Source organism: Talpa europaea (genome assembly GCF_964194135.1).
Source record: "Talpa europaea genome assembly, chromosome: 12".
Lineage (NCBI taxonomy): Eukaryota > Metazoa > Chordata > Mammalia > Eulipotyphla > Talpidae > Talpa > Talpa europaea.
Window position 1 is genome coordinate 100,325,460 of NC_140079.1, and position 288,358 is coordinate 100,613,817.

Below are 288,358 nucleotides of genomic sequence, written 5' to 3' on the forward strand. Positions count from 1 at the left end.
AGTCTCACGGCTGTTAGGGGTGTTAATTAGCAAAAAATTAATACATAGCACACGCCGGTGAGGAGGTAGAGAAAAGGGGACTTTTGTGCCCAGTTGGTGGGGATGTACATGGTGCAGTCACTATGGAAAACAGTATGCAAGTCCCTCAAAAAAGATTAAAATTAGAATTACTTGGGACTTCCCTGGTGGCCTGGGGGTTAAGTCTCAGAGCAATCAGCCCTATCACCGCCACGGCCTGAGTTGGATCCCCGGCCAGGGAGCTGACCTACATACGGCGCAGCAGACCTCTCCTGTCTCCCCGCTGCTCCCCTCAGCAGTGCGTTTCTGCAAATCCACCCAGTCTGCAGGATGAGTGAGCTCTGGGCCTCCTGCATAGCACAGAGCCTACAGCCACCGGCACCAGACTTTAGACCTAAACATCACCTATGGCAGTCGACCTTACAGCAGGTGTTCTTCTCATGAAATAATAATAATAAAGAGGGGGAGACTGGGAGGGGATGGGTTTGTTTATGGCACATCCCATGACGATGGCTTGAGGCATGCTTCTCTCCAAACCCATCATATGGAAGGCCCTCGGGATGCACAGCTTTGTGTATGTCTGCCATGCCTCAACAAAGTGGTTTAAGATTTTCTTAAAAAGATTTATGTTATTTATGCATACAAGAACTGGGGTGTAGGTCAGAGGTGTGGGGGGTGAGAGGACTCACCAGAGACAGATTGGGGGGCAGAATAGGTGGATCTACTGAGATACACTGTTGAGGGGAGCAGTGGGGAGACAGGGGAGGTCTGCAGCACCGTGTGGGTAGCTCCCTGGCCAGGGATCGAACTCAAACCGCAATGGCTGGTCATAGCTTGATAGTGCTGACACTAACTTCTGTACCACCAGGGAGGCCCCCTAAGATATTTTTAAGAGTTTTTTCTAAAAAAAATACCAGAGATAGGAAGACCTACAGAAATTGCTGGCAAGACTCTGAGTTCGTTATGACAGCAGGACAGGGTTTCATGGATTTAAGTGACCTGGCGGAATTGGATGACATTTCAACAAAAGGGTGAAGGGAGCCCAAGGATTGGTGAGGGATTGTTCAGGACTCGAGAGACATGAAGGAAGAGCTTCTGGCCACTGGGAGCATCTGAAAGGACCCCTCGATTAGGACCTCACTGATGCCTGCCACATGCACAGCTGAGCACAGGGCTACCAGCCCCTGCAGGCTCAGATAGGTTAGACTGAGTCCTTCCTCCTGCCTAGGAGCCAGGCTACCGCTTACTGATACCTTGCTGATACTTCTAGAAATAAGCACCTGAAGAAAAATGAAAAAAAAAAAAAAAAGGAACACATACCAACACTTCCAATCCTTAGAACACTTCAGGAAGGTCTATTCTGAGGACACGGACACGAGGGTCATCAAACCCAAGGAACGTGACATGGCACATGGGGGAGCTGACCCCACCCTGCGCTGACCACGCACGCCATGTCTTGCCATTGGGCCACGTCGCCTCTCTCAGATCCCACTGCCTCTTCCCTGTGGATGAGCTCAACAGCAAGTGGGGTCAAGGTCAACGTTCATCTTCCATGGAGGGGCAGCAGTGCTCCCCCGTGGGTGTAAATGAGGTTGACTCCTGCCCGGTAGCGCCCAAGTGACCTGGAGACGCAGTCATAAAGGCCCTTGGTTAGATTAGGACATCAAATTTATCATTCCCCGTCTCTTCTGACATCCAACACCTTGTACTGGCAACACATCATTTCTTTATTAGTGATCAGCAGAACTGTGTTCATAGAAGCTTTCCTATTCTGGGTCTTAATTTTGTACATTTCCAGTTTCCATGGAGACACTACATTCTTGCATTCTAAGAGTGTCACTGTAAAACAATGTGAAAACAAAGCAACTTCATAGAAACGGCTCACTCTGGACATCACCAAGCAACAGTCTCATCAAACACGTAGCACCACTGAGCTGTGTTTGGGGGTTAATTGCTGGGGCCAAGTGCCCTTCTTTTTCCCCCAACCTAAGAGATGCTTTTCATGCTCATCCGGGGGTCCAGGCTCACAGTTCCGAGAGCTTCCCCAGGTCTCCCTGCCGCAATTACTGCACCGCTGTTATAATAAAGTCGAGAGGTAACTATGGCAACATTATTCCAAGGATAAATACCACAATATCGCCTTCAACTTTTTCCCCCACAAACAAATGAAAAATTGAGAACATGTAGGATTAATAGCATCACTTGTTAAAAAGCCAGTGGACAGCAGAGTTCAGAAAAGCTTTAATTAGTGGAGTCTTTCCTGGCTCAGTTTAGCACTTGCTCTGCACCTCCCACAGAGAAGCAGCACATGTGGGCGGGTAGCCTGGGAATTCGGTATCACTGAACTTGGCATCCAATCCTAGGCTTCTGGAAGCTCCCAGCATATGCATTATGGTTCTGCTTTATCTAGGGGCCTCAGAACTGAGGGCTTGTAGGAGACAGCAGTGGAGAACTCCGTGGTGGGTCAGCTTTGGTGCTGACCAGAGCGTGGAGGAGAGGACTCATCGCCGGAGGTTCTGCTACTTAAGCCCTGACAGGTGTAGCCTAGCAGGAGAGCATGAACTTGGACATGAGGCGGATGACTTGAGTTGAAGACTCTGCCCTTCCCCCTAACCTCTCAAGCCTCTGCTTTCTCTTCGGTGTAGCGGGGAGGATGGCCAAGCTCCCTGTCAGGTTCGATGAACGCTCGTGGGCAGCATTCTGCCCAACACACCCCTCCCGTCCCCTGGGTCAGTCTCCTTGTGGCCAAGTTAAGATGATGCCACGTGAGCTGAAATCCTGCGCTCTCCTGGCCCAGCCGGCTGAGAGCTTCCCCTCTGCTCCTCTGTGCTCCTGTCTCCTCCGCTGGCCCAGGGGCAGCAACAGGGGGCCTCGGTGTCTCCTCAATGGGGACAGCAGAGCAGCAAGCGAGAGGGTCTGAATCAGTCTGGTGGCTGCACGGCACAAAGAAAGCTCCTCTCCCCTTTGCCACCCAAGAACCCCTGAATTAAATCACTGCTGATTAAGAAATAAAATTCTATTGTGTTCAACTAACAATAGGGTTTATCTACTTTATTATCTAGCATGGTCCTTAACTATTCAATGCAGCTCACTCAGGCCAAGTCCTGACACGCAGTGCCTGCCGGGTATATTACATCACGGGACAAAACTGGCCAGTTGGCCCAGAACTCTGGAGAGCGGCGGCGCTGCCGGCTCCGTGGAGCCTGTGTGATTCCGAGTGAGGCATAAGCTTTTCTGCTGCCACAAGTAATGAAGTACAAATTGAGGAAATTAGTTATCAATTAGTCATTCGATGGTTGGGAAGGCAGGCGGCAGGCATAAATGGTACCAGATTAGTTAAGCCACGATAAATTTTATTGCTCTACAAGGATTGGGTCTTCAGCCATTACTTCTCAAATTTATCTTTATTATTGGCCCCAGGACATGAGGCAGGACCTGGATATGGAAGGAGGTAAGAGATCAGCCAGGGATTGGGAGATGAGACAAAATTCACAGCAGAGATAGTCCCCAGAGAGGCTGCTCATGAGCAGCTGCCCGGGGACAGGCGGGAGGAAGCCACACTCCTTTCATCCCTCTGCCCTCTCCCTGGGCATCCCTGTTTCCAGGGAAGTCCCACAGCTCACGAGCCATTCCCGCTAAGTGTCATGCCGAATTACAACCCCACTGAGTCTCTCATGTCCATCTGCTGCAGGAGGAAGAGGGGAAATTTCTGCTCATCTGGAAGATCACAGAGGCTGACACACACCCAGGGAGAGGAGGGCTGGGCAGCCCCGCACCGCCTGTGTCTTCCTACGGCCCCCAGTGTCGGCGCCAGATAATCCCCCACCCGCCTCGTTCCTTCGCAGAGCTGGTCACCACACCTCACGTGAAATGCACCTGTCACCGCGACTTCTCAGATCTCCAGGCCCGCCTGCGCTCTAACCATCACCTACCATGGCCCTCATCATCGCGCACCCCAGCTCTGGAGTGACCTGGATGGAAGCAGACAGAGTCATCTCCTGAGGTAAGTCGTCTTCTGTGTGGGCATCCAGGACCGTTAGTCCTAGGTCCGGTTTCAGGAGAAGCCCTGGGCTTGGTCCACCCAACAACCCAACAACCACACGGCATCACTGGCCACTCAGCAGAGCCAGCTGGACCAAAGTGATGGGTCCAGCACCATCGCTTGGTCCGCACCAAGAGACCCCCCCACATTGGTCCCAGAAGATCTAACCTCACTCAGCTGCTGAGTCATCAATTCAAACACTCATCTAAATAAGAATAATAAGAATAGTAATAGCTAACACACAACTGCCATGAAGTAGTGCCTGCAAAGCAGGTTACATTTATCAATACATTTAGGAAGAAGCTTACAGGTAAGGTATGACTCATTATACTCATCCTATTAATGAAGAAATTGGGGCTTCAAAAGCTAGCCCGTTTGAGTGTGGAAGACCCTGATTCAAAACCTGGCACTTAATTACCATATTCTGCCAATGCCAGTAAAATACTTACATAGCCATAGTTACCCTCAAACCCCCAGGACTACCCTAAAGAGTCCTACACATGATTTTGCATCATCAACACTGGCACATTCACTCCGTCACTGAGGCTGGAGAGCTGCTGAGCCAGACTAGAAAATCAAACAGAAAGAACAGCCCCATCCGATGTTGGGGGATTGCCACAGGCCCAGAGGGCAGGGCTCAGGGGGCTGGCAGCCTGCATTGTTCCTGCCTCCTGTGGAGTTCAGGCCTTTGGTTTCCCTGCTAACAGCCTATGACCTCAACACTATTGTCCACTGATCCTGAATATGAAGATTAGATGAGACTGAGGGACTGGCCTCATAGACGGACGACATTGGTCCACGGGCGGCAAGCAGTTCTCTGGGGGGGAGGAAGCCGCTGGTTTATACATTTCCGAGTTTCCAGGGTGCAAAAGTGCTCCATGATGGCCAATGCAAATTTGCCAGTGTGACACCCATCAACTGGTAGATGCCCTGAGATTGCAGCAATCAGCTCCCTGCAGCCAGTAGGAGCTGGCCCCAGATCCCCCGGCAGAGGACAGTCCTGCCGGCAGCTCTTAGAGAGAGAAGCAGCTCGTGGCACCATTTGGAGGGGGTCTCACTCCCCACCATGTGAAAATGGACCCATAACTCTCTCTTAAGTGAAGAAAGCAGCCAAAATTCTACACCGTGATAGCCAAAAGTATTTTGGAGAATAACAGTAAAATAATTAGCTTGCAAATGTAGAGCCAAGGTTTGTTCCAACCAAGACTTTATTCTCTGAAGTGTTCTGTGTAATGGAGAGAAAACCTTCACTCCTAGAATGTTAGAAAGCACGGTATGGGGACTGAGTCCTACCAAAGCAGTCACAGCGCACACAGACTTGCTTCTCTTCTGAACAATGCTCTGTGCAAGTTTTCCTCTCACTGCATTTCTCTTGGCCTGCTCTGAAACGCACTCTGCATCTTGGAGTGAAATCCAAGCAGAGGTCTCTGAAATCCTATGGCCGGATTTGTCTAAATTACTTGGTAGTTTCACAAAACCCAAATTGCTTCTCCTCATTAGCCCCCATAGCTCAAAGAGCTGGGGTGCCAAAAGCTCCTGAAACCCTCAGGAGGCAGGACCTTGATATGGAAGGAGGCAAGAATAAAGACATGGCGGGGAGTGAGACCCCCTCCAAATGGTGCCATAAGCTGCTTCTTTCTCAAAGAGCTGCCGACAGGACTGTCCTCCGCCGGGGGGGTCTGGGGCCAGCTCGTACTGGCTGCAGGGAGCTGATCGCCACAGTGTCAGGAGATCTACCAGTTGGTGGGTGTCACACTGGCAACTTTGCATTGGAAACACCTGCCCATCTTGGCTGTGGGTGCCCTGGAGAGGGGTGGACAGCTCCGGGGGCCATGAAGTGAACATCTCCTGAGAGCACAGCGCCGCACCCCGGGGCCAAGGAGCTGGGCAGTGGGGAGGGGAGCCCATGTGATGCAGATGTTTGAGACCACAGAAACCTTCTCGATTTTGAATTAGCATGTCTTGTTTTCCTGGCGTGAAAGAGCTGATCTTGCCTAGCTCTGCTACGGCCACCACCAGCCCCACAGGGCCAAGCATTAGATAGATGAGGCTCTGCGGTCTGCAGCTCAGGGCCAGCCTCTCGTCCTCTCCGACCCTCTGAGTGTGCCCTACTGGACTGAGAACACCACAACCCCCACCCCTGACGAGTGGCCCATGCCCTCTCCGAGACCAAGGACAACTGGGTGCGAGTCTCGTTCATTTTAAGCAGAAGTCCACGCCGGATGTACTGGCTTCCCGTTCCGGGGAGAGGGTGTGTGCCCGCGCACTTCACAGAGGTGTCAAATGACATAATGGATATGAAAGCTCTTTGGGGAAAGGGAGAGATAAGGGCTGCACAAATGTAGGGCATTATTAATGTTAATTGCTTGTGAGTGATATGCATAATGCCCAGAATCAGTGAATTTTAGAGCTGGGAAGAAACTTTATAATCACCCGGTCTAATCCATCATCTCTGCACCAGAGCCCACAGGAGCTCCCGCCACTGTCTGAACGGAAGAGCAGGCTGTTTCCTCACATCCAGGTCACCTCTGCTCAAGAAAATGACCACTGTCTTGGGGCTCCCTGGTGGCGCAAGGGGTTAAGCACAGCACCGTGAAGCTATCCGTAGCCTCCGCAGCACGAGTTCGATCCTGAATGCCAGCAGCTGGCCAGGGAGCTACCCACACGGCGCAGCAGACCTCTCCTGTCTCCCCGCTGCTCCCCTCAGCAGTGGATTTCAGTAGATCCACCTGTTCTGTTCCCACCCTGTGTCTGGTGCATCCTCTCACCCCCGCCCCTCTGGCCTGTACCCCAGTTCTTGTATGCATAAATAAATAAATCTTTAAAAAAAAAAAAAAAGAAAGAAAGAAAACGGCCACTGTCTTCTGAGACTGATTTGGTGACAAAAGTCTCATTTCAGTTTGTCTCAGAGCAATGGAACCTGAGCATTCCACAGCTGTCTCCCCCTCCCCCACAACACACATTGGATGAGGAGCCCTGACTTACAATGTTGCCAGTTCCCATGGTATGAATACTCCATTGCGGCCAATTTTGAGTTATCAGGGTGAAGCCACTGAATGTGGAGAAGAGACACCCACAGTGGCTCTTGTGATTTGGGGTGACCCAGCTCCAACAGCCCACGCTGTCTCGGGTGAAGCAAAAATGACTGAGCCTGTACCTCAGGAGACTGTGTACGCTGCTACAGAAACAGATTTGTGAACAAATCCCTAGAACACAGAGACTGGGTTCAAGACTCGATGGGAACCTGGAGACCGAGTGGTTCATGAAAGGGAAGCACAAGAAGGAGGGGCTTTTGAGATGGGTTTTGAAGTATGTGTAGGAGCATGCCAGGTGAGCCAGGTGATGGTCACAGGAAAGCGTCCAGCAGGAGAGCCAGGGAAAGGGGTAGGAATGAGTGTTTCCATGGCAACCAATTAGCTGCGGCTGCAGCTTGAGCCCAGAAGTTGATGAAGTCTTTCTCAACCACAAGCCACGTCCTTTCTACTGAAAAGACACCAGGGCTCTAAGGAGGTGCCACGCCAGAGAAACATGCCCACGCCTGCTACTTAAAGTTTCCACTAGCCGCATTTAAAACAAAAATAATAGGTAAAATTATTTTTAAGTATGTTAGTTAACCTCTTATGTAAAAAACAAGACCATTCCACATGTGTGTCTTTGCTTGTGATCCCTCTTCTGGCCCATGCAAGGGACCCTCAGTCACACCCAGGTGGGTGCTCACTGCCTCCCACCCTTCCTATGTGGACACCAGCCTGACACTCCCGACGGGTGGACAAGGGCATTGATGAGTGTCCACTGCACGTTGGAAGCTCCTTTGGCTCCTGAAGATGGAAAAGTCACCAAGACGGGCTCCTTCCCCTTGAGAGCATCTCAGTATAGAAGGTTCGTTCACAACAAGAAATAGATCTGCACTTTCACTCCTCAAATCACCTATAAAAGGCACTGGACTCCCGAAAGCTGCTCTAATACCTCCTGATGGATGGAGGGGAGAGAGAGAGAGCGAGAGAGAGAGAGAGAGAGAGAGACTTCCAATTTCCCACCATCTCGAACCAAATGATAGAAAAACATAAGCCCCTCATCCTATCCTTCCCGAAAACCCTTACTCTACGGAATCAGGAAGCCTCTTATTAGATGGACATCGCATTGTTTAAAAGTCTGATTTAATATTTTCCCCGACTCCTGAACTTCTCCCAGGTCTCAGGCTGCCGAAGGATTGGGCAGAACAGAGTATTTCCAGTCAACGATAGCATTATCATATGATTCCTGCTAATCCCTACATACTAGAAATAGCACACTTAGTATTTAGCAGAAGTCTGGCTTCTTAATGCGCCAGGTATTAGGGCAGGCATTAGGTGTTTTAGATAGCAGGAAATCTTATATCCCTTTCCTATCCTACATGGTTTTTTTTTTTTTTTCCTCTAACAAAAGTTTCTTCTCAAAGTTTCACTTTAAATATAAAATATGTCCTTGTGGAAGCTGTTACAAATGTCACCACTGTAACCGGCCCAGATTTATGGTGGCATTGAATTTTAATGGAGCCATAAATGTCTGATGTAATGGTGATATATGCATCGCAATAAATTGTTATAGAGAAATATAAAAATAAGTGTAAGATAAAAGATTGTGTATAAAATATGTTTTTACATCTCCTTTAATGATTAAAAATCATACAAACTTGATATTCTAAATCACTCGAAACTGCCAGTGTGGCACAGAGAACATTTTCTGCCCTGAAAGTCTCTCCCGGGCTGAGCGGATGGTTCTGTGGTCAGAAATCACATCTGTTTTAATGAGGACATTGAAGATGATTTTTATGTTGACGTGGGAAAAAAAAAAAGTAATTAGCATTAAAGAAGATGGAGCTGACGGTACCGATGACCCCGGGTCTCGGGAATGGTCTTCGGAAGGGACGGGATTGATGGGCCCGTGGCCTCCTGACAGGCCCCGCTGTCTTCCCGGCGACCCCGAGCTACCCGCGCCTTGGCGGCCCAAGGACAGAGCCGGGGCTGAGGGGCGGGAGCGAGCAGCGGGCGGCCAGGCCTGCCAGGGAGGCGGCGTGGACAGTGGCCACAGGGGACTCGCACTGCGGCCCCAGCTCCGCCCTGCACATGCTGGGACAAATGCCCCATCTTCCCCAGCCTTGGTTTCCCCAGCTACAAGACAGAGGCCACAAGAGCACCAACGTGCAGGCATTTTTGCTTTTGACTCCCTGTCCCTCTTACTTCTTAGACCATGTCTAATGTCCACCAGAGCCTTCGTTCCCACTCCTCGTGACTGCCCACCCCCTCCCTCCAGGCGGCGAGCAGAGAGCTCCCTGCGGCCACACACACCTCAAAGGTGGGCATGTGACCCCCATGAGCCAGTGAGGAGGTTTGCTGGGACTCTGGGGTGGGAAGGACTCTCATCCTGCAGGGCTTCCCCATGGAAGCGCACGGTCCAGCAGCGGCAGCCATCGGCCAGCCACGGGCGCAGAGAAGAGCGTAGAAAGGCCCAGGCCCCTGGGACACCCTTCAAGTCCCTGGATCCAGCCATAGCTGACAGCCTTCTGGATGAGTCCATCCCATACGTTCAGATCCCCTTTCTGCTTCTCACCATGTTGGGTCTGGGGTTTGGTCTCCAGCCACTTGTAACCAAACATGCCTGGACAGGTAGGATGGCCGTGGCCTGGCCACAGGTGCACTCTGCTGATGAGGCCCCGCAGGAGGCCTGATGCCGCAGCTGCTATCACAGGGCAGGACGTGGTGCCCTGGGCACTGGCACAGGCTGGCAGAGCCCGTTCCAGACCTCTGGGAGCTCGCAAAGCTGGGTGAACAGCCACCCTGCCCTGCTCTCACTTCCCACGAAGGGGGACACACAAGCACCCAGTGAATATTAACACCACCCCCGGCTCTCCTGGGAGCCCTGTGGCGGGCCTGAAAGCCACCTCCCGCTGCACGTCTGCTCCCTCCTGGCGGCTCCCCACAGCCCTGCCCTCTCCAGCCTTGGGATGTGGTTCCGCTGCCAAGGAGCTTTGGGCTTCTGTTTGCTGTGGAAAAATACTGAGTTCAAAGCCTCCATGCCTCCGTCTCTGGCCGTGCCCGTTGGCTTCTCCCTCTCACATCCCCTGTGCATGTGCCCAGACCTGTCCTTGCATCAGCTAGAATGGACCTGCCGGCTGGGCCCTGCCTGGGGTGCCAGCTGCCCCTCCTGTGTCCATTACTCCCGCAGCAAGAGGGTTCTGGGTGCCAGCCCCACACACCTGCCCCGAGCTTGAAATCTTAGGCTACACAGAACACACCAGAGCGAGCCGCACATCTGCCTCCGCCCGTGGAAAGTCTCCAGCTCCTCCCCTCCGAGAGGAAGACGCTGTCCCCCACCTGACGCCAGGGCACCCGGAGAAACAGCTAGCAAGTGGCCGGGGCACCTCCAGTCTTGTCCCTTTGTACCTCATCCTCCCCGAGAGCCCCTCTGGCCTCTGACTCCTGTTTTCTGTGGGTGTCGTTCCCCACCAGCACGCAGCTCCAGCATCGGGGCTGCTCCCCACCCCCCTCTCCCCAAACTTGGGCCTCAGGACAACGTGAGCTGAGTGAGGGCCAGGGGAATACTTGGCTGGGGCCAGCCCAACGCCCAGGCTGGGAATCCAGTTCCCCTGGCGTCTCTGCCCCTTCATCGGCTCCCTCCTTCCTTCCCGTCAGCTCTCCTCACCCCAGCATTCCGTGCCCACTAAGGGATGTGGAAAGAGACACCCCTCCCGCATTCGAGGGGCGTCAGCCCAACAGGGATGATGCGATCTAGCCCAGGAAGGACAGCACAGCACCACTGTGAGGATTTCAGAGCACTTGGGGTACCGCCAAAAAAAAGGGGCTTTCTCTGAAGCTGGGGTTCAGGCAAGCCTTTGGGAGGAAGGTTCTGAGCTGAGCCCTGGGCACGAGGAAGCACCTGTCGGCCTCGGGGCAGGACTTGCTGTTCCCCACCCACCTGAGCTCTGGGCTCCCTCCCAGAGCCTCTAGCCCAGCGGAGACGCGCCTGCCGAGGTCAGACACTAGCGCCAGGCTTCTCCCGGGGGCAGGGACAGTCACAAGTAAGTCCTGGCTCGTGTGCTGTGCCCCCCCCGCCCCCCCCCATTCAAGTACCACAATGGAAACGGGAGATGAGCTGAAGACGAAGGACCTTGTGTCTCCTTGAGCTCCCCTCTGAGGCCTGAGGAGCCCCGTCCGCGCCACCGGCTCAGGCGCCGTCACCACTCTGGGTCCCACAGAAGAGACGTTTTGGGCAGGGAGGCAGCCCCAGGAAGCTTCCCTGGTGCCACAGAGCCACTGCCCGCAGCAGCATGGCGCGCCGGGCGGGGAGGGGGCGCGGGACGGTGGCGCGGGTGGGACCAGGCAGCGGCAGCCCAATGGCTGTTTTGCAGAATCATTTTTGAATGATAACAGAACTCGCGACGGCACAGCCCGCTGGCTGCGGACACCGTCCAAGGCAAGGGGCCACTCAGGACCCCAAGTAAATGACCCAAGATACCCACTGCCGGCAGCCTGGTTCGCCAGGGAGGTGTCTGAGGAGAGAGAGACACTGAGGCTCCGATTCCCAGGGAGAGTCTCGGGGAGACGGCGGGGGGGAGGGGGAGCCACAGACACACAGATGGAGGGAGAGGCAGAGACACAAAGAGACAGACACACAGATGGAGCGAGGGGCGGGCTAGAGAGAGGCAGAAAGAGACAGAGACAGCGGCACAGAAAAACACGGGGATACCAAAAAAACGTATTTTAAAAATAAATTTTAAAAAATAACAAAGCCTCGCTGCCCTCCTCTTGGACTCTGGCCCGCCGCCGGCCCCCCCAGTCCGTCCAGGGCACGGGCCGCAGCGTCCGTCTCGCCCCAGGAATGGGGGGCAGGCGGGAGCAGAACGGGCCGTGCAGCCCCCAGATGGCCGCGCGGGGGTGGCTGAGTCACACCCCCCCACCCCCCGCGCGGTGACTTTCAGGAAAGTGGAAAGGATCAGAGGAGCCGCTGCTATAGATAGTGGCAGGCCTGACTCCGGAACAAAGGAAGCCGCCCAGGATTTCAAAGCCCTGTACCCCGAACTCCCCAAAACACAGGGGCCGCGTCCCTCTGGGACGGTGAGCTCCCCCGCCCGCGCTTGAGCAGGAGAGGCAGGGGTGCCGAGGCCGAGGACACGCCTCACTGCGGCCCCAAGCCCTCCGGCCGCCCGTCCTCACAGCTGGTAACCACGGGGAACGCGGCCGAGCCCCTCTGTCCACTGCACGCGGGAGGTCCCCCTGACCCCCAGCTTCCAGCGCACGGACAAGCCTCCCGGCCCATCGGGCCAGCTGTGACCTGCGAGTGGACACGGCCCCACTCAAGGCCCGCGCCCGTTCGTGCCGGGCACAGCTCACGCTCCCCTGCTGGGGCGCCGCCGCCCCGGGGGCCCAGTGATGAGAGAAGGGGGTGTCTGGGAGGCAAGAGGAAGTCCCAGTGGGGCCAGGGGAGGGGGAGAGGAAGCTGGACCCCAAGCCCCTGCCAGCCCCGCCCGCCACGGGGCCCCTCCGCGGAGATGTGCCGAGGAAGTGGAGCGGGGACCCCCGCCGCAGGTGGCAGGGCCGGCCTCATCTGGGTGGGGCCGAGCGGCGGGAACTGTGAGGCCGGTGGCAGCTGGACGGCATCCCCGTGGCCCCCACGGACTGTCCAGACCCCCTCCTGCAGCTACGTGGAGAGCAGGTGTGTTGCCAGAGGGGCCCCTTCACATCCTCTGGCGAAGGCAGTGCCGCGGTGACACAGGCGCCGGGACATCAGGCGCGGAGAGCAAACAAGCAGGGAAACTGGCCCGACCCGGCCACGCAAGGAGCGGTGCCCCCGGCCCTCCCCTGGGGGCTGCCCACGTCTACCCTGGTCCCCCTCTGGGCCAGGGGCGCACCTACTGCAGCCACATCCTGGGCCGAGGCCGGGGCTGCAGCGAGCTGGACGCCCTCCTTCCCCGGGGAACTCACTGCCCGGGTGGGAGTCAGGGGAGGGTCACCCCAGGGCCGCTCCTGCACATTTGGCCCCGAAGAGGAAGCGTCAGCCCTGTCCCCCGGGACTCACTAACCCAGCTCGGGGCTCCATGGGCTTAAGCGAGATTATCAGTTCAGCTGAAGATCAAAGGCGATGCCACCTCCTCCCCACCACGGGCTTCTGCAGTGAAGGCCAGGCTCCATGGGGCGCCGTGGAAATCAGGTTGGGGGGGATTAAAGCACAGGCTCTGACTGGAGAGGTCACCTGCTGGCGCACCCAGCAGGCAAGGAGTGCACTAGACCAGCCGGGATTATACGCAGCCCCGGGAAGCGCCAGGGAAGGATTAATTCTGGAGCTGGAAGGAAATGTGAGAGCCGCCAGGAGGGGAGAGAGCAGGGACAGGGAGGGGGCAGCGGGGGAGGGAGTCTGTGCAGGTGGGGGTGGGGCGCGAGCAGGGGTGACCGCGGGCATGGGGTGACTTCACGCCTTCTGGCACCGAGCTCCTTGGCCCGGCCTCCCAGGGCCACCAGCTTGCTGCAGCCACGCCCTGCACATCTGGGCAGCCCCTCGTGGGGGGCGGGGGGAAGAGGGGGCCCCGCTGCATGCTGGGGCTGCTCTTTGCAGGAGCTGGAGCAGTGAGTGGCAGGGCCAGGGGGCGCCCTCTCACCCCACCCTGCTTTGACGCTGCACCCAGGGGCGGGCCCACCCAAAGCACAGCGTTGGCAGCCCCTGTGACAGTGGATGGCAATTGGAAGTGTCTGTTCTTCCACGTCACCGTGAGAGGTTAGAGACCCACATTCGCCCCAATCAGCATTTCTAATCTCCTAGTCGGTGAGAGCTTCAGGCCCAGCAGCTGCTGCGGCAAGTTCATCTCTTCCGAGGGGAGAGTCGGGGGGCATCTAGGGAGGCCCCCCAGTAGCCCCTCACGGGCCGTCAATGCACCCTTCTATCAGTGCAGCCCTACCATCACATACTCACCATCACAACCAAAGCATGGAAAAAAGAACCCCCCAAATTTCTATCCTCCAACACTTCCCCCCAATAAACTTCTTTTAAGGTGCTCATTGCCCACAGGCTTTTAAGGAAATTGGTGTGATTTTTTTTAAGATTTATTTATGCATACAAGAACTGGGGTGCAGGCCAGAGGTGTGGGGGGTGAGAGGATCCACCAGAGACAGAGTGGGGAGCAGAACAGACAGATTGACCGAAGTACACTGCTGAGGGGAGCAGCAGGCGAGCCAGGAGAGGTCTGCTGCGCCATGTGAGTAGCTCCCCGGCCGGCCAGCGATCGAACTCGTGCTGCCGAGGCTGCCGATAGCTTCACAGTGCTGAGACTAACCCCTGTGCCACCAGGGAGGCCCTGGTGCAATTTTTTATTTGCCTTTTCAGGTCTTTACCTTCATTCTGAATGATGAAGACATGGGTGAAGGCTTACAGCCCCCTCTTCGTGAGTGATCCCATGAGGGAGAGGAGTCTCCCCCACATGCCCCCAAAACCCCACCTGAGTGCCTGACACTTAGATGGTTTGCAGGAAATTGAAAATCATCATCTCGAAGATGAAGCTAAGTCTCAGACAGAGAGGAGTTACTCATCGCCAAGAAAGGACACTGTCCTGTCCAGGTTTCCCAGCGCAGAACCCGGGGCTCAGAGAGCTCTCACGGCCCACGGCTGGAATCCCCAGCGGGGCCTGCCTGATCCCAGGACCCGGGCCTCTCCTCCCTGCCCGCCTGCGAATTCTGAGAGACGCCGCACCACCAGCTCGCCGGTTCCGGGCCCGAGTCTCCTGGATAATCACGTTACCGACTTTGCTCGCTCCTGAGTGGCCGCGAGGCCTCCTGGGCTGGAAGCCTGCGGTCTGGCAGTCATTGTTAGTTTCTATAATCTTAATGAAGAAGGGTTGCTCCCTCTGGCTCCCCGTCTTTAAACTCCTGAATTTTAATAACCAGCTCCACTGATGATTTACAAATTTCAAGGCGGGAATTAGCAGAAAATTCCATATTTCATAAATGCTGAATTGGGCTATTATCTCCCGGCAGCAGGTGCCAATTTCCTATCAAATGGTGAGATGCCGTAATTATCAGTAGAATTCCATTCAAATTCTAAAAGTAGATAAATAACCAATGGGAATATCATTTATTCATTAGAATATGAAGAAAGGGGGAAATATTACCCTGTTCAGAGCTGCCACGAGGCCGCCTTGCCAGGGAATGCCCAGCTCGCGGATGCAGGGTGGAGGATTCCAGATTCATTAAGCTCTTGGGTCGACAGGCGAGAGGAGCTTCCATTAAACACCTGAACAGAGGAGATAATGGGCCACTGATGGAGGGGCCAGCGTGTGAGATGTGGTGGCGCCTTCTTATTTCTCTGGCCGTGAACGGAAAGGCAACTATTAGAAATCACTGGAAAATTACAAAGACTCCCTACTTCCCATCACACACGTTTTCCACGGAAGGTACTAGTATCTCCGCCAAACTACAGCTCAGGAAGCCAGGTCACTGCCCAAGGACACATTCAGGCGGCCAGACTCCAGCTGCTGCAGGGCTCAGCGAGCGTGAGTGCCCAGCATACCCCACTGCCTCCGCGGCTCTCTGCCCCACAGCTGGGGCCAGAAAGGCCCGGAGTGATTCCAGGTCCTGCCTGACAGTGGACGTGCTGGCTGGGAGCCAGGGCTGCCTGCCCCGCCACTGCCATCACCACCTGTCACAGGTGAAAGGTGGCACTGAGTCTGAGTGCCCACAGGAAGAGGTTGTCTAGGCACAGACTTCTGGCCGAACGGGCAGAGAGAAGGTGATCTTCTTTCTAGAATCTGGCTGCTGTGGAGGAGGGTGGGATGGGGCTCCATAGCCATGGGAGAGGAAGGGCAGAGAAGCTCAAGATGGGGTTCTCCCAAGTCCCCCCAGAAGCTGGAGGAGCGGCTGTTGCGTAGGAGAAAGGGCAGCAGTCAGTGCGGTTCCCACGCCTTCTCCCGTGACCGTGGGGACCACCACATGCTGAATGGGCCAGGCAGGTGTCAGAGCCCACACGCCCCACCACCCCAGGGCTTGGCGCCCAGTGTGGACGCCGCCTCTGGGCTGAGATGCCCACAAAGCCCTTCAAATACACAGATTTCCCCATCAAGGTGCTATCAGATCATTCCTTTGCTCGCAGGAGCTTCTACCCAGGACGTCTCCGTGTAGGAGCGCCTGGCCAGGAGAGGTTTTAAAAAGCAAAATCCATCTTCACCTCTGGGTTTGAAGCCAAGGTCAGGGGTGAGTCCCCAGCTATGTGTTCTGAAAGTTGCAAACCTTTCTGAGTCTCAGTTCCCTTAACCTTGAAATGACAAGAAAAAGAGCATGTGCCCCCTTACTGGGTGACTGGGAAAGTCAGAGAAGTCTGCAGGCCTGGAGCTGCCTGGAGCACAGAAAGAACTCAAGGACCTCTTGTCCTGGCACCACGTGTTCTTGCTGCTGCCACGGCAGCTGCACCTGAACCACAAAGTTGACCAAAGAAGAGAAAACTCACTGCGCAGGTCAGAGGGCATAGCACAGGCCAGGGGGCATGCACAGCCCCCTTGTTGACAGTATTAAAATCACAGTAGGGCCTCCCTGGTGGCGCAAGGGGTTAAGACGCAGCACTATGAAGCTGTCCTCAGCCACTGCAGCACGAGTTCGATCCCCAGCCAGGGAGCAACCCACAGAGCGCAGCAGACCTCTCCTGTCTCCCCGCTGCTCCCCTCAGTGTATCTCAGTAGATCCACCTGTTCTGCTCCCCACTCTGTCTCTGGTGAATCCTCTCACCCCCACACCTCTGGCCTGTACCCCAGTTCTTGTATGCAAAAATAAATGAATCTTTAGAAAAATGTGCAGTGGACCTTGTCACAATATTAGCCATAGTGATTATTACATCACATCAGTCTCTGGAGCTAGTAGTATGTCTGAAAACATACTAACATCTGAGTCTTGTAATAAAATAACATCACCGAGCAGGTGAAGGCAAGGCAGGCAGGGAGGGGGAGGCAACACAGCCTCCTTTCTCTGGGGTCTTTTGTCCAGACTCAGGCTGTGAATGAGGATTTGCCCCCAGCTGACCTCCAGGCTTGGGGCTGGCCCCACACTATGGAGGGTGGGGCAGGCAGGCCGAGGCCCCAGGGCGCTGTGTCTCCCATGGCAACGGCAACGGAGGGACATTGTGCCGGGCGGGGCAGGGGATGATGGCCACATCCAGTCGGGGAGAGGACACTTTGCAGTATTCAAACTAGGGGGACTACAGCATGGCATGTGGAAGGAAGGTGGGGCCAGACAACCCCGTTGGAACTCTCTGATCCACCCCAGACTGGAGACGGTGGCTGCATCATGGGCCACTTCCCTGCACCCAGGGAGGCGCCTGGTCTGCGCGACAGAACCGATCGATTCGCAGAGGCCAATAAGGCGCGTTAGGGAAGGGAGATTACACTGGGACCCATGGAGCTAAAATCAGAGAAGCCTATTCCACCTGAACAAAAGCTGCTTTTTCAAAATAAGGTGAGAGCAGAAAACTGAGGGTGCACAAGCAGGATTCAAGCTTGGCCTGGAGACAGTGGATAGGAGCGCCCACTTGTGGAGGAGACCCTTTGGGGACCGCCCTCAGGAAGGCAATTTAATCTGTGGTCAGATGTTGCAAGGCTGGTGCTGAGAAGCCGTTGCCACCTGCAGTTAATGGGGTGACCCCGCTGGAGCATCGGGTGCGGGACCACAGAGAGGCTGAGGACTGGAGACCTGGGTCCTGGGTGAGCCCCAAGGGTAAGGAGCAGCTGGAGGAGCTGCATTGGGGAGCACAGGTCTGCGCCAGGCCAGGTGCTGATGGCAGGGGTTGCGACAGGTAAGCAAGGCCCAGGACCCCTGCGCCCCCCCCCCCACCTGACTGCACACACCACACGTTGCCTTTCTGGGCCCCCATAGGTGGAGGATGGAGATTGTATCGTCACTCTTGTGGGCTCAAGGGAGACCTCACAGAAGGAGCCTGGTCTGATCCGGCTTGGGCAAGGGAATGAACACACCAGACCCGTCCTCACACTCGTCTGCCTTGACTCTCCCCTGCCCCGCGGTGTGCACCAGGCCTACGGAAGAAGCCCCAGACACCTCGTTTTTACTTGCAACAGGGTGGGTGCTCCCAGGCCCAGCTCCACTCTGGCACCTCCCATAGGAAAGTGATCAAACGAGGTGGTTTTCACCACCCTGTAAGGGTCATCCTCAGGGACAGAGTGTGAGCAAGGACATCCTCAGCATGTTTTGCTTCCAATGCCAAGTCAGTGGTGCTACTTTACCTGTGTACTTGGCACAGGTGGAGGGATTGAACCAGGGTACAGGGAAGAGGTGCAAAGGATGCTCCCTATTATATGGTGGGAGACTAGCAAGGGGGGGGCCTTCCTTCAGCCTCCGCAACTGCGAGTGTTCTGTGAGCACCACAAGCTCACGAGCAGGCCAGGGAGAAAACAGAAACTCTGCATTTGGGAGGAGGGAAACATCCCACAGCTAATCAGACAAAGGCACATGCAATGCACACGGTGAGAAGCTCCAGAGGGGAAAACACCAGCTGAAATGGGAGCTGATAAGAAGTGCTAGGGGCGGAGGCAGCGCTGGGTCCTGCGAGAGGCCTCGGCAGGAGAGGCAGTTAGCTGAGACCTGGAGGATGAGCAGAATGAGCCAGGTAAGGAATATTCCAACCATGAGCGGGGTCCGGGAAGGCTTCAAGTGGAAAAGGCCACAGTCTGCAAGCCACCCAAGGGCTCACTCTGAATGCTGAGTCACAGATCTGGTGCCACGATGGGGACTTTACCCAGAGATGCCGCCAGCCAAGGTGCCCACTGGAACCAGACCAGCATCCAAAGGAGGTAGCATATGCCACCTGCCGCGAATCCCCTCCCTGCCCTGGGGGCACGGGCTGGGGCCGGATGAGGACGCAGAATCTAATTGTATCAGGATTTCTCCATCGCAAGTGTACAGAACAGCCCAGCAGAGCCCTCGGCTAATGACTTTCAAATATAATTAAAAACATATTTCAATAGAAAGCGCATTGCCAAGTCTATACCAGCAAAGTGAAATTAACCTTCAAACGATACTGGAACAACACTGAATCGCAAGGGTTTGTAAGAGATTAGATACACTGTAGCCTAATTATGTTACAATAACTCACCTCATTAATCTCCAAGGAAACAATAACGACAACAGTTAAATACTGTAATTAACAAACCTTATTTCAAACTTGATTTTAATTTTATAGGACTCGGTTATATTATCCAATGTAACTGTGGAAAAGACAGAATGTCAGCACAGCGACCTGGTTCTTTAAAGACTCTGGATTTACAGAGCCCTGGAACTCATATCTGTGATTCCACCAAGCTGGGCTTTCTTGGAGCCCAATCCTGCCAGACAAAAGTTAAGATATCACATACTGTCAGGACCTAGCATTTTTATTGAGCATAAAATGAAGTCTGTATCAGTCTATCAGTAGTTGAAATCTGCAAACCTTGCACTCAGCCTTCACTTGGGGGCTTGTTTTGGGTCACGATGCTTCAGTGGCAGGTCCTTTGCAAAGGCCTCCTGGGCAGGGTTGTGACAACCAAGTACATAACAGTTAATAGTAACCAGATAATATAATAAAGAATAACAATGGCAGGAACATCTTAATGGATTCAAACAAAGCATTTGACAGAGTCCAACAACTTTTCATGATAAAATTACTCGTTGTAATGAATAATTACAATGAGTCCTCACTGACAAAGAAGTCTGCAAAATATCCAGAGCTAAATCATACTTCGGGTGAAAGACTGAGTGCTTCCCTTGTGAGATGAGGAACAAGAAGACAAAGATGTCTGTTTCTGTCACTTTCACATTATGCTGGATCAACTAGCCACAGCAATTAGGTAAGAAAAAGAAATAAAGGGACTATAGATCGGAAATGAAGTAGAGCTATACTTGTTTACAAATGCTATGATCTTATATATATATAAAAACCTGAGAAATTGACAAAAAAAAAAGCTATAGAAATAATAAGCAGGTTCAGCAGTTGCATGATACAAAATCAGAGTGCAAAAAAGCCAGCTGTATTTCTGTAAAATGAAACATTCAGGAATAAACTTAAGAGAAGTGCCAGAGCTGTACACCAAAAACTATCAAACATTGTCGAAAAACGTGAAAAGACCGAAGGAAATAAAGAGACATTCCATGCTCACAGATTGGAAAACTTAGTACTGTAAAGATGAAATTACCCTTCAAATTCATCTATACATTCAACGCAATCCCTATCAAATATCCAGTTGCCTTTTTCTTTTCAGAAATTGACACGCTGATCCTAATATTCACAGAGAAATACAGAAGAGTCAAAACAACTTCGAAAATGAAGAACCAAATTGAAGGACTAACTTGAATTTGAAATCTTTCTATAAAGCTGTGGTAAAATAGTGTAGTGCTGACATAGCATTGACCCAGAGCATGGAAAAGAATTGAGAATTCATTAATGAACCCTCAGGCTTATGGTCAATTGATTTTTGACAAGAGTGTCAAAACTATTCAATCAGGAAAGGACCCTTCTTTTTCAACAAATGATGTTAAAACAACTGGGTATTCAAATGCAAAAGAAAGAAATTGAACTTCCTTTCACCATACGCAAAATGTTAACTCAAAACAGATCATAGACCTAAATACAGACTCTGAAATCCCTAAAAGAAAACACAGGTCTAGCTCTTTATGACTTGGGGTTAGACCAAGTCTTGACGCAACAATAAAAGCACAAGCTATGAAAGAAAAAAACAGAAGAATTAGAATTCATAGAAATTCAAAACTCTGCATTAGGATTATCATGAACGTTAAAAGGCAATCCACAGAAAGGGAGAAAATATCTGAAAACCGAAGTATGATAAAGGACTGGTATCCTAACATATTAAGAACTCCTACAACTCAGAACTAAAGAGATACATCACCCAGTTTAAAAATGGACAAAGTTTAACCCACGTTAAGATGAATAAAGAAGCTACTTTAAATGGGTATTTTTACTGTAACCACATGGTCAGATGGTCATCACCATAATTAATTTTAGAACCTTTTTATCACCCCCAATCAAGACCCCCACACCCACTAAGCTCTCACTCCACATTCTTCTCCCCACCCCCAGTCCCTCACACTCACTGATCTACTAGAGAGTTAGGAAGATCAGATAAAAAACTGATTGTGGGAGGCTCCTGGAGTATGAAATCTCACTGCAAACATGAAGAATTATTGTTATTAGTAGCTACCCAAGGCCTCCAAGTTATTGCAAATACTGTCTTGTTGAGTTACTCATGCAAAAATAGAAGGGCATATAATCTTAAGGATAACCAGAGTCTGTGTCAACCAAGAAATCCCTCTTGAAAACAACCATGTTAAGTAATTAAGAGACGTTTAAAATTATTGCTATTATTTTGAATTTCTGCTTTTCTGCTGGATTCACAAAAATCCCAGAAAAATTGGGTTCTTTTATTGGGCTCTCTGAGCTCAGAGAGATCAGTACCTCCTGCAATTCTAATTGTTAACGGCCAAACAAGAAAAGAGAGGTGAAAGGCATTAAGTTTTCTTAATGCTGCTGACACAGCTCCTCACACCAGGATGTACCACGAGGGTGCTCTAATGTCAAAAAAAGAGTCATATTGATGAAAACAAGTCTGAGCTTGGCTACACAGGCAGGCTACCCAGTGGTTCAGAGCCCTTTGGGGCAGGGAATCCCAGTTCTGAAACCCTGATCTGTCAAGTAATAGTGTGTTACTTGGACAAGTCACTGAACTTCTCTGAGTCTGTTTCTTTGTACATAAAAAAAGTCCAACAATAGAACCCTGCAGAAGAGTCCTTAAGCTTCAACTTAAAGGAGATAACACATGTGACATGCTTATGTTAGCAGCTGGTCTGTAGTAACGGCTGAATTAATGTCAGACATTATCATTGGCGGCAAAAAAAAATACCATGATTATTGCTCCCCTGCCCACTTCACAAGGTTTCCATGAAGAGCAAATGAAAGAATCATTAGAAAGATGTTTTATAAGCTGTGCAGCACTGGGCAAGCTCAGCTAGGCTGCTACAGTTCGTAAGTGGCCTTGGCACACTGCACCACCTAATTAATATTTGTTAAATTAGCAGTGAGTCCGTGGAAGAACTCAAACCCTTCCCTTGCTGTGTGCCTTGGACCAAAGGAAGGCCCAGCCAGAGCAGGCTGTGGCGTCCTAACGCAGACACAGGACTCGGACGCCCAGCCTGAGCACGCTGCCCGCCTGCCCGAGAAACTCATCACAGGAAAGGCAAGGCCTCTCGCCATCATGTCTTGACCTAGAAGAGACAGCCCAGAGATTACTTTTGTGGGAAACAAGAAAGGTCACATTTCATAATTCTGTGTTCCAATACCTGGGCACCGGCAAGAGAAAAGAGAGATCCGTCAAGTGGACTTTTTCACTTACAGAAGCATAATAAGTCTTCTGGGTTTGCATGATGCATCGGTATCCCCTTGAAGAAGATATTCCGAGTCTGCGATGCACCATAAATATCCTCCAGTGCAGTGCCCGCCAGCGGGAACGTGCCCTCCTGGTGCCGGCATGGACAATATACAGTGGGGATGGAGGTAAGTTATGGGAGCATAGTTAGTAATCTAATCACCCAGTGGACACCCACAATTTACAGTTTAATCATCCACAGGTATAGTTTCTCTGTAATTGAATTAGATTTTGAAATAAGGGAAACCTGATTTATAGGGTTGTTAACAAATACACACACCACAGGGGTATGTTTTCTTCCTTGTGACAGTGACCCAGTGGTCAGTGCTAGTGAATCACCAAGAAATGACGCAAAATGGATAAATGTAAAGGACTTGGGGTCCCTGCACCAGGAGGTTGTGCCACTAAGGACTGGAGAAGCAGGAAAAGCATTGCATCCTTCTCCTTCACGCTCACTTGAGGCAGAAGTACTATTTCACTTTAGTCTGTTTCAGGCTTATTCAACTAAACATAATTTGAAGTACGCGTACTCATTCACCCAACAGATATGCAAGCACTGGCTCTCTGCTTACCGCATGGCTTTGTGCTTAAGGCACTGAGATGTGTACCAGTACGTGACCTTGGACCCAGAGTTCACCAGCCTAAGCCTCAGTTCCTTTATCTGTAGAGTGGAAACAGCAATACTTTGCATCTCATGGGCTGCTGTGATGGTTGTGATAAATCATTTAGTGCGGTGTCTATAATATATCAGCACCACCACCATCTTCACCCCCACCATCACCACCATCATCACCACCAGCACCATCAGTATCACCACCATCACCACTATCATCAACATCCTATCATCATCACCACCACCATCACCATCTCCTCCACCAACACCACCATCCCCGCCACCAACACCACCGCCATTATCATCACTGATTTTGTATTACTTCCTTGCCTGTGAAGACCTTATAGCTTTACAGAGTTGAGAAACCAAATGGTGACAAATGCCAACGTATCCTGTATCTGTTATATTTCTTGCCACAGTAAAGTTAAATAATAAACACTAAAACCACAGTGACATTCAGTTAGTTCTAAGGGCTTACTGTCCACACACGTGAGATCTGCCGGGAAGTGACCAGATATCTTTGCCGTATCACCCGGGCAGGTCCCATGTCTGGGGTTGGTCAACTTTTGGTTCATCTAAACCGGTTCAACTAGGAGCATCCCTATTCCACACGCTTCCTCTCCACTCGTTACAACAGTCAGTGGAGCAGGCAGGCTCTGCTTAGGATGACAACAGTCCGAGACAGCCAGTGAAAACACATGGAGCCTCTTGAGGCTGGGGCTCATAATCAGGACATTGGCATTTCTGCCGTGTGCTGCTGGCTGAAGCAGATCGCATGGCTGTGCCCAGATCCATGGCAGGGGGTGAGGGGGGTGCGGGGACAGCACAGATACATGGTAAAGGGCATGGAAGCAGATAAGGGGATAGAAGTAGGGCTACCAGTGTAATGTACCCCCACCGTGTCTGTACAGACATGCTTTGAAAATCAAAGTCCCTGATGTTGCCAGAAGGAGAAAGGAAGCCTCCTCAGTCCAGAAGCAAGGGTAAGAGCTCCCCAAAGCACCCCAGTGAATTTGTGGGGCCCTTCATTTTTTTTTTTTTTTTGCTGTCTTTCTTTACCTCCTAAATATTTAAGGGACCTAAAGAAGGTGCTTTGAAACTTAAAAAATATATTCAGATCTAAGTTCCGTGAGAACATCCCCCAAAAGAGGTCCCTGAGGCACACAGCCAGCCCATCACAGTGGGGATTCTTGCCCCTGACTTCCGACTGGGGGTAGCTCAGCCCAGGTCTTTGGTATCTGCCACAAACCACCCTACTTCATTGTATCATGGCTGAACCCTCCGAGCCCCACGTGGGCAAAACTGAGCCAGTCTCCGGGAGAGAGGACAAGCAGCTGTGACGGTGATGGTGAGCCTCTCTGGGGTGCTGTGGGCACCCAACCTACGAGAGGTGGCAGGTAACCACCTCACCTGGGCATCATGAGAAGGAAGTGAAAGAGCCCCTCGGGGGCCAGCAACTGGCCAATCACTCACCAAGCGGCCCCACACGCCCTCCCTCCTCTCCTAGGGCAGGTGTCCACCACCAGGGCAAAAGCCAACCTCGGGGATCAGACAGTCTCGGTCCAATAACTGGTCCTACCAGGTACCAGCCACCTAATGTCAACCGACTGCTCAAAGCACAACCAGAGAGCGCCCATGTGTATAATCCCGCTACTATCCCTGACCGCAAAGAAGGTGGGCGTGAGAGCTGAATGGGATGTTGCTGGTAAGGAATTAGCTGATGAACAATAATGCTTGAACAATAATGCTAGCTGTTACCATTACTTTTTGTTTTTATCCTTATTGTCATATTCATCATCATTATTTCCCTGGGCGCCAGGTCCTATACACCAGGTAACCAGCGCCACCAGACCTTCCTGAAGGAGTGAGTCTGAGTGCTGACCACCTACTGATGCACCCCCGTTTTCAGGGGTGTATAAAGGCCCTCCTACCCCCCAGTGCCCTTCAAGGTCTGCAGGGACTCATTGCCACCCTGTTTTATCTCACTCCAGGCTACAGCGGCGTCTCTCAGCTTCTGTAACGTGCCATCCGTCACTCAGCCGCAGGGCCTTCGCCTGTGCTGTTCTTTCCCCTGAAATGCTCTTTCTCTATTTGTTCAATGAACATCGCTTCCTCCTTAAATCACCCCACATATCACTTTACAAGGGAGCCTGTTCAGCTCCAGACAGAGTTCAATTCCTTCAGAATGTATTCTCAACAGAGTGGTGCATCCTGAACGGTAAAAAGCCAGCCACATGGAGGCCTCCCCTGGTGGCGCAGCGGTTGAGCGCTGGGCTGAGGCTGCCCACAGCCTCTGCAGTGCTGTTCGTTCCCCGGCCGCTGGCGAGGGTCCACAAAAGAAAAAAAAAAGAAAAAAAACACCAGGCACATGGGGTGTCGACTTCAGCTTTGCCTCTTACTAGCTGTATGATCTTGGCAACTTTCTTAACCTTTCTGGGCCTCAGTTCCCTCATCTGTACCAGGTAGACAGAAACAATAAGGAACCCAAAGAACGCTCTTTGAAACTTAAAAAATATATGCAGATCTTAGTTCCATCAGAACATCCTCCCAACAAAGGTCTCTGAGGCACACAGCCCGCCCGTCACAGTGGGGACTCTTGCCCCTGACTTCTGACCGGGGGCAGCTCAGCCCAGGTCTTTAGTATCTGCCACAAACCCCTCTAGTTCATTGTCTCGTGGCCGCACCCTCATATATAATATAATATAATATTATAATAATAATACTGATAGTAATATCAGTATTAATACTGACACCTACCTCCTAGGGTTATCATGAAGATTAAATGTGTTTTTAAGTATTTTAAAGCATTAAATACTTAAAGTATTTTAAGTATTTTTTTAGGTATTTTTTAAGTATTTTAAGTAATGTCAGTCACCAAGTAAGAGCTGTGTAAGTGCTTACTAAATCAAATTAATAAACTGCCCCGTGCCTCCAGAGAATCTCTCTTAGTTTGCAATTACACACTCATTACCATGATAATTTGATTACTCACTCTAGCCCCTTCAAGATCAAGTGCCCCAGGAAGACAGGGGCAGGTCCCCTTGTGTCCTCACTGCACCCCAACTCCAGGTACAAGGGCTGGTGCAGGGTGACTTCACAAAAATTTGTATTTAGTTAATGAAGGAAAAAACACGCAGAATACGTGATTATTTCCCTTGCTTCCACGCAGACGGGGAGGCCTCTCCAACCCTCTGACTCTCCCATGCCTTGGAAGCAGCACTGGCCCATCTGGGGCACTAATGCATCCACTGCCAATGAGCCCCACCAACGCCGAGGCTCCCTGGGGACTCGGGCCGGTAATGGGTTCCATATTGCTTCAGATGTTCTTGACCACGAAGTGATCATGTCTGAGATAATGTCAGCATGGTTAACCCCAAATTCCTGCACTCACTCCATCCCACAGAATGCTTCCAAACATCCTGCACACCAGCTCTCCAACCACAACAAACGCAGGACATGAGCCTTAATCAGAGAAGAAAAGATTAATTGGAGAGTTGCTTTGAGAGCACCCCCCTCCCGTGCCAGGCCTGCCACGCTCATAATGCAGGCAATTAGGGCAGCATTGTGACTTGTGTTATCACAGCAGCCGCAGCCCGGCACATTCTCGTCCCCCCCTTTTAGAGGCCTGCAACCTCAGAAGGCCGGGAAGCAGGCAGATGAAGGACACCCATCAAGGACACCAGCAAAAGAAGGTGGCCATCCCCACAGCCAACAGAGAGATCTGCGACTCTCAAAAGCATGAAAGCCAAACCCCCCTCAGGTCCTCACACATACCGGGCTGCCGGACCCAGGCTGGGGCCTCAGTTTCCTCTCCTGTAAAGGAGCTGAATAGAGGTTATCACATAACCATGACTGTGAACTCATATCTCAGACTAGCCATTTCCACGGATGTGCAGTCTCTTGTTTGCATCTTCAGAGGCCCTGATGTCCCACTGGTCCAGTGCCGTTAGCTGAAGCCAGGGTGCCAGAGGCTGCCCCAGGTCCTGAAGATTCACTGCTGGCTACTCGAGATCCCTGACATCCAGTGCATGGGCCATGTTGTCTAAGGCCCAAGCCTCTTGGACAAAAGCCTCCACCTCTTAGGTATTGCCCTGAAGTCAAAAGCAATAATCACCACCTGATATTGGGTGACTGGGAAGAATAAAGGCAATGAAGTCTATAAGGAAATGGATACAGGATCCAGCCCATGGCAGGCATTTCGCTATTTGTTTATGGGGCCTATTGTGTGGATAGCATATGTACAGTGGGATATCCCGCGTCAGATGGATTTCAAATCCTGAATGAAAGAGACAACATTTTCCTTGGGGAAAAGGCAGTGGGCCAGGAGCCTGACACAACCAGCTAATGAGGCCTGCTGCTAACAGGAAGTGGCAGGAGGAGGCCAGGGAAGAGGCGAGATGGATGGATGCTACAACTGACACACACAGGCCAGGAGCTGCCATTTGTCTTATGCCCTCGGAAACTTTGGGAGATGAAAGGAAATGAACGATAAAATATCCCACCACGAGAATATGTTTTAAATTCTCATTACTCCACCAGTTGACTAAGCCAGATTGGTTCATGCTCATTAGATCACACTCAGACACACCCCACTCACACGAGAGAGAAGACCCAGCCCTGATCCCCTGAAAGGACACGGCAGAGCACTCCTCGTGAAGTCCTGGGCCAGCGCCCACTGTCTGCACTGCCTCCACGGCCCCATGATCACTCTCTTCATGACCCCGAGTCCATTAAGTCATAGAATCTTGTTATCTCATCTATCACTCACTGGAGCCCAGAGACCAAGCCACAGATGTTACATTCACCAAGGCTACCCAGGTTGCAAGCAGCACAAAATCAACTTGAACAGTGTCAGGTAAAAGTAGAATGTGATGACTCATGGGATTCATTGTAGGGTGGAAGAGCCAATATCTGGGCGGGGCAGAATTCAACTGGGTCTCAGGAATATATTAAATGAGGGTCTCACATCACTCATTGTGCTCTCTTCTCTCTCTCTCTCTCCCTCTCCACCTCTATCTCTATCTCTTTCATATCTGCTTTTCTATGAAACTTGGATTCATTGTCAATGACAGATTTGTTTCTTCCAAGATCTCAAGCCTCTAGTCTCATATAGTCTCCTTTTTTTAGAAAGAGCTGGTCCTGTCTCAGGTGCAGTTTGACTATGACCCAGAAGATTTGTATCAGCCAATCCTGTATCACAGAAACCACCAGACCAATGAAGTGGGTGGGGTGTGCATGTTGTGTGTTAGGGGTATGTGTGAGTGTGATGTTCATAAAATAAACCAATTCCTAGACACTAGAAAATAAGAGTTTAAGTGGGGAGTGAGCTTCTTAGGCAGTGGGATGCTATTTCAATAAGAATAAAATACAAGACAAGAGACAAGGAAATCAAAGAAGCTGTGATGTGTAGATCCAGATGGATGCAGGTGCAACTATTAAGGGCCTAAATTATAAATTAAATGCTCGTATGAATTTGTTTCTCCTGCCTCGCTGCTTGAGAGAAAGGCATGTCCTTTTGTTAAACTTTTAAAATAATTTACATATATATATATATATATAATTTTAAGACTTATTGTTGTGGACTTGGGAGAAAGAACTGTACCTTCTAGGACAGTGTCTGGTGTTCCCTCTGCTCAATAGGTAGTTTTGAATGACGTTAGAATGAGCATATGAATGGTTTCAGATGAGTGAATAATACAAGTTCAAGTACATGATAGAACATGTTTCTCTCTTCATGCCTGACTGCTTTGGATTTAGGAAAGAAAGACTCTCAGGGGGAGGCAGAGAACAGGAAGCCAATTTTGTGCCGGGCTGGACAGCCACAGCCGGCTTCCTCCACCCCCCTCCAGTACCAGGCCCTGTGGTGAGCACTTTGATAATCTTGCCAATTTTCATTCCTATACATTCCTCCGAGGTGGGTATTAGGGGTCCCACATAAAGACCATAAAAATAAGGGTAGAAACAGCATCACCAAAGTCACCATTAGTACGAAGCAACAGAGCTGGAATCTGACCCCAGGTCTGTGGGTTCTAATGGTACTGGTAAATGTCACCTACTCTTCTTTCTAAGAAATCTTTGTTGAGTATCTTTTTAATACCAAGTCCTGTGGCATGTCCTTCGCCTAAGTTTCTCAACCATCACAGGAACCCAGTAAGGAACTTGTATCATTCCTATTTAACAGATGAGGCTTTTGATGCTCGTGCAAATTAAGGTTTTTCACCCAAGGATGCCACGGGAGTCTACCACAGAGTTAAGCTGGATGCAGCTGCATTTTCCCCCAGAGCATTTAAAATTGTGCTTTTAAACACAGTATTTGTAGCCAGTGTCGAGGAAAGGCATGATGTTTGCCTTTCTCGATTGCTCTCAAGGGTCCTGCAGTGTCAGCTGGCCAGGGACACCCAGCACCTCTGGTTACAGCACCACATCCCAGTGCAACCTAAGCAGGGCACCGACATTCAACATTGGAGGGGGAGACAGCCCAGCACTGTGTGAATGCAGGCCCCCCTCAAGCCCCTTGGGACTGACTTGGAAAGTCAAACACATGAGAAGCAGCAATTACAGCAGCTATTCTTCCCCTAAAACAGCTGCAGCAGCGCTGAAAAGTTCCAATTGCACACAGCACAGCCACCCTGCCCCACCTTCCTCTCTCTGCTGAAACAGGGCTCAGCTGAACTTGACAGAGTTACAGGTGTGAGTCCTGCCTGGAGAGAAAATACCTGCTGATGAGGTTTGTACTGTCTGGGAACAGATGAGGCACAGAAACCTGCATCCTGAATCAGTGAGCTGGATGCAGTCCTCATGTCTGGACACCCCCATGTGGGAGGGCTGGTGGAGGTGGGGAGAGGTTGTCTAAGCACTCAGACGAAGCATTGATTCTGAACAGGATGCTCAGCTGCTGCTCCCACTGAAAATGAACAGGGCGAAGTAGAGACAGGGGAAGGGAAGATGTGGAGACCAGCAGGCTGGGCTTGGCTGGGTGGTGCAGGACCACGCTCTAAACCCACCACCCTCCAAATCCAAGAACACCCACCCTCTGGCCCCTGTGCCATGATTCCTCCCCACTCTCACGGAACATTAAGCCCTTCCTGCAAATTCAAAAGGGAGCCCTCTGGAGACAAATCAACCATGGACCAAAAAAAAAAAAAAATAATAATAATAGCAAACTCATTTCATTTGGAAACCAATGCTTTAGGAGAGACATAAATATTGGATTTACAACTTTATTTTCCTCTGGAGAGACACTCTGGAGAAAATTAAAACAATGCAAGATTTAATTATTAAAAGCCAAACATTCCTGTACATATTTTCTCGCCCAAAGTTTTAAAAGCAAACTCCCTGAGAAAATACATTTTTAATGGCCAAACTCCCTTCACTCAGGCTGTGTTTTAAATCATCTCACTATCGTGACTCACCCAGCACAAAGGAAGGGGGACACGAGGAGGTCAGAGGGCAGGTTTTCTGCTAAAGGAGAAGCACAACCTTGTCAGGAGATTTGAGGGACCAGCATCTTGAAATGACCTTGGTTTGAGCTATGTCTCTGGCCCATCTCCCCAGAAACACTGCCTTAGGAAATGTATTGAAATTGACCATATTTCTCATATATCATATATCATCATCATATATCATATATATATCATATATCATCATCATATATCATCATCATATACCTGCACTTTCTTCTTTTGTGAAAGTTCTAAGCAGAAAAGGAACACATAAAAAACAGGCAGGTGCAAGAGGATCAACTCTTCATTCAACAAACTTGCATCGGGGGTCTACTAGGTACCCACTAAGCTGCTAGATGCACTTTGGACACATTGGTGTGTGAAGCCAGGGGGCCTCACTCTGTGAGCACTTTCCCTTTGGTGGAATGGTAGCGATTTTCCCATCCCTGAAAGCCCCCACAGGCTCCAGTCCTCCATCCCTTCTTGGGGTTGACAAGTTGACTCTTCTCCCCTTCCCTGCCTGTGGCTCATTCAGTATCCCCACACTGAGTGTCTCCTCTCCGTTTGCTTTTGAATGACTTTTGCTCTGTTGCTAGTCAAGAAAAACAAAAGTACAAATGGATGTCACATGTCTGCGGGGCACAGAGGTACTCTAAAGCCAAGATATCCGTCAATCATGGATTTACTGGTTTGGGTGATTATGGAAAGAATACAAGAAGATGTCCTTCAAGGGTAAAGATCAATGGTTGCAAGAACCAAGTGATTGATCCCATCTTATCTCCACCAGTGATATTTGGCCAACTCCTCCAAGTGGGTGGTTACAGTTAGGTTTGCAAAGCAGATAAAGTCAGACAAAAAAAAAAAAAAAAACGGCAGAAGTTCCTGGGGGATGAGGTGGTCCAGGCATGCCACCTGGGAATAGGACAGGTGTGCACTGGCTCACCCTCATGACTTTTTGGAGGCTGCTACATCTCTCAAGGAGTAGGAAATTAGCTTGGTCTCCATCCTGATTCAAATCAGAAGTTCCCAATCACCAAAAGGGGGTCCTGGCTCTGGCCCCACTCATTGTTTCATGACAAGTGCTTCCAGGACCACCCACGCCGATCAGGCCAAGATGATGAAGGTGGGGAAGACGGCAGATGCCGACAGGGTCCGTCAAAACTGTAGACGGAGCCAAATGCAACCCTCAGTCCCCAAGAAAGTCTTAAAAATGAAAGTCGTTGGCGACTTCCCATCAACCTGAGATGTGGTGCATTAAAGGCAACTTAAAATAACTTGAGGGAAGAAGGGTAAATAAACCGGGATGATTTATCTCCCAGGAATACCGGTGTGACTGCTGAATAATTACATGCACCAATCTTTATTAGTATGCAAAGTAGCTGGGCTGGTTGGCTCCCAGCGCTGCTCAGAGGACAGAAAGCCAAGAGAGCTGTGCACATTCTAATAAATCACAGCCCACCCCAGCGTGTCGTGGCGACCCCGGCCCCCAGGGGCCCGCGAGTGCGGCTCTTCTCCGGGAGATAAGCTGAGCCTGCTCGCTGCCACCTCCCGGTGACGGATTAGCCCCCGAGTCCCTCCAGAGGAGCACGGAAATGGTTTGCACTTTTTTCACAAGTTTGATCCAAATTATTACTGTTTTATCCAGAAGTTTCTGCAAAAGACTGTGGATCCTGCCCTTGGCTGTAGAACTAATCGCCTTAGTAGGATCAGGGATTTTGCCTCCTCACCTGAGTCATGGGTGACCTCAGGAATTGGGCCCCAGCTCCTCTTATTGGACCAAACAGCTGCCCAAGGAGGCTGAAGGGAAAGCAAGACTGGCCTCTTGCTTGTCCCCTGCTACCGGGGCCTGGCCACCCTGCGTCCCCACTGACCCGCCATACTCCATCCCAGTCAGAGGCTGAGCCCCTCTCCCTGTGCAGTCTTCCCTGCCCTTGCTGCTTGCCGGCACCCATGAATTTTTCAAAAGGACTTGGCTTTAACATCACCTCCCCCAGAAACCCTTTCCCCACACTCAGTTAGGCCCCCTGCATGTGCTCCCAGCATCCTGCACTGCTGTCTCACAGGTCTGGTGCTTCGTTCACCTCTCTCACACTCGTGCTTGCACAAGCCAAGAAAGCAAGACTGGGTGTGTCATCCTCATCATCGCCAGCCCAGGACCCAGTACTGGCCCCAGCACAGCTTCCCTATCAAATGGCATAAAAGAGCGTCAACTTACACGCATACACAGCACACACCAAGGCATCCTGAAGCCCTGAACTGGCGTAGCTATGATACACTCAAAGGCGCCCCTCAACCCACATTCACAACCACCGCCACCACCACTATGGGCACGAGGAAGTTCTCAGAAGACAAAAGCGCTGACTCACCTTGCACATCGTGCAAGTGACAAGTTCACTCGTGCCAGGCCCCCAGCATTTTCAGCATCTCATGCTTCCCGGTTTATAGATGGGTCACGTGGTGCCCATAGTTTCACCCATAGTCTTCCTGACTATAGTTATCGGGGTTGCAGAAGCTGATTATTAAAATAGACTTCATTAAAGAAAAAAGCAAGCAAGGGTTTAGGCCCTCACCAAGGCTGGTCCATCCAGGGATGCCGAGGGAGAATGGTTTCAGTGCCCAGACACCTGCACCCCAATCATCCTTCTGCTACCTGCCACTCAAGCTAGGACTCTTCTGTTGGTGATGCATCTCTCTCCCCCGTAGCCACCCCTGGCCTTGATAGGAACCTGGATCTCCATCCACTCAGCCTGCACCATTCTAGACACTGAAATAGCAGCCTCAAATAAGACGGAGCCCCTGCGCCCCTGGGGCTTATGTTGTTTGAAGGAGCTTACAGACCCCTCTGGGGCACACAGATTAGGGCGTTAAGACTATTCAACTTTGGCGTTCAAACCTGAGCTCCAGGAAGGCTGAAACTGCCTGTAAAACCTCCAATCTATCTCTCAAGGATGTCACGGCCAATGCATGGTTCTGAATAAGTGGTCATCCAGAGACTCTGCAGCCACCATATGTGAGGAGGGAGGATTTTGTGCTTTCTGCAAGTCTGGCTACAGAGAACTTTTCTGAAACAAGCTCAAAAATCATGATGTCTTCCCACTTCATAAATAATAAGCTTTCACATGATCTCCTCTTGCATTTGCTTGTATTACTTCAAACCTAAGTCCTTCCTGTGGCCTATTTTAACTCCAAGTATGGAGAAGACATACTATCTAATGCTGGCAGCACATGGTCTAGCAGGGGAGACAGACAATTAGCCAATAATTTAGTGCAAGAGACAGATCACACGGAGCCAAGATTGATTCATTAGGATCTTGAACAATAAATAGAGTTTGCTAGACTCATAAGGGCAGGGAGAAATTGGGATAAGGGGCGCTGAAAAGAGGGAATGTCAGGATCAAGGAGACAGCATATTTGCAATGAACATCTCCTGTTTTTGTCTCCCCACTGTCATTCTATTTTCTGTAGCTAATAGCATTCTTTCATTTTTCTTTGAAAATCCATACATCCCTTGCCTATTCTCAGGCTCTATGGGTTACAGGAAGCCCATTCCCAAGTCCTGGCGTGGACATGTGGTCTGCATCTAGCCAGTGATGACAGTTTGCATCAAACTGCATCCATCCATGAATCTACTGGCTTGTGGATGGCATGAGGCCAAAATTTTCAGGATCATAGGAAAGATACGTTGAAGACTTCTTCCAGAATGCACTAGAGAGAAACAAAGAAATCAAAAGTAGATGCAAGAATGGTTGGTCAAAAAGTTCCAACATTCAACTGATAAGAGTCCCATAGGAAAATAAAGACAACAATTGAGAAGAAACAATTAGAGAGATTGTTATGGAAAAATTTCTAAAGTTGAAGCAACACAGGTTCCATCAGAGTCACAATTATAATAAATAAAATGTGCACTAGTTATATCATACTGATACCACATAACATAAGAAATAAAGAAATATCTTAAAAGCTGACATAGAGGAGAGATTATTGACTAGAACAACATAATGCTTAGAATTGACACAAGACTCCCAGAAGGACTACAAGTCAACAGAATAACAGGAGAATTTGCTGTGAATCTAATATTTTAGAACTATCTGATGATGATTCAGGAGTAAAGGCAACACAAAGACATTTTAAGATACAGAAAAGCTAAGAGAGTCTTCCATCTACCAAGTCCTATCAAAAGAACTATCAAAGTAGGTTTCCAAATAAAGACAATACATACAGAGGAATATAAGAAACAAAGTTGAGTCCAGCGATTTATAAGATCCACAAACTATTTTAAATGTCAAATACAAATAACTACTTCAAAAAGGATTAAAGTAAATTTCCAATTAATGAAAACAGAATGGACAGATAATGTCTGGAGATTCCATGCTGCTAAGGGTTTCAAACACTTGGCACTATTGTTATTTTGTTCTGGTTAACTCTGGCGGTAGAGGGCTATCCTGTGCACTGGGGGGTGTTCGGCAAAACCCTGACCTCTACCCTCTAGATGCCAGAAGAATCACCAGCTGACCGTCAGAAATGCCACCAGGCATTGCCAAATGTCTCCTTGATGGTAAAACTGACCCAAGCTGAAAACCACAACACTAAGAAATGATGCAATCTATTGTCACCAAACCAACATAGGACCAATATAGAGGAAAATAAAAGAAATTTAACTGAGCTGAGGGAAAGAGGTAAAAGATGGAGAGAAATCAAGAGAAAATAAGATGGTTTATAAAAGTCTGTGTATCTTTATCATGATATATGTAAATGTAACAAAATCAAGCAAGGATAGCATAAGAAAAGATTATAAACCATTCTCACTTGTCAACATACATGCAAAAATTTCTAACACTGCACTATCAAATTGAATTCATCAGGGTCTAAAAATAATAATATATGATAATCAAATAGGTTTTATCCCAAGAAGCCAGTAATGGTTCAAAATCAGAACTGCCATTAAGGTAATGCACTACATTAAAAGATTAAGAAGAAAGTATATAATCATAACAATTGATGCAGAATAGACGTTTTATAAAATTTAATACCCACTCATTATTAAAACTCTTAGCAAACTAAGTATAGTGGGGAAATTTTTTAACCCAATAAGGTTACCTACCAAAACCTATTACAAAGAGCATGCTTACGGGTGAAACTATTGATGAATTCCCACTAATGTCAGGGCAATGAAAAGAAAACCTAACAATCTCTACATTTATTCATCATTGCTCTCTTGGTCTCCTAGTTAAGACAACAGACACATATGTAGAATCAACAAAGAAACACAATTATTTAGATAATATAGCAATATGTAATAATTATAAGATAGAGTCTATGTAGAGATTTATATATCTTATTTATTTATATTGTAAAGTGAAATCCAAGACAGTCTTAACAGATAGACCATGCAAGAAGGTCTACAGCAAGGTTATTAGAAGTAGTAGAGTTTTGCAATATTGATGGATAAAGATCAATATGCAAATATCAATCACATCATTACATCCAGAAATAAACATTTCAGAATTATGAGAAAAATTCCTATCCATATGGTGCAAAATAGCTAACATCTAGAAATAAGGTTTGATATTAGTCAAACATAAATACGTTAGAGAAGAGAGAGAATGTATGCACAAATTATTAAATATATATTACATATGTACATATATATTTAGCAGATATGAAAATTAAAGAAGTCCTCAACATTAGTTAGATATACTATATTCATAGATAGGAAAACTTAGTATCACAAAGATGCAAACTCCTCTCATATACATCTTTAAATTTAATTCTCAAAATTATAATAATTTTTCATCAGACTTTAACACTTAATCCTTAAATTCATAGAACAGTGTTGGAACCTTTGGAGGTAGTTTTTGAGACATCTGGTAAACCTGAAGGTCACATACCTTCTGACGACACAATTTCACTCCTACACAATTAACCTGAACACAGGTGGGTAATTTCACGAATCTTCACTGGAAGCTAATTGAGAAAGTACCAACTACGCCGGATGCCCAGGATGACATGGATGACATGGCTCACAAGTCATGGTATCATCACACAGGGTCATGTTCTACAAAACATACATTGAATAAACTAGAGCCTCATGTGCAAACACTGAAACACTGATAAATCAAAAACTATGTAAAGTAAAAAAAAGATCCATGGGATATCATATTTTGCCTGTAGATTTGTAAATATTTAGAAAATATCTATGAGAATAATAATTCAGGCAGCCAAGGAAGATGATGGGGATGGGGGCCAGCACCCAGAACCTTCAGACCTTACAGTTTCTAAAAAAAAAATCTTTACAAGTTTTGAAGCAAATATAAATAATATTAAGAGGTGGTAAAGCTAGGAAGTGAGTACTGGAGGTTCATTATATTAGCCTCTGTAATTTTCTGCTGGGATTTCCCATTTTGGGGCTTTTTCTGTTTTTATCAAAATCTGAAATCATGTTTAACATTTTCCTCCTACTCTATTTCCTATAATGGTCAATAAGATCTAAAATCTTTATTGAATTCAGGTGCAATTTATTTTTGTTAGCAAGGCCACATCATGGGTAGAAAAGGTATTACCTATTGCATGGCAAAAAGAGGTACGTGTAACATCTGATTTTCCCATTTTTAGTGAGTCTAAGATTGAACTTGAACTGATTCTCCATCATCAAATCCCTCATCATCCTTTCACCTAAAGCTTCAGCAGCGATTGATCATTATTGCCTAGCTCCAATTTTTCTCATTATGAGATACAAAATGGTGACTTTCCAGCAAATGTGAGGGATTTCCCAGTGATTTGCTAGCCTGCTTGCTCTGCAGGTCTTCTGTAAAAACCCTTTCCTTATTAACTATTTGCCCAAATAGATGAAAACTTGATGAGCAGCAGGTGAGGAGGACTTGGCCTACTTTCCTCTCTAATTTTAGTGTCCTTGATTATTTTTGTCATAAAAGACTGACAAATAAAATTAAAAGGATGAAAAAATAAATAGAACTTAAATACTTTGGTAAAAACAGCAGGAAACATCGTAACTATTACCACCATTCATGCCAAGGGGGTAGGATTAATATAGGACTTTTATACACTGCTGTATTTCCAGATTTAAAGTATATATTGTGTTTGTGGGCCTCCCCAGTCACGCAAGTGTAAGTCTCAGCACTATGAACCTACCGCCAGCCACTGCAGCACAAGTTCGATCCCCAGCCAGGGAGCTGACCCACACAGCGCAGCAGACCTCTCCTGTCCCCCCGCTGCTCCCTTCAGCAGTGGATTTCAGTAGATCTGCCTGTTCTGCTCCCCACTCAGTCTCTGGTGAATCCTCTCACCCCTACTCCGCACCTCTGGCCTGCACCCCAGCTCTTTTATGCATAAAATAATTCTTTAAAAGTAATAATAAAATAAAAGTATAGATTGTGTTTGTGATTAGAAAAACAGAAGAGCAGAATGGTGTGATTATAATTGGGCGTATGATTTAAAGCAGGGATCAGGTATCATTTGATGGAAATGGTTTTCCAAGCTCTTGGAAACAAAGCAGAGAGGGTGTGTCAGGCAGAGAAAGGCCAAATCCAGGTACAGATGATCTTACAGCATTTGTGGAACAGGACAAAGTAGAAAGCAGAAGGCAAGGGTTGCCACTTAGGAGAACAGGGATCAGCGCGCCATCCTCCAAACCACCCTGGAAATTCCCGCCGATTTCGCCTACCAAGCGGGGGTCACTCAGAAGTCTGTGTCCATGAGGTTCCAGAACCCAAATCACGCAAGGACTCTTACCTCCTGCCCCCACAGAGTAGGTGGCAGGCAGAAAACCTGAAAACCCTAAATAATAGATCACAGTGGCTCCATAATGACAAGGCAAAATAGTGATAATTAAATGATTTTAATAGTGTGTCAAGATGAAGGATAACAGTCTTGGAAAACGAGGTTGGTAAATCATTACCCCTCAGGCTTGCATGCACACCCCAGTTGGGGCGTGAAAAATGCAGACTGCAAACTCCCAGGCCACACATTTGGGCTTAGCACAACGATAGCTCCCAGCGTATCAGGGTTACCCTGAGCCAAGCCCAGCGGGGCTCACTGTTCAACTCCGAGGCAAAATGAAAGCTAAGCTCAAATTTGTCTCACTTACTGAACACTTTTGTCTGTACCCTCCAGCTCTGGCAATAGATACTAAAGCCGCCTCCTCTACGTGTGGTAAACAGGCAACGCTGGGACCATTCCAACATGGGGTACTGGCAGGGGTGGGGGTGTTGAGGCCGCCCATTTTAGGGTCTCCAACTGAGCCCCAGCCTCCTCTGGGTGAGAGGTGCTGAATTCCAAAGATGGGGCGTTACTGCTATGAGAAGAGGACATTCCAGGCAAAGGGAATCAAACCCGGGGTCTCGGTGGGGATCGAGCAAGGCAACAAGGAGTCTCTGGAGGTGACATTTGAGATTATTTAATTTCACTGGCACCAAAAGTTCTGAAATCAGGAAGCTCGTTGCATCCTTCGCTAACACCCACACTTAAATCCATCACCACCCACCATCCCCGGCAGCAAGATTGAAAGAAGGACCTGGCCGCTCAGAAAGCATTTTCTCCTTCCCCAATACATAATGAGTTTTTTAACCTTTTGTTGTTCTGCTTGTAGTCCGAGTAGGAGAGAAGGAGTAAGAAAAAGAAAAAGTAAATATAATTCACCCAATTTCCTCCATGTCGGTCTATCTACTCTAAGGATTCGGTACAATTTCAGGTTGATGTGTGTCTGTGTGTGTGTGTGTGTGTGTGTGTCTGTGTAGCAAAATATATGTATTTAAAATAAATTAGAATAAAACCATTTGTAAACTGGAGTCATTTTCCCACTAAGCCAAAGTCTAGAGCTTGGACGGTTTCCAAGCCTCATTACCCAGAGCTGCTTCTCCTACTTCTGCGGCTGGTGTCGGGAAGGTTAAAGGGCCCGCTGGCAGGAGGGGGAGGCTGGCCAGCTAAGGGGCCGCTGGCAGGGGAGGGGTGTGTGCTTAACAATCCACACCAGGGTGCCTCACACCCATGTCTGTCCACTCTGCTCTTCCATAGCAACCAGGATACCGTCTTCACCGGATCTAAAAACTTCCCACTCTCCAAGTGCCCTAAGCCGACACCCCCATCGCAGGGTGGGGAGTGGCTGGGAAAGGCGTGAGTTATGTGGCGTCCAGATATTTGCAAAATCATATAAATGTGTTGATCTCAGGACCTATCTACCTTGTCCTCCCGCCGACCACCGACTGCCAGCCTTTGGCCGCTCCTGTTTACCTGGTCTTCCAGATGTGGTCTCGGCTGCAGGGGCCACCTCCCTCTGGCCTGGCCTCAGTGTTCTCCTGCTGACCCCAGCACCCCTGCTGACCTGGATACCCCCTCCCCGGCCCAGCAGCGGTCAGAGGAGCCTCACTAGGGGAAGACAGGCGCCCTCAGCCAGGGGTTCTGGTCTCCGCTGAGAAACTCCCAGTTGCCCCTCCCCATGACTCTTCTGTGGCTGCGTAGAAACCACCACAAAGTCAGAACTTAAAACATTCCCCACCTGTGATCTTACAGCCGCTCTGATTCAGGCCCCAAGCCCAGCTTAACTGGACCCGATGCGCAGGGGCTTCATAAGGGGCCAACCAAGCGCTGCTTGGGGCTGTGTCTTGTCAGGGCTCGGCTGCTCGGGTCAAGGGAAGAATTCAGCCCTGCCCATGGCTGTACAACCAGGTTCCCTCTGTCCGGCTGGCTGCTGGCCGGAGACCATTTTAGCACCCAGAGGCTGCTGCGGGTCCTGCCTAAGGCCCTCCCACAACACGGCAGCCACTTCAAACCAGCAGGGAGTTCACCTGGGGTCAGCTGGACAACAGGGTGTAAATCCTAAATCTGGCGCCCGTCAATGGGATGGCCGCAGGCAAGTCACTTAACATTTGTGAACCCCATTTTAAAATCTCTCATGTGAAGCAGAGAAACCAGAATCTACTAGCCTGAGCTGTTTTGGGGATTTAAGATTTTATATATTACTATATATATATAATATATGTGTATATGTATCTCCACATGTAATATACGATATTCATTATTCACTCACTCAGTGTTCAGAGCATATATAGGGACAGTCGATTCTCATCACTTACAGTAATTACATATGTGTAGAGTCAATTCTCATTCGTCATACTTATAGCTAGTGTAAGTGATGGGACGGGACTATCTGCATATCTACACACATACATATGGCCATAAGCACATATATGTCATCCACATTACAGTTGACCCTTGAACAATGTGAGATTAAGGGTACAAGCAAGAATCTGCATGTAACTTTTGACTCCCCCACTAATGCAATTGCTGCAAAATGAAAGACCTTATCTGTGTTGTTCTCTGTTGTAGTCCCTGTTGTGAAGGAGTTCCTGGGACACAGTAGTTCAAGTATACATATTATATACATAATATATGTGCATTGTATGCATACATACACGTACATGTATATAATGTAAGACTGAGTGACAATGAATGTGACCATAACGTGGGCATTCCACAAGAGATCTTTGTCCTGATTAACTCTCTGGTCTTTACCGAGGACAAAGAGAAACGTTCTAAGACCCAAAGACTTTTCTGCTGGGCCAGTAAGACCTCCACTTGATCTCAGTGCAACAATGTCTGTATGCCAATCTTTCTTTAAGATTCCACAGAAATTTGTACAGGCAATTAACACTATCTCCCCCCTTTTCCCACCCCCATCACGGAATTCATCACTGTTGCAATTGCAATGCAATCACATTTGCCAACTGTCTCCTGAATCCCAGGCCCTGTACTAGACCCTGAATATGTATTATTTAATTAGCTGTAACAACTCTGTAAGGTGGATATTATGATACCCACGTTACCGATAGGCTTGCTCAAAATCTTGCCATCGCAAGTGATGGAACTGCGACAGTCACTAGGGAGCATCAGAGTTAACACCCTGCAACAGGTGGCTTTGCACACACACCACCCAGTGTTGGGAAACCCCTCACACACACACCATTCAGTGTTGGGAAATCCCACACGCAGAGACTGGACACATCTGTGTTACATCACCAAGCCTTCCAGACCTTAGATTATTGATTCAAAGTGGGGCAGCTGACCCAAATAAAATCCTACTTTGAGTTTTTTTTGAGTGGTTATCAAGGGAAGAGATGGAGCCCATCTTTGGTAAGTGGAACGACAAGGTTTGAGCCTCTCAAGTTGGTGGCCATGTTCCCATAGCTGGACTGTGGGAAGAGATACTGAAACTCATCTACCAAGAGACGCAGAGATGAGACAGAAAAAGATAGTTCTGGCAGTGATGGAATCTCAAGTTCTAGTTTTCTTTGGGACCCGGGTGCTCCACTCCACCTTCTCAGGTTAATTGAAATGTCCTGACATTTCTCCAAAAAAGTTTCCATTTTCCCTGAATGATCTTTAATTTAGTCTTTGCCATTTTGTAGTCCAATGAGTCACTTTAATTACATGTGAGGCCCTGAGAAGCTAATGAGTTTCTCTTTAGTATAACCCATGGAGATGAGTCCAGGCCACTGACCACCCAGTTCATGTTTGGGCAATTCAACTACAAAATCTCAGAGCTGGAAAGGAAAGAATATCTTGGGTATTTTGGATATGCCAGAACAACCTCTCTTCAATAACAACCTCTCTGCACCCTCACACACAGGAAATGCATGCTTCGAGAGGCCAACATATATTCAAGAATTCTGCCTGGCAAAGCAAGGGCAACCAGCTTGGCACCGAACATAAATTATCCCTTGCAATGGAAAATGAGTAGCCTTTATGTCAAAATGGCCCTCGTTGATATGAAATTCTTGTTGCAATTCAAAAGGCTTTTTTCCCCTTAAGAATTCATTCCTGACAAACAAAATAAATTGTCATGCCAAACACATATAAAGATTGCAGAGATGCACCTCTATTAAATTCTACTTAGCAGCAAAGCGACTCAGGTGTTATCTAAATTTAGCCCTCTGAGCTCCTTTTCTTTCATACCTAAACACCATTTCTTGAAGCTTTTGCTCAGACTTACAAGAGTTTAATAAATAGGAATACTTTCCACAATGCATTAAGATTAGGTCAGCTAGAGAGCTTGACCTGGTTGGATCAAATCTTGTATTGATTTCTCAAGGTATATTTTTTACTAAAAGTTGGACCCTTGCAGAAAAAGAAAAGGAAATGCTTCAATTGTGAGTTTAGGGGGAAAACAAAGCCAGGATAGTATATATCCTGTCCATTTCCTTAAAGATAGAGAAGAAAGAGGGCTTAGTCCATGAAGATGTAGAGGGAGAGGCCAACCTCAAGTGTACCTTTGAAAATACAAAATTGGCACTTAATCCTGAGACTATAAATATTACATATAAAGTCTTTGGATGGCAGATCCACAAAGGGGGATCAGATGACTAACTGTCCTGATTTTTCTGGGACTGAGGGGGTCCCCAAATATACAATGCTAAACTAACAGTGTTAAAACTGGGACAGTACCAGATAAATGGATGGTTGGTCACCTAAAGGGGAATGCTGATGAAGCGTGTCATTATAATGACTTTTTCAAACACATCTTTCAGAGAAGACAGTATCTTAGACTTGAACTTGTTAGTTCCACTCACCTGACCTATGTGATGGTACACCAAAGCACCCGATTCTCACTTTTCAAATAACTCTTTATCGTTGCCACCTCGATTCATATTTATAATAGTCTTAAGAGGTAAGTGTGGGTATCCCATTTTAAAGATAAGAGACCTATGAAGCTAAATGACTGGCCCAAAGTGATCCAGTTGGTGAAGAGGGGTTATAGGCAGCCTATTATACCTCGCTTAGTCCACACTCCACGACATGGAATCACTTTGAGTTTCATAAGGCACCAGAATCTTCCAGTCTTCTGCTCTCACATATCATGTTCAATGCCTATGAAGCCCACATCACACTCCATCTTAATTGTCTCTCTGCCCTAAAGTGCTAGGAGCATTTTGAGAGTAAGTTTCTTTCTTTGAACCATGTTTTTTCCTAAGCAACTGACTCAATGACTAGTAGTCAATAAATATCAGTTGAATTAATATGTGGATGAAAAACCAACCCCAAAGTCATGACATTCTAGAAAACAACTTTGATGTACTGTTCCAAGAGTCAAATATGGCATGGATATCACTGGTTCCAAGGCAAAGAGATGATGCATTATTCTTTTCCTTCAGTCCTGTCCCACCCATGACACCAGTGAAATTGCAAAGGCAGCAGCTGGCTCCACCCTGCCCCCCAGTCTGAAATATAGCACTGGCTTCACTACCTCCTCTCATTGTCCTGCTTGAGATTGTGATCACAATCTTAGCACACCTAGAATTAAATGAGTGTCAAAAATAATTGTTGGAATTTCTGTCACTAGGACTAAAATCTTTATGTCATCTCTGCTTTCCCTTTCATGGCCAAACTTAGGGAGTCAGATGTCAGACCCCGGATGACTACGAGCCAGTGGCAGGAAAAGCAGCACACAGAGGCATCCAGGAGGGTTCTCAAACTGGAACTTACCTTCAATGGGTAATTATGGTCACAGGTATTATTTTCACTAAAAACAATGAATTGTCTTTGCTGACATGCCAAAAGATGGAATGGGTGCTGGTAGAAAGTCTATTTATAGAGAAAAATCAACTCCTATGGCTCCTAGGAAAGGCAAAAGGTCAAATACAGAAGCCAAATTCCTCAGGGGAACTTCAGAAGTCAAGGAAGAAGACCTAATGTTGAACAGAAATCCCTAAATTGCCTCCTGCAAAGTCAAAGCCCTGGAACTGCAGACAACAGGTCATCACGAAGCCTTAGTTTTGCTGTATTAAAACCCCCCTTCCTGCTCCCAGGAATTTTTTCCTCCATTCAGAACTTTGAGAAGTAACAAAAGGAACAAAAAACATAATTCTTATATTTTGCCACAATTATTTCCAGTCTCCAAAATAAAAAGAAGATTACAGATAATGTGCGATCTTCTCCTTAACACCATAGTGCCCAGCCCCATTTTTCTGACCCCAAGCACCCTCTCCAGGCAGTCACTAACAAGAATGAGGTGTGTCTCTTATTGATGTTTCCATATCTAGTGCCCCTTTGTGCACAGAGCCAAAAATTCACACAATAGCTTCTGCCTCTTGGTTTCATCATTCAACATTGTGTTTGAGCCTGTCTATGGTGATAATGAATCGAAGTGCAGCAACACATTAAAAGAGCTACCTGTATCCCTAGCTGGTGCACTGTAATCTGTCACATGGAGACACAGATTTCCCCATCCGAGGGCCTATTGATGGGTGTTTGGTTGTTTGCAAATGGCAACCAACACCCTCACATACATCTCCTGAGCACACATAAGAATGTCCAAAACATGCGGTTAGAGATGGGATTTCTTTGCCCCAGGAAGGTGCATTTTCAAATGTGTAGATCCCGCCAATCTGCTCCTCCAAGACACCCCTGCTGTGTGTACAGCCCCCTCAACCCTTGAAGAAGGCCCCCATTTTCACCTAACACCCAGGGATACCCTTAAAGACTGGAACAGCCTCAGCTTGGGCCCAGAGCTCACTCTTTTCCAAAACAGAATAGATTAACTTACATGAAAAAAACGTGAAGTTCAATTTGATTCTCTTTAATCACCAGTTACATCATTTTAAAAGCTAATAATGTATCTGCATTCTCTCACCTTGTGATAACTTAATGAATTAGCCACTTGCCCATCAGAAAATAACCCCTTGGGATAATACGTCAAAATCGAGTAAAGCATTCAAGTTCGTATTGGGTTGATGGATTTAAGGCAAGACTTTAGGCAATAATAATGTTGTTTGGAAGATGAATCTACTCATAAGAGACCCTCCATGACAAATGACTTACTTGGAGGCTAACTATTTATGAGGTCCAGGTGGGAGAGATATAAACTTAATTAAAGTTTGAAAACATAATAGAACCAAAGGCAGCGCATCAATTTCTGGGTGTCCAATCAAAAAGCCAATGATGTCCTTAATGGGTCGGCAATATCCACCTCTGGAACAGCAATATATAGTCATCCGGCTGACACGGTTCCAATTGCTGCTGATTCTGCTGAAGCCACACACACACACACACACACACACACACACACACACACACACTTCTATTCTCCTCTCTCCATGTCTGCTTATGAGACCAATTCACCTCCCCTGCAGAGAGAATCACAACTGTGTCTATCGCACACACTTTACACTGGGTCCTAACAGCACCATGTGTGTACCTGGCTGCCTACCCCACGCACAAATGACTTGGTCTACCCGTATCTGGGAAATCACAGAAACTGTGACTGCCTGTTGGGCTGGGACTCCCTGATGCTGGAACTTCAAGGGCAGCATCACATAAAAACACTTTTTGAGATTCATTTCAATCACAACCCAGGGAGCCAAATACTCCTGAGCAATCATAAAAGATAAAGAAGTATAAACGACTCGGGGTGGCTCCCAGGCCCACCAGCCAAGCGTTCCTCAGGCCGCCCTTCATGACGGTTTCAGTGGCTCCTGCCGAGGCAGGAGCTGATTGAAAAGGCTGCATCATTCCCAGCTTTGTGTCCCATTTAAAATGCATCTGGGAGCCTCCCTGGTGGTGCAAGGGGTTAAGCAGCACACTATGAAGCAATCCGCAGCCTCTGCAGCACGAGTTCAATCCCCAGCCAGGGAGCAACCCACATGGCACAGCAGACCTCTCCTGCCTCACCCACTGCTCCCCTCAGCAATGAATTTCAGTAGATTCGCCTGTTCTGCTCCCCACTCTGTCTCTGGTGAATCCTCTCACCCCCCTCACCTCTGGCCTGTACTCCAGCTCTTGTATGCATGAATAAATAAATCTTTAAAAAAATAAATTAATAAAATTAAAATAAAACGCATCTGGCAGTGGTCAGGTCACTAAGCACTGGGGGGTTTTTATAAGGAGGGCTCCTTCCTTGCACGACTTGAAAGATAAGAGAAATTTACAGGTTTGTGTGAGGAGAGTCCTGGAGGACACACTCACATAGACACACACATAGACACACACACAGACACACACACAGACACACACACAGCACACTCACACACCTGTCAGAGGTTGTGGAAGACAGAACTGTTGCTCAAGGGGTGGTGTAGACCAGTGTGGCATCACCCCTCTGTCCCAATGAGGTCAAGTCTGGTGAGGCGGAGGGATGTACCCCATGACCTTTGCCACCCCTTGTTAATCGAAAGCCAAGGTTCTCAACCCAGGAGGCTTTAAGAAACATCAATGACAAGGCTCCACCCCAGAAAAACTGAGTTGGAATTTCTAGGGAGGGACCCCTTCATATTTTTCAAAAGCACTATATGTGATTCAACTCTGAAAAACTAAGGTTCGAGAATCTGGGACTTCAGATTTCTTTCTCCACAACCAGCAGGCCATCTTGCATCTTCCTCCAACAAAATGGTGGCTGTTAACATAGCTGATGCCACCTCAGGGTTTACCTTCTTATTACAGTGCTCAAAACTGGCTGGGAAGAGAAAGACGATCAGTGAATGCTGGTGAGAGCTCAGCATATGGCAGGCATGGTGCTAAGCGATTTCCACACTGGATCTCAGCGAACCCTTACACACTCCTAAGAGGCAGGCTCGCTTATTTTGCCCAATTTATGAATGAACAGGTGGAGTCCAAAGGGGCCAAATAACTTGTCTACAGTCACAGCGCCTGTGTGTCGTGAGGCTCCTCCCCGTTGTGCATACAGCAGCTGAACCCTGAAATGGGGCATTCCCACGGTTAAAGAAAGCCGCAATGAATCTCACATACGTAGTTGTCAGCTGTGGTGCGGAGAACTCGCAAACTCTCCCCTCAACTCAATGTGTGGCTGCCGGGGATGGAGACGCCTCTGTCTCTGCACTGTGCTTCAAGTCACACGTCCTGGGGTAAAAACTCACCCTTTCTGCCCCAGATGTGAGGTTTCAGGCCAATTATTCACCAATCATGAAACTCAGCTGCATAATCTGTAAGCTGGGGATGGTGTTTGCCTCCTAGGGCCATCAGAATCAGCAGTCATCACACGCTGGCACTGGCCAGGCATGAGCCAGAGGCAGTTCCTCTTCCAGTGTCAGACCGAGTCAGCACACCCAGCCAAGCCTGTGGGCGGCAGGCGCCTCATGCTGATCTCCAGCACCGCCGCCTGATGACAGTAAGACCCTCATCCTCAGAGTGCTGTCCCATTGATTACCTCGTTCTGACTAGTTTACATCGAATACTAGTTGCACCTGCTCAGGATGGGATTTTTCTATTCTTAGACCCCCAAAGGGGATCAACAGTCCCCCCACGATGGTAAAGATTTTAGCGGTTGTAAATTTGCAAGGCATGATGCATTTATTAATCCCTCATTGGAGTAAATGGTAACAACGCCAGCAGGAGCAATCATTAATTTACATTAATAGCTTTCGGTGTCGTATACCCCAGCGCCTGACATGAAACAGTAATCTGAAACCAAACTATGACTGTGTCCTACATGAGTTATGAGTCGCAGCCCTCTGGACCCAGGGGGTGCAGGCTCACGCATTTCAACAAGGGGAAGATGTGTTCACGCATCCCAATGTACGTAGGAAAATAGACTCCATGCCATGGCCTTCGTGCTCCTGTTCCCCACCAGACTCACCTCCAATCACTCACACTCAACTCCCCTGCAGCCAGGTCCACCTTGCTGTGTATTCCTCAGACACGTCAGGCTTATTGCCACCCCAGTGCCTTTGCACATCACGGCTTAGAACCTCCCTTTCTCTTTATATGGCTGGAGCTTTTCAATACTATAGGTCTCAGATCAAATCTCATCTTGTCAAAAAGGTAAAATTTAACCAATAACCCCCCCCCTAGAAACTTCTCATGACTTATTTCCTTCATGGCAGGCATTTATAACATTTCAGGTTTATCTTGTTGATAGTTGTTATTATGGTTTGACTCCCCAGGCAGGGCAAGCCCTAAAGTGCAGGACCTTGTCTATTCATTACTCTATTTCTAGCATTTACAACTTTACATGGGACGTCGGAGGTTCTAAATGGGAAGGAAAAGCAAACTACCTTAATATCAGTGTCTTCTCTTCAAATCTAGACATGTTTTTCACAAGAACCCAATGCCTTATGTGTAGCCCCTAAAGGCTGGCAGTCTCCAAAGGTAGGTTCTCAAATTTTCCTTCTTTTTCAACATTTTTCCCTCTCTTTCACTCCTATGAATTTAACAATTACCTCTACTCAGGACTGCCAAGTCCATGTCGCCAACATAATCTGTCTGCTAAAGTCTGGAGGCTCATGGGCAATGGAATGGAGGTGTATTTGCAGGGAACCAACCTCTGAGCTCGACTCAGTCAGAAGGTCTGTCTCATTCGGGGAAAGGCTGTTCCAAGTGCATCACATTCCTCTGCTCAGAAGCATGCCTGCCTCAGTGCCCTCAGGGTCCCCTGGCTGGGCCCTAAGAGAGGGTATGTCCAAGTTGAATAGTAGGAGACCCACTAGCACGCTGACTACAGTGGTCTTTGCTGCACAGTGAAGATGCTTTCACATGAAGCTGCTTTTATTATACCTCCATCAAACAAGACAAATAGATCCCCAGCAAGTGAGGCCCTATTCCCATTAAGATCCCCCTCTTCAAACAATGCAAGGTTTCTAGGTGATGTACTATAGCTATCCCTCCCATCCAAATTAAATGCCCCTTGCTTCTGCCTTGGACCCTAGCCAGTCTCATGAGGCCCCTGTTCTTCCTGAAGTCTCTGCTGGAAGAGATATTTCCTTATTTCTCCTTGTCTTAAAACCTAAAATATGACTTCTAGGTGAAAGATAACAGTAAGAGTGAGCATTGACTGAACACATACTGAAAACCAGAAAGTGCATAAAACACTTTTCTCTCATTGTGAGACACATTCCATAAGATCCTCCCTACAATACTGTTGAGGTAGAGAGAACTGAAGTATAAGTTCGGGGTCGGGGTAGGGGGCATCTGTCTAACATGGTGGAGTCCCATCTCCAATCTGGCAAGTTCTGCAGCCTGAACCCACTATCTTAATGACCACAGTTAGGAGTTCATTACCAGGTATTAATTGGAAGGGGACTTCATGAAACAGAATTAATGGTCAGCAGTTCTATTTGGGATGTACAAGCATGACTCAATTGTGCTGTTTAGTGCCTCCCTGAGAAAGAGCATGAGGTGCAGGTTATCAGGAAACTCCTGGAATGAATGGCGGAGAGACAAAATACCACACTGCTTTGATAGTCTTGCCCTTCCTGGGGTACTCTGTCTGGCTCCTGTTTACCAATTAGCTGAACAGCTCTGTATTGCAACAAGGCATAAATGGAGTAATGAATTGAGATGCAGGTTTCATAAAAGTGATTAACTGCTAAATTCCAGTTCAGCTAACAGTTCAATTATCCCATTTTGCATCTCAGCCTTCCATCCAATTCTGCATTCATAGAGCCCCAATCACCGAGGCACCTACATCCTTCGCATTACCATTAATTAAGCCATCGCTCTTTCCTAGGAATCTGTCCACCCTTACTCGTGAGCTGGGCTTGCAAATAAGGGTGGGAAGAGAGAGTTCTGTGAAGCAGACATAATAATGCTAGAACAAGGATCTGTCCCAAAGTGGATTCAATGACCACGTCCCTGCATGTGTTGCCAGCACCTTCATCTGAAAACACAAATGGACCCAAACTTTCATGTTGCATTTGTCAAAAAAAAAAAAAAAGGAAAGCAGGAAGCACTGGAGGAGAAGCAGAGGCCTACTTGAGGTTTGCACCTTATTTGAGGTGGCTGATGGGTTCCTGGGGAAGAAGAAGTCAAACAACCAGAACACACGATTAACCAGGTGACCATTCAGCACCATGGACAGAACCACCAGCTTGAGCATATTTAACTATTGAGCACTATTGGATTCAAAATGTTGACAAGACAATCATGACTCCTTTGTGCCTGACCCAACCCCACCTCCAGCACACACTTAGATCTGTTTAGTGCCTTTATTGATCAGGAGTCGTGGTTGAAAATGATGAAAACTGGCAGGGATCTGTTCAATCAGAAAAGGAGTTCTTAAGAAGGATGTTGGACTGTTCACCAAATTGTCTTGGATGCTGAAGATTAAGTCCAGCCACAGTAGCCAGGTTGACGTAAGAGAACAGACAGATTGGACCATATTTCCCTCTCCCAAGGACACTGATTGACTAGTGCTGTCATTGAACAGTTTCTCGGCTCTCTGTCCAGACGTAAGGTCCCAGGAGGAAGCACTGGTGTGGGTGCTAATGACATGCCTATACCAAGCTCCCAGGAGGATCTGGGGCATTTAGCTTCCTGCCTCCCATCAACACCACACATGAACAATTCCTTAGATGCAGGGAGCTAATATGCTAAGCAGCCAAAATATACACACAGCTGCACCTCCACTGAGCCTGTGCCTCCAGTCACTCATTTCAGAACACAGTTCTTAGGAGAATGACCTTGTTCCTTGAAGACCCTGGTCTGAAAGTCTCACCTCCCTTGCTGTACTTCTCACCTGACCCCCTCCTGTCTACAACGCACCTTCACAGGTCCTTTATAAATTCTTCCAGAACACAGAGTTTCCCGCAACACCAGTCTTTGCACATGCAACCTCCTCTGTCTAGAACTCTCTCCCCCTAGTTAACTGTGACCCAACCTCTGAACTCAGAGGAACCCTTGCTCCAGATTGACTGAGAGACCCTTTTGCAAGCTGTCTCTGCATTGCATGTTCATTCCCTGAATGCAGAGGCTTTGCCTGCGCTTAATCCACAGCAGCTGGTTCACCGTAGATGCTCAATATGTACATGCTTAATGAATTTCTCTCAATCCCAACTTCAAATAAAAATAATGCAGAGGTGGTAGGGGAGTCGCAGGTAAAGAAAGTAAGGTCTGAGCACCACCTTGGCTCACTACCCACATGCCATCTTCTCCCTGGTCTCAGTGTGCCGAAGTGCCCACGGTGAAAGTGGATACTTGGACCATCCGTTCTGCCAAGAATTCTTTGGCTGCCTCTTACAAGCCTTTACTGCTCAAAAAGAAAAACTCAGTTTTACTAAAACATGAACATGTAGGTGATTTTCACACTGGAACCTTGACGTCTTCCGTGAGAATGTTCTCTATGCAACTACCTTCTCTCTGGTGATGTCCTTTCAATAGCCTATAGGGAACCGGCACATCTGTCCTTTCAGGAGGACAGGGAAGCACTAGTCGCTGCTGTCATTTCTCCAAGAAAAGTGGGAAAAATCAGAAACCTGGTTTCAACTTCTGGCTCTTCTCCCTACTGGTATTTGACCTTGTGTTCAAGAAAGACTGAGCTGGTATTTCCCACCAGGCTGGCAGGATGGAAACTAGATGTAGGAAAAAGCTATGTCAGGGAGATTTTTTTTTTATACCTACTTGTGGATTGAGATACAATCCTGATCCCTCAGTTTTGGTCACCAATGTATAGATTTAAAAATAACAGCAACGAACGCTTGCTGAGTGTCATTGTGTGGGCAGGCGTTTTCCTGGGAACTGTCATGCACAACCTTGTCCTATCACCACCGCCCCCACCCTGTAAGTTGGTCATCTGACTGTCTGGTCTCACACATCAGGAAACTGAATCTTGGAGAGATTGAGAGGCTTGCTCAAGGTCAAGCAACTAGCAAGAGGGGGATTTATGGTTCAGACTCGGGCAGCCTGGTCCAAGAGTCATCATAACTTTTATCAACTCCCTAAATTACATGAGCCATATACACATACACAATGCATAGCGATAGATACACAAAAATTGTTTAATAAATGCCACTTAAACAAGAGTTGGTTGGATGAACAGAAGAACAAATGATGGTGGACGGATGGACAGATGAACACGTGTGGGGTAGATGGCTGGATGGATGGACAGATGGATATACGTCTGGATAGGTGAATGGATGCATGGCTGGGTGGCTGGATGGATGGACAGAGGGATGGATGGATCACTCTGCGTATCTAAGGATGAATGTTATGTATGGATGGATGGGTTGATGGGTGGACAGCTGGACGTGTGGACAGAGGAGGGGGTAGGTAGAAAGGAGTGATGATTTTATCCTTTTAATGCTCTCCATCATGACTTACTTGTGTCTACAACAGATGCCATTGGTCACCTGCCTCTCCCTGGCAGATGGGCTCCAGCATGGTCTTGAAAACCCATAGTCTGGGTCCAGCAGCCACATGGGCTGTGCTGGGACACACGGGTGCCACCCAAGAAGGCTCAGTGTTGAGACTCGATTGTTGTGTTTAAACATAAACAGCTCGTTTGCCTGTCTTGTTTTATGTTTCCATTATCTGGCAAAGTTGGGTCCCATTGAGAAGGAGGCAGCTGTGTTTGGGGAGCGATTGTCTTCTTCCCATTGGGCACGTGAGCTGAGTTCTCTATTGTCCACATCTGTGACCGTCTGGTTGAAAACCCAAAGAGATCTTCTTTTCTTTCCAGTACAAACATGTGTAACCCAAGATCCAGAAAGGTTCTGTGCTGATAGCCTCTTACAAACAGGAGAGCCTTCTCTTCCCTCTTCCGTTGGGACCCAAAGACAGGCTATTTCCAAATCCATGGCCCCAAACACATTCTATCTTTGAAACTGCAAGGCAGGTGGGGAAAGAGCTTCCTGGAGGTTTCAGAGCCATCACAGTGTCCAGAAAGGATCTGCAGGCAAACATTTCTCCAAAGCTGATGTTTTCCCACTACCTTAAGTCCTGGGTATACTACAAAACGCTTCCCATTCTAAGCAAACAGAACCTGAGACTGCCAGACTGTCCTCCTAGCCTCTGCTTTCCTAAGCCCCTTTGCCTAGGCATTTTGGTAATGTGATGGAAAAGCCCCAAGAAGCAGCAAGAACTGGTGGGAGGCAGGGAGGGCGTGGGGTCAAACCAACCCATGCAGGAACCCCGCAGTCGTCTCTGTGTACTTGGACCAGGATGTGGTCCCAGCCACCTATCTCCAAACTCCAGTCCCCCTTGCAAAGCAGACTTAAGAATGATCTCCAGGTTAAAGGAAAGTGGAGATTACAGGAGAGAAAAAATCCTATTCATCCTTTGAATCTTAGCGTAAATATCAGGTACTCAGAAACACCTTCTCTGGCCTCTAAATCAGGTTAAATCCAGTTTCTTTAAAAGATTTTCATGATGCCCTACACTGCTCCTCATGTTACATCTATTATACCTGTAATTCCTATTTAACTTCACGGCCTCCTTCTAGACTGTAGGAGCTCTGATAACAGGGAACAGATCGGCCCCGTCTTCCTCAGTATATCCCCCAGAAACCACAACTGACGTGACAATGAGTAATGGTATTAAAGCAACTTTCACACTCCCTGGCGCACAGTAGGTCTTTTTTATTTATTTTTTTAAAGATTTTATTTATTCATTTATACAAGCACTGGGTACAGTCAGAAGAGCAGGAGGGTGAGAGAATTCACCAGAGCCAGAGCGGGGAACAGAACAGGCAGACTGACAAAGTATACTGCTGAGGGGAGCAGCGGGCGGCAGGAGAGGTCTGTGCACCAGGTGGGACCCTCGCCAGCAGCCGGGGATCGAACCAGCTCTGCAAAGGCTGCGGGCAGCTTCACAGTCCAGCGCTCAACCGCTGCGCCACCAGGGGAGGCCCCGCACAGTAGGTCTTTAAAAGGCATTAGTTCTTTTTCCTCTTCCCCTGGGTTTTGAGAGCCAAGGGTTTCCTCCTCCCTGCCCCTTCCCTTTTGTAAGCAGAATTGATAGGGAAGAGTAAGTCCTAGGCCAAGCAGCTAACCAGATAAGGCAGGCAAACAGCCAGAGGGGCAATGCCAAGGAGCCCAGGGCAACAGCGAGGAGGCAACAAGCCCTGTTGCTGGCCAGGACCCTCGAGGCTCACTTGGCAACGTTTGAATATATGAATAAGGTGGATAGTGTGAGGGTGGAGACAGGTGGTCGGGAGGTCAGCACAGCACTGGCCAGAAAGGAAGCAAATAAACGCAAATCAAAAAGAAGGGGGAAGTGGCAGCTCTGGACTTCCACCCAAAGTTGAACATGAACTTCACCCAGGCAGCACCGTGGCCTCCCGCTTGGCCCGACAAGCTGTTCTGGCCTCCCTGATAGGGACGCCCATAGCTGGCTGCCAGGCGAGGCCTCCTTGGGCAGGAGCATGGACACCCACAGCAAACTGACCATTTCTGGGAGCCAGGGGGTTGGGGGGCTTCTAGGGAGCTGCTGTGGGGCATGTCTTCAGGAAGGGCTCGCTTGGGGAGACACAGCCTCACACGCCCTTCCTGGCTGCTTCTTGACCTTGGGAGGGGCCTGTCGCCCTTGGAGAAGCTTCCTGCCTGGCTGCTGGGCACCAGCACATGCATCCCTCTGACCCTGTGCCGCCAGCTGTTTCTCACTGACTGACTCCATCCTTGCCCCTTCTGTGTGACTCCTACTTGAATAATGAGCTCTAAATATATTTTCTTGTTCTGAACCATTTTTCTTTTCTAATGCTAAATTATAAGGCTCGTGTGTGTCAGCAGGAAAACGTGCTCTGCTTTTCCAAAGGATGCAGAGATGTTGCTAGACGTTCTTCCAAACCGCCGGGAGGGGGCGGGGGCGTTTCCACCAACGTCACAGCCCCGGCGTAGAGGCTCGCCCGCGGCCAGCACGGCTCCCAGCAATTACTGGCCCAGAACCAAGCTCCCCAGTGACTTCTGAAAAAGTTCAGGATGAAGAAGGAAGGGCCTGCTACTGATTATTGAAAACAGAGGCCCAGAGACACACACACGGGGTGAGGTGTCTTGTACGTGTGAGACACATCAGCCCTCCTTTATTTCTCATGTCCAGCCAGGTCCACCTGATAGCATGGACTTCAGCTGGGCTTCCTGTAAGTCCCATAAATTATAGGCAAACCAACATCAGCTAGAGTTTTCTCCTCCTGACACAATTATCTCTACAACAAATAGAAGTGGAGATAAGAAAAAAAAATCAGATGGATAATGCTGAGCCTCACACTGATGACTTCCTGGGAAATGATGATTTTCTCAAAAAGTCCTGTTTTTGTTTTTAGGTGGTATATCAGTCTGATAGGGAACTTGGCATAATTATCTCTTCCTACAAGTTGGGTCTAAAGGTCTGTCTTTTAAGAAGGTAGCATGCTCAAACCCAGACTTCAGGGCTTCAGCATAATAGAGCACGTGCAAAGGGCCTGTGGCAGAAGGGCACAACACCAGGTGTGACATGAGGAGCCTTTCTGACACTTATTTTCTGAATAACCTTGAGCGAGTTCCCAACTCACCGACTTTCCTGGCCAGGGGGGCTGGGGTCAGCCCAGGAGGCCTTCTGAGGCTCACAGGTATTGACAAGGGAATCCTTGCATTCCTTCTGGTGCATCCCCAGCCCCTAGGTTGATGTGGATTTTCCAAAACAAATCACAGAACATAAACCTCTAGCCAGAAAACAGAAAATCCAGGTCTGATTCACTTTCAAAAACACAAATCTCTTCGCAGCTAACTGGGGTCTCCGAAGAACACAAGATGGATATTTCCTATTCACCACTTCGGGAGAAAACAGATCCTAGGCGACCTTATCTAAAAGGAGGGTACAGCCCTGATTTAACTCTGACCACGCCACGAGGCTGGTGGGTGGATCACTAGCTTCCCCCACCTCCCCCCACACACAAACACACTCCGGCTTGTGGGGAGATTTGGGGAGAAATTAAACACTGGTTTTCAAGTCTAGAAAGACAAGGGACCATCGAGTGGCCGGACGGTCTTCTCCCTCTGGCCAGCTCTGAATTAGCAAAAGCACCAAGTCCTAAAAATAACAGGGCGAGGGAGGCGCCCCTTTGGCGGGGCTGGCATTAGTACTTTGATCACTTGCCTGTCAAACTGTGCATTTCTGTATGGGAAACGAAGAACAGCTTGTCTCCACAGTCTATTATAATTACCACTAAATGCTCCAGAAACTTGGCAGTTTTGAATTTCATAACACCCATGACTGACATTCCTAATTAATACTATTGTTTTTCTCCTCTGGCTGAATTTCCTGAATGCCAACATGCACCGCATACACTAAAAACAGACATTAAAGAAAATAACATCAGTGTTAATCTCCAGCACAAATATATCAAATGCCTCACTGAAGTGTGCAGAGAAGAGCCGTGTTCCTATAAATAATGGAGCATCCCTGCCTGATCATCTTTATCCTCCCACGCTAATAAGATGATAATCTTTCTCCTCCTGTGTCCTTGCTCACAGATTTCAGAGCTGCTTCTGGTGAAGTGCACTCCCAGCTCATGTCTTCTCTGGCTTTGCTTTTAAGTTGCAGATTGAAACTTTCAAAGAAAACCTTCTAGCTGAAGTTCCAAATAGCCTCCACCGGGCACGCTATAAATAGGGAGACCACAGAGGAGAGTAAGATGGTCTAATTTGTGCTTTCTAATGGGTATTTCTCTGACTTCAGTGGGGTGAAGAGCACCCCGGTCTGCTGGTCTGCTGAGGTCCCTGTTGACTATGCTGGGCGCTTTGGAGCAGGGATTTCTGCATCAGGGATCTACATTTGAATCAGTCCCCCAAGAGTGCCGCTTTTCCCCCCCCTATAAAGCGGAGATTATAATGTACATGTCCCCAAGAGCTGTGAGACTCAAACGAATCTACATAGTGTGTTGAGCAGTGACTCTGGCACATAGTAAGTGCTCATTAAACTCAGTGTTGGGTTTATCGTTAGCACACACCCCAGCTAGGTTGACAAGTCTAAGAAAAGTTGCAAGTGCCAGGTAGAAACTCGACAGACACGCAGGGCTGCACTAAGAAGAAAGGCCCCTGGGCCATGAGCTGCACTTGGGTAACAAAGAAGGGGCCTGTGTGAGCCTCGGATTCATATGGAAAATGGATGGTCGCCTCTTCTCCAGCCAGTGACCAGGACACCAGATGCTAGCACCAAGCAGAGACCTGAAGGAGGAGTTTGGACAGAGTCTTGGGGTGTTGGGGTGCATCCGGGTTTCCGTGTCATCCATGTCTCACCCATAAGCACTCACTTAACTGACTTTGATCTTGATGAGTTCCCTACAGGCAAGGGCTGCAGACAAACACACATCACATCACACGGACCATCATGACACTGAGCCGTTCCCAGTGTACTTCCAGAACTCTCCACAGCCCCCGGGAAGCCTGCTCCATGCAGCAGTCACTCCTCAGTCCCTGCAACCAAACACTAGCTTTGTGTCCTGTGGCTCTGCCTGGCCTGGAGAGCCAAGAGAAGATACGAGATCTTCATGCCTGGCTGCTCTCATCCGGGGATGTATTCAAGGGCCACGCACCTTGTGGGCCAGGCCTCGTTCCTTCTTCTGGCCTAATCATTCCATCCAATGGACAGACCGCATTGGCTCATCCAGGCTCCATCACGGCACTGGGTGGCTCCCGCCGCTGGCTTCGTGAGCAGGGCTGCCGAGAACGCGGGGAGCCCACGAGCGGACGCACAAACTCAGGGACCACACTGCTGCGTCACTTGGTGATTCCATGTTCGACTTCTAGTTTGGGTGCCCCTAGTTTCTCCCAAGAATCGCCCTTCTTCATGCTCTCTCCTGTGATCTGACCTCAGCAATCAGCCTGTTCCACCCGCTTTGGCAAGACGGCTTTAGGCCCCGCTGCCAGGCCCAGGTTATGCCAGGGACCCCAGCGTTGGGGCTTTGGCACAAACTCAGCTCCCACTTGCCGCTGGGTGGGCAGAGGTGGTAACACTTCAGCCTGGAACTCCTGGGGCCATCATCCCACTGAGAGGAGGGCGCAGCCCGAGTGGGGAAGTGCTGGTGTGAGACTGATTCTCAGGTGCATCAGAGAAGCCTGCCCGCGGGGACTTCCAGCTCTGTGGGTAACATCTTCATTTGTTAGACTTAACTTGGGGTTGAAACTTTGTTGATGTTGTCCAATGCCATAAATAGCTGCTCAGATAATACTGATGATGAGTGACTAGGAGGGATTGTTTTAATTTAAATTTGGTGATTTTGAGTGTGACCTACCATTGATGGCTGATTTTATGTGTCCAATTGATGAAGCCACAGACACCTGCAGGACGGAGCTAACTTGACGCTGGGTGTATCTGCGGATGCTTCTGGATGAGATCAGCATTTGACTCAGTGGACTGAGGAAAGTACCTGCCCCGCCCTCCCCCAGGGCGGGTGGATCTCAGCCTGGCCACTGGGACTGCAGGGAACAAAGGCTGAGGGAGGGAGGATGCTTCTCTCCACCCAGCTGTCTTCAAGCTGGGACGAGGGTAATAAAGGTCAAATGCGCAGGTCATAAAGGCTCTTCTGAGGATTCTTGGGTTAACCTGGGCCAGGCAGCGCCCCCTAAAGCAGTCTCGCCAAAGAGGGTAGAACAAGCTGATTGCCTGAGGTCAGATCACAGGAGGCAGCATGAGGGAGGGTGATTCTTGGGTTGAAACCAGGGGTACCCAAACTAGAAGTTAAACATGAAATCACCCAATGACGCAGCATTTCCATTCTGTAGGGCCTTCGCACTCACACCCAAAGTAGAACTACAGCATCCACTCTCCTGGTTCTCAGGTCGTCAGATTCAGGTGGGAACAAAACCACCGACTCTCCTGGGCTCCAGCTTGCCAGGGCTTCTCCACCCTGAGAATCACATGAGCCAATTCTCTTTAATAAGTGTGTGTGTGCAGAGCTATATGGCTACACAGGCGTTCAGGCAACTCTCCGTGGACGTCTACGATGATCCTACCAGTTCCGTTTCTCTGGAGAACCCCAACTAATAACCGCATTTGACTACGGTATGCTTCTCCCACCCACAACACGGCAGCCAACCCCAAGCGGTTGACTGGACAAGCCAGGGAGAAGCTGACACCGGAGGCGTCAATAGACATGTGTTCACCTGCCGCCGGCCCACTGACTTCAGACCAGACGCACACATTTCCAAGATAATGGCGAGTGGCCTCATGTGTTAAAACAGGCATGGAAAACAGAAGAGGGAGGGAGGAAAGGAGGCGCCTGCTGTCAAAAGCTTTGTCACACACAGTGACACAAAGGCGCAGTGACATCTCTATGACAGTGGAGAGGGAGGGAGAGGCCACGGGTTTGGGTAAATGAAGAGTTACACACAGTTCACCTCCCTGTCACTTCCCCAAAGACTTTGGAGGCTACAGTTTAATCTGAAGAGGAAAACGGCCCAGCCAGTGTAGGCTCCCAGACGGGGGACAGCGGAGGCGGCCAGAGCTCAGCAGGTAGGTCTGATCGCCCCACCGGGGCTTTCCTGCAGCCCGAGAGGCGAGCGGAGCCTCTGCCGGGGCTTCCCGATGCCCACCGAGCCTCCCTGTGCTGCCCTTGCTCACAGATCTCTACCGTCTGTGCTAAGCTTTGGAAAAAGATGAGTTTTGCTTGAGGCTTTATTCAGCTCAGCCGAAGACCTCAGAGATGACCTTAATTTTATACTTTTATGAGTCCTTTCTAAAAGTCCTTTATTAAGCGTGCATTGGTTGATGTGGTTGCTGGAATATTCCCCCCCCCCCCCGGTGGACAAAGTGCTGTATTTCTAGAAACGCCTCATTAAGAAGCCAACCGGAGCAACCACAGCCATCTCCTAACATGGTCCAGAGGCAGGTCCTTCAGTCTGTGTGGAGATGTCCTTGCTGCGGGCAGTTTTGCTGCCTCAATCAGCTCAGTCCCGCTTTACTGGAGTCTCATTAGCAGACATGTCCCCTTGACCAACCTGGAGAGGAGATGAGGGTTTACTTCTTTTTCTTCTTGGTACTTTGGGATTTCTGACTTTGTGTTAAAGTCAAGCAAGAATAAAAATTATCCTGATAGAGCTTCTCCACACACATGCCCATGAGTAGATAAATGTAAAAAAGCCACTGAGGAAGCAGGAAAATAAAAACACTTAGAGATGTTTGATCAATCTAAATAGTACAAAGAGGATAATATGATCTGCAGGTACACATTTTTTAAATGACTATGTACCTACTCACAAAGAAAATCTCAAGGCTTTGTTTAATGGCTATTTAATGAACCACATTCACTTCCAAAAATCCTTTAAAATTCTAAATAACCCCAAGTTGGCCACTAAAATTACTTGAAAATTTAAAATCACAATTTCAAAGAGAAAATTTAAATGGAAATTGCAAACTGCATAGAACTGGATGACAAAGTTTTGCAGAGCCAGGTGACACAGCCAAAGCAGTTTTCAGAGGAAAATGAATAGCCTTCAATGCATGTATCAAGAAATAAGAAAAAATAAGTACCTAAGCTTTCAACTCTAGAATCTAGTGGTGACAGGAGGAGAGAATGAAATAAAACCAAAGACAATAACTGCTGAAGGTAGAAGCAACTGTTAATTAAACCAAGCAAAAACAAAAAACAAGCAAGTAACAGCCCCCACAAAAGCAGTGGGGTATATCAATAAAGCCTAATGTGCTTACTTTGCATCTGTAACAAAATATTTCGTGACTCCCCTGAATGTAGGGGGAGACACAGGCATCATTAGTCACCCTGAGCAGCCCTTCAAAGAACCAGCCAAACCCCCAGGTCACAAGTCTATCGATCTGTCCCCATTTTGTCCATGTGTTTTCAATGAAGAGCTGGAACAGAAGACTCAGGGCAGAGCACAGAGCTGAGAGACATTAAGCCGAGCTGAGCCCTGGGGGGATCAAGAGCCATCCCGGGCTGCATGGAGACCCCTATAGGAGCTCACGGACACCCCACTCCTGCCGCCCTGAAGGTTGCACACAATGAGAAATCAATTCTCTATCCAGACAGCAAACAAAAGGGAAAAGGTGTGGGTCAAACTCCTCAGGATTCCAAACTGTCATTTTCTCATCTACGTAGAACCCCCGCCCCCTGCGCCCCAGGCCACGGCACCACATCTCCCTCCTCCTTCCTTCCTGGATCTCCACGGTCTGTAAGTGCCTTGTTCACTCGTGTCTTCAGTCGCCGTGGGGTCTGTCTGCATGAAGATGGGCTCCCCAAGACGCAGCTGATCTGTGCTGTCTCCCCTGGACTCTGGAGATGCAGGGAGAGCTTCGCGCCCCATCGCAGACACGACAACGTCCTAGCCCCGTCTGCGGTGTCCAGGGACAGCCACCGGCTTGGTCTCTTGAGCACGGGCACGGGCGAAAGGAGAAGGGAGGCACAGCTGGGGTCCAGGCTCCTTTCAGGCCTTCATGTCACCTGCTGTGAATGCCATGAGACGCCGCGAGCCAGGGCCACATGCCCCTCTCCCCCGGCCGGCCGCTGCCCCCCTGGGGGACTTTGCATCCACCCGGTCTCTTGGTTCCCTGGAAAGGCCCCAGTCAGGGCCCCGGGCCTGCGAGCTCCCCCGGGCACAGCCCTTCCCCTGCCGTTAGACACGTGGAGCAGCTGACGAGACTCTCTAGCAGAGCCTGACGGGCTTGAGCGGGTGGCAGTTTTGACGGCTGGGACCTGATTATCCATTCACCCTCTGACATTTCCTCAGCTCTGTTCTCTCCTGACACACTCATGCCAACAGCTGCTTTCAGCAGATGCCGCTGAGAAGCCGGCCCGTTGGCACCGGCCCCCACTGCTGGGGGCTCAGAGTGTGGCCCCAGCCTCAGTCTCGCCGGGCTGTGGACCTGGCCAGACCCAGGGAGGCCCGAGGGGCTGGGGTAAACCTCCCCTTCTGCCCAGCTTGGGCTTTCCAGAGTCTGTTCCGAGGGACGTGCCACTTGGAAGACACAGAATAGCCGAGAAGGGCTCGCCACGCGCACATGCATTCACTCGTTCACTGAGCACTGAGTGCCGGGGCGGCCGAGCTCCCATCCAGGCGCTGAGGCCCTGACAGCGGCACCAGCTGGCCGGGGCACAAACAAACAGCTCCGTCCACGCGACTGCGGCTCCTGGACCGAGGAGCGGCCACCATGTGCGCTGACAAGAGGAAACTGCATTTAGGGGCCAAGAGCTCAGAGGCAGCGGGTCCGCCGCTGCCCTGGAGGAGGACGAGCCGGCCGGGGCCTGAGGCAGAGCGACAGCTGTGGCGACAAAGGTTGAGTCAGAAAACTGCTTGCTCGGGAGCCGAGCAAGGTCGAGGCAGCTGGAGCAGAGAGGACAGGCGGAGGCAGCCGGGATGGGAGGGCCGGGCGGCACCGGCTGGGGCTGCAGGAAAGGGCCCCAGTGGGCGATGCCAAGGTCGGGGAGAAGCCCGTGGAAGGGGCCGACTGGGCGCGCATCATCCTCTGTGGAGAGGAACCACAGCCTGGACCACGAGGACCGGGTCCGCCGGCCACGGTCTCTCACCCTCTGACCCTCACCCGTGCGCCCCGGGACAGTCGCAGGCTCCTCACCTCCACCCGAGCAGGAGCGGCGCGGGGAGAGAGGGGGAACGGAAGGGGTGAAAGGGAAGAGGGAGGAGGGGGTGGGACATCAGCACAAAATGTTTGGTGGCTGGTAAGTGAGGCGTGTGCACATGTGGGGGTGTGAACTGGCACCCACAAAATGGTATAATTATGTAACGACTGACCAGTAACGTCTGAGGGGGGAAAGAGTCGACAGTGAGTCAAGCTTGCACTAAACTGGCTCTTTGCGTCGGGGCCTTGGGGAGACGTCAACGCCAGCCTGTCCGCCAGAAGGCGCCGCCCGGCCCTCGGTCCTCAGGACCCCAGTCAACCTGAGCCTCATTTCCTCTGAAGGCAGGAAAAGGCAGAGGCTCTTACCTTTTGGCTAAGACCCTGACCCCTTCCAGCCAATGAACACCACGAGCCCCTTAACCCATGAACAGGTGCGGGGGGTGAGGGTGGGTGAATGCAGGAATGAAGAGATGAACGGGAGGAGTAACAGAACCCCTGGACGATCATAAAAACGGAAAACAAAAGATGGCAAAGGGCACTGGTAACATCGCAAAACAACTACCCAAATACTTTGGAGACAAACGGGATTTCGCGAGCGACGGGTTTCTCTATGGAAGCGCTAAACTGCACCATCTCGCCGCAGACCTAGAAACAACCAGCATCCTGAGAGTGAGTGACGAGCAGAAAGAACATTTCGGGACGTCGGCGACAACTGGAATGTGATATAAAAAGGTCCACGCCCGCTGACGACAGTCCCGGATCCCGCTGTCGGCACTGGGCGTTAGGGCCAGGCCAGCTCTGCAGTCAGAGCAGAAGTGAATACAGGTGCCAGCTTCTGCACAGGCTCCCCGAAGTGTGTCCGTAGAACCCAAGTGGGAAACCCTCAGGCCGGGGCTAACCTGAAAGCCAGGGGCGGCTGGAGGAAGGCACGTTTCTGGCTCTGCGCTTGGCTCTGCTTTCTCGGCCTCCCGGCCTGTGGCTCTGCACTAGCCTGGGCCCTGCCTCCCTAGGGTTGGGCTTCCTGCTCTTCTGGCCTTGCATCCTCTCAAGGGTGTCTCTCTGGTTTGTTCATTCACTCACCCGACATACAATTCTTGGTGCCTGTTACGTAGCAAGGAGGGTTTCCTGTCTGAGATAAAGGATGCAATTCCTAGTGACCAGAAGCTACAGATCCTCCTTCCCTAAGACTGTAAATTTTCTGAGATCAGGGGGCCATGTCCTTGAAGTTCATTCTCTAGCTCCAACGCTTAGCGGAGAGCCAAGCAGCAGGAGGGCCCCCTACTCTCCAGGTCTCCCTGCCCCGCCCCCCGCAGCCCCACCCTGCAGGAGCTGGTTCAAGTCAGTCTGGCTCCAGGGAAGGCGGAAAAACTATAATGGAGATGATGGAGTCTAGACTGGAAAAGGCCCCCCAGTCAACAACCCTGGATGCTGCTCTCAACACAAGCAAGGATTTACACAAAGATGGAGCCAGCCACCCCCTGACACCCCAGGCCACCCCCTGACACCCCCCGCCACCCCAGGCCACCCCCGTCATCCCAGGAAACACAGTTTGCCGGTACCTGGGGTTTCCTCCCAATTCTGAGGGCGGAAGCTCCCCCCCACTTCTGTACCGTGCTGGGCGAGCCCCAAGTCTCAGGAGACTCAAGTCCTGCCGCTCGAGAAGCGTGAGCCTGAGCAGTAAGACACCGCTGACGGGGCGTGGCCCGCGGGCGTTAGGCACCTCGCCCAGGTCAGCATCGTGCTCCCTCCTTGTCGGCAGCATCGCAGCCTCAGCCCGCCGGGGCCCCTGGAGCACCGCCCGAAGCAAGGTCTGGCACGTGGCCAACACGTCCAGCTGCAGCAGGTGCCTGACCCGTGAGCGCCCGCCCCCACACCGCCAAACACAAGGTCATGTCCACAGAAGAGTCCCCTCTGCAGGCGCCACCTCTGGCTCGAAACGCTGAGAGAAATGGCACAGGAAAGAGGGGTCAGGCTAGCTCTGGGTGTCCAGGGCAGGGCCCGGCTCCTGCTGGCCAACCAGCCATTCTGGTGCTCAGCAGTTATTTGCTGTGCAGCTCCCAGGAGCCAGACGCCAAGGGAGCAGGGAGAACCAGGCAGACGGGGTCCTGGCTGCCCGGATTCCGTGACGAGGGACCCGAGGGTGCGTTCCTGGGAGAGGCCGGGTCACGCTGCGTAGACGACCTTCCTAACAGCCACAGCGACTCAAGGTGTGCACGGGGCATCACCAGCTTCCCCTGGCACCGGGTCCTCAGCCAAGACTGGACACTGGACAGGGGTGTGTCCGGGAGGCTGAGGCTGGAATCCTGATCCCTAATGGGCCATCCTTGGAGAACAAAAGGCCAGACTTCCCGTTCTGGCGTCCACTGAAATTAAGTGCTCTGTCCACACAGCCAGTGTTGATTAACGCGCTTTAATGCCCAGCACGTGATAGCAATTAAATGCATATTCGCTCATTATACCTGGGTCCATTGATTTAGTACCCATTTCACACATTATTTACCCTTTGGCTGTTTCTTTTAAACCCATCACATATTTTATCCCTTCCCCAAAGTGGGTGGCTTAACAACATTCTTTGATGACAAGAAAAGGTTCAAAAAATGATGCAAGTCAATCCATCGATTGCTGCCCCCGTGACTCCTGCTAGACGAGTGGCCTTGGATAAGTCACTTGAACTCACGCAGCCTTCGCCGTCCTCCCGGGACAGGTGTTCTCTTGTGAAAAGTCTGAGGCAGGAGGCCCGTGCTGTGAGTCCAGGTTCCGGACGGGAGCTCGAAGAGCCAGAGGAAACTGGCTGCGGAGAGCGGCAGGAGAGGCGCCAGCACCAGGAGGGGCCCAGGCTGGGCGGCCTCTGTGGGTCCCGGGACGCGCCAGCTCTTAGCCCTGCGACAGCGTCTGTCATTAATATTTTTGTTATCATGACACCCATTCACTGGTGTGCAAATGAAGCTAATGTGTGGGCAAGATTGATTAGAAGGAGGCATGTAACAAGCAGCCCCTCGTCTGTGCTGAGGAAAGCAGGGGGGCAGGGCGGGGTATCGACAGGGTCTCCCCAGGACAGGACGGTCTCTCCCCAGAGAAGTGCCAGCCCTGATGGTCCTGGGGGAAGGGCAGACGCCCATCCAGGTCCTCAAGGGAGCCTGGGCTTTGGAGGAGGCTCCTGCGCGGCCTGGGCACACCCCCAGGCGTCTGTCTGGCGAGCTGCAGGTCGGGCTGCTCTGTGCAGGTGGTGTCGGGACAGCCACGGAGATGCGGGTATTCTCCCAGGGAAAAGGGGAAGCAGGGAGGAAAGAGAAAGGGCCAGGAGGGTAAACAGCCAGCAGGGGCACGGGGGTGGGGGGGGGCTGCTCCACACGCCCAGGGTGCTCTCCAGGCCCCTGCCAGGCCCTTGCCGACTTTCTGCCCCTCCTGCCAGCCTGCCCATAGCCCCATCTGCCAGGAGGACAAAGACTCTGTCTGCTGCCAGGCACATAGTGAGTGCTCAGTAAATGTCAGGGAGCAAGGGGAGGGGGAGGAGAAGAAGGGAAAGCAGGGGCGGGGAGCAGAGGGGAGGGAAGCTTCTGGAACCCCTGCTAATGGAGAGAAAAGCCATCCCCTCCTCTCTGGTGTTTATCTAAGCAGCTGGCAGAACTAAGGCAGTTTTGCTTAAAAATCATTTCCCAGGGGATTAGCATCCCCTTTCACACTTAAAAGCCTTTCCCAAAGCCAAAGAATGAATTGATTTTCCTATAACTAATCACACTCCCGTTTAATAGCAGGAAGCTGCCGCTTTCTTTTCCATCTCTGTCTCGAAAACGCAGACTGGGCACTCCCCCGGGGAGTGCGGCAGTCGGGAGCGGCCACTGCAGGCGCCCCCTCGCCCCAGAACCACACACGGCCGGCGTGGCTGCCTCTGAAGAGGCGACGGTGGGGCAGGAGGTCAGAGAGGCCCACGCCGCCTCGGGCACATGGGCGCAGCCTCTGGCCCAGCATCAGAAGAGAGGGACGGTCACTCCTGGCGAGGGGCTGGGGACTGAGCCCTGGGCCTTGACAGACAAAAGCAGCCCATCCAGGGCGCCTGCACCTGCGGGCGGAGCCCATGTGGGCCTCGGCAGCCAAGGGCCAAGGCTGAAGGCAGCGACACACGCATTTGAGGGTGCTCTCTGTCCTCTCTGACAAGCTCACCTCCGGCTTGGGAGGCAGGAGCTGGCGAGAGCTCTGGGGGCTCCCTCCAACCTCTGCCCCCCCTGGAAGCAGCTGCTTCCTCTGTAACCTGCCCTACAAGAACTCACGGGCCCAGGGCCCTAAGCAGGCCTGACAAGGCCACAGCAGCTCCTCCCGACCCCCTACATGATGCCCACACAGAGTCGTGGGAGAAGAGGCCACGCGAGACGCTTCCGCCGTGTTCATGGGGGAATCTCGTGGATCTCGGCATTTTTAGGGACCAGAAATGAAGAAAAACAAATTCACGACAGAGGCTGCATCTGTGAGGCCGGAAGGGGGACGGGGAAGCTTAGCTCTGATTTGTTTTATCAGCCCTATCAGGAGGGGACCAACAGCTGCCAGTTTGGGGTGGTGGGAACAGATACTGATTTTCCCTTTTGCGACATTCTCGTACTTGCACGCGCCTCTCCGCCCGCCTGACTTGTGCCGAGTGCGGAGAGGGGCACAAGAGAAAGCCTGATGTGCGCCCGCGGCGGCTTCCTCCCGCCCGGAGCCCCAGGGTCTCTTTCCTTCCTTCCAGATCAGAGCTTCTCTGCCTCGGTACTGCCCACATATGGGGGACACCTCTTCGCTCCTGGGGTGTCTGTGCACCGCAGGTGTAGCAGTAGCCCTGGCCCCGCCCCTGGATGCCAGTAGCCTATCACCCCAATCTGTAGCCACCAAAATGCCTCCAGACTCTGCCAGGTGTCCTCTCAGGGCACAAGCCCCTGGGCTGAGAACCCCCGGTCTAGATGACCCCCCAATACGACCCGCCTGTTCCTCTCCAGTTATAACCCATGAGGTGGCCTCATGTTTTCTGAGGCCGCGGGCTTTCCTTCTCTTTGGTTTCAAACTGCACCCCCTGGAGATGGGGTTGTGATCCCCACTGCCTCGATGTGGAAACCGAGGCTCAGAGAAGTCAGGTGCCTGTGCCTCCTGAGGCTGAGTGAGGGGCAAGGGACCTCCTAAGTCAGGGGAGTCTCCCCTCAGGATACTTCAGAGCACCTGGGGAGAAAGGGTAGAGGGGGGTGAGGGGAGCCCCACGTGTGCCCCAGGCTGTCAACGATCTCCCTCCTCTGACTTCACAATAATCCCGCAAAGGAGGCCCCCGAAGAAACAATACAAAACCAGAGTCCACATGAGATTGTGGCAATTGCAGGCATGTGTGAGAGCCAAGGAAGGGTCTTCTGGGGTTTCTAAAATCCGATTTCATCTGAGCAGCAGCTATGACGGGAAGGCCCCGAGCGGCGCTCAGCAGCCCTACAGCCCCGGGCGAAGGGCCCTCAGCTCTCAGTTACGAGCATCCTCATCAGTGAAACGGGGCAGGCGTAACCCAGATAGAAGTGGGCGGCCTGGGGATCCAAATCCGCCCAACAGTGCATAGAGCGCACACGCACACACACACCACACACACATCACACACATCACACACATCACAGACATACACACGGTGCACAACACAAACACACACTCTCCGATGTCATGAGCAACGAAGGCCCGCAGAGCCACACGGGAGCACGGCATCTGCCCTCCCCTGGCCTCCCCCCAGACCCCACAACCCCAGCTCCCTGTGCTGCCTTTCTGCTGGCACCCTCGCAGCCCAGCCCCTACAGCCTGGCACGTACTTTTGGCCTCTGCGCATAGCAGGCCGTCCTCTCTCCCCTCACGGAACAAAGCCCCAGGGACCAAGGAGCACACACTCAGTCCTCTCACCTCCACGGGTCTGGACCGGGTCCAGCGCGTCCTGCGAACTCCGCGCCCGCTAACGACTGGTGTGGTTGGTCTCACTCCCTGAGAGCCCACACGCAGCCACGCACCGTGCCAGGAGCCAGCGATTTCAAAACACACACCTGGACTCTGTCCCAAGAAGTTCACCAATGGGAAAAACCACTTCGGACAGCCTTCCATCTGCACGGTGCTTTTTGTTTTAACTGAGGGAAGATCACAAGTCACAAACTGACTTACCATAAAATTAGGCATTTAAGATAGACTGACTCAGTGGTATTTAACATTTATTCAATGTTGTGTAAGCATCACCTCTAACTCAGAGCAATCTCATCAACCCAGAAAAGAACCACGTTCTATCCAGTGCTCACTACTAGTCCCCCAACTCCCAGCCCCTGACCACCACTCTGCTGTCTCTGTGGGTCATCTGTTCTGGGCGTTTCATAGAAACAGGATCACACAGTAGGGCCTTTGTGTCTGGCTTCTCTCAGTCAGCATCATGGCTCCAAGCTTCACCCAGGTAGTGATGTGTATCCATACCTCATTCTTCCCGGGAACACACTCCAAACAATTGAAAACAGGCATTCAAATGAAAACTTGCCCACAAATGTCCGTGGGGCACTGGTCACAGCAGCCACAGTCTGTCAGCTGATGAGGGGTAACACACACACACGTGGGAACCACAAACTGTGGGGTATCGTTCCGTCACCCGTGGGCTTTTCATGTATGCGATTTCAGTCCATCATCAGAATGAGGCTGTGGAATGCATCATTCCTACTTCACCCCTGACGATGGGTGAAGTGGGCTGAGGCCCTGAAAACACGTCTTGGCTGTCGGGACTAGCGCTGCAATGAGCATGAGCGTGCACACACCCCTGGGAGTCAGCATCTGTGTCCAACAAGTGATGAGCTGATAGAGAAGCTGTGGCACATATACATGTGGAATACTATGCAGCTATGAAAAAGGCGACCTCTTGCCATCTGTGACAAGATGGAGGGAACTGGAGGGGATGGCGCTATGGGAAAGAACTCAGGAGAAAGACAAACCCCGATATTTCACGCATGTGGGATATAAAGAAACAAAAGAAAAGGCAAAACTAAGTGAAAACAAACCCTAGAAATTTGACATCAAAACTGAGGCTACCAGAGGAGTGAGGGTAGAGGACAAAGTAGGGAGGGAGCCCAGTGGACCACACTGGGGGATAATATGGGCTCTGATGGGGGAGCAGCATGCCACACACATCTTAAAAGGGGTGAACCTTCCCTCTAAATCATATGCACTGTTTGCAAACTAATGTTACCTCCATTAATCAATAAACATTTTTTTTAACTGCGTCTTGGGCTGACTTTCTGACTCATCTCCCCAGGGCGTGTGTTGTGGGGGTTATGGGGTACAGGGTGGAACTCTGCCTCTACTGAACTGGAGCCAGCCTCAGCTGCATCTAGAATGGGTGCCCCTAACACAGCTTATGGGCTCCCTTCTTCCCAACACCCCCACCTGTGTCTCCTTCCACAATGTCTGAAATCACCAATTCCGGGTCAGGGTGCCATCGCCATGCCCTCATCAAGGATCCCAGCTCCCCATGAATCACTAATTCCCTTTCCTGCACATAAACCACTTTCTCGTCCATGTATAGCTCTAACCTATTTAATTAGGGTCCTAATTTCCTTTTTTTTAAGGGGGGGAGCCATGCTTTAACTCTACAACGGGCTAAAATTATACCTTATGAAAAGATGCAATTGTTTCCTGACCATGAACTTTTGCTTTTATGAATTGCTAATTTGGTTAATGGGCTCATTCTGCTCTGAAATTTGCATCATGAAAATTACTAGCTTCGAAGAGTCCTCTGTGTACAACGCAGTTTGCACGTTTTGTTGTAAAGGTCACATTTGACATCGTAAAACAGCGGGCCCTTTTGAAAAGGTACAAATGTAAGAAATTAAGTGGGCCCATTGGTATAATGTCATTGTTAAGGAGGGAGAAAAGATTTTTAAGTTAATTTTTATTCATGTTGTTTACGCGCGTGCAGGCTGCCCTGGGTCCCCTGAGAATTCCTTTCCCGCCTGGCACATTATCGGCTTAACCTGGGGTGCAGGGAGGGACGGGGGCACCAGGGAGCTTCTGCCACAGCATCCATGGACCAGGGGGTCTCGAATCTATCAGTAAAACAGAGGGTGCCTCCCCCATACCTGGGTTTACCTGGGCTCTGAGGAAAGCAGATGGGATATCGAATCACCATGTAAGGGCCCTTAGAGAGTCCAACACTGCAACTGAAGGGTCACGGGGTAGCCTACACCTAAAACACCCTGCTGTGACTCAACAGGGTCTCTCGGCAATGAATCGAGACATACTCACACCAGCCTCTGGGGAGCACTTCTGGCTCCTCCTGGGCTGGGTCTGAGGAGTCAGATGGAGCCTCTCTGCACTGCTGGCCCCAGCCGCCCTGCTCTGCACTCTGGGGTTCCAGGGAGACAACAGGGGCCAGGCAGGAAGGTGAGTGAGCGTGGCCAAGGAGACACAGCCGGCTTTAGGCAGCGGCGCCTTCCGATGGGGACAGGGCTCCCCCGTGCACACACACCAGCCTGCCCCAACGTCATTTGCTTTGTGACCCTCTGCGGTGGGGTGAGGCTCATGCGCCACCCCCCGCCCCCGGGCTGCGCTGAGGTTTCTTGCAGTAACTGGAAGCACCTCCCCATGTCAAGAGACCTGGAGAAGGAACTATTTCATGTTCCGGAAATAATTTCTATCAACTACAGTGTGTGTTGAATTTTCATTCATGTTAAATAAGTGCATAATTAAGGGTACTGAAATGTGGTTAATAAATAATTTCATAGAGGCACATACACAAAACGGATCCAATGCGGATGTGAGGACGTCACCTTCCCCTCCTGCCCAGGCGAGGAGGTGCTCCCGGAGGAGCCTGGAGTCAGCTGAGGTGGCTCTGGAGCCCCCAGGATGGGGAGCGGCCCTGCCTGGAGTCCACCCACCCACGTGGCCCTTGCATCAGAGCAAGCCGGCGAGACACCCCGGAAGGAAGAGCAGGTGAGTGTGCAGGCGGCCACGGGCCAGATGGACAAGAGTCCACACCCCCACCGGGGGGGTCACACGTGGCCCCCAGGAAGAACTTTCCTTGGAGTGCATTGTCTAACCAAGTCCCGGGTACATCCCAGGCTGCCAGAACCCAAGGGAGGAGGAAGAGGGTCCTTTGTGACGAGGGGGAAAAGAGCCCTCCCTCCCTCTCCCTCCCCCCCCCCCCAATTACCTCTAGTAAATTCCCCATTCATCAGCATGCTGCTTCCTATTCAGCGAGGACTCGAGGCTGCGCTGGCAGCGGGGGGAGCGACTGGGCACATTCAGACGAGCACAATCTCCAATCACCGCGCCTGATGAGGAGGAGCGCTGGCTTCTGTGCGAGCCTCATTTCCATCCCAGCCTCAGATTGCGCCATTTCACCGCCGCGCTCCTCGGCACTCAGGCGCGGAAGGCTTTTCATCCACCAAGGCCCGCACAAGTGTTCCCTAATTCATGTTCAACAATGTTACCAAACCTCCCTCTTCTAAGACGCACCAACCTGGAAAGGTCTGGAATTAAGGATTTTGATCTCAAATGGATTGCTTTCATGTATTTCGGATAATTCGCACAGCTGCTTAAAGACAGATATTCATCGACTATAAACAGCCCCAAGTTCGAGTAGCTACACAAATAAACCTCTCCTTATCTCTCCCGGCAGCCTCCCTCTGCCTGCTTGGGCAGTGAAGGGATCAAAAATGGTCCCTTCTGGACAGAGCCGGCGAGCACGTGGCATCCACAAAGAACGAATCTCCAGCCAGGCGGAATGAACGACCAGCTGGAGGCTGCCGGGGGCTTGTCGGGAGCCCAGGCCTCAGCCCCCAGCCCTGCTTCTCAAAGTGTGGCCCAAGCCCCTGCAGCCCGATCACCCCCAGGGCTCCTGGGGAAGACAGACTCGTGGGCCCCCTCAGATGTGGTGGCCAGCATCTGCCTTCCAGTCCTACCCTGGGGGATTCTTGTAACGTAAGTCTGGATGGGCTGGTCTTGAAGACCACCTCGGGCACTGGGCACCGGCCTCCTCGCTGTGCTGCAAACACACAAGCCTGTTCTGGCACAATCCTGCTCTCCCATTCCTGCTCTGTGTCCCCTTGACATAATTCTGGGTCACTGTCGGGGAGCAGTATGGGTACTGCTCACTGTAGGAGCGCGTCCAACCGGGACATCCCGCAGCACCTGGAGCACATCAGCTCATGCGGCCCACGGCCATGCTGAGAGGAGACATTGCCACGCTGGCACCGGAGGCGCCAGTGCTAAGGGCCACCTGTCTGTAGTGGCAGGGCAGGACCGAGAGCCCTGGACGCAAAAGCTCAGGTCACCTCTCTAGCCACTGAGGAATGGCTAACTACATGGGGGCCAGGGGCAGGGGCTACTCCAGAAACTCGCCACGCTCTGCCGCCCTGAAGGACGCCTGCAGCTTACTTGTCGGAGGCTGCTCGAAAACCTGCTTAGGTTGATTTGCTGCTTTCTCAGCGGCACGTCAGCTGCTGCCCGGCATGATAGCTTATTTAAAATATCGGGTAGAAATAAGATTCACTGTGAAATTAGTTGTAGACAAGCTCAGAAACTGCTAATGATGCAGAGATAATAAGGGGATTTGCAGAAAACACTGATATTGCATTATGATTAGTGAGCGGAGCTTCACCCCTTGAAGCCTGCGGGTCCCGAGCTCCCACAAGAAGAGCCAATGCATATGCATTAGCAGGCACGCTGGCAAATCCAGGCTCCGGAGGCCAGCAGGCTCAGGCGTCCTGGTCAGAGGCTCAGAGCTCAGCTCTGATTTGCAAAAATGATTAATTTGTGGGTTTTGAGAATGAGAAATGTTTACTTCCTGGGTCTGGGAGAAACCAAAGGCCGGTCCTAAATCAAATTCTGATCTGCAAATGAAAACAAGCAAGAGCATCTCTGAAAGGCAGCCGGTGGTCCCACTTGGCCCTCTGCCCGAGGCTTGGGGCTCCGAGCAGCTCCCCCAGGGTCTGGGCTCAAGTCTATCAAGGGCTTTGCCTCTTCATACATCCACAGGAGCAGGTTCCTGACCCGCCTGGGCTGCAGGGACACAGCCATTTGGAAAACGGCTGCCTTCTTGCCACGCTGGTTAGAATTTAACGCGATCCTGGCCCAGCCATGTGGACTCACCCTCCTGACCTCCCCGAATCTTGCAGCTTAAGGGTTGACGGCTACCGCCATGAAGGTCCTCAGATGTGGTTCCAGGGCTTTGGGGGACATCCATTCTGACCCCCCCCCCGTGCCCTCACCCGATTAGTTGTTAAAGATTTTAACATCACCCCTGCGTACCCACGCAGGCCCAGTGGAAGCATGGATACGTAACATGAGAAAGGGAATACGTGCTGAAATCAAATAGGATAAAATACCCCTCAAAAGCCTGACACTGCAAATCAACAAGCCCCGTCCTCGCTCCGGCTGGAGCTCTCTCCCTCCGTATTTACGAATGCGCCCAAGATGGCGGTTTGTCTGTGCACCCAGGGGGTGTAATCTGGCCAAGTTACAGTCTCTGCACTTTTGGCAAAGAAGGGGGGACATGCAAATTGTGTGCATGTCAATGACTAAGTCGCCTGCGTAATGAGATGCCAGAAAGTTTGAGGCTAAAACACTTATTTACATGAAAAACAAATCTGTGTGGGATACGTATTTCTCCCCTTCACATCTCAACACACTTGTCACTCAAAGCCAGAAGGCTCTACTCCACAAAGCCCCTCCTGTCCCCGGCCCAATTTTCATTCTCTTTAGCTTTCAGCTTAACTCCTTGAGGGCTGGAGGCCACCAGGTGTTCACAACAGATGCCTCTACTTTGCTGCCTAGGGAACCACGTTCAGAGAGAGGGTGGGGCTGGGAGGATGCAAATTCCCACCATGCCACAGCTATTTGTATGATCCTTGTACAGAACGTAAATTATTTATTCAATTTATGCGGTGAGGTTGATACAGCCCAGGAACTTGAGAATCTGTCAGATGACTGACCACCAATGCAAACAGTCCTTTTCTTTTCAATGTGATGAAAGCAGGCACAAAAGCCTAAAGTGGGGGCCTCCCTGGTGGTGCAAGGGGTTAAGACACAACCTATGAAGCTGTCTGCAGCCTCTGCAGCACAAGTTCGATCCCCTGGCCTGCCAGGTAGCAACCCACAGGGCGCAGCAGACCTCTCCTGACTCGCCCGCTGCTCCCCACAGCCGTGAATTTCAGCCCATCCTCCAGTTCTGCTCCCCACTCTGTCTCTGGTGAATCCTCTCACCCCCGCACCTCTGGCCTGTACCCCAGCTCTTGTATGCATAAATAAATAAGTCTTTAAAAAGAAAAAAAGCCTAAAGTGAAAGTGGTAAAGATAGGGAGCCGGTGGTGGATGGGGTCGGTTACTGCTTGGAGCTGCCTGCAATATTTCTCCTCCATTTCCCTTCTTGTAGGCACAGACTCTGGGCCTTCCTGATCACGAGTGATCATGTGACCCAATCCCGACCACTCATGGTGACACTCTTCCCGTGGACACAGTGATTGGCGGCGGGATGGGCGCATCATTCAAGAAGAATCAATCAGAATCTGTCCTGGGATTGATAGGGAAGTGCTGTGAGTGAGACTCTTCCGGCTGGCATTGCCAAAGATGAGCTCGGAAAGCCCAGTTGCTGGTGGTTGTCTGCTGTCTTCCCACCATCTCCGGCATCTGAACAGTCTGTCACCAGAATGAAGCCAATTAGCAATGAAAAACAGAGGGAGGAAGGTTGTGGCTCAGGCTTCTGGCGTTCCCTCCCCCCAACTCCCTGTCCCCCCAATTCTTCCTGACTCTCCAAGCGACTCGGGACTCCCAGACACGTAACCTAATCATTTCCCCTTGGCTTAAACAAGCTGTTTAAGCTTGCGGGACTTTCTGTCACTGAAGACATCCTGACTTGCCACAATAGATGGACATAGATCTGTAATCACACTTTGGTGTCTGATAAAATATACTTAGCATTTTGTGCAAGTTCTTTAATTTTGTTTCCCCTCTTTGCAATTTAAGTGATTAATTAGTTTAAGTCTAGTAAGTCTCCAATTAAAACCAAAGAGTCTCTATTTTTGTCTCAATTGTCGTTGAGATCCCTGCTTTTTATCACTCGTGTGAGCATTTTAATTTGCCGTATTCCACCCTTTGTGAAATATTAAGGACAAAAGTGGAATAAAATAGGCAAATAATTAGACTAACACTACCAGAAGGGCAAAGTTGCCCACTTTGTGAAAACTGAACCAGCAGCAGCAGGTGACACGCAACGCTACTGTTGAAAGGTGAGGAACAAGGTCACCTGGAAGGTGGACCCCAGCCTCAAACAGCTGCCCTGTTTACTTAAGTCCACCCCTAGGCGGCAGTGGAGGGAGCACCCACCATTCCAATCATGGGGGGCTTGCTAACCAGAGGAATGGGCTGTCACAACTGCCTCTGTCTCAAGTATGTGGTCCCAGGAAGCTAAGGAGTCGTTTCGGACATTTGAACACCCACCCAGAGCAAAGCTGTTGTTACGCTTACAGGCCTTGGAAGCGGCCGACCAGGGTGGGCTTCTACCTCTGGCTCTCCTAGCCAGAGAAACTTGAAGAAGTGATGTAAGTGCTACACGTGTTGGTGTTCCCCACCATGAAAGGATGATGACAGCACCTACCGCACAGGGAGGAGGTCAGGAATGGCTCAAGTTCAGCTTTGTCAAGTGCTAGTACAGCACAGGCTGCCGCACAGGACGGGCTCGTGGAGCCACAGTGGCAGGCTTGTCCCTCCTCACCCGCCCCCAGGGTCTCCCTGCAGGTTTGCCAAGGGGACTTGCAGGCAGAGCCCCAGGCAGGTAGTGATTCATCCAGAATCACTGCTGCTACTACAGGAGCTGCCAAAATGTACTACTCCTGAAAGATCCTGACACCCTGATATCACTCCCCCATCTTTTGCAAAACAGCTGCAGAATGGCAGTGGTTGACATTTAATTTTGTTATTGTTGGGTTGTGGTTTAAGCGACGTTCCCCATCACTGAGCCTGTGACATCTCTGATATAAACAGCCATCACGGTGATGATGATGGTGATGCTGGGCCGACTCTGTGCATGTGAACTGGCCGCACTGTATCCTGAGTTCTTTATGAAGAGACATCCAGATACACACAGCTGAGCCTTCCCCAGCCTTCTCCATCCCCTCACTACTTAAGCAGGAATGGAAAAGACGTCTCAACTACCCAATAAACTCCAGAGAGTAAACCTGTGCAGGCTGAACGCTCCTTGGCAAGGTGGAGGTGATTTCACCGTCTGCCATCTGGTCAGTGACCTGGCCCTCTTGGACATCCCAGTGTCTGTGCCAGGAAGAGGACCCTATACCCAGGCTGCTTGAAAAGCTCTGGCCCCTCAACAGAAGAACTCCTCTAGGCAACAGTCCTTCCTTCCGCCAGGCTCGGAACATTCCTCTCATTCAGGAAATACTCAGTAAGTGCCCGCGTGCCAAAGCCCATCATGAAGCCTGGAAGGAAAGAGGAAGCCAGTCACACAGCCTCGGTCTAGGGCACGGGGAACAAAAGGGAAACCAACCCAGACGTGCAGGGGAACTTACGCCCAACAGGGGGAACAGCTGCAGTGGAGCAGGCCAGAGGCTAGCAGGGCCGGCCGAGCAGAGAGCCGGGCCGGCAGAGCTCATGGCTGCCATGGGCCTCATCCCCTTCCTCGGGGCAAAGTCTGGCATGTACTGATCGACCAGTTGAGTTCCGTTGTCTTTTATTTACTCGCTTTCTAAACACAGACGCAGAGTCTCCCAGTCCAGAGTCGCAGTGTTGGAAACAGGTCTGGCCACTTGTCGTGGGCACCGTCCAAACACACGCGTGACCTTTCCGAGGGAAATACCGTCACCACCCTCCGGCCCCCTCTTAAATGTCAACCGTTGCCATTCTGCAGCTGTTTTGCAAAAAATGGGGAAATAATATCAGAAACCATCTAAAAACACATTTGGTTGTTAAACAGCAGCAACTGAACGTGGCTCCTCTCTGAAATGACCTCCATATCCACGCGTCCTCTCTCCCTTTCCAACACTAGAGCTACCAGGTGAGAGGCGGGGCAGCCCCTAGGTCCCACCCCACCTGGAACGACGAAGCTGACCGAACTTAGGACCAACTGGTCAGATGCTCACTACTGGGCAGAGCTCACTACTGCCCACGGAGAACAGGCGTTTCAACAAAGGACGAACATGGGCCCTGGGGACTCTCACCGCGGCCATGAAGCGGCTCGTATTTGGCACATCTGGGGACGTGGAATGTTCTAGTTGGAACTTGGCAGGTGAGAAACTGGAGCTCTGATGGTGCTGGCTGGCTGTCAAGGACCACACCAGCCGGGCTTCCTCTATCATTTATCCAGCTGTCTCAGCTGAAAATTCTTGGAGTGGCTCCACTTTCACTGGGGATGAAAACAGAGACTAATACCAGGAGGCTTTAGGTCTGGAGTCTCGGATCTTTCCTGGACTTCAAATATGACTTGGCGGATCTAAATGTGCCTTCCCCAGTGCTGATCCTTCGAACCTAAATGATCTCAACAGTGCCCCAGACTTGGGATCGACAATTTCTGATTTGGTTCCCCATGGGGAATGTGCCCAGGATCCAGAGGGGTCAATAAAAAGTGGAGATAAAGAGGAAAAGAGAAAGGAGAATTTAGGAAGACATCACAGATAGAGCCACCATCTGCATGACAGAGAGAGACTGAATCTCAGGTTCCTCATCTCCCAAGTCCTAAATTCTGACATAGGACCTCACCATATTTCACAATAAGCAAACTGATATGCATGCAGCTATCCAGAGCCAAATACTGAACTGTTACAAGTACTGAAACTTTAACTCTACAAAGTTCTCACTGATTGGGGTGGGGTGGGGTGGGGTGGGGTGGGGTGGGGTGGCAGAGACAGAAAGACCATCACCCTTACCCTCACTTAGTATCCAAAATATAAGGACCTCCTCTGCAGATGACAGAAGACATGGCAAAAGCTTAGACTATGAGAAGGTCTCCAAAAACTGCTTTAGCTAATTCTCCCAAATTTTAGCTATCTGCTTCTCTTTGAGTTATTAATTCCCTTTTTATTGTCCCTATTATTTATGAGATTGGGCTTCACTTCTGGAGATTTAGAATGTTTTGTATAAAAATACTAAGTTTACCATTTTTATATCTATTGCTGAGTTCTCAAAGCCGTAGCATTTCTTTACGATTGACTTTTTCTTGGGGACACACACACCGTAGCCACTATGGTCAAGGCATACTTCTCATCTGCTAGGAATACCATTTTGTTTCTGTTTTGCAATCATACCTGATTGGTTGTGCTATTCATCACGTCTCTGTTTTTATTTATGTGTTTATGAAGTCTGACACACCAATAATAAGAGAATTTTGAGGGGAAAATAGTAATTTGTTGCCACTACAAGGGATGTGATGGGATCATTTCAGCTCAAGTTATTTGAAATTACAGAACCATGAAACCAAACTTAAAAAAAAAAACTGAATTATTTCTAATAGTGGAATTTTTCAGCATCTTAATTTAACTAAAAGAAAAGGTTTAAATAGATTTGAGGGTTTAAATACTTCTGAGGAAATCAGGGACTGGAAAGCCAGGATGTCTGATTCACCTAAAAGTAATTAACAAAAAGTAAGTTAGATCATTATTTCCTCCAAGATCGTAATTTAAAAGGAAGCTGATTTATCTGAACTGATTGGGCCTTTCAATCCCAACAGAAATGCAGACACTTGGTTGTTAAGGAGAGAACAGAAATGAGACCCAATTAAGCAACACTCTCTCTTACGGAGGAAAAAAAAAAAACACGATGAAGATAGAACTGTTGCTCAAATGTGCTCAGAAGAAAGCAAGAGAGTTGAGGGTTTTTTAACCTCTCGTTGAAACCTCCATCGATTCAAAAGTAAGACCCATCCTGCGGGGAACACGAGATTTCATGGATTTCATGGCAACGTTTGACGCGTGACTCCATGGAGGGGGGGACTGAGGGAGAAGTGCTGACGAGGGAATGAGAAAAGGAGATCCTAATCCTTCGCGCTTAGGGTTTGTTAGGGGCCAAACTGTGTCCCTGTACATAAACGTGTGCGTGGTTACATGCACCTTTGCAGAAAATCCCAACCCAGTTTCCAGATGGAGCCTCGCCATAGTTTGGGAGCTGACGATCAGCCCCTGTTCGGTGGGTCTGGGGTGGTCCTTAGCCTGGAGAGTGCTCTCCACCCTGGTGTTGTCCAGACCACCCCCTCCTAAGTCATCCGATGACTCGCTGAGTTTATGGGCCGGGAGAATTAATCTTCATGGACATCAGTGGGGGGAGGGGAGCTGAGCACAGCACCCAGCTGAACCTGAACTTCTGTGTAAACCCTCTGTGCCTCAGTTGCCCCGTCCAGTCAGTGTGGTTGACGATCTCTAATCCATAGGGTGCTGTCAAGACTAAATAAATTGCAGGCAGGCAATGCGCCAGTAATGGCTATGTCACTTGACATCTCTCCCCCAGCCCCTCAGAATGTGGCTTCAAAGGAAGGAGGTAAAATGAGGGCTCAGTGTGGCCTAGGGACTGGGGTTCTCCAAGAAGTTGTGATGAGGACACAGACCCACATGGGGAAGACCAGGCGAGGACACAGGCCAGAGCTGGCCCCTGCCGGCTGAGAAGAGAGGCCCCAGGGGACAGCAGCCCCACGAGCGCCTCCTCTCAGACCCCGTGCCCCTGAGCTGAGACACGACACGCTTCTGTTCTCGAAGGCACCAGTCTCGGAGCTCGGCTCTGGGGGCCTGAGGCGACAGCACAGCCCTGGGAAGACAAGCCAGGAGAGAGCAGCTGTGGCCAGGTAGAGACGCAACAAGGGGGCAGGGCAGGGCGAGGAGTCAGACAGGCCTGAGTTCAGACAGGTCAGATCCCGGGAGCTCAACTCCTCATCCGCCAGAGGGGGAGAGTACCCGCCAGGCTGCAGGACCGCTCGGGAAAGGCAGGGATGCAGGAGTCGTGGCGGCCGGGCCTTGCCATCCACAGGCCACCCGCTGACATAAAACCGCCCTTGACCTTCCCAACTCCCTGATGTGCCAACAGGACTGAGTCTCAGCGTCCCTTTCCAGCTTGGCCCGCTGCCACCTCTTGCTGGTCCTGGGGCACACCCCAGGCTATGAGCGAGGGGGCCCATCCAGAGGGTCAGGAGCTCGGCCTGGGAGGAGTCCCGGGGAAGCCCCGCACGCCGGGAACCTGCCACACTGCAGAGGTGGGACAAACAGCCGGCGGCACGAAAAAGTCACGGGGCAGCAGAGCAGGCCTCTCCTTCCCTGAGGAGAAGGGCCCTGGAGAAGCATCCTGTGCTCCAGATGTGCGTCTGCATGAAGACTCTGCAGGCCAAGCACCGTTGCTGGGGGAGCTCGGCACAGGCCGGGGGGCTCTCTCGGGTCTGGCCGGGTCAGGCAGCAGCCTCCTGGCGGGAACAACTCACCAGGAGTTTCTGACAGCGGCCAGGCCCGGCGGGAGGGCCGCCCCCCCCCCCCCCCCCCCCCCCGTTGCCTGCTAATGGTGTGGAAAGAAAAGCAAAGTCTCCCTCCTGCCCGCCTGCCGGAGGGTCACCGGCAGCTGATGGAGAGGCTCTGGCCAGGGGCAGTCTGGCAAGATTTTCAATCCAATTTCTCCGGAGTGAAAGGCTAACAGGATAAGATCTCTCCGTGTTAACAACCTGGATTGTGAGTGAAGTCTCGGGTTGGGGCGAGAGATGAGGTCAGGAAATCAAGAGCTTACCTCGCCAAGCAATCTAGTCCCAGCCCCAGGGGCCCGGCCTCCCGCCGGAGCCTGCTAATCTCGTGTCGAACATGGCCCTGCGTGGGCACTGCCCGCCCCGCACGCGGCCACCTGTTCCAGGGCGGCTGGTCCCGCCGGCCCCGCCGGCCCTGGGACTCCTCAGTGGGGCGGGGCCGGGCCAACATTATTTCCCAAAGGGGTAGTCTCAGGGCCAGGGACCCGCTGGGATGGTGGGTGAACTCCCCTTTCCGCAGCGCCCACACGCGCAGGTACATGGTGAACCCAGAACTGCAGGCCAAGGAACACCTCAGGGATCTTGTCCTGCCCGGGGTGAGGGCCACACACCCTCTCAGGACGCCGTGCCCCAACATCACAGAGCAAATGTCAGGGAGGAGCCGGTCTCCACCATGGACCCAACATCCCCGGCCCCATCGTGGGTGCTCTGGCTCCCTGGAGCCCGCCAGCAGCCACAGGAGGCCGGGGCCCATGACCCGACCCAGCAGGACCCCGGCTCGCCTTCCCTTTGCCCCACTGCGAAGTCTGGTGTGGGCGGCCAGCTCCACGAGCAAGTTTGCAGCACAGATGATGCTCAGGGAGATGGCTGCGCGAAACACATCGGGGTTCCATTACTCTGAAGGGCAAAGCCGATAAAACCAAAGATGGAGCATGCGTGGGGGCCTCTGGAAGGGAGGTGTTGTGACCAGAAGGGGACCGGGAACCACCCAGGGTAGGGTGTTCATACCCTGATCTGGGTGGGGGGTCTCCGTGTACAAATCCATGGAGCGCTGCACTTAAGATACGTCCTTGAAGGGGCATGAGTCACGCCCTGCGTTTTCTAACTGCCAGCCACAGACTGAGCGCCTGCTGTACACCCACTTCCACCCTGGCGCTTTGAGAGAGTGACGCTGCTGAGGACAGCTGTAGGCGCTGGTGTCCCCTGGTGGGCCTGGGCTCTGTGATGGCAAACACCCCCGCAGCCTGCTTGCCCCTGCGTGGCAGGAGCTTGGGAATACAGAGCAAAGGACACAACACCGGACCCAGACAGAGCAAGACATCCAGGAGTAAGTGCTCAGAACAACTCATTTTCTCTAAATCCCTAGGAATAAAGAAAACTCTATTAGGAGGGGATTGGTAAGGCCAATCCCTGCCCGCCCAGCTGCTGTGGGCGCTGGGCGCCCTGGGGGAGGAGCAGGCCTCCGGGGAGTCACGCAGCACAGGCTGACTGGCTGGCCTGCCTGGGGACTGAGATCAAAGGAAACAAGCAGAAATCTCACAGAGAGCCTGGGCGGATGGGGGATGAGCACTCACAGCTCCTTCTTAGGCCCACATTTGACCTGGGCGGGAAAAGTGAACGGGGCATCCAAGGCAGGGAAGGGGCCGGGATGCCTGTGCAAAGTCCCCAGCGCCAACCCGGGAGCCCAGCCTGTGTCCTGCACAGTGCGTGGCGCAGAGCTGACCTCACATGCATCTATTGAGTCTGCACGTGCTCCATGAATGGTCGCAGGCACTCATGCCGCATGCGTGGGGGTAGCTCAGCCACTGGCATCACAGCAGGGCTCATGGTCTGGCCTCTAACTGAGCAGCCGGCCCCTACTCCACCTGGACCAAATAATGGAGTCACCAAAAGTGCTTGTTTAGTGAAAGGAAGGCTGGCTGAGCCAAGATGGGGGGGGGGGGGAAGAGGCAGAGGGAACAGGGGTTGGAGATGAGGGGGAGGAAGGAGGAGATGGGGCACTGGCAGCAAGAGGGAGGAGGGGGACCCCAGGAAGAGGAGGGGAGTCAGGGCAGGCAGGAAAGTGAGGACCAGGGAGCAGGGAGGCGGCCAGTCCTCTGGGAGCGCATCTCTCAGTGTTCCCGAGGCGGTGTCTCCGCGGGAGAGGGGTGGAGATCTGGATGAGTCACTCCTGGTCGGAGGCTGGTCAGTCCTGCCAAGGCCCTGGGGGAGCAGGTGGGGCTGCGACCACCAGCTCCCCTGCCCAGGCAGAAGCTTCGCCAGGCGCCGGGAGCCCGGGGCGGCAGTTCCTGGAAACGGCCACCAGGTGGCGGGTGCGCCTCGCCGTCCCGCGCCGGGTTCGCACCGCGGAACCGAGGCTGAGGCCGGGACTCTGGAGAGTCGGGCCTGGCCCGGACCGAGCCAGCCCCCCGGGCGCGGGGCGCTCGGGTGGGCAGAGCCGGCACCCAGTCTGCCCATGGGCAGGTCTACGCTCTCTCTCTGTCTGCGGGCCGGGCTTGCCTTGAGATGCTCCCCAAGAAACATCCTGAGTGAGGAGCGGGGAGCAGGGGTGAGTTCAGACCCAATCCCTCCTGGGCAGCGATTACAGAACGGGGTTCCGGGGAGGCACCCCAGAGCCCAGTCTGAGGGCGGGAGCAGGAGGGCAGGAAGGGTCCCCAGTCACTGAAGAACCACTGTTACCATTTCACACCCTGGGCAGCCACGCCACAAAAAATGTGGAGGAACAACAGTCCAACATTTAAAAAGCCTTCAAGACCCCAATCCTAACCCTAGTGCCCCCCATGGCACTCACTGGGGGTTCTCTTTCTTGAAGGTGCACCTCAAATGGATTAGGCTTTAGGTCCACGAAACATGGGGCGGCCCCTGCGTGGCAATACTAAGCGCGCCACTTTACACACTAGACAACCAGGCTCAAGGATGCTCAGCAGCGACCCCAAGACTCTGAGACCAGCCTGGCCAGGCTCCCCCTCACCGCCGGGTCAGCCCGCCGCGGTGTCCGTGTCCGCTCCTCCGGACCAGCACCACAGGTCATTCGCCCCCGCCCCAGGCGCCAAAGTCTCTCCCCGCGTGTCCCTGGGGTGCCGGCCTGAATGGCGAGGAAGCCCCCAGCAGGAGTGTGCTCTATGTAATGCGTGCGTCTCCACTACCCTCAGCCTCTGCACGGGCTACATTCAGTAGGCGCTCAATCTATGTGCCTCTCACTGCCGGTGCAGTATCCGCACGGGGGTAGGTAGGGGTGGAGTGTTGACAAGTGGAAAATGAGACTGTTTCAGAATTATGGAGCAAATGAACAGGGAAATGTATCGTCTATAATAAATATACCTCTGAAGAGCCTTAGAAGAAATCAATGAAGCACAGCTTCAAAGTCCCGGGGAGTTATAAATCAGCAGCCTGATAGACAAAAGTGCATCCGAAATCATTTAAAGTGCACCAGAAATCATTTATGTCTGAGTAATTAGAACACATTGGAACGACTCCGTGGCATTGAACTGAAATTGAGCAACATAATGTTTATGAAATCCCCGCGGACGCAGGACGAACACCAGAAAGATGAAAGTGCCATTGAAAATCCCCCACCTGTCCAGAATCCTCCTGCAGCGGCCCCGGGGGGCTCCTGGGGGGGCAGATGGAATTTATTTTTAACCCACGCTCAAATTTGCTTTTTTCTTCTGATTTAAAAACATCTGTGGTCCCAGTTGCAGGGGGACTGCATGTCAGAGAACACTGTTTCCCCATACGACCCCCACTTCCCAGGGGAAAGCGGTCTTTGATGAGATAGAAAGGAGATCCGGGGAGCGTGAGAATACAGTTTTCCAAAAGAGGGGGTCATTTTAACAATCCCATCTCAGAATCCCTATGGGATGGGGCTCCCTCCCACAGCCCCACAGAGGGGGAGCAGGCGGGAACTGATGGGGAGCTGGGAGCCTGAAAGGTGGCTGCACAATAATCAATCCGAGGGGTCCCTGGAGGGGGAGAGTCAGAGCTGCCAGCCTGGGGAAGAGGGACTTCTTTTCTTTAAATAAATCCTACGTTAACTGCAGGGTTACACTGTTACTCCTCCAAAAGTCAGCTGTGCCATTTCTGACGCCCAGGCGTGAATCCACTCATAGGACACTGGCTGGAACAAATATCCCCACTGGCTTTAATTTGGAGTAAAATAAGAATAAGGCACAAATCCAACGCGAGACGAGCAGGCAGCGCCCGCACCAAGTACCCTTTCCACAGCCCTCGGCGTGGCAAGGGGCGCCGCCCCATAAACACTGCCCCAGTACAGCACCCATTCCGGAAAATTCCTCCCACTAACATTAGCCTGCACCCACGCCAGGAGAGGCCCCGACATTCCATGTCTCCAACAACTCAGAGACATGGAGGACTGAAACCCCCCCAGTGCCCCCAAAACACACACAAGAAGCCGGAAGGCTACGGTGGGTCCATCTTCACCTGTGCAAACGTGGGGGGCCGGAGACAGCTGAAGGACATCCACCTGGATGGCAGGTGCTGGTGCTTGAAGGTGGCCAACTGCCGCCGGGCCAGCTGTTTTCCATCTTGTGGCCTCTGTGATCTGCCTCCTCTCCAGATGAAGCCCCTCGAGGACGCCAGACGGGCTTTACAAAATAAAATCAGGCACCTTCTGGGAAAGCTGTCAAGAACTTCCACTGCTCTGGGTTAGAGACAGCGCCCACCCGCGATGTGGGGTTCTTTGTGGGTTGGATCCTGTGCTGCTGACCCCTTTGGCCTCATCTAGCAAACAGCCATTCTGGTTGACCTGACAGTGCCTGGAAATCACCCTCCCCTCTGACCACAGGGCTTTGGCACATGCTGTACCCTCTAGAATGTTCTAACCCTGCCCTTGCCCTGATGCTACACTCCTGCTTCAGAGTTCAGCCCATGAGTCACCCCCTTGGGGGACCCTAGAGGTACCCACAATCTGGGTCAGGTTTCATTGTAACTTGTCTTCCCAGAGCAACATTCTTCCTCATGGCACGCTCTGTCTTCACAATGTCTCTGTGAAGACATTCTCCAGTAGGGACATCTGCTGAATCCCGTCTCTTCCACTGGACCGTTGGCTCTAAGAGGGCAGAGCCACGTGTATCCTGGCTGACCATTACAGCCCAGCAGTTGCACAGCACCTGGGACATGTGGATGTCGTGGAGGTGAGTAGGTGCATGGCTGGCTGGCTGTCTGGATGGATGGATGGATGGATGAATCATTGGGTTTTGTTGCCACTGGCTTCTGAGATTGGCCATTTTTATCAGTTAGAAGTTGAGGACATGAAAATACAAAGCAAAAGGTTACTGAAGGGTGAGAAAAGTCTACTGGAGCTAAAACGACAGCGGCTATAGCGCTGGTGGGAGGGGCGCCCCACTGGTGCCCTGCTCCCTCCTTGCGCGGCTGCTGGCCAGGTGCTGGAGGCCACTGTGCGCACGCAGGCTTGACTTCAGGTCATGAGGTCTCACTTGGTTTGGCCACACTCTGGGCTAAAGCAGCCCTGGGCCAACCTTGCCTGAACACCTCTACATGCATGAACCTGCAACAGTCCAGGGAGACACTGCCCCTTGTCCCTACAGGGAACTGCACCCCTGGCAGACATCAGCCTGGAGGCAGACCTCCCCCTGCAGCGACTGGCATCCCTCCAGAGAGAGGGCCCAGCAGGCCCTCACGTACCACTCCCATCTCAGACAAGCCCCAACAGAAAACAGAAGTCGGTTCAATATGTTTTGCTAGTAATAGTATAAGCTCATGGCCTACTGGAAATTCACATTTAAAATTCACATTTAAAATACAAAATCTCACCTAAAATGAGACAGCATCTCCCAACACTGGTAACGAACATAGAATTCAAATCCCTGCCATGGGCTGGGAGCAGGAGCCCAGGTGTGGCCCAGCGTGTTACAGGTAATCAAGTCCATTTCGATCCACATTACGGATCCCTCCCCCACCCAGTCATTTTATTTCTCAGCAAAATCATGACTGAGAGTATTGAACTACCTTACAGAGATGTATTTACTTCCTCTATGTTCCTTCGTCTCTCTTGATTAAAAGCTATGTGTGATATTTGTAGTTATCAAACATCAATATTTGGCATGGATTTACGGAATGGAGATGGGGGAAGAAAAGAATCTGACCATTTCTATAAAGGGTAAAACCTTGAGCAAACAGACTGCATTTCTTATTGGGGGCACCGAAGAGCAGAGACTCATTTCAGAAGGGACCTGCTGGACAAAACCCCAGCGGCTTTGTGAAGCCAGTGATCAGGGCTCAAAATGATATTTTGGATTTCATCAGGAAAGCCAGCTACCTTCAGAGGGTGGAGGACGGGGTGAGGACCACGCAGCCTGCCTGCCAACTATTACAGCTGCTAAGGTTGCAGCTGGCGGGCCTCCCCAGTGGCGCAGTGGGTTGAGCGCTGTGCTGCGAAGCTGCCCACAGCCTCTGCAGCGTGGGTTTGATTCCCAGCCGGCCAGGGAGACACCCACATGGCGCGGCAAACTGTTCCTGTCACCTGCTGCTCCCCTCAGCAGTGAATTTCAGTCAGTCTGACTGTTCTGCTCCCCATTCTGTCTCTGGTGAATCCTCTCACCCTCCTGCGCCTCTAGCCTGTACCCCAGTTCTTGTATAAATAAATAAATGTCTTCAAAAAAAAAAAAAAAAAAGACTGCAGCTGGCTGGCCCAAGGAGCAGAGAGGACTCCAGGGCTAGAGCTGGGCAGAGCTGACATCATCACCATCACGACCTCCATCATCATCACCACCACCACCACTACCACCATCATCATCATCATCATCATCACAACCAACCCTTCCTAGTGCCCACCTCTAAGGCTTCACCCAGATTAACTCATTTCACCTTAAAACAGCATGAGGATCAGCTCCATTGCACAGATGTGACTGGTGTGGCAAGGGCCCAGCCGCCTGCCCCAGCTGACACAGAGTGGGTGGCAGAGCTGCAAGTCTGCTGCAGGCTGCTTGTAGAGCCCACGCACGGCATTCCCAGGTCAAGGCCTCCCTCCCAGGTCAAGGCCTCCCTGGAAGAGGCCAGATGCCCGGGACCCATGCACTGTGGCTGCCTGGCAGCTGCTGCCATTCTGTGTGCTGGGTCCTTGCTGGGGTCCACCCTCTGATTCATGCGTGGCCATCACCAGGGGAGCTTAGACTCTGCCCTGCAGTGAACTGGAAGGTACAGCCACAACTGCCCCCGGGGAGTTCCTAACATGCACCCAGAGGGCTGAGGGCACAGGTGGGGTTCACAGCCGTCGGGGTGGGAGTGACTGGATGCTTCTGGGAGGTGGCTGCTCGAGGTAATGCAGGTCTGTTCTGTGACCAGACGAGATACCTCAGTCTCTGCCCAGGAGGAGTGGGGACCTGTGGCCACCCAACAGCAGGCCCAGGGCTGTGCATGGCCCACGTGCTTGTCAGTGGGGGAACAGGTAAATCAACTGCGCAGGACCTCACAGTGAAATACTACGCAACAGTCTAAAAGAACAGCTGCCGGCAAAGACTCAGGCCTGTGACTGACTCACCCAGGGATGCCTGAGAGAAAGAAGGCAGTGCAGCCGCAGGGCTCCATTCACAGGAAGTTGTGAACGAGCAAAATTAGCCTTTGTGAAGGAATCAAAGGACAGGTGAGGAAAGGGAGCATTGGCCGAGGATGGGGAGACTTGAGACACCCCAAATCAATCAGACAGATTCATTCATCCATTCACTTCAGCAATGAGAAATTGTCCAGCGTCCAAGGCATTCTAGGGGCTCACTCAGGAGGTGAGGGCAGAGAGGACTCTGCTCCTGGCCTGAAGTTTGAGCTGACAGTGGAAACCAGTCAGTATCCCTGAGGCACCATCCTTCCGGAGGGTGGGGGGCGGGGGGCGGGGTTGGGAGGAAGTCACTACATAGATTTCCTCTTTTATCTGGCAGAAAGTGGTGGAGGGAAGTGGCAGGGAGGCTCCCGGACCGGCAGACTCTGCCCGGGGTCTGCCACTTAGCATCTCATGCTGGCAAGCCTGGCTGGCTGCCGTCAGCATCACGTGGCCAAACTCGTGCTGCATTTTGAAGGAAATGAATTTAAGTCTCCATGTCTCCCTTCCCTGAGTATCAGCTTTGTCCTTCTGCTCTTAATGCTGTTTTCTCATTCGCACACTTGGTTTTCCGCCAAGAAGATGCTCCAGAAAGGCCTGTTAGCCACGAGAGGCCTGGGTGTCTGGCAGGGCCCCTCTGCTCCTCCAGAGGCTGCTGTGCAGGGGCTGACCAGTGAAAAAGGCCCCAGGGGTCCCCAGGCGTCCTCTGGCAGGTTGGCCTCCTGAGCCAGGACCCAGAGATCTTGCTCAGGTGCAGAGGGGGTCACAATGCTCACCAGCTGGAGACCCTACAGGGCCACACACCAAAGTCAAGTTCAACTCCAGGTCCACCATGGCGCTCCGGGATGCTGTCCTGCTGGTCTCCACCATCCCTTCCTCAGAATCTAGCTACACAGAAGCCCGTGGCCTGCGGCACCTTCGAACACCCTGAGCTCACCCTCTGAGCACACCCTCGGGCCCCTAAGTGTCTCCCCTTCCTTGGAGCCGTCTCTTGCCACTCTCTGGGCGACTGGTGCCTATGGCGATCCACTTCCACTAAGAAGCAAGCAGACTGTGCCTCCAGCATGGGTTTCTCTTTATTCCTTGTTTGTCTTTCCTCGTATTCCTCTCTGATCCTCCAGCTCGCGGCAGTGAGGGCGGTGTTGCGTGTTTAAAGGGCGGGAAGGGGGAGCTGGCTGAGAAGGGGGTGAGCCACGGAGGGGGCGGGCTCCAGTGGAAAGAGCCACTCGCGCCGCCCGTGGGGGTTAGATGGGCGTTTGTGGCAAGGGTTTTCCAGTGGATCCTGACGGATGGTTAGGAACCTGGAAGTTTCCTTCGACTTGCAGGGGACCTGAAGCAGCGGGCATCACCTGAGCACGGGCGCACGGGGGCTGTGGCCCGCAGAGACAGGAGGATGCGGGGGCACCGCAGGATGGGGCGAGGCACCGTGGAAGCAGAGGAGTCTGCGCTGTAGTCTCGCGGCGCCTGGAGCTACTGACCACGGAGCGAGCCCTGCAGGGAGGCTGACCAGGGGCGAGGGAAACACCGGGAGTGCAGGGGTCAGGGCTGCTTGTATAATCCAGCACTGCATGGGCACCGGGGCCGGCAGGGCCCGCTGGGGAGCGTGGATGAGCGCTGCGGGCCTGGGTCCTGGCACCTGCGGGAGGGAAGCAGTGGGGAGGTGGGGCTGCCCTGCGCCCCACGGTGCTTGGTGGCTGCTGTGCTTGTCCATGAGCAAACCCCCCCCCCCAATGGCGGGGTTAGGCCCTGGGGCACTGCTGCCAGGACGCCCAGGCAGACGCCCCTCCCTGGCGGACCCGCAGTGCGTGGCACCACATCCACGGCTGCCCACGGGTGGCAGGGCCTGGGGTCAGGGGTGTGCACCCTGAGATACCCAGCCAGCCTCCTCTCACAGCCCAGCACCCCAAAGCTCGCCTCCATCCTCTGCCGCTCAGGGGTGCAGGACAGGGAGCAGGCCTGTCCGCCTTGTCATTACGGACCGAGTGGGGCGCAGACCTGCTCAGAGCAACTCCTTTTCTTGTTTTCCTTGTTTTCTTCTCTGCCAATCCCCAGCCAAGAGAAGGCCCCGGGGGTGGTGAGCAGTGCCCAGGACAGGTGCGTGGAAGGGGCAGGGGCGCGGCCTGTGCATGGACAGAACAGGACCCAGTTTCCTTTTGGGCTCCATCCACCTCTCAATAACACGGGTCACTTTTGCCAAATTCCAAAAGGTGGCAGCATTCCATTAAATATTCATTGGCTGCCGAGGCTGCAGCGGCGCATCCCAGTGCACAGCGTGGGGAGGAGGGCGGGAGGCAGGTGGGGGGGGCGGGAAGGCCGTGAGTCCAGCTGTGTGCCCTGTAGTGGGGTGCAGGCAGGTGCTGGACAGGAAGATGCTGGAGCCCTGCATGAGGCCGAGACAAGGAGGACCTTCCGCTGGTGAGGGCTTCCTTCCTCAGGGACTGTACTGAGGGAGGACGGACCCACAGCCCTGCCAAGTGGTGTCCCCTCCGCTGGCAAGGGCAGGCCCTGTGCCCTGCTTCTAACCAAGAGAAGGCGAGAGGATGCCACTCCTCCTGACGTGGATGGTGGGCCTGAGACCACCTTGCGACCAAGCCTGACACTCGCCTGCTGACCTCGAGAAAGTGAGCTGCCTGGTGGGCCTGCCCACAGAGGGCCCCCAAAGCAGGGAACCCCAGAGGCCTCCATCCTACAAGCCTAGGGGCCTGGGAAGTCCAGATAGGACCTCGGCCTCAGCGACACTGTGATCACAGCCACGCCACAGGCAGCTGAGCAGGAGTAAACAAACAGGTGTCGTGTAAGCTGCTAGGCGCGCAGTGTGCTCAGTGTTTACAAAGAAATTGAATACAGTCTATTTGGGCTTCAGAAAAGTTTTGAAATCAGGTTCTGGAAGGCGCAGAACAAGGTGGAAGTTTGAGGCCTGCTGCTCACCTGTCTCCAGCGTCATCGCAACAGAAGAAATGAGAGACGCAGACACACACCTCTGCTTCAGGAAGCACTGGCGCCACAGTGAACCCCAGAAAGGAGCCCCCTGGCTCCGTCTAGTCCCAGGGTGCCCCTCATCATGCGCCCCAGTGTGTAAAAGCACGTGGTGGGGTGCAGTGGCCCGTCACCGTGGTGCCACCACCGCCGCTGCCCCCTGGGCAGACTCCATCCAGTCCATCCTGGCCTTGGAGGAAAGCACGGCTGGCTGCGGGCAGAAAGGTAGACTTGAGCAGGTGACTCTGATCAGGTGTGAGGTCCACCTTGCTGACGCCACACTGCACCCCCCAACTCAGGGCTTTCCAGACATGCTCCCTCCACCGCTGAACAGAAGCTCCGCCCTCTCAGCTGGGAAAGAGCCCTGGCTCGGTCAAGTCCTGGATCCAGCCCATCAGCTGCGGGGGCTCTAGCAGGTCACCCTCCTCCGAGCCTCGCTTCTCCCCTGGGATGCGAGGGGGATAGCTCCTCCCTCGTGGGGGTTCTGGGTGGGGGTTATGCGATATAACGCATTGGGGTGCCAAGCGCAGGGTCAGGCTCTTCCTAGACACCGTTGTTAGTCCCTCACTCTGGGTGCGGGTGGATGCAGCTGCGGGCTCCTGGAGCCGCCCTTTCTAGGCATGGGCAGGTGGGGGCACAGAGCTGGCTGGCACCACAGGGCAGAGTGCAAGGGGGAGAGGTCAGGGCCTGAGACTTTCTGCCCCCAGGGCCGTGAGGACTGGACAGTCTGTCTCCATCCCTGCCCGGTCCTGTCATCATCGCTTCACTCCGCCAAGGGGCTGCTGCTGGTCCATGACAGCCGAGAAGGAAACGTTGACAAAAATGCCATCAGCTATCTGGGAAGCCCTGCTAGGCCCAGAACTCCCTGCTTAATTTTACAAATTATTATATTATTATTACTGCCGCTATCAAGGAAAATAACTGCTCACTGTATATTGAAAAAAAAAACAAAATAGACGATTCCCAAGAAAAATGCAGAACCCACCCGTTTAGCTGAATCTCCCATCTGCCTCTCTGACATCTCTCTGCATCCAGAGAAAGGGAGATCTATGAATATAATTGCACATAATTGGAATCATATGATGTATGCCGTATTTCTCACTCAACAATATGTCACGAGCATCCTTCCAAGTCAATAAACATAAATCCTTGCTACGAAATCCTAGCGGCAGCTTGGAATTGGGCTTTCCGGGTGCACATAATTCACTTCAACAGCCCCTTCCCGATGAGCACAGAGGCTGGGTCTTTGTGATCACCCCCTCTGCCAGCACAGTCATCCCTCAGCCAAGCCCGGACGCGGCAGCCCGCACCACCCGCTGCCACAAGGTACAAATTCCGACAGGTGTGATTACTGGATCGGAGCCAGCCGCCTTTCGCCTTGGGACGTGAGAAGAGCACCAGGCACGCCGGTGACCATCTGCTGACCGGCTCGGGAACGACTGCTTCTACCTGTGACACATCAGGCTGGGGGCCACCCGGGGCGCCGGCCAGAGGGACCCTGCCCATCACTGTGGGGAGGTCCGGGCTGGGGAAGGGGGGCAGGGCCTCCCCAGTGTGTCCACCAAACCCCACAGCCTCTAGCAGGTGGGGGAGCATCTGGACTCCTGGTCGCGTCCATCAGTCTTAACAAAGGGGGCCTGGGGCCAGGGGTCTCGGGCCCAACTCAACATGGCAGAAAATCCAGTGGCCTCTTCTAAGCGCTGTCTCAGCCACCTCTGGTCCTACTGTGGACGGGACAGCTGGCAGCTACGGTGGGGTGCTCTCTCCCCGCTTTCCCAACAACTTTCCCATCCAAAGTTTCTGCACCATGTCCCCAACCCCAAGACTCTAAAGAGCCCCCCACTCGCCCCACTTGCCCCTGCTCCACTCCCACCTGCAACACAGGGTTCGCAGTGTCTTGGTTTTCTCTTCATGGACTCGGGGTGAAGTTGCAAGAATCCTGAGAGCGGCTACAAGAGGTGGCTGTTTTGTGAATATGTGACAGCTCCCTGCGGCCCCCGCCCTGCTCTGGCTGCTGGCTCCACGGCGCCCCGAGGCCTCACGGCTGGTCGGCGGGACAGAGCACAGCAGAGGTGGTGACACAGCCGTGCTTCCCCTCACCATGGGCCAGGAGGACACGTGGCAGCCCTAAGAGGCAGGAGGCCCCCCCAGGAGGGGCTGAGGCCACCCAGACACACCCCAGGGGCATCTCAGAAGCGCTTCCCTGGCCCCGGAAGACCTTCAGGTGCAGCACCAGCCAGACACCGGCCAGAAGCACCCTCCCAAGCGCCCCCAGAGAGCAAGCGTCGTCCTTGTATCCCTGAGGTCCAGCCTAAGGCTTATGTGGCCAGAGATACCGAAGACCCCTCCAGCTTCCGCGAACCCACACAGGCCCTTCCGGAACCCACACAGCTGCGCCCGGTGACAGGGAGGGTGTCTGGCTACGGCCTTGGCCTTGTGGCCTCCTGTGCTCTCCTTTCCTCACCCACAAAATGAGACGGAAACAGCACTTACCTTACAGGGTCACGGGAGGCGCCGAGTGAGAACAGACCCGAGGACTCGTGCAGGGGTGAGAGTGGGGGGGTTCCCTGCTCAGCCCTCCCGCCCCTGCTCTCGCGACCGGGCCAGTGCTCCCCTCAGAGCGCCCAGCAGTGCGCTTGGTTATGAAAACCCGGCCTCAAAGGCCACTGGGAGAACAGACACAACCAAGAGCTGGGTCCTTCGAGATTCCAGTTTGCATCCAGTGTGGGCAAAGGCTGGGCAGCGCGGAGGAGCCCGCCAGGCGCGGAGCACACCGGGGCAGGTCTGGGCAGGAATTCACCTGGGTCTCCCGCCCTCGTCTGGCCGCACCGACGTGGTTACTATCCCCACACTACTTTTCCTTGACATAGGTTCATTTTTTTAACGTGAATATTTTCCAGGGAAATATCCCATCACGGCCATCAATGGGGAGTCGGCGTCGCGCCCCCGAGACAAGCAGGAAAGCAAATGTGTGGTGACCGGTGAACAGCAGCAGCCAGAGCCCATTTGCCCCGGGACCATCGCAGGTCACGGCGTGCACACGCGTACCCCACCCGGAGGCCACCCCTGGAGAGGGACACCCGAGGGGCACCCTCAGCCAGCTCCATCCATGGCCATGTGGCCTGGTGACCCCAAGTCCAGTGCCACAGACGGACCCCTCGGCGCTCAGGCCTTTACGACCAGCAAACATCAACTCCCGCCACCCCGCCCAGCACGGCAGGCCCCATCCTCACGGAAGGAAGCAGGAAGCCAGGCCACCAGCCCCCTCCAGCCACAGCCACTCCCGGGAGGCTCAGTCTGGGTTGAGAGCCCGGCCCAGCAGGATCAGTTTCAGGTAAAAACCACTCCCGTGATGGACGACAGAGCCCGGGGAGGCTGAAAAGCCAGCCAGCGCGGCTTCAGAGTCTAATCTGTTCAGCACATGCTGCTACTTACCGAGCCCTGTGGACTGCTCCTGGCGCTGGAGAGGAGGCCCGAGCCGTCAGGGGTGTGGTCCTGCCAGAAACAGAAACAGAAATAGGTGGGGGAGCCCAGGTTGGGGGAAGCTCTAATTTGGAGTAACCCCGATTAGCAGGGTCCCTGAGTCTGAGTCTGTGAGACAGCCACAGTGCTCTCCCCCGTCTGTCTCTGTCTCTCCTCGCTCTGTCTCTGTCTATCTCTCCCCCCGACGCCCCCTCCCGGAGGGGTGGACACCTGCACTGCCCAGCACAGCAGCCACTAGCCACGGGCGTGTGGCTAGTCTGAATTGAAATGTGCTGTGACTATAAATTACACACTGGCTTTTGGAGCCACTAATAAAAAAAAAGAATGTAAAATATCTCATGAATATTAATATCTCATTAATATTTTTATATCAATTACAGGTTAGAATGACAATACTTAATAATATATCAAATAAAGTGTACTCTATTTAAATATATAAATATAGTATGAATATTTAAAATAAAATATATTATTACAATTAATTTCATCTGTTTCTCTTTACTTTTTAATGTGCCTCGCCCCCCCCAGATGGCAAATCGCGAATCGCGCGAGTGACTGGCGGGGCTGCTCTCAGGCGCGCCGGCCTCACTCGCTTTTCCTCCCGGTGTGGACAGTCCAGCCCAGCTGAGGACGCGGATCAGAGCCACACTGGACCCCGTCAACCCGGGGTGGGGGGCTTGACGCCCCATGTTTCACCCCAACAGCAGTGGGCGTGTGCCCGGGGCTCTTGTGCCTTTTCTTCTTTATCTCGGAGGGTGTTAGATGCAATGATGATCTCGCCCCGGTTCACAGGCGGAGAAACAGAGAGGCTGAGAAGTCATCCAAAGCAGCCCAGCAGGGGCGCGGCGGGCCACGGCTGAGCCAGGATGTCCTAGGTGGCTAATCACCCAGGCCTGCTCCCCCTGACACTCTCCCCCACGAGGCCCCGCACTGACCACGGCAGGGCCGGCCACCCTCCTGCCCCAGGGAGCTGCCCCCTGCCCCACCCTCCTGCCCCAATATGGAAGGGAAAACAGTGTGATACAGAGTAATGTGCAGAATGTATCACGATCTGAGCATTGTTTCAGCAGACATACACACTATGTAACATAGGCACTGAAACTCCCAAGAGATCGATAAGAAACTCGTTGGGTTTTTTTTTTTTTAAGACTGACTTTTTTCTAGCAGAGCTAATTTGCTCTTCTGACTCTTGAATTGTATACTATTGATTAGTAATTAATTTATTGATTAAATTTTTTTATCTTACTTTAAAATTCTTACTTTTAAAAGAAAATAATTTACCGGAAAAACACATGAAATACTAGAAGAGCTTTTTAGGTAGGATTCATTCCTTGGCATTTTTTTTTGGGGGGGGGGAATTAGCTCACATAATGTGGTGAATGATTTGGGGTCACTTGGAAGGACAGGATCCCTGACAATGTGATCTGAATGCAGAAATGTGGGCATTTAGGGAGATATGTTAATAGATTTTGCCAGGAAATGTAGGTGGCAGCACGCAAGTTCTAGCTGCCCCTCTTGTCCCCAGGGCAGACAGTACTAATGGAGTGCTGCTGCCCAGATGGAGCCTCAGAATCCATCTCACAACCCATCCAATGGGGAGGGTAGACACAAGGCAAAGCCCGGAAATCCTAAGGCAGCCTCTCCAATTCCACGGTTCCTCACAGCCCTACCTGCCCCAAGGGATGAGTTTATGTCATCAACTTTTATTGCCCCATTCCCCAGCAGTAGGTCAGCCAAGTTGCCAAGGGCTCATCCCCTGAAAATGTCATCCCTGGATCAAACCACCCAGAGTCCTTCTGCAGAAGCACCAGTTAACCTTCAGCAAGGAATCTGGGTTGCCTGGTTTCCCCCAACTTACAAAATTCCGTGTAAATGTCACATTAAGCTCTTCAGTCCTCTGCTTTTAAAATGAGAGATAAAATTTAGCTCCCTATCCCAGATGTTAAAATCTCTGCTTCTCCCCAGGGCAAAGAAATCAATGCAAGTAAGCTCTGTATTTTTTTCCCTTGGAACACTACCACTTCCAGCAATTTATTTGACTGACTATGCCTTCTATTACCATGTAAATTGTTTCAGACTGCAGGAAAAAAAAAGTATTAATCTCCTCTCAGTAAGTCATAAAATAAAGAAATCAATTTCAAGGTCAATTTAGCCCAAATAACACCTGCTGCCCTTTTTGTAACATGCAGACTCCTCTGAAACTCTAGGCTGTTGTTGACGCCATCAATAAGCAGCTACAGAAAACTGGGTTTCACAATGGTCATGGCAACCCCAGGGGTGCCCTGGCCAATGACTCTGAGTGTAAATTTGGGAAGGACAGGGTTAACAGGACTCAGAAAAATGACCTTCTGCCAGCCAGGGCAGGATGAGGCCAGGAGAACTGCAGTAGGGGTAGGTGGAGTTGGGTTCCAGGCTACAGTCTGGTTGACTTGCTGTGTGACTTTGGAAAAGTTACTTAACCTCTCTGAGGTTCAGAGTTTATAAATGTAAAATTACTTAAAATAAAATTAGGACCAGGTGATCTTACAGACCCTTCAACCCAGACCACTGTGAATTCTACCCAGTGTGAGACACTAGACAGCCAGCCTCCTAGACGGAGGACACGACACCCAGGTGCCCCAGGACAAGTATCCAAGCAACCCCAAACCCTCCTTTCTTCATTTCTGCAAAGCCAGCCCCATATTCCTGCCTGCCTGTACCTGCAGACTGTCTGCTCTGGCACCCAGGTGCTCATGCCTGAGCTCAGAGCGCTTCATCACAGGGACTTCCACGAAGGCCTCCCTGGCTCCATTCTGTCTCCCCACATTCCACTCTCTACGCTTCAGCCACTGAAATCATTTCAAGCATAAGCTATTCGTGTCACCCCCACTCCACTGAGCCCCGTCACTGCAGCAATGAGTGTGACCCGTGGTGCACATGGGGGTGCAGCTAAAGTCTTCCAACATAGCACTCGGCCGTGGACACGCCAACATCTGACCACCCTGACCCGATGCGGCTCCGGGGACACATGGTGCTAGAAACGCAGCACCAGGGCATCTGGTGTGAAGTGACCGAGCGTGATCCTCGCTGCATGTGGGGCCACTCATGGCAGAAGCCAGAGGGGGGCCTGGCCCGGCTGCCAGCCCCACTCTTAGTACAAAGTGGCTCTACTGAGGTGTAATTTATACAACATGCAATTCACTCTTTTCAGGGTGCAATTCAGTGGCTTTTAGTAGATTCACAGACACAGGCACCCATCAGCACAGACATTTTTAGAGCACTTTCATCACCTACAAAACCACCCCATGCCCTTTACTGACCCTCACATCCCCTCAGCTGCCAGCCCTCGGCGGCCACCAATCTCCAGACCGTCTCTATCGATCTGCCTACTCGGGACCCTCACACAGATGGACTCCTCCAATACGTGGGCTCGTGTGACGGGATCAATGTCGCCAAGCACATTGATCCATTGGATCCCGTTGGTCCTGGATGTCACATGCATCAGAAGGCCGTCCCTTTGTGAGGCTGGAAATGATCCCCCTGTGGGTGCTTATCCACAAGCCGGCGGGAATTTCCACCTCTGGGTTATGATGAACAATGCTGCCATAAAGTCTGTGAACAGGTTTTTATGTGAACATATGTGTTCAGTTCTCTCTGATGTACAGCAAGGAGTGGAATTGCTGTGGCAACTGTTTAATGGCTTGAGGACTTGCCAGGCTATTTGCCAAAGCAGCTGCATCACTGGGCACTCCCACCCGCGGTGTGGAAGGACTCCACGTAGGCTCCACCCTCTGGCCGACACTTGCTATTACCTGCATTTTGATCCTAGCCATTCTGGTGGGTGTCGGTTTGCTGTGGTTGTGATTTGCACTTTCCTGATCATTCATGGCGTTGGGCATCTGTTCATGTGCTTGTTGACTAGCCAAGCATCTTCCTGGGAGACATGTCTATTTACAGCCTCTGCCCATTTTTCAGTTAATTCTTTTGTCATTGAGCGGGATGAGTTCTTTATATATGCTGCACTCAAGTCCCCTATCATTTCCCATTCTTTGGGCTGCCTGGTACATTCGGAACAGTGTCTTGTAATAAAGAAGCCTGGCCATGTCAATTAGAGAAAAGCAACCACTGGGAAAAACCACATACTTTTCAGAGCTGGGACCCAGGCAGCTCTCCCTGACACCTCTCCAAGATTTACCCTGGGAAGGGTGGCTGGGCAGTGCAGCATGGAGAATGCCAATGCAACTTAACTGACAGTGGAGGAGGCCTAGTAGGTGCCAGGAAACATGGTAGTGAGGTTCCAAGGTTGGGTTTTAACAAGAATGCCACCCTGGTCCAAGTTTTCTCGGTGCTGCTTACCCTCCCTGCTCCCTCAACTGTCCACTAGAGTGAAGGGCGGCAGCCATGACAACAGTCACGTGACGTAACATACAGGGAGCCCTTAGCGCTGGCCATGGCACCGTCGAAGCCAGGGACCCCCAAACTTGACATTACTATTACCAAGGAGGTTCAAACACACATGTACACATTCACAGGACAGGAAGGCGACCAGAGGTTACCGGGCACTGAGAGAAAGGAGTGGGGACTCTGGCTTGGCGTCTGTTTGGGGTAATGCAAAGGTTTTGAAAATAGTGGTAAAGATTGTAACTGTAAAAGTAATTAAGGCCACTGGATCATATGTTTAAAATGGTTTAAATGGTAGGTTTCATGTTATGTCTATCTTGCCATCACAAAAAACATAATGCAAAAGAGCAGAGATCTGTATTAGCTCCTGGAGCTATTGTAAGAGATGGTCACAAAGCGGGCTCCTGAGATTACAGACATTTCTTCTCTCACTGCCTGGAGACCAGAAGTCTGCAGTCAAGATAGCAGCACGACGGCCCCTTTCGGACCTTGGAGGAAGGGCACATTCTTGCTTCTCGCCCGCTCTGCTGCCCCGGGGCTCCCCGGCCCATGCCTGCATCACTCCCTTCTCGGCCTCTGTTTCCATGCAGCCTCTTCTTTATGTATCTGTGCGTCCATGCTTCTCTGTCTCATCACTGCAGGCAGGGTCCACCCTAAATCCAGGACAAGGTCATCTCGGGATCATTAAATTAATTCTGTCTACAAAGACCCCATTTTCAAACAAGGTGACATTCACAGGTCCCAGGGGTGAGAACCTGGACATACCTTTGGGGGCCCCACTACAACACACACACAAAAAAAGGGCCAGGACTTAACCCCACACAAATCAAGTCAGAGTTTCTGAAGGCGATGAAGGAATGTGAGTGCTTCTCCCCAGGTGATGGAAAAACACACAGGCAGGTGATGAACCTCAGCGCATGGTGTGGTGGTCCTGGGGGAGTGGTCTTTGAGTCAAGGTCACCCCTGGGTAGCAGACATCTGTAAGTGGCAATGCCAGACTCCCATCCTGAGACCCTGTAGTTCTCAGTTGCCAGAACAGTTCATACCCTTGAAACTGTTCTCACCAAACAAACTCAAGTAAGTGACCAAGGGGGAAAAAAAGAAACAGCTAAATGCAGAGGACAGCCACAGATCCAGATAAGTATCTGCCAAGTTTAACACCCCAACAAAGAAAAGGCAGAAACAACCCAAGTGTTCATCAATAGGTGAACGGATAAACAAAATATGATGTATCCCTATGGTGGAATATTAGCCAGCCCTGAAAAGGAATGATGCATTGATAACCACTACAACTTGGATGAGCCTTGAGGACATTAGTCTGAGTGAAATAAGTCAGACACAAAAGGCCACAGATTGCATCATTCCACTGATAGGAAATATCCAGACCAGACCAATCTGTCAAGACAGAAAGTAGACTAGTGGTCGTGAGGGACTTTGGGGGAGGAATAGGCAACAACTGCCTAATGGGGATGAGATTTTATTTTAGGGAGATGAATGTTTTGGAACTAGACAGAGGCAATGGCTGGACAATATTGTGATGAACTAAATACCAATGAATCATTTCCTTCAAAATGAGTCATGCGATGTCTTGTGAATTTTATCTCAATGTAAAAGAGACACACACACACACACACACACACACACAAAATCCCAACAGACTTCTATTCCTCTTTTGGTGCTTCAACCATGTTTTTTTTTTTTTTTTAAATAAACACAAATATCTAAAACGATAGACTTCCACATACATCTGTACAACAAGAGAAGCTTTCTTCTCTGTTCATCTCAAAAGCCATTAAAATTAATAAGGTCTGCATCAGGAATGTTTAATAGAGTTACCAACTCAGTGAATCAAGTAACAAGCAGGAGCAAAGGCAGAACAGTGCGGCCCTCCCCGACACGAGACTGTCAATCTCAGACCGGTGAGGGGGACAGAGAAACAAGGGCCTGGCCTCCCCACCAGCCTGGGCGGGGACAGGCCCTGACCTCCAGCAGGCCAGAGCAGTCCTCTGGCCAACTCGCTGCCCTGCAAGGAGAGGTTTTTGCAAACAGAAGCTGGGCAGGGATGGTAACAACTGGCCCGGGGGAGAATCTGCACTTCACCGCATGCCCTTGCCAGGGAACCTGGGCCGTGAAAATGTCCTTTTGCACGTGGGCAGCAACAGCTGAAAAAGACATAATGAGACTGGGGAAGGCAGGGCATGGAGACGCCTCGGCGAATGCGCTGGAGGAGCCGCAGGAGATAAAGGAGGGCATTAGTGATGCCAGATGAAATGTGGACACATTTCTGGCTTGAGATGCTGAACAGAGTTTTCCCAAGGACGAGAATAGCAGGGAAGCCGGTGAAGGAGACACGGGTTATTACAGAAGCTTTTGCAAAATGAAGTCGGGGAGGATGGCAAAACAAGTGAAGTGTTAAATAAATACTTCCTGAATGTAATCACGAGGGAGAACACTAAAATTAGGATGTCTGACAAGGGCTTTTTATCCAATCTGCCCAGGATTTCTTCAGGGATCCTGGGAGAGAGGTTGTCAGTCATCCGCATGACACCACGGGCCATTTCAGCAGCCGGGGGGTGGCCGCTGTTTGGGATGTGGGCAGGCGCATCAGAGGGATGTGGGTGGACCCACCGAGCCAGCAACGCCAGGGGCGGCCGGATGTCTCGGCACCAACTCGGGAGAGAAGGCCCTGCGGAGGAAGAGGACCCGGGCCAAAGAATCAGGCATCACAGAGGCCAAGCGCGTGGGCTACAGATTCGGCAGCCCAGCCCTGGACAGCGTGTGCTGTCGTCTGCCGGAGGCCTGGCCTGGAACGACAGCCCCACACCCCACGCCCCAGCCCGGCACTGTCTGAGGTGGGCAACAGCCTTCACTATGGGAAGCTGATAAATGAGACCATGCTGATGCATCGTGGGTCGTCACCCCAACTTTACAGAGAGGAAACGAGGCCCATGGACCCCAGGGAATGGCCTCCTGCAGCCCCTGCCCAGTGCTGGCCTTTGCTGTGTGTGGCCTTCACCAGCAAGGATTCTGAGTCACATCCCTCCATCTCTGTGACAGCCGGGGAGGCTCAGGGGCCAGACCGACTTCTCCCTGGCTCTGAGGCCCAGAGTGGGTTATGTCACCTCTCTGTGCCTCAGTTTCTTCCTCTGTGAACGGGGGATAAAAGCACCACCTCACACAGCCAGTCACTGTGTAGCTCAATAGCCACTACATGTAAAGGCTGAGAAAAGAGCCTCAGTAAACGTGACCATCAATAGCTCATCTGACAAATGAGGCCCAGAGAGGGCAAGCAAATTGCCCGAGGACACAGAGCCAAGCAGGGTAGAGTCTGTCTGGCCCTAGCTCCTGCAGGCTCCTGGGGCTGAACTGGCAGCCACGTCTTCAGGGACACTCCCAGCCCTGCCTGACACGCGGCATCAGACACAGTGCTCAGGAGTCAGACAGGCCTGCGGAGGAGCCGGGGCTGCGTAGACATGGGACCCCGGAGAGGGCTGACCCTCTCTGGTCTTGGCCCTGGGGCCAAGAATCCTGGTGGAAGTTGCGCCGACTCTACTCAGCTGTGCCACGGGCTCCCCTCTCGGGGCCTCCAGATGACCCCGCATCCTTGCTAAGATGGCCCTTCGTCCTCAGCTGCCTGGCTGCACCCCGCGTCCCGTCTGTGTCCCCGCAGGAGCAGCTCTGTGGAGAGTGGGCTGGTCCTCAGGGGCCCTTGCGGAAGCCAGTGGGCTCGGCTCCCTCAAGGCTACCTCCCTGCAGAAGAGGGGGCCGTCAGCTCTTTTAACAGTGAAATAATTGCAAGTTTGAATGTGGATTCGAAGCCAAACAACTGCAATTAGAAGCCACCTTCTGTTCGGAACAACTGCTGCTTAAATGGAATCCCTGCCTCGTGCATAAACCCCAAACGAGTTTCCCAGTTTTACTTTCGACTACACTTACCCGTCTACATTAGAGCACCCTCGGTTCCTTTCCTGGCACTTACTGGCTTCCTCCCTCTCAGCAGCTTTGTGCTGTCCCGAGGTGCACAGAGCCCAAATGCCTTCCCTGGGCCAAGGAGGTATATGGTCTACCTCTCCCCTCCCCCACCTCCTCAATTCCTTCCTCCACTCTTGCCCCCTCCACTCTCTGAGCTCCAACTGTTCCCACTGTCACCAGAAAGCTCTCTATGTCTACTCTGCCAGTGAACTCCTAATGTCCTTTAGGTCCCAATCCAAACAGCACCTCCTCCAGGAAGCCTGCCTGGATGCTCCACACTAGGTAAGAAAACCTGTGATGTGCTCCCGCAGCATTGTGTACATTAGCCCTCTCACACTTCCTAGAGCTTGCAAAGGTTAATTTGCCTTAGTATTTGCATTACTTGCATAATGATAAAGTGGATGACTTTGTCCTCCTTGGACCTGTGAATCCCAACCTTGTCCCACAATGCTGCTTTGTTCTACCCCCAACACAGACCCTGCTAGGGCAGAGCAGGCTGTCAACACACACATATTGAATTAAGTGTCACCTGCCCAAGGTGGGGCTGTGTCTGGCCACCTCCCCCTTCCTCGCTGGACCTAGCACGGCACCTGGCACAGAAAGTACTCACACGCCTGCTTTTGCACCTCCTTTAGTTGTCAGCAAATTGCAACAAGCCCAAGGCAACCCTTCCCCCTTCTCCCTGGGGTCCCGCCCAGTGCAGGCACTGAGGGTGATTAGTGTGGGGTGTGCACTTACCCAGGGGGACAGACAGTGCTTTCCATCTCATTAAAAGCCCATCCCAGCCTGCCCAGGCTGCAAGCCTGGAAGCACTGCCATCTGCAGACCTGGGCAATGAGGAAAAGGCCCTTCATCTCATCCCAGGAGAGCTCAGGCCCCACAGGAGCCACCTCTGTGACTATGTTCCTAACGCTCCGCCTTTTGAGGACCGGGACCACCTAGAGGGTTATGGCCTCCACGTCAGGCCGCCTGCCGAAGGGCCCCTGCGTCTGGGTTGCCCTTGGCTCCCGTCCTACCATTTGCTTTTATTAAACCTGAGTGTAGGGTCCCCCCACACCTATGGGATGAGGAGGTGCCACCCCACGAGCAAAGCCAGGGCAGCACCAGCCACCACGAAGGATAACGTTCCCCAAAAACGGCATGTAAGAGCGCAGGCCCACGGGAAGCAGGTGCTGCGGCTGGAGGCTCCCGTGGAGAAGAGCGAGGCGGAGCAAAGCAGCCGGAGGAGGCGCCCAGCCCAGGCCCTGGCTCTGGCCTAGGCCCAGGGAGTTGCCAAGTGGCCGCAGGACAGGCGGGGAGCCTCCGTGCTGAGGGCGCCACTCCCCGTCCAGAGGAGCCACAAGCTCACCGGGCACTTAGCCCAGGGGGCCGGTGCCAGGCGGAGCCCGGCTCAGGGCTGGGATGGATGCTCCCCACAGGCCGCGTTCCCCATCAGTCTCTGCAGCTGCTCCAGACCAGGGCGGCCGATCCCGGGGCTCTGGGAACCCAGAAAGGCAGGACTCCACCCACCGCCTCTCCGGGAGCCACCCCAGCCCTCCATTCTGGGGCCCTCTCGCATGCCATCACTCCACTTAGGGGAGACCCCCAGGAAGGAGAGGGGGCTCCCTGCCCTGGCAGGCTGGAGTGGGAGATAACAGGCAGGTGATTCCAGAACGAACGGAGAAGATACAGGAGTAACCTGGAAGGAGAAGTTGGGGTTCCACGGGATCTCCCCTTGCACATGGAGATGGGAACAATGCAGGAGCCGGGAGAAGGGGGTGGAAGCCATCCTTGCTGAGGGGCGGCTACAGAGAAGGCCCTGGGCTGGAACCTCAGACACAACTCGCGCGTGGCGCCCGGGGGAAGGGGATGGACAGACAACTGGGGGTCTGAGAGGCCACCCCAGGACTGCTGACCTTTCTGGGAGAACAGTGGGGGTCAGGCAAGGTCAGAGGGATGCTGAAAAGACCACTCTGGGGATTTCAGGGTGCAGGGGAAGACAGGGGGACCCCAGCATCCAAGGTCCCAGTGGTGGAAGGAGAGCTGGGGGGGGGGGCAGTGTTCAAGAAGAGAGTTTCTCTGACCAGAAAACACCAGGGGTGTGGGGACTGCGGAAGGGAGGGTGACCCCAGGTTTCCACAGGCGCCCCTGGGCAGCAGGTTATGGTGCTCACGGAGCTGGGGGAAGGCAGAGGCGGATTCGGGGCTGACCTTCTTGGGGTGAGAATTGGGGTGTGCATGCTGTGTGCACCTGGACCTTCTTGGGGGTGGGAGCAACCCGCCCCCCGGAGTTCTCTCCCTTTAACCTCCATTCCCTACACGGCTCCCCACTGGCACTTCACACGGGGCTTCCAGGGACCCGTTTAATATCTGCAGAGAACCGTGAAGGCCTCAGAACGAACAGCTGTCGGAACTAAATTAATAAAACAACAAGGCCGTCTTTTTCTTCTCCCACGTCAGAAGTCACAGTGCAGGGATAAGTTTGCTGAAAAACGCCTGATCTCCCAGCGGCTTTTCACGTTTTTAAATTGACAATTCTTTCATTCCAGTCAATAAACTCCTAAATGTCAGAGCAGGGAGGGGGTTTTCCTGGTGGGGTTTGGAGTCCAAGGTCCTTCTTGAGATGCAGGATGGATTGAGGGGGTTGAAACTATCACCACCCCCTACACACACGCGCACACACACACTCACACACACTCACTATCCAAGTAAAATTGGTCACCAGAAGCCAGCTTGTCCCTGACAAATGAGGGAAGCAGCTAGCAGCCCAGCTCATCCATCAGAAATCCCAACACCCAAGACTCACTGCTCCCCCTTCACTTTCAACTTTCTGCCTCAGTCTCACAGCAAACCCCTGCCCCCTACCTGACACATGACCAACCAGGTTGAACCCAAGGGATCCCCAACTTCAGCCGGGTGCTTTCAGACCCAAGGACCAGCCACCCGTCACCCCAGTGTCCCATAGGGGTTTGATTAATAGTTAACCCAAGCACCTGGTAGCCTTCCTGAAATTCGAAAAATAAAGGGTTCCAACCCTGTGCTCAAGGGATTGCAAACTCGATTTGCCAGGAATGGAATTGAGTAAAGTGCCCATCACGTCCCTGAGTGCTGATTACAGGAGATAACATGGCACCATTTTGTCTCTAAAATTCTAGCAGGCGACGCCCCTTCCTGTTTCAATATCATGTCGCTGGGGTGAGTCTACCCCCAAAACAGGTCCATGTCTCCCTCACAGCCCCCACCTGAAGGAAAATCCTGACCTGGTCACAAAGAGCAGAAGCTGTTAGAGCCAAGCAGCCTAGCAGGGTCCCAACCACATCCCAAGTCTGCTTGTTCTCAGGCCCTCAGGAAATAATTACATCCTCGCTCCTCCTGGAAACCAGCTGGCATAAACTTGGGGAAACATGTTTTTTGATAAAGACACCCCACACTCCAAGGGGTGTTCAATTGAGAGAAAGAAACCAAGTAGGGAAGTGTCCTGCCGGCCTCCTAGCAAACACCTGGAGGTCGGGGGAGGGTGTCAGGGAGGGAACAGGCTTCCCTGGGGCTCTGAACTATGGGAATGGCTCTCAACAGCTATCGGGGCTTAACTTCTCTTTAATCTTTGTCCAAGTCGTGTAACAGGCCATCCTTAGAACTTAATAACTCCTCAGCGCCCAATCAATAACAGCTCCGAACAGCCCCATCCCTGAATTTATTCAGTTCTATAGCACTCAGACACTCTGGCTTCTGACGCCCTGCAATCCCCCGTGGGCACCAAATTTCCTTTCCCAATAGGCCAGCTTCCGGCACATCAACAGAGGAGGTCGGCCTCGAGGACATGGGCCCTGGGGGACGGGATGTCACGTACAGCTCAGTGGCTGCAGTTAATAATTTTGCGTTGCATATTAGAAAGCTGCTAAGGGAACATATCTGAAAAGTTCTTATCACACAAAAAAAACTGTACCTACATAGCTCCTACCCTACTTAGCACAGACACTGGTCCACTCCCATCTGGTGGAGTACTTGCCAGGGAATATGGTGCCAGAAATTGCCATTTTCCAGAGACTTTGATGACTTTGAACAAAGAACTTCACTTTCCAGGGTTCTAGTGTATTACTCATAAAACGAGAAAAGCTGCCTGTCATAGCACCGAGACAGCTCACACAGAAGCCAGTTAACACGATAACATGTTAACTGTGAGGAAAATGATGACAACAAAAACGATGGTGATGATGATGATGATGATGGTGATGATGATGGTGGTGGTGGTGATGATGGTGATGATGATGGTGATGGTGGTGATAAGGATGAAGATGATGATATAACAGTGATGATCACGGTGATGATTTACGTTTCCTTAATTTCACCCCTTCCTCAGGAACATACCTTAACATGATGAAAGCCATATACGACAAACCCACCACCAACATTATTCTCAATGGTGAAAAGCTGAAGGACTTTCTGCACAGCAAAAAGAGACAATAACCAAGACAGAGAGACACCCCACTGATTGGGAAAAAAATCTTTGCACCCCAGTCAACTGATAAGGGACTGATCACAAAGATACACAAAGAACTCAGAGGACTCAACAAAAACAAAGTAAACAACCCAGTCAAGAAATGGACAAAAGAACTTAAAAGACATTTCTCCAAAGAGGAAATGCAAATGGCCAACAGGCATATGAAAAAATGTTCAACTTCGCTGATAATCAGGGAAATGCAAATCAAAACCACACTAAGATACCACCTTACACCAGTGAGAATAGCACATATCAAAAAAACAAGCAACAACAAATGTTGGTGAGGGTGTGGTGAAAAAGGAACTCTCCTACATTCTTGGTGGGAGTGCAAACTGGTCCAACCACTGTGGAAAGCTGTTTGGAGATTCCTCAGTCTACTAAAAATGGAGCTACCATATGACCCAGCAATTCCACTCCTAGGGATCTACCCAAAGGACATGAAAACATTGATTCAAAAGACCACCTGTACCCCTATGTTTATTGCAGCACTATTTACAATAGGCAAAACCTGGAAACAACCCAAATGCCCAAAAATAGATGACTGGATCAGGAAGATGTGGTCCATATACACGATGGAATACTATTCAGCAATCAAAAAAGATAAACTCATGCCATTCGCAGCAGCGTAGATGAAGCTAGAAGGGATTATGTTCAGTGAAATAAGCCAGAAGGAAAAAGAAAAATATCGGATGGTTTCACTTATAGCAGGAATAAAGGGAACCAAATAAGACATCAGTGTAAAAAAATAGTAACAGTACAAAACACAACAAAAATGGACAATTAAAAACCAGAGCCATCCTGCAGGGGAGGAGGAGGGAGAGGGATCAGAGGGAGGGAGGGAGGAGCACAGGGGACTGAGGTGATGGTGCACGGGTGCATGGGTGGAGGAAACTCTATGGGACTGCACCTGAGGGGGTGGGGCGAAGCAAATATTGTTTTAAAATAAAAAATGATGTAAAAAAAAAAAACGAAAAAAATTTCACCCCTTCCTCAAAATTAATATCTGATTTCTCAAAATTAAAATCAAAAAGCTGACTATTCCTAGGGAGCAATTTAGGATGTGGTAGGGTGTTAAGGTAACAGTTTCATCACACTGTGATGAAATGTGTCCCCTCTGGAAAGCAAATATGCTTCTGTGACAATGAAATAACCCCAGTGTGAAATCGCTCAGCAGAGGCTGTTGCAAGGCAAGGGGAATGACCCTTATTATCACCAAGTTATTAAAGTATCCATTTGCTATCTGGTTAATCAGGGGACAGGGCTAAAATCCACTTAGCACAGTATTTAGCAAGCAGCAGGGCTTGGTAGGGCAGACTGACCGCCCGGGGGCACAGCTGCCCCATCTCTACGGCTCACTTCTCCTTTGTAAGCTGTCCTTTCTGGAGCCAACACCATCTTGCAAAATAAGAAAACAAAATACTGGCCTTCAAGAGCTTACTGAAAGCCCCCAATATCCTAGAACTGTTCAGACCTGTAGGGACTGAAATACAGAGGCATTCAAGTATCCACATGGAGCACAAAGCACAAAAGAATCTTCTGGAGTTAAGCAAAAGCAGCGTGGAGATGCGGCTTCAGGCCGGCGTGAGCATGGAGCCCTCATCCTGGGGAAGGCCCTAGAGCCTGAGGATCTTGTGCCCGGAGGTCCCTGTAGATGGGAAATGCTCCCCTTCTAAGATTATAAACCTGCCAGTGGTCACACAGGGTGCCCCTCCTCCACCCCAAAGGACTGGTCAAAAGCCAAGGGTGCCACAAGCAGACCAGCATCAGGCAAAAAAAGACGCTGGAACACAACCCTGGTGCGTGTGGTGAGGACAGGCCTGCATCACCGAGAGAAGCCTGGGAGGCCGCAGGGGACAGGCAAGGGCACACTGGGCCGGGGTTTGGGCCCAGGGAAACAGCCAGACAAAGGAAGCCTCCCCTGGAGGCAGCTGTGATGTGCCCCTGGTGTGTCCCGGGAACTCTCAGAATGAGCCTTGTCCCAGTCACTGGAGAGCATCCTAAAACACCACCAGGGATTCTGACTCTGTAGATTCGAGTATGGCTCCAGGAATCTAGATTTTATCCAGCCCCCGCAAGTGGTTCTGGGGCAGGTGGAGGCTGTGTGGATCAGCTCAGGTCGAAGTGGTGATAAGAAGTCAGAGAGGAACCACGTTTGCACCTCCACTATGCCCAGCGGTGCACTCCCTACCCCTGGAAACCAGCCCTATGCTTGTCACCCTCTCCCATGCCCTCCGTAAATCCTCCCAACTAGACCCTTAGGACATGACCCCCCTCTTCCCTCCACCTCCACCACCATGGTCTGGACACTGACATTACAGCAGCCTCCTAAATATCCTCCCTGCGCCAGACCTTGCCCCATATGGCCTGGGTATTCTTCATAAAAAGGAGGAGCGTCTGCAGGAACCCACCCTGTGCATGCCCCCCGGTGTGACTGTCGGTGGGGGGGCCATCCCCTACACCCTTTCCTAGTGCCCATTCATTTCTTGCCCCTTCTGCCCCGTCTCCTTGCCCTCGAGGGACACAGGACTTGCTCCCTCACCTCTTTGCATCTTGGCTCAAATGTCAGCTAGGTGAGACTCCACCCCCTTGTGAAACAACCCACCGTGCCACGGAGGGACCCCCACAGCTCCTCTGGTAAGTTTCTGCCCATAACACTGCTGTACAGATGACTCTCTCCCTCCCCAAAGAACGATTCTCAGCCCGGAGTGATTTGCGCCCCGGGGGCCTGTGGACAATGGGAGGAGAGGTTCAGGTTGTCAGGACTGAGGGACAGGATGCTGCCGGCAACAAGAGACCAAGAGACACGCCAACCTCCTGCAGAACACAGGGGCACCCCCACGCAAGCGCACTTGCCCCGATGCTAATAATAGGGCCAAAGTGGTGACAGAAGTGCCGCTTTAGGCTGGAAGGTCTGCGCGGCAGGGACTGCCTGCTGTGTTGGTTGCTGTCTCCCCACTGCTCGGGAAGGCCCCGGGGTGTAGTGTCCGCTCAGTACATACTGTTGACAGATGCAAATGAATAAATGACCTGTGCCCTTCCCGGAAAGCCGGGGTGGGGCGGCCCCTGGCCGTGTCCTCGGTCCCTTGTCGGCCCCAAGAGGGGCTCCGTGAGAGGCCCCTAGGGCTCCGCAGGGCCGCCAGACTCAGCTACACCACTGGGGCCCGCGAGGGGAGGCGGTGCGGAGAGGCTCGCCCTGGCCCCCAGCGCCCCGGGCTCTGCTTCGCGATGTTTCCATTACAAATAAGAATGGGCCACCTTCTTCACCGGGAAGGGCGGCTCACAGGGCAAACCTGCCCTTCTGCTGGTCCCTAACTTCGAGTCCTGGACTCCAGCTTACTCTTGGCCTCCACGAGAGCAAAAGCAAAGCACATGGAAGGTTTTTAACATCTAGCTCAGCCTTGGGGGCTCCTGGCCTGCCCGGTTATGACGCACGGAACCTGGTGGAATGGTTAGGGGTGCTGGGACGGGAACGATGCTGAGGCCCTGACATGAACCGACTCATGGTTCGGTGCTACCACAGTCCTCCCCACTTTACAGGTGAGGACATGGGGTTCGGGACACACGGCTGTCAGGGACAAAGGCAGGACTCCAGCCGCAGCTCTGGCGCCAAGGCACGAAGTCTGCCAGAAGCAAAATCAGCTGGATGTGCATAAGCAGGTGGGGGAGCAGGTGGGGGGTCAGGTAGGGGAGCAGGTGGGGGGGCAGGTAGGGGAGCAGGTGGGGGGCAGCAGGGGGGAACAGGGGGGCAGGGGAGGGGGGAGAAGGAGGGGGGCAGGTAGGGGAGCAGGTGGGAGGAGCAGGGGGGAGGGGGGGAGCAGGGGGGCAGGGAAGGGGCAGGTGGGGGAGCAGGTGGGGGAGCAGAGGGGGAGCAGGGAGGAGCAGAGGGAAGCGGAGGGAGTAGGGGGAGCAGGGGGAGGGGGAGCAAGTGGGGGAGCAGGTGGGGGAGCAGGGTGGCAGGGGGGCAGGTAGGGGGGCAGCCGGTACAGCAGGGACAGGTCCCCAATGATCCCTCAGGCTGTTTGGCAGGAGAGGCTGCAAGGGGGGCCGGCCCTGCGTCCTGCTTCCTATGAAAGCCCCTCTGTGCTGTCACTGGGGGTAGTTCTTGTTTTTTGTCTTGCTTTTCTGCCATCTGGGAAGCGGGCAGGTGAGCAAGAACTCGCCCCCTATCAGGAAATCAGCCAGAAACAAAACACAGTGTCCAGGAGCAGACGCGGCACACACGGAGGCCAGCTCCCAAATCTCTCCTTTCCGCGCCCAGCGACCGCGTCGCTGCCACACTCAGAGTCCACATGCCCTTTGCACACAGATTCCTGTTTGTCTCGTCTCTCCTCCCGGCCACTGGAGGGCTGACGAAAGGCCCCGAAGCCGCCACACACGAACCCCAGTCTAAGCACCGAGAGGAAGTGGGAGAGGAAGACACAGTGTGGCCGCCCTCGAGCCCTGCACCCCCTGCCGGGCCTGGGTCCAGTTCCCCGGCCCCTAATGCTGGCTGCGGTCCACGGCAGGGGAAGGACCTCGGGGTGGCTTGCAGAGTGGACAGCAGCTGCCACACCCGTCTTCATGGCTGTCATGTGGAAGGAGGGCGTGGCCCAGATTCTAACACAGACCACACACACGCAATCACAACACTACAAACACACATACACACACCACACACGTGATCACATACCCACCACACACTGCTACATACACACATGTACAGCGCACATGTACACATGATCATGCATGTGCATGCACCCCACGTGTGTGATCGCACATGTGTGTGCAGTCTGCACACATACACATACTGCACTCACACATTTACACACAGCCACACACCACTACTGAATTAGATCTCAATAGAAATGTGACTTAAGAAAACAAAAAGCTGCAGATGGAGAGGCAGCCACGCCGGGAGCCGCTCCCCACACCGACACTTGCACCCAGAACATCAGGGAGAATTCCCCAGCGCTTGCGAGTGTGACGTCGCTGTCCACCCTGGGAAAACGAGGCCAGTGGGACCAGAGGGTTGAGTTCCGATCCTGAGATCAGTTTCCCATCAAGCTTTCCTGTCCTCCCCACATCTACTGCTCCTAAGCCCGAAAAATTGCTCTCCACACCCCAGTTGTTCTACAGTTGCTCCTGGCACCAAATCCACCATCAGAGTCTTGATCTAGTGCGTAACCAAAGGCGACAAGACCACGAGGCTCTTTTCATTGAGCTCTGACCCTGGTGTCTCGATAAGTAGGGAAGAGCAGACTTGGCGGGCCAATTGCTGGAGGCTCAGTCCAACCTGACATGTCACTGCAGGTCCTCAATTACCACACTGTGCTACGGACGGCGTCCCCGGAAATAGACCTGTTCCATCAAATCTTTCTTCTCCTGAAGGATGAGAGGTCATTCTAACCTTGCCACGAGCTCAGGAAGCACTCTGCCTCTGAGCTAGAGCCGAAATTAAGGCCGGGCAGTCAGGGCTCCTCACCCAGGCGAGGAAAAACAGCAGGGAGAGGTCCTCTCCAGTGCCCCGCGCCAGCCGCGATGCTGGGTTGGACGCGGGGCAAAATAAACAGGTGAAGGACCAGAGGGGCACGCGGTCCCGGGTGCAATCCCATGGGGTGGGCTCTATTTCCTCAATTGCTGGGGCACAGTGGGGGAAAGATGCTCAGTTGCAGGGTCAGACCATGGTTCTCAGTGATTTCTATGAAAATACGTATGAGGGTGAAGCCAGTGAGCCTCCCCGCTAAAAGGAGGGAGCAGATTGTCCAGGAGAGAGGCCTGAGAAGCCCACAGACATCAGAGAATGGAGGGTGCCCCAGGGGCAAAGGGCGGCAGGCACATCACTGGTGATAACAACCACCCGGGGTCTTCTGGACAGTGGACGTGAACAGCACTCACAACCGCGCGTGGTGACCCTGTCCCCGGTGTCTCGCATGGCCTGACATCTGCATAATGGCTTTCTTTTGTGCTTTTTCTTCTCAACTAATTGAGTTGGAAACCTCCACTACAGGGGCCTGCTTGCAGACACCTCTAGGAGGCAGGGAAGGAGAGCCTGTCTATGTCTGCTACCTGGTGTTCACAAGAATGAGCAGAGCATCTCTGGAAAGGTTCTGTGGCAGTCTGCTCCCCGACAAAGGGCCAGGCGCAGCTCTCCCCCGCCGTCCTCATGCCCCACGCCCCCTGCCACCCCCACCCCCCCGCCCCTTCCTGAGGATGATGCTTCCAGCTTCATGTCGGGAAAGACAGCGCTGGTGGAAGGGATGCAGGATGTGGGAATTTAAGAACCGTCTGGTGGGTGAGATAACCCTCTCTCTGGATGAGATCAAGTCCCGGCGTTACCCACTTCTCATATGCAGGGCTCGCCAGCTGGCCAGAGACCTCTCCCGCTACCTGAGACCTCTGCCCACACCGCACTGGCGTCAGGGCCTGGGCACTGGGTCGCCGTTATAGATAAAGGGCAAAGGAGGACTGGCTGGCAGAACTAAATGCCACCAGGGGAATAAACCAGATCGGGGGAGGAGAGTACCTGCTGCCTGTGGCTTGTGGGTCTCTTGCCCCGGAAGCCCAGTGTGGGTGCAAGAGCCAGCCTGCAGAAGGTGGACCCAGACGTCGACATCGCTATAAAACCTCTCTTCAGGTGTTGGGTAGAAATGAGGGGTGAGAGAGGGGGGGTGTAAATTCACTTATTCAGTAAATATTTGTTGCACACACACCGAGTGCAGGCACCGCGTTAGAGCTCATGGGAGGGAGCTTAAGACTCGAAGAAAAACAGAAATGCAGCATCCCTGCCTCCTAGACCTGGCATCCTACAGACGAGAAGACAGGTAAATGGGCAGTTGTAATAAAGTGTGACCCATGCTCTGCGAGCAAAGAGGAGAAGCATCCTAAGCTTGAGAAGTCAGGTAATCCTTCCTGGAGGAGGTCGCCCGTGAGCTGGCATGTTAAGGATACGCAAGAGTTAGCAGGCCACGTGTGCAGATGGAGGGGACAAGAGAAGGGAGCGTGTCAGGAAATGAAACCGCATATGCAAATAGTCAGGGGAAGGAACACATTTATTCATTCAAATAATAAATATTTATTGCCCATTTACATAAGTACTGTTTGAGACGCTCGGAATCCAGCAGGAACAAGACAGACACGATTCCTAAGTTTGCTAATCTTTCCATCTCGTCAGGGAGAAACAGATAATCAGCAAACAAGATTGTGCAGACACGAACAGATCCTGGGAAGCAAGTCACGGATGGGGTGGGCAGGATGCCGGGGGAGGGGCAGTGGCCGGATGCAGCCAGCGAGGGGGCACAGGCACACTTGTGCTTGGAGAGGTGGGCAGGGCTGGGCGGCACCCCGGAAGCTGCCTGCGAGCGCTCGGCCTGCTGCTGACTCAGTGGGGCCAGAGGCCGGCACCAAAGTGTGAGTCAGGCCAGGCTGCCTCGGGGTGGGGGGAGGCTTGTCCTTCTTAGGATGAGAATGACAGGAGTGTTGTTACATGTCCAGGGGGACGAAGAGGGGAGTGATGGAGCCACTTCAGGAGGGCAGAGGTCACAGGACAGGACTCAGCCCCCATCCGGGGAAGGTGCATGGGCCCCCCTCCCACCCCAAGTGCCCGGCCCCGATGGCTCCTCAGCGGCGAGGGCTTCGCATCCCTACGGGGATCCTGCGGCCTCACCCTTCTCATGGGGAGGCCACGCCCAAGCCTGACTCCGGCTAGCTTTCCAGCAGCTGTCAGACATCAGACTTGGGGTCATGCCAAGGGAAGGGAAGGCTTCTAAGTCAGAGCTCACTGTGGCCTGAAGAGGCACCTAACAGAGTTTGTAAATCAAAAAAGCCTATGGACCGTGCCCAAACCAGCCCAGGGCCAAACAGGGCGTGTGCTATGGGGTTAGCTGTTACCGCGGACCTGGCGTGTGGCCCCAGTGGCTCTGGGTGGGCCCTGGACAGCAGCTCAGCCGTCCCGGGTGTCCCTCCACACACTGGCGGCCGAGAGCCACTGCCCCAGGAGGCTGAGCACCTGCAGGATCCTCACTACACCTCGACAAGTCCACGCTGTACCGCGTGACAGGAGCTGGGCCCGGCTGCCTCCGCGTCCCCTCCCACACCACTGAGCGGGTCTGGGGCGAGGGCAGGAGCAGAGCCTGGCGCTTACTCAGGACCAAAGCATTTCTCAATGGCCGTGTTCAAGATCCCCTGGACAGGGAGGGAGGGGCTGTGTGCTTTGCCTCAGGATCTTTGTAAAGAGGCCAAGAGCTTCTCTGGCCACCGGGTGGTTTACACGGGCTACAGGTACTCAAACGGCGTTTCAGAGAACCAGACTGCGTGGTGCCTCAGGGCCTTTGCATGTGCTCCAGCTCTCCCCCCACTGCTGATGCTCTGGTGCTCACCTCAAGCTGCCGCCTTGGAGTGGCCCTCCCTGTCCTCCACCAGACCCACCCCTTCCACTGCTCACTGCAGCGGCATTCACTGCACTGCTGGCTTCCCTGTTTAGTCTCTCTAGAAACGCCACAAGTCCGTCTGCCTCCTGTGCGGCGCGGCGCTCACAGCTGCGCCTTGTGAAGGTCTCCGGTCAGGCTCACAACAGAAACTCAAAAACCTTTTGAACAATTTCAAAATTTCCAATAACTCTGGGAAAATCAGCTTCAACAAAGGCTCCTGAGTCTCTGGCCTGCAGGAATCCTCAGTTTTTAAAAAGCCAACAAGCACTGTGTGGACAGGAGGGGGTCATACAGCAGGCGGGGTTTCTCAAACTCATCCCGCCAAAGAACACTTCATGGCATCTTTCCTTCCTTGGAGCATCTTGCGCATCTGATGTCCCAAGGAACAGTCTTTGGGAAACAGCTGTAAAGATGGTCTGTCTGCCAGCTGCTTGAAGGCTGATGCTGGCACCTACATGGCGCCTGGCACCCCCAAAAGGAACAGGACTGGTGTTGGTTCTGAACGCCGCCAGCTGCCCTGGGCAACGCCTCCTCGAGGAGGCGGGCGGCCGTCCTGGAGAGCTGTCATTCCCTACTTACCAACCGGCAGAAAACATTTTTTTTAAGTTTTAGAAAAAAGGGGGAAAAAAGATAAATACTTTCCCATTCTCTGAGCTAATGTTAAATGACCTGGAAACGTTGCCTCTGGGAGTTCAAACCATAGAACAAAGTAGCATTTCATCTTCCTAGCCTGACAGCTCAATTTCAGCAGCCGCCAGGCAGGGTGGGCCAGCCCCCACCCCGGCCGGCGCAAATGTCACCGTTGACTCTACATCCCTTTGATAGGACTCTCTGAGATGGCAGGCTGAGAATTCCTCTTCAGGCAAAGCCAAGCCTGCCTGAGTACAACGAGGACCCTCTGTGGACTCCGCCGACATAACCACAAGAGGGAAATGTGTTTTTCAACGAACAAGCGCTCACCTTTCCCCGGCGTACGTTCTAACACCGGGGCTCAGGCGTGACTCGCAACGCATTGAGGGGTCTTTCAAAGGAGAAGTCAGTCTCTTGTCAAAAACTTCCCAACCCACAACACTCGCTTCAGCGGAGCTACCACTAGGAGCTTACCCCTGTCACCCTGAAAAGACAAAGTTTTAAGATAATCATTTGATCGTAAAAATGTAAGATGGCTCGTTTATAATTTATACAAGGCCCCCTTTTTCCAAGTAACTTTCAAACCATGGGGACCTGCTTTCCCTGGTCTTCACCAGCCCACTTGGCAATGGATGGGGGGATGAAATCAGCACAAGGTTAGAGCCCATCTCCTGGGGTCCCCCTGTGCATTGAGGGGAGTCTTTCCTCAGCCCCAGTCTGTATGTGCTGCCACTGCTGGGGCAGATTGCACGCTGCAAGAGCAGGAGGGGAGCAAACCACGCCAGTGAGTGACACTCATCACCAACCGGATGGGAGAAGGTGGGGCTTTTTGGACTCCACCTCTTGGCTCCGGAAGGGGGCTGCTGGGAACTCGGGCGCAGTGGAGCTACCCGTGGATTTTAAAAAGAGCGGGCTCTGCCCAGAGGGCACTCTCCACGGGTAAGATGGTGGCGCCTGGCCACGTGCAGCCGACACATTTTCTTCTTTCTCTCAGCTTTCCCTTTCTCCACTCCATACGTAAATGAATCCTTTCAATCCTTTTGTTTTGTTTTGTTTCTGCTTTGGGGCATTGCTCTGTATTCTTAAGCATGAGGGTGAGAACTCACACACCGGGTCACCCCTATACCCCCGGGTTTGCTGCCTCTCCCACTGCGTACGCACTACAAGTGTGCCCAAAACACAGACACGACCCAAAAGCCGTGCGCCTGACCTCAGGAGGGCATTTCTATGTCCCATTGGTCCACCCCGCATCACTCAAGCCAGTGTTGGCTTAACTACAAACCACTGTCCCTTCCAACCGATTCTGAAGGATAAAGATCAGGGTGTTAAGGATCCAGGGGTACCTCTTTTGTGAGGCAGCAACAAAATACCAGATCCAGATTGCTCTAGACATTGACTTCCAGCACTCAGCCACCCGCCCGTCCACACCCAGCCAGCATCGATCGAGCACCCAGGAGGCCAGCAGCGTAGGAGAGCGCAATGGTCGAGCAAACGTTGCTGGGGACACAGCGCAGGCGCACCCTGAAGGTCAAGTGCCAAAGGAGGACAAGTGTGAGTACAGGCCCAAGGAGAGATGGAGAATAAACCCCTCCCGTCCCAGAGGGGGGCGTCACCAGAAATGGCCCTGGGAGCTCTCAGAGGAGCTGCATGGAATTGGTGGCAAAAGCGTCCGCGCCACAGCAGGCTGCAGACCAAGTCTCACCCAGCCCTGCCCCGCGCTCTGGGCTCTGGGCAGGTCCCATCCTTCTGGGCTGAGAAAAGCGCTGTGGCCACCTTCGGCTGACAGGAAGAAGGGTTGAGCTTTGAACCCAGACCCACAGCCCTGCAACGCTGGGACACAATCGTCATGCTGAGCAAGCTGCTGGAGAATGAGGTTCTAGACGACGCCCCCAAAGCAGCTGTCTGGGAGCCATTTTTGATCTAGTCCTAAATCTCTTAGGGAAGCCAGAACTTTCTCAGGCTACAACCCCACAATGTGGAGCTGACAAGAGGGACTTGTCTGGCGCCCTACAGTAGGTGGGCGCCCAACCACTCTCCAGCCAGCACCCCAGCGGGGCCTGCCTCAGAAACCCCCACCTACACCCCATGGCCCTCAGTGGGTGCCAAAGCAGCCAAGAAACTCCTGCACAGAGGCCCCCTTGGACTTTCAGCCGGAGGACAGGGAAGGAACATGCCTGGCAAGCGAGACACCACCTTGGATGGCCTTAAAGCCCCAGAGACATCACCTGCTTACCCAAAACCAGAGGCCAGCCTCCTCACGCATAGGGGGTGGAGGGAAACAGAAGCAAGAGACAGGGCCTGTGAGTAAGGAATGACCACGGCGGGTATTTGGGGAATGTGATTAGCCCTGGAGACATCCACGGCATGGGCCATGGCAGCGCCCTGGGCTTAGCCTGCAAGAAGCCCCAGGGCAGTTCCTGGGGAACCTGCAGCAATCAAGGCCCAAGGCCCTTCTGGAAGCTCTACCGCCTCCCCCACCCCGCTGTGATCCCAAGACCTAATGTGTGTAGGGAACACTTTCTCGAAAGACAGCTCTTCATTCTGAAATTACATCAGCCCTGTGCACTTGGTGTGACGACACCCTTTGAAAATAAAGGTGACTTCATTTTTCAGTGAGAGCATGAATTTTTATCACTATTGCTGAATTACAATTTTTATATCCTTATTGGGAAAAATAAAAGATGGTTTGCCCGGCCCTCCTACCAGATCGTGAACCCCAGAGGGGCCGGTATTTTGTCAACTTTCTTTGCTCACATGTCTGAAGTGCCCAGAATGTACACAGTGGGCGCTCAATACATCCATAAGTATTTGTTGATTCAATTGGCAACGTGAGGTCCGTGCTGTCAGCTTGTTTTATGGCACAGGTCTTAACGAATTTCTACCGGATTTTCTCAGTTCTGGATCAATGAGCATTGACTCTCGCCTGTCTTCTGGGCGGTCTCAACCCTCTCGTGTGGCAGATGGGCTAAGAAGTCAATAACCAGAGCCCCGGTCAACTCACAGTGGTCACAGAGGAGCCAGCTGCCCGTCGGCCCCTCCAATGTAGCTCCAGGGGCAGGAAAAACCAGAAACGGGGACTCAGGAATCATGGCTCCCAACAGAGCAGCACAAAGACCAGGGGCCACAATGCCATGTCCTGATCATAAGGCGCAGCCCCACCCTGGAGCCTTCCCTGTACAGCCTCAGTCACTGCCCTCCACCTACACCCCTCCTGTGCCCCGCAGATGGCGCCCTCGCAAGGTGACACAGTCACTTCTGCAATAACACTTGTTTTGAAAATGTATGTTCCAAGGCGACGGATCCGTTAGGGACCAGTTTGAGCATGACACGTGGTGTGCATTTGCTTATGCTTGAGTTTGCTAGAAAGAAGAGGTGAACGCAGAAACTGTAAGCAGCTGAACCCAGGCACTTAAGAGATACACAAAACATGCGTGTACACACACGTGAATGAGCAAACGCTCGCACACTCTCTCCCACACGCATCCACCAGCTGGCTCACTTCACTGCATGCATCATGAGCCACACCCTTGCACACTGGGTCACGACGCTCCCTCCGCTTTCAGACAACCCTGCTCCCAGCATGCACCACTCCTCAGCCTCCGGCACCCACTGCCCACCCAACCTCAGGTCTTTTTCAAGGCAGAGTGGGATGGGTATGGTAGCTGTTCTCCTGAGCCATCTGACGTGTCTCAACCCATGCCCCCATCTCCAATCGCTTTCTAGCTGGTTTTCAGGTCTCCCTGATGAGGTTCTGAATGATGCGCTCCAGCCCTGTTCCCCCACGTGGCTCACTGTGCCATCCTGCACAAAGCAGCGACTTTCAGAAACCACATGTCACGCGAGAGCAGGACTGTCCTTTTCCCATTCATCACAGCTGCATCCCGAAGCATCCTGCTGGCTCAGGCATTTCCTGCCACCAAAGCATTCCAAGAATTTATAACATAAGCAAGTCTCATAATTCATATTATTCATGAGAAGTGAAACTTTATTTTAATAAATAGACCTAACTACAAGATACATTTCTACACCTACTACGTAGATTGTAGTGATTTCCTTCACCCAGTATTAGCCACCAGGCCATGGTCCTTGGGGGTAACCATAAGCAGACTCAGCTGCCAGTGACGACCCAGCAGGCAACAGAGGCCACCCAGAGTGGCCAAGCTCAGGGTGGGACAGGAGATAAGGTCTGGGGCTGGGATCATGGTGCTCCAGGCTCTCTCAGCAAAGGCAACTGCACCTCAGCCTCCTCAACAATTTCACCACTTCTGTCCACCTCAGACTGGCAGGGAGGGGAGGGAATAAAGGCAATAGGCTGACCCCCAGTTCCTCCTGTAACAGCGAGTGCCCCCAGGATGTCTCTTCCCCGGAGAAGACTATCTTCCTGCCATAGCTTTGCATCAGCACCGACTGATATGAACTATTTCAGAATCTGTGTTCAATGAAATCACTTCTACTTGCTCTCAATAAAAGGCAATTTTCAGCAACAGCAAAGGAGATCCTAGGGAGGTACTAGGAGGAGGTACTATGGGTGTTCCACAGTTCCTCCACCCCCTTCCTGGCCAACTCTCACCTGCTCCACAAGATGCTTAGGTGTTTTCACTGAGAAGGTTTAATCTAGTGTTCAGGGGTAAAACCTAAAGCCGCCCCCAACTCGAGACAGTGAAATCTCCATTGTCCCCCAAAGTTCCCTGTCGCTGGATGTACTCCCACCCCATTCTTAACAGCCGCATCTCCAGACAGCCAGTGACCTGCTTCCTGCCACTCTAGATCAGTTTGCGTATTGCAGAAACCACTTGACCCGGGCTGTAGAGCAGGCAGACTTTCCCGTCTGGCATCTTCCACTCAGCATGAAGTCGCCGGCGGTCATCCTGGTGGCTGTGTGGTCACGCCATGCACTTCTGGAGGGCTCTTTGGTCAGTGACGAACTGCACACATGGCCAGGGCCTCCACCAGCTGTGCCACACAGCCGGGGGCATCACAGGCTTACCCTCTGGGTTTGAGCGATTGCACCCTAAGATGTGCTCACAACAGCGAAACCATTTAATGACGCCTTTCTCGGGCGTGGCCCCATCATTAGTGGGCTCATGACTGAGGCTCTTTCTATGCCCCAACAGCACCCACAAAAGCCTGTGCCGCGATTTGTCTTTCCATCTCTCTGTTGGCTTGTTTTCAATTTGGGGCGATTACCCATAAAATCACCACCAACACTCAGGCGTATGGCTTGTGTGTGCAATACCTGGGCGTGAAATGAATGGAGCATAAGGCATGTGTGTGTTAAACAAGTTAAGAAACTGTCCAACTGTTTTCTCCAAAGTGACTATACCATTTCACACGCCCACCATTCTCACTCCCACTGTGAGAATTCCAGGTTCTCCCCCATCCCATCCACACCTACTGTGGTCAGTCTTTTCCATTTTAGTCCTGATAGTTAGCACAGGGTGGCTTTAATCTGTATTTCCCAAATGATTGATAATGTTGACTATCTATTCATGTGATTATTTGCCATGTATGTCAAATTTGGAGAAATGTCTGTTTAAATACTTTGTTATTAATCGATTATGTTTTCTCACTATTGACTTTTGAGTTCTTTGATTCTAAATTCCTTTATCAGACATACAATTTGCAAATATTTTCTCCCTGTCTATGGGTTTTCAAAGAGAAGAATTCTTAATTTTGATGAAGTTCAATTTACTGATTTTTTTATGGATTATGCTTTTGGTATCATGTCTAAGAAATCTCACCCGAAGTCATAACAATATTTCTCCTGGGGAATCTTCTAGAAAGTTTATAGATTTAGGTTTTAGTTCAGGCTTACATCTATCAATAGTTATTTATTTTTGGCATATGTTGCAAGGTCTAGTTTAATGACCCTTCCTGTGCATGTGGCTAGCCGAATGTCCCATCTCCATTTGTCGAAAATGCTTTTGTTTTCTCTCTGCGAACTCTCTTCACAATTCCATTGATCTAATTATCCGTCTTGATGTGCCACTACACCATCGTGATTACTATAGTTTCATAATAAATCTTAAAAGCAGATAATGTTAGTGCACCACTTAGCTCTGGCTCTCCTACATCAAAGTTGTTCTGGCTATTCTACTTCTTTCATTGAACATATAAATTTCAGAATCAATTGTCAAATTCCACCCCAAAAGTGCCTGTTAAGGTTGTGATTTGGACTACATTACATTTGTAGACCAATTTTGGAGAACTGAGACCTTCAACACATTCAGTCTTTTCTGATTTATAAGCATCTCTCTGTTAATTAGGTCTGCATTCATTTCCTTTGTGTTTTGTGATTTTCATTGCACACTTACAATTTTTGTAAAATTTATCACAAAATATTCCATATCCTTTGATGCTATTGCAGGCGGCAATTTTAGCTTCTATTTCCAATTGTTCATTCTAGGATAGAGAAATACAAATGCTTTCTGTATAATGATTCTGTCCTGTGGGCTAGCTAAACGCACATATTGTTCTGGTAGGGTTTTGTTTTGGGTTTTTTTTTTGTGTGTGGTTTTTTTGGGTTTTTTTTTTTTTTGTAGATCTCAGTGGATTTTCTACAGAGATCACCATGTCATCTGCAAGTAAAGACAGCTCCATCATTTCTAATCTGAATGTCTTTTATTTATTTCTCTTGTCTAATTAGTGTGATTTATTCCATGGCAGTGTTGAATAGAAATAGTGGAAGATAGCCTTGACTTGTTGCTATCTTTTTAAAATTTTTTATTGCTCTGACACTGGTTTGAAACATGAGTATCCGGTGACCAAGCACTCCACTTCAGCATCGGCATGCACCATCGTATGCTCCTCGAGGCTCTGTTCCATCCTCCCCCACACAGTTGATCCCCTTCGCCCAAGCCCCAGTGCACTTCCCTCTGGTAGCCACGGATCTGAGTTTTCGTATTGTTTGTTAGTTTGCTTGTGTCTTTATCATCCACATATGAGTAAAATATATAGTAGGTATTTATCTTTTCCCGTCCGACATATTTCACCGCACAGTACCTACTCCTCGTATTAAAGGGTGAGACTTCAGTCTCACTAGTAAGTGCTAACTAGAGGCTTCTCACAGATGCTTTTTATCAGGTTGAAAAAAATCCCTTCTTTCTAATTTTTTGAGGATTTTTTAAAACAAGGAATAGATGTTAGATTGTTTCAAATATTTTTTCTGTGTCCACTGAGATGATCATATGCTTTTAACTTTTATATTCATTTTTTAAGATTTATTTTTATTTATTTATGCATACAAGAGCTGGGATCTAGGCCAGAGGTGCAGGGGGTGAGAGGACTCACCAGAGACAGCGTGAGGAGCAGAACAGGGAGATCTACTGAAATCCACTGCTAAGGGAGCAGCAGGGAGACAGGAGAGGTCTGCTGAGACAGGTGGGTCACCTCCCTGGCCAGGGATTGAACTCACACTGCAGTGGATGTTGATAGCTTGACAGTGCTGAGACTTTAACCCCTGTGCCACTAGGGAGGCCCTAACTTTAATATTCCTAGTATGGGGAATTATACTGATTGATTTTTAGTTGCTAAACCAACCTATCATAAGCCACTCCTGGCAGTGACGCCTCACCATTTTATGTGGTGTTGGATTTGGCTGAGGATATTTGCATCTCTATTCGTGAGGGACACTGGGCTCCAGTTTCCAGTTTCTTAAAATTTCTGTCAGGTTTTGGTATCAAAGCAATGCTACCTCATAAAAGAAATCAGGAAGTGTTCCGTCCTCCTCAATTTTCTGAGTTTGTGCAGACATGGCATAATTTCTTCCTTCAATATTTGCTAGAACTTTATAATGTAGTCACTATTTTGTTTTCTTTGTTAGAAGATTTCTAATGACAAATTCAATTTCTAAAATATAGGATTACAATTTAAAAAAAAAAAAATGGACAAAGACCTAAAGAGACTTCTCTAAAGAAGACACACATAAGGCCGACAGGCCCATAAAAAATGCTCACCACCCCTTGTCATAAGAGAAATGCAAATCAAAACCACGTTGGGATTATCACCTCACCTCTGGGAAAATGGTCAAAAGGGAAGGAAACAATGTGGGTGGGATGTGGAGGAAAAGGGGAAAGGAGCCCTCACACAGTGCTGGTGGGAGTGTCATTTGGTGCAGCCTCTGGGTAGTATGAAGAGTCCTTAAAAAAACTAAAAACGGAGGGCCTCCCTGGTAGCTCAGGGGTAAAGTCTCAGCATTATCATGCTATTGCCTCTGCAGCCTGAGTTCAATCCCCGGCCAGGGAGCAACCCACAGGGCACAGCAGACCTCTCCTGTCTCCCTGATGCTCCCCTCAGCAGTGGATTTCAGTAGATCCACCTGCTGTGTTCCCCCCTCTCTCCCTGGAGAATCCTCTCACCTCCCCGCACCTATGGTCTACACCCCAGTTCTTGTATATAATTAAAAATAAATACATAAAACTGAAAATGGAAATACTCTATGATCAGCGATACCACTTCAGGTATTTATCTGAAGAATAGGAAAACCCCACTTCACAGAGATCTGGGCACCCCCATGTTCATGGCACCATTATCCACAAGAGCCAAGATGTGGAATCAACCTAAATGCACTGACAGACACTGGATGAGGAATCACAGAATATAGACTCAAGTGAATATTCCTCCGCTATTTCAGATGGTGTCATATGGGACAAGATGGATAGATCTTGACGTGATTATGCTAAGTGAAATAAGTCAGAAGTGAAAGACAATTACCAGATGGTTACATTCATTTATGGGATATAAATAACCAAAGAAATAAAAGTGACGAGACTCAATAAAAATAGCACTTGGGCTCTGAGAAAAATATACTGGTTACCAGAGGGGAAGGGGTAAGGAGGAGGGGCTGGGGTAACTGAGAGGGTGAGTGAAGTGTGTGCTCACACTGAGGTCTGAACTTGCACCTCCGGAGTATATAAGTATGTAAACAAACGGCAGATAATAAAATCTGGTTCAAAAATACACGAATCAGGTGACCAAGTTCTTGGTTGATTTTTGTGTCTCTCAAGGAATTTGCCCATTTCATCTAAGTTGTCAGCTGAAGAGACATAAACTGGTTCTTAATAATTCCTTACTATCCTTCTAGTATCTACTGTATAGTCACATCGCTCATCCCTAATATTGCTTACTGGGGGATTTGTCCTGTCACTCTGCTAGAAGTGTCTTAATTTACTGATCTTTTCAAAGAGGCAGTTTTTTATTGCATTGATTTTTCTCTATTGCTTATGTGGTTTTCAGTTCATTGATCTCTGAACTCATTTTATTTTCTTCCTCCTGCTTTCTTTGGGTTTACCTTCATCTGTCTAATTTCCTAAGGTGGAATTTGTGACATTTTTTCTGGTCTAACTTAGGCATTAAGTCCTATAAAATTTCCCCCTCCAAATCTCTTTACAGAATCCCACAAAATTTTGGAGGCTCTATTTTCATTTTCACTCAATTCAAAATACTCTCTCTTTGTATTTCTTTTTCCACCCATGAGTTATTTAGAATGTGTTATTTAGTAATCAAAATCTTAGGGATCTTCCAGAGCTCCTTTTGTTGTTAATTTCTACTTTAAGTCTATTGTGACCAAAAATCATACTTTGTATCACTTGATTCCTTTTAAATTTACTGAGGCTGGTTTTATGGCCCAGAACATAATCTATCGTAGTAAATGTTCTGTATGCTTTTGATTTAAAAAAAAAAAAAAGGTTTATTCTGGTTTCTGGAGTTTAAAAAAACCTTATTGGTTTTCTGTTCTCTCTTTACATCAACTGTTATGAGAGGTATACTAGCATAGCAAGTTATAATTCTGGATCTGATTATTTCTCTTGCAGTTGTATCAGTTTTGGTCTATTTCTCCTTGAACTTACATCAGTTCTGCCTCATGTATTTTAATCTGTTATTTAATGCACATACATTTAAGATTTTTCTGATCTCCTGACAGACTGACTCCACTGTCATGAAATAACCTTTTTGTATCTGATAATAATCTTTGAAACCTGCTTTCTCTGATGTTAATATATATAACTAATTTGGCCTTTTACTGGCATTGTTGGCATGTTGTGTCGTTTCTGCTTTAATCGATCTGTATCTTAATATTCAAAGTATGTTTCTGATAGGGAACTTACCTTCTCATCTCTTTTTTTAATCTAATCTGACAATCTCTGCCTTTTAATTGGGGTAATTTGGTCATTTACATTTATTGTGATTCTTGATATGGTGAACATTGAGTATATCAGCTGGCCATTTGTTTACTGCTTGTCACATCTGTTCTTTATTCCCTTTTCCTTCATTTTCTGCCTTCTTTGAATGAGTATATTTAATGATTCCATTTCTCTTCCTTGCTGGTCCATCTACTATAACTCTTTGATTTTTTTTTTATTTTAGTGACTGATCAGTGCTTATAATATACTTCTTTAATGTATCACAGTCTACCTTCAAGTGACACAATATTGCTTCATTTATGCTATGAAAATGTTCACGTATATACTTCATTTCTCTCCTCCTTAGCTTTATGTTGTTGTTGCCATACATCATACTGTTAAATATAACACAATCACCACAGCACATTGCTGTTATGCTTGTTTAAACAATGACCTTTAAATTAACTAGTGTATTATCCATGTTGTTAGCATTTCTGGTGCTTTCCAGGACTTTGTGTGGATGTCCCTTTTCTATCTAGCTCATTTTCCTTCTGCCTGATGGACTCTCTTTAACATCCCTTACACTATGCACCTGTGATGACTTCTTTCAGCTTCCATATGAACAAAAATCTATTTATTTCACTTCATTTGAGGAAGATGTTTCTGCTAAGCACAGAAGTCTATGTTGGTAGGTTTTTGATTTTGTCACACTCTCTTTTCACTTTCAGTATCTCTGATGAGAAATCTGCATCATCCTTCTCTTTGTTTCTCTAAGTAATCTTTTTCCTCTGGATGCTTTTTAACATTTCTCTTTATCACAGGGTTTGTGCACTTGATCATGCTGGGCCTTGGTGGGGTTTTCTCCATGTCTCCTATGCTTACCATTGACTAAGCTTCTTTGGGTCTCTGGATGTATGGCTTTCATCAGAGAAAATTCTGGCCTTGGCTTCTTCTCATTTCCTTAGAAACTCCAATTATGTATAAGTTAGATAGTTCAAAGTTGTCCTAGGGCTCACTGTTGCTATGCTTGTTTTTCCCCAATATTATTTTTTCTCTCTGTTGCATTTTATATACTTTCTATTACTATATCATCACATCTGCACATGTGTGTGTGTGTGTGTGTGTGTTTGCAATGTCTAATCTGCTGCTGATCCCATCCAGTGTATTTATATCTCAGATACTGCAAGCTTCTATCTCTAGAGTTTTTATTCTAGTCTCTTTATGTCTTCCATGTTTCTCAATTTTTTAATATGTCTTTCCCTACTAATTCTGACTTCTGTGTCAGTTGTGCATTAGTTTCAATTGATTGATTGATTGGTTGATTGGTGGTTGGGAACAGGCATTATTCTCAGCCGAGGATGAATACTGGGTAGAGTTCCCTTTAACCTTACGAGTGACTCTTAAAATAATTTTTAACTGCTGAATTATGTTTTCTGCAATGGGTTACTGAGCACACACTGAACCTTCTGGGACCCTGCTTTATCATCCATTAATGTGGGTGGTAAAGTTTCAAGTCACAGAACCTACAGAGAAATCAGGTATAATTGTTGGGCCTCCCCTGGTGGCACAGCAGTTGAGCGCTGGGCTGTGAAGCTGCCCGCAGCCTCTGCAGCACCAGTTCGATCCCTGGCCACCGGTGAGGATCCCACATGGCACGACAGATCTTTCCTGCTGCGTCCACTGCTCCCCTCAGCAGTGTATTTTGTCACTCTGCCTGTTCTGTTCCCCACTCTGGCTCTGGTGAATTCTCTCACCCTCCTGTGCTTCTGACTGTACCCAGTGCTTGTATAAATAAATAAATAAATCTTTAAAAATAATAATAATAATAATAATTGTGCCCGCCTTCCTCAAAAACTCATAAAGCTAGTGTTTTAACACTGACAGTTTTGATCCTCCTTGCTAAAAATCAATGCATTTATAAATACCAGTGGAAGTATTGGGTGGACTTTTTGTCCACTTAAAATCTGTTCTTTCATTGTTTTTCTAGACTGAGATGCAAGGTAGCTCTCTATTCAGTAAAATCAATATCTGAGTTATTAAACTGAGATGACTACAAGCATTTCATGGATGGCATGGAAAGGGAGGTGGCATTAAGCTATATAGATTCAATTACTCCTGACAGGCATTTCATACTCTGTATCTGATAGTTATCATCATATCCATACATTTATAATAAGACAAACCCTCAAGAGGCTATTTTCTTTGGGTAGCTTGAATCAAGTCAGCATACACGGATGGCAACTAAACAATGGTGTCTTTGACTAGGTCCCTACCTGAACAGCGATGTTTTCCATGGGGCAGTATGCTGAGAGAGGGGTTACTGCGTATATCATTCAATTATGATTTCATTTTACCTAAACTAGAATGTTTTATTCTAAGAGCTTTTTAAATAAAAAATATAATGAGAACAAGATATAAAGAAAAATACCTATGTAAAGTGAGATGCTTTAATCTCTAATCCAATGTTTTTCTTTTTTTGGAGATCATATCAATTGCTTTAAATATGAACATATCAATTGCTTTGAAGATGCAGATTCAGAATCAGGAAGACAGGGATGGATTGGAGCTTCTGCATCTTAACAAGCTCCAGGCAGTGCCGGGGCCACTGATCCACAGACCACATGACCAGCAGCAAAGGTCTTTTTTCTGGTCTTTTCCTCTTTTTATGGAAGAAGCATTGTATTATAACCTTATATAAGGTGTCCACTGCAGAGAATCAACATGGGTCTATCAATATTGAGTGTTTTTAAATATTTTTTAACTTTTTGTTTTCAAAATTTAAAAGAAAATGTTTCTAATAAATGTCTCATAGTTCAAGTCATTAGCCCCAGAGTTCCATAAGCAATAAGATCAAACCCAGGTCTCTGGAATTTTAACAGATCCATCAGATGATTCTGACACAGATGGTTCATAGGCCACAATTTGAGGAAGGCCGCTCAGGCAATTCCTATATATTTCTCAGGTTTTGTTAAAGAGCTGGTCTCAACTTAAACCAAATTTTTCCATAAAGAAATCTATACTATTCCTCATACTTAGGTTGGAAACACTAAGAGTGAATCAGTGTGCCAGACATCATACCAACAACAAAAAAAAAAAAATGAAATCTGTGCTCAAAAAGTTGGGACATTTGGACAACTTTGTCCCACAAATTGACATCAGCTCTGCAAAGTTTGGTAGTATGAATAGAAGTTTAATTTATTTATGCCAGTTTTCTCCTAAACCTCTTTGAATGTGGGGGATCTCCCATCTCTGCTTTCCTGTGCACAATGCCTGGAGTCAAGAGTTTGGAGAATTCTATATTCAAGACTATAGACAAACTGATATTTTAGTAGCACTATGTGATATATTCGGCTCTGGATGCTTTTGATCCTAAAAGACTTTGCTTCCTTTGTTTTCCTGTTCCTCTCCCTTGCTTTTTAACATCTTCATCTTTATCTGTCTCTCAGGTTTAGAAAAAGACTTTCCTTCCATTTAAGAACATCAGGAATGAGAACAGAGAAAAGTCCATGAAGACAGAAAAATCCATGAAGTAATGTAACACTCTTGGTTAAATGCTAAATCATACTTTTTTCAATCAAAAATAATTTTACCCTGTTAAAGCCCAAATCCTACTGAAATCTGCATAAAAATGCTTGGCTACCTCTTAAACATTAACTTCCTAAGTTCCCTCATGATCAAAATAAAATCCTTTTAAAGATTCACTTTTCCCATTAAAACCACAAGTTGCAAGAACATAATGCTTAAACAGTATATCTCAGCAGAATTCAAAGTTTAGTTTAGTTTCTTTTTTATTGTTTTTATTAACATAAAAAGATAATTTAGAGGGGAAAATGGAAACATGGAAAAATACTCATAATCACACATTTGCAAATCACTGTTTCCACCACTACCTTAGAACAAGATTTAAAAGCACTGAAGTAAGGATATAAAGTGATTCCCCCACCTTTCCCCTTGCGGCAGAGGCCCAGACCCCTCCTAGAGGACAAATGTCTCCAGAAATTCCCCTTCTCTGTGAACCGCAGCCTTCTGCTGCGGTCAGGATGTGTCCACTCCAGAACCCCAGCTGGCGTGTCACCAAAGATCCAGAGAGACGTTGGCATCCCATTGGCTCCCATTGCCTTGACCTGACCCTCCGAGGATCACACCCTCAGGGAATGTGGGAAAGCTTGTGTTCCTTTTCATGAGGGGCAGAACAGTGGCCCCCAAAAGATGCCACATCCTAGTCCCCAGGACTTGTGATTATGACACCCTTCACAGCACAGGAGTTTGCAGATGTGACTGGGGGTGTGGACCTTGGGACGAGTAGACTGTCCGGGAGCGCTCAGTCTAATGCATGAGTCCTTAGAAGCAGAGAGCTTCTTCTGCCAGCAGGGGCGGAGAAGACTCAGAGAGCAGTGACAGGAGAGAGACTCAATCCTCCTTTGCTGGCTCTGCAGGTGATGGGAGGGTCCACAAGTCAAGGAAAGCAGTGGCTTCTAGAGGCCAGGAACATCCTTCAGCTTACAGCCAGCAAGAAAACAGAGGGCTGTTTTCCCACAGGCACAGAAGCTGAATTCTGCCAACAACCCACCAATCAAGATCGCTCTCAAGAGCCTCCACCGAGGGAGGAAGTCCTGGCAACACCTTGATCTCCACGCAACAAAACTATGCCTACTGCTGCTCTAAACTGCAAGCCAATAAATGTGATTTTCAGCCACTAAGTTTGTGGCATACTTTTACAGTAGCAATAGGAAACTTTTGCAGATGTTGGTCCCAGAAGGGAAATGTATAACTGTATATATAAAAACATGGAAGTGGTGTTGGAATCAAGCAAGGGTAGAGACCAGAAGATTTTTGAGACTCAAGATAAAAGGAGCCTGGGTCGCCTTGCACAGACTGGTAATGCAACCATGTTAAGAGCTCTGCTGCTGCTAAGTGTTCAAAAGAAGTGAGAAGAATGAAAGAAAAGTCTAGGTTACCAAGAAAATACTTCCATCAGCGTAAACAGACTCTTAGTCAAGATATGAGAAACATGGGCACAAGTGAGAGAGGACTCAGAAGGAAGTGAGGAACGTGTTACTAAAACCTGGGGGTGGGGAGCAATGAGCCCTGCTAGGCACTGGCAGAAAGTTCAGCAGAACTTGCAAGCAATTATCTGGGATATCTGACTTAGGATAATTCCCAGCAAAGTGTTGTAAGTACCTACACTTTGTGGGTTGTACAAACTGCCCCCTGAGGGCAGTTACTTCCCTCTGCTCGCTTCACTGTGTTTTCCCAAGACACAGGAATGGCTCATAATGATCCCTCATAGATGTTTTTGGGGTGAATGAATGCCCAGCTAGCCCGCCATACTGAACGCTTATCTGTGTTGCCTCCTTCTTGAGTTTAAAACACTCCCTGCTGCATGTGCCTAGTTCGAGGGTGTGACTTTGGGGCAGGCGTCAGGCCTGCTTGTGAGGTGCCTCTCCACCCTCCCTGCCTCTCCTGGGAGATGATAACTCAGCTCCCTTACAAAGGTGCTTTGGAACCAAGGCAAACATAAAGACAGCACACACCCCAAAGCTAATCACGCTGGCGGGTTCAGAATCTCCCCAGTAACCTTGAAACACATTCCACGCGGTCGTTTTACAAGGCCGATTAATCTAATTGATTTCCAGAATTAGGATCTGGGAGAACCCAGTTATTTTTAAATCAATCTTCATCAGCAGTTGATAATACCTCGTCCATGCTGAGATGGCTACTGGGGCCCAGGAGGGATTTCAGCCAAGCCTCTGCTTGAAGTTGTCATGGCGTCTGCTCAGACTTCCAATGTTCCTGACTCTGTGGAACGCACGCAGCCACCGACAGAAAAATGTGTTTTTAAGAGGGAGCTGCTCTGGGTCGACCTGCTGTTTGTCATCCCTCCCGGCGGCATCAGGCCACTCGAGGAGGATGGCATCGCCCCCCCCCCAGGGCCACCTCGCCAGGCACGCTTCCTTCCCTGCTGGACTCAGCGGACATCGCCGGCCTGTGAGGGTGCTTGTGTCTCACAGCGTTAGTACTCGGGCTCTGCGACACGATGTAAAAGGGGTTTGGGGAATTGCCTGACCTCACCAATGCCAAGCCCCCCTCTAGCCCATGACCAAGGTGTTTACCACCTTCTATAGGCTCCAAGTAACTCTTGATTCCCGGTCCCGAGAAACACTGTCCCCTCCCACCTGTTCACCTTGGCTGCATTTTTAGAGACAAAGCAAGAAAAATCCTGAATCTTCTCTATCTGAAGCATCTTCCAATCCAATGTGTTATTTCACAACTCATTGCATATAATTTCTGTATATGCGTCCCCACATCACCATAACGACTTGAAAACACTGGCCCCGGGCCCCACGCGGCTCAGCCACAGAGGGGTCTCCAGATGGGAAAGGCAGGGGCGGACTCTGCTCAGAGGCTGGGCGTCCACCACACACATTTCTTGACGCTGTCCCCAGCCCCCCGCCAGCTCAACCCCTGCCACCCCAAGTCAACCTGCTCCGGGGGGCCCGGATGAGCTAGGATTCCTGGGAAAAGCCACTTGGATCAAGCACTGGTCTCAAGCCTGCGTCTGAGCCGGGGAGTTCAAAGCATGGCCGTGGGAAACATTCCAGGCTCCTCAGCTGCCTCTGCCACAGTCACTCCTCACTCCTCCCGCTAACCTGGCACCCACTCGGCAGCGTACCTGGTGGGTCTGCTCGTGCAAACCCCGCTCCTTAAGTCTTTTTTTTTTTTTTTAAGATGTATTCATTTATACAAGAACTGGGCTACAGGCCAGAGGCGCGGGAGGGTGAGAGGATTCACCAGAGACAGAGCGGGGAGCAGAACAGGCGGATGGACCAAAAACACTGCCGAGGGGAGTAGCAGGCAAGCCAGGGGAGGTCTCCCGCACCATGTGGGAATCTCCCTGGCCGGCTGGGGATCGAACCCGCGCTTCAAAGTCTGTGGCGAGCTTCACAGCGTTGCGCTCAACCTGCTGAGCCACCGGGAAGGCTCCACCGCTCCTTAAGTCTTCATATGCACCTGACTCATCAGGTTCATGGTGAAATGCAGGTTTTGATCAGTGAGTCTGGGACAAGGCTGACCATTCTGCCATGCCAGTGAGCCCCAGGTGACGTGGGTACCCGCAGGAGCACATAAAGGGGGCTCAGAGTCTAGAACAGCTGCTCTCAACTAAGGGTGACACCTCTCCAGAGCAGCAATGTGCAGAGGCTTCCTGGTTCGTCACAGGTAAAGAGAGGGCAGAGGGGTGCGGCTCAACACCCCACAGTGCTCGGGAGAGCTCCCCTCCACGAAGAGTGAGCTCAACTCACTGCTCTCTGTCAGTAGCACCCGGGGCCGAACAACCCTGATCAAGAACATCTGCATCCTTACAGCTTGCTCACCACGGGCAAGGGCACCGAGAAAGCCAGGGCCCAGATGACCTCTCCCCCGAGCCAGGCGAGACTCAAGTACCCAAAAACGGTCCCTTGTTCTCTCCCAGCCCCTCTAAGCCTCTGGTGTCACGTCATGCCCATGGCACAGGTGAGACCCAGGGTGTTACGACACCGACCCCGCTCACCAGCTGGGACGCGGCAGAGCCAAGACACACCCTTCTCAAGCAGGGACCCCATTATCATCCCCCCAAAGGCACCCAAGACCTGCATCAAGTGCTGAGCTACCCGTGTCCCCGGGTCCAGGGTTCCCCTTTGATAAGGACACCAGTCAGACTGGATTACAGCCCCCACTCCCGTGCCACCGCAGCTTATCTGTTTACATCTGCAGTGACCCTACCAGCAAGGGCAGTCTGCGCCCCTGGGAGCTGACTTCAACCCAGGAGTCTGGAGAGACGCGGTGCCTCCCACACAGCTGCCATCCCGGGGCCCCTCACACTGGCAGGTGAGTGGGAGCACCTCCATTTTACAGGTGGGACACGTGAGACCTGGGGTGGGCGCACTTTACACAGGTGCACAGCCAGAGCCGGGCTTCTGGCCCGGTGACCTGCTTGGAGGAGGAAAATCCTACAGGGGCTGATGGGAGGAAGAGGGTCTTCCGGCCACCGAGAGGCCAGAGCAGGGAGGAGGGCACAGTGGTTACTCAGTGGCCCTGAGCCAAGCTTTGGGATCAGAAATCAGAGGATCGGAGCTCTGGCAGGGAGCAGCCCGGAAAGAAACAGCTGGAGGGGGAGGTGTGAAGCCAAGGTGTCTTAACCAACAAGGCCACCTGCCGGGCAGGACGGGCCGGCTGCAGTGGTGGGGTCCTGTGCCCTCAGAGTCCCTGTGCTGAGCGCAGTGACCCCACACTGGGTGCGGTAGAGTCCGGGGATGGGTGGATGGCGAGACTGTGCGTCTCCCAAAGGCAGAGCCCGCACTCAGACACCCTGCGTCCACCCCTGGAGTGTAGTGCCAGACCCTGCAGCCCCACACGCCCCTGGGGAGAGCTGCTGGCCCTGGTGAGGAGGAAGGTGTGTGGGGCCCATCAGGGGGCTCCTGAGAATGTCTGAGCCTGGAGAACCTTAGGACCCCGAAAGAAGTAGCCCCCGGGCCAGGATACTGAGCTTCGGAGCTTGGAAGTCATGCATTATTGAATCAGAAGGAGGCCCCAGGATGCCAACGTCCACCCCGTAGAAAGGTGTTTGGGAAGCACAGCGCCATTAGTGATATCAGTGACAACGGGGTCGTCTCAGCCTCTCCGGGGGGCTGTTCAAACACCCTGACAGACACTCCAGGGTCATAAAATTTCTCGTAAAGTCAGAAGTCGCCGCGCACGCTCTCAGGGGGCCTCTCTCTGCTGTGCGATTAAACTGATGGCTGCTCTCCCCTCGGATAATCTTACTTTGTTACCTGGGGATCAAAGACAAAGCCTAAAGGCTCACTGGCATCGGGGGAGCCCCTCCTGGTTCCCCCGGAAACACACAGTGGGAGGATTCCGGGGGACATCAGAGAAGTAAGGGATCCCCAGTCTCCCGCCACCCCCTCACAGGTCTGCTGCTCAGACACAGGCCCAGGAACCCTCTCAGCCAAGCCCCACCCTGACCTGGCCTGGCCTGGCCTGGCCTGGCCTGGCCGTTAGTGGGGAGCGGGGGCGGGGGACCAGGCACCCTGCAGCAGGACAAAGGAGCCCCAAAGCTGTCATGGCCCCCCCACAGCAGTGAAGTCATACGGCTTTGGCTCACAAAGCCCAAAACTGGACAGGAGGGACACCTCCTCAGCGGGGGGGCGGCCTGTGGGAAGGCGCAGGACCAGCGTCCCTTTGGGCCAGGACAGGATGAGACGCTTCCTCACTCGCCTGTTCACCTGACCAGGGGTTCCCGGGATGCTGAGTGGCACAGGCCACGTGATCACACGGCCATGGTGAGTCATGCGGGTGTCCCAGGGACACTTCCCACCTCCTTCCCCTGCGTCCAGTCCCCACCCTACGTTGGCTCTCACAGGAGAATTTTAAGAGAAAGCATGAGGGCAATGCTTGACCCAAAGGGGGCCCAGCTCATGGTGGGGGCAGGGCTGCTCCCCGGGGCAGTCCCCTCCAGGGATGCTCCTTGGACCGAGGTCTCTGTCCGTGCAGGTGACCCCCACCTGCACAGGCAGCCTGGTCTGGACAGATGCTCAGGAAGCTTTGTTTCAGCTCCTGACGATGATGCCTGCCTCGAGTTTAGTTTTCTTTAAATAGGCTCCCCCGCCCCACCCCCAGTGTGCCTGCTGCATCCTTCGGGCTGATGGAAGGAATCTGGCAGTTTCTCAACCACAACCCTTTACATTGCGAACGGAACGGCACCATTCATGAGGTGTCGGCGGGTCAGCAAGCTTTAAATAGGCAGCACATTTAAAGGCCATCTGTCTTGTCCCGGGCAGGAGGAGGGAGGGAGGCCCAGGGCTCTTAACCCTCCCATGGATCAGCTGTCCAGCTGGACCTGCGAGGACACAAGAGCCCCCGGGGCTGACCCTGGGACGCTCGGCTTGCTCCCTCTCCACGTCCAAATCCTCCATCCATCCTAGAGGCAGTCAGAAAGAAAAATGAGTCTCACTGAACCAGAACCCCACAAATTCCTGAGTGCTGACCTACTCCGTACAGAGAGTCTAGACGGGTCCTGACATGAGACGGGACCCACGGCAAGCCCTATTTTATAGATGAGCAAACAGGGCCTCAAAGAGAAGCAGACCAGCCCAAGGTCACACCACAAAAAAGTGGGAGAGTCGAGATCTGAGCCCACATCTTAACTCCTTCAAAGATGGAGAGCCACCCGACATGAAAGAGACAGGATCCCCAGAGGCTTGACTACCTCTACAGGTGGTCACACAGTCATTCAACAAACCTTTCCTGAATACCCCACTAAATCCTGGCTGCTGGGACTACAGAGGCAAGCAAGCCCTCAGTTTCCGCCCTGCCCACTCCCTCCACAGCCCGACACTGCCAGTGGGTCACCATCTCATCTGGCCAGCTCAACTTTTACTGGGCCTGGGTTATGGGCCAGACTCTGGACAAAAGCTTTCTGGGGATACAGAGAGGGTAAGAGGTGAGTTTCCCGGGCGAGAGACTCATTAGAGTATGAAGAATGCTGGGTGCCTGGTGTCATGTGAGATGGGGTGGAAGCCCCGGCCTAGTCTGGGGGTCAGAGGTGGCCTCAGGAGCACTCCTGCAGCCTCTGCTGCCTGCTCACAGGGGTCCCCTCTGTGCTGGCAGAGGCCCCACCTCCTCCAGCGTGCACCATCCCCACGTGATAAGGACATGCCAATCATCGGCTAGACCCAGCATGGGGTGCACTTAGCAACCTCTCGGTGAAGCTTAGGGGTGGGCACGTTGCCAGTGCAGAGCAATGAGATATTGTGGTGCTCACCAACCTGCCAATACTTCACACTTGCCGAATTTCTCTCCGTCTTCCTGCTTCAGGGCTGCCTGAACCAAGTACCACAGACTGGGCAGCTTCCACAATAGAAACGTACCGGAAGCTGGGGTCCGAGACGAAGGTGTCAACTGCACTGATTTTCTCTGAAGGAAATGGGCCGAAGAGGGTGATTTCCTTGGCTCGGACGTGGCCATCTTCTCCCTTCTTGTTCACGTGATCTTCCCGCACATGTCCACGCCCCATCTCCTCTGCTTATGAGGACACCAGCCATGCTGGATCAGGGCCCATTCAGATGACACTTTCCCTTCGTTACTCCTTGGGAGGCCCTGTCTTCAAATGCAGTCACTTTCTGTAATACTGGGGGGTCAGGACTTCAATACATGAATGAGGGGCCGGGGAGGACACAGTTCAGCCCCTAACAGCCACCACCTTGAATTTGGAACTTTCACTGCAGTGTCTTAGTGTTCCTTGCGACAGACTTGTGTCCTCTCTTCACAGGTGAGGACATCAAGAGTCAAAAGGGGGGCCTCCCCGGTGGCGCAGCGGTTGAGCGCTGGGTTGCGAAGCTGCCCGCAGCCTCCCCAGCGCCGGTTCGATCCCCGGCTGCTCCCCGGCCACCGGAGGAGGGTCCCACATGGCGCGCAGACCTCTCCTGCCGCCCGCTGCTCCCCTCAGCAGTGTCTTCAGTCCTTCTGCCTGCTCTGCTCCCCGCTCTGGCTCTGGTGAATTCTCTCACCCTCCCGTGCTTCTGACTGTACCCAGTGCTTGTATAAATAAATAAATAAATCTTTAAAAAAAGCAAACATTAAAAAAAAAAAAAGAGTCAAAAGGGCCCTGCTGTGCTTGTACCTCCAGAGGATAATGGACGTAGAACAAGAACCCACAAATTTGGAAAACTGGTCCAAATTTTATCCTGGAATTCAAGCATGGACACTACCTGGTGGGTTTAGTTTCCTCTGTAATGTTTTGTCTTACTTTTTTTAAAGATTTATTTTATTTATGCATACAAGAACTGGGGTGCAGGCCAGAGGTATGAGGGGTGAGAGGATTCACAGAGACAGAGTGGGGAGCAGAACAGGCAGATCTACTGAAATGCACTGCTGAGGGGAGCAGCAGGGAGACAGGAGAGATCTGCTGCACCATGTGGGTCGCTCCCTGGCCGGGGATTGAACTCATGCTACAGTGGCTGCCAAAGTCATAGTGCTAAGAATCAAACCCTTGCACCACCAGGGAGGCCCCCGTCTTACTTATTTTACATTTTAATTTCAAAAATAGTCTATTTGAACTTAATACCAGCATTCTCTATATGACTGGTCGTCTCCCTTAATCAACTTGTCCTACTGTGTGCTGAGTGTGTCTACAATCTCCTCGAGTCTGCAGTAGACCTTAAACTGTCTGAATGAACAGCTAGGGGAGAGCACAGGTGCAGGTGATCTTAACTCCTCTGTGCTGAAGGTCAAGGTGAAGGTCGAGTTGCCATTTTGGAAGGAGAAGGCGAGAGAGTGAAGGCAAGAGTGGTTCAGGCGCATCTAACTCAAAAGACACCGCAGGTCCTCCAGCAGCAGGACCTGACACGCTTTATGAGAGGGATTTAGTTTCAACCAGGGAACGTCATCCATCACTTTAAATTTATGTTGCTAATTTGGGTTTTATTGGTTTTATAGATTTGTTTGTATTTAATTTATAAATTTGTTTTCGCTTTATAGCTGTACAAGAATAAGCATATGGCATTTATAGGTGGTTTTATGTTGGTGCTGCTTACGTGATATTCATTTAAGTTTACATTAATATAAAATAAGTCAACACCGGGGCTCCACGGGGAGTTCTTCCCATTGACGGCCGCCATGTATGTGAAGCTCCTGTCTGGGGAATGCTGTCCTATGCTGCATTGTTCTCGTCCGTGAAGGTTATTTCACGAAGTAAAAGAAAATAAGCAAAGAAAGGCCAGCCCTTGATCTCTGGTCTGGCTTGTTTCTCAAACCCTGAAGAGTCCACCTAGAAGCCAGCACTGGAGATGCCGGGTACCATCTCAGAGAACTCGCCTGCGAGCCCTGGTAGAGGCAGAACCTTCCTTCACCGTCGACTGGACCAAAATTGAACAACTGTTCAAATATGGACCCGTCAGATTCTCTCTTCTGGGACTGTGGGATGAACACAGTCAATAAACAACCGGAAGCTGAGCGGAAGCTCCCGCAGGCTCAGCACAGGGTGCCCCCTTTGGGTGCAGCCACCGAGAACTGCGTTTAGACGGAAGGGCGAGCAGAGAGGTCGGTCTGCAGGACGTGCGAAGGAAGTAGCGGGGCAGGGAGCAGCCACATGGCCCCTAGCAACTTCCCCGGCGCCAGCGCTAGGCCCAGAGCCAGCCTGCTGTGAGGCTCACCCATCCCCCGCAATAAAGTCCTGCGGCCTAAGCAAACTGAACGACCTGCGCCTGGTGACCAAGTTTCCTTTCCCTGCACTTCGGCTCGCTTATAGGGCGTCAGCCCATCGGCAGATCTTCTCAAATCTAGTTATTTTCTCGCCTCCGTACGCACTGATTTGCCCGGCAGATACTGGAGGGTAAGAAGCAGAAAAGAGGAAAGTCAAGAGAGGAATCGAGATTTATTGAGTGTTTATGATGAGAAATGAAAATAGAAAATCATTGTCCGAGCAGGCAGTTCACATACGTGATCCTACTTCATTCTCGCTGTCACTGTGAGACGGGGTGTGAGCACGCTTGCTACACACCCCAAGGGCGGGACTCAGAGGGGCAAGTTACTGAGGCAAGGCCCACAGCAGGGAAGGGGCGGAAGGTAAGAAATAAAGGAAAGTAAAAGGGATGGGAACAGGACGTGGGGGAGACAGGACCTGGGGGTGACAGCTGATCTGATTTCCCAACTATTCTTCTCCCATGGAGTCCGGCTTCCTTCAGCGGGAGACACCTTCAGCTGAGACCAGCCGCGACCTCGGCCGCCACCCACACTTCATGCAAGTTCTTTGCTCACTGCCCAGTCACAGCTGGGGGCACACCTAGCACCGGCTACCTTGGAAATAATTTCGAGGGAGGAAAGTTAGCCGTTGGGCTCTGTCACTCGCCGTTCCAGTGACTCTCACCTGACCCTGTTACTTTGTGTCCAAATTGGAAATGGCGATAGAACCCCCCTGGCTGTGGCAAGGGTTGAGAGACAGTGACACACGGATGCTGGCCCGTGCCTGGGGGCCACCTGGGGGTCTGGGAGTCTGCGTGAACCCCAGGGCTGCGAGCTCAGCTCTTCACCAGACAGCAAGTGCCCCCGACCTCACAACTTCCCGAAGCTTCTCCACGGCAGACCTGGCCACATTTCCCCAAACTATTGGGTATTGATTTTTGACATGAATAAACTGAGACGAACTTCGTTTATTGCAGCAACTGCTTCAAATTGACCTGGATTGATCAGGTGTAAGGACTGTCCATTGGCGGAAATGAAGGAAATACATCTTCCGATATCTCAGTTAAAACCAGCCTGGTCTGCAAAGGTAGGGACATTTGATTTGACTTTGGCGAACGAGGAGTCGATGGGAGAGAAATGCCCCCCACACACCCCTGCCCCTCTCTCAGAGGCTGGATCCTGCCACAGCTGGCGGCGAGGTGGAGCCCCTCAAAGGGCTGATTACCTCAGAGAAAGGTGCCCCAAGTCACAGCACGTGCGCACACGGAGCTGACAGTCTCCACGGCCGCCCCAGGGGAACGAGAGCTGCCCCCCTCTGGGTCATCATGACAGGCGATGGGTGAGGCTGGGTTCTCTGCCCCGCCCTGCATCACACCAGGCCCTGGCCGCGTGACCTGAATTCCCTCGCTGCAGCGGCGGCGGCCCTTGCCCTTGAGCCTGGCCCTCTGGCCGTGTGCGCGGTTGGGGTCCTCTGACACGGGCGGGAGATGCATCCTGCTTCCCTGACGTTTCTCAGGGACGGTTCATCATAGTGCCAACGACGCTCTTCCAAAGCCGTGGCTCACAGTCTGTAAACTGTGCTGCCTGTGCTGCACACACCAGGCAGGACGCACCCCCCACCGTGGGGGCTTCCTGGCCTCCCCTCCTGCCATGCTGAGTCAGAGTCATAAGCATCACAGGTCACAGGAAGGTGAACACCGGAACCAGGCCAATGCGGGTCCCAGCCCAGCTGCACCCGGACCCACTGCACCCCCGGAGCCCAAGCTCGCTCATCTCTGAAACGGGGATAAGATGGGTTATCTCACAGCTTATTAATTGTGTGTGTGTGTGAGAGAGAGAGAGAGAGACAGAGAGAGAGAGAGGATAAAGTGAAAACGCACACCGGGTATATGTCCACTGCCAAGTCCTGCTGGTTTTACCTCCCACCACCTCCTGGGCCAGCCTCCCCTCCGGCACAGGCCATGGACATCCACCATGCAGGACTCATGCATGAGGCCACTGCAGCCTCCCAGGCCAGGCAGGTTTCTGAACACGGTGTGAGCCCTTCGTCTCACCACAACCCCAGAAAGGAGCTACCTAATCCCACGTTGAAGATGGAGAAACTGAGGCACACAGTTAAGTAAGGGCAAAGCCAGGATTCAAACTCAGGCTGCTGAGCCCCAGAAACCCCAGACGACAAGGAGGCAGGAGGGGAGTCTGTGTCTGCAAAAGGCTTCTGGAGTCAAGGTGGATGGGGGCACTGGGAGGACAGGGGATGGGGGGACGGGGTTGGGGGCGCAGCAGGGGGATGGGGTGTGATTGGAGACTGTGAGCTGGGAAAGATCGGTGTAACCAGAGAAGAGCCTGGGTGGGGTTGACAACTCAGAGGAGCTCGAGACACAGCCCCACCCTGGGGTGCTGCATCCAGCTCCCTTCCCGCTGCAGCATCTCATCTGGAACCTGTGGCCCTGAGCACGCTCAGGCCGCCCTGCTGCCGGGGGTGATTAATAGGTTTAATTTATCACTAATGTCCCTGGAGCGGAGCTGGGTGGTGCCGCTGGGGGGAGGGGGCACACTCAGGGTGAGCGAAGCCTCTGCACACTTATTTATATTCATTTTGCAGGGGACAGTCCTAATTCGTTTGTCTTTCTCCTGTCTGCTCCGCCTGCCGGGACTTGGGTGACTGCGGTGAGACGAGGGAAGGACGAGCCAGGGATCAGAGAAGGAGAGAGAGGGAGAGTCACACCGAGGACCCACGAGGGACCTCTGTCCCCCGGCATCTCTGTGCCCACCACCCCAGCACCTTGGTCATCCAAACACACCCCAGGTGTGGCTGGGCGGGCGGCGCTGTGCCTGGGCGGTGGGGACAGAGGCTGTGGGGCCCCTGACCGTGCACCCTGGGCACATCCGGGCTTCAACGCGGGGCAGACCACGGGCGGCAGGGGGTGTACGAGGCCAGGCAGGGGCTCCTCCTGTTCAGCCCTGGGGGGCTTGGGGATAGGATTCCAGAGCCAGCCTGGAATTCCCCCCAACCCTGACCCTCCTTCCCCAGCCCTAACACACGCAGCTCCTGGGACTGCCGCGGGGCTCAGGGCAGCGGGGAGAGGAGGAAAGATGGCGAACGCAGTGGCCCCGTGAGCCAGCAGAGAGAGGCTCGAGCTCCTCCAATACAAACCGACCCCCTAGACAGTGCTTGGGGAAGGGGTCACCAGACAACCCCACAGAGACCTCAACCAGCCTCCCCAAGGCCGTGGGCTTCAAACACGAGCTAGGATGGTTTTTCTCCACCCCCCCCCCTTCCTGCAGAGGTCTCCTGTCGTGCAGCCAGGAGTATAAGGGAGACAGAGCCCTCCCCCCAAAATTAGACACAAAAGCCCGGGCAAGGTGCGGAGGGACCAAGCACAGCGTCTGGTCCGTGTCTCCCAAAGCCAGATCGCCATGAGGGTGAGCAGGGCCGCGGGAGAGGCCTGGCATGGGGTGTCTCTGCCCACCCACATCCATCCCCCCTAGAATCTGAAATAAAAGAAGGGCCCCTGGGCTTCTGTGAGCAGCAGTGGGGCGGCGGGGACAGCCAGCACCGTGCAGGGCAGGAAGGCTTCCGTCCCACTACTCCTGCCACCGGGCACAGGGCAAGGGGCAAGCTGAGGCCCTGGTCTCCAGAAGGGGGTGCAGTTCCAGGCTGCATTTAGGGCAAGGCGGGGGGGGGGGGGGGGGGCGAAGGCCATGTGACCCCCTCCCACCTGTCGCATCAGTGCCTCCTTTCTGCTGGGCCTGGAACAGTTTCCTGAGAAATAACTCACAAGCCACCGGGGGCGGGGGTTTGTGTAGACACACGGCTCTGCGGCCGGCAGCACAATCTCAGAACACTGTTGTCACCCCCAAAAGAAACCTGAACCCTTTGGCTCTCGCTCCAAACACCCCATCAGCCCAGTCCCCAGCAGCCACTCGCCTCCTAGCTGTCAGTGCAGTGGCCAGGCCGGCCCTTCCACACACCTGGCTGCCTTCCTTCTTGGCTGGGGGCCTGTGCCCCACCCCACCCAGGGCCACTGGTCGACCCAAGCTTCCTCCTCCGCCTCTGGATGTGGTGCTAACCACAGGCCCTCCCCCCAAGCCGCAGGCAGGGTCCTGAAAGTCAGCACCGGTCCCGGCGAGTCAGTGCCGGCCCCCGCACCAGCCTTCCCTCCCCAAGAGGACTGAGAAGTTGCTAGGTGACCCCCAGACGAAAGGCGAGGAGGCACGTGGAAGGTTGAGGCCACAGCCTGTCAGGCAAAGGCAGCTGCTTTGGGGAGGGTCCTGAGGACCCCGGCGAGTCCGACCAAGCTGGGCCACACCATTGGGCCGCTGGAAACCGTCTCTCGGTGACCTGAAGACCAAAGCCAGGGCTTCCTTGTTAGCCTGGCCTGCTGGGCTGGCAGGCCGAGGCCCAGGGGCCCTGGCAGGCCCTGCTGGCTGGGCAGCTGCCGTTCTGGGAGGCTGCCCGCAGTGGCGAGCTCTGGGCCCCAGGCCAGGCGGGGGTGGAGGGATGGGGCCCGTGCTCAGGGGAGACAGCAGCTCTTGGCAGAGCCACAAATTGAGTTTGAAATGAGTCACCGGGAGCCAAGCTGCTTGTTCTGTGAGTGACGGGCTGGTTGGCAGGGCTGCTCCCCACCGCCCTCCCCGGACCCCAGGAGGGAGTCAGTGCCGGCTGGGGAGACCGCCCAAACCAGCCCCCCGGCAGCGAGCAGCCAGCCCACCTGGCTGCCAGCCAGGAAGGAAAGAGGTCCTTTCTACGAACCATCCAGAAGAGGCAACCCCGGTAACAGGGTGTAGATGGGCAGGAATCTGCAAAATCACCCCAACCAATTCACGCTCCCGAGGTGGGGGGCTGGGGTGGCACATCAGGGGTGTGCGTTTCTCTGGCCGGTGAAAATGTTCTAGAACTGGCTGAGATGATGGCTGCCTGCTGTGAATATACTTTAAACCGGGGACCTGTGCCCTTTCCGTGGGTGAAGCGTATGGCAGGGGAATTACATCTCCTCAAAGCTGTTATGGAAAAAAAAGACAGAAAATTGGAGGGGTGGAGAAACAACTCTCATTCACATATCTCTGTGCCCACGAGAACAAACTGCTTCTTGGATCCTCCCGTAAGGCCAAAAATAGGAGCAGAGACGCAGGAGGTGACACAGAGGAGGAAACCCAGCAGAGAGGTTATCCTCTTGCCAAAAGTCACACAGCAGCAACTGGCCCATAAGGCTCCACCACAGCCTGCCCAGCTCTAGGGCGGGTGCTTTTAAGCCCTGGGCTGTGCTTCTGACCACAAGTAGCTTAAACACACGCTTGGGGCACCAGGGACGAAGGAGAACGTGTTTCAGCAGCTGTGTGTGTACTGGACACTTCAAAATGAAAAGCAGGCGCGACCGTCGTGGGCAAGAACCTTTTCATGTTTCAGTGTGAGCCCCATGGGGAGTCCGCCGACCCCGGCCAGGTCTCCCAAGGTCTTCACCAGGCTCCGCCTCGGGGCTCCCTGCTCTGGCTGTTTCTCCGGGTGCCCCCGGCAGGCAGAGTCTGGAGCCCACGGAAGAGGATCTGATAAAGATCTGGCTGGCGGGACCAGGCTGGGGGCCCTGGCGTCTCTTGTGAAGTCTGCAGAGCAGCCGTAACTCAATAGAGACTCCTGTAATGCGGCGGCTGCCTGCTCCAGCCCTCGGCTAGGCGACCGACCGACCGTGCGAGGTTGCATCCTCTCCCCTCTCCCTGGGCCGGCTTTGTAGGGTTTCTGCTGCCACCTACAGCAGCTGCCACAAAAGGCAGGTCTCCCGCCCGGGCTGGACAAGCAGCAGGGCACCCCGGGGAAAAACAAGGCCTCACAGACAGACACCGCCCGCTCCCCAGGCCCTCGGGGCGGGCTGAGCAAGAGTGTGCAACCGCCTTCTCACCACCCCGCCCCTGGGGTGGCCCTCCCCAGCCACCGGGACCCCCCAGCAAGGGGGACCGCGCCCCAGGGGCCAAGGGCACCCACTCCTGTCTTCTCGCCCTGAGGAGATTCTGATCCTCCTTGCCCGCAGCGCCAGCTGGTTCACCCCTGCTCCAAAGAGCCCCGGCCTGGATGGACCCCAATGCCCCTCAGCTGAGCCCACAACCAGCCCCGTGAAAACAATAACCAGGCCACACTCGTGAGCGCTCACGTCGCACCGCACGCTGTGCTCAGAGACGCGCCAGCTCACGACACATCGCAGCCCGTCTCGCAGGGAGAGCAGCAAGGCCCTTTCTGCCTGCAGTCGCCCCCTTAACCCAGCCTTCGCCCCGCCCCCTTCAGTGGTTCTTCCCTTGACGGGCAGGGCGACCCCAGAGCCCCTCTAGTCCCCGGCTCGGGAAGTCGGGCCTCTTCTGACGTACGTGCACGCCCTGTTGAAGCAGGCATGGCCAGGACACACGTGTGTGCAAGGACAAGGTCTGGCCACCTGCAGGCCTTTCTCAGCACACGCTCCCTGCTCGACTGTCTCCCTGGAGCCTGGGGAGCGTGAGGGGTCAACGTTGAAAGGGGAAATGTGGACACAGCCCTGACGGCGCGGATGCCGCTCTGGGGAGACCAGAGTGTAACACGACCTCGTGAGGAAGACACTTCTGCCTGCAGCAGGTGGGATTGGGGGTGCACCTCAGCGACTGGCAGGACCCTCTGCCCTGTTGGGGCTGGGGCAGCCAAGGGGGCTTGGCTGCGGGGGTGAGAGAAAATGTGAAGAACTGATGAATCAGACAAGAGCAGACACGCTCGGGGAGGGCTCAGGAGCTCCTACGGATGTTGGAAGGGCTGGTCCTCGAGCAGGGGAGGCCTGGTCTGTCGCCCCAGAGGCAGCAAAAGCCGGGGTCTGGTGTGCGCTTTAATTTGCCGAGCGGGGAGATGGCGAGCCACCCTGGGGCCTGAGCCCCGAGCGCTCATCCTCGTCTCGCCCCTTGTAACTTCCCTGGGGCTTTCCTTGGCCAGTGACCGTCTCCCGAGCCTCTGTTTGTCCATCTGTAAAATGGGGGTGAAAGGGTCAAGGCAGAGGTAACTTTCCAATCAGGGACCCGAAGGGTGGTGGGATCCGTGAGTAGACAAGGTGGGCGGCCCGGGCAGGGAGGGTCCAGCAGTGTCCGGCAACGCCACCCGCGCCAGGACAGCTGGCCGGTCACCCCACCAGGCTGCTCGTCCTCCCCAGGTGCATCAGCTCTCCGGGGCCATCGCCCTGGGTCCCAGGCACCAAGGGATGGTCCATGATCTAGAACAGAAGGTGGCATGAGGGCCGGCGGAAACGGGGGAGGGACGGCAGCCTGGACCACCCCCCCCCCGCCACATCAGCTGCCCCAACCCAGCGAAGACCCCACGAGATGGGACCCCAGAACCTGCACTTTATAGAGCTGCCTTCCCACCTCTGTGCACCCCGGGGGGACCACGGACTTGGCCCCAGCAGCAGGAGGGGTCAGCAGGCGGGCAATGGCCAGAGGCTCGTGGGGAGGAGCTCCCAGCACCGAATCCAAGGACACGCAGGCAGCGTCCAGTGGGGAGGAAGCAGCGGGCGAGCAGAGGGGGCAGGGGCTGGGGTGATGTCCAGAGGGAAAGCGCGAAGGGGAATGCGCCTGTGCGCAGCTTTCTGCTGGGAAATACGCGGCACCTGTCGGGACAGGTGACTCCAGCCTCGACGGCATCCGGCCAGCCCCACGCCAATGCCAGGCCCCGGGACCAGCCTCTCTCGTTGAACCTCAGCTGGGGTGCTTCGTCTTCCCCCACTCTTCATGGCCCTCCAGGAGCCAGGGCCACCTTCTAAAAGCACAATTCAGAGACCAATACTCCCCGGGCCCGGGGTTCGGCTCCCCAACCTGCTCTCAGGACACAACTCAACCCCCTTCACAAGAGCAGCGCCTGCCCAGGGGTTGGGCCTCAGCTGTGCTCCCTGCACGCATCCCCCAGCTCCTCCACCTCCTCTGTGCTGCCTGCCCCCCAGCACCCCCCCACCTGTGCACTTATCCGTCCCCTGCTGCAGGCGCCTCTTCCCACTCATGCCAAAGGCCCCTTTCTCAACACCCTTCCCTCACCCACTTCATCACTCAGTTTCCAGGGGGCAATTATGAGAACCCTGACTCTCTCCGGCCTGAATGTGCTTCTCACTGTCAGTCTCCCGCCCTTAATGCACATTCCAGGCGGGGAGGGGGAGCCTCTCACCACCATGGATTCCAGCCCCAGGACACACTGCAGGTCCGACTCAATCAGAATCTCCTGAATCCATGGAAAAATGTGTCCGTGGCAGCGGGAGGCCTCGAGTGCTGAGTTACAGAGTGGGGAGATTCACAAGCCCTTCAGCAGAAGCAGTGCCCGTGTGCAGGAAGGAGGGCTGTGTTATCTGAGAACCCCGCCCCCCAAGGATTTCAAAGATAATAATAGCAAAGTAAATTTCAAGAGAGGATCTAAATTCACCAACGGTGAAAGCTGAAAATTACCATCCCAGCTGGTGGAAATGTCAATTCAAACGTCACTTATAAAACCATTTCGGGCTCTGATTGCTAAATTATTATTTCATATGAGAACGAGCATTGTCTGGATAAAAAGCGATGGCGAAAGTAAAAAATCCAATTTACTCAACATCCCCCCCTTTCTGAAAAAAAATATTTTAACATTAAAAGTTACTCCAGATAATTGCAGATATAAATATCACTTAGTGCAGATGTTGTGTATAAAATGTAATTATTACTCATGGAAAATCAATGGTGGCAAATGATAAAATCCATGATCTGGGTCTTTCTACGGAGCAGGAATGTATGGGCGTCTGGGCTGCGGTTTATGCGCTTTTTAATTGAAAATGATCTCTAACTAGAAATGAATTTTAACACAGGGAAGGAGCGGCCCGTGGCAAATGAAGATGTAGTAACAACAGGATGCTCGGGCAATGCGGGGGCTCAGAGGAGGAGCTCCTTGACGCACAGCACCCCTGGCTTCCTCGCCCCTTCCCAGAGGGCCCCCAGTGCCAGGCTGCGATCTGGGCCACGGGCAAGAGGGCCTGGCTCCCCCCAAGCACACTCACGAACAAGTGAGCAAGACCAGGCCAGGCCGAGAGAAGCGAGGCGAAGGGCAGAAGTGGGGTGAAGACCCGGGTCACCAAGAGAACGCTGTCGCTGGGGGCCCCTCTGAGACAGCGAGAAGGAATCAGACATGGGAAGGCGGAGAAAAGAATAAGAAAGGGGCAAGTGCAAGAAAAGGTGCGGGAGAGGAGCCAAGAGACAATGTTCGCAGCAGCAGGAACCACAGCAGGCGGGGGGTTGGAGGGGCCTTGATCGGCACCCCCAGATGCCTGGAGAGCAAAAGCTACTGTGAACCAAGTGTCCACACACTCCCAAATCCACATGTGGGGATCCTACTCCCAAGGGGATGGCATGAGGCGCAGGGCCCTTGGGGGTGGTTAGTCAGGAGGGTGGAGCTCCCACCAATGGGGGCACCCTTATAAAAGGCCCTCACGCCTCCTGCCTCATTGTGAGGGCACAGCACAAAGATGGGTGACTGTGAGCCAGGACTCGGGTCTCCCCTAACCCCAAGTCAGCTGGCACCTTGACCCCCGACTTCCCAGGCCTGGATCTGTGAGAAGGAAACGTCGGTCGAGGGTGTTTCTGTTACAGCACTGGGAGGACCAAGACGGCAGCCACCACCAAGTCGGCCTCCCTCTCCCACCTTCTCCACCCTGTTCCCACTATTCGGCAGCCCCAAATACCAGTCCTGATACACCCCGATTGCCAAGCGGAGCAGCCCTCCTGCCACTGGCCTCAGGGGCGGAGACTCACTGCCTCAGAGGCGCTACAGGGGAGGGCCGTGGCACAGGCCTTTCCAGCCCCCTCACCCGTGGGCCTCAGCCCTCCTCCGTCCCCAGCCCTCCTCCGTCCCCAGCCCTCCAAGCACGACCCTCACCCTCCACTCTGGACCTCCCCAGGGACAGGGACGCCCCACGCCATTCCGGCCACTCCATCCTGCACACAAGCAGGAAGGTGACTCCTTGGTCTCTGGCACATCCCCTGCCCCCAGGTCAGGGTCTGACTGCCACCTTCGACACCACGTCAAGGTCACGGACCGCAGAACCCACCAGGGAGACTGGAGCCAAGTGTCCAAACATGCGGAGGAAGGTGTCTGATGCAACAGCGTCGGCCACCGAGACAGCTAGGCTTGTTTGGGGAAAAGCATGCTAAGGGTTCAGACAAGGGTTCTTCCCCTGCCTACGGACCCCGAGGACCGCAGCAGGGTGAGGGGAGAAGAGACTACCCTGTCCCTACAGGCTTCCCACAGCCCCACCCGGAGGCTGTTTGTCTCTGCCCTTCTGAATCCCTCTGTTTTCTTCCCTGGCAGTTTTCCTCTCCCTTCCGCTTCCACTGTCTCCTGTGCAACAGCCACAGTGAGACTGTGTGATTCATTTCATAGTTCAGCTACTGTTGCAGAAACACCTTCGCTCAAACTCTGGTTAAAAATGGAAAGATTTAATCAGTCTCTGGTGGTGTCGCCTCCTGCATGAGGGCAGCCCTCTGATGGGAGGTGAAGAAGGAGTTTTCAAACATTAACCTTTAATGAGCAGAACAGGCAGACACATTGCTGCGTCAACATGCGCTCAGCCTCGTCAGGGAGACCCGGGGCCTGCCCATCCACCCCCGAGACCGTGGCTGTCATCGGGCTCAGCTCTTGCTACATCTGCCCAGTGGGGTGTGCAGGGGAAAGATCCCGCTAAATCCGTCAGCTTCGGGGAAGAAGCAGATAGGGACTTGGCAAAGTTTTGCTAGGTTGACAAAGGCCAGGGCTTTTGTGCTTTAAGGCAGAAGTTAATTCTTTCTGGGTCTTATTCATCATGCACACCTGAGATTGCGGATAGTTCTGCCTGCAGGAGGAAAAAAACAAGAGAGAGGAGAGTGTGTCTTCAGGAAGAAGACCAGGCTCACGGGGAAAGCAACGTGCTGGGACCTATGGCTCGAGTATCACCCCAGCGAGGAGACTAACCTGTCCCGCCTTCTCCACTCGGCCGTGACAGCATGAAAGCAGCCAGGCGATACAGAGTAAACGGGCCGTATTTCAATAAAATTTGTTTGCAAAAGCAGGCAAACATCCATATTTGACACACAGGCCATAGTTTGCTGATCCATGATCTAGTCTCCAGGGTGGAAAGAAGCAAGTGGGGCCCCACAGTGAATATGGAGAAAATCAAGGTCAGCTTTCCCCTCCCATAAAGGTCCCCACTTGAAGGTCAGAAAGAAAAGGGTCAGGTCCCTGCCCCTTGTTATGGCTGATGGTTTAGTGGGAAGCAAATGTCATTTCATCCAAATGGTTCACCCATCAAGCCACAAAAGCATAGGTGAGTCCCTGTGGCCACAGGACCTTTGTACATGCTATACTCCCTTTGCTTAGAATGTTCTGTGTTCTGCTTTTTCTCAATTAAATCATCTGCATCTTTAGGTCTCAGCTCAGATGGCTTCTTTCAGAGAAGCCCCTCCTAGTCCCTCCCAGGCACTCCTAGCCCCCTGTACTCAGCTTTTACTGAAATCATATCTTAATGTGGTGGTCTCACTTCCCGCGAACTCACTGAGGCAGGTAGCCCAGGGCCTGGCAGGAAGGAGGTACCAAGTGAACAGTTAGGAAAATTAATGGACTTTCCATGAAATGGAAATGGAAGACATGTGATCCCTGACCGCTGCGCTTCTGCTCCTTCTGCAAGTCCTTACTGAAGCCCATGGCACCCTGCAGAGAGAAGGGGGGCGATGTGCGTTGGAACCCCATGGTGCTCAGACCCCCCAACGGTCTGCAATGGGGCTCCCAGATGATGTGACCCCCAGACAACACTGCAGTTTTCAAGTCGCCACACATTAAGATCACAGGGGAGATTTTCAAAAACGCCAGTGTCACAGGGTCTGCCCAGGCCAGTTAGCTCCGGCTGCAAGGATGGTACTAGATCATTATTTCTTTTTTTGCTTGCTTTGTGCTGTTGGTTTATTTTTCAAAGCTCTCCTGGTGATTCTGATGTGCAGGTCGGCTTGAAAATGGCTGAGCTAAAGAGCAGGCATGGTGCTAGCACTATCCTCGGGGCCACACTGGCGCATAGCAGCAGGCTGGGAGCTATGGGGGCCACACTCTGCCCCCGGTCTAGCCCAGGGTGCCTGAACCACATACAAACGCCCAGCAAAACCATGCATGAGCTCCGTCCTGCACAGCAGCTGTTAATCGAGCGCCCTGGCTGTACGAGTCCCACCTTGTAAACACACCACAATCCCTCCGCCTGCCCTGCAGATGAGTTGGAGCTATTAGCACTAGAGCTGCTGTAAACATTCTGTCTGCATCCCTTGGTGATGGGATATACATGTTTTTGGTGGGCGAGAGAAGTCAGATGCAAAATAATGCTTACTATGTGAGTATATTGATTTGAAGTTGAAAACGGGCAAAATGAACCTGTTTTCAAAATGACATTTGAAGTGGACAATGCTGGAGGGGGATGCTGGGAGGCAGCGACTTCAGGGTGCTGGCGGTTCAGATACGCTCATTCTGGGAAAACTCATCACGATCATTGTTACATCACATATAATGCTTCAATTTTTTGAAGTTGGTTAAAAACAGAACTGGCCGTGGAGAGGTGGAGGCAGTGCCCGTCTCTGGCCTGCAGGGGGCGCAGCAGACTCACGGACTCTGCTCTTGCAGCTAAGGCTCTGGTCCCAACACCAGGTCCCGCCTCCTTGAAGTTTCCTGGCTGTGTGAAAGCCGCACAGGCGCTGAGCTCACCCACAGGGGTGCCTGGAGGAGCCAGGGCAGACCCGCCAGCCGTGCCTGCCTCCCCCAGCCTTGGCTCAGCACCTCAGTTCAGCGCAGCAGCTGGAGAGTCCCTTCTCAGCAGCACTCAGCACCCCAAAGCAATTCTGCGGAAAGAGCTGGGGTAGCAAGGCTGTGCTCCCTGGGCCCTTCTCCCCGCCTCCCCACACGCACAGAAAGGCATTGTGGTTAAGTGTCCCATCCAGAAACTGCCGTTGCTAGCTGCATGACCTTGAGCAAAGCCCTTGGCCTCCATTCCCACTGTAACAGAGGGGGTGACACCCCCACTCACAGGGTTGCAATTCTGCTGGAGGATGGAGCCCACAGCTGCTCTTCCTGACAATTTGAACCAGACCCACCAGCCCAGGCCCATCCCGCCCTCCTCCCACACTGTGATCACAGACAGTGGGAAACCATCTCACGCCCGACTCGGCCACACGGAGAAGGCAGGGATGCACCCATGCCAGGCCAGCAGGGAAGCTCATGGCCCGTCTAGAGGCCGAGGTCAGCCTACTGGCAGCACCCAAGTCAACAACAACAGCCCAGACCTGGGTCTGCCCTCCTGCAGATGCTCCGGGCAGGCAGCACGACACCCTAGGAGTCAGCACTCAGTGCCAACAAGCTGACAGGGCCCTGAGTGCCCAGGTCTGCTGGAGGGAGGATGACGGCTTGGAGCTCAGCCCGAGCCCTCATCCCCACGCTGACACCTAATTAGCTGCACGGCACTGAGAAAGCTACGCGCCTGTCACCACTCCGATAGGCTCAGTTCAAGAGCAGTCCCTGCCGGGCCCTGGCGCCTTACCGCGAGCTCAGGGGATTCGGTTCCCTTCTCTGGTGGCCCTGAGCTCCTTAATTAATAATGACAGCAACAGTGATAACACCAGCTAAGAGGGGCACCCTGACCCAATTTACAGACAAGGAAAGTGAGTCCTAAGACAAGGACGTCTTGCACAAGGTCACATGCAGGTTGGGACTAAAGGCTAGATTTGAACCCAAGTCTGTCTTACATCAGAGCTGCACTGTTAATCCCCGAGCTGTGTCAGAACTTAAGCAGCTCTCAGATCCTCGCCCTCAGGACAAGCCCTGGACATAGACTGTCTGTGTCCTGTTCCTGGCCCTCAGTCTTCCTCCCGAGAAAATTAACCCCTTTCAAATCACCCCATGGTCCCAACTCTTTATTTAAGCACAGAGTTAAGCACAGGCAGGGGAGGGGCTGGAGATGGTCAAAGAAGAAGCTGGAGAAGGTGGTCAGTGACCTGGACTCCCAAAGCAGAAATGTCCCAACCTTCTCCCTGTTCCACCCAGAGAACGTGACATCAGGCCTGGCTTTGCCACGACCAGCAGCAGTGGGACTTCTGGCAAGTTAGATGACCCCTCTACCATGGCGCCTTCACTTGTGAAAATGCAAATAATGCCAGAAATGGAAACTTCCAGAAAATATCCTTGCAAGGATTAAACAAGATGATAGCTTTGAAGTGTAGGGTACTGACAATAAATCAGTTTTAACTATTACATCACCAGCATCACCATTATCCACCATCCTGCCCACTAACTTCTCTCACCACCACTACAATCAGCTGTGTCATCACCACCACCTTCCTCCATCACCACCATCATCATCACCACCATCTCCCTCCATCATCATCATCATCACCACCATCATCATCACCACCATCTCCCTCCATCACTGTCAGTCCCACTAATTTGTCAACATCACCATCGTCCATCATCATCGGCTTCGCCATCATCATCAACTTCACCATCCTCACCCTCTCCATCCTCCTCCATCATCATCTTCCATCATCATCACCACCATGTAACCTGTCGTCGCACCCCCATTATCGCCATCAACACAGTCCTCATTTCAAGGAGACAGGGCACATCAGAGGTGTGGCACACTGAGGACAAGGAGAGGTGCGATCTAGCCCACCACCCCCCGCCCCCCGCCAAGCCACACGGCAGACCTGAGCTCCAGCACCACAACTGTGACCCCTGTGTCACTCCTGAGATGCTGCGTGTCTCAGGCACAGAGAATTCCAGGGGGAGTAATGCAGCTCTGAAGACTCCCTTTCCCCAGAACACAGCCTCTGGATGGGGACCAAGCCAGGCCCTCTAGGCCTGAGCATCTGGAAGACGGAAGAAGGTTCAAGTCCACCTTGCCCTTGATTCCACCCAATGCGCCAGAGTGGCCCGGAGCCAGCCCATGCCGCCAGGTCCTGCCAGACCTATGACCCTAATACCCTTATCTTCTTCTCCCTTGTTCTTCCACTTCATGTCTTCATTCACTTAAAATGGCATAATGAGTCTCTCTTCTTTCCAGGTCATGTGCCAGGAGCTCCAGAAACAGCAGAAAACAGACAGTCCTTATCGGCACCCAGGAAGCCTTGGTCCCAGAGGCAGCTGGACACTAGACAGATAATTGAGTCTATAGGAGCAGTGGACTCCAGGAGAGAGGCAGCACGGAGAGCTGTGGTAGCATGTAACGTGGGGCCTGGCCTAGTCGGGCAGGAAGGCTTCCGGGAGGCAGTGACGCCTAAACTGAGCGCTGAATAATGAGTAAGATTTCTCAAAGTGAAGGGACAAGTAGAAAATAGGGGTGGGAGCATTCTGAGAAGAAGAACAAAGGCCTGGAGGCATTTGGGGGACCTAAATCTTCAGGCAGGAGTGTCTAGGGTGAAGGGAATGAGGTATGAGATGAGGCTGACAAGATGAAGGGTTTTCTGACTTTGCTGGGTCTATTAAGCCAAGTAAAGGAGTCTGGGATTTTATTCTTAAAGCCCTGGACCATGAAAGAAGATTTTAGTTAAAAGGAAAAAAAACATACCCAAGTCTTTTTACCAGTGCTTCCTCCATGCTCCGAAATGAGGAGGGCACTGAGGCTTGGCCAGTGGCTGCTCTTATCGTAAGAATGATCCAAGGAAAGCCAAAGTGGACTCTTTGTCACAGAGAGAAAGGACGAGAAGGCACAGGCAGGCTGGCCAAGCTGAGCCGGGATGAGGGACCCATCCCTGAGCAGAGCATGACTTTCTCCAAATCAAGAAGACCTGGCAGGGAGCTGGCACCCGCCACTCCCAGCACCCGCTGCCATGTGCCCGAGCCTTCCCTCCCCCGCAGCCCCTCTGCCCTCGCCGGGAGGCCAACGAGGCGCTCGCGCTGACCAGCAACGGAGCTGCATCTGGGGTCCGTCGGGAGTGAAGGCTCTGGGGCACCTGGCTCAGAACAGGGCTGGAGGGCAGGGGAGGAGGAGGTCCTCAGGGAGCCTCCTGTCCCTCTTGCAAGTGTGGGTGGTCTCGGAGAGTCAGGTGACCGGAGGGGACTCGAAAGTTGGCCTCCACCACCCCGACAACCTGCGGTCCGGCCCCACCCCCAGCATGTGGAGTGGAGACTCAGCGGGCAGGTGCGTGGCAGATCCCTCCATGCTCACACCCTGGGGCGTGAGGCTCAGGTTGCCCGGGACACCCCCACCACCCGACCCAGGCTGACCCCTCCTGGGCCTGAGAAGGTGCAAGGCAGGGCCACAGAGCACAGATGCCCAAGCCTCAGCACATGCGGGGCACCTGAGAGCTGCCACGTGGGGCCCTAATGGGAGAGGGCGCCCTGACACCACCTGGGGAGCTGCTCTGGGATGGGCCCCTCCGACACCTGTAGAGTGACACCCCAACCCCAGGGCCGAACGTGACTATCTGGAGAGGTGACTAAGGCCAGCGCAGGTCCCAAGGGCGGCCCCACTGACATGCCCGCACCCTCACAAGGAGGCGCTGACATACAGGCCCAGGGAGGTGACTTGGGGAGGGGTTGTGGGGAGCAAAGGAAGGGAAGGACCCCGGACACTGACCACCAGGCCCTGCCTCTGCAGACAGATGGGAAGAGCAACTTTGGACTCGGGGCATCCCAGGACTGCCCGGCTTTCTCTGCCCCCCCACCCACTCCGTGAATCAGCCAACAGGGCAGGGTGATTCTGAGGAACAAGACCCCACCTGGAGCTTGCCTCATGGTGTAGGAGGCTTTTGGAACCCAAGGCCTGGCTTCAAGCTGCATCCCCCCTCTTGAGCAAGTCACCTGACCTCTCTGCTTTTGCAGCCCTTGAGCTGGGGGCCACCAGGAGCAACACACACCAACAGGCCCATCAAATGACAGACCAAGAGTGGCCAGAGCGTCAAGGGAGCAGGCAGAGGGCGTGGGGAGAGTGACGGGGCTGGGGAGGTCCTTCTGCAAAGGCGGCGTTTCAACTCGAGTCCATTTGTGAGGTAGAATCCCTGGCTTCCCCGTCGTACGCGCCGGCGGGCGGGAAACAGATGGCACACTCAAATTAGGATGATTTGAAAGGAGTTTAATAAAGGGCTATTTATAAAGGTGTGGGCCGGGGGTGAGGGAACCACAGACATAATACAGTGCTCTGGGGCTGGTCACAGTGGGAGCCCGGCTCTGCCACCCTCTCCCAGCCTGAATACAGACACACGGAAGCTCCCCCAGAGGGGCTTAGAAACGCAGCAGCTCGAAGGAGCAGGATCTATAAATGACCTGCACTCCCTCCCTCTTCCTGTAACCTGCGGTGGCTCCCTACTGCCCAGACCCAACCCATGGGCAAGGAAATGTGGAGCTGCAGTCTACCTACAGAGGGGAGAGAAGGCCAGGAAGTGATCCTGAGAGACAGGCAGGTGCTTGATCCGTCCAACCTCCCGCGCATCTGACATCTCGAGCTAACTGGCACTTCCAAGCCTGCATCCATAAGGTCGATGAAAATTACATTGTGCGTGTTTCACACACATCTGCTTAACTTTAAATGCTCAACCATTTGCTGCAGACACACTTCTCCATGCAAGCGACCTTCACTGTCTAGAGCTTTAGATGTTGCAGGTAAGCGAAAACACCAGAGCTCTGACTCCAAACTAACTAACTGGGAGGCTCCCGGGAACTCCGCCACGGGGCCGCAGTCCTGTAAGTGCTCTCAGCTGTCCTACTGCCTGGCCCACCCAACCCTCTGCTCCAGTCGGACCGCATGAACACCGTCTGCTTTGAGAAATCAAACTCCTTTGCTAGTTTCACCTAAATCTGGGATGGAAAATGCCAAGGCTCTGAAATTTACCCCGCCAAGCTGAGCCTGGGGGAGAAGGTAACATTGGCTGTGGAATCGGAAATATTTGGCTGCCTCTTCTGTCACCTGCTCTTCTACGGCAGGAGGGAGACACAGAATTCCAGTCCGTGGGGTGTGGATTCCTCACCTCCTCTCCCACTGAGCTGCAACAGCCCGAGGAAGGAAGGTGGCCAAGCTCGGGGAACACTGGACTTACAGCAAGCGCGGGGAGGACGAGGCTTTGGGTGAGCTGAGCTCTGCCTGAGTGGCTAAAACAGCCTCCCTGAAGGACACCCATGCCTGGCCCCCAACTCCCTTCAGTGGTCCCATGCCTCACCCCCAGGAGAAGTAATGCCCAGGAACCCAGCCTGGCACATAAGCCCATTCGAAGATGGGAGAGGTTGGTATCGCCTGCACCGGTACCCCGAAGCCGAGCTCGCAATTAGGGTGAGCTTTAAGGCAGTGACTGTAGATCACAAACAACCCTGAGAAAATCAGAACTAAGCCCATTCGCTGCCCCGGCCCCACTCAGTGTCTCGCAGATGAAGCGAAACAGCCAGTGCAATTATTTCAATCACTTATGCAAAGTAAGAGCAGTTCCCACCGCGGAAGTGACAGTCCAGGCCACCTGGGAGGGAAGACATCTGTCCCCAGGAGGGAGCTGAGACTTTCTGGGTCTTTGCTTGGTCGTCAGACGATCAAAACCACCGTCTCCTGCACCGGCACCACTGCACCGGCATCACTGCATCTGCCGAGGCGAGGGCCTGGCTGGAGGGGCTGGCCCGTTCCCCTGAAATTGGCTCTAGGCCGGCAGACAGAATAGGCACAGCACCCACGTGACCTAGAGAGGCCCCTCGAGGGGGTGATGTGGTCAATGCATATCATCGGAAGTTCCAGTTCTGACCAGCCCTGCAGGGAAGAAACCAAACTCCCAGGGCCACAGACAGCTAACCACCATCTATTACAGACTTCTCAGGGAACTTAACATGTGAATGCCCCACACAACGAATGTGGGGCTCACGGCTCAAAGTCACGGTTCCCAACCTTGGCTTTTCATCAGAATCCCCGGGGAAGCTTTAGAAACTAACACAAAGCCCCACCTCCCCGCCAATGCGTCCAGGATGCACACCCACAGCTGCCAGCCATGCCCAGCACCAGGCACCAGCCCCAGAACAGAGCAACCACTGACACCAGCCAGCCCCACACATGCCACTGAAAGGCTCCTGGGTCGCTGGGAGGAGAAAACTTGTGCATGACAGAGCATGGCTTCCCGACGAGTCTCTTGAAACAGCTCCACTCTCTGCAACGTCTTCTGGCAAATGGCAGCTGCTTGTGTGTCTCCTTCCCAGCTCATCTCCCCACCTGATGGGCTCTAACCCTCTGTCATCCTAACTGGGTCTCTGGGATCGAGGCTCATGAACCCACTCGGAGGAACAGCCCTGCAGGGAGCTGGCAGGCAGCACACAGACCCACCCAAACTGCCCCCAGGGGCTTACCCTCATCCAAAATAGCTTGTCAACCTGTTTTCCAAATCCATACATATAATAACATAAGTTACAAAAGGTCAGTGTGGACCTGGTGCCTTGGTGGAGGAGGAGACATTGTTTGAAGACAAACTGAGAGGACTAGATAGAGAAAGGTTAACCAGGAGGGCTGCCTGGAAGTGATGAGGCTCCAGCCATCTTGAAGAAAGGATTCGTGTAAAGGAAATAGAGGGAGCACCTGCAGATTAAGAGCAGCAGCATTTCCACAAATTTCAAAGGCTGGGGCAGGACTGCGGGAGTGGGAGGGGGTAACACAGGCTTGTGTAGTGATAAACTGAATGGTTTTGATGTTTCAAGTAATGATAACACTCAGCACATACCCCTCAGCCTGTGCCAGTGCCAAACACCTCCTTTACCTGCCTCTGTTTACCAGCGAGCTGGGTGCCGCTGTGCCAGGAGTGAGAGACAGGGTTGGGATTTGCACAGAAGCAGCTGTCCTCGCTCGACTTGCTAAACCACAGCACTAAAAACTAGTGAGCCACAGGGCCAATAAAAACCCAGGCCAAGGAAGCAGCAGCATGGCTGGGTTCTGGAACAATCCAGAATCTGGCTGCCACAGACAGGCCTTGGGACCAGCAGCAGCAACAGCATCTGCTCAGAGTTCACAAGGAATTCCTCAGGCCTCCCCTAAACCCTGCCTGTTAACAAGAGCACACGGCTTCTTCCACATGTCACAAGGTGGGTGGTGCTGGCCTGGAAATCCAGGGCCAGCACCCTAAGTCGAATTTGAGAAGGAGGAACAGTGGGTAAGAGTCCCGCGGAGAGACCAGTGCGAGTCCATTTCCCAGGCCACACACAGCAGCGCTGTCCTGGTGGAGACCAGAACTAGCACGGTGCAGCCAGAGCCGGGTCTGGGTGCCGCTGGCTCTGCCCGAGCCTCAGGATGCAAAGGACAGTTGCTGGTTGAGTTGTCACAAAGATTAGGGGCAGGTCCCTGCTTCGGTGCCTCACGGCGCCTGTTACATATCAACCCGGTGCACAGGGCGTAACATTACCTGCGCCAATGTCAAAATATAACTAAGGCAGCTCGGAAGGTCCTGGTTACGGTGACCAGCCTGGGAAGAAGGTGCAGAGAAATACAAAGCACAGGTGAGCTGAGTGTCGCCACCTTGCACAGACAGTGCTCAAAGATGCCATTTTGCTCTTGACTTTGAGTGGTAGAGAAACCAGAATCCCCACGTCCTTTCAAAGAAGTGAAAGGCAAACACACACTGTTAACAACACGATGCCGCCCTCCCACGTCAGCAGAAAGATGAAAGCAAATCAAACAGCATCTTCATGGTTTAGAAGAGAGAAAACAGAGGAGGCCACCAAAAAATTCTTTTCTTCGGGAATAATTTTTTAAATGACAGATGATCAAACATCTCTATGACGGCAGGTCCACTGAACTCCTCTATTCCAAGGCTAAGATTCTCAGCCCGGGTGAATAAACAAGACTATTTGTGTTACTTTCAGGGGCACCTGCAACAAAAATTCGGCGGGGGGGGGGGGGAGGCCTGAGTCCAGACCCAGGAAACAGCACTGATTTCAGAAAGGCACGGGGCAGGCACCAGAGAAACCAAGCTCGAGATGTTAGCAGACGTTAATAAACAAGGGAAGAAGCAGTGATACAGGGCTCCAGTCCCTCACCAAAGCTAGCCAATAAACAGCTTTTGCGAGCCAAGTAACACGAGTTCAGATGCAGCGGCTCCAAGAAACCCCAGCCCACCCATCTCAGGTGAAAACTTAAGGGCTCCAAGCTGCTGATTCGTAAAATTCAGAAAGTCCGAAATACAAGAGTCCAAAGGGGTATTAAAAAAAAATCAGACACCCACACACAAGCTAATGTTAATACGCCCTCAGTAGGCTCTGGCAGCGCACATTCTCAACCAGCAGTATTATACAAATGGAAAACTTTAACAATAAGTTCCTACTGCTTAGAAATTCATGAGCTCTTGACTAGTGCTCTGTTGGAAAACCAATGGAGTTTGGATAATCTCAGATGGAAGAAAGCCAAAGGAGCTCTTATTTGTTTGGAGAATGGCTATAAACTCAGGAGAATTCAGCCAGACTTGCCTATTTATCCATCCATCCACCCGCCCCTCCCACCCACGTACCCACCCATCCGTCTATCCACCTACCCACTCATTCACCATCCACCCACCCATGATCCACCCATCCACCTACCTCCTCACCTACCATCCATCCATCTACCCAGCTACCCACCTACCATCCACCCACCCCACCCACCGTCCATCCACCTGTCTACTCACCCACCCATCCATCCATCTACCACCTACACACCCACTATCCACCCATGTACGGTGTACTGAGAATTCCCTCCATACCAAACACCACACAGGGTTTGGAAACCCACTGTGATAAAAAGACAAACTCCTTCTTGTTAGGCGTTCACAGCCTCCTCCATGCAGAAAAACGAAAGAGCAGACAAAGTAATTAACGCGCAGGCATGATAATAAACAAGGCATGTAACTGGAGTCAACGAGTCGGCTAAGCTCTCGGGTTTTCAGCCAACAAGACAAGTGAAGACGAGTGAACAAGACATGTTTCTTGCAGAGCTTATATTCAAGTGAGCAAGACGCAAGGAAATAAACTCCGGAACGAGAAAAGAACATTATTTCCGATAGTGCTAAGTGCCACGGAGAAGGCGAAATCGGTCCGTGGGAAAGAGGATGTTTGGGGCAGGGGAGCTGCTGGGACGTCCCGCGCAGGGCAGCACGCGCTGAGGGAGCATCACTCACAGCCCGTGTGGGGCCCTGAGGAGCCTGCGGGGCTACGCTGGAAGCAAGGAGCCCCCCACCCCTGCAAAGGCAGCCTCGTATTCATCACCACTGAGTACGAAGGTGGGACAAGCACACGGCGTGTGCGTGAGTGATGGGATCAGGGGTGTCAGCTGGGGTACAGTGACCGGGGCTGTGCCTGGGGGCTCCAGAATTCCTGCCAGGCTAAGCACGTTACCTCCACTCTACCAGGACATGTGCCCTGGCTGAGCGGCCTCTGTGGGACCCTCCACCAGGCAACAAGCAGGAGCTCTAGGCCCCAAAACAGTATCTCCAAGAGTCGGGAGGTCCGGGGAGCCATGCTGGGCTCTGCACAGTGCGAGAGGCTCCCAGAAGAAGGCACCGCTGGGCCTGAGGGCATCAAGGATGGGGGCTGGCAGGGCCCAGTCAGGGCAGTGCTGGAGCCCCTCATGTCGGGGTGTCTGAGTGTTACTCTGGGTCTGGGCAGGACATTCCACATGCTTCTGCTGGCCCTGAGGACACCATGGCTTCCTGGGGGGTTAGAGCCATCTCAGACAGGGCTACCTGCGCAGGCAGCAGGCGGCTTCCAGGGGCCCAGATGGCAAGCCCTGCTCTCAACAGGCTGGGAATTAGGAAGTGGCACTGCGGGGTGGGAGGAGCTCTCCTGCTGCTGGGAGGTCGCTGGGAGGTCTCTGGGGGTCCACTGCAGCCTCTCAGCCAGGGAGGGGCTGGGGTCTGCCAAGGGCTGCTGAGAGGGGGAGAAACAGTGCAGAGGGAGCCGTGGTGCCCCCTGAGAAGCAAGCCAGGAGCCTGGGCACGGTGAAGGACACGCGGCCTCCTTGCCCAGTGTCCACTGCCTCTCAGCAAGAGCAGGTCCTCCGGTCAGCCCGACGCGCTCTCATCTCTGTCCTTCCTCCAAGGGCTGGGGACCCGGCGTTGCTCGCCTCTCGGAGCTGAGGCTCTCCGCCCGCAAGTGGGTTCCACCTTTCCTGTGGGGGCCCACCTGGCACACAGTGGGCATGTGGGAAATGCAGACCCTTCTCTCCCAGCGCTCTCATGGAAGCTCTGGTGGGAGAGGGGAGAGGATGAAGGGGAGGCACTGCGCTCCCAGGGACTGCAGAAGGGAGTTGAGGAGCCCTGATAATGAGATTCTCCCCCCCCACCCCCCCACCCCCACCAACCTCCCATGTTCCCTGTGAAGGCAACTAACAGAGACACGAGAGCACAGCATCTGTCAGAACCAAGGAGGCAGACGGAGGCAGGTGATCCAAGGAGAAGCCCAGCCTGTCTGCTTTCACCCCGGGAGCTGACGCAGGCCAGCACCAGCAGGAAACGCACTTCCCTCCCCCCCCACCCCCGAAACTGCCCCGAGGGGGGCCAGGGGTGTGGCAGGGCTCCGGGACAGCTGCCTTGGTCTGGGCACAATTCTGCTGCCTCGGCCCCCTCTTTGAGACAGGCTTGAGCAATAAGCACTGCCAAGGGAATTTATCCCTTTTGAAAGGTCAGAGAAATACTGCACTGACAGGAAGGCTGGGAACAGGGGTCAATACACTCCAGCCTGCCTGACGTGGCTCAGGAGAGGGGACATGGGGGGACTTCGGTCAGGGCACTTAATTGCTCAATGCCTGGATGCCTGGAAGGCCCTGGGGGGGGCAGAACCCATGACCTGATCGCCCCTCCTCCCGCCCCTGAGAAGCACCCACCTGCGGCTTCCTGGGCCTCCCCATGCAGTCCTCTGGGCCTCACCCAGGGGCTGGGGCTGGAAGGCAGGGATGCAAAGTCAGTGAGTAAACAAGTCACCTTGCCTGAAGACGCCAGATCACCTGTCTTGCAATGTGCTCCTTACTCAGCCACGGGGGCGGTGAGTGGGAGCCACACCCCAACAGGAATTCCCGTCTCACAGGCAAGACCTCCCTGGCCGCGCGGGATGCTTGGGCTGTGCGGGCCCAGGAAAGCCAGGACCACCACAAGGTTTTTGGCAAAAGTCCATCACTGCACCTGTGTGGGAAATGTTGGGGGGTGGGGGGAGGGTGGGGGCATCCAGAGAAGCCTGCAGACATGGCGGGAGGGACCAGCTGCAGAGAGGCACACACTGGGTTCAAACCCCAGCTCCGCCACCTCACACTGTGTGACCGAGGACCCGCTACCTCTCCTCCCTGGGCGTCTGCCGTCTGCCCCCAAGGCAGCAAAGGGGGGATGACGGGGCCATCTGCTCCGGTACCATGCACACGGAGGCCAGAGCAGTGTCATCGCAGGGCGCACAGCTGGGGCCTGATGAACCGTTGCTATCATTTGTCTTGTGGACTTCGTCAGCTGAGAGAGAGACTGGGAATCAAGCTGAGCCCACTAACCTATCGACGAGCCGCTCAGAGAGCAACCTGGCGCCCACGAAGACACCCCAAAACCAGAGGTCAGGATGCTACAGCAGAGGATGGCGCCGAGGTCAGGGGCCCGCTGGAGGGAGTGGTCCCTGTACAGAGAGGCTCCTGCCTGCCCCCCTGTCGCAAGCGGGGAAGCCCACGGACAACTCTGCCCCGATGACTAAAGTGACATTGCGGTAAACAAGTGCTTGAGAGACACAGCGACAGGGTAACGCTAGACATGGTGTTTGATTATATACGACTTGTGTGAATAAAGCATATTGAAAGACACCGTTTACGGTCAGAGCTTTATTGGCAACATCTACCCTGAGGAAGCCCACCAAGGAGGTCTGCTTCCCCGCTCGCAACACCCCCACCCCGCTCTCCGCCATGCCTGTGGTCCAGGGACAGAGCACAGAACAAAATGTGGGGCCAGAGACAACACCCCCAGCACAGCGCAGAGTGGTGGATGGAGCCACCCTCCAGGATTCAAATCCCCGCGGACCCTGGGGAGGCCATGATGAGATTCGGTTGCTTCTTGTTGAAAGAAGAAACAGGCTGGTAGTTCTTCAAATAGTGAAACACAGAATCACCCTATGACCCAGCCTCTCCGCTTCTAGGTGTAAGCCCCAAAAGAACAGGAAACAGGTGTTGAGACAAATCCCTGGACACACATGTTTACAACAGCCAAGGGAAGTCACAGCCCGGGTCACCGATGGAAGGATGGATGCTCAAACGTGTTCGGCCAGACTGTGGAGTACTACTCAGCCATCAACAAGTACTAGCCACACCACAGCCCAGGGGCACCATGCGCAAAGTGAAAGAAACATTCCCCAAGGAAATGTCCAGGGAAGGCCAGGGGCTCGGGGGGGGGGGGGGCGGGCGGGGCGGGGGGGAATGGGGCGAGACAGCTCACAGAGTTTCCTTTAGGGTGCTGAACCTGTTTCAGCACTAGACAGTATGAATCTACTAAATGCCACCAAATCATTCACCTGAAAATGGCTAAGTGTATGTTACGCAAACTTCACCTCAGTTATCTAAAAAGCAACGCAACTTCTCAAATCCTTGCACCCATAACTGGCAGGCAGCTGGGGGAGGTGCACTCCAAGGACCGTGCCACAGGCAGAGGACAGGAACAGAGGAGCTCGGGGCACAGACGGGTCACCACCTACGTGACAGAAGCCACAGACAGCCTCCCGCCAAGCCTCCATGGGGCTACCCATCCTCGGTCCACTCAAGGCCAGCCTTGCGCCTCTCCAACCCCATCATATAGGAAATTTACAAGTGTAATAAAAAGCTGCTGTCTTGACACTAATCTTAAAAAAAAAAAATTCTTACATATGTATTAATTCTCCTTCCCGAGTTTTAATTGAAGAGAGGATACAGCATCACGGGGGAAATAAAACTTCACTTGATCCATCCGAGGGCCATGTGGCTTCATTAGAAATTACATCAGTTCCTCATTAAGCAACAATAATAATGTAGAGTTAGAATCAATAAAAAAAAAAAAATGCATTGCCCAAGGTATAGATCCGTTTGGTTCAATTATATTCTTAGATGGCCAACCTCTGGTGGGGCCAACTAATAAAAATGGGGCGTGGTGACAGAAGGCAGGGGCTGCCTCCGTGAGGCCCCCAAATGGAATGATGAAATCAGGCAGAATTCCCAGCCTCAATACCGCTCTCATCATTCCTAATAAGAAGTCACATAAGCCCCCATCCAAATCCCCTGGCAAAACCAAATTCATTTCTAGAGCTTATCCATGGAAGGGGCCAGGTGGGTCTCATCTCTCCAGGCTGCCCAGATCAATTATTAGTGACTGTCGTGGGTGAGGGTTGACTGCTCTGTGGTTGATTACAGATGTCTGCCTTGGGAGCAGGAGTGGAGTTCTGTTCCTGGTGGCAAGTATAAGGCAGTTGTGCCCAAGGAGTCCTCCAACTCCAACGGGAAGGGGAAGTTAAGAAAACCAAAGGCTATTGGCACTGCCTCACCCCCCATGTGGCCAGACTGGGTTTGCACAGAAACAGAGTACAGGAGATTTTTCCACTTCCTTCATTTCCACTAGATTTAACAAAATCCCTAAGTCAGGACAAAATGAGCACTTACCGGACCTTCGACCAGGCTGTAGGTCAGGGACAGTAGATCCTGCACAAGAAAATACAGAACAAGAAATGGTGAGTTTTGCTTTGAAAATGATTACTCTTGCTTTGTTTTTTTCTCTTAGGTAAAATAACTACATTCCTAAGAAAATACATTTGATTTGTTCATTCTGAAAATGTTCACTGAGCACCCAACACATGCCAGGCACAAGAGGGCAAGTCCTTGCCAGGGAGTGGGAGGAAGCAAGTAAGAAGGTACTAAATCACTCATAAAGGAAGAAGATCTCAGCTAGCGATAAGTCAGGTGAGAACAACATTGTGGGGTGGAGAGTGAGGATACCACTTTAGATTGGGGGTCAGGGAAGGTTGAAAGCTGAAGGACAAGTAGAAGCCAGACAAATGTGGAGTGGGTATTTTCAGGATCCAAGTGGCAGGTGCAAAGGTCCTGGGGCAGGTACAAGTGAGTAGATTAGCAGGAAGGCCAGAGGGGCTGGTGGGACACCAGGGAAGCAGGCAGGGACCAAGGTCATGGATGCCCTTGAAGGCCTTGGGTAACTTTTTCTATGCCGATTCCGGGAACACCAGATGCTCTAGGAATCTGTCTCCTCATGCACCTCCCTGCTTCCCTAGAGGCCATCACTACCCCCCATCCAGACCCACTTCCCACCTCAGCTAGGACTCCTGCTCATGTCTGGTCCCAACACATCTCTGAGTTCCAGACCCATCAGACCATCCTCTCTCGCTCATTCCAAGACACATCAATTCCACACCCAATCTGCCTCAGGCCCCCTCTCATTAACCCCAGTGTTCAATCCCTGCTGGCCCACTGCAGCGTGAACTGCCATGCAATCTCTTCCCAGGTCGGGAGGGTGTTAATATTGATATGATAAGAGCTCCCCAAAGGCTTCTGGGCACAGCTCTTGAAAGTGATTTGGCTGAAAGCAAGGGGACGACAGGACAATTTGGAAACAACTACTCCTCGGAGGCTGTTCTGAGAGCCGCTCCCCTTGCTGTGCCTGGAAGTGGTTTTAAAGCCTTTTATGCATCCTCAGCCACTTGGATCCACTGATTCCCCCAACACAGAGCTGCCTTTTCTTTTTGTTCATTGAACAGATCAAAATCCAGTACGACCAAGCTCAATTGTAACTAACGGCAGACACAGGGCAATAAAAAGTAGCTGCTATAAAAATCTCCCTTCCAGTGCCCACCCAGATGTCCTGGCTCTGTCACTCCTGGAGAGGCAGCGTGTGGGGTTTACCTCTGGATGCCGGGGGTAAAACCACCGTGCCATATGGGTGATATTGGAAAGGCAGAGCGCCAACTGAATTCACAGCAATCCAAATCAATCTTCTTCCCCCATTGCTCTTTTCCAAATTATTAATGAAGAAGAAAGTTCCTGCAACCTTTCCAACTCACTCCAGGAAACAAACTGACATGTGAATGGGACGCATTTGCTCTAAACACGTATAAACATACCTTTCTACGTCATCATACGTCACACAAACACACTTGTTTCCTTTTTAAAAGTGGATCGGAGCTATAGATATTGATTGGCACACTTGCTTTTCCTAAACTTATAAATAGCAAGCAAGTATCTTTATAATCCAGGTAGAACTGGGTACCTCAGCTTCAGCACTATTGAAAGTTTGTACCCAATCACTGTTGTGAGGACCATCCTATGCATCTTAGGGGGGTTCAGCAGCATCCTTGGCCTCTACCTACTAGAATCCAGAAGCACAAACCCCCCAAGCTGTGACAACCAAGGGCATCCCCTCCTGAGGGGACCCCACTGGGGAGCCTAATGTGGAGCCAGCAATTCCTTTTTAACAGCGGCGTAGGATTCCATACTCAAGAGACACCATGACTTACTGAACTATCCCCCTAGTTATCAACATTCAAAATCCGTTTTCAATGCATCAGATGGACTGGCTGGTTAAAAGATATCACAGTGAGTCATATTACTTTATACTTCTCATAAAATTTAAATTATTCTGTATCTGGGTTGTTTAAAACAGACAGGGCCTCTGTGTGCATCAGGCAGCTCCACGAATTCCTTTTATGCTTATTTACATGACGTGGGTGTCGACAACATCCCCGTCGTGTCAGGAGGAGATGGCTGATCTTTAATGCCTGTGATGGGGGGTGGCGAGGTGGCTGGTGCCCGTGGCGGGGGCTACATCTCGTGGGCGATCCCACAAAAGAGATCGAGAGCCATGCACCCTGTCCAGCTTTTTCTTGTGCAGTAAAATGAGGTGTCTCGCCCCGGTCTGTACCTTCCCACTCCTTCCTGTGCCTTTAGGCTGCAGCAACTCGGGGAGGTTGGCTGGCTCTCAAAGATAAATGCCGGCCTCTTCTCGGAAAGACAATTAATGAGCTCAGAGACTGCTTAAACCGAGATGAAATGTGCGATTACCCGACGCGGGGCCATCCATCCACCCCGCCGACAGCCCCGCTCCCCCTCTCTGCGCCATTTCATTACACACCGAGGAAGCCCACCGCGTGCACCGTGGCGATCGGGTCTATTTTTGAGATAATTGCAAAGCTGGGGCTTGGATCCACTTACAGGCAGAAATATGGGACAGAGCAGGATTAAGGTGAACTCTACCCCTTCCTCTTGCTGAAAAAGTCCCAACGGGCTTTAAAGGGATGAGAAGCCCGCGTGAAGCTTTCATCAGCGCCCGGGTGGTTACTGCAAGAGCCAAGGGACTCGAAGCGCTAATTCTGAACCGTGCCCAGTGCAATAATTCGGCACCTGCGCTCCCTGCTGGCCTGCTGTCTCCTCTCCCGCCCCCTCTGCCCTCGGTGTCTGGGTACATCGGTGCCTTACAGGATGGAGGGGCGGGGAGGAGGAGGAGGAGAAGCAGAGGCAGGAGACGAGCTCCCCCTGTCTGACTGAACTCGTGAATCTCAGGCCAGCTCCCTCTCTGAAGTGCCCATGTCACTCCTCCAGGCTCCACTCTCACCCCGGGACCCACCCCCAGTTGTGTAACCCAGAGCCTCGCTGGACCTCGAAACTAAGTCCCCTGGGGCGTCTCTCTTTTCCTCTCCAACCTCTGCAAGGCACGACCAGCTGCAAACCCAGGAGTGCCTGCAAATGGCCTGGCTGGCCTAAGCGTCCCAGCCCGCACCCTGGCAGGGTAAAGATGGGAAACGCACACCCCTGTCTTTGTTATCTGTTCTGTGAGCAGAACATCAACCTTGACGTCTGCGTGTGTTCCCCCCGCACGCCCCCCCCACCCCCCCACCCCCCGCCCAAGCAGGGACAGGAGCCCCTGGAGATGGCCCAGGCGTGCCGGGCAGGTGATGCTCCTGGCGCCTGGATTAGACCTGGGATTAATCCTTGTGCTGCTTCTCCTTTGTGCCCTTCCTGCACTAAGACTTTTCATCAGTCAAAGGCTCCTCCTTGCCTCGGGGAGGATTAGGATTACTTTAGTAGGAGAGAGAAAGAAACCGCTTGGTCTTTCTGATATCCAAAGAAGGCTGCCAAGCCAATGCCTCCAGAACATTCTCTCCCTGGGAGGGGATCACAGCAGAGCCTGTTGACTGTCCTCGGCGCCGTCTGCGGAGCCCTCCCCCTACAGCAGCTGCACACAGGCCAGGGCGCATGGTGCAAGAGGGTCCCCACATGGGGCCCCGATGAGGCCTCTCTACAAACCCCCCTTTTCCAGCAGTACCCCTCCTTTCTCAAAGGAGACGCACAAGTACGGGGGTTGTCCTGATGTGGATGGGGCACCCCCTATTCTATGTAGTGAAAACATTTAAACGACTGCAAGAGGGTTTTCTCGCTGTTACTCCTGCTGCCTGGATCGGGATGGGTGCGGTCACCTCTCAGATCACCTCTCAGATCCCCGCGTCGACACAGGTCCTGCCGGGCCTGCTTCCCTCCCCAGCCGCTCTCACTGCCTGGTTCTCCTGCACAAATGAAGACCGCGCTCGGCCTTGCACAGACAGATGGGCACATGCCTCAGGCAGCTCCATGACTGGGGAAGACTCATCAACGGCCCCACAGCGCGCTGTGAGGAGGGGCCGCAGGGACTGTGCAGGTGTGGGAGGAAGCGCGTCAGCGGGGCTCCGGGAGAGCAGGTAGGGTTGGGCAGGCGAAAGGTTTCCTGGAGAGTGGCACCTGCGAAGACATGCAGTAGTGCCCCCTCAAAGATAAAGTCCTGGGGCCCACAACCTGTGAGTGTGACTTTGTTTGGGAAAAAGGCCTTTGCAGATGTTATCCCAATGAGATGCGGTGCCCTGCTGGATCAGGGTTGGCCGGAATCCAGAGGTCAGTGTCCTCAGAGGAGGAAGCAAGGGAGAGGGAGATGCAGAGGAGGCCCTGCACAGGGGGAGGGGTCCTCCCTGAAAAGCCGGGTCACATCTGGCCTAGACCCAGTTCATGACCACATGAGGCCTCTGAGCTCTGGGGCACAGCAGATCATGTGACATTCCTCTCTAGCATGTGGGGACCCAGTCATCAGGAAAAGCTGCTGTTGACCAGAGTCTCACTGAGCAAGTCCCTAAGAGTACAGGAAGTCCCCTCCAATACCACCCCTGTCCCAGCTCCTCAGAGACAGATATGAGACACACCACCTGGAAAGAGGGATTCATAGGATGGAAGCATCTCAGTGGAGAGGAAAAAGCATGAGAAGTATCTCATTGGAGAGGAAAAAGCATGAGATATAAAAAGCCAGGTTTCCCTGGCCCTGCCTCTAGACTATGAAACCCGCTAGCATATGGCAGATATCTGCCTTGTTCTCCACTATATCCCAGACCTGGCCTTTCAGGTAATGTTCAGAAACTCAGTAAGAGCCAATAAGATGGATGGATCGATGGGTGAATAGATGGATGGATGGATGGATGGATGGATGGATGGATGGATGGATGGACGGACGGATGGATGGATAGACGGATGGACGGGTGGGTGGATGGGTGGATGGGTGGGTTGATGGATGGATGGGGGAGGTGGATGGCTGGATGGATAGATGGATGGCTAGACAGATGGACAGGTGGATGGGTGGATCGATAAGTATAGGTTCTATCATGTTCACCTCTTGCTAGGAATAAAAACAACTAAAATATAAAATTTCTTATATTTAAAAAAATAAAAAATAAATAAAAACTTTACAACTAAAATAAAAAAAAATTCCTTATAACCCATGTGTCCATTTCCATCAAGAATGAACTCAAAGCACCTCTTTTAAGATGCAATAGGGGATCCTAGTTAAGAACTTCAGTCACGCTGTCCTCAAGAGCCCAATCAAGACGTGAGACCTTGAGCTCGCCTCCCAAACTCTTTGAGACTCAGTTTTCACCTGTGTAAGTTCAATTATTGTCCCTGTTTCATTGGTCTCTAATGAGAACTAAATGAGACAATCCATGCAAATAGCTCAGGACGATGAAGAGCAGGTCACAAGTGCACAATGAATCCTATGTTCCCCCGCCTCGCCTCCCACCATCACACATCACCTCTCACGGCACAGAGCTGCCCTCCCGGCCACACCGCCCTCCCACAGGCCCCCCAGGGCTTCTCACTTTTTCCCTCACTCCTGTGGGTCCCCGTAAATCACCACTGATGCAGAAAACAACTACACACACGACGAGCCCACGCTGGGCTGATGGCGCTAAAGCCTTCATAGCCCAACACCAAGGAAGAGCATCTAGTACTTCATTTTTAAAATGTAATATATATTTAATGCAATATTAATATTTAACTCACTTAATGCAATATTTAATTTGATATCTAATGCAAATAAAAATAGTAAACAGATATATTAATGATTTACACAAGTACTTTCCTATTCTGTTTGTAAAGCGTTTGTCTGCCTAGAAGACAATTTTCTACCCCCAAGAAAGCAAATGTGGGAGGATTTTCAGGCTGTTCAGTAAGTGGGTCAAAGTTGTCCTCTGAGCGGGCCTGGCCAAGAGGCAACAGCCATGGCTTCTACTTACCCATGTAGTTAACGAGAACACCTTTGGCGCCAGGCCATGGGGAAGATCTAGTGGGAGAAGAAGGTGCCTTATTCCCACCAAGCTCATGGTCCAAGGGGAGGTAAGTAAAATTCTGTGACAACTGAAATAAATAGCAAGAAGGGGAACCACACAAGCCCCCCCCCCCCTGCCCCGAGCACTAGCAGGACACGCAGCCCAGAGGCTGGGTGCACGGGGACAGTCAGAACAGGCAGCTCAGAGGAAGCACTGTCCAGGCTGAGATAACTTGAGGATGAGGAAGAAGAGTGTTCCAGGCAGATGGAGAAGTCACTCAAAGGACTCTGGGATGGGATGATCGTGCGCCCCGATGTCATGTGTGGAAGACCTGAGCCCCCACGTGATGGTGTGAGGAAGAGGGGTCTTGGGAGGCAACAGGGGGTGACGGAAGCCTCTGTGGACGGAAGCTGTGCTGTATAGGAAGGGAGGCGAGAGGACGGAAGTGTCTCTTTACCATGCGCACAAGCAAGAAGGCGGCCGTCCGCCCGCCAAGAAGAGAGCCCTCATCAGGAGCCCAGTCTCCCAGCACCTTGATCTCGGACTTCCAGCCTCCAGACCTGTGAGAAACACATGCCTGCGGCTGAAGACCCCAGTCTGGTATTTTGTTATGGCAACTGAGCCCAAGTGAGACACAGTGCTGGAGACAGCGCTGTGCCAGAAAGAGAGACGCGCAGAGCAGACGAAGCACAGACATGGGAGGTGGCTCCAGATGAAACCAGGCCTCAAGAGCTATGAGAATGGCCCAGAAGCATTTTATGTTAAAAAAAAAAAAAAACCTCTGTAATCAGAAAATTTAATTCAATATTAACTCAAGCTCTCAAAACCCTGCCAGAAAAATGCCAAGAGAGCAAAACAGGTAGCAGCTGACGATTCTCCGGTTTGAAGGGTGAGGAGATGCCCTCGTAATTATCAAGTCCAAGCTTTGTTTTTCAAAACCAGCTTTCAAACTATACCAAAACAAAGAAAAAACATACCGTCATCCTCAAGCAAAAGAAAAATTTAACAATGAAGTTTAAGAATACAAGAAAAGTCAAATATGATAATATACACAAATAATTTATACAGCTTTCAGTCCCAGCAATCGGAAACGATGACACGCATACGTCGAGCGTTCACAGCAAAGAGAAAGCCCTAAACACTCTCCCAGAGACTCACACATGACAGTTACGACACTGTTAACATGTAGTTTCTCGAGGCTGATAAGCTGTGGGCACGGGGGTGACATTAGAAGGAACACAGACAGGAGACAGCTCCTTAGCGAATATCTATGAAAGTCAGCAAGGAAAGAGGGAGGTGCAAGGGCAGAGGAAGAAAAAGGGGCAGATTCAAGAATCAGCACTGAGTTGACAAGTCGTGGTGACGGTGAATTGACAGGTCTTGGGGACTTGGTGTGGCTGAGAAAGAGGAACAAAGCAAAGATAATAATAGGTTTTTAACCCAACAATTGGGTGGGTGTGTTAAATAAGTGATGTTGGCCATCAGTGCCATTACTGATACCACCTGGATGCCACTTTCAGGCTAGCATAGGATGAGTCTACTCCTACTTCCATGGCACAACCTTTCAAACCTGTTCCCCAAAATAAATGCAACCATGGAGGGTATAATGTGTGATGACAAAGTGGGTTTCATCCCACACGAGCCAAACCACCCAACACAATGTTGGAACAACCTAAATGTTTGGAGATTTTGGTTAAGTGAAATAGCACATGATCACACAAGTGAATGCCACCCAACCTTTAGATATAATGATCCAGGATCATATTTCGAAGTATAGAGAAATGGGCTTAATGCATTGTAAATACTTTTTAAGTTTCACTGTGCTAGCATAACCTCCTTATCGTAAACACATGGTTTTGAAAAGACATGACATACACCATAGTATTAGCGTTAGATTTCTGAGAGTTTCTTATTCCTTCTTTGACATTTTTCTATATTTTCCAATTTTTTTCACAGTGCACATGTATTTCTTTGGTCTTCATAACACTATGAAAGTAAACAAAATGCATGAGATTCAATTTATTCAAAAAAATCCCTAAAAAAAAACAACACTGGAAGGCCTGGGCAAATGCCATGCATTGTCCTAACTGGAAGGATACAGCCAAAGGCTAATTATGCTCCAAGACTAACAGCATTTATTCCCAAGACTCATTTCTCAAAATTAAGGCTCTCTGACTCAGCACCTTTCATCCCATGTTTCTCTTCATGGCCATTATCAAGGCCATTATCAAGGTCATTATCAAGGCCATTCCACCATCTGTCCATCATCCCATTAGGAGAATGAGCAAAGAGAATGTGACTGAATGCCCAAGGACTCCCTCGCTCTGTGGTTAGAAGTTAGATGTGTACAGAACAAAGAGGGAAAGAATGGGTCTCTCTGTGGGAGAAGAGGGTCCAACTGAATAAACATTCTAGAAACCTAAGGGAGAGAAGAGAAATATTGAAAATTTATCCACTTGCCTTGGGAATTGATGAAAGAGAATTTGATTCTCCAAGACATGATTCTTCTGGTGGCTTTAAAAACCAGGTCCTAAATTATTTGCTACTCCCCCCATTAAAAGGTGAGTTCTACATGCCTTCCCTGGGGTCCAGGTGAGCTCATGGCTGCTTCCACCCACACAGGATGCCACAAGAGAGGCTCTGTGACTCCCGTGGCCAGATCATAAAAGGTCATACAGCCTCTTCCTGGACATCCTCTGTCTGGGCACTCCCTCTGGAGATGGTTCTTTTCAAAACCCAGACACCCGGCGGTGAGAAGCCAGTGCCACAGCAGGGAGTCCCAGGAGGCACCATGTTCAAGAATCTTAGCCAAGTCCAGCCTTTGAGTCATCCCAACCCAGTCACCTAACAGGGGACACAAGTCACCCCAGTCACCTGAGGCCCCCTCACTGAGGCCCCAAACATTATAGAGCAGAGACTAATATGCCGGGTCCAAATGGCAGACCCAGAAGATCTATAAACACAATAAACTGTCATTTAGTGTCCTGCTAAGTTTGGGGTGGGGGGAGTTGGGGACATAGCAATGAAAAACTGGACCCAAACTTGGTTTCCTAAAAGTGAGGTACAGTGGAGTGAGACAAGGGGCATTCGCAGGAGACCATGTCACAGGCCTCAAGGACATGCTGGTACTAGAAGCTGAAGAAGATTTCTCGGTCACTTATGGAGGAAGTTGAGGGCCTGGCCCTGCAGTAATGTGAAAACAAGAAAGCACATAGAGTGAGCTCAGATGAACTAAGACGTGTTGAAGGGGACCCAGGCTACTGCTGAGCCAGGACAGAGCTCAACTAGACAACATAAGATACCATCGGGGGGCAACATGTGGAATAAATCTAATAAGGTTCAGGACAATCCTTGCCGCCAGCAAAGTTACTCGGAGTAAGAAAGGGCAGAGATCAACTCCAGATTATTATCAGAACATGAAGCTCGTGATGCCTGTTTCGATGTAGAGATGAATCCAACAGTATGACTGAAAATCCATTTGTTAAAAATCTCAGAAAGATTTAAGGTGCTGCCGCCCAAACTATTTCAGTCAAACAAAATCCCTTCAGAGAATCTAAAGGAGATACTTTGAAAACAATAGGTTTTCCATGGCTATTTCAGAGCCATCCCCAGCTGTTTCACAGGCACCCAAGTACAGAAGGACTTAGAGAGATTTGTGTGTGTGACTTTGTTCTAATGAAACAGATGATGAATTGACACATAAGAAATCCACAAAGTTCTCAAAGTAATTATACTAGCTTGGACTGAAAGAAATTGAGACAGTGCTAATAAAAAGAGTCCTATAAATCCCCAAATTTCTATGGACAGAAAGCAAGTTGAGAAATCTACTCAGTGATACAGATGGGCTATATCTTATGGAGATTAAAAAAGGGAACAGAAAAAGAATGAAGCTTGACTACTGTCTCACACCATGCACAAAAACCAACTCAAAATGGATTAAAGAACTAGACATAAGACCTGAAACCACAAAATATATAGAAGGAAATATAGGCAAAACACTACATGACATACACCTCAGCAACATCTTTATTTTTTTATAATAAATTTTATTGTTATATTCCCCATACAATTGCAGCCCCCCCATTCTGACCCCAATCCCTCCCCTCCCGCCCCCGCCCCCCTAAAAGTGTCTCTGGTTCATAGTTTTTTGTTGATTTTGATTTTCACTTTCTTATAGTTATTCATTTTCCTGGTCCCTTATTTAAGTTTTCTAGATTCCTGCTATGAGTGAGACCATCCGGTATTTTTCTTTTTCTTTTTGGCTTATTTCGCTGAGCATGATCCCTTCCAGCGCCATCCATGTTGCTGCAAATTGCATGTGTTTATCTTTTTTGAATGCTGAGTAATATTCCATGGTGTATATGGACCACATCTTCTTGATCCAGTCATCTATTTTTGGGCATTTGGGTTGTTTCCAAAGCTTAGCTATTGTAAACAGTGCTGCTATAAACATAGGGGTGCAGGTGTTCTTTGGAATGGATGTTTCTGTGTCCTTTGGGTAAATACCTAGGAGTGGAATTGCTGGATCATATGGAAGCTCTATGTTTAGTAGGTCCAGAAATCTCCACACAGCTTTCCACAGTGGTTGGACCAGTTTCAGCAACATCTTTAAAGACACATCACCCAAAGCAGTGATAGTGAAGGCAACGATAAACAGCTGGGTCTACATCAAATTAAAGAGCTTCTGTACAGCAAGAGACAGTAACCAAAACAAAGAGACACTCCACCGACTGGGAGAAAATTTTTGCACACAACACTAATGATAAAGGACTGATCACAAAAATCTACAAAGAGCTGATGAAACTCAACAAAAACAAAGAAAATAATCCAGTCAAAAAATGGGCAGACGTGCTAAAGGAACTTCTCCAAAGAGGAAATGCAAATGGCCAAGAGGCATATGAAAAAGTGTTCAGCATCACTTGTAATCAGGGAAATGCAAATCAAAACTACCATGAGATACGATCTCACACCCGTGAGAATGGCACATATTAAAAAAACTAGCAACAACAAATGTTGGCGAGGTTGTGGAGAAAAAGGAACTCTCCTGCACTGCTGGTGGGAGTGCAAAGTGGTCTAGCCACTATGGAGAGCTGTGTGGCATTTCCTCAACCTGCTAAAGATGGAGCTTCCATAGGATCCAGCAATTCTACTCCTAGGTATTTACCCAAAGGACACAGAAACATTCATTCCAAAGGGCACCTATAGCAGCACTACTTACAATAGCTAAGCTATGGAAACAACCCAAATGCCCAAAATAGATGACTGGATCAAGAAGATGTGGTCCATATACACCATGGAATATTACTCATCAATCAAAAAAGATAAACACATGCAATTTGCAGCAACATGGATGGCGCTGGAAGGGATCATGCTCAGCGAAATAAGCCAGAAAGAAAAAGAAAAATACCCGAGGGTCTCACTCATAGCAGGAATTTAGAAAACCTAAATAAGGGACCAGGAAAAAGACTAATTATAATAAAGTAAAAATTAAAATCAACTATATATTAACTCTAAATGTAAATGGACTAAACTCTTCAATAAAAAGACACAGAGTTGCAGCCTGGATTAAGAAACAAAACCCAACCTTTTGCTGTCTCCAGGAAACACATTTAGCTACAAAAGATAAAAATAGGCTCAAAGTTAAAGGATGGAAAACAATCCTACAAGCAAATGGACCAAAAAAGAAAGCAGGAACAGCTATACTTATATCAGATAAAACAGATTTCAAACTCAAAAAGATAAAAAGAGACCCCAATGGTCACTACATTATGATCAAGGGGACAATACTTCAAGAAGAAATAACACTCATTAACATATACTCACCAAACGAAGGAGCACCAAAATATATCAGACAACTGTTGTCCTCTCTGAAAACAGACATCAGAGAAAACACATACGTAGTGGGAGACTTCAACACACCACTATCAACAATGGATAGATCAACAAGACAAAAAATAAGTAAAGAAACCAAAGCTCTAAATAAAGACCTAGAGCAATTGGGCTTAACAGACATCTATAGAACACTAAACCCCAAAAAAATGGAGTACACATTTTTCTCAAGCGCACACGGATCATTCTCCAGGATCGATCACATACTGGGGCACAAGACAAACATCAACAGATACACCAAGATTGAAATCATATCAACCATCTTTTCTGACCATGAAGGCATCAAACTAGAAATAAACCATAAAAAGAAGGCAAGGAACTTTCCTACCTCATGGAGATTAAAAACCACACTACTGGAAGACCATTGGACTAATGAGGAGATCAAAGAAGAAATTAAAAAATTTTTTGAATTGAACGACAAGGAGGACACCAATATCCTAAATGTATGGGATGCAGCAAAAGCAGTAATAAGAGGAAAATATATAGCAATAGAAGCTCACATCAAGAAACAAGAAAGAACGCAAAGAAACAACCTAATCTCGAAGCTCAAAGATCTAGAAAAAGAACAACAAAAAAACCCCAAAACCAGTAGAAGAAAAGAAATAATAAAAACCAAAGCAGAAATAAATGAAATTGAAACTAAAAAAACAATCCAAAAGATCAATGAAACCAAGAGCTGGTTCTTTGAAAAAATCAATAAAATAGACAAACCCCTAGCCAGGCTCACAAAGGAAAAAAGGGAGAAAGCACAAATAAACAGGATCATCAATGAAAGAGGAGAAATCACAACGGACACAGCAGAAATCAAAAGAATAATCAGTAACTACTATGAACAGTTATATGGAAACAAGTTTAACAATCTAGAGGAGATGGACAAATTCCTACAACTCTACAATCACCCAAAGCTAGATAAAGAAGAAATAGAACACCTAAACAGACCAATTACAATTAGCGAAATTGAAATGGTAATCAAAAACCTCCCCAAAAACAAAAGCCCAGGACCTGATGGATTTACAAATGAATTCTACCAAACATTCAGAGACGAATTAGTGCCTATCCTTCACAAACTCTTCCAAAAAATTGAGAAGGAAGGGACAATACCAAACACGTTCTATGAAGCCAACATTACACTAATACCAAAACCGAACAAGGACAACACAAAAAAGGAAAACTACAGGCCAATCTCCCTAATGAACACTGATGCAAAAATCCTCAATAAAATTTTAGCTATCAGAATCCAACAATGTATCCATAAGATAATTCACCACGACCAAGTTGGATTCATTCCAGGGGCACAAGGATGGTTTAACATCCGAAAATCAATCAACGTTATCCAACACATCAACAAAAAGAAATATAAAAACCATATGATAATATCAATAGATGCTGAGAAAGCTTTCGACAAAGTGCAACACCCATTCATGATAAAAGCCCTTGAAATTCTTGGGATACAAGGAACATACCTCAACATCATAAAGGCCATCTATGACAAGCCAACAGCCAGTATCATTCTCAATGGTGAAAAGCTGAAAGCAATTCCATTAAGATCTGGAACAAGACAAGGATGTCCACTCTCACCATTGCTTTTCAATATAATACTGGAAGTCCTAGCCAGGGCAATAAGACAAGAGAAAGACATCCAAGGAATCCAAATAGGAAAAGAAGAAGTCAAACTATCACTATTTGCAGACGATATGATATTATACATAGAGAACCCCAAAAACTCCACAGAAAAGCTAATTCAACTCATCAATCAGTTCAGTAAAGTGGCAGGATACAAAATCAACACGCAAAAGTCAGTAGCCTTCCTATACACAAACAATAAATCTGAAGAAGAAGAAATCAAAAAGACCATCCCTTTTGTTATTGAAACAAAAAAAATCAAATATTTGGGAATAAATCTAACAAAAGAGGTAAAGGACCTATACAAAGAAAACTATAAAACACTGTTAAAAGAAATAGAAGAAGACACAAAGAAATGGAGAGACATCCCCTGCTCATGGATTGGAAGAATAAACATTATTAAAATGGCCATCCTTCCAAAAGCAATATACAGATTCAATGCTATTCCAATCAAAATTTCAATGTCATTCTTCAAAGAAATAGAACAATTATTGATGAAATTCATATGGAATCACAAAAAACCCCGAATAGCCAAAGCTCTCCTGAAAAAAAAAGAAGGGAATGGAGGCATCAGACTCCCAGACTTCAAACTATACTACAAAGCCATAATCATCAAAACCGCATGGTATTGGAACAAGAACAGACATACAGACCAATGGAATCGAATAGAAAATCCAGAAATAAACCCACAGGTTTATGGTCAACTAATCTTTGACAAAGGAGCAAAGACTATGCATTGGAGCAAAGAAAGTTTGTTCAATAAATGGTGCTGGGAAAACTGGGTCGCTACATGCAAAAGAATGAAGCTTGACCACCACCTCACACCATACACAAAAATCAAATCAAAATGGATTAAAGAACTAGACATAAGACCTGAAACCATAAAATATATAGAAGGAAATATAGGCGAAACACTACGTGATTTGCACATCAAAGACATCTTTACAGACACATCACCCAAAGCTGTGATAGTGAAGGCAAAGATAAACAGCTGGGACTATATCAAATTAAAGAGCTTTTGCACAGCAAAAGAGACAATAACAAAAACAAAGAGAAACCCCACCAACTGGGAGAACATTTTTGCACCCAACACTAATGATAAAGGACTGATCACAAAAATCTGCAAAGAGCTGATGAGACTCAACAACAACAAAGAAAATAATCCAGTCAAAAAATGGGCAGAAGAGCTTAAAAGAAACTTCTCTGAAGAGGAAATGCAAATGGCCAACAGGCATATGAAAAAATGTTCAACATCACTTGTCATCAGGGAAATGCAAATCAAAACTACCATGAGATACCATCTTACACCAGTGAGAATGGCACATATTAAAAAAACTAGCAACAACAAATGTTGGCGAGGGTGTGGAGAAAAAGGAACTCTTCTGCACTGTTGGTGGGAGTGCAAACTGGTCCAACCACTGTGGAAAGCTGTGTGGAGATTTCTGGACCTACTAAACATAGAGCTTCCATATGACCCAGCAATTCCACTCCTAGGTATTTACCCAAAGGACACAGAAACATCAATTCCAAAGAACACCTGCACCCCTATGTTTATAGCAGCACTGTTTACAATAGCTAAGCTTTGGAAACAACCCAAATGCCCAAAAATAGATGACTGGATCAAGAAGATGTGGTACATATATACCATGGAATATTACTCAGCATTCAAAAAAGATAAACACATGCAATTTGCTGCAACATGGATGGCGCTGGAAGGGATCATGCTCAGCGAAATAAGCCAAAAAGAAAAAGAAAAATACCGGATGGTCTCACTCATAGCAGGAATCTAGAAAACTTAAATAAGGGACCAGGAAAATGAATAACTATAAGAAAGTGAAAATCAAAATCAACAAAAAACTATGAACCAGAGACACTTTTAGGGGGGCGGGGGCGGGAGGGGAGGGATTGGGGTCAGAATGGGGGGCTGCAATTGTATGGGGAATATAACAATAAAATTTATAAAAAAAAAAATAAATAAATAAAATAAAATCAACTATAAACCAGAGACACACTACAGGGGGTAGGGGTGGGGGGAGGAGGAATTAGGGTCAAAATAAGGGGGGTGGGAATTGTATGGGGAATATAACCAAGATGAAAATGCATACATTGTGCAAAAATGAAAAATGATGTACAAAATACATAAAATTAAATTTAAAAATTAAGTTAAAAAGGAGGGGGGGCAGAGGGAAGTGACCCAAAGATCAGAACCAAGAACTCAGGGGATAGAGAAAACCAAAACCCACAAAAACCACATCCAGGCACCTGTCACGAACGTTAACCAAGAAAAAGGAATCAGACGAGAAGCCGAATTTCAGAATTACTATGAGCCACTGCCCGCGTGTCCTCCTCGTTTTTGACCCCTTTCTTTCCTTTTTTTCTTGTACAGAAATAGCTATTACAGTTATCCTGGCCCTCGCTCACACTGCATTTGGGGTGTCATGGGAAGGCAGAGAGCTCGTCCCTTCAGTTCACAGGTCTTCAGACCCACAGGAGCTATATCCAAGAAACCTACTGCAAGGATCCTCCTTCACCTCCGGACCATAAAAACAGTTTGGGAGGTCCGTACCCTCCAGCTCTGCCTATGATATAATGGAAAATGGAAAATATTTTGCAAGTGAAAAAATGCAAATAATTTATAATCAAATGGAATAGTATGTTGACTTTAGAAACATGGGCTCAATATTTTGTAAATATGGGGATATGGGAGCCATCACCCCTAGATCTCTAGTCTACAGAACTACTTGCAGATTTTAGACTTAAACTTATATGAGCCAATTCCTTAAAATAAACATCTTTCTATATACATGAACATCCTATTGCTGCTGTGCAGTTCATGTCTGGTGCGTTCTGCCACAGAATTCCCCCTTGCTCTAGGGGGTCAGACTTTGGTTCCAGCCAGGCCTTCACCTGATTGCACAAGGCCCACCCGTACAAGAGAGGACAGTCTGCTTTACTCAAAGCCCACCTACTCAAATGTGAATCTCATCCTAAAATATCTTCACAGAAATATCCAGAATAACATTTGACCACATATCTGGGCACTGTGTCCAGCCAAGAGGACATGAAATTAGCATCACACCCATCCACACTTCTGACCCACAGGTTCTAAGAGGCTAGCAATATGGTTATTGTTTTGGGCCTCTAAGTGCAGGCTGATTTGTTACACAGCAATGTAACATTAGAATACCCCCCCGACAGAGAGGCCTCCAAAAGAAGGTCTGAAGACTTTGGCCAGGTACCGCCACACCTGAAATGCTGGACCTGCTAGTTCACCCAGTGAGAAAAGAGTCTTCCACCTTCAGTTAGCAAAGGCAAGCAAGAAAATTCAAACTTCAAGTAAAACGCACACTCCTCACGCAGACTTGCACAATTTACCCTCAGTCCCCCTCTCCAGCTGCCTCCTGTGACTCTCCCTCCCGCTCCCTCTCCTCCACTCACCCCTCCTGGAACACACCAAACCCTATTCTCTTTGCTGAGAAGCTCCTCCTCCACCCTTTTCCTATGTGGAAACCAAGCTTAACCGTGATCTCGTCTAACCACTCAATCTAAGGAAATCCCCCCAATGGGCAAAGGGGAGAGCAAAACCCTCCCCCTTCTGCATGAGAACTTAACCTTCAGTTAAATTCCTAGTGCTCTCTCCCTGGTAACATACTTAGTTGGGATGTCAAGCCCATTACTAAGCAGCATTGCCTGGGGGATAGATGACCTCTCACTGGCTCTTGCATCTGGCTGGGGAAGGACTATAAATGACCCGTAAGCACCCGATGGGAAGCCATACTTCAGACACCGTGACTGTAATGAGGGGCTCTGCCTCTGTTCAGAGACAAAAGATACTGGCTCTTGCAGCACCTGCAGCATCTAAGCCAGGGCAGACCTGCACCCACTCAAGGGGGAGGCATCTCTTGCAGGGGGGGCTGTCCACAGGGGTCGCTGGGAAGGAATGCGTGGTGGTGCCTTAGCAGGCAGGGGGTTTCCCACCCTCTGTCTTTCTAGAGCAAGTGATGTTAATACCAAGCCCTAATACCTCCTGTGAATCTGAATGGTCAGTTGAATCTAAGAAGGCTCATAGTGCACCTCCCTATTCTCACGATCCTCCCACATCACCCCGCTTTCCCTTCATGCCATCTTTTATACTTAGTTATTGATGACCTCTTTGTTTTGCCAGTCTGTCCCCTTGATGGTGAACTGGAGATCAAAGACCATGTCTATTTTATTCACTGCTGAAAATACAGTTCTTATCCCAGGCCCGTCACACAGTAGCAGCTTGATAAATATTGGATGGATAAATGGCTGGGTGCATGGGAGGGAGGGTGGGTGGATGGATGGATGGATGGATGCACGGGCAGGAGGACAAGTGGGTGGGTGGATGTGTGCGTGAGAGTAGAGATGGATGGATGGCCAGGTGGGATAGATGAGCATATGAGCATAGGAATGAGCAGACAGATTTGTGGTGAATGAATAGATGGATAGCTAGAAAGTTGCATAGATCGCTAGACAGATGCAAAAAGGTTAAAGGAAGGAGTGACTAGAAAGTTTCAGGAGACAAAGTAAGAAGTAATTGCAGAATCTGATTGCAGATGGCCTTATTTGAAATGCACATGAGCCGTGAATTACCCTAGAGACCTTGAAGAGATACTGAGGAGCTCTACATAAAACAGCGAAAGTTTGGAAAGTTTGTGGATCCGGGTTGAGAAAGGTCATCCTAAGAGGAGTGTGGGGGTGGGGGGCAGAAGAGATGAGGGGAGGGGACAATTAGGACCGTGGCAAACATCCTGGTGCAAAGGCAATGGGATGGGGAAGGTAAGGCCACCTCAAGGGACAGTTAACATGCAAGATCTGCAGCACAGGGAGACGTAGGAGGCACAACAAATGGAGGAGTCTGGAGTGACTGTGACACAGGGGGCCTGGGCGAAGGGGGTGACACAACATGGAGAGGGACCTGGGGACAATGGATCTGGGGGTGGGAGTAATGGACCTTGGACCTCCCGGGAGAGATGTCAACCAGTCAGTTGAAGCCTGGAGACAGGGGAACTGGGTGTTACTTGCATGGGGGTGAGAGAGGGCCGAAGAGGGTGTAAGGGAGGTCCTGGGCATGACGGAACCATCCAGGAAGCAAAGTGAAATCGTAAAAGGCCAAGAAAAAACTCAGGCTGTTTGGCGCAGAAAGAAAAGGCAAATGGAGACGCCAAGGCGGGGCCTACAAGGAACCACAACAGAATGAGGGGGGCAAGTCAGGACCCTTGCGGCACACACTGTACGTCTATATGCAAGTGTGGTCTTTATGAATAGTTCTTTCTGTTCATATCCAATCTCTGTAGAGGGAACACTGAATTGCAAAGTAGAGGTCTTTCCCCTCCAAGTCCTCCGACATCCCGCACATAGTAGGTCCTCACTCACCTCCCCATATCAGAACCATCCAAGGATGGGGGGATCACTAGTTGCTTTCAGTCCAGACTAATTGCTTTCCTAAACTCCTATATAAATCTGACTTTTAATAGGTTCTGAGAATCGATGTTTCATTATATTTGGCCGCAGCAGAGTTTATCCCTGTTGATGGGTCGTTACAAATCATCGCTCTCTGAGATCCCCTTCCTGGCTCTCATTTCCTGATCTTTCAGCAGGATGTCTTTGTTCTTGAGAGTGACGGAAAAAATTTAATGGGTCTTGAAAGTTAACAGCCGGGCCTGGCCAGGCCGGAGGAAGAGGCACAGTGCTCTCTCAAGGAGCCCACTCCAGGCAGAATCCATATCACTCACATCACCAACAGGAGTAATGGAAGGCTTTATTCGGGGCCTCTGTCAAATTGATATTTTCACTGGACCGCCGATGCTGAGCACCTACTACATACCAGGCGCTGGCCAAGTGGTTTGATGTGACCCCTTTTAATTGCCACAAACAAGAGGGAGCCATCAGCCCGTTTTCCAGGCAGGGACACTGAGGCTGCTATTTGCAGGGGTCTGCAGGTCCCTCCCCTGCAGGCATTACTGGTGTGGACATCCCATTCTGAGGATCTGGGACTCTGGAGGAGTCACAGGGGCCCCTGAGCACCCCCCGCCCACCGCCCCGACCACCACCACAGAGCAGTCCCAGAGGCAGGTCTTCTGCCTCTGACCTCCAAGAACAATCGCTTCTCTTTTCCTCAGCACTGAGTTTCCTCTGAGAGCCGTTTGAGCACAGCCAAGCAAAACAGCAAACCCTGAGAGCAAGGAGAGAGAGATGTGGCTGGGGCTCTCCTTCTGATGGCAAAGAGGGTCCCCGCGGTACCCTGGTTTCACACAGCAGGGTCTGAGCATGAAAGAGCCATCAGCGGAGGCTCCAAACCGGCTCAAAATCTCTGCCATTGCTATGTGCTGACACGGGAGAAATAAACAAGCAATAAACCCCCTCGACCAATCACCCATCTCACTGGAAGGCCTCATAAATCTCAGAGGCTGATGATGTAGCCAGGACCCAGAGTATGGGGTTCCCCTGAGTACCCCACTTCCATTTTCCTTCAAGAGTGATGTGTCAGGGGGAGGATACCATGGTGGGGGGGTGGTTAATGGGAAGGCGGGACTGGTCCAGGATGCCGGCTTGTGGCACGTGGGCACATCATCCCTCCTACTCAAGCCTCACCTTTGCCACCTGCACAGTGGAGTGAGTGACGGCTCATGCGCCTCACACACCAGCAGCTAACGCACTGTGCCAGCAAACAGGCACTCTGGAGAAAGACATCAGCTCGTGTTGCTGCTATCCCGGTGCTCTCTACACAGCTAGAGCAAGTCAGGAGCTCGGCACAGCCACAGGGACATTGGGAAGGGGGTGCACAAAGCCTTGGGGAACCACATGTGCTTCCACATTCCCTGTTTAATATCAGGCTCTGGGAAGAGCATGGAGCAGGCCTGGACTCGGACGGGGAATAGGTCCCCTTAGATCTTGGGCAAGTACTTGAACTTCTCTGAGCCTCGTGGAGCTTAGGATCTAGCATGAAAGGGAGTCGAGTATCACGTAGACGAAAGCGTGATGTAGTTGAGATTTGTGGTGAAAGATGCTTCTATTGAAGAAAAGGACCGTGATGCTGACAGCAAATGAACAAAGCAGGCTGCGGTTGACCTTGGGGGTGAGGGGTGGCCCCTGAGGGAGACTTCCCTAAGGAGGCCGAGACAGAAGTCACAGAGGGGGAGAGGAAGCATTTCAGGCAGAAGATGGGCATGTGCAAAGGCCCTGTGGTGGGATGGAAGGCCGCCTGCTTAGGGCAGCCAGGGCATCTGCAGCAGAAAGCCAGGGGGAAGAGCTTCCAAATTGCAACCCGAAAGCTGGCAGCAGGCGGACGCCATGCAGGAGGAAGTGTCTTCAGGGCAGAGATCTGTGTCTGCTCTGCACCTTGATTTACCCCAGAACGCAGGGCCTGGTGCTCAACAAAATATCTGGTCACTTACGGGTGCAGCCTGCACGGGTGGGGCTTGGGTCCACGCGAGCAACGACAGGGGAAGGGCCCGGGCTTCCAGATCCCCGCGGAGACCCGCCGTCCTGGTCCCACTCTGCAGCTCCAGGGACTCCGCGGGCCCCGCCCGGGCAGGGAGGCGCCGCGGCCCCGGTGTGCCGCGGAGGGGCTGGGAGGGCGACAGCATCTCTTTACAATTTTCAGGGAACCCTGTGCGCAGCCCGCACCGGCGAGAGGTTGACCTCCCAGCTGCTCATCGTGTGTCCACGAACAGCCCGTTTCGCGGCCGCCCCGGCTCGCGGGCCCGGCGGGAGCGCAGGCCGCGGCAGGCGTCTGGAGGGGGTGGCCCCGCGGCCCTGGCGGGGGCGCACGGGGCCGTCCCCTCTCGCCTCCCCCACAGCGGAGTAGATGGGGGCTTAATTTTCGGAACCCCACAGCCGGCGGCTCCCCGCCAGCGACCCGAGGTCAAAGGGCAACTCCAGCCCGAGTCCAGCACATTCCCACAGCCGCGCCGCCATGTTGTCCAGGTGACCTCGCCACCCGCCGCCACTGATTGGACGCAGACGGAGGCCCCGCCCAGAAGGGGGCCAGCCATTGGCTGACGGGCGACCAATCAGAGTCCCTCTGCGGGACTGCGCGGGAACGGCCGCCCACGCGGCGGAGGACGGGGGCGAGGACGGGCCTGACGGGGCTGCTGAGGGGCGCGCGGCCGGGAGCGGGACGGCGCGGCGCGGGCGAGCACAGGCCCCGCAGGCCCGGCGCCGCCCGAGGGCCCCGGAGAAAGCCGCGGGCGCGCGAGGGCCCGTCCACGCGGCGGGGGACCTGCGGGGGCTCTTTCCTGACCAGCCTCGCCGAAGGGCCAGCCCCGGGGTCCCCCGCCGGGGTCACGGCGGTCTGGGGGAGCCCCGCGGGCCCCACCCGGCGTCTCAGGCCCGCCTCGCCCCGCGCGAGAGCGCACCCCGGGCCCGTCCCCCCGCAGGCTGGCAGGCGGGAGCCCCGCACAGCTGGAGGCAGACGAGAGCGGAGAGATGAGCGACCGGGCCTCCGCGGCGGCGCAGCGGTTGGGCGCTGGGCTGCGAAGCTGCCGCAGCCTCTGCAGCGCGGGTTCGAGCCCCGCCACCGGCGAGGGTGTCACATGGCGCGCAGACCTCTCCTGCCGCCCGCTGCTCCCCTCAGCAGTGTACCTCGTCAGTCTGCCTGCTCTGCTCCCCGCTCTGGTGAATTCTCTCACCCTCCCGCGCTTCTGACTGTGCCCAGCTCTTGAATAAATAAATAAATCTTTTTAAAAAAAATAAAAGATAAGCCACCTGGCTGGGGCGCTGCTGCCTCCAGGTGACCCCGTTCCTGTAACTGCCACCCCTTCAGGGAGGGGGTGCGCGCCCCTTGCCAAGCCTTCCAGGTCTGGCGCGGCCACAGCACCGCCCCAGGGCCGCGCCTTCTGCCTGACGGATGTCCCCGCGCGGCCTCAGCGCCTCAGCTGTGCTGCCTCCTCCATGCGCCTGACTGTCTCCCTGCTGCCCCCATTAGCGCCTGGGAAGGGCCGGGCACCGTCCCGCCTCTCAAGCGGGCCTTGCCCCGGGTGAGGACTCACTTTCAAACCCTTTACATCCGTCGGCAAAAATCAGTGTGATTGTTTAAGGGTCTTTTACTTGTTAGGGCGATAACGATCCTTCAAGCTACAGGTTCCTTTTTCTCCTCACGGTCCCACTCAAAGCGTACCTGGTTTGAAAAAAAAACCAGAAACTGAGCTGCCCGAGAGCGAAGATGTTTTATTTTGCAGATGACAAAGCTTCCCTTGTTTGTCAGCAGTTCGGCATATGCTAGTGGTCAGAGTAGCCCTCATTAAATAGTCCAGAAAAATTGAGTGGAAATCGTCCAAATCACCAAAGTTTAATGGATAGAGACGGGTCATCCCGTGTATGTGAACACTGAATGACCCGCAGCCGAGTCCGCGGCAGCTGCCCCAGGGGACAGATGGACAGACGAGCCCAGGGCTGGCCAGGGCTGGGACTTCTCCAGCTCTGACCAGCTCCGTGGCAGGAAGGGCAGAGTTCAAGGACGGGGCAGTCACCATCCCGCGAGGGTCGTGACTGATGACATGTTTTGAATTCTGTCCTTTGCCCAGCACATCCCGATACCCTGTTCTGTGTTCGTCCGGGCGGCCCTAGAGACTGCCTTCCAGGCGAGCCCGGCTCCCACCCTCAGGGAGCTTACTGTCAAGTGGAAATTCGTGTGGCAACGAGAAAGTGGAGACGCTACAGGAAGAGGCAGGACTGGACGGGGAAGAAGTCTCCTGCTTCTTGGGATAGGGCGCTCCCATCAAAGCCTGTGTCCCGCTAATTTTCACTCCAAGTATTGTCAGGTCCCCGTCTCAGCGCCTCCCCTGCTGGCTCTCCAGTCTAAGCCCCAAATCCCTCTATTTGGCCCATTATAGCCGCTTCCTGAAGGGCCTCTTGGGGCCCACCCTGATCCCCTCCCAAATGCCCCCCACACAGCTGCCAGGGAAACCCAGAGGGTCTCCCAAGTGCCAGTCCGGTCATCCCACCCCACCAAGCCCCCCAGGAGGAAAAGCAGGAGGGGGAAGGGGCGTTCTCTCCCCAGAGTGAGCTCGCGTTGGTCCCACCTTCCTAGCACATGATCTCGGGCAGGTGTCTCCCATATCACATGCCTCCACCACCCAGTGGGGCTGTCGAAGGGCCAGCTGAACAAGACTGCCAGTCAGCACCACGCCCAGCACACAGGACGGGCAAAGGGAGGATGTCGCCAACCGGGTTCCTCCCTCTGCTCAGCGCCCCCGCCTGCTGGGCACAGACTGCCACTGGCCGTGGCATGCAGGCGCTGCTCCATGGGCCTCGAGCCTGAAACAGCTGGGTAGGGCGGCCCCTCCTGCTCCCCGTGCTCCAGCCCATCAGTGGCACTATCTTTATCTCTGGCCAGTTCCACAGAGCTGCCGTCTGCCGCCACATCCTCCAATCAGAACCATTTCCTTTGAGCGTCTTTCCGATCATTAGTGGTCAGCGCGCTTGAAACTCAGCCAGAGGCACGGGGTGAGATTTATGATGCCCTGACTAGGAAGTCTGAGCGATCAGACGGGAGCAGCCGTGCTGGGGTGAGGTCATTGAGCCACAGGTAGCGGGACGGCCCATCTGCGAATCTGCTGGGCCCACAATCCATATTTGAATCTGCTACCAATTAAAAGCATTGATCGGATGGCCTGTGTTGATTAATAGAACACAAAAATTTTTCCAGCCTTTTATTTTGTGATTATAATTTTTGATGGCGTTTCAAATGCCTCCGTGTCACTATTCCCATCCGCATTTTGCCAATAACGCTGTGCTCAAACAGAACAATTCATTAGCGCTAAAACCAATTTGACGGGTCTGGGCTGAAAATCACCTCGTTTTCCTCCATTAATGTATTACAAGATGAAGTATTTCATGAGCTGCTGCTTGACACGCTTGACACTTCTCACACTGCTTAGCTCACTCAAGGTGGAAAATCTCCATTCGGCAAACGAGATGCCAGGGACAAGCTGAACGAAAACATCCAAGGCTTCCTGCCCTTCAGAAGGCACTGCCCCCTCTGTGTTGTTTCTTGCAAGATAATCCTCGAGATAAATGAAATAATCAAAGCAAGATGCTCGAGACGGTGCCCGACAGGGAGTAGATGCTGAAGAGAGACCATCTGGGGGAGGCACGGGGACTGGGGCTGTGAAGAAGACAGCCCCAGCACTCGGAGTGAAGACTCAGCACCCCTCTGCCATTCCTCTGTGTGCATGACCTTGTTCCGCTAAGAGCAGACCTCTAAGCATCCACCAGCTTTTCCCCCAACTCTAAAATGGGCATCGTTATAGTTGTTTACCACCCGGCTCTTGCAGGTCGTCACAGGCTGGGTGCCTCCTGACCACGAAAATGCACACCTGGAGGTTCTGGAAGCGAGGGGTCCAAAGGCCAGGTAGCCGCAGACTGCACTGGCTCCGGAGGCTCTGGGGGAGGACTCTTCCTGCCTCCTCCAGCTTCCGGAGCCCCGGCTGTTCCTCCAGCCTCTGCCTCTGTGCATGTGTCCATTCCTATTCTTACTAGGACACCAGTCTTTCCCCGTAGGACCCCCCAAAATCCAGGATGATCACCTCTTGAAATCCTTAACTATTTTCTGTTTCCAAATCCCAAGGCTCCAGGTGGCTCTGAATTTGGGGGTGGGGGGATGTGGAGAGACTGTTCTGTCCACCCCGGGGGCTAAGGTTAGCACCTGCCTCCTGGGAAGTTAGGGCATTGGATGAGGTGCCTTACACGAGGTGCTTGGCCAGGAGCTAGCACAGAGCAGGGCTTAGTAAGAGGAGCGAGAAAGAGACACTGCCACTCTTACACTCCCAAGCCCGCGGGTTTTTAAGAGCTCCACACACTCCCACGGCACAGCTGTCCTGGCTTCCCCTGGGTCCCCGGGTTTACCTCTGCTTGGCCATAATCATCAATGAATGCCTGAGTCATCTGCCCCATGCCACTCTGAGTGCCCTGCAGTTCTCCCTATAGCCACCAGAGGGGGCTTTTCTAGAACGGAAAAGATACCCACCCTTCCACCCTTCCCGGCCCAGCATCCATCCCTCCTGGCTTCACAGAGCCCTCGGGACTGTGTCAAGCTCCCTTGGCCTCACAGTCTGGCCCTGCCCCCCTCTCTAGCTCCATTTCCAAAGATCCTGAATGGCCTGCAGATTCCTTAACGTGCACTGTCCCTCTGCAGTGGCACACCACATGGATAGGACACCCCTCACACCTTCCCTCTTGAATGTGTCCCCACTGGGTCACTCTACTCTCCTGCCTCCTCCAGGAAGCCTTCCTGCTCGAAGCCTCCATGTCTGTATTCAGTGCCTTACTATGTATCCCCTGCTTACTCCCGCCTAGCTCCCCAACCATAAGGAATTTTCTCAAGGTCAAGGAGGAGGTCTTGCCACTGTATCCCCATCACAAAACCTAGTGCCAGGCCCAGGTAGCAAGTCCAAGCAATGAAGAAATTAGGAACCACCACAGCTCTGCCTACAAGAATCTGATAAACATGGAACTGAAATCAGGGGTGTTACTATTTCAGGACTCACGACATGGTTTTCTCGTGACTCTGGACACAGCCAGAATATTCCAGAAGGGTGGCCAAGTAAGGTCAGGTAGAGCAAGTCTCCATCAGCTTCACTGCTAAGTCAGAGTCCCCAGAACTTCACAGGGGTAAAATACTGGCTGTTTGCTCAGCACCACGGAGAATTCTGGGCTGACCCCAGCTGAAAATCTCCAGGAGAAATTGAACATTGTACATCCTCTAAACCCCCATGCAAGACAGGAAAGCCCAAGGGACCCCAGTTCTTTCAGGCCGAGGCCAAAATAACTCTGTTGAAAATGTTGCAGTGAAACAAAATCTCAACTTCACCTCTGTAGCTTTATCTCTGCTCTCCAATATTTCAATATTTGGCAAGACATCTTTCTAAAGCACTGGTCTTGGTTGAAGGGCAGGCGTCCTCTAAGGAACCTGGATGGGAATCGACGGGGGTGGGGGGGGGGGAATGTGAAATGTTCATTGTGCCTGAAACAAGGAAAACCAAAGACCCCAGAATCACGAGCCGTGCCGGTGACCCCCATATGGTGGTGGTGTGAACATAATGGCATTTGCACGGGGCTGAAGGCTTCCATGTGGTCTTCCTAACATTACTCTGTAACTGATACCTAACAGGACATTCATTCCAGGGAGATGACTCACTCTGAATATGGTGTCATGTCCACCATATTAGTCCCCAGTTGTACTGCTGTCACATGGTGGCCACTCTCAAACTAGTATCTTTTGCTCTGGCATCTGTCCTGGGCTATCGAATAGCCTTTCCAGCTGCCAACCTGACCACACCTCTTGAATCTTACTCGGATCACGCAAACCTAAGCCAAACTCTTGATTTCCATCACGTTCCCTCCCCAAACTCAGCCCTTTCTCATCTTACGGGTGGGACCACTGTCCACCAGGCCCTCCAACCAGATTGCTCGTCCCTCACATCCAGTCCATCTGCCGGTCTCCCTGGCTCTCCCTCCAAGACACGACTCTCAGCCTGGCCGTCGTCTGTGTCAACGCGATCCCAGCCCCTCAGCCCCTCTACCGCCAGGGCCATGTCCCTGCTTGGTCCCATCCATTTTCTACCCTGAAACCAAAATAATCTTTAAGAAACAGAAACCATTTCATACCATGTCCCTGCTCAGAGGTCTTCAGTGAGTCCTCTGACGTAAAACCAAGTTCAGCCTCTTCAACGTGGCATCCAGGGAGGTCTCTATCTGGTGACCTCTCCAGGATCATGTGAGATCATCCTGACCATCGAGGGCCCAGCCAACCCACTGCTCCCCCGTCCCCGAGCCCCACCCCTTCTTAGCCTTCAACTAGAAATCAGTGTCACCTCCCGAGTGCCTCCCCCATCACCAAACCAGTCCCCCTTGCTCTGATGGGTCCCCAGTACCCTCTACACATCTCCCTGCTTCTCCCCAATATTTGGTATAATTATTCTTCACTCTCTACTTCCTTACCCTCTTCCCTCTTATACCCCCCAGGGGAGCTCCGGAATAAGAAAGTGTCCTCTTGCCCTGCTGGTGCAGGAGAGACTGGCTCGCACCAGTTGGGAGGAATACACAGCACCAGACAAGGGGTAGTGAGAAGGACAGAGGTCACTGTCGCCACCTGCGGCTGTGGAGTGACAAGGCAGTGCGGGGCCTGGTTCCCGTGGACAGGCCTATGTCACTAGTTTCCAGGCTGGCAGAGATCTGAAGCCCCAGGGGCAGAGGACGGATGAGGACGGCTGGTCTGCCTGGTGAGGGGACCAGAGGCTGGGCCTGGGGGCCTATCCTGCTTGTCCAGAGACAAGCGCAGGGGGACCCATGGTCAGACTTTGGTCCCCAAGGCAGCCCTTGACACCCCGCCTTACAACACATTCGCCCGCTGGTTTGTATGTGCAGTGCCTGGAGCCAGCAGCGGCCTGGCCAACACTTGCTAAACAAAGGAGAGAACCCAAGCCCCAGTGAGTGTGACTCAGTTTCCCCGAGTACCACACCCCTGTGCTCGAGCCTTCCTTCAGGTCACCACCTGGTCAGCGCTGCTGCTCCAGTATGCCCTGGGCTTGCACGGGGCAGAGCAGCAACGCGGTGCCTCATGGGAACTGCCAGCGCCACAAATGCTGGGGACGAGCAGCCTGTCTTCACACAGCCCCCGCTCGACTTTCTCGTGTATTTTTCTTTTTTTTTTTTTTTTAAAGATTTATTTATTTATTTATTCATGCAAGCACTGGGTACAGTCAGAAGCGCAGGAGGGTGAGAGAATTCACCAGAGCCAGAGCGGGGAGCAGAACATGCAGAAGGACCGAAGGACACTGCTGAGGGGAGCAGCGGGCGGCAGGAGAGGTCTGCGCGCCATGTGGGACCCTCACCCAGTGGCCAGGGATCGAACCAGCTCTGCAAAGGCTGCGGACAGCTTCACAGAGCAGCGCTCAACCACCTGCACCACCAGGGGAGGCCCGTCCTCTCTGTCTTTGACGTGGCAGAGGGCAGGACGACGTGGACAGCACAGACCAAGACGCAGGGGGGAAGGCCCTGAGCCCCCATCCAGCAGCGCCGCGGGCCCAGGGCCTCGGTGGTGGCTCTCCCCCAGGCGTCCTTCTCTTCCAGGCCGCTAAGCACACGTGGGTTTACTCTCAGTCAACACCATAGGACTATTCTTCGGGTGTTACGGTCGTTGAAGACAGAAATTTTAATGACCCCATAAAACGGCATCGGCTGGACGCACACAGGCGCCTGGCCACGGCCTCCACGGGTGCCCGGGTCGCTGTGACATGCGCCGTCTGTAATGTTACCGCGGCCACGGACACGCTGTTATTCTCAAAGCCTTCGTGATTCCGGCGGTGATTTCCTTAGGAGACATTTTCAGAACCTCTGAACTGACGTTAAAGAGATTTTCAAGGTTTGCTTCCCGAAAGAGACACCAAGTTCCCTTTAAGAAGAAAACCAGGTTTGCTTTCCAGCCGAGTGGCACCGACGCGGCTGTGTTCTGCGCCCGGATCTCGGGACAGCACCCAGGAGAGCCTGCAGGCCTCCCGGCCGCTGCCTGCCCAGGTCGTCCCAGCCTGCCCGCGGGGTCGGAGCGCATGGGGTCCCACCCGCTCCTGGTAGAGCCACGACAGATGCATGGTGGAGCCCCGGTCAGGTCATGACCCTGGGTGTCAGGAGGGCCATCGCCTGTCCCCTGGGGCCTCTGCCCCGCCCCAGCCTCGGGGCAGGTGGGTGTCAAGGGCAGGACGCCCGCATGGAAGGGAAGACGCTTGAGACTGACTTGGCCTGGGATGAAATTACAAACTCAGTTCAAAGGGCTTAAGTGATCCGAAAGAACTATTTTCTTCTGGCATTTCAAACACAGCCTGTCTTGGATGCAAAGAGATGAGCTCTGAGGCTTCCTTCATCTCTTCAAAAGAAGCGCTTCTTAGTAATGTGCCCTGAAAGCAGAGAGCTTAAGGCACAGCAGCCCAGATGTGGCGGAGCGGCTGTCACTCAGAGGTGCCCGGTGGTGGGATTTCCGGCGCGGGGTCCTCTGTGGCCCCGACCCAGCCTACCCGAGCCAGCGCCCACTTGGGAGTGAGGGCTGCGGTGCCTGCGTGGCGAGTCCTTCGGGTCTCTGGGGCCTGTGTCTGGGTGCTCCCCACTGGGACCCAGCCTGGAGCCGCTCCCAGGAAGGCCTGGGCCCTGCTGCGCTCCCGCCCCCTCGCCCTCCTGCACTCAGTCCACGCTGTGTCCACGCTGCGTCCACGCGGCCTCCATCAGCCCGAGTCTGCACATGCGCTCTCCAGCTTGAGAAGCCTGAGAAGCTTCCCAGTGAAGGCCAATCTAGAACTATGTGCCAGAGCCTGTGGCCAGCTCAGATTTCTAAGTAACAAGCTCAGGTATGTACCCAGATTGAAACAGCAGGTTGTCCATGGAGCTTACACTGAAAATATAAGAAACTACCAGGAACGGGGTGCGCACCGAATAAATCACGCATGTCCACACAGCAGGATGTCTGCAGGGGGAGCAGCAGCGGGCCTACACCGTCTCTCGAGGCCAGTGGCATCATCTGCTCTACGATAAATACCACCAACTGTTTTTTCATTTTTAAAAGTCAATCCACAGTCAAAGCTTGGACAACAAGAACAGAGGCGAGCGTGGATGTGTGAGAAACCTCGACAATGTAAAGTTAGAGGTGGGAGGGGAGGCGGAGGGAGGGGCAGGATCCTTCCTTCCTGTGTTTTCATCTCCCTTAGTGGGCGATCCAGAGATGCTCCGTAAAGGAGATGAAAAGCAGGGGCTCACGCTCAATATTTAAAATCTGAAGGTAATCACTGCAAACTGACATCCAAGACGGGACCCCCAAAAATCAGGCAAGGAGAGAGAGGAACATGCAAATGAGCTAAATTCCTGCTCTGTCGATAGATATTAGAGTGAATACTGATGAGTCCATAGATTCAGCATTTAAATTTGAGGACCAGTAAGTGAGGGCACCGACTCCCACCTACCAGCATGGGGGTGGCCGTCTCCACACTCCACAGAGAAGCTCCGGGTATCTCATGAGGGGGCGCAGGGAAGTTTCTCTCCTTGGGCCTTGCACACACCTGTATGCACCTTGGTTTGCACAGCTCACACACCTCGCTTTTACAACAATAACACGATATTCAAACCACAGGGAGCTAGGGCTGGCAGGACAGACATCCAAGTTCTTTCCCATCTGTGGGTCAGCACCAGGAGTTTTGAAAACTCTGAAGCCTGAGCTTCACTGCCAGCTCTGGCTTCAGGCTGGGCCGGGCTGGGCTGAGTCTGGGACTGAGCTGAGCTCCTCCAGGGACTCCAGGGCCGTCTGGGCTGAGAACGCGCTCTGCTTGCTGGGGGTACAGTCTTAGTATCTTCCCTCCATGTCTTGACCCCTAAAATTCCCACCCATCCCTGTGCACCAAAGACCGACTGAGCCAGCCAAGCCGCAGGCCACCTGCTGGGTGTCAGGTGCGAACAGAGAGGCAGATACCTCCCTCGGGGGCGCTCACTGCTGGGGGGAACGTGCAGTTACTCGCTCACGACAATCGCGGCAAACGTTGCACAGCAAAGCAGTAAAACGGTACAGTCGTTTTGTCATCTGACCTGAGACCCGGGCAACCGATCCGATCTGTGGTGGACGGCGGGCGGGCGGCTGAACGCTCACTCCCCTCCCCAAGCACACCCGCCGCCAGCGCCTCACACGCCACAGGCGGGCGGGCCGGGGGTCTCCGCGCGCGGGTGCTCCCAGCACAGCCAGCCCAGGGGACAGAGGCGGCGGAGAGAACCGGGCCCCCTTCATCCAGGTGGGTGGGGGGCGTCCACTGGGAGCCGAATTGAGGGTCGCCCGCAAACGCGGGGCTCTGGGCAGCCTCAGCCCCCGCCCTTGGCCCCGCTGCGCCCTCTCGGGTAACAGAAAAATACAAAGTGAATTTTTTTTTGTCAGTTTATTTCTGCTAGAAAGGGAGGAGGGCGAGAGCTTTAAAAAGCCTCCCCAGCTGTAAGCTAAGACTATAACTTGGGAAATTATAGAAAATCGAAGCCTTTAAGTCGGTCCAATAAAGAGCCACAGACACGGCCAATGACCGACCCGAAACGGGCTTGAGCCATAGTGACAGGACGGGGGCAGCCGGCGCCCTCGTTATGGGCACTAACTTGGTTAGTGGCCACGACAGGCTGCTCGGAGAGCGCGCCTGCCTTTTCCCATTTCCTCTCGTTTTTCTATAACCATGTTTTTATTTTTATAGGCCAACTTGATTCTGCCCCATGCCTGCAAAATTGAGTTTTTCAGATTGATGACATAAACGCTTTCAGACAGTTGTGTGTCTGGGTCTCCCCTGCAGAGCCCTAGGGTCCTCCTCTGTACCTGAGAACCCAGAAGGGGCACTCTTGGCCGTGACCCCAAAGTCAGGGGCCGAGCAGTGTCTGAGAGACATCTTCCTGATCTCCAAGACAGAACCGGCTGTGGCCTCCTCCAGCCCTGCCCACACGTCTCTCCCACCTCACTTTGCCTCCGTGGCTCACCACGCTCCATTCCCTGCTCCTTCTCACCATTTCTCAGTGGTGCCTTCCTGCCACAGGACCTTTGCACATGCAATTTCCCCTCCTGGACTGGTCCTGGCAGACTCCCACTGATCCCTCAGGTAGGTGGAGGGTGTAGCGTGAAAACCAATCCTCAAATAAACCTCTCTTCCTTTCACACTGGTGGGAGTGGTTTTCCCCTCACCACGTTACAGTGAAGCAATGTGATGTGGGAACTGCTCTACTCCAGGGCGAGCGAGTGAATGCACACCTGCAGCCTCTGAAAGCCCAAGCTCTTCATGCAGGGTTCTTGAGACAGTGGCTTTCTCTCTGCCTCCCAGGCATCAGCAGAGCAGGAAGTCGCCCCAGATCCCCTCCCAAGGAAGTCTCTCAAGGAAAATCTCGGCAGAGACGTCAGCTCCCTGGGGCAGGAGTTGGGGTCTGTTTCACTGGGATGCAGTCCAGCACCTGGCGCAGGGCACAGCTCAAGAAGGGCCCAGTAAATGCTCGTTGAACCAATCAAGCAGCCACAATGAGCCTGGCCTGGCACTAGCTTCTCACAGATACCGTCTGGACTGTGATGCACTGGTGCAGGCAGTTCTGAAGGACCAAGGCTCTCCCCACAGCGGGTTCTGAAGGACCCCAGTGCCCCTCCCCAGCATCCTGGGGACCCCCCAGGTGGTTGAGCTTCAGAAGCCCAGCTCTTCAGAGTTCTCCCTTTAATAAATGTGAAGTCGATCAGGAGCCCGGTCCTGGCTGCATCCCACCTGGTGCAAGCACCGAATCGCTCGGGGACTTGTGGGGACAGAGTGCACCCCGTGGCTGAGTCCCACCAAGTGCAAGCAGGCACACACCTGTGGACACAGCCTCCAGGCTTGGGACTCAGCAGTGGCAGCTGAAAATTCTTTAAGAGATTTGCCAAGTTCCCCTTTCGGGGTTTGGGGAGGATTCCAGATGAGCTGGGAGAGGCGGAGACCACCAGACCCCAGGAGCCACCTTCCAGGCCCTCTCCCCGCACCTCACAAGCCCCGGGCTGCACACACCTGGCTCTGCTTTGCCAGACCCAGTTCCCATTTCAAAGAGAAAGGACATCCTCTCTCTGCCCTGGGGACCCACCAGAAATGTTTGTATCTGGAAATGCTTCAGGCCAAGGACACTGACTTACAAGTCCAGGCGTAACTTTGTAAAGAAATTTGAGCTCTACCCAGAGCATCTTTTCAAAGATTCTGATGATGTTTTACTCACAAACAAGATTTCACACACAGACACGCACGCACGCACACACATACGCTCACCCCGGGACTGCAGGAGGCAGTGCTCAGCTAGGGAGCCAATTGCACCGGGCTAGCAGGAGGTTTAATTTCATCTCCAAGGTCTGCCAAGTGCCCACCACGAGCAAATCAGGAGGATCAGGTTCTGATCCTTATGGAAATGATGTCCCAGCAGCGCAGCAAAGACACGAGCAGATCATCTCAAAACATCGTTGAGTAGGAGGGGATGGAGATAAAGATGTTTCACGCCATCTTCTCTGGGGAGAAAAAGGCAAACCAGGCCCGGGGGACAACTGCCAGCCTCCCAGCCTGCCGGGCGCCGGCACCAGCAAACCGAAGACATCCTGAACCTCCATGAAATGGGATTATGCACAGTCTGTATTTTTAGAAATTTCTCATTCCTTTTCTGCAGTCCTGATTTGGCACAGAGGATGGGCACCTCTTACTCACCAGATTAAAGAAACACAATCAGAACTTCAAATATAAGGCAGAAGGCCCGGATGGGGGAGGTGGGAGCCATGGGCTTCCTGGTACCCCGCACCTCACATGCAGAACAGACGCCCAGTGGGGGAAGCGACACCCAATGGGGCCAGCACCCAGACCGGGCCAGCGGCATGGTGCATAGCCAGGGGAACAGCTGGTCCTTGTGGTGCGAGGCGAGAAGGCACGTTTCCACTGCAGGTCACTTTCTGGCAAGCTTTCTCAGTGGGTACTGGGAGCTGCTACAATCAGGTTCTTTTCCACACTCTGTGGACAGGGAGCGTCCATCAACGTTCCTCCACCTCCTCCAAGGCAGAAAGCCTGGCACGTGGGTTGGGAGCCTGGGTTCTGCCCTACACACTCCCAGCTCCACCCACCCCTTAAGGGCTGTGGGGTCTTGTGTGCCAGTTGCTTAACCTCTCTGTGCCCCTGTCCCCATCCCCATGCTGACCCATGGAATTGCCAAAATAAAGGTAAAGCAGTGGGATCAGCATCTGGCAATGGCAGGAGCTCAACACAGATGTGGCCTGTGATTACCTACCAGAGAGCGACATCTGCTTTCCAGACCCGGGACAACGCTGTCACACCCGTTTTTCAGACACGATCAGAAAGGTGACGTCGTCTCCCACGGCTGCAGGCCAGCCCCGTCTCGTCCCAGCACCCCGTGGTCCCAGCAACCACACAGCCTGGGTCCCAGGCAGGGACGCGCAGACACAGGCCTCACACGCGCAGTCGTGTAATTGGCCGGAGTCAGGTGGTGGTATTTCTCCACGCAGTTCAGCAGACACTCGTCGTGTCCTTACCAAGGTGCTAAGAAATGCAACAAGTGGGAGGGAGAGAAAGAGAGACTCCGGCCCTTCAGCCTCTGTGGTGAATGTTAACTGAGCAGGAGCAAGAGGCGCGTGGCGGAGGAAGGAAGAAGAACGGGGAGCAGCAATGCCCGAAGCCAAAGGAGGCCAGGGACAGCCTCTCCCGAGAAGGACAAAGAGGCCCAGAGTCCCTCGGCCCCAGGACAGGCGCGTTGGAGGGTTTCTCCTCCTTGTTCCCTGAATTGCCTGAGAAATGAGAACCGCAAAGCCCTGCACTGCAAGTAATGACACTCAAGGAACTTCTCGGGGCTGGCAGGGAGATGCATTTTATTTCCTGAGCCGCCGCGAGATGCTTGAACAAAAGGCAAGGCCCGGCCTGGGAGAGCGGGAAGCTAACAAGGGCCCTCGTGCCCGCGCCGGCGGCGCAGCCGAGAGCGATTTATGAAAAGGGCCAATTTCACAAGACAGTGGACGCTCTGTTCCTGCTCCGCGCCGCAGTGGGCAGGGGGAGGGGCCAGCACACAGCAGGACAGACTGCCACGGGCTGATATGGCCGCAAGACAGGGCCCAGCGCCCACCGACGGGAGCCACGCCCACAGAGGGAGCCACGCCCACAGAGGGAGCCACGCCCACAGAGGGAGCCACGCCCACAGAGAGGGAGCCACGCCCATGGACGGGGTCACGCCCACAGCGAGGGAGCCACGCCCATGGATGGGGAGCCACGCCCAAAGACGGGGAGCCACGCCCATGGACGGGGCCACGCCCACAGAAAGGGAACGACGCCCGCAGAGGGAGCCACGCCCACAGATGGGTAGCCACACCCACGGACGGGGAGCCACACTAACAGAGGGAGCCACGCCCAGAGGGAGTCACGCCCACAGATGGGGAGCCACGCCCACAGAGAGGGAGCCACGCCCATGGACAGGGAGTCACGCCCACATGGGAGCCACACCCACATAGATGGAACCACGCCCACAGAAAGGGAGCCACGCCCACAGATGGGTAGCCACGCCCACGGACGGGGAGCCACTCCCGCATAGAGAGAGCCATGCCCACAGATGGGGAGCCGTGCCCATGGACGGGGCCACGCCCACCAGCAGGCCTGGTGGTCCCGGCGGCCGCTCCCTCCGCTCCCACCGCTCCCACCGAAGCTGCACCCCGAGTCGGGGGAAGCAGGGGCCGCCCACCGCCTGCGGGGCGGGGGGCCACGGTGAAGGCGCAATCCGCTGTGGGCTGGCACCTGGCACGGTCCCGAGTCCTGGCTGCGGTGGCGATTGCGCGGAACTGCACACACACGCAGGTGTGCACACGCACACACACGTGCAAACGCGCGGGCGTCCCGCTGCGGAGCACGGAGCGAGGTCTGGGGTCCAGTCCAGGCGGGACGCGCGTCCACTCCCGGCGGGGACGCGGCCCCGCACGCACGCGAGACGCCCCACTGTGCCGGGGCTGCACCAGGCGCGCCGGCTCGCTGCAGAGAACGGCCATTGCAAGGGCTGCTCCGTGCTCCCCGCCCCGCCTCCCGCCCGCCCGGCCTCCGCCCGCCCCTCTCCCGCGCCCCCTCGGCGTCGAGGGGCCTCGCCGGTCACCCGCACCTGCGGGTCTCAGGGACCGGGGCGCTGAGGGGGTGAACCGTCCTCGGCGCTTTGACCCCCCAGGTTGCAGGACTTGTCAGACCCGGGCCGGTGGCCCCGCAGACACAGCAGGTGTCGTCCTCACGCGCTCCCTCCTCATGCACGACGCCCCCATGGCTACCCACCCCGGCGGCTCACGGCGCCCCTAGACCGCTGGGTGTTGTGCCCGAGCCTCAGCAGCTCCAGGGCAGCACTAAGCGGCGCTGCCCACAGCCCGACGGCACACGAGGCGCCCAGCGCCGGGCCTGCCCTGCCTCCTGGGGGCCCGGCGCACCAGGGCGCTGCTCTCCCTCAGGCTCTCCAAGGGCAGACAGCCTCCCCCCGCGCACCGTTCATCCACCCGTCCCTCCGGGGCCATCTCCTCGCCCTCCTCCCTCCGTGCCCTCCCCACCTGTCCCGCCTCCTCGTCCCTCCACAGCACCCCCAGCAACACCCTGCGCAGGTCCTGCCCGCAGCTCCACGGACCCCACTGCCAGGAGTGCGGCAGCTCAGGCAGAGGGGCCTGTTTCCGTTTTAATTACTAGCTCCTGCCAGGTTGCTTTTCAAGAACACCCTCCTCTGCCCCCCACAGCAGGTACGGCGACGCTTTATATTCTAGACACCCGGGGAGACATCAGCTGACGCTGGGGCTGGCTTCGCACACGTTGGTGTTTGTTCCCTTCTGAACCAGCACGTCTGTCAGACGCCTCTGCCTACCCATTTTTCTAGAGGGTTTCTCGTGTGCGGTTCCTTTGCATATTCTTCGCATATTTTCCAAGTCTATTCTCATCTGTTGACTTTATTTATGATGTTGTGCCATTCAAATGTCTTTTTTAATAATTAAAGAATCGAATGTGCCTGGCAATTCCTCCTGCCACCGCGTCCCTAGGCCTGCTCGTCGGGGTGGACCCCTTTCTCCCCAGGCTCACGGGTGAGGAAGCTCACTAGACTCACCCGCCAGCCTTGGCTTCTGACCCCAGGCCCACAACCCACTGACTTGGCCCAGATTTCCCTGCCAGGACTCAGGCCAAGGGCCACTCGTGGGCTGGCCATCCCCGGGGCTCAGGTGAGGCTGAGGGATTGGAGCTGATAGTGCAGGAGGAAGACACTGCATCCAGGCCGCCGTCTCGGCAGAACCCCGTTCCTTCCACTAAGACAAAGGCAGACAACAAAGTCTGCATGAGGGCGTGTGTGCATATGACTGTATAATGGTTAAAAAAAATCTTCAATGTTATTTTCAAATGTCTTCCAACAGAAGATGTGCCTGTGGAGTGGTTTGTATATTCCTTGCTACCTCCCTGGCTACCCAAGGCAGCCAAGCCCACCAACCAGAAGTGGATCATAACCCTTCTGTTTGTTTAAATCACCTGGTTGACCCTGCCCAGCTGTGCAGGAAGCAGCCTGAGGCACTACCCGGTGAAAGCCCTCTGGTGTGTTTGTCTGCCATTGCTTTGTAACAAATGACCCTCCATGGGGTCTCCCTAAATAGTGGGGGGATTGGGGGAAGGAGATGTGAAGGGAGCAAAGGAAGAAAGAATGACTGGAGAAAGACTAAAGCAAAGTGGGGGGACAAGGGGAAGCATAAAGGTTGTGTAGGCACTCATCTTATAAAATCTAAAGAACAGGCTCAGCTCCCCATCACAGGAAAGGCCTGCACCCTCTGACACCCCTCCCACCTCCATTTTAACCCAAGCAGAAATCTCTCCTGGATTCATCTCCTGGCATCATTCCTGCCCCCCGATGCTTTGGTCCTTGGTCTTTCCTGGCCTCACTCAGTCTGAAGCTTGATCAAGACCTGATGCACCCCACGGGCCCCCTGGTCCTCCAGCTTCTCCTGGGATATGGCTTCTGTCCTTCCTTTGCATTACAGAAATGCCTGTGAGTCCCCCCTATTCCTCACTCCCAGATGACACTCAGGGCCAGAGCCCAGCCAACTGAAATACATTGCAAATAAGCCCACCTGTGCCTGCTGTGTTTGCCCACCCTTGCCGGGGGTAGTCATTTTCCTCATCTCAAGCCAGGGGAACAAATTCCACACTAGGTGAGTGCCTCCAGGAGCCCCACACGAGGTGGTAAGCCAGCACTTTGTCAGCCCCATACTTAATTCTCGCCATGCTCTTTCACCACCCAAATCTTAATTTGTTGTCAGAAATGTGCTTTCTACCCCTCAGTGGAAGAAATAATGACTTTGTCAATCATTCCTCTCTTGCCGGACTTAGTGAATTACCTCAAATGTCAAGATAATGTCTCCCCAGCCTCTTTTCACTATGGTACCAGCTTCTTCTCTTTAAATTATGTTCAGATACATTGATTTCCTTCAACAGGGAGTAATGGAACCCTGCCAGAAATTAACACTAATCTTCTAATTCAGTAAGAATAAAATATGTGACTGATTAAATCTTAATTAACAGTTCACAAAAGGCTGCTTAATGTCAGGTAGCATATGCATCTTAATTATCTAACAGTGCAATAGCTGTTTGCAAGATGAGGTTGGGGTCTTTGAGGAGTCTCTAAAATTGATTGTGTACTTCTGTTTTGTTCTCCAGATTCTTCCTCCTTGCTCCCCTTCCATCGTTGTGGGTGTCAGTGGGTTAGGTTTAGAAGAAAGAAATTTTTATCAATAATAATATCAATAGGCTTTCTCCCACAAGTCATCTCCTTGGTTTTATCAGAAGACAACTGAAATAGTCTACCAGGCTGGATTACACTGCAATAACAAACATCCTTCAAGTCTTAATGACCATACAAATTATTTAATGCATGTCACACACTCATAGTGGGTCAGCTAGGGCATGTGGAGCCCAGTCTACCCAGCAACCACCCCCTGTTACCACTTGCCTTAATAAGAATAAAGAGAGTACAGCAAACCTTACAATGTTTCTGGAAACTTCCGCTCATATTCCTCTAGCCACAGCCAGTTATTTGGTCCTACCTATATTCAAATGGGAGGAAGAACGTTCTAGTGAACCTCAGCTCCAAGGAGATAAAAGGAAAACTTGACAACTAGAGACATTGCACACAAGGGAACAATGATAGGAGACTTCTCAGTGGAAAGCATGTAACCCAGAAGAGAATGGAGTGACATTTTTGAAGTGCTAAAAGAAAAAAAAAGAACTGTCAACTCAGAATTCTATACCCCATGAAAGTATCTTTCAAAAATGAAGGCTGGACTTCTGATTTGCAGTTCAGCATGTTAGAAGCTTGGAAGTCACTGCTTTCCTCTAGATGACAAGGGAAAGAAGTGAACCAAGTGAAAGTCAACAACTCCTCCTAGATCCAGCAAAGAACTGAGATCAAAAGAAGAGAGACAGCTTCACAAGGCATCCTGATGATGAGCTCTTGGGTAGAGGTGGAGCACATGGCCTCTGGGCTCAGGTCCCTGAGTAATTCCTGGCTCCATCTTTCCTAACTGTAAGAGCTTGGACAAATAACGTGCCCTTTCAGGGCCTCCATGTCCTCACCTATAAAATGGTTCTGCCCGCAGGTCTCCTTGCCTCTAGAACATACACTCAAACACAGTGAGAGCATGAACACACCAGAACACACCATCAATGTCCTCATGTGTCAGCTGCAGGGGCAAATAAAGGAGAAAAACAGAGCCCTGCACTGACTCAGAGATAACTTTCTGAATCTTCGTAAATACCGGTGGAGCAGCAGAGGCTGCCGGGCTTCAAGGAGAAGCAGAAAGGGGTGTCTCTCACACCCCTCTCCACTCTCCATTCGCAAGGCTGACCTGTGTGGATACTTAAGTGCCCCACCCCCCGCAAACCCTGGTCCATCTTCCTAGCTTCCAGTTGGGTTTAGCCCATGAAGACCACTGGTAGGGTATCAGAGGGCAGGAGAAGAGCTTAGGGAACTTGTCCCCCCAACTTCCTCCCAGTATCCCCTGATAAGCTACATATCCAGGTCCTGTCAAGGAGCCGCTCCACATTCTCACTTCCTCCAGGTCTAGGCCTTTCCTCCCTCTTCTTGCCTGTTCAAACTGGGGGTGCTAAATGTCCCCTACTGCTAGCCTCAAAGTACCTTATGGTTGTCCTATAGTCTCCCTCTCCCACAGCTCAGTAAACAGCCCATTTATTAACTCTCTTAGAACTGCCCCCATTTGAGTGTGTTTTTTATTTCCAGCCTGCACATCAATCTATATTGGGTATGAGGATTCCATTCCCAATAGCAATAAAAACAGAAAGAGAAAGAGAGAGAAGCAAAATACTAACAAAAAATGGACATTTCTGAGGGAAGACGAAATGTCCATTCTTACCAAATAAATGTGTAAGTTTAAAGTGGTCCCAAGCAAAATCCCAACAGTGCTCAGGGGAGAAGTGACAAATTCAATCTGAAATTCTCCAGATTAAGAAACAGCCAAGAAGATTTAAGAACCATTCTGCAAAAGAAGACAAGTCCACGCTACCACATCCAAGCAGGTGAGAGTTGCAAGACGTGAGGCCAAGTGTGCTGAGTGTGGACAGCCTGGCCACACCAGAGCAGAGATGGGGCAGGCTTCACAGGCTGAGGAAGTGTCACAACTGGTGGGAAATGAACAACTGCTTATGAACCAGAAAGTCAGTTATTGGTGGGGACATAATCCAGCTAGAACCTCGCACATACATCAAAATGAATTCCATGTGAGTTTAGGATTTAAGATGTAAACATACACCATAAAAACTTGGGGGAAATCTAGACAAGCTTTTCACCAATGTTAAGACAACGTTTTGTCCTTTGTGTTCTAAGCACAAAATTATGAAAGGAGAGACTGAGATAAATTGAGTACCTAAAAACAGAGCACATCTCTATTTCAAAACTATCATAAACAAAATTGAAAGGCAAACAAGAACACTGGAGAGAATCTGTCACCACCAAGATGGATTAAGCATGTCTTCCTGAATATATAAAGAATGCTTCCAAATCAATAGCAAGAACATACATGAACATGAGCACCCCAGTAGAAAAAAAAATAAGCTATGGACGTGAAAGGAGAATTCAGAAGAAAAAGATATAAAAATCCAATAAACACACAATAATATGCTTAATAGCACTTTTCCCCTATCAAATTGGCAACATTTTGAAAGCAAGTTGTTGGGAGTGAAAGACGCAGGGAAATATAGGAGGTGAGACATTTTTATAACTTTTCTTGAAAGCAATTTAACAAAATACACTGAGAATCCTTCCAAAGTATGTACAGCATCATTTGCAATAGAAAAGAAAAAAAAATCAAAAACATCCAATTGGAAAGGGAAATTGCGAGTAAATTCTCCCAACCAGAACATGGATGATTATGTAAGGATTACATTTTGTATTTCCAGAGAGCTTTTAATGGGAAAGGATGTGTTCAAGAGATAATACTCTAATCAGGACCAAAAAACCAATATGTGGCTTTGTATTTGAAAGAGAATTATATATGTGCATCGAGAAAACTGGGGGGCAGGGGTGGAAATCTATGCTTTGTAGAAACACAAACAGATGCAAAAACAAAAAGAAAGAAAAGCAGGCAGTGATGTGAACGCTGGCACCAGGTGACGGCACCTGAGGGGGCGAGGCCCTGAGGGGAAGGGCAGAACATAACCTCAGGTAGAAGTTATTGCCAAGGACACAGTTTTGGTTCAGGGAGGCAGGTTCATGGGTTCTTATTGCATCATCAAAAGTAAAATAAATATTAGGACAAACCCTATGAAATTGCTAACAATCAACAGCTAATGAGCTTCAAAACAACAATTTTTAATAGCGCGTTTTAATAAATAGAAAGGTAAGAGAGAGACAAAACCAGCTGTGACTGAGCCAAGGCCAAGGTGATGCCATGACGAAGGCCTGTGATTAATCCAATTTTAAAAGGAGGAAGATTCAGGAAGCCATTCGCCGGGAGCCGCGCAGTGCTGCTCTCTGGGGGGATGAGGAACTGCAATTATTCTTTTCTCCTTTATTTCCTAATTCCCAAATTTTCTGGGAGGAAAGCGGTACCTTTTATATAGACTTCAAAATATACATTAGTCTCATTGCCTTTCTACCCTCCTCTAAGATCTAGTCTCGGCTCAAAAAGACAGAAACCACGGCCTGCGCCCTTGACCCTCCCGTGGCATCTGCCCAAACGCTGGAGTCGACTCAGCGCCAGGTGACACCAGCTCCTGGTTCCCCGGGCCCAGGATCACCCACTCGCCCTGACCCCGGGAGAGGGAGGGGTTATCACTGCCCCTATTTACAGATGAGGAAACAGAGGCTCCAGTCCGGTAGCCTGTCCCTCAACTGCCCCTCATCTCCCCCACAATGGCTAAAGGGAGAAAGGTGAGGAGGGGAGCAGGGAGTGGAGAGTAGGGGTGTCAAACACCAGTCACGCCTGTCCCCGTTCCGGGTCAGAGCCGGCCCCGCTGAAATGAAGCCTATAATGGGGTCCCTGATCTCCGTGACTCACACTGAAAACACTTAAGTAAAATTGAAATTCAGTTCCTCAGAAGCAAGCCCAGGCACTCAGGGCCCTGCTCTCACACTGTTCCAAGTGTCTTTCCTGGACTGGGGTGTCATCACCCACTCAGTCCAGAGACCCAGGGTCCCCTGCCTCCTCTCTCCTCCTCCCAGCCCATGGACGCCCAACTATGAAGAAGCCCCCACTTTTGCACAGCGGTCACTCTGTCCTCTTCTCCTTCCCAACACACACAAGCACATGTACACACATGCACATGTACATACATGTGTGCACATGCACATTCACAGGCAATGCATGGGCACGCACGTGCACACACTCACATGTGTGCCTGCACATACACTCATCCAAGCCCCCGCCTGGCAGGTCACAGCTCACGTGTCAGGAAGAGCCAGGAAAACCTTCCTGAGAGTCTTGGATGAGATCTGGGGTGAAGCTCCCTGGCACAAGCTCCATGTGGTTTTCCTTTGCAGCAGTGACCACAGTTTCGATTAAATGCCTCCCTGAGCAGATGTTTATTTAAATCAGTCTCTCCCCCAGTCCAAGACCTTCTGTCCTGTTCCCCAGGCTCACAGCACAGAGTTACCGTACATGGAAGTCACTGGATAAATATGAGGGCAGGCATAGCTGTCTCCATTCTAAGGGTGGAGACACGGATCCCGCTCTGAACAGCAGTCAGCCTTCTCATCTCTAGGAGGTGACATCTGCCTAATTCATTAACACTTGTTATGTACTTATTCCCAGATAGACACAGAGCAAACCACCAAAACCCCAGAAGCCTTTGTCTGGCCTCCCTGTACCCTGCCCCCACCCCATTCCATTGCATTCTTCAAAGAAACAGAACAAACATCAGTGAAACTCATATGGAACCACAAAAGACCCCAAATAGCTAAAGTTACCCTGACAAAAAAGAGGAACAATGGTGGCATCACACGCCCTGACTTCAAGCTATACTACAAGCTATAATAATCAAAACAGTATGGAACTGGAGCAAAAAGAGACACAGAGAGCAATGGAAGAGATTTGAGACTCCAGAAACAAACCCATTTCTGCAATTCTTATTTCATCTGCCTGCCCTTCCCACTTTGGTTGGTTGGTTGGTTGGTATTCTTAGAGGATTTCAAAGCAAATCCCTAACATGATGCCATTCTGCCCTAAATATACTTCAATGTGGATTTCTAATGAGGAATGACTTTTTAATATGTAACCATGATCTCATTATTACCTCAGCAGAACTAACAATGAAACAATAAAATTAAGTATTCAGTCTATCTTCAAGGAGTTTAGATCTTGAAAAATACCTTTTACTAGTTGTTTTATGTGAATCAGGAGGATCCTGATTCACCCAAGCATGTGGGTGACGTGTCTTTCGAGTCTCTTTCCACGCAGCCCCTCATTTTTGGAGAAATGGGGAGATGGAATCATGTGCCCTCCTGTACTCCCCTGTCTTGCATCATGCCCTTAGCAGGGCCCCATGATGGGGTCACAGGCAAGCCACTCCTCCATTAGGGCTCCCAGGTGATGTCCTGCCCTCTAGACTTTGCAGATGTCAAGACCTCATACCCGCCATGGCTTCAGTCAGCTCAGTGCAGGATTGTTCAGTGCAGGAACACCAGACAGATGCCTGCCTGAACCTGGTCTAGTAAATGGGCCCAACACTCACAGCCCAAGAACTGTCTGGAACTTGGGACCCACTTGGGCTGCAGCTCCAGAAGGAGGTTACATGAAGCACCAGGTTATAGAGGGCACCATGAAACCAGAGGGGAGTAAAATGCCACAGAAGTGCTTGGGGGTCCTCCCCTTTCTCTGCCAAGGACTGGACAGTTGCCTTGGGGGTGACCTGACAGCCTCAGTTTGACCACTCTATGACCTCTCTTACTCCACATGAGCCAACTGCTTGGACATCCCTGTTTAGCTCCCATATGCTCTTCTCCTAGAGCCTGTTATGGCTTTTGGTTTGGATGGCCCACAAAATTCAGAGAACTTTAACTTTGGTTCTTCAAAGGCAAATACATACTGGCTCCAGAAAAGCTGGGAGGTAGGAAAAATAACTAGGGATGTTTGACAGGACTCTGGATAAGGTGGACCTCCAAACTCCCTCCCAGCTAAGCAGCTCTGTAAATCATGATAGAAATTTACCTCTTGGAGACCAGCAAGTTCAAGAACTCAATCTGCCCTCTCCGCTGGAGTCTCCCAATTTCATGGAGATAATAAAATGTCCCTGCATTTTATAAACTACATAGAAAGTGCATATGCAGGAACTACATAGAAATCATGTTTGTCTTTGTTTCTACGAGGTTAAGCTAAGACCTGGATGAGCCATGACTACAGAACTGGGTGCCGAATCTGATGTTAGGAGGAGAATATTCACTCATTTGTTCATCCACCTGGCTGCCTCCCAGCCCTCCTGACTATCTCTTGTAGGTCAAGGTCTAGTGAATGGAGGGCTAGTGATAATAGCAGTGAAACATATTGTGCTAGATGTAGGATCATCCTAGGTGCTTCATTTCATTTACCCATCATAATAAGGATTGCCCACTTAAGGTAGACACTGATATGCCCGTTGTATTAGTTATCTACTGCTACCCAACAAAACCATCTATCCAGCATCTCACAGTTTTGGTCAGTCATGGAAGTTTTGCTGGGCTCTTTATATCCACATCCCACCAGGCTGCAATTGAGATGGCGGTAGGGCTGTGATCTAATCAGAGACTCAATCGGGGAAGGACTCGCTCCCTCAGGTTATTAGCAGAATTCATTCCCTTGTGGCTTCTGGGTCAAGAGTTTCACTTTCTTGCTGGCAGCCACCATCAGCTCCTACAGTCCTCCCTCAACTCCTGGAAAAGTGGGCTTCCCCAGCACAGACACGTGCATTAGAGCCTCTGGCTTCTGCCACACCAGCAACTGGGAGAGAGCAAATACGCTCACAAGATGCAGTCATCCAGACCATGGCATCTTCATGGGAAAGGCATCCATCACCTCTGCCACATTCTGCTGGTTAGAAGCAAGGCATGAGTCCTGCCTACACACAAGGGGAGGGCAGCACACAAACTTATGAATATCAGGGATTATTAGGACCACCAAAATTTGCCCACCACATGCATTTACAGATGAAATAAACTAAGACTGAAAGAGTAGGAGAACTTCCCCTCTGACACACAGCCAAGCAGAGGGTCTGGAATTGGAAGCCAAGTCTGAAGTATTCCAGAGCCCATGATCTCATCCCTAAGTGCATTATTCAAAGGCATCACTGCCCTCAAGGAGTCATGGTTTCCCTCACCTGCAGCAGAGACAGCAACAAATCCTTCTGATTCAATTTGGCAAGAATCTAATAGAAGAATATACAAAGAGGCTGAATGGGGCGGGGGTGGGCGAGGGTGAGCGTTGACCGCTACTGGTGGCCCTTTGTGCTTGGCCTGAGGATGAGGTAGCCAGATGGGGAATGGCATGGGGTGGACACCAACAGCTACAACAGAAATGCAAAGACAAAACCGTCTGAGATGCTGGTGCCTTCCCAAACTGACTGACTTCCCAAACCTTAGGGAAATGAAGGGGTCTGGCAACACGCAAGGTGAAAAAGGCAGGTAGAAGGGGTTGAATGCCTGACTTGGGGTTTGGGATGCTAAGCAGTAAGGAGCCAAGGCAGGGACCAGAGGGCAGCACCCAGAGATGACGGGTAACTATGGCTGGACACAGGTGGCCAGTTAGGATGACACAGCATCTGCCCAAGCCAGAGACAGAGCAGAGATGGGGTGATTAGAAGCAAACACAGATTAGAGATATGGTTGGGGAGTCAAAAAGTGAGTTTTAACAGCAGTTGAGAACCAGACCACATAACGGGGGGAGGCTCTTTAGGGGGACATCATGATTTCTGTAAGCTGGGGTGTCAAAGGAAGGCAGAGAATAGAGTGACACAGGTTCTCTGGAAATGGTCAAAAGACTCTATTGACTTCTTATGCTTATGGAATAATCCAGACGCAAAACGACAGATCCCACATGGCCTAGTCCTGGGGGGTCCCTAGAACGGGCAGGTTCATGGAGACAGAAAGTGGAACGGTGGATGCCAGGGGCTTGGGGAAGCATGGGGAGCTGGTTTAACGGATGCAGGCTTCTGTGTGGGAAGACAAGAAAGTTCTGGAAAGGAGGATGGTGGTGGCTGCACAACAGTGTGACTGGATTTAGGGCCCCTTACATTGTCCCCTTAAAAATGGCTGAGATGACGTTTTATGTTGTACATATTTCATTGCAACTCTAAAGAAGGAAAACACCTCCTCCTTGCTTTGGGAAAGGCAGCGGGGAGACGCCGGGGCAAGGTCACGACTGAGTGGTCTCCGGGGCCGCTCCACTCCGCAGCACCCATCTGCAGGTGAACCCCCAGGTGCCGGCGTCAGAAAGCGCCGTTTCTCAGCAGTGACAGGCTGATGGCTGTCCTGGCCACCGGCTCCCTCCCTGCCCACGCCCTTTGGCCTTTGGCAAAATCAGAATCAAGACGTGTGTGTGCCTAAGGGGCAGGGGGAACCACAGGGATGGGGAGTCAGTCTCCCTGCGCACCCTCTGGGAGCTGCCAGCACCCTTTAGACGCCCCCAGGCAGCCAAGCATCACCCTGCCCTTTGGCGGGCCGACCGCCTCCCCGTCTCCTTCCATCCCCAGCCCGCGCGCATCTCCTTGATGGAGTCATTCGTGAATCCTGTGGGGGTGGCCTCCAGAACTGGGGGAGTGCATCTCCGAGCGCCCAGTCCAACGCGGGGGGACAGCGACTCGGAACAGCCTGGGCGGGAGACGGGGACAGAGCTGCAGGCCGCGGCCGCGGCTCCGGGGGCCTCGCCACGCTGGGGCTCCGCACGCGCGGCCTGGACCGCAGCTCACGCTCCACACGACTTCCTGCCACTGCCCCTTGGAGATCTGACCTCCACCCCGGGGTTCCTGCAGCCCGCAGGGGGCCTCCTTGTGCTCTGGTGAACGCCCGCTGCAGGAGATGAGCCCGCCGGGCCGGTGTGGTGCAAAATGGCGACATCGTCCAAGGTGGCAAGAGGCTGAGACCACCAGCCGCTGGGCAGAGCGGGGCAACCCGAGCACCCCCCACACGCAGGCTCCAGGACGGTGCCCACAGGTGTGGACAGAGGCTGCTGTGTCTGGTGGCAGCTTTGGCTCCTGCGTCCTCTTTCCTTCCTCTCCCAAAGGCGTCATAAAGGGAGACGGGAGGGCGCCCAGCCTCCAAGGCACCCCCCACCCCGCTCAGGGGTCAGAGTAATAGCCCTAAAGGCGTCATCATTTGAATTGTGCCCCCCTCAAGAAAGATGCCCAGGGCAGACCCCCAGGAACTGTGAACATGAACTATTGGAAATAGGGTCAAAGTGAAACGGGGTCACGAGGGTGAACCCCCCGGCAATTGGTGTCCCTCTACAGAGGAGAAACCTGGGCAGAGGAGGGAGAGAAGGGCCCGCAGGGAGGGCGCCAGGGCCCAGCCAAGCCCCTGAGGCCAAAAGCCAGGAGAGGGACCCGAAGATGCCCCACAGCCCACGCAGGAGCCCACCCTGCCTGCCCTGGTTTCGGACGTGGGGCCTCCAGAAGGGGGGCGGGGCGGGGAAATGCATTTCCGATTCTATGATTTCTAAGTTTCCCACTGAAAAGATCCCCCACCCCCACCCCAGCCTTGTCCCAACGAAGAGGCAGGGCACCTTCTGACATGGTCTGGGAAGAAGAGAAATCACCAGCCGCCTGCACGCAGGTACCAGGGTCCTGTTGCTGCTGTACCAGACAACACAGACTTCATAAAACACACATGCATTATCTCACATTTCTGGAGGTTCTCACCAGGCTGAAATCAAGGTGCTGGCAGGGCTGATCATTCTGGGTGAGAATCTATTTCTTAACCTTTTCCATCTTCTAGAAGCCACCTGCATTCTGTGGCTGCCAGTCCCTTCCTGCAGTGGCCAGTAGAGTCCTCTTCACGTGGCATCAGCCTGACTGACTCTCCCGACTCCCTTCTCCATATGGAAGGACTCTGGAATCACATTGGGTCCCCCCAGATAATCCAGGATCTCAAGGTCAGCAAATGAGCAACCTCGATTCCTTCGGCAACCTCCACGCCCCTTTGATTTGTGACACAGCACGCTCACAGGCTGCAGGAATCAGGATGTGGACCCCTTGGGGGAGAGGAGGCATTACTCAGCCTGCCACACCAGATGTCCACTTCCTGTCCCTCTAAGGGAACACAGCCTCCCTTACAGCCGGATGTAACCAGGAGGTTGTTTCAGCCAGTACGAAACAAACTTCAATGTAAAGAAGACAACACCCCTTACCATATGGGTCGGTAACGGGAGCCTGGCTCTATGGCGACTCCATGAAATTCCCGTACCAACCCTCAAGGGCCTGGCACCTATTTATGCGGGAGAGTAAACATTTATGTGTTTCAATCTCTCCCATGGAGTGGGAGTGGGTTCTGTTACTCCCAGCACCATGAGCTTCCACACAGATTCTGAGGATGAAAGCATTAAGTTACTCATTTACCCCTCAACATGCATGTTTGAGAGCGCGCTGAGTGCAGGCGGAGCGCTAGAGGAGAGTGTCCTGGGCCTCAGACCCGTGGGTCTGGCCTCACGGTGGGGAGACCGTTCACGCGTAAGGAGGCACTTGCTTCCTAGAAGACCAACAGGTGGGGGGGGGGAGCATGAGCTGTGCAGGGGGTGAAGATGAGGCGTCCACAGCTGGCGAAGGCAAAAGAGCACTCCCGGCAGCCAGAACACCATGGACAAAGGCAGCAGGGGCCGGTGGGGGGAGGCCGGCGATGAGAGGGTCAGTGGACAACAGCCAAATGGGCAGAGTGGGAGGGACAGGAGAGGTAATTTAGGGGCGTAAGTGGAGGGGTCAGGTGTATGAAGCTGAAGAGCCTGGCCTGCGTGTTGGGCCACTAGGAAGAGCCAGTGGGGGCTGCACAGGGAGCAGGGTAGGTGTTTGGTGCCTGATTCTGCCTTCCCGTTCTCCCAGGTCCCTTCCCCACCCCACCCACCGCCACCCCGGCTCATTCAGGGACAGAGAAGACTCCCCCAGCCCCTTGCAGACTTCCCGAGGGCAGCTCCTGTCCACGCCGTGCCCCTCACAGCTGCTCAGTTGCGTTCCCATTTCATTTTCCTGGGCTGGCTTTGACCTCTTGGTTGGTGATTAGTAATAAACCTAGATAGACTGCCCCTCCCCCAAAATAAATAACTTGCAGACTTTCAAAGTTCAGAATGGGATCTATAAATGATTCCATCTTGGCAAACAGTCCTTCCCCAAGGCAACGTGGGCTGCTGGCAGAAGCCTGAAAGAGGCATCCATCTCCTCCCGCTCTGCATCTGCGGCTTAGATGTGCAAAAATATGGTTCAGCAATTCCACTTGAACCACATCTATCCACACACCGGCTCCCACCTGTCTCCCCAGCAGAGACCAGGCCGATCCATCAGGCAGCCTTCCTCTCAGTGGGCTCGCCCCCTGCGCCACCAGCAGGGCCGCCCATGGAGGAGTCACAGAAAACCAGCAAGGTCACTGCCAAAGTGTGGGTCAAGGGCGGCCGTGGCAGTGAGACAGTGCTCACCTCTTCCCTGGGCAGAGAACCCAGAACCAGACGGAGCTGCGACCACACGGATAATGGGATGGAGGGATCAAAAGAACCTTCCAGCAAATTCTGTCATGGCCACGTCACTTTGGCCCATGGGCAGCTGATCCAGGAAGGTGAGTGGGGAGAATGCCACGTGGCCCTTAAGGGGAAGGGTCTCCGAAGTATTCCTCCTCCATCAGTCTTCCAGTGAGGAACTTCTCAAGGCCACTGCCACTCTCACGAGGCCTGAGCTTCTCTCTGCTCAGAGGAGGCTTTCATGGCCCTAGGGGTAGGGGAGGTTTGGATTCAATACCTTTGGGAAACACTGTAATCCCTCCACCCGGAAACTGGAAATCTTCCGTGAACAGTGGCATAAAGGCCCTGGGAAGGTCTGCAGAAAGCCAATCCATGCCGTGTGGGGCATGACAGTTCAGGGGTAGAGGGCTGATCCCTCTGGGCTGGCCACTGCTTGCTGAGGAACCCTGCAGGGCAGTTCTGAGAATTCATTGAGAAAGAAATAGAACATGTAAAGCCAAGTGCCTGGCACGTGGAAAGCACTTCACACATATTTTCTGTAACGATGATTAACGTACACGTAGCACCAGCTAACATCCTAACCCCGGGTAGCACCAGTCACACGCTAGGACACTGCTGCTCCTCGAACCACTGTTGGGAAAGACGGTGGGTCACGGCTTTGTTCTCCTACAACAGGTACACAGGCTTGTGACGAGCCAGGCACCGCTGGAGATTTCACACGCATGGACTCGAGTCATCCTCACAGCCACCCCATGCGGCGGGGGTGGGGTGACGACTGTGCGTGTTTACGGATAAGGAAGCACCAGAGATGACCCGGCCCAGGTCGCACAGCCAGAGAGTGGCTGACCCTCCAATCCCTAAACCAGGTCCTTCGTGGGGGGCCCCAAATGTCCCCAGGGGGCCTCCTGAGGTTATTCTACGGTGATCCTTGTTCTCTTCTCCCCCAAAATGCCACAAAACCTCATTTTTACCAGGTCCTTCTGCTCAAAAACCTCCCCATCGCTTCTAGGGTCAAATTCACACGCATGCTGAGCCCAGGCTCACACACTGTGCCGTCCTTGACAGTCCCTCTGCCTGGTCTGCTCCGTCTCCTCCTGGAAAATTTGTATTTGTCCTTCAAAACCCAGCTTAAAACTCACTGTGCCTAAAGTCTTTTCTGAACACTCCACCCAGGAACGAGTTATTGCCCCAAGCTTTATACCCCCTTTTAGCTTTGGAAGAAGCTCCACTGGTTGCCATTGGCCAGATCGTATTGCCTGTTGGACCCACTGAGGAAACCAGAGACCCCTCCTTCTGGGCTAATCCCTGACTTTCTTCTCAATTCTAGCCCTAGCCGGTGGTGGGGGGTGGGGGGTGGATGAAATGACTTGACCCTGACCCTGAATGAACATAGGAGCCATGTGTGGCCAACCAGGGCAATACAGCTCCCCTGATGCAAGAAGTGCTTAGGGGTGATCAGATCACCCAATCTGAGCCAATGAGACTGAACCCTAAGACTCCTGATGGAGTGGCCTGGAGACACAAACCTCCTGCAGGAGTTAAGCAGAAAGATGACACCTCACCACCACCAGGCCAGCTGTGGAGTGGCACTTCTTTTTTTTTTTTTTTTTTAAGATTTATTTATTTATTTTATACAAGAACCAGGGTACAGACCACATGCGTGGGAGGGTGAGAGGATTCACCAGAGACAGAGCGGGGAGCAGAACAGGCAGACTGATGAAACACACTGCTGAGGGGAGCAGCAGGCCAGACAGGAAAGGTCTGCCGCGCCATGTGGGACCCTCGTTGGGCAGCTGGGATCAAACCGGCGCTGCAGAGGCTGCGGGCAGCTTCAGAGCGCTGCGCTCAACCGCCTGCGCCACCAGGGGAGACCCGGAGTGGCATTTCTTGAGAGTGAAACCAGCACGGAGCAGAGCAGAGCAAAGGAACAGGGGGGAAGAGAAAACAAACCCACGTCCCAGCGACACAGGTGGAATCTCTGGATCAAGCCTGACCTGAAGTAGTCAGATGCTTAGACTCCTCAATTCTGTGACCCAGTACATTCCTTTTCAACTGAAGAGAGTGAGAGCAAGGGTTCTGTCGCTTGTTAGCCAAGGAGACCACACTAGCACAATCTCTTGACCTTGCCTGAGGTCCTCCAAGCCCCACCATTCCAACTCCTCCTCTCAGGCCCTGACTCACAGTCTAAAGCACCCTACAAACATGTACAGCAAATGCAATTCTACTCATAAGTGTTTTCTTGAGCGCAAGTTCCATTGATCCTGGGGGCGCAGTGGGCAGCCTTATCCTCTTTTGCAGATGGGGAGAGGGAGACACAGAAAGTTTAAGAAACTTGCTCTAAATAATCAGAGTATCCATCTGTTCTAGGTCATGATAATTCTCCTGACATTTCCACAGTGTACACGCAGTTGGTGCTTAAGCAGCAGCAGTGGCCCAAGCCTAAATGACCTGACGCTCTGTGCTGGCATCCTGCTGCCTGGGTAGAGACCTGGATGATTTCTGGGAAGGGGAGCTGCACCCCTGGGATCTGAATGACCCCCATCTCCAGCCTGAGTAACTCCTCCCTCCATCTCTCTCTCCCCCCTGGGAGGTCTACATCCCAAATGAATGAACACGGTCCACCTGACCCCAAAGTCACTGCGCCGCCCACTTGAAAAAAAATTTGTACCCATGAGGACTGGTGCCACTTATACGGTCATGGATTTCAGGTTCCACCAGGCCCTCATGGTTGCCCCCAAATCCTTCTGTCTCACTAAGACGGAAGGAAGACTTGTTGGCTGTGTCTCCATGGTTTTGGAAATTTAGCCTTTCCTCGGCAGTTGGAGTGTGAAATTAGACAGATGGAAATCCAGATAACGGACTGTGCTGCATCTGGAAACCGTGGCATCAGACAGACAGTTGGGCCTGCTTGCTTTACAGCGTGTGGGCAAAGAAGACATTAATTCCGATCCATTCTTGATCGCTGCATGCTGCCGAGCAAAGCACGAAAGAGCATGAGCCCTACTGTGTATGGACTCAGACCTCACCCCGAAGGCTTGTTCACAGTTGCTCTTGAATGCAGACATAAGGTTTGGGTTTTCCAACCCATACGATGGGCATAAAAACCCTCCAAGAAATGTTTGGAGGATTCAGAGAAATAAACCACATCACGAGCACTCAATAAATTATCTAATGTTTGCTCTTTAATTTCCTTAAACATAAAAAGACACCCCAAACCCTGCCAACTAAATCAGAACACAGCCTTTACAAATAATTAAATGAGGTCAGTGCAATTTCATTGAAGTTGCTCAGGCAGCTTCGGTGATAAATAAGGCAACTTTTTACAAGCACATCTATTAGGGCCTTAAATTAGTCAAACGGAAGGACGCTCACAAGAAAATACTAGACTAGGAGGGGAATCCTGTTTGCAATTCAGAATGCTACAGAGAAATGGCCAGAGATTGCAAATCATAAATCCCACTCTTGCAGAAGCTTTGTGTTATACAGATACCAGAAGGCAAATAAAAGCATAAAGATGGTGTGGCAACATCTCTTTAAAAAAAGAGAGAGATGGCATGGTTTCACAGCACCAAAGTCAAACAAGCAGTGAGATATAAGACCAGACCCCAAATTCTGAAAGAGCTGAATAACAGATGGATAACAGCTGGATTGGAAGTATGGGGTGGGGGGGCGGGGAGAGGAAAAGGAATCCTTTGGTCCCTGCATTAGAAATGGTTCTCTCAAATACCACTGAGTCTCAGTAAACTCTTAAATGTGAAAGTCACCCCCAAGTCTCCACGATGCCTGGGGATGGAGAGACAGCTCCCCTTTGGATGACTTCTCAAATGGGGGTGGTCTTGCCATCTGGAGGCATTTTTGATTGTTGCTTTTGGGGGCGAGGAACATGCTGTTGGCACCTAGTGGGTAGACACCAGGGAGGCTGCTAAGCCTCCTACAGACATAGAGAGGCCCCCCAAAAAGAACCATTCGCCCCAAATGTGAGGAGTGCCAAGGTTGAGAAGGCCTGTTCTGGAGTCAGCCAGGTTGCTTTTTAAGTCCCAGGGCTGGAGGAGACATTTCCCCCTCTCTGAGCCTCAGTCTCCTTGTTAGTCAAGGAGGGGGCCCTCACAGAACCCGCCTCCTAGGGTTGTTGAGAGGATTTGATGAGAGGTTAACCATCATCATCACTACACTCAACAAGCTCTTGCTACATGCCAGGTCCTGCGTCCAGAGTCTGTATGTGCATTATTTGATTCAATATTTATAACAACCCATGAAGCAACATGGCTGAGATTGCATAAATGGAGAGGGAGCAGGCTGCAAGCTCCAGCAGCCTATGGTCTTGATGCCTCATTCTGGAAACTCAGCACATGATCCAGAGAGACAGCTTCAGCATCATGGGATTGGCAGCTAGAGTTGCAGAATCGCAGCCCCCCTCCCCAGACCTGTGACTCTGAATCTCCATTTCAGCCAACCTCTTTACCCTCAACTCCCACACCTTGCAAGTGAGACATGTACGCGTGAGCATTAGAAGACTATGATACAGACAGTGCCTGGCCCCTAAGTAAACACTAAACAAGTATTATTTGCATTGTCATCACCATCTGAACCTATAGAGAGATGCGCTAGAGTAAAATTCAGATTCTGAGTAATAACACAAATGAATGTGGTAAAGATTTCCAACACCTAACACCCCAAAAACATTTTAGGATGTCTATCACTATGGAAAAAGTCCACCCATAAGAGAAGGGCCATGACCCCAGTCCAGCTCTTCTGAATCCTCCACTTGCCTCTCCCTACCACCTATCTACTTCATACTATAGTATGAACGACCACTGGTTTGTGCTGCCCCCTCAGGGATACTTGCAAACCTGAAGCCGCACTTCCCACCTCTGTTTGAAAGAAGAACCCAGATCTCTGCTGCCAACCTCAAGTGCCGGGCAGTGCTCCTCACATTAGCCACTCCAGGGTACATCCAGAGCACACTCTGTCTCTCCAGGATTTCCAACTTTTCAGTTGTATAAATAATGTGCATGTGCTTCTTCAGTATTCAAATTGCACACAAGTGCATAGAGTACAAAGCACAAATTCCTTTCAACAGAGAAGCCATTGATAGTGGAAAAGCAGAGATTCTGGACCCTTATGGCCTGGGTGTGACTCCCAGCTCCGCTCCCTGCTACCTGTGTGTCCTTGAACAACTAACTTAATCTCTCTGTGACTCAGTTTTCTGAGTTCAGCGATGACAAGTGGCCATGCCTGAAAAATGTCTTGCTGGAAGCCTGGCACGGTTATGTCTTAGCCTCTCTCCTAGACGTAAGCCCACTTAGCACCCAGGCGGGAAGACCTCCGGCCCCTTGTAAGCGCCCTGCAAAGACAAGGGCACGTTGAGCACAGACACAGTCACACCCGGGTTGGGCCTGCCGCCTGCTTTCCAGCTGGACCAAGCCTGGGGCTATTTTACTATCAGGCACACGGCGCAGCACATCCATCCTCTGGGTGCCTGCACCCCAGGGAGTCAGACCTGCTCCACTGGTGGGCATCTAGGCTCTTCACATTTTTCTCCGTCTGGAAGTGAACTGGATGCACAGAGGCAGCCAAGCTCCGAGCGTGTCAGACTGGGGAAGTAGAGCAGCCGGGAAGGGGAGTCAAGCAGAGGACGGCTCGCCAGAGTCTCTGCCAAGGACGGAAGGATGACGACAATCTGGGGCACACTCAAAATAAGTCACCGTCTTTAACCCCCTCAGAATTGGGAACACGGGGCCAGTCACTGGCTTCCTGTCACAGCTGGTGTGCCCTGCCCTCCCCTCCTCATGCCCTCAAACCACCCACCTCGAGGCTACACCCAGGGGCCCATAAACCAGGGCACCTGCTCCATGGGAACATTTCCCTCCTTCCATGCCCCCAGCTGTCAGTCTCCAGGGATCAGGCAAATGTCTGCAGCAGGGACATGAAAGACAACATACTACAATGACTTTATGACTTCTTAGCAGCAAAACCCCGAAATCTTACTCAGAACCTTAGTTTACAAAGTCCATGAGAGAGAGAATCCTGGTTGAACAGAGGTGGGGGTCAGAACCGGACATATCCAGCTTCATCATCTCCCTGAGACATGCATGGTCCTCCAACACACAGCTTAAACCATTCACCTGATTTACTTTTCAGATTTGGCAGCCAGAGTTCACTAAGGGGAAGTTACTCAGAAAGCAAAGGGCAGAGTCCAGAGGAGGATCTTGGTCTCCTGACTCCCAGGACATTGTGCTTTCTACTAACTTCTACAGCTTCTTTAATGCCTGTTCTTGTTTAAACTAAAGTGTGAATGATTGTCTCACCACAGAGATGATTCTTTCTAGGGATACATTCCATTAGAGTCAGGCTTCTCCATCCCATAACCCAAGCACAAGCCACGGAATAAACAAAGCAGATTTCCTAGATCAGGAGTTTCATGGTGAGGTTTGGGTGTGGTAAAGTGAAATAACAGCCAGGGGGAATTCTAAATCCAGCTTTTATGTTTTAAAAAGTGGATAGAAATTGGAACCTAAAGTGAAACTCATCTGAAGTTTTATGATAAAATTGGAGGCTTCAAATAGAAATAAATTTTACCTTTATAGCTAGTGGCTTTAACTAATCCCCATTTCACACCCAGTCCTGACCCCTAGCAACTGAAGTTTCTCTCCCCAGCCACTAACGTGCTTTGATGGAAAAGTTTGAAATGTTCTTAGCTAAAGGAATGACTGCTTAATGGCAAAATTAGAGGCAACCGAGCAAGGGAGAGATTTTCAAAGGGAAAAAGGTCACCCCAAGTCCCCGAAATCTCCCCTGTATAAAATCTGCATCACCTATCCCACAATTAAAATGGCCGCTAACATTTTATTTACTGTGTTAAACACTTTGTGAGGATGAAACAAACACCATCATCATGACCCATTTTACAGATGACAAAAACGAGGCTCTGGAAGCTTACGTTACCCAAATCCCCCTCTCCCAACGCCCCGCTCCCATTCACCCACCCTCACTGGGTCGCCAGCCAGCCCATCTACTCAGGACTCCCCCATCTTAGCACCGCAAGTCCCATGTTCTGGAAGCCTGCATTCCTGGTCTGACTGGTCACCCTAGCAGAGGCCTGGCTCAGAGGACAGAAATATTTACTGTGAACATTCAAGATCGTTGTTGCGGGGTGCCTCTAACCAAGTCCCACGGTTCACTGGGGCTCTGGGCCAGGCAGAAGACCAAGACCCAACTACGGCTGCACCATTGGAGAAGGTGGGTCCATGTGTGTGCTGGGTGCAGACACATTTTCATGATTTCCCTTTGTGCTGTTTGCTGCAGTGACCAAAAAGCCCCGTTCTGCCAGGGTTTTCCTGGCTTAAGCACAAAAGTCCTGGGGACCCCCACAGCCCCAGACAAAGCTGGACAGCTGGTCTCCCCACTTCCATATTAGAAGCTGTGGCTGAATATTCTAGAAAACGCACACAACTTTAGCAACTGCCGGCTCCACATCTCTGTCGACATAATATCTTTTTTTCCTCTTAGATTTTTTCCCCCCTCAAATTGGCAGGCAACGTGACACAGGGAGCTGTTGTCTTGTTCTCATGGTGAAAGACTATAGAAAGCAAAAAATGTAAAGGTCATTGTGCTTTAAAATGAGTCTTTTAAAAAAACGAAAGAAAGAAAAGAAAATTGCCTGAATGGGTTCCTATTAGTGGGAAGTCAGAAAAGCTTCCAAATGGAAAACTGTTCCCCAGAGAAGCATGTTGACCCTGTTATTGTATTTTAAGCTTGTGTTTAAAATGTTCTCTAAATGTTTCAGAAGTCTTTTTTGCATATTTATTTTCCTTCCCCTGCTAAGAGTTGGAGTTAGGAGCACTTGTTGACAAGTGGGGAGACAGAAGGTCTGTGTTACGCCCTCTCTGATGAATGCCAGGCCCCCCCTTCACCAGGGGCTGGGGGGCCGCCTTGACAACCCCTCTCGCTTGGCACTCGGTCTGGGCTTCTCCCTCCTTCGCTCTCACGGCTCCTCCCTCCCGGGCTCTCTCTCTCCGGCTCTCTATCCTATTCCTTCGTCTCAGCAAGTTAGCTCTGGCCTCAGGACCTCTGCATTCTCTGTTCCCTGGTTCAAATGCTTTTCCCTTGTGCTTGGTCAGACCGGCCCCTTCTCCTTCACGTCTCAGTGACGGGACTCTGTCTCGGAGAGACCCCCCCCACCCCCGCCATGACTCCCAAAAGAAGTAGCTCCCTCGGGTTCTCCCTTCCCTGCCCCCGCCACCTCCCCCCACCCCAGTTTCCTTCCAGCACTGACTCTACTTCAGGGGCTACTTCACAAGCCTGACGCCTGCTCCCCTTGCGCCCACTCATAGTGGTCCCTGTGGGCTGAGCGAGTGCCCCCTAAAGGCAGGCGCCTGCACGCTGGTCCTCCAGGCTCCCCAGGGCCTGCCCGGGCAGCAGACCTGACGGAAGGCCCTGCCCGCACTTCAGGGTGGGCTCTTCCTGGCGCTGCTCCCTGAACACCTGCAGACGCCCACCCTGACACGGACCGCGCAGCTCTCTACTGAGGAGGCGACCAGCGAGGGGAAGAGCGTAGGGAGGAGAGGGCCTGGAACAGGGTGTGTCATCGAGCAGCCCCCACATGGGCCAGCAGGGCTGCTGGGGGGACTTGGGAGATAACGAAGGGGTTGGGATGACAGGAAACTCCTGGCAGAGGCAGGGTGCTGCCCAAGGACCCCACGAGACTGGGCCAGAATGGCGGGCACCAAGGGCAGCACCCGCCCCCCTGCAGACCCCAATCAGCAGAGGCCCGTCCTGCAGGAGACCTGCTGGTGCACCGCCTTGCCTCCGAACCCCGCCCCAGCCCTCCCAGCGCCGCACCTGCTCAGCATCTGTCTCCATCCCTGACGCCTCGGTCACACCGCGGGCAGGAAAGCCGCCCTGGGAAGGAGTTTCCATTTCCACCCACCAGCTGCAAACTCCAGTTCAGGCGGAAGCGGTCTCAGAGGCTCAGGAGCAATGGAAGTTCCTTCCTCCGCCCCGTCAGAGTGTGGGCAGCCATGGCACAGGGGCCCGCACTCTGCCCCCGAATTACAAGCACCGCATCCACCCGCCCAGACCAGGGTGTCTCCCCAGGAGCTGAGGGGGGAAGCGCCCCCCTCCCGGGAGCCACACACACTCACACCCCCAGAGACACTGGGTGCAGGGGAGGCGGGGACTTGCGTTCTGGGGCTGCCGCAGGGAGGAAAGCCCAGGGCCAGGGAGGTGCTCTCTGTGGGTCCTGGGGGCTGCAGACCCGGTCACGGCGCCTGTATGGTGGGCTTCTCCCCAGGCCGCGCCCCTTGGCCTGCCCGAGGCCTCCTCCGGGGAGCTCACGCGCCCCCTCCCTCTGCTTCCCTAGAGTCGCTTCCGGGAAGGGAGATGGGGCAGCCCTCCTCCAGCCCCCAAACAGGTCTCATTTGAACTCAGGCACCTCCTTAAAGCCCTGTCTCCAGATTCAGTTAGTTCCGAGCTGTATTAGCATGAATTGAGGGGGAGCACGAATAGCCCCGAACAGCAGGTAACAAGTGTCATCCTAATCCTCGGGACCCACCTGGAGTCAGAGGAGGGGGCTGTGCTAAGAAGGGGGGGATGGCGGGGTGAGCTGGCCCTCTCTCCCCGGAAGGCGCGCTCTCCAGGGCGGCATCCACAGCGCCCAGCGCCTGGCACCCGGGATGTACCTAAAGGTTTGAGCTGGGAGAGAGACCAGCCCTGCGCGGGAAGGCTGTGCGCGCCCACGCCCACGCCCACGCCGGGAACGGGCTCGGGACAGCCGAGACTGCCCTGCCCTGCTCCCGGGGCCTGCCTCGCCGTCCCTGTGCTGCACTGAGAGGCGGGAACACAGCCCCCTCCAACACCCCACCCCCCGGTTCTGAGAAGTCACCTTTGGACCAGGGAGGCCTGGGGCGGGTCTGGGGGACAGGTCCTGGGGGTTGCAGATCCCCAGGTGGGAGGGTCCTGGGGGGCGGCTGGAGGCCCCGGGGTGGGTGGTTCTCCAGGCGCCCCGGCCGAGCTTGAACGCCCACTGCATCCGCACCACGTGCGCCAGTGCCCAGCCAGTAGCGGGCGCTCCCTAAAGTGAATAAAGGTGTAAAGGAAGCCCAAGGAGGGGGCCCCCCAAGTCCAGAGCCCCACTATCCCCTGGGACCCCCGGCCGCTTTCCCTCACATCCTCAGCTGTCCCCGTTCTGTTATTTTAAGTGATGCATTTTTAACGACGCATGATTTGCAGAGCCACGCAGGGCGGGGAAAGGGCTTCAGCCCGCGGTGGCCCCGAGGGAGACCCTCCTTTCCGGCACACGCGCTCCGGAAGGCAGGCCTGCGGGGGCTCAGGAAGGGCGCGGCTGGCGGGAGAAGCCTGGTGGCGGGAGGAGGAGGCCCAGCGCTTCTGAGAGCATTACTGGGCAATGCTGGGCCTCAGTTTCCTCACTTGTGAGGAAGCAGGGCCATGGCACAGAGCGTGCCCACGGCCAGCAAAGCCACCCCCGAGCGCGGGCCCGGCACACGGCAGGTGCTCGGCACCTCCAGGCCCTGGGGCCACGGGTGTCCGCTGCCGGACCACGAGGGCAAAGAGGGCTGGAAACAAGCCTCACCGAAAACTTCATCACCTGTGCTCTTGGCTCCTCGGATGCGCTCGGGAATATGCAGGACACATGGGCTAAAGGTACCACCGAAGAATGGAGGGTAGAGGCCAAGGAGCCCCGCCCGGCTCCTATTACGTAGGGGCAGAATGCTCCTCGTGGGATGGCCTCTCCTGACCGGGCGGCGGGTAGACGGGGAGACCCCAGAAGACCCTGGGATAGATTTAAAGGGAAGGAATGGAGGCTAAGACCTGCTTAGGGAGCTCACCAGGGACCGCGCAGCCAAGGCTCAACCTCTTCCTGCCCCCCGCCCCTCAGGGCCAGGATTCTTTGAAGGACAGCATTTGTGCTTTCGTTTCTTAAATGTTATGTGCCTGATGGCAAGAGCTCTGAGAAGCCGTGGACTGCGGCTTGCTAAATCATTGGAAATAAAAGCTAAGCAAGAGTTGCGGAATTAGATTACCCAGTAGGAAAGAAGGTGCTTTCAGCTGAAGTTCCTCTAAATAGACGTTATTTTCCCTTGCTGTAAAGGGAGGCCATTTGCCTTACGGAAAACAAGGAGGGGTGGGGGCGCTCCAGCCCACATCGGTCAGTTGCTTTGACATTGCAAAGCAATTCTTATCAGCATGAGTATTGCAATAGCCACAGAGAAGAAAATGGGAGGTTTTCCTTGTAGCCAGAACAGAACCGAGAGACGAAAATGCAGTCGCAAGCGTAGAGAAAGTTATGACATCTACTCAAGCTTCCTGTTTCTCCAGTGAGTAGAGACAATCACATTAGCAGCTTCAAACATGACGCAGTGACGTCATTCAAGCAGATCGCTCCCCGAGGCTGAAGATGCGCCCCGGGCGCTGACAACCCCGATGGGCGGACCTGACGTTACCAGCTGGGGCGCGGGTGGGTCTCCGCGGTGTGGTCCCCTTTCCCGCTGAACCATCCTCCCTGCTTAAGAAGGACCCCCGTGGAAGCCACGGGGTCCCGCTGGACTATGGAATGGGACACTCCCTACAACCCAAGGTCAAGTGAGTGAGGAGTGGATCTTCTCCTGTCACTCAAAGACGCGAAGAAACCTCTGCTTGTCACAAAGATGGGTTTAAAACTCTCCAGACCGGGGCCAGCAGCTCGACTTCCAGCACAGACTGACCCACACCCGAGCGCCTCCTCCCACGTCCTGAATGTGGGACTCTGGGCGAGGTGCTGCCCACCTGCCCCAGCTGCTTGGCCGGCGGTGTCTCCCTAGTGATGGGCTCTAACTCCTGGGGCGGGGAGAATAAAAGGAAACGATGTGTGTAAAGCACTCCGCAGGACCTGGGACCCCGAGCCACTGGGATGGCGCCGTCCACTGTAAGACGCACTCAAGGTGGGAGCTAACCCTCAGACGCGGGGCTGGTGTCGCTCCGGCCCTCCTTCCCTACTGTCTCGGCGGTCGCGGCAACTCCAGGGCACAGGTCCCACCACACGGATCCCACCCCAAGCACCCGCACCCGCCCAGCGGCACGCGCCTGGGACAAGGGCACTCTCGGTCCGTGTTCTGGGCCGGCTGGGAGTTGCGGGATTGACACCCCGGAGTGACCCTCAGCCAGTGAGACCCGGGAGCAGGGGCCCTGCATGGAAATCTCTTAGGGGTGCTCCGTGTCAACCTCCAAAGTCCTGTGCAGAAAGGGGCACGCTGCCGGCTGGCACGCCCTGTGCCGCTCCCCTGCTCCCAGCTCTGCCCTCAAGGGCTCATCACGGCTCCACCCCCAGGTGAACCCTTCATCTATCCTCACCTTGGAGGTCCTTTTCGAGGGATCCCAACCGAGACAATCCCAGGGAGGTTCCCCAGTCCTTGGATCTCCCCCGCTTCTCACGCTGCCCCACCAGCCTATCCAGCAGGAAGGGGGGGCTGGCAGCGGCACTGACACGCCACACCCCAGCTCTGCCACTTCCAAGCTGTGTGGACCAGAACACCCCCTCTGGCCCTCCGTCTCTCCACCGGAGAAGCAATACCAACCCCAGGGGTTTTAGCGGGGCTCTTGGCACAGGGTGAGCTTGATCTTCGCAACTTTTTATGAGCCAGCTGAAGCGTCTCGTGGGCGGTGGCACCCGCGGTTGGCAAAGAGGCCTTGGAGGTCTTGAGTGCCTGGCACACGGGGATGAGTTGTAAAGAGCAGGCGCTCAAGGATTTGTCGGGGAGATATTTTTAGATGGAGAATGAGGGGCGCGTCCTCACGGGGAGAGGAAACTTCTCTCAGAACAGAAAAAGGCCAGTCCCGCGGCCAGACCCTTGGCCAGGGGCTCCGTGACCGGCTCCATGGTGGAGGCCACCCTTGCCGCTGGCAGCCTGTCCCGGGGACTGGAATATTCCTTAGGTGTTGCCAAGACCTACGCAACAGGGTGGCGGGTGGTTTTTCTAGATCATGAGTGACAAGCGCACGAGGAGTTTTAAGTCGTCGCGAGAGCTCTGGGCTCCTCCCGCTCCCTGCAGGCCCTGTGCACCCGCTCACGTCGGAACCAGCCCAAATCCAGGTTCAAACTTAGCACCGGCAGGAATTTCATGGAGGAACTGGCCCTCAAATAAGTGTGAAGGGAACTTTAAAAATTAATGAAGTTATGGGCAACCCGAACACTGACATTTTTCAAAACATCCTGCAAAGCAGCCCTAATTAGGGGAGCCACTGCTGCTTCTGTCTCTGGTTCCCGCGTCAGGGGCCTCCTGAGGGAGGCAAGGGAGGATGCAGCTCCAGGCTGCCTTTTCCTTCTCTTGGAAAAACCAACCATTCCATGTTGTGCTGAGCTGTGACCTCTCCAGATGCGGGCTGCAGGCAGGACAGCCTGGAGACCAGCGACAGCGCGATGCGGGGGCAGCACCGCCCTCCTGGCAACCCCGCGTAGCACACCCCCCTCGCCCCCGTGCAGCCCCTGCGCACCCCACCACACAAGCACAGCAGAAGAATGAGCAGAGAGCCAGCTCAGCCCCCGAGAAATGACGTGCCCTGGTAGCCCCCGGGCCCCCCCAGGAAGCTGCCCCTGCCTCTTCTGTTCCTGGTGCAAGAGCAGTAAGACAGGGCGCCTGCCCCAGGGACACGATGGGGACACGGGGGGGACAGCAATCAAAATCATCCCCGGGGTAGTTTCCTACTGTGCAGGAGAGCCACGGCTCAGGGGTCAGGAAGGACAGGTGAGCTGGGCCGTGAAGGACAGGGGCACTCGGCAAGGGCAGAGGGAAGACGTTCCAGGGAAAGAGCCCGTGGGCCCGGAGCCTCTGCCCCTTGAGCCGCTGAGAGAGGTGCTCACGCCTGGCACCGGCCGGAGAGGGCGACACTAAGCACGCAGTAGGCGCCGCATCTCAACTGAGATAGTCATCGAGGTGGTGTCTTCAGATGCTCTCAGCCGCCCCCAGCCGCTGGGACAGCTCTCAGCACGTCCTGCTGTGTTCACGGTCACCAGGAACCATGCGTGGCCAAGAGTACCGTCCCTGCGGCCCGGCGGCCGGCTCTGGGAGAACGAGAGGCTCCCCTGGGGATGGACTAAGCCAGGAAGCGACTCAGAAAGCAGAGGGGCCCTGCAGGTGAGCAAGCTCGCCCTTCTTGGCCGAGATTCGCCAGCCATCGAGCCTGGCTCCAACCAGGGCTGGCTTCGGGGGTTGCATCCCGGCCATCCAGGGGACCCCGCAATCCACACTCTGCACTCACCACCTTGAAATTCACAAATGCGGGTTCGATTTCCAAAGTGCATTTACTTCCGTCACTCTGGATCCTGCGTGAATGGTCTTGCACGGCGGCATCACTGGTTTCCAGCCCACCAGCCACGCCAGCTCCCCCACGTGTCACCGCGTGGCTGCGGCCACGCCCCGGTGCTCTGGCCAAGTCTCAGGCCCCTTGGATCCGCCTGTGACCGGTGGGCTGACACTGCAGGGCATCCTGTCACACACTCGCTGGGCAGAAATGGAATGGTGGAGACAGTCCCGCGACTCCGTAATTTAGTAAATTTACTAAAAGTCGTTGAATTGTGTGCTTGCAAAAAAGTGGATTCTGTGGCAGGCAAAGCACACTTCAGTTACAGCGGCTTTATTTTAAGGAGGGGGAAGGAGATCTGCCAACCCGCCCTGGCGGGGCTGGAGCGAGCACTGGACGGCGAGTGCCGTGGCTGGGCCTCGCAGATGCTGACAAAGCCGAGCGAACTCAAGGGTCACACGAGCTGACTCCCTGGGCCCGGGGACCAAGGGGTCCTCGCTGACTTCCTCCCGCACCACATTAGCAAGAGGGTCTCACCATGCCAAAGGCATGGGCAACAAGTAAATGCCCACAAGTCTCCCCCTTTTCAGCAAGCTCTGTTGTCACGGTCCTAACTCCTCGAGTTGTGGCTATACCATCACGCACGGACTGTGCCGCTTCCTGGAGCCCCATCACAGCTCCGGCCCCGTGGAAGGTCCCCAAGTTAAAGTGCTGCCTTTCCCTCCCAAGATCGAGTGATGAAGTCAATGCGCTTCTCTGAACCCCACTCTCCTTACCTGCAAAGGGGGCATCATAGCTGCATCCACCTTACAGGAAGGTGGGCACATGACATGGCAGTTCACAGTCACCGTCACCGACTGAGCTCACACCTGCCGGCGGCGAGAGGCGCCTGGACAGAGCCAGGTGAACGTGTCCACACGGCACCGCCGATCAGCCCACGGCCTGACTCCCGCCATGGGCAGAAGCAGGCCAGGGAGGTCCTCAGAGTCTCACCCAAAGCCGAGGCCAGTCTAGGGTGCCCCTCCCACCAGCACAGCACCTGGGCTGGGGGCGTTGCTTAAGAAATGCAGTCCCGGTGAGGTCTGGCTACAGGCAGCAGGTCTCACAGACGGGTACCCAGGTCCTCGCAGACGGGTAGCTCATGGGAGGCCACGCACATGTAGCAAGCAGCCAAGGTGACCTCCGACCCAGGCGGTGCTGGACCGCACCCTCCACCGGCCCAGGGTCCTGGGGACGCCCTGCCTCGCGGCCAAGGAGGAGGTCAGCCTGACACGGCCCTCCAGCATCTCCAGAACATCCCCACAGGGGCAAACGCACGTCCTGGCACCACAGCGCCAGCACGGGGCTCTGCTCCCCCGTGCCACCCACGCTGGAGCCTCCTGTCGACACCCCGTCGGTCTGCCTTGCTCAGACAAAAGAGCTTCCGATGGCGCCTCCCCAGGCAGCTGCTGCTTCCGAGCTGATTCCAGCAGCAAGTGCATCCAGGAGGCACACGCAGGGGATGAAAACCCCTGAAAAAACGACTTTCCTTGGAAGTGAAAAGATCCCACTTCCACCCGGGGCTTTCATTTCCTCTCATTCAAACGTCAGTTCTATTAAAGCCAAATTACAGCACAGAAGTGACTGTGGAGTGTACATCAGCAGATCAATTTATTTAATTAGCCTGGGTAATTATAGAGGAGTGAGAAATGCCTGTGGTGGGAAGGGGTGGCTGGAGCGGGGTTCAGGCGGGAGGTGCTTCCTGCTGTCTCTGGGGGCGCTGGGGAGCAGCCCCTGGGTCCCCCCCACCCCCACCAGGCCCAAGACCAGGTGGGACCTGGTTTCCAAATTTGAGAGGCAGCGGAATCTTTTGTTCTTTTTTTGTTTGATTTTTTTCATTATTGAGGTGACACTGACTTACAACACTGTAAGTGATTTGGGGGAACAGGTCCACCCACACCTTAGATGGATGTCGCCCTCCAGAGCACCCTTCTGCTTCACCACAGACCCTGGGGACCCTCCCCGCTTTGTATGCGCCCTAACAATCCCCCCCACCGCCAGAGGCCTCGATTCTGCAGTCGCCATTTCTAGGATGTGTTTGGGTTTGCTTTCCTCCGTTCTTTGCTTTATTTCTCTCTATTCCACAGATGAGTGAAATCATTCTGCTTTTTTTGTCTTAATACCTAACACGAGCTCTACCCCCTCAGCCAACGTTTACGCGCACGGCACAGTGACGCGAGCCGCAGACCCCAAGCCCTGCACGACCACCCACGGCGAGCCCGCCCCGCCCTAGCCCCGGCCTCCCCTGCTCTCCGCTGCTGCGAGGCTCCCGGAGCCCACACTAAGTGGGCCGTGCGCCCTCTGACCTCCGGGGCCGGCTCCTGTCACTGAGCACAACGAGGTCCCCGGGTTCATCGCCGCCGCCTGGGGAAGGGACCAGACTCCCTTCCTCTGTCCGGCTGAATGATGCTCCGCGTGGACCAGCGTGGGCGGGCTGTGGGGACACTGGACCCCTGGGCACTGCTGGCCGGAAGCAGAAGGGTACAGCAACATGGAGGCTCCTCAGCGGTCCAAGCCAACAGTTCTGCACGGTCCAGCAATCCTACTTCTGGGTGCACAGCCAAGAGAACCGCACCCAGGGTCCCGGAAAGAGGTGTCCACTCCGCGCCCTCGGCAGCGTGGCTCGTGGTAGGCAAACACGGCTGGACGCCCGCCCGCAGATGGTGGGCAGGAGATGGCAGGGAGGCTTGCAAAGCAGCACGTGGTGTGGGGATTCTCCCAAACCGGCGTCCTCCCCGGAGGAGTCCTGGCTCTTAACCAACGTCAGAGACCCCGCATCAGTAAATGCACCTGCTGAGCACCTACTGTTTGCACCATCTGTGCCTCCACTTCCGTCTTCACTGTCAGGCTGCGGCTGTGGGAGGCAGCGAGGCGGTAAGGGCTAGCCCCGAGGAAGCAGTCAGCCTGAGTCTGAGCCCACCGTCTGCTACTGCGATGGGTGACCTCGGGCACATCTCCCCCAGGGCCTCAGTTTCCTCATCTGTAAATGGAGCGTGATAATGCTTCCTACGGTTGTTGAAATAAAACAGTCTTTGCAAAACGCTTAACACAGTGTGTGGCACACGAGCTCCCAGGAAAGTTAACCTCTTCCTACTAGTCATTAACGTTATTCCATGTCTAGAGATCAACATACATCCAATAAACATCAGCTGGCTGGATGATGAGAGAGAGGGTAATGTGACAGACAGGTGAGTGGGTGGGAGGGTGTGTGGATAGGTGGGCAGGTGGGTGGGCAGGTGGGTGGGTGGGTGGGTGGGTAGTAGGTGGGTGAATGCATGGGAGGGTGGGTGGGTGGCTGAGTGCCTAGGTGATTGAGAGGGTGGGCAGAAAGATGAGTGAATGAATAATAGTAGCTTCTAGATGGATGGTGCCAATAAGAAGACACAGGACATGATCTTTGCCTTTGATACTTTCATTTCTTCTATGTATCTAGTGCTTTCCCTTTCACAAGCAAGCAAGCTGATTTCTATCTGATCTAGGTTAATCCATTTTACCGAAGATGAGAGTATGGCTCAAAGAAGCCGAGCTCATTCATTCAGCAAGTATTTGTTGAACACCTACTCTGTGTCAGACACTATGTGACCTGCGCAGACAGATGCGGCACCAATCAAAACAAAAACCCCTACTTCCGTGAGCTTCTACACTAGTTGGAAAAGACAGACGGTCACAGGAAGATAGGACAGTAGTGGGTGAGAAGAGCAACGAAGAAGCAGGAAGCCAGACGAGGCGCCAGGAGGTGGCCAGAGTCGTGAATTCCAGCCGGGCATCAGGCCAGGTGTCCCTGAAAAGCCCAGATCTGCGGGAGGTGAGACAGGTGGGTATGGGCAGGGTGTTCCAGGCCAGGGCAGCGGCCAGAGCCAGGAGCTGCGGTCAGTGAGAGGGCCCCGACCACGAGCCGGGGCTGAGTGCTGGACCAACGAGGAGCTAATAACCCCCCACGCCAGCTGCGGGAAGGACCTTCCCAGCCCCATCTGCAGATGGGGAACGCGGAACTGAGAAAGACGACCAGCTTGATGAAACAGCTGGGCCCCAGAGCCCCTCTGGCTCACCGAGGTCATGCCCCAGAGGACAGCATGGCCAGGGCCCGATCCCCTCCCAGGGCATTGCCCCCCCCCCCCCGCCACGCCGCACGTAAAACCCGGGAGACACGAGATGTGCAGCCAGGAAGGCAGGCGACAAGTGCCAGGGCCAAGCAGGAGCAGCCCCCGGAGCGTGAAACCGACAGCGCTTCGCGAAAGCCGCGTGCGGGCCAGGCTCTGGGCGCCCTTGGCACCCTCAGCCTCATCCATCACGAGTTGCTCTGGGGCCCTGCAGGCACCATGCCAAGGTCCCCACTTCTCTGTAGTGCTCCCAAATGAACCCCCTCCTCACGTTGCTCCCACGACAATCTCTATCCGGGTCATGATGTAAACAAGACAACTTTCCCAGTGCAGGCGCTGTCTTACCTCAATCCCGACCATGGTAAAAACTGCCAGGAGATGGGCACCATTCTTACGCCCCATCATATTGCAAGGCACACCGAGGCTGGAGGCACAGGGGGCACACGGCCACATGCAGCGCAAGCACCAAAGCAGCCTGTGAGCCCGCTGGTGCCCCCAGCTGAGAGTTCCTGGACAGGCGAGGCCTGGAGCTCCCAGCACAAAGCCCACTAACTTGGGGTGGCTGCCCTCTACACCGTGCCTGTCCGCATGTTGGGGGGAAGCAGGACCCCCCACCCTGGTCGCTTCATCCAGGTGTAGTTAGCAAGGTTTCTTTCACCCGGAACAGCCGGGAAGTTTCTGGAAGGTGAACCTATCCCTTGCCCAGCAGCACACCGAGGCACACAAGCACCACTGTGAGAAGCTGCCAGCCTCATTTTAGGAGCCAAAAGGTGCGAACATTACAGCTCCTTCCAAAGACACTTCAGAAACTCGCCTGAGGAGGGAACCCGCTGGTCCAGCCTGGTCCCGTGCCCTTCTCTGCTCCGTGAGCCACGGCCATGGAATAAAACATGACCAAGGGCCACACCAAGCCAGGCCCAAGAAACGGGGCTGTGGCCCGAGCGGGCCCCCCAAACAGGATGGGCATCAGCCATCAGTGACGACCAGCTCCACCATCCTGATGCCTGGCCCAGGCACCCCCTCGCCTCGGAAGGCTGAAAACAGCCACATGCCAACGCCCCAGACCCGCCTTCCCTTCTCCAGTCCCTGTTCTCCAGTCTCAGGCCCACCTGCTCTCAGCTGTTTGTGGGGTACAGAATTCACGCCCTGAGTCCACGTCATCTCTCCCAGACTTAGGCTGGCACTCGCCAAGCTGACCCCCAAGCGAGCGGTGAGGCGACGCCGGCTCGGGCACCGGAGCGGGGCTGCCAGGCCGACGTCCACGCCCCGTGCCCGGTGTTGTTCTAGCAACCGGGCACAACAAAAGGGCCGGTGACAGTAGGTTACATAGTCTGGCGAAGGGCTATTTTTAATTTCTGCACCTACTTATGCAAAAAAAAAAAAAAAAGCCTTTAAAGGATCTATAAATTAATCCATAAACTCCGCACGTCACCTTGTCTGAATATGTCTCATGAACGTTCGGAACAAACTGGCTGAATCCAACACACTGACTGGCCAATGCCAGGGGTCCCCACACGGAAAGGAGGCTTCACTTCCGCAACATCAACATTACCTTCGACACCCCAACAGGCCCTCAGGCCCAGGCAGTGAGAGGCGAGCCCCCTCGGGTCCACGAGGCCGAAGCCTGGGTGAGGGGAGGCCCCTTGTCACCTGGACAAAGGCCACTACTCCGGGTCAGCCCCCTCCTCTGCGGCCCACTCACGTGGCGGCAAATGCCCAGACTGTGGCTGCCTCCCTCCCACGGGCCTTGCAGAGCCATCACTCTGACACCTCTTAAATCTCGCTGCACTCCATCAGGGAAGGTAGTTGGAGGATAAGATTCTGCCAGTGAGCGAAGAGAGCATCCCTGTGTCCCCAGCGGAGGGAGGAATCTATAAATCCATTTGCTCTGGCATCTGAGAAAACAGAGATGTCTTTTAAAAAGCCAAGAACACATTCAAAGTCCACCTGACAGTTGTGAGACGAAGGCGAGACTGGCCGGGAGCATGCCTGCTCGGGGGGGGCTGGCTCCCCTAAGCTTCTGGAGACAGCCATGCCCCATCCAACGGTGACACTCCCTCCTCTTTCAGCTTCACGGATGAGCTGTCACCAGCCCCCGCCAGGAGAGCCACACAGGCTGGCCCACAAAGGAGGAGATGCAGCAGGGTTGCCTGGCGCAGGCCAGGGGGACGAACAGGGTACCAGAGGGGCCAGGCAGCTGCCTCCTGCACCTCTGAGAGGTTGCAGGACGAGGGGTCAAGCTTCCCTCATCCTGACCACTCCCAGCTCATACATGGACTCATTCAAGCCTGGAGCAGGGAGGACAGCTCCACACACAACCTCACGCCACCCTGAAAACAAGCCCATTTTCTCTCCCCATCTGGCCACTCCCGTGCGATGGGAAGAAATGCAGGGCATGAAGCAACCTCTATCTCCCTCGGCCCCAAATCAAAGGAGAGTCCAGCCCCTTTCGACTCTACAGTAGAAACTCCTGGAAAACACAGGAGCCCCTCTGTCCCCCACCAACAAGCCCAGGGGGCCACTTAGCCCAAACAATTTACCCAGCAATTATGCCAAAACATAAGCATGAAATACAGTGACTTCCTCTGCACCTGGAAGGAAAAGGGGAAGAATAATAAAAAATGTACTGAAGGGGGAACTGGCAATTCAAGGCCGAAACTCTATCAGAGTAAGAAATACCCCGCCCGTCTCGGCAAGGCTGTGCGAGAGGGAAGCCCAAACACCGGTGGGGAGGTGGCGGGGTTTGGGGGGGTGGTGTCCCACTTTTAGGGGGTGTTTTGGCAGTTTGTGTCACAATTAAAAGTGTGCACACATGGGCCTCCTGGTGGCGCAATGGTTAAGTCTCAGCACTATTAAGCTGTCCGCAGCCTCTGCAGCACGAGTTCGATTCCCGGCCAGGGAGCTGACCCACACGGTGCAGCAGACCTCTCACAGCCTGAGCCGGCAAACCAATTCAGGGTCACACAGCAGAGACCAGAATAAACTCACGTCCCAAGGAGATGTCTCGGGCACCGCGTGGCGAGATGCCAGAGTGAGCTCACCAAGGTGGGGAAGGCCCCAGAAGCCTCACAGGAGGGGGCTGGGGCCCAGAGGGAGCAGAGAAGGTATCTGTCCTGGACCAAAACGCAGGAGGGTGTCACACTGGACCTTGGTCTTATCACGCAGGGAGGCTGCGCGGCCCCAGGAAGATGCGCCTGCAGGCAGGACAGAGAGACGAGACCTCTGGGCTCCACCGCCTGAGGCCCGTGCCCCCCGGCAGACCACAGCACCCCCACACTGAGTCACATCCCCTGTGAGTCCTGCAGTGACACTGTGAAGACAGCAGCTGACGACTTGCACCGTGCGTGTGTGCCCACGTGCGACAGTTCAGTTGTTCAAACATACCTTTAAAAATAGATCGCGGTATTTTCATTCTAGTTTGGAATTATTTCTTCTCCCCTTCCTGCCTCCCCTCTCCGTCCGCTCTCCCTCCCGCCCTCTCCCTCCTCCCTCCTTTCTTCTGCTCCCTCCGCCTCATCTTTCCGTACTAGACTCCTCCAGAGACCGGACATCGCCCAGCCATCTCCTGGCCCCAGGGAGAAGCCACGTGCTGGGTGGGTCCCTGGAGAGGGTGAGAGAGTCCAGGGCCACTTAGGGCTTTGGATCAAACCCAGGGGAGACTCCGAGAGGGCAGATGGAATGAGGAGCTTGACTCTTATCCTGCAAGCAGGGAATCAGCCAACTGTTCCTGTGCAGGCCAAGACAGGACGTATTTTAAGCTTTTGGACCTGGTGGTTTCTGACTCTACCTCCCAACTCCACATTATAGGCAAAGGTTGCCAAGGGGAAATGGCTGTGTGCCAACAAAACTTTATTGACAAAAACGGGGGTCGGATCAGATGGGGCTCTGAGGCTGCCCAGTTGACAAATCCTGTGTTTAGTGATCAGTTTTATCTTGCGAATGTGATTTGATTAAAGAAAACCTGTCCCTGGGCCTCCCCAGTGGCGCAGCGGTTGAGCGCTGGCTTGCGACGCTGCCGGCAGCCTCTGCAGCGCCGGTTCGATCCCCGGCTGCTCCCCGGCCTCTGGAGGAGGGTCCCACATGGCGCGCAGACCTCTCCTGCCGCCCGCTGCTCCCCTCAGCAGTGTACTTCGGTCCTTCTGCCTGCTCTGCTCCCCGCTCTGGCTCTGGTGAATTCTCTCACCCTCCTGCGCTTCTGACTGTACCCAGTGCTTGTATAAATAAATAAATAAATCTTAAAAAAAAAAAAAAAAAAGAAAATGTTTCATAAAAAAAAAAAAAAAAAAGAAAACCTGTCCCTGCCTGGTGACTCTGAAATAGGAGATAACAGGCTGATTTGTTTACACTTACCTGGAGGTCAGACCTTATCTATAAATAAAGTACGCTGGGGGAGGGGTGACACATATCATGAGAATCTGGTGGTGTTAGCAATAAGGCAAAGGCATTTTACATTAGTTTGATTAAATAATTACAGCTTAATGCTCCCCTCCTTCTGAGAGTTAATTGCTATATTTCATTGCATCTAAGATATCATCCATTTTAAAATGCAATTTTATTTTAGGAACCACTAAGAAAGATAAAGCAGTGACAGCTAAACCCTGACACATCACCCTGATTGGAGATATGGATATAGATATATACAAATACATATATATATATATATATATATCAGAATGGGGATACATCTAGAACCAGTGTCAGATGACATGCTCTCCTCTGACTAATACGAATTTAGTGACCTAGGATTATATCACCTTTTTAAAAACAGAATTTCTAAAATATAATCCCCATACGACCCAATACACCCATTTAAAGTGTACAGCTCAATGACTTTTAGTCTCAACAGATTTATATAACCATCACCCCAGTTAATTTTAGAATATTATCATGACCCCCTCAAAATTCCGTATCCTTTAGCCATCATCCTACAATCCCCCCACACCCTGTACCCTAAACAATCACTAATCTACTTTCCATATCCACAGGGCCTCCACTTTCCAAAGCATGACCACACACTAGAATATTATTCAGCCATGAAAAGAAAAAGCAGGTGTTGCTTCATGATGGGGACACGTTCAGAGAAACAGTGGTCCGGCGAGTTCATCATTCTGGAATGCCCTAGAGGGGAATCACACCACCCGGATGCAGTGCCCAGGCTGCAGGCAGAGCACCTGTGGACTGTCATTCACCAAAGGTCATTAGCAACCAATGACTGTGCTGAAACACACCACAACCTGGGTGAGCCCTGAAAACGAAAGGAAAGAAGCCAGACATGAGCCACCACATCGTGTGTGACCCCAGGGACATAGAATGTGGGGGCTGTATCCTCTCTTTCGCGGACCCACTAGATGCCACTGCAAACAGTACTTGGAGAGACCTGCCATCACATACACCAGCTGTAGGTGTTCAATGTTTAGAATCTATTCTCAACAGAAAAGGGAAATGCCACAAGAAACCTCGCCCATTCAAAGTCTCAGCAAGCAGACTGGGGTGTGCAGGGGGAGGGGAAGGCGAGGTGGAGATCTAAGGCCCCTGCGTGCCTCATCCAGGTGAGACGTGCCCCCCAGAGCTGAGCAGGAAAGAAGCACAGTTTATCTTTTGAAACTCTAAGAATCACCGCTAGAGAGGGAGACAGGTGGCAGCGGGGATGGAAGAGCAGACCCGGGGACAGCCCTGAGCTGAAGCCCACACTCCCTGCCTGGCACCCGTTCATTGCATCCGCCCCACAAATCTCCATGCTGAATTGGACACACACAGGGCGCAGAGGCTCAATAAATATTTTTAGAGAAAAAGAAATGGAAATATAGGCAGGATTCAGACCCACGGAGGGGGCCTCCAGGGCAAGGAAACACAGGGGTGCTTAAAAGCTGGTATAAAGAGTGAGAAGCAGCTTGGAGTCAGGAGGGGGGTGCGAGGGCAATTTGCCTTTCATTTTTCACTCCTCTTTATCATGTGGACTTTTTTTTTTTTTAACCACAGATGAGTGTTACTTCTGTAATGAAAAAACAAAAAGGAAGGATAAGGGCAGCTTCCTAGCATAGTGTTTACTCTATTCTATATATTTAACATACAATACGTATTACAGAGATTTATGATGATATAAAAGGATACACAATAATTAATGATAATACATAAACTAGAATGGTATATACATACATGCATCTCCCTTTGAATCTTAAAGCTTTCTGGCTTTGAGAAGACCCCCGTTGGGAGGCAAATGTGTCTGGGGGTAACAACCCACCTGAGGTCACCTGCATCTAAAAGCGGGTTCGCTCAAGAGGCCCCAGAGAGACGGTGGGGAACATGGTTTTCAGGAGTCAGGCCCGTTCCAAGGAACTCCAAGTCTGCTGACATCTCTGCCCTACCCTGTGGGGTCCTCCACATCCTTGGGACTACACCATCAGCAAGCGGACAAGGCCAGCGCCACCTCCAGGCTGCCCTCCGGGCATTCACAGGGTGCATGGCTTAGGAGGTGCTGTTGTAACCATGGGTGAGGCTGTGGGTGGCTTTTCGAAGGATGCTTGTCCTGGTCCTCATTTTCATTTTGGTTTAATGAGGAAAGAGATCCTCATTTCGCAAAGGAGGGCAGGTGGCTGCAGGGTTCAGGGGTGTGGGTTGGGGGATGCTGCTCTGAGGGGCCTCGCGTGTCACAGGCACATGGGTGGAGAGATTCAGTCAGGGTCTGGGACCATCGAGAAGGCCAGGCGTGACTGCTGAGGCTAAAATGAAGCAGTGGCAGCTGCAAAGTGAACTCTTTGGAGTTTGACAGTCAGGCGGTGTCAGGACTTGAATGAAACCAGTGAATGCTCTTTTAATTGGACCCAGCTTTAGAAGCATCTGATCATTTCCTGGGTCTGAAAGTATGTGTCCTGTTTTGTGCTTGGCTTCTCGAGAGAGCAGTCCTCAAATGTTAGGGTGCCTGGGGATCCCCTGGGCTGTTTCTGCAGGGTCCTGGGACAGGATCCAATTTGCAGAGTGGTGAAGGATCTTGCTGATTTCACAAGTCACAGAGCATCTGGATACACAGAGACCACGGCCCAAGTTTTCAGCATCTCTGGAGGAAAACATTTTCACGACTGTCCCCACAAGTTGCGTAAGTTACCATAAATGTTGGCCACCTGCATCGGCCTGTCCCCAGCATGTCTGGCTCCTTGGCCCTCTCTGCTTTTCCTGCAGTTCTTAACAGCTTCCTGACAGGCTCCCACAGTCATCATCTCCCTGGATGGAGCATCTGCTCCACAAGGCAGGGACCTGTGTGTACACACAGCTGAACCCCAACCCTAGCACAGTGCCTGGCCCCTATGACTGAACGAATGAATGAACAAGTGTCTTGAGTCTATACCAGGCTTCCTGCTGAGTCAAAACCAACCATTTGGGTGTCTAATATTAAAATGGAATTAGCAGATCTGCCAGATGGGCAAAAAACTTGCTCCTATTTTCCCTCCCCCCCTGCATGATGAAGCAACATCATCGTGGCTATCACCTTTGAATTAACATGCTCTGCTTCAAAACATCTCTCTTTTTAATGGTGATGGGCTACCTGGGCTAAGCAAACATGCCCACAGACCTCAGCTGAGTCTAGGCAGGAAAGGTGAAGGTCAGCTACTTTTCACTTCCTATGCAGTGAAGTCTAGGATGGGGATGGAGAGCATGAACAGCAGGGCCTATCCGGCCACAGCCAATGTGGAATGCTGCCGGCTGAGGAAGGCCCTATGGACAGAAATGCCACAGAGAAGCTGTTCTCCCATGTTCTCCCAGTTCCTCAAGTTCTCCCACCTCAGGTGTGGAAGGGTGGGCTTGAAGTGGGAGGATGGGTTTGAGAAATGGACAGTTATTTTGGGCACTACTCAGGCCTTGGTATTTGGTGGGAAAACAACCTGACTCCATGTTCAAGCCAGGACGAATAAGGTTCCAGACTTGCCAGCACATTCTCCCTCTGGATTTACATGATCCCAGGACCTACAGGAGCAGCTACCTGCAGAAGAAGGCAGAGTTTCGGGAAATAGAAAAGGTGAAAGGAGTTCCCAGATGCTATTACACACCTTTCAGAATGTCTAAAACAAAAATACTGACAATAACAAGTGTTGACAAGGATGCAGAGCAACCAGAATCACCACCCTAGGAAATAGCTTGGCATTTCTTATAAAGTTAAATAGACACTTAAAATAGGACCAGGACCCCACTCACAGATATTCACCTTAGAGAAATGAAACTCTATGTTGATATAGAAACCTGAACGTGAATATTTCATGCATAATTGTCAAAACCTGGAAACAGGGTGAGTGGATAAGAAAACAGGGGTGCATCCATACAGTGAGATACAACTGGGCAATAGAAAGCAACTACTGACGTACACTAGGAGGCATGCAATTCTCGACAGGACTGTGCTCAGGGAGGGAAGCTCGTCTGCAGAGGTTACATGCTCTATGATTTCACTTATAAAGTATTCTCGAAAAGACGAAACTATAGGGACAGAACAGGCAGGGTGTCTCCAAGGGTTAAGGAGGTGTGGAGACAAAAGGTGGCACTGACAAATTTCTGAGGGTTAGGGAGCCGTTGTGTGTCTTGACGGTACTGGTGGGTACATGGATGCACGCCTGCGTCAAAATTCTTAGAACTGGACCCCACCAAAAAAATGTCACTTTTACTCTGTGTTAATTTAAAAGATAAATAAAAAAATGAACATGGTGGAGAATTTCCTGGATTGGACTAAATTTAGTTTTCACACTGCTGTGCAAGAACAGGAGCTTGTCAAATCAAAGCTAGCGCACGTAAAAGCAAGTCTTGTGTTCCCACATGTCAGAGCCAGGACCCTGTTCAAGCAGCTGGAAGAGACTGATGGAGGAGGGCTGGGGGAATCCATGCTTCTCAAACTTGGATGGGGATGCCAACTGCCCAGGGGTCCTGTTAGGATCAGGACCCCGTCAGGAGGTCTGGGTGGCTGAGTTCTGCGTTGACAAGAGCTGCGGGTACTGCCACCACCGCTGGTCCAGGAAGCCAGGGAAGGTGTGATGTGCTGGGTGGATGCACTCAGCACAGACTTGCCACTATGAGGGGAGCGTGTGCAGATGTGCCTGGGCTCCAGGATGAGCCGCGCCTGAGACATTTTGAAACCCCTAAGCGCTGTCCCAATGTAATGTGATGGGGTTGATAAAAATCACGCAGCATTATCAGCATCAAAACTCAGCCCCGTTTAGGGGCTCAGACAAAACTCAGCACAAGCTGGAATCCCATGGTGCCTGGCATAGGACCCCCTCTTTGCCCCCAGCCTATGCATCAGGGACCCCAATGGGCAGTTTCACAGACCATGAACGAGGCAAGGGTGATCGCAGTGCGGCGGAGTCTGGGGAAGCGCCGGATCCCGCGGGTCAGCTTATTAACATACAAATAACTGAGTGACTTCGCAGGCTTGCAGGCCATCCATGCTAATGAAGCTATTGCTTTAAAAGTCCATCTTCTCTGAAATGTCTAATTAATCTGACTCTCACAAAGGTGCACAGAACAATGCGACGGAGAGCCCGGTGGGGCGGGGAGAATGAGGAGAGGCTGCTGATGCGGGGCCAGATGTTCCGAGGCCAGGGGACCCCGACAATTAATGTGGGCGAGGCAGGGAGGGCAGGGCTGCTCGGCGGTGTTTCTCAAAGTGCAGGCCCTGACCCACTCGGGGGTCGTGAAATCAATTCAGCGGGGCATGACCAGCACGTCTCTGTGACCAAATGGAAAAACAGGAAGGGGAAGAGAAAGGAAGGTACAGGCAGTGTACCCCGCATGTGGCAAGGACGAGCACTGGCGAAGCCACACACCATAGAAATATAAATGCACATGCGCTTCGCACCTCTGCACAGACTGAGTCACGCAGAAAATTCGTGCCTTATGACACACACACGTATGGCATTTTGTTACATGCCAAATGGTTCTGAGTGTTTTGAGAACACTGCATTTTGCATGGCGGAAACTGAGGCACGGAGAGGCAGGATGACTCACACAGGGAGCAGACGGGGCCGCGGGCAGCCCCAAGGACACAAGAGCTCAGGGAGAGAGACAGGCGGGCGGGCGTGCGGGCGGGAGCAGCGACGGTGGACAGCAAGGGCACCCAGGGCGTGCAAACCCCACCTGGCCGGTGCCCCCTGCTCCGTCACGCCTCACCCTCAAAATGAGAGAACCGCCGAGCGATCAGCAACCTCGCTTTCGGAAGTCAAGGGAGAGTGGGAGAAAGGAAATGACTCACCCAGGGTGACGGGGCTGAGGCACGGCCCGGGCGTCAGTCATGCTGCGCCCTGTGGGATCCGAGGGGATCCTCGCAGTGGGGAGATCTGGAGGCTCAGCATGAAGCACCAGGACAAGGCTCTGCGGAACAGGCTCCACCAACCTTCAAGCTGCCTCAGAGATGAGCCTCCCGGGGGGGAGGGTGTGGAGGATGCCTCCCTGGGGAGACACAGCCCTGAGGCTGGACACGAGCCTCCTCTCCCGGGGACCCCAATCCAGCCCCAGCCCAGCCCGGAGCACATGGGAGGGGGCAACCATCCCCCCTTCTGGGGCTTGCCTGCTGCTTCTGATTATGCTTTTATGATGCTTTTCCTCAGAAGCTTCCGGAAGCCAAAATGCTCTTTGTTAAGAGCAACACCAGACTGGAAAACATAACTGAGAGCTTCAGCTCTGGACTCGGCCGTGCCGGGGACGCATGGGACCGGGGCAACGTGCCTCTCCCTCTGCTTCTCCATTTGCACGTGTGAGGGGGGTCGGGGGGGAGCAGGAGGGTTCCCCGGGCCCCTCAACTGCAGCTGATGTGAAGGTGAAACCAGAGAGAGTCCAGACAGGGCTTGTGGGGGTAGCCGGACCCAGGGAGCACTGGGGGCTAAGAACGCGTGACAAGGGGTGAGCACCTATAGGGGTCACCTGGGTGAAGACGGTCAAGCCCCTCCCTCCACAGTGATCATCCAAAATCGCGAATACGGCAGTCACATGCCCCCTCCTGCTGCCAGCAGCCCACGATCCCATTTTCTCTAAAACCTGGCCCCAGCGCCAGTGGGGAAGGAGGAGGAGCTGCCATAAGCGCCGTCCTGAGATCAGCTGCGAACCTAGTGGCTTAAAAGAATCTATTTGATCGATGATGGCTCTCTCGGGACCTTAACCCAGGGACTCCTGACTGGTGGCCATCTTGTCCCTCCAGGGATGTGTGGCAACATCTAGAGACATTTCTGGTTGGGGTATCACTGGCATCTAATGCACAGGGGCCAAGGATGCTGCTCGACACCCTACAGTGCACAGGACAGCCCCCCATCACAAAGAGCGTTGCCCCAAATGTCAACAGTGCCAGGGGTAAGAAGCTGCGTCCAGCTAGATGCATCCGGTCCTCCTGGCTGGATGCAAACAAGTCAGGTGCAGTCTCCTGAGACTCGAGAAAGACACAGGCCCCGCAGCAGCCGTGACATCGGCCATCGAACCTCCGCCCACAGACTGAAGGCCCCCGGGCTGCTCTGACCCCCAGCAAGGACGAGGGCAGCCGCAGTGCTAGCAAGCCAGGGTCTTGGCTGCACACACATGTTGGGGCCTCCCGGTGGACCCCTCGCATCCCCAGCCGCCTCTAACCAAAGCCTGGGGCATCCGGCTTTGGTCCTAACATGGAGAGAGGCCAGGCCCCCCCACCCCAAGACAACACGCCTGGCCAGGAATGTCACTGCCGCGTCCTCTCGGGATAGGTCCAGCACAAGGGGTGTCAGCGTGCTCTTCTCCAGGGAAACACCTCACAGGCCCAGCAGCAGAGGGGGCAGGGGGCTGGCGTCTGTGAGGGGTGAAGAGTCTGGTGGAGACTCCGGAGTGCTCTCAGAAATTTGTAAGAAGAGTATTCAGAGGGTCTAGTTCTCCGGCCACTGCGTTCCACGCTGGGTTCCTTAGGAAGCCGGCAATGCACTCGCCTGCCCCCACGATCATGCCTCTTCTGCCCAATCTCTAGAATCCCCCAAGTGCTTCCCCACGCCGTGCCTTTCCCTGCAGTGACATCCCTGCCCCTTTTCAACACCCCCAAGACACAGTTCAGGCACCCTCTCCCCCAGACCCTTCTCCAGAATGTCCCCACCTTTACCACAGTAAGCAGATCTGCTTCTGAGTCTCTGGGAGAAGCTGGGTGCACAGCAGAGGCAGGGCCTGGGGTGGGCGGGCAGCTCAGCATTGTCTGCACCACAGCAAGGGCCCCCAAGCTCCTTCTGGCTTCAGTTCACCCAAACAGGTTTCTGTTATTCCCAACTCAATAATTCCAACCAGCCACGGCGTGAAGTGGGGGCCAAGGCAGGAGCAGGTCAGGGCTTGCTTAGCCCGAGCAAGGGGACCTGCTGGCCGGTTTACTATCAGCAGGCGACGCGACCTGGTTAGTCTCAGCTGGAACCCAAAGCTGCAGCTATCCATGTGAAATTCCAGAACATGAGTCTGCTCTTCCAGAAGTGCCGAGGGCCCAGACATGCCTTCACAGACCAGCTCTCCCTGCCTCTTAAAAAGCAGTATTTAGAAACTGGAAGGAGAACAGGGTGACCAAGCACTGGGGGGAGGTTTTCCACGTGAGGTGGCAAGAAAAACTTCGGAAAGAAAATAGTGGTGATAGTTGCACAGCATTTTGCAAGTACTTAATGCTACTTAGCATGCAAAAACGGCTTAAACAGAAAATTTTATGTTTCATGTATTTTGTCACAATTTTTTAAAAGTTTAAGGAAAAGGGAATATGATGTTTAACAAAGTGGAGAGAGGGAGAAAAGGTGTCACTTGCTTTGAAATGTAAAGAATGAACAGGAGATACATGGAGAGAGAGAGAGAGAGCACGCCTGACTGAGCACAGTGCGTGCAAAGGCCCTGTGGCCGGGGGAAGAGCAGTTCAGCCTAGTTGCTGACAGGCAGCCAGTATGGCTGGGGCAGAGGAACAAGGGAGGAGGGAAGCATATGAGATTTTTGATGGCTCAGAGAAGTAGGCGTACCAGAGGAATGGGACATGAGACCACAGCAGCCAGGTGGCATCTGTCACAAAATGCTGCCTTGTCCCCAGCAGATCACTCTTGAAATCCAGGCACATGGGTACCGATGGTGGGCCTTCATCATTCAACTGGTCTCAGGGAGCTTCTGAAGGTTATAGGTGATGTGTGAGCAGACAGTGCTAATTCTGGATGTCGTCGTGACTACTCTGGGTGGCCTCAGGGGACAGCAGACCTCCCGCCTCCACCGGCCACCAAAGGCACAGTGCGGGGTGACTGCAGCTCCCACAGTTACCTTCTCGGTGTTCTTGAGATGCACACTCCAGGCTAAGCAAATTTAAAAGGCCTTAAATTAACTGCCTCCAAAAGCACTGGCTGCATTTAACAAACAGTCCCTACTAAACAAATGTCAGGTGTAATTGGGACTCGTGTCCCCTGCCACCACCGGCCCCAGAAGCGACATGCCAGACCAGGAAACCTGCAGAGGCAGCTGGGGGCCAGCTACACAGAGACCCCCCCGGGAGCTGCTCCAAGAACCCCAGCCATGTGGATTCGTGGGGACTGAGAAAAATCACAGCAGTAGCCTTTAACGCTGCGCAGCTCCTGGCGGAGAGGAATTCCAAGCACATCCCTCTGTCTCCACTTAATCACCCGTGATCACGCGGCCTATGGGACAATAATGGTGGAATTAAACACGGAAATGCTAATTCTGACTTGAGACATTTCACCTGGACAGACGGCGGCCTTCTCCCTCTTCCCTCCGCGGACGGGACTCATCTCAGGTTCACACCCAGGATCCCCGCCCCCCCATGCATCAAAGCCATTTCCCCGTCAGCCCCCAAGCTCTGCAGACAGCTCCGTCTGTACATTTCATCTGACACACTCTAAATGGCTCCATCGTGATTCATGAGACTCCAGAACCCAAGTAAATTTCCTGGGCAGCTTCCGTGTCAGCCAGCCGGCCTCGGCACGCGGGCCTGAGAAAGGGCACCCCGCAGGCACCCCCATGCCGGTCCCACGGCCACGTCGTGACTGTCGTAGACCCGAGGCACTTCTGCTCTGTGGCCTCCTTTTCTCTGCTTTTCGGCTGTTGGTATGAAGACCAGCAGCTCTCTATTCCGTAGGCAAGGGTTTTATTCAACTTAAAGCTCCATTGTCAGCAGATCACCGTCAGTGTCCCTGGTTCTTCGTATCTCCAGACGTCCCGGGGGAGGGAGCAGGAGAGAAGAGAGGGGTGGCTCACAGGGGCTCTGGGGCCAGACGGGCCCTAGGGCAAGGCTCTCCTGCGCCCCCTCCCCAACATCCCCCTGGGAGCTCCCTGCACTGCTTACCCCACCTGAATAACAAATGGGGGGGTGGGGAGGGGGAGTCAGCCAACCAGAGCCCAGACCCCAAGCCCATCGTGTACCAGCCTCGAGATCTCAGACAGGTAACTTGGCCTCTTGTGGCCTCGGACAAAAGAGGGAAGAAAAGGCACTTGCCCTCCCAGCCCGCCGAGGGGGCTCATGTGCCCCACGATGGAGGACAGGCTGGTGTGGTGGGAGTCTTAGCTTGTGGACCCCCTGAAGAAGCTGCCCCCAACATGTCAGGGGGCTGCCAACCATCACCACCCACCCCAGCCTCCAAACCCCCCAACCCTGGACGGCCCTGAAACCCCGCCCCTCCCCAAGCAGCAGCTCTTCTCCAGATAGTCCTGTGGGTTCTGCAGGAGTGAGCCTGGCGGACGAGCCTCACCAGACTTCCCAGTCCAGTCTCCCCCAAAACAAGACTGGCAGCAACATTAAGAATCACCACATTGTGGGAACAGCCAGGCCCAGGGCAGCCTGGTAACCTGGTCCTTGCTCCCCTGAACAGCGGCCAGGATTGGGGCCATCCAAGAAGACTGGGGGCGGGGTGGAGAGCACAGCAGCACCCCCCCAGCATCGCACCAGGCCAGCGTTCAATTCACGGCGCTTGGCAGCGTGTACTCCGAGCAATCAGCACCCCGCGGGGCCCTCATGCCCTCATCTCGAGGGACAACAGGATCCACCTTCCATGCGGCTGTGAAGACCCATCACGGCTTCCAGAAAGCACCAGCTGGGCGCCTGGCACAACAGGGAAGCCGTCTCCCTGCCGTGCTGGGGGCAGCTCACGAGCTGTCACTAAACCAAGCCCAGCCTCCTCCCGCTGCAGCGAACCGGTCAGGAGCACACAGGCCGCTGCCTCCCACCCCACACACAGGCCGCCGCCCCCCACCCCACCCCCGCCAGCACCCGGGCTGCGTTCAAAACACTGTTCTCCTCGGCCAAGGGATCCTTCCAAGGGCCACACACCTCTGCGGCTTGCAGCTCAGGGTCGGCCTCTAGAAAGGATGAGGAGTCTCTGGGGAGCCCCAGAGGACACCCCTGGCTGAAGCTTAAGTACCCGATGGCATTTGTAACTAAGTCAGGTCTTCCCAACATGGAGAAGACCCGCCTCTGTGTTCTGAGTTGCCCCAAGGCCCTCGCCAGCCCAAGCAAAGCTCCACGCCCCAAACTCAGCTGCATCTAATGAGAATGTTCCAACCGGCTTCCACCTCGGCGGGGCCACCCGGCTGCTTTTATGTCATGAAACAACAAACGACCCCCCCCAAAGGAGTCCAGTCGGGGTTCACGCACGCAGTCCCTCAGCACCGGCAAGCGCCTCGCGGGCCTCAGTCGCCACCCCAAGCCCTGGCAGCCAGGAGGTCACAGAGGCCACTCCCTGCCCTCGCGGGCCTTGGCGCCGCGGGAGGAGACGCGTGTGAGACAGGCCTCAGGGAGCCGGCAGGGGCACCGGCAGGCCTGCGTCTGCATGTGGCCAGGGAGCGCCCCGGCCTCCGCACCCGCTCCCCGGCCTGTCAGGTCCCTCTTGAACAACCCCGCCAACCACCGAAGGGTCCGGAAACGCAGCTGTGGCGGTCGCGCCCGCCCTCACCAGCACCCGGGGTTGGGCCTCCGTGTCCGCCGAGCGCTGAGGTCCTGGCCTGCACCTGCCTGGTGAGAGCTCGGGCGGGGCGCCTCTCCACGCACGCTCTCGACTTCGGGGGAAGTGGTTAGTCAAATCTGTGCGCATATTTTCCTGTGGATTTTCTGTCCTTTTCTGAAGGTCCCGCTTGGACAGGGAGTTACACCTGGTGGGCACCAGCCACGGAACACACGTGGCAAAGGCCCGTCTTTCCCCGCCTGCTGCCTGAACGGCGTCTTGACGCACAGAAAGTCTAAATTTTAGTGAGCCCCAGTTCCATCAGTTTTTCTTTATGGTTTTTAACCTTTGTTTCGAGGTCACGAAAATACTCCTTGTGAAATATAAGGAATCCTGTTGTTTCAGACTTTCACATTTAGATCTAAAATCCCCCTGGAACTCATCTCTAATGATGGTGTGAGGTCAAGAGGCGAGAGGACCTTTACCCTCATGAATAACCCGGGGACGCCGGTCACTTTGCAGTATCCTCTCTCCCGGCTCTCCATGACCTCTTTGTTATAAATGAAATGTTTACACGTATGAGGAAAATAATCATGCGAACCCCAGGTATGAAGACAAAGGAGAGGGCCTGGCAAAGTGAGGCGGCGATTCCTCAGCTCCAGCGAGACACGGGCATAGACTGCGCCCCTCCCCGAGCCCCCAGCAGCCTGCGCGGGTTTCTCAGGAATCCAGAACTGCGGAGGTGAGTCCCCCTCCGCCGGGTGGGCTGGTGGGCAGAGCGCCAGGGCAGAACCGCAGTTTCAGTCTGTAGGGTACACGGTTGTCAGGCTTCTCTGCCCTCCCACCCTTAGGATTGCCCTGCCTGATGGGCACCTGCAGTTGTTACATTGTCGTCTTGTTTACTTCTGAGGGCCCTGGGAGGAGTATTGAGATGGTCACTCAGAGAAGCAGAAGCAGGAGGAGAGGCAGGAGAGAGAAGGGGAGACAGAAGCCAGAGAACCCAGAGCGAAGACTTGCCAGGGGCTTGGAAGCCTGCTGGCCTCCTGGCACCCGGCACCCCTGCCTGCCGTGTACCTGTTTGCCACACTACATGTAAAGCTCTATAAAAGCCTGAGAATCCCACTGAGGGCTCCAGAACTCTCCTTTACCCGTCTGCCGGATCATAGATAACCTGCTCTGTGCCTATCCTGCCCTTCCTGCCACTACGGAGTCTTAAAAACTAAGGGAGACACATACGATTCCATAATCTTAGTTGGAAATTCAAAGTCTCCCTTCTTGACAAGTGACGCACTAACTAAAGGTCTGGCAGAAATAGAAAGTCGGAATTGTTCTGAAAAAATTAATTAGGAATTGATTCTGCCCTCCCCGTGGTGAGAAGGTGTGATGCCTGCACACAGATCCCTCGCCCCTGAAGTGACGGTGACAGGGACAACCCCCCTCATGATGCTGGTGGAGAAACAGAGTCCAGACGAAGCGGAATAGTTTGGCGAAGTCCACCTGGGAACTGGTGAACATTTCCTGGGAAATGTCGGAGCTGGGATTCTAACAAGTCTGCGTGACCCCACACTCTGCTGATAGCCGGGCCGACCCGGGAGGTGATGCTAGAGCTGCTTCTTCAGGGCAAATGAGGCCGGGGTTTTGAGACACCCCTTCTGCTCAGAGGAAGCAGCGGCTCGCTGTAAATCCCAGGCCCACAGAACCTCCAGCTCCAGCTGGAATTTGATGATGGCTCCCAAAAGATGCACAGGACACAGCTTACAGAGTCAGGCAAGTAGGCAAAGACTAGGAGCCAGGTGGACTGTGGTTTTATGTCTGTGCATGTCCATGCATACGCGGCGTAATTCAGTAAAATTGCTTTTCTCTGTTTCATAGCCTTATAAAATCACAGCCCATATATAATCATTAAAAAGCATTGAATGACATTCCCAATCTTCAGATGCCTCAGACACTTAAAAACCATGACAAAGCATCGTGAAACCCCAGGTAAGCTGCGGGATGCATTAACCCTGACGTCACTCACCGCAGGGAGCATCTTCGGTGTATGTTAACCCTGACGTCACTCACTGCAGGGGGCCAGCACTAAGTCCTATCTAGTTTTATCTGCGAATACTGCCATCCATCACTCGATATGTCTCAGTGAAAAATAAGGATACAGAGAGAGAGAGAGGAAAAAAAACAAATGGAGAGGCTTCTCTTTAACCCTAAGTGGGACTTTTGGTTCAAAATGGCAGATTTATGTATGTATCTGCTCCCCAATGGTGAAGGAATTTAAGGTAACATGGAGCTGCAAGAATTAAAAGGTGGGGGCCTCCCCGGTGGCGCAGCGGTTGAGCGCTGGGTTGCGAAGCTGCCCGCAGCCTCAGCAGCGCCAGTTCGATCCCCGGCTGCTCCCGGGCCACCGGAGGAGGGTCCCACATGGGGCGCAGACCTCTCCTGCCGCCCACTGCTCCCCTCAGCAGTGTCCTTCGGTCCTTCTGCCTGCTCTGCTCCCTGCTCTGGCTCTGGTGAATTCTCTCGCCCTCCCACGCTTCTGACTGTACCCAGTGCTTGTATAAATAAATAAATAAATCTTTTTTAAAAAAGAATTAAAAGGTGGAGTGTTGTCTGTTAATGCATCCCTGGAGCTTGGCTGAGGAAGCAGGAACAGTAATCAGGATGGAAGCAACTCCAGCCAAGACAGCAGGAGAAAGGAAGACCCCCCAGAAGGAAACCAGAGAGCCTTCACCCCAAAACGCCAAGCACAGAGAAGGCCCTGCATCCGGTAGGCACACCCCAGGACCACTATCTCATAGCGGGGGCCAGAGCAGCGGGGATCCAAGAGGGTGTCTTTGGGAAAAATAAAAGAGGAAGACCCTGGCCACGGACATACATCATACAAGAAAAATCTTGGGAAAAATTAAGACATGGCGAAGGTAAATAGTTAGTTGAAGGTAGGGGGCACTTGAGGGGGTGGGGAGGAGCTAAGACATAAAATACCAACTTAGCACTAGCGATCCTAAAAAGAACAGTAGTTCCATCACCAAAATAAGGGGAGCCCTATTTATTCATTTTACTAACTAGCAGAGAAAGAGCAGTCCGCTGCGGTGGCGGGCGAGGAGGTGTGGGAGGGAAACAGCCTCACCCACCCCAGCCAGGAATCTGAATTAGTGATGACTGAAACTGATCGGCCCAGGGCCGGGGTACATACCTATTTTTCTGGGCCACAACGGTAACCACCACCAGGGGCTTGAAGCTAAAAGGATTCAAAGTTATTGCCTCTGGAGAGTGAACAAAGGTAGAAAGTGATTTTTTTTTTTTTTATGCTAAGTCTTTTAGTTCTGCCTTATTTTTTTAACCACAGGGGTGATCATTTCAAATGACACGTATTTAAGGCGCGGGCACGTGTGTATGCATACAAGCACGTGGGGCTCTGTGTCCGAGATCCGGAATGTGCTGGCAAATGCACCCCAAAGTCTGGATGGTAAAAGGGATTTGGGGGTGCCCCCAAAAGGGTGGGGAAAGGAGATAAGGGAGCATTATTGTTCTTCTCTCTACTCCTCAGCTGTTTGGTTTTGCCACCAGCATGTTACTTTTGTGATTTTTTTAAAGTGAGGGGGTGCAGAGGCCAGCAGAGGGGGTCAGGAGTCTAGGGGCCGGGTGGCGGTCAGACGACCTGACAGGAGAGTGCAGGCCTGCGAACCTCCATGCCCAGAAAATTCTCCTGTTCGGTGCAGAGATGGGCTCGCTGAACGCCAGCCTGCACCCCAACAGGGAGGGAAGGCAGAAGGAGTGATGACAGGGACTGGCCTGGGAACCCCCCACCCCCGAAGTCTAATAAGCAAAGAACCAAGCCCATTGCTGCACCGCCGGGAGGGCGGCTTCATCCACAGACAAGCTGAAGTGGAAGGGAAAATACTAATTTCATGTTTCTGCTCCAACCAGCCAACTGAGATTGCCAGCGTTTTTCGGAGATGCCAACCGTGGGAGAGGCGAAATAAGCTTCCCCCTCCCCCCCGGCGGCTGCTGCTTCTAGAAATGATTCTTCTCGCTTTACACCAAATTATGTTCCTGCAAACCCTGATGAAGGCAGAGAACATGGAGGCGAGGGAAGCCGGTTCTGAGCCAGCCGAGATCTGACTCTTCGCCGTGAGGTCCTGCAGCGAGGGGAGCAGGATGGCCGGGCACGAAGGGCCGACGTGGGCCAGGGCAGAAAGGGCACGTCTCTGGGAAACGACCCGCCCGTGCCCAGCGCTGCTGAGTCCATCTTAGAGGACGCATCTCCCAAGCCCGCGAGATGCCCCCTTTGGAAAGGGCAGGTCTGGAGTACGAGAGGGCGTCCAGCTGGGCAAGTCGCCTTCACTGTCATTCGAACAAGGAAGCGTCAGCCCTGCCCTCACCTGCAGCCAGAGGGCGAGCAGGATCTGCAGACACAGCAACAGCTGCAGCGACAGGGCGGATGGCCCCCAGGCGCTGTGGGCTTCTCCCTGCTTTCCCCACAGCGAGAGTCCGCCAAGTCGCACAGCTAAGAGCCACTGGAGCTGGACCCAACCCATCTCTTGACTCCAGAGTCTTGGTTCTGCCCCTCAGAGCCTCCGCCTGCATGTTTAATAAGGATCTTCTCCCCATCCTGTCTTCTCCCTCCCTCCACCCTGTCAACAAACAAACAAAAACACAATCTCCTCTCTCCTTAAATCTTCCTTATCGTGCGACAAGTCCGGCCTTAAGGCACCCTTGACTCCCATTTTATTGCCAAGCCCCTCCAGCCACCTGTCAGAAAATCCACCTCCACAATCTACCTCCAAAAGATGTCCAGAATTTCACCATTGTGCACCACATCTGCTGGCCTCAGCCCCCCTACCTTCATCCTGAATGACGGAGGTAGCCTCCTCGTCCACGTCCTGGTCAGCCCTCACACTGTGCTTAAGCAGAAGCCAGTCACGTCACTCTGCTGAGGCCCTCCAAGCCCAAGCTCTCTCTGCAGCCCCACACTGCTCCTCACCTAATACTCCTATCTGAAACCCTTGCCCAGTCTAGACACAGTGGAAAAGCTGCTGCCTCAGGGCCTTTGCACCTGCTGCTCTCTCTGCCCGGTGTCTTTCTGGCTATCCACATGACTTACCCTTTCACAGCCGCCATATGCAGCATCATCCTTTCATCCCTGACCAAAGTATTGATACTGGGGCCTTGTGACCTACTCCCCTACCTGCCTGCTTTCTTTTTCTCCACTGGAGCTATCACCTAGGTTAGTACCTGGTACAGAGTAGGCGCCCAATAAATATGTTTTCAATTGAGGAATAAATACAGCACCATTTCTGACAGCAAAGCCCATCTTCTCAGGAAGGTGAGAGATGTCATTTTTTAAATTTTTTTAAGATGACATCGATTTCCAACACTGTGTGATTCAGAAATGCAGGATCCCACCTCCTCGGCCGTATGTTGCCACACCTCTGCTCCTCCAATGATCCAAGGGTATAGCACTTTCTAGTTATTTACTAACCTCAACATTCCCTCACCAGTGTAGAATTTCCTGGAAAAGCCTAGACTACAGGGATACATGGGGAACAAAGCTGGAGCAGGAAATCAAGAGGAAAAGGATTCTAGTGAGGGAGGTAAATAGTGCTCCTGGGCACGGCGGCTCCAGCTCACTGACACACTTCCCAGACGCTGCACGGACGGAGCCTCAGGACTGGCACAGCCCGGGGGGGGGCAGGGGGGGCACCTACTGGTGATGTCAGCACAGGGCTTAGCTTGCGGAGGATGGGGGGATACCTGCCTTCCCTGCACACACTTTGCTGACAAACCCAGAAGGATCCACGAAAAGGGACTTCCCATTTCTTTTTCAACAGCATTTATGTTCACAAAAAATTTCTTGCCCAGGCAAGAAATATTAAGAAACAGTCAAGCGGCCTCCCTGGTGGTGCACGGGGTTAAGTGTCAGCACTATGAAGCTGTCCGCAGCCACTGCAGCATGAGTTCGATCGCCGGCCAGGGAGCTGACCCACAGGGCACAGCAGACCTCTCCTGTCTCCCCGCTGCTCCCCTCAGCAGTGTATTTCAGTCAGTCTGCCTGTTCTGCTCCCCACAATGTCTCTGGTGAATCCTCTCACCACCACCACCACCACTCTCCCACCCCACACCTCTGGCCTACACCCCAGCTCTTGTATGCAAAAATAAATAAATCTTTAAAAAAAAAAAAAAAGAAACAGTCAATAAAACTCTAAGCCCAAACACCAGGCTCCAGAAAGCTACTGTGTTCTGCTGATAATGGAACAAAATATGGTCTTTAAAGAAGTCAAGGGAGGCATCCAAAGATGCAGAGTTGGGGGGAACACAGCACCCCAGTGCCTACCAGCAGCACCCCCAGCAAAGAGTCTCACTGAAGTGAGTGTCGCCACCCCCAGGACAGACAGGAAGCAGGTGTTTAGCCTCCACGGTAAGAACCCCCAGCAGCATTTTGCTGAACACAAGAAAAGCTGGTGTGTGGTGGCCAGAAGGGGAGAGCCCCGAGTTCACTGTAAGACTTGGCAGCCCAACCCCACAGACGCCAAAGCACTTTGTCCCAGCCCCACACGCCAGCACTCAGTGGGCCACATTTCAGTCGTCTCCACGCAGGACCGTGTCACCGGTCCAGCACCTGGGGACACCACAGACAGCAGGACTTAAGCCTACCTGTGACAAGCAAAACTTCTCCAAATCTGGGAGCCAAAGACAACTTATCGAAAAGCAGGTAACTGACATGAGCAGACACTCTCCGTGAAACCAGGTCCAAGTTGCCAATGACCCCCGGGAGAGGCCCCGGGAAAACACGGGAGGAAGCAATGCTCTGGCCAGCCCACACCCTTCTTCCAAGTCTGCTCGCAAACTCCCCTCCCCGAGAGACGTTCTCTTCTTCACAGCTCTTGTTGCCAGTTGTGGCAGGCGTACGTGTGTGGTTACGGGTGTCACCTGCTAGCCATGAGCCTCCCAAAGGCAGCAACAATGTCTGACCTATTCGCTGCTGTATCCCGAGACTCAGAAGAGCATCTGGCAATAGCAGGTGCTTAATAAACATGTGTTGAGTCAATGAATGAAGAAAGGAAGGAGGGAAGGCCGCGCGATGAGCTCTGGGCAGCAGCCCTGGGGCAGGACTCACATCCAAGTTCCCATCGCCAGGACAGACCGGCCTCCCCTTGGAATGTACAGTGGACTGAAGGGCTCAGGTGTTACCTTCCACTCAGATCATCCCAACCAGGTTCAAAGACTGAGAAGGCCGAGGGCTGTGCCAAGCCCCAACACCTGTCAATGCCCAAGAATTACCCGCCACCTTCCCGCAGGAGTATCACTGGGGAGCCTGATTTAATGTTCCTAAAAGGTATAGCAGAGGATGCTACCGATGTGTAAATTCTCCCGAAACTTAAGCCTTTAAATTCTACTGCACAGGGGCTGTCAGAAAGCAATATTTTGTGAGCTACGGATTCCAATAAAACTCACTCTGAGATGATGAAGGCTTCCTGGGTAGCCTAAGGGCTGATATATGAATAATCTGCACGCATTATGCCGTGTCACTTAAGCATTCCTTTGGAGATTTGTCAGAAGAAAATTTAAGTAAAATTAAAGTTCAAATGGAAATGAAAAATTAAGTTATGATCAAAGCTATAATCTCATATTGGATTTTTTTTTTTTAACTGTAGAGAGAAGTCCCGTGTAAGATTCCCGTTTGGTATTTATGGATCCAAACGGTGGTATTCCCACTGTGCCTTGTTTAAAAGACTGATCTGCAGGCTTTGCCTTCCCTCCCCTTATTTAGATGCTGAACATAGCTCCGGGGTAAGAACGGCATCTCGGTTTCTACGGGCAATCCAATTTTAATCATTTTTGTTTTATTGGAATTTTCATAGGAGTCCAGGTACAAGAGATTCAGAATTAATCTCAGTCATAAACAAAGCAAAAGTGGAGAGGAATGGAAAGAATGATAATTCAACACCGATAAGGCAGGGTTCCTTTTTCCGAAAATATGCATCATCGTGTGGAAGCGGGGGGGGGGGGGGGGGGCAAGGAGAGGGGTGCAAAGTCCTGTTTGGATCGAGCCCCCTCAACGTCAGAAACGTGTCTGAAGTTTATCTGTCTGTGACTCCCACAAACAGCTTTTCTCCAGGGTTCCAGAATGTTCCCTGCCACTTACCAAACAGAGAGAAGCAGCTGTGATGGACACAGGTGACAGCGAGCAGAAGCCTCAAGTCCCCGGAGAGAGACACAGCTTGACCGTGGAACTAAACTGCACACTCCAGAGGCCGAGCGCTCACTGCAGACGGAGCCCCGTGCGGCCTGCCTGCACGTAATCCTCTGCCAACGCAGCTCAGATGCTACAGCTTGACAGCAAATCCCAGAGCAAGCAGAGATGATACCCAGTGCGTGGCCTGTGCCATAGACATCTATCAGCACCATGATGATCATATTAATGAAACTAGCGAAGCATCCTCTCCAGTCTAGACCAACAGGCTCTCTGTGTCTAAGCGTAAGGAAGTTTTCTCCTGAGTCAAAAACAATAAGTTTGAAATGTTTTATAGCAACCAAAAGAGCACTTCAAAAAAGCACACACAAAATACTAAAAATATATATATTTGATTAACCCAAAAGGAGATGAAGAAGAAAAATGAAGGAACACAGAACAGAGGATACAAATCGAGAATAAAACCCAAGGTCAGGGCCTCCCCGGTGGCGCAGTGGTTGAGCGCTGGGCTGCAAAGCTGCCCGCAGCCTCTGCAGCGCTGGTTTGATCCCGGCCGCTAGCAAGGGTCCCACATGGCACGGAGACCTCTCCTGCCATGCCCGCTGCTCCCCTCAGCAGTGTACTTCGTCAGTCTGCCTGTTCTGTTCCCCGCTCTGGCTCTGGTGAATCCTCTCACCCTCCTGTGTTTCTGACTGTATGCAGTGCTTGTATAAATAAATAAATAAATCTTTAAAAAAAAAAAAAAACACCCAAGGTCACCGACTTTAATGCTATCGTATCTGTGAATACTTCAAATGTAAATAGTCTAAACACTCCATTGAAGAGTCAAGCGTGGATTGACAAATCAAACAAAAAAGCAAGATGAACTGTGTCATTTATAAGAGACACAATTTAAACATAAACTCAAATACATATTGAACTGAAAAGTTTGGGGAAATACCAACCAGGCAAACACTAAGCATTAGAAAACTGGTGTTAATAGTATCAGAACCACCTCAAGACAGGGGAGTATTATCAGACATTAAAAATCATTTTATAATGATAAAAGGGTGAGTTTATAAGGCAAAACAATTCTAGATAAATGTGTTGTAGCTAATAACAGAGTTTTAAAAGATGTGAAGCAGTAACTGAAAGAATCAAAAGGAGAATGCAGGGCCTCCCTGGTGGCGCAGAGGATGGAGCGCAGCGCTGCGAAGCTGTCCACAAACTCAGCAGCGCCAATACGATTCCCGGCCCGCCAGGTAGAAACCCACTTGGCGCAGCAGACCTCTCCTGCCGCCCTCTGCTCCCCTCAGCAGTATACTTTGTCAGTCTGCCTGTTCTGCTCCCCACTCTGTCTCTGGTGAATCCTCTCACCCTCCCACTCATCTGGCCTGTGCCCCAGCTCGGGAGGGAGGGAGAGAGGGAGGAAGGCAGGATGCTGTGCATCTCCATCTCCTTTCCTTTAAAAAAAAAAAAAAAGGAGAATGCAAATCCACCAATTGTAGTAGAAGATTTTAATGCCCCATTCTAAGTAATTAATAATGAAACTAGACCAAAAAAAACATTAATAATATATAAAGTTTGAACAACTCTATCAGCCAAACCTCACCTACTTGATATTTATAGCACAACAGACCCCAAAACTGCATAATACACATTATTTTCAAATGCCCATGAAACCAAAGAGACTGTATGCTACTGGCTTGTAATACAAATTCTCATCAAGCTTTTTAAAAAAAATCAAAACAGAGGGTTTTTTCTCTGACAATAATGTATTAAATTAGAAATCAATGAAAAAATAACTTATCTAGAAAAGTCCCAAACGTTTAGAAATGAAGTAGCACAAAGCAGAAATCACAAAGGAAATTAGAAAATACCTTGAACATTATGTTCGTTGAAAGACAATATGTTGAAATTTATGATATAAAAATAAAGCAATGCTAACATAGATAACTATTTTTTTAAAAGCTTATACTAGAAAATGAGAATGTTTTCCCAAAGATCCTGAGGGGGAAAACAGAAAAAGAAAAACAGAGGTATCACACACCTGAACTTCAAACTATATTACATAGCAAAAATACAACAGTATGGTATTGGAACAAAGCACGCACAGATCAGTGAAACAGAACTAGAGTCCAGAAGTAAATCCATATGCTCATTTGATTTATGACAAAGACCTAAAACTATACAATGGAAAAATGAAAGACTCTTCCATAAATGATGTTGGGAAACTTGGACAGCCACATGCCAAAAAAGAAGAAAGGAAACAAGATCTTTAATACCAAACAAAATTAACTCAAATGGATTGAAGACTTGGATGTAAGACCTAAACCTTAAAATATATAGACGAAAACGCAGGCAATATGTCCTCGGACATAGGTTGCAGAGATGTCTGTGGGACTTGTCTCCAACTGCGAGGGAAACAAAAGCAAAGTTAAACAAGTGGGTCTCCATCAAACTACAAAGCCGTTGTACAGCTAAAGAAACCACCGCAAAAACTAAAAGGCAACCTACTGAATGAGAGAAGATATTTGCACACCATACAACCAACAAAGCGTCAATATCCAAACAACATGAAGAACTCAAACAAGTCAACTACACAAGAACAAACAAACCGACCCCCAAAATGGACAGAAGACCCCAAAAGGCACTTCTCCAAAGAAGATACAGAGATGGCCAAGAAGCACATGGGAAAAAAAAGTTCAACTTCACTTATTATTAAGGAAACTCAGAATAAAACTATGGTAAGACATCAGCACACACCGTGAGGATGGCCTACATCAAAGACTGGGGGTAACAAGTGGTGGGGAGGGTATGGAGAGAAAGGAGCCCCCCACGCTGTTGTGGAGGGTAAACAGTATGGAGATTTTTTTTTTTTAACTAAAATTAGAAGTACCCTATGATCCAGCAATAAGTGATAAATTGGAATTCATTAAATGGTTGCTCTTCAAAGGCTGCCATTCAGAAAATGATTAGGAAAGCCCTAGATTAAAAGAAAGTATTTGCAATAGGTGCATCTGACTGTATACAGTTTATCTAAGGAATTCCTATAAATGAATAATAAGTACATAACAAACCAATTGAAAAATGCAAAGATTTGCACATAAACTTTTCAAGAAAAGATAAGCAAAGAGCCAATAAACACATCAATGGCTGTTCCACATCATTAGTCATCAGGAAAATACAAATTGAAAGTATGATCAAACACTATTTCGTGTCGGCTGAAAAATAATGGCAGCGGCAGACATTGGCAAGGACGTGAAACAATTATGTCAACAGTTGGTACAACCACTTTGGAAAACTGCTTGGCAGTTTCTTATAAAGTTGAACACCCCGCGACCCAGTGATTGCACCCCTTCGTATTCTTCACCAAAGAGAATGCGAATATATGGTCACATAAAGACTGGTCAGTAACTCTTCAGAGACATTTTATTCAAAATAATCAAACGCTGGGAACAAGCGCTCACTAGTGGAGGGCGAATAAATAAGTAATGGACTATTTCATGCAATGAACTACGACTCATCAATAAAAGATAAAAAGGCGAGAAATGCTGATAGGCACAATGTGGATCAAGCTCTAACACACTTTAAGGAGAGAAAAAAGTCAGGCACAAGGGATGACATTCCATAGAACCTGGCTACAGGAGCCCAGACACTGGCCACCTTCGCATACGGCGGTGGATTCCAAGACTGTCGTGGGATGTGACAGGCCGAGTGGACAGGGTACCCAGGGGAACCTCCAGGATGGTGGAAGCCTCTTGTCTGGTGTGCTGTTACAGGATGATACACAATTGTCACAACTCATTGAATCAAACACTTCAGACCTTTGCATTTTATGGCATGTTTTTCATAATCACCTAGAACATGCAACTCCAGATTTCTTGGACTCGATCCAGTCTGTACACTACAGAACGTTGAATTTTTCAAGTCTTGATGTTATTTTAGTTCCTTTTATGCCTCTCTTTTTGAGTTTCTCCCAACAAGCCAATCCCTGGATTACCATACAGTCTTTTTTGCAGCCAAGTTGTGAAGGGCCAAACGCTCACACGCCAGTAACAGGTCTTGGCTCCGGGGTACTCTGCAAATCCAAACTCATCGTTGTAGGACTTATTTACTGCTAACACTCCCTCCAAGACCGGCTCTGTCATTACTTCAGGACTGAAAACCCTGCCTGTTACACCAGCTGCACACAGTGTGTTTCGTTTAAACAGAAATTTTTAATTTGAGCCAACATGAGCAAACTTTCACCAAAAAATCCAGATGCCCGGCTTTCCTTAAGCCTTCAGTAGATCCAACAATCATCAGTTAGTGCTGAAATAATGCAACCTTCTTTCCAAAGGGCATCTGATCACTTTTATTACTTCGATATCGTTCCTTTAAAGGACTCTTTTACTGCTGTGACTGCAAAAAGTAAATTCAGTGGCAACATAATAACAGTATCAGACTGGAGCCCAAAACTGCTGCCTGCGGAAGTGTGTGAGTGACACTCTGGTCTGTGTGATTAAAAGGCAAATACAAAACACTTCAAATACATTAGCACCTGGTGGACTTTGTCCCTGTCTTAATCACAAAGATGAGAGAGAATTAAAAAAGGGATTGACTTTATCACATGTGGCTGAATGATCACGTCATGCCAAGTCTGTGCGGCACCTTTGGTCGGCGCTGGGTGCACACAAGTCTCCTGCATCAACCAGCCAGTCACACTGGACCCGGAGTGAGAAACACTGGTTTTCAGCGTTTGCTGGGAGGCCCTTGAGGGTCAGGTTCGCATCCTACTGACCTGACATCCCTGGAACCCACCACAACACCCAGTCCGGAGCACTGGTGTCTTTTTCTATGAGGTGGACTCAGTGGGCACCAAGAGGAGCAGCATCTCTCAGTGGGAAGTCGGAATGCGTGAGGTGCAGACTTTTCAAAGCAGGACAAGAAGATGGCTCCTGGCCTATAGTGAAGACTCTAAGTGGGGACGAGACCAAAGTTCCAGAGGCTCCTCTGGGGACGCCGTCCCTCAAATCTGTCTACAACTCAGGTGAAGACACTGCTTTTTATGGTGTTACTCCCAACTTTAACCCCCAGTTGTTTAAGTGCAAGTGAAACTGGGGAAAGGGGACAGGACAGAGGGTTAGAGCTCCCAGGGGGGGTGGGAAGTACCTGTTTTGACAGCACAGGAAGGTCTCGGCAGGAACACTGAGAGCACAGAGGAGGTGCTTCCATAGTCAGGAGATCAACTAGCAACAACCTGACACTGGCTTGGTCGTGGCAATGATGATAATAAAGAGCAATGAACCCTGGTGCCGTGCACCCCCTCATGTCCTCTTCCCGTGAGCCTATGAAGCAGGAAGCATAATTATCCCCATTTGATGTCAGGAAAACTGTGATGGACAATCTCTCCCCTGAGCGTGAGTGCGTCTAACCAGCAGGACATGGCAAAGGGGACAGGAGGCTTGTGATGCCCAGGTAAGACAGAGTCTGTCTCACTCAGAGATGCGCCGTCTGGCTCTGGAGATGCCAGCTACCGCCCTTGGACTAAGGCATCATGGTGCAGGTGGCATGGAGCTGAGGGCTGGTGCCAGGCAACCAGCAGCAAGAAACTGAGGCCCTGATATGACCAACAATGTGGAAAAGCTGTCTGCAGAATGGGCAACAGTATCCGCAGACGTCTGAGGGGAGTTAGTAGCCAACATACATAAAGAATTCGTACAAGACAAAGGCAGAAAAACAAATCATCCAATTTAAAAATGGCCAATGATGGGCCTCCCTGCTGGCGCAGCCGGTTGAGCGCAGCACTGTGAAGCTGTCTGCAGCCTCTGCAGTGCCGGTTCGATCACCGCCAGCAACCCACGTGGCGCGGCAGGCCTCTTCCATCTCCCTGCTGCCCGCCTCAGCAGTGTACTTCGGTCAGTCTGCCTGTTCTGTTCTCCACTCTGTCTCTGGTGAATCCTCTCACCCTCCCGCACATCTGGCCTGTACCCCAATTCTTGCATAAATAAAAAATAAATCTTAAAAAAAAAAATGGCCAATGAACCTGAACAGACATTTCTCCATAGAAAATATTCAAGTGGCAGGTACATAAAAAGGTGTTCACCTCATCAATCATGGAAATGCGATTCGAAACCACAAGGAGATGTCAGCTCATGCCTGCTGGGTGAGTGTTGGCGGGAAGATGAGAGACAAGTGCTGGCGAGACAGGGGAGACAGGGGAGCCCTTGCACGCTGTTGGTGGGGGTGGAAATGGCACAGCCACTATGGAAAACTGTATGGAGGTTCTGCACAAAATTAAAAAAGGAGCACATGATCCAGCAATTCTATTTCTGGGTAGACAGCCAATGGAGACAAAATGACCTCGTTGAAGAAATATCTGCATCCCCGTGCAGACAGCAGCATTATTTATAACCGTGAAGATATGGAAACAACCTAAGTGTCCATGAGTGTTGAGTGGATAAAGAAAACTATATACATATATATATGTTCATGTGTACACACACACAAACACAAACACACCAGGGAATACCACTCAGTCATAAAAAATAAGGAAATCCTGCCATTTGCAGTCATATGGATAAACCTTGAGGACATTATGCTAAATGAACTAAGTCAGAGAAAAACAAACACTGGATGATCCCATGTATTTGGAATCTTTTTAAAAAGGGAAGAAAAACTCATAGAAAAAGAGTTTTTTTGTGATTACCAGATTTGTGATTTGTGATTACCAGATTTGTGATGACCAGAAGTGGAGGGTGGGGCAGGGGAACTGGATGAAGTAGTCCAAAGGTGCAAGTTTGCAGGGTTCGGATAAATACTGAGGGGAACAGTACAACACGATGACTCTAACACTATTGCATGTTGCTTAGAGAATAAACCCTAAAAGTTCTCCTCATAAGGAAAAATTAACTTTGTCTCTTTTTATTCCTCTATCTAGATAAGATAATGAATGTTAAGGAAACTTACTTGGTCATCATTTCACGACATGTGTAAGTCAAGTCATTCTACTTACACTGTGTGTCAATTTCATCTCAATGAAACAAAGGGAAAAAATCTGATAAAGTTTTTCAAAGTACAGTGGAGAGTCTACCCTGGCAATGTTGTAGCTAAAGAGCTGTCATGAAACAAGTACCAATAATTTTTTTGAACATGAGGAACTGATTATTGGAGGAATTGATTAATGGGAAAACTGATTTCCAGAGATTTGCCCAGCTTCTCATTTTCACATCAAAAATGCTTTACGAATATTTCTTGTAAATGGAAATTAAAATAAAGAAGCTCAAACCCTGGCAGCCCACAGGGATTGAACACTACAACCACGACACGAGCTCAGAAGCTGCCCCATCACTGCTTCAGCCTCCGGATGAGACCACAGCCCAGCCACACCCAGAGGCGGCCTCACAGACCCTGGACAGAGGGCCCAGCTAAATTGCCTGGACTCCTGACCCACAGAACCTGCACCCTCATAAATGGGTGTTACTTATGCTCCCAAGTTTGCTGCAATATCGTCACACAAAGGACAACTGATGTAAGAGTCTATTTGCATTGGGTTTTAATATGATTTTGTCACTCACAGAAAAAAAAAATCTCATCCTACAGCAGAGCTGGGCCTGAGAACCTGGCTGAGCATCCATGAGAGGCTTTCCACGGCCATCCAACTCTAAAAGAAACCCCGGAGCGAAGACCCCCTGCAGCTCCCCCAACAAATGATGTTGGGGAAACTGACCCAAGTGCCTTCTCCTTCTCTGCACACAGGGCCTCAGCCCCAGATGTGCTGGCTGCTGCAGCAAGCACAGAGCCTAGGCATCCACCGAGGGCCCGGGTGGCTCCAAGCCAAAACACTCACACCAGCACCCCCACAGCAACACAGATTATTGTAAAAACGCTTTCTGGGTGACGTTCCATATTCCTCAGCAAAGCAAACAACACCTCTCTGCAATGAATTCAAACCAAGAATTAATGAGCACAGGCGCCAGGATGGGCGTGGGAGTTGCTGGCTATGCAAGAACACCCTGCAAACAGCTGGCCCAGGTCTAGACACCCTCGTTGAGGCCGTCGCTCTGTTCACAGACCTGAAGTCCTCTTGATGGAGGGGGCAGGGGTGGGGGTGTTGCCCCCATTTGTCAACCTGTTTCAAACTTTTTGTTCCCGCCCTTCCTCCCCAGGCCTCCTCCACATTCAACAGCCAAGGAATTGAGTTGATCTCCTAAATGTCCCCAGGTTCACTGCAGCTGTGCCCACCCTGTGACACCACCACAGCCGACTGCCATGGCCTCCCGCTGACTGCAAACAGCTCCGACTTCTCCCAAGTCTCCTTGTTATGATCTCCAAGCAGCAACCAGAGGAATCTTTCCAGAAGGCACCCCCAAACAGAGCACCTCTCCTTTCCCTGGTTCCCCATCGCTCTGTGGGCTGGCAGCTACAAGAGTGTGGTGTCTCCTGGGCGTGCTGTATCTTTGCTTGTCCTCATCTCACCCCGGGAAGTAGAGGCCTGAGGTGACACAGCTGGGGTGAGGTTCCACAGCCTGAATGTTGGATCGGCCCCTCTCCTGCTCCAGCCTGGCTTCCCGCTCCAGCCGGGGAGCCTCTTTCAGCTCCAGAGAACCCACCACCTTCCTGTAGACCTCAGAGCCTCGGCATGTGCTGTTCTTCACCCTGAAATGCTGTTCCCACCCTTCCTTATTTGATCAGTGCATATGGTTGTGTCACTCACAGGAAAAACAAATCTCAGCCCACAGCAGAGTTGTGACCTCCAGGTCCCCGCCCGCCCCTCAACCCCACCACCCCGCACTGTCATCTCATCAAGAAGACCATTTGCCTTTCCCTAGAACACCTTTATTGAAATACAACCACAGAACAGACAATTCACCCATCTAAAGGATATAACCTAATGGTCATTACATATTCACGGGCTTGGGCAACCAGCACCACCATCACCACCCCTCGTAGAAACCCCGAATCCACTGCCCCCCCAGCCTCCGGCAACCATGGATCTACCTCCTGTGCTGACGGATTTGACCAAGGTGGACATCACGTGTCGACAGAGCCACGACAGGTGGCCTTTTCATCCGGCTTCTCACACTGAGCACAAGGTTGTTGAGGATGCCCCAGGTCGCAGCAGGTGTCCGGGCTTCCTTCCTTGCGAAGGTCAGTAACAGGTGGGAGGGCGCTTCCTGCTCCTCCTCCGCCCACTGCTGCACACCCGGCTGTTTCCGCAGGGCTGTGGCGGGTGTCACTCATGGTGTGAGGACGTGCCCTTTCTCTTGGGTTTAAACTGAGGAGGGGAGTCTCTGAGAGCTTGTGTCTACCCTCTCGAGGGGCTGCCAGGCTGTTTAAGGGAGGCTCTCCTGACTCCCCGATGCTAAGGGTCCCCCCCTCCACGTGCATAGTGTGTGGACGTCTCCCTCCCAGCGTTTATGACAAATGCACCCCCAAGCCAGGTAACTCCCCACTGAAGGCCACCGCACCTCCAGGCCCTCAGTGTCCAGGGGCAGCGTGGTGACAGCCACATCTTTGCTTCCACACCGCGTGGTAAGCACATTTTTAATAAAGCAAAACAAAGCAGGTGAAAGTAATTTTTATAACATTACTTATTTAACATTATTTATTTAACATTATTTATTCAGGAATATTATTTATAGCCCAAATAACTTGTCAGCATGTATTAAATATTTTTAAATATTAATGAAACACTACATTCTTTTTCATTATTAGGACTTCAAAACCCAGCACTTCTCAAGTCATGCTCCCCACATTTCAAGTGCTCCACAGCCACCTCCGGAGGGGGGCTCCCCAACCCACAAGGGGCAGATCAGAACTGTTTCCTCCCCAAAGGCGGGGCCCTGTGCTTTGGCCCATTATTTACATTCTCAGTCGCTGGTCCAGGGCCCTCCTTCCAGGCCGGGAATATTGCTGAACACTGAACAAACGGACCCACTCAACCTCCACGCCTCCAAAAGAATTCCCCAAATTCCACATCCACGCACATCCACCTGGTCTCGCTCAGCAACTGGAGTGTGTCAAGAGGAAGGACCACGATGCAGGAGGCTGTCACCGCGGGAAGGTCCTGAGGACCCTCCTCCTCCTAATCTCATCTCTGTTGAAACCAGATTCCATTTGTCACCGAGTTCTGTTCACTGTGACTGTTTCAGTTCGCGGTGCGTGATCTGCTTTGAAAGGGCGAGTGACTGTCTGGGGAAGCCTTTCTAATGTCCTCACTCTATAGCATGTTGGCGCATGTTGTTATAAGTGAAGTCACCATAATAAGTGGGGACCCCCCATCACACACACACACACACACAGCGCACAAGTCCACGGTGCATATGACTCTGGCAGCAGCTTGCTACCAGCCAGCCCTCTTTGTGGCCAGGAAATCACGACCAGCATGGAAAAGCCTGTACACATTCAGCCCCTCTGACTCCCCGCAAACTTCAAATCGACAATTGATTTACTTTCCGGGCTCCTGAAGACAGCTTTGTCAAATTACTCAGGAACGCAACGAGGCTAGGCCTGGCCCTTGGGGCCTCCAGCTGCGGTCAGTGTGGGGTTGGCCACACATGGTTAATCCAGGCCTGCGGGCGGCGCTGCCCGCCCCTTCTCCCAGGCCGGGTCCCACTGCCCGGGCCGCAGCCAGAAGCACTCAGGCGCAGGTGCCGTAGACGGGTGTTTACTGGGTTGGACTGGTGGCTGGGGGCGGTCGGGCACCACGGGCGCTGATGGCCGGCTCACCACGCCCCGTCTGGGCCCAGCCCTCGGCCCGATGCCTTTGCAGCTCTTCCCTCTCAAGAGCCGGAGTCTGCTTCTCCCGCCCTCGAGCTTGGGCTCAGCCGCGTGTCCCGCTCGGCCGGTGGAGCGAGGTCTGTGATCTGCGTTCGGATCGCAGTGCCGGTGGCCTGCGTTCTGGGATCAAAGTCCGAAGGTTGCTTCTGCGGACGTGGGAGCACACACCCGGGGGTGCTGCTGCCCGCAGAGCAGAGCTTCCCAGACAGGTCCGGGCCAGATTGTCAACCTCCGGCTGTCCCCAGGGCTGAAGCGGACGAGCTGTGACAAGCCAGCGGGGTTCTGGGAAAGGCTGAGATATGGAGGCGTGTGGACAACACGGATGGGGCCGGAGGGGCGGGCGCTAAGCGAAACCAGTCCGGAGAGGAAAGCCAATGCCAGGGGATTTCACTCCTGCGTGGAGCACCAGAGAGGAGCACACAAAATCAAGCCACACAAGCCCTAGCATCTGACCGCAGGACTGAGGCCACCAGGGGGCGGGGAGGCCGGGTGGGCTGGGGTGGGGGACGGGGGCTCGGTGGTGGGGGTGGCTGGGACACACCTGCAGAGGCGTGACCCTGGCGCTCGGAACCATACACGGTGCTGCAGACCAACGTTGCCTCAAAAAATTCCTAAAAATTAAAATTCACTACCAAAAAATCGGCAGCCAGGCCACAGACACACACACGCGCGGGACAGCTAAGCTGCCGGGGAGGGGAGGGCGGGGGGAGGGGTGGAGAGGCTGAGCACCCGCCTTGCCCTCAGCTGTCGTCACACGAGGATGTGGTTTGTGGACGGAGGCAGCCTTCCGTGCCCACGAGGACGAAGGCAAGAGCACGGGGGAAGTCCAGCGAGAAACTCAGCCCCGCTGCCCAAGAGGGATCCGCGCGCCAGGCCATGTCCTCTCGCACGGGGAGCAGGACGCCCCCAGCCCGGCCCAGCCCAGCCCAGCCCAGAGGGCAGCGATGCCGGGTAAGCTCTGTGCCACCAAATCTGCTGTAAGAAACGTCTCGTTCCTATTTCTGAAACTCCCGTGACGCCTGGTCCACGTCCCTGTACGCCCTCGAGCAGCGAGTTCCATCTTGGGGCCGGGGGGCTCTCCCCCCACCATGTGAGCTCACCCTGGGGCTCACTGTTGCCAAGCCAGGCAGGACACAGTGACCAGAGGCCACAGTCGCTGCAACTGCTCCAGGGCTGACCTTCGGGAGCCGCCTGCTGCAAGGCCCTCCCACGGCCGGCCTGGTCCGCCACTATCCCCTGGCTGAGCCGCAGAGGCCCTCTGGGCCGCAGCTCTGCACCCAGCAAACAGCCTGCACTTCCTCCGAGCTTCCCCACAGTCAGCCTCTCTCACCTTCCACACAGTCAGCCTCTCTCCATCCCTCCACACCTTGGGATGACCCTCCTCAGTAGCCTCAGGCACCAAAGCTCTTCACTCTCCCTCTCCAGGGAGGCAATCTGGGTACTGAATCTTCGGGTGCCCACCTACCTACCGAGGGCCGCTGGGGGATGGGGTGCTGAGCGCGACACCCGTGTTTATCTTTCCTTACCACTATATTATTCCTTGCCTGGCACATAGTAGGTGCTGTTAAGGCCCGCACAGAGTAGGCGCTGTTCATGTCTGTTGAACTGAACTCCAAGGGTGAAGCTATTCGCAGAAACCCACCAACCAACCAGAGAGAAAAACCAACGACCAAAAAAAGACCTTTTTCCCCCCAAGCAATCAGGGCTTTGAGCTCTGAACACACAGGGCACCTGCCCAAGTTTAGGCGATTTTAATACAACAGCCATTTTGCCTCCAAACAAACTGGCATGGGCTCCAGAAGCCGCCCCCTGCCTCTCAGAGAGCCAGTTTCTCTGTCTTGAAGCGTGCGGCGTTCCTCCAGGGCGGCAAGGAGCGGTTCCCATCCCGCCGCCGCCAGCAGGGACTGCAGCCGTGCCAAGCGCTTGCCAGCTAAGCAGCGTGTTGTACAGCGCAAAACAAAATAACCACATCCATCTGTAGCCGCCAGCACTTTGCAGAGGGAGCACCCCATTTGTGGAATCTTTGGCAGGTGGAACCTCGAGGCGGGTCAGCCACACGCTTTGGGAACTGGTTGCAGGGAGGAGCCAAAGGACTGAGGACATAAAGGGACGAGGATGGGGGTTCCTGGAGCCGTCCGGGAGGAAGGACGTGAGGAGATGAATTCCGGAACGATGCCAGGTGAGAGGAGGCGTGTGCTAGCCGAGACCGAGGCTGCCCTGGCCCTCTCCTTGGCCCCCTACCTCAACAAGGCAATCAAATCCAACCATGCGTGCAGCCATGTTATGTGTGGAAATAAGGCAGGGGCCAAGTTTCCCGACAACCCAGCAGCGGGTGGAGGCAGCAGCCGTGGCTCAAGGGCCCAGGAGGCTGGGTGGTTCTGGGAAAGTGGTCCCTCCACCCGGCCTTGGCAGAAAGCTCAGGCAGGGCTTCCGACGCCCCTGGACCCCGTGGAATCCCGTGGCTGGAGGGCAGTGGCTCCGGAGTAGATGCCCTGGCCCACCTCCCAGGGACATCACTCCCTCCCGGCGCTTAGAGCTACTCCATCCCTTTAAAGTCTCAGTGCCGGGTCCCTAAAGCAGAAGCCACATTATCACCTCCTCAGGAGGTGACAGTGAGAGCCAGGTGTCCAGCCCCATACCTGGAACACAGATGGCCCTCCACAAACATGAGGGGCAGCACCCCTACCTCAGGATGGCAAGGGGCAGAGGGCTCCCCACAGAATGGGCCCTGAACTGAAGACCAGAATCCCTCAGGGGCCCCCAAGCCCTATCCCAGACCTGCTGAGTCACAGTCCCTGGAGGTAGGGGTCTGGGAATCTGTACACCAAAACCCATGAAGTTATCAATAAAAACTTAGGCTCTTTTTTAACACTTCAGTCACTCTTAAAATATTCACAGATCTGTGACCGCAGTCAACAAGTCAACGTTTGAACGTTTCATCACCTCAAAAAGAGTCCATGTGCTTCAGTGGTCACCCTGACCTACTTCCCACTCCCCAGCCCTAGCCAGTCACTGGCCTGCATTCTGTTCCTAGGGAGCCCCTATTCTGGACGTCCCTATGCATGGGATCATGTACAGCGTGACCTTTCGTGTCTGGCCTTCCACACAGCATACTGATGTCATGGGTCACCCATGTTGTGCAGATGCCAGTCTTCACGCCTTCTTCAGGGGAAGATGATATTCCATGGTGTGGTCTCACCACATTTCCTTTATCTTGTCAACTGCTGACGGGCATTTCAGTGATTTCCACCTTTTGATGATTATAAATAATATTACTGTCCGAGTGGAGGTGCAGACTATGGTTTCCATTTCTGAACAGACATCTTTCCAAGGAAGATGCACCAATGCCGACGAGCACGGAGAGACGCGCCACATCACTGGCCAGGGGAGAAACGCAAATCAAAACCGTCACAGACCCCGGATCGCACCCACTGGGAGGGTTAGCAGCAACTGTTGGTGAGGATGTGGAGACGCTAGAACCCCCACATCGCAGGTGGACATGGGAAATGGGGGACTGGCTTTGGAAAACAGTCTGGCAGGCCCTCAAATAATTAAACACAGAGTCACCACCTGACCCAGGAATTCCACTAAGTTTAGACCAGCTTGGCTCTCTTAAACATGCCAATCACTGAGATTGGCAAGAACAGGACGGAAGAGACACGGCGGGAATTCCGTCACCAGTGGCCTTTCCGGGTGACAGCACCCCTGCCTTGATGAGTGATTGTGGGGGTGACCCCGCAGGCCCCCCTCTCGCACTGACGCTTGCTGAGTCACACCACACACTGACGTGACGGCACACATGCGGGGCACTCATGCTCTCCGAACAAACTGGGGTCACCAGCACCCAGATCCAGAAGCAGGCGCCTCCCCACCCCGGGTCCCCGGCAAACACCACTCGCCATGCCCGCCTCCAGCCTCACGGCGTCACCGATTCTGGGCTTTCTGTTAGGTGCTCGTTCTCCAGAGGGGTGGCAGAGTGTCCCGGGGGACACCTGGCACAGTCTGGAGACCTTCACAGTTATCACAACTTGGGGGGAGGGATGTTCCCAGCGGCTCACAGGGTGGGGCCCCAACATGCAGCTACACAACCAAGGATACATGGGGAGCCCCACAGCAGAGAAGTGACCCCCCCAGCTGTCCACAGTGTGAGAGCCAAGAAACCCAATGGGAAGAGCTCACACGTGATCTACTACTGACTCTTCCAAGCTCGAGATCACTTTCAACCCGTGATTCTGACCATTCGCTCAGAAGCAGAAATGTCATTTGGAGGCAGTTAGCATCCCAAACAAAGAAAATCTGGAGCTGCCAACACGCCTGGTGCCTTCGGGGCTGGGATTTGATTTCAATTCCTTCCATCTCGTTTCTGAGTGATTTTTCTTAAAGTGGCATCCACTGAGCTCAAGGCCCTCAATGTCGACAAGGCTGAGGTTCACAGGGGAGTTCCGCACACACCCACAGAGCCACACTCTCATTTACAGGCCGACACCCCGAGACACACGGCCAAGCCACGACCGCCCTGTGCTCCCAGGGAGGTACCTTCTTGTTTAATTCAGACTCCCCAGGCCCGGCTCCCGAAGTCCCCCCTCCCCCCACACACACCCCAGGAAAGAGAGGGAGATCTTTTCTCTCCACTCAAGAACATAGATTTGAAGAAACAAACACGTCTGCACCTCCAAGCGGGCTGGACTTCCTGAGCTATACATATTGATCAGTATTTTATTGTCAATTTTCTTTTAGTTGAACTGGGAAAAAAATATGATCTAATTACAACCTTAGTGATAGTTGGGAGTCCGTCGCACTAAATCGAGTTGGGTGTGTTTGCGTGATTGAGGTGTTTAATTTCAGGGACAAGGAAGCAGAAGCGAGGTGGTGTTTGAACATAATTAATACAGGATGCCTGAAAAGGGCTGAGGAATCCCAACAGCCCCAAGTCCGAAACAAGAAGGCTTTCTTTCAGCTCTAGAACCGAGTCTGGTGGTCCGGGGCTGCACGCACCTCTTAAGCTGGGATGTTTCGTGCACAATTCTTCGAGAGTTCGGGAACATCATGGCAAAGGGAAGGCTACATGGTCCACGTCTCGGTGAAATTGCTATAAAGGGAAAATCTGGCCTCATAAGCTTTGCCTGCTGGGATCCTCTTAGATTTCCAGATCCTTCTGCTCCAGAAACCAAAAATTGTTTTATAATTTAGGAACCAACACAAAGCTTCTTTTTGTTTATTTACTTATTTTTGGTGACAAAGAAGTTGTTTTAAACTACCCATTTCATCGGGGGAAAAAAAAAAACCCTTCATGATCAATCAGGCTAGGTTAGGTTTTGCTGCAGTAACAAACCACCAGCAAGTCTCGGTGATGTCTGGCAATGGCGGCCGTCCACGTCCCTGGGCTCCTGTATGTGTGGGTGTGCCAGGGAACAAGAGTGCAGGGGGCTCTGTGCCCCACGGAATTATTCCTGGACTCGGGCTGGGGGGCTCCACTGCCTGTCAAGACCACAGTGGGAGGCCAGTGCCAAGGACTGGGGTCACACACTGGGAATCGGACGCTCCAGCCGACAAGGACACTCTCCCCAGCCCGCTGGCCAGCACTAGTCACAAACGCACCCCCCCACACACAAAACACAGAGGGAGAGGCATGATCCTCCCTCTGCCAAGGAGAGGGGGACTGGGTAGGAACCGGTCCCAGACGTTCCTGCCCTTAGCATTTCACACACACAAAAAAAGTGAAATTAAAAAATAAAATTTAATAGACTAGATCTAATTCAGATGCCCCCCTCCTCCCAAACCCTAAAAACAACAGACAACGCGCAGCCTTTCCCCAAGGGGCACATTCCCAGAACGCTTTCCCAGGTTTGGTTGGGTTGGGTTTCTGGTCCGTCTTGTTTTGTCTGTCATCTCCTCCTTGACCCAGGAACACTTTCTACAAAACCGTCATAGTACAAAGAACACCATCTGGAGACCTGGGCTCTGAGCCAGGGCATGAGAAGGACCCCAGCAGCAGGACCGAATCCTGGGCAGGTGTGGGGGAGACCCAGCGGGCCAGGCCGCTCCGGCTTCCACCGACAGAGGGCGCACGTCCCCAGCCCCCATCAGCCCAGGGCTTCCTTCTCCTGTCTCCCCCCACCATTGACATTCCTCATCACAGTCAGCGCCCCAAGACCTGGACCTCCCCTTCTGGTCTGCAGCCTCTCCTGCCCCCCATTGCTTCCAGCCCTGGCAAACTCCGCTCCCCTTCCGCTTCCCAGCCCGGCCCCTGCAGTGATCCCCACTTTCTGCCCCTCTACTTCAGATCTTGCTCTCCTGTTAAACTCAAGCAACATTCAATTTAGTACTTTTTGTTTTTAAAACCCCACCTGCCTCGTTGGCATTGTCTGTCTGTCTTTCCAACCGTCCTTCCATCTGCTTGTAAAGCTCAGTCTGGGTCGTGGTCGCTTAGCACGAAGAAGGTCTGTTTCTTGGAGTGATAAGATGTGAGGGGATGTCTTGCTCTCTGATATTTTTCTGGATTCTTTATTTTGAAATACATACTTTGCTAAAAATAATCAAGGTGTTATATTTTAATCTACCAAGTATTGCACTTTTTCACAGATTTGTCTAGTCTCCCTACTTGATTATAGACTGAGTCATCAGTTCACTTTGGGGCCCCTGCCCCAGGGATTCTGATTCAAAAGGGGGAACCTCAGAATCTGCATTTCCCAAAAGCATTTGGTTCTCCTATGGGGGTTCAAAGAAAGCATTTTGCAAATAAATGCAAAAGAAAGGACCCCCAAGGAAGGTGACTCTAAACTTATCTTTCCTGCCAAACACAGCAGCAGCTGAAGTCTTACCCAGGCACCACCAGTCATGTGTGGCCTGAGGAGCTCAGGAAGAGTTTGATCAGGGCTGGGGACCTAGAAGGAAGAACTTCCCTCAATGCTGAGCCCCCCACACACAGGGTAGAAAGTCATGATGGCCCCTCCAGCTTCAGGTGCCACTTGTTGTTGCTCAACAGAGGAAGCCCCTCCATCCACAGCCCCAGTGCCAGTCGCTCATCCACAGCTTTACGCGCATACTCTCTCAGAGCCGACCCAGCGTGAGAAAGCAAGACAGCTTCATGACGGCGTGAGATGGACATGAAAGCGTGGGTGCAGTCATCTGAGGAAGACCCCAAAGTCATTCCCAGGAAAAGGCTGGCAGCTGCGCCCTCCCTGAGCCAGCTCCCACTCAGGACCAGACGTCCGTGCCGGTCACACGGCTTCCGTCGGAGTAAATCACACAGACGTGTGGACACCTGGCCAATGCCGCTGAGAGACAGACGGACCTGTGGACCTTTTTACAAAGATTCACCTCTCTCTTAGGAGTGGGGGACCCCCCCCCACGTTTTAGTGCAATGCCTCCTATGTTCTAAGGTCACTGGGGCCAAGAGATATTAAACAACCCCCCAAGTTCCCAGCCCTTGTGATGCCAGAGCCAGTGGACTCCAAGAAAGCTTCCACCTGCTGCAGCCTAGAGCTGTCATTAGAGAGGTGACTGGAGCCCCCAAATGCCACTTTTGTTTCTAGACACTGACTAAAGCCCCTCTGTGAAAATTTAGACAGGGGCTGTTTCTTGCAGAGTGACCCTGTGGGATGAGTTTGAAGCGGATTCCCCAAGGAAGACCCAGCACGTCAGGAAGTCGGGGGCCTGTATCCTAGTTTCCCCACAGTGAAGCTGCAGCGGCACCTGTGGCAGACTCCCTCTCCCCCTCGGAGCTGCTGCGGAGGTCGGGTTGACGGCTGCGTCTTCTGCGTAGACAGTTTCAGGGTCAACGACGGTCTCACAGACAGGAACCCTCACACGGTCACAGAACACTCTGCATTCAAGTGGAATTTTTCATTCTCAAGGCGCCCTCCCTTGCCATCTAATCTCACTCTCCTAACAGGCCTGGGAGAGAAGCAGCTGGGGACTCCTAACCCCTGCCCAGGGGGAAACTGAGGTGCAGCTTCAGATCCCACACTGGGAGTATGATATCCAGAGAAGTCCCTAGTCACTGTCAGCCCCTCCCTGTCGAGTCCCTCCCAGAGCTGTGGATGCCCAGCAAGGGCAGGAGGTCTGGCTCACTCAACACCACCCACAGTGACCAGGACCCAACCCTCCCAGGACCTGGTATCTCATCCCCCTCCTGTCTGAGATGGAAGGAAGGTGCCCACTGCTCCCCACACTGCGAGTCTCACCTGCCACATCAGGTCCTCAGGGAACACTTCCCTGAGGCTCCAAGATGAGCCAGGGCCCCCCACAACTGCCTGCTATTCCCCTACCGTGGAACTTCACCTTATATGTCACGGGGTATTTCTTATATGTTACAGGGTATTCAGATACGAGGCTTCGTATGCTCACGCTGTTCTCTACAGCACCACAAGATCAACAGTAAGTGGTGAAACCCAATGTCTCCTGAGTGTGGACGACGCACTTTGTATATGGGATCTTATTTAATCTTCACTATATCTGCAACAGTAGGAGCTACTAATCATTGATTGTCAGGTGAGAAACCTGAGGCACTGAGAGGGTATATAACTTACCCAAGGAGCTAGTTAGGAGGTGGTGAAACTCAGTCTAATCCTCCAATCTTAACCACTGGAGTAGGTGTCTTCCCAGAATCTGGTAGGTACTTAAAGAGTCTTTGCAAAATCAGTGCAGATGGATGGATGGATGGATGGGTGGGTAGGTGGGTGGATGGATGGATGGGTGGATGGATGGGTGGATGGATGGATGGGTGGGTGGATGGGTGGATAGATGATGAATGGGTGGATGATGAGTAGATGGATGATGGGTAGATGGATGATGGGTGGGTGAGAGGGTGGATGGATGGATGTGGGTGCATGGATGAGTAGATGGGTGGGCAGATGAGTGGATGGGTGGGGGAGTAGATGGGTGGGGGAGTAGATGGGTGCGGGGGTGGATAGGTGCATAGGTGGGTGGGTGGGAAGATGGAGGGAGGGAGGCACTGGAGCAGTTTGCACTATGCCATTTATTCAGGGTCCTCTGCAAAACCAAGAGTCACTCCTCCTGCAGGTAGGCAGGCGAGGGCACATGTCCATGAAGTGTCCACAGTTTTGGATAGTCCCCAGCCTTGGCCACCGCTCTCTGAGCACCCGCTTTATTGATTAGAAAAGTCAAAACTTGCACTGGTGATTAATTTCAGTGATAACCGAAGGTTGCTGAGCTGATGACAGCCGGGGCAATCGATACCTTGGCTGTGTCCCACTGCTGTCACTCCAGGCAAGCTCCACCCAGAGGTTCTTTAATTCCTCTCTCGGTTTAGCACCCTCAGTCCACCGCACCAGGAGGAGGAGGTGGAGCTTGGAGCTCCAATACTTGGAGATTACCCCAGTAGTCTCATCCCTTTCCCCTCCTGGACTGGACCCTCAGGGCTGGACTCCTCCCCTCCTCAAGGTCGGCCCTGTCCCAGCCGAGGGGCTGCCCGCCCTCAGGCATCTTCACCAGCCTCACAACCCTCTTTGGCACGGCTTTCCTCCGGTCTGGCCTCCATCAAAGACTGAAACAGTTGTTGACAAAACCTAAGTCAACCTGGGCAAGGGGGGTGGGAAGTAGGGCACAGACCTCGATTATGAGCTCAAGTTCGAAGCAAACTTGAGGGGAAAGACGCGGAAGAACTAGCAAGAGACGCAGAGCAGGTTCCGCAGCGGGAGAAGATCGGGGCTGTGGCAGACCTCGGTTCCACGATACAGACTCCTTTTGTTTCTGCGGCAAACATCCGTCCTCCCACACCGACAAGTGTGTGTAAGGTCTTTGCCAAGAGCAAGTTAAAAAGATGGGGTACTTTATGCACTACGTTGAGATGGCTCATGGGGGGTGCGCTCCTGACTCCACATTCTGGCATCTCCCCGTGCTGTTGGAGAACTAGCAGAACAGTGGCTGCCAGCGTGAGCCCAGGGAGCGGTCATGGGGCTTCCCATGCAGCCATGACTCTGAATGATGGGGTAACACCAGGAAAGTTATGTCCCTTTCCTGAGCCTCAGTTTCCTCATCTGTAAAATGGGTGTGAATTATTCACTAATTGAATTTTACCTGAGCATATGGTAAAGCCCAGAGATGCAGTGGGAATAAGCAGTCTGGGGTCTGCCCTCTGGGTGATCATCGTGTAAAAGGGGCAGAGAAAGTTCAAAGAAATAGGAACCTATAGGCGCACTGGTGCAGCAGAGAGACAGCCGTGCTGTGAGAACAGCCCACAGGCTGTCACTGGGGCCAGCCTTCCCTGAGGGGGGTGGTGGCCACCCTTGCTTCACCAGGTTGTGGGGAGAGGAGAGATTTCCAGGCAGCACGAGCAGGACGTGCAAAGGCCCTGGGGCAGTAAAAAGAACTAGCACAGGTGCTTGGAAAGAGACCAGAGAGAGAGCAAGCAACCGTGCAGGTAATCACAGCACCTGCCTCACCAAGGAGCTGGGGGGACACTAAGACCCTGTCCATAAGGAGTTTGAAGGACTAAACATAACACAGAACAAGGCTCCTGGTATTTCCTAGGCAGCCCAGAAGCTCCCCCCCTCCCCCCGGGCTCCCAAGCTAGACATAACTGCAGGTCTGTGGTACTTGCCATGGGCCCAGATCATTTCCTCTGCAACCAAAGATCCAGAACCTATAAGGAGGAAGCAGCAGCTTTCTTTCAAAGTTACCTGTGGAGTCTTTCAGATGGAAATGAGGCCTCAGCCCCAGTAAGAGAGCCATGAATCAGGCGCTGGAGGATCAATCAGTAAGAACAAGTTCATGGTGGAAATGAAGGGCTTTGTTTGGCAAACCATGGAGTGGTTTCGTGGCCAGGAGGGAGGAGGGTCTGAAGTGGCAGCAGGGCGGCTGTTGGCCCAGGTTTTCTGGGAGGGGAGCGGAGGGCCAGAGCTTCCGTTTCATCTGCAGGCCCCTGCAGAGGGGGCTGGAGGAAGCTTTGCAGCCATCTGCCCACTGTTTGCCTCTCATCTGGCTGGGCGGCTGGGCTCCAAACAAGGCCGGATAGGGCAGCTCTCACGTCTCCTGGTTTGGAGAGAGATGGGAGGGAAACCAGCGCCACTGGGGAGGCAGGCGTTGGGAAGCCCTGCCCAGACCCCGGGCCCCGGATCCTCCCAACCCGCAGCTCTGTGGCACTAAGGAGCCTGGAGAGTCTTCCCCATCCCCTGCCACCCTGGCCCTGCAGAGAGTCCCTGGTGTGGAGACGCATGGACACACCCACAACACCTGGCAAAACCAGACATGCGTCCAACCCAAATTTCAGAGAAACAACAAATCATTTTTAGCGTTATTGCACGGCGTATACTGAGAAGTGGGTTCATTTGAAATTCAATTGCAACTTGACCTTCTGTATTTAATCTGGCAGCCCAGGTTCCACAGACGTGCAGCCTCCCTTGTGCGCGAACAAGAGCATGCACACGTGTACATACACATGCGTGCACACACACGCACGCACGCACAAAACCACAGACCTTAAGAGTCCAGAGTGAAGGAGAAAGCAAGAGCCAAAACCAGGGTTCCCACCTCTCCCCACCTTCTGCCTTGTGTCTATAGGCTCAGAACAAGGTGAGGCCCTGCTGCCCCAGAAAATAAGCCCTGTAGGGGATGCATGCACATTTTGGGGAGCTGGGGGACGGGGAGCTGTGTGAATTCAGCACAGATCACCCCCTTCACGTCCCTGCTCCTGGAAACATCTCGCAGAAACACAGGCAGGGAGCACAGGGGTGTGAGCTGGGACGCTGTTACCCCACGCACAACAGGGAGAAAGCAAAGCCAGACGCACTTTACGGCGACATGAAGCTGTGCACGCACAACAGGACTCCGGAGGAAGGGCCAGGTGCCAATGGGATAATGTGTCAAAGGTACATCACCGGGACAAGGGGAAGCTCCTCCAAGAACATTCTTCTCCATAGAGACTACACTAACCCATTTGAGAAAGGCTAAGCTGAAACCACGCATGTGAGGACACACATGTTCGCACAAACGGGGGAGACAGCAGGAGGGCGTGCCCCAGCCCCTCCAGGGGTTCCCCCAAGAAGCAAGGGTGACGGTAAAGAGATAATGGCTTTCTGTTTTATAGAGTGGTATTGTGTCAACTCTTTACAATGAACAATTTGTACTGCTAATAATCCTGTTGCTAATGAGCAGCTCAAAAGCCAAGCAGTTATCCTCAGACCAGGAGCCGCCTTCATCGGCCCACGGCCGGGCTGACAGCTCCGGCAGGACAGTGCCGGCCACAGAACACAGAAGACAGTCCCCAGCAGGCATCGCCCACCTTCCAGCTCAAGCCAACAGGTTCCTGGTCACAGTCTTCCTCCCTGGAGACTCAAGACAGGAGTCCAGCGCCAGGACAGGAGGCCCGCCAGGCTTCTCCAAGAAGGGCATCCGGTGGGTACACACATGGCTATCGGACCCAGAGCCAAGGAAACACGCCCCCCGCCTGCAGCAGACTCTTCGGAATGGGAGCTGCACAGAACCTGGCGAGCAGGGGCCAGGCTGGAAGGAGGGAAAAGCTACTCCTCTGAGCAAGGGCTCTCAGGGGCCTCTGGGCACTGGGACTGGTGGTGGCCAGAAGTACTGTCACCTCCACTGCAGTCGCCTGCGAGGAAGGCCATGCAGGGAGCTGTGTGTTGCTCAAAGAACAAAAAAAAAAAAAGGAAATTAAATGCACCATCTGCTTATTAGCAAGAGCTTTTGAGGCAGAAGCTTAAATATGCATGCCCAGACATTATAAAACTTCGGGGGAAATGGTAATTTCAACAACCCGAGTTCTTGTGCTTGCAAAAACCATCTTCCTTTCCTTCCTCTTCTTGGAGGCTCCATACCCCAGAGTCTCAGCACCGAGAAGGTTGCCACTACCGGATTTTGGCAGCTCGCTGGGGACTGATCTTAGGGGATGCTTAGGGGGAGTGGGGGTGCCAGCAAGTCACCATTTCTTTCCACCTTTCTCTCCATAATCCTGGTACCAGAACCCTGGTCCTCCTCTTGACACCAAAGACCCTGAAAGTTAAGACTCCTCTGAGTCCCACAAATTGCACCTTTGCTGCTCCCCACCCAGAGCTGTGCATGTCAAGGGCATGTACTCATGTCTCCATAGAATATGGGGGAGGCAAAGCCCCTTTAACTTGAGACTCAGGGTACAGGGACCAGCAAATATCTTTCTGAAAAGGACCACATGGTCCAGTTTTGCAGGTCATATGGTTTCTGTCCCAACTATTCAACTCCCACTGAGCAGGAAAGCTGCCACAGACTCTGGTACGTGAATGGGCATGGCAATGTGCCAATAAAACTTTATTTACAAACACAGGTGGGGGGCCGGGAGCATAGGACTGGTCCACCCTGTGGAGCCTCACCAAGCCTAGTACCTGGCACCCAGACCTCTCAAATACTTGGAGAAGGAATGAGGACGGCAAGTGGCCCCCAGTGTACACAGGGGAGGGCCCCCAGCAGCTCCGTCTAATGCAGAGGAAGCTGGCCTGAGCTTCCTTCTTTAAGGCTGGGGTCTCTTCAAAGTGCCCATGGAAAAGTAATGGCAGCCTGTAGAAGGGAAGACGGGAGCTCTGGAGTCACCCACACAAGCCAAAGTTTTACAAGGGAGTCAAGACTGTGTTCAGACTCCAGGAGCACAGAGCTGGTCCATCTGACAGGGCCGCCCCGGCCCAGCACCTGGCACGCAGGAGCCAGAAGCTGAGGTGCTGCCCTACTCCAGCCTGGGGTTTCAGCAGGTGACATTCCCCCGCGCACCCACAAAAAGGATGTGGAAGGGATGACAGTCTCGTTCACCCAAGTGACCAAAAACAGAATGGACCATGTGTTTTGTGCCTTTTCTGTGTCTACAAGCAGTTTCCACTTAGCATCTTGTCATGTTATTGAAGCCTCACACAACCCTCCATCGAGATGGCCGCATCATCTCCAGCCTGTAGATGAGGAAACTGAGGCCCGCTGAGGGGACGGGCATTTCCCAAGGCCCCTGAGCTCATCAGCAGGACCCAAGCGTCACACCCACACCTGGAAACACTTTGCAAGTTCAACCCAGTGGTTCTCGGCTCAGGAGAAGACCCTGTCTCCTCCCCGAATCCCAGGGGCCTGGCAAAGTGGGGGCACACTTTTGGATGTCACAACAGGGGGCACGGGGAGGAGGGTCTACTAGCGTCGAGGTGGGGAGACCAGGGATGCACTAAGCATCCTGCAAACAGCCCCCACAGAAGAGTGACCTGGCCCCAAATGTCACCAGGGCCAAAGCTGACACCCCCAGCTTGGCCATCACCAGTGAGAAGAGGTGAGACCTGACTGGGAGCCCCAGGGAAAGGCCCCTCCCGCTCGCAGCTAGGGATGGGCACCCGGGTGGAGTCCGTAGTGGGTGGAGGGCCCCAGATAAGTTCCTGCCCTCAGATGCCCGATTCTGCCCAGAAACAACCCAGAGAGCTACGCCGCGCAGGCGATCTCCAGCCAGGCAGCACACGCGGCTGCGGCAGGCACAGGGTCCTAGGAGAGGCTCGACTCTCCCTCCAGGAAGAGCTGGGGCTCAGAGTCACCCTGAGGACATGCTAAAGGAGCCAGCAATGGCTCGGGAGGGAGGGTAAAAAAATGTCTGAAACGTCTGATCACTGCGGAGGGGGTGTCAGCCCTGACCACTCACGCCTCCACCCCCACCTCCACAGGACTCAGCTCCTGAAACATCCCCTAGCAACCAGCGCATGAAGCAGCCCCCTTTTTAAAGACAAGGGCCAGGCCTGGGGTCACTCTGAGACCCCACCAGCCACACAGAGGCCTCAGCCACCCAGGACACCAGCCCGGTGCAGGGCAGGGTATTTCAGCCTCACAAATGTCCGGCCACAGCAGCCCGGGGAGGTGATGGCCATGCAGTTGCTGCAGAGAGAAGCCCAAAATGATCTGCATCTAAAAATAATCTGCTATTAAAGAACAAGGATGCTTTTGACACGTTAGCCAAGCTAATGTTGTACGCGGGGAGATGTAACACTCCCTGCTCCTCTCGGCCTGCAGGGAGGGGGTCTCTGAGCCGAGAGCCTAGCTCCTCCTCTGCAGGCTCACTGCTGTCCCCCACGCCAACCTGACGCTGCCCCTGGGTTCTTTAAGGGGGAACCCAGAAACCACAAATCTGGGGGAGAAATCTGACTGACAAGCATTGCTGGCAGCACAGGCTTCGGCCAAGCTTTCGATATGAGAACCCAGATACCATCTCTGAGGTGCCGTGGCCCCAGAATATTCAGATGCCCCAAAAGGAGAGGATCGCCTTCCGGTTCAGGAAGCAAGGGCAGTTTTCTGTCCAGTTTCTGTCCAGCGATGACATAAGCCTCCAAATCATGGGCTCCCCACTTCCCTTTGAGAACCAAAAGCTCTCTGGGTTCCTGCCTTCTACGCCTGCCATCCCTGCACGTCCTTCCTTGAGCCTCTGGAAAACATTTACATGGACGTCCTGGCCTCGTCCCCTGTCCCTTGGAAACTCCCTCCAGAACTAAATGTGGCAGCAACCAAGCGGCCTGCAGTCATGTGCTGAATTTCTCTACAAATCACATTTACTGAGCACATACTATGTGGCAGGTGCAAAGCTAAGGCTTTCTATGGATAACCTGTACTTGCAGTTTAACACCGTGACACAGGGCCTGTGGACATGACCATCTGGCCAGTCAGAATGCTAGGCTCAGAGAGGTTAAGTAACCGGCTCCAAGGTCACTGGGCTGAGAGGAGCAGGAGCCAGGAATCAAACCCGAGCCCTCTGGCTCCAACCGACACACCCAAGCATCCCGCTGCATCGGGTCACTTACTCCACGCTTGGTCCTGGTCTTCGGCAAAGTTCCACATGCGAGAGGAAGGTCGGGGGAGGGGGGAGGCTAGCAGCAACCTCCCCCGACTCTGCACTGCCCCACAATCGTGTTTCAGACCCAGGACCTCACCCTCACAATGCAGCATGTGCATCTCGCCCGTCCCCTGGCGTGCCCTCGACACATCCTTCCCCTGACGACCCACAGAGCGGCATCCGTCCCCAGGGCCGGGGCCACGCGGGGTCTGAACAAGACCACGCCGCAGGAGCGGGGACTGGGCAGCTGCCCTGGGGCACTCCGGCCAGGCCAGCTGTGCCGAGGCAAGCTGGGGTGCAGGCTGCTGAGCCTCCGTGGATCTGGGAGACAGGCAGGAACACCCCCGTGGGCTCTCTAGCCACTAAGCAAAAATTTTAAGACAATCCGGCCAAGAAAATGGTCAAGAATAAAAATATTTGGAAGAAACGAAAAGGTCAAGCCCATTATCCATTCAAGGTGGCCGAGCCGGCCGCGGGGACAGCTGTCCAGCCAGCCCGCATCTCTCCCCCGACGCATGTGCTCCCCAAATGTAAGGTCAGCCAGGTCACAACGGGAAGATGCAAGGGAGGCACGAGAAATCAGGGGGCCTGGGGGCCTAACTGGCCCTGGAGCCCCATCCAGCCCCTTCCCAGTGACTCACGTCCCCAGATGCAACAAATCGCCCTCCCCAGGCCCCACTCATGGGCAGGGACTGGAGCCCAGGGCACCCCAGGGGTGCACAGAACTTTGCCTCCCTGCCCCTTCTGAAGAGGTGGAGAGAGAAGAGCGACTCCTGGGGTGGCAGTCACCCCCTTCTCTCGCTCTCCCTGTCCCTGTCCCACAGAAAGGGGAGGGTCCCAGGAAGATGGGGCCGCCCCGCGGGGGTGACAGTCCCCAGACCGGCACGCTGACCGCTCGGGGTGGCAGCGCGGGGCCGGGTACTTCCCACCCCGGCCTCCCGGCTGGTGAGGGGCGCGCGCGGCCAGCAAAGTCCTGCGGAGACGCCCCGACAGCCGCCCGGGGAGGGGGGGCGCCGCTGGGACAGCCCCCACCTCCTTCCCCTTCTGGGGGCTCCCGGGGCGCGTGGCTCCCCTCCCCTCGGGGCCAGCCGCGTCCCGGGACGGCGGACAGCCGAGGCTGCCGGAGCAGGCGGGGGCTGCCCCCCGCCCCGCGCCCCGTCTCCGGGCCGCAGCGGCCGCGGCGCGCAGGAGTTGCTGCCCGATCACCAACTTGGCCCCGCGGCCGGGAGCCCCCCGCCCCCGCGCCCCGCCCTCACTTACACCCCCGCCGTCGCCTCCCGTCCGCGCGCCGCCGGGGTCCTCGCCGCCCGGGGGGGCCGCGCCGCCCGCCCCCGGCCCCGCGCGGCCGCGCTCCGGCCCCAGCCGCAGCCGCTTCTCCTCCGGGGGCGCGTCCTCCTCGCGCCGCGGCCGCCCCTCCCGGGCCCGGGGCCCGCCCGCCGCCGCGGGGCTGCCGGGCGCGCTGGCCATGGCGCCGCGGGCTCCGGCTCTGGCGCGAGCGGCGAGGCAGCCCGGCCCGGCCTTGGGCGGGAGACCCGGTCCGGTCCGGTCCGCGCGCTGCGAGCGGCTCCTCCGCGCCGCGCCCGGCTCGCCGCCGCCCCCTGCCGGCCGCGCACGCACGGCGCCCCGGGGAGCCTGCGGGGGCACCTGCCGCCCGGCCCGGCCCCGCGCCCGTGGGTGGCCGGGCGCCCCGGCGAGGGCGGGAGCGAGGGAGGGACAGACAGACGCGCCGCCCCGCGCCCGCCCCGAGGCCCGACCTCGGCCCGTCCTGGCCCCTGGGCCCCGGCTGCGTGTGGAAGGATTCGGGGGTGGCCAGAAAACAGGCTGCCCGGGACCTTTGGGGACTTTGGCCCCGAGAATGAGGCTCTCCCCGCAGAGGCACCATCTCTGGAAGATTTTTACCGAGACGATGGGCCAGGCAGGGGCAGGGCAGGGGTCTCAGCTCCGCAGGCCCGGGCGGGACCGTCTGCCCGAGCGCAGCCAGGCGGGGAAGGTGTTGATAGCTGACCCCCGGGCCAAGGGCCCGGGAGGAGGACCGGTGGGGGCGCAGGGGCTGAGAGAAGAGCCTTGGGAGGGCTGGGGCTGGGCGCCCAGAGGCAGCGTCTCTTTCGGGGAGAA